Here is a 210,980-nt window from a genome sequence, read left to right as displayed (position 1 = left end):
AGTTTCTAGCAGTGGATACCTGTTGCAAAATTCTAACTCTTCATAAAAGGACACACTTGGTATATCACATGTAAATGAAGAAAGGTGTACCAGGCCATCTCATGGTCACCTACCTGGGTGATCATTTTAACTCAATCCCACTCCCATTGATGTTCAATAGAGCACCAGGCCACTCTTGCTTCAGAGTAGACCAGGTTGGTCCTTTGTTCTCAGAACCTGTGAGCGCAGATCATCACAGTATCCTCATAAGGACTTTCCCTAACTTTCTATGCTTAGGTTCCTACCCCGTTACTTCTTCTAGGCTCACCACGGTGCACTATTAACAAAGAAATAACTACAACTTCTATATTCACCGCAGCGGCCTTTCCTTTGGTCATCACTTCCTACTTGGCCTGTAGGAAATTATCTGCAGGGTTGAGGTAGAGGGAGCCATCCAGTAGCAGATGGGACAGTGAAACTACACCTCTTTCCTGGCCTTCCTTCAGCTAAGTTGGTGCTGCATACTAAGGAGGGGCAAGGCATTGACAAGATTAGCATGCTGCAAACATGCTGGCACAAGACCAGATTGGCTGCAGCACTGTGTTTGCACTACACTGATCTCACCATCAGCTCTCACTCTGCATCCCAGTATGCAGCAGCGACTCAGCTGGAGAAAGGTCAGGGAAGTAGTGCAGCTCCATCACCTTATCCACTATTGAAGTCATCCTCTTCTTTGCCTGTTAAGGTCTGACTGTGCTCTTATAGCAAGCACCAAATTCTATGAGGCTTTTCCTGCAGTCTCCTCTTCCTCTGCAACCTGACCTTGCAGTCTGCCCCCCTGCAAGGACATATGGAGAGATAACACCATTAGTGCGGCCTCCTTCAGGCATGTTGCAAATGGGCAAAAATCTTTTCTCATTCAAATTGAAGGCAGGAAACATTCAAGTTAGATTTGGCTTCAGTCAGATTTTGCTATACGATAATTACGTATATGGTTTCATGCTAGTATCATAAATTCAGAGGTTGGGCAATGCTTTCTGCCGTCCCTCTGAATTGCTTTCATGAAGACATCACATAGCCATGATTGTCATATCTTAATCACATTCATGGCATGTTCCCAGGTTGGCTGGAATCACAGTTTTCTGTGATTTAAAAGAAGGCCCTATTAGAAAATAGCACCGTGGCAATTTCTAGTCAGAGTGGTGCAAAAACTAATTTTTTTTCTTCAGAAAAAATAGCCTCCGGGCTTCCCCCAGCCCTGCTTTTAATACCAACCTTTGCGGGGGTGGGCTGAGTAGTCCCATTCACATGAGATAAAAAAAAGGAAAATAAGTGGCCAACATTAATGATGATACAACATTGCTCAAAGTTTGTTGGGGGGGTTTAAGCTTTATGTGACTTTCAACTTTTTCTTGCCATTACTATATTTATGGAGATATGGCTTTCTAACATAAGAGCAAGCTTTTATTGCTGTTAGTATGACAGCATTCATGCTATGCTTTCATTCCCCCTTTTCTCAGTCCCATCCTCCACATTACTTTTTATAGCGATCAATACCTTGAGTCTGGCAAGGAATCTCTCAGGGCTTTCAGACTTCTGCTTTTCTCAGTTAATGGTAAAAGCTCCATTTCAGTCTAACACAATGTTCTCCCCCAACAGTCCACTGAGGTAACTAATGTAATCCGGAGATGACAGATAATAAACTTTGCAATGAGATCTGTTTCATAGGAAATAATATAAGAAGAAAACACTGTAGTCAAGAAATCCCAAATTCTCCTATGCCTAAATGATTTCCCCTTATTCAATATATTGCTGAAATTCACTGCAGTTTATGACTCGCATATTCTATTATTTAAAACCTACTACATTATTTGTATAGAACAGTGGGTAACCCTATAAATCCCTAACAGCCTGTGACACAGAAGAGATAGCGGAAGAATGATTGATAGCAAGACAGTGGAAATAAATTAATAAATGGAATGTTGGGCAGCATTAGCATGAGTGACAGGTAGAGAGTGTCATTTGAAGAATGACAGAGTGGGGAAACTGTGGCTGTGAGAAGCAGAGCGAAGCTAAAAGAAAATGAAATGAGAGAAATAATGACAGTATATGTAGAAGTGTTAGGATAGCTGTTATGAAACATGGGATAATCGATAATGTTAAATTAGGAAATAAGAACACTAAACTGCATACAATCTTCTTCTGCATGTTCCTTAAATATATTTTTATATTTTAAGTGACTGTTCTGTTCTGGGTGGATTCTAGGGTCTGTATGTCACACCCCAGGTGTCTTGTACTCGAGTAACACTATAAAGGGAAAATTCAACAGCTCTCTACAAGTCTATAGATGTTGACAGCAGGTAATTTGAAGGACATCTGGAATCAGTGGAGTAGGCCCTTTTGAGTAACCCCAGGGATATCACAATAGGTTTCAGAGTGTTGGACTTGGTAGCTGGGATGCTGCATACAACCAGGTCTTATGCCAGCACAACTACTGCAGTGTTCTGCTGTCCCTGGAAAGGCTGGCAAGAATACGCTTCTCAAAATCCTTATTGGTGATTGAAGCTGCACATGCCAGCTTTCATAGCTCTGACAAAATTACAATTGCTCATAAGTTGTCGCCTGAAGGGCAGTGCTCAAATTACTAGGATAAAGATAGAGACCCTTAATGAAATGCACAAGTTGCAACCATGCTCTCCCCCATCTTAGTCAAATTGTAAGCCCCTGTAGCCTTCTATAGTTGTGGCAGCTTATCACAAAAAGATAAGAAGGTCCCTTGTAATCCAAGCCCTGGTTGCTAAAGAGGTAAGTTACTTATCGAGAATTTGAAAATTGATCAGAATTAAAAAGAATGTTATCAGTGACTTCAACTTACAAGGTTTCCCCACAAGGCAAAAGGTCTCATATGCCTCATATACCACTTGGCAGGGATAGTACTATTCTGGGGCTTGCTATGCAGACCCAGACAGTCATTATTGTCAGGTAAAATCCACTAATTAGGCTCCTGTGGGATTTGGATTCCAGAGTGTTGTGCACTAAATAGCCACAAAGCCCGGCTTATACTGTATTTCTTCTTTCATTTTGCAATACAATAAGCACCAAATAAAGTGTGTAAATAACTCTCTGTGAAAGATGGGGAGAGTGCAATGATAGAAGAGACTGAAAGCCACAGTTTTGTGCACCTGTCTGGGCTGGGTGTGGCCAGCTGTCACTGTCGTCCTTGCATCTGATCCAAATGCAGAAATAGTCAGTGCCAGGACAACAGCCCTTGTAGATGAGGCTCTGCAACAGACCAAACCAGTGTATGGGAGGTTGATGTGGTAGAAGGTTTTGTAGTAATCACCAGCACTTTAAATTGTGTTTTGATGCAAACAAGTCAGCGGAACACTTTAAGCTCTGGCAAGAAGTTCTTCCAATGCCAGGTTCCAGTTAGTTCCCTTGCAGGTTCTGGACAATCCCAGTGCAGTACATTGAAGTAGTCTTGCTTGAAGGTTACCAAAACATTGGCCAATAAGACTACTTGGTTGTCTTGTAACAAAACTGGATCAATGAGCTGCATTCCTCTAAGCACCCTGTACACATCCTCAGGGCAAAATAACTGACATTCTTCTCTAAGTCCACATCTACATGATAGTCTAGACATATCTGTAGACAGAAGTGCTGAATTAGTGGAGTCCAAGTTGAGGCAGATACCAGTGACCTTTATCCTCAAAGTTCTTAGCAGAGTGACCTCTGAGAGTTCCTTATCATCATCCTTTAGGCAAACTAAAGTAGATCCAAGCCCCTGAGGGTGCAAAGCTTGCAGAGCAGTATTGCTTCTTCAGTGCCATCACCACTATACAGAGAAAGCTCAATAATAAACTCTTAATTATATTTAGTCAGATTCACCACTTGATGTCTTCCACTTTCATTATCCTGCCCTGCTTCTAGTTCCCTAGACCTGAAATGGCAGAATGGACACAACTGAAGGAGTGCCCGTCTTTTTATTAGTTCTAAGTACTGTATGAACTTGTCAGTTAACACCTCAAAGCTTGAAGTGCCATGGCACTTGTACATTCTTGGTTGACAACCCTTTTTATAAGCCTTCCAAGGAAGGATTGTGGGACAAAGCATCTAGGAAAAAAATCAACTGTCCTTTCTCTGCAACAAGTTGAAGAAAAGTCTTTTCTCTCTCATTGAAAGTGTTTAACTACAATTCTAAATCCTAAATCTGAATTTAGATTAAAAATGTATCCTAGGAGATTTCTGTGCAACAAAAGCATTTTTCAGACAAGTGCAAACATTTACAAATCTAAATTGAAAAGGTGTTAACAGAAACACAACAAAAATGATTTACTGAGGGGTAAATAAACATTAATCATGAAGGTATAAATAACGCAGTTTGATGTGTGTGCCATTTCACATTAGCTGAAAATGAATGGTTCATGTGTGCTTATGCATGTAAAATCTGATGGTGACTCAGCTGAAAGTCTGTTTGCTTTTGTGTCAAGGTCCGTATGTGAAGTCAATTTGAGAAGAATACCTAACACCATGAGCTCTGTCTGTAAAAGTTTAAAAGGCAAGAGAACTACATAATCGAAGTAGAGAAAAACAGGAAGTCTCAAAACTGGCAGATTAAGAATAATTTGTAGTGTCCTTAAAAACTAATTTCAAGAGATTTTACTTAATCATACATATAAACATTTTTATACCATGTTTCTTTATAAAATTAACTCAAAAAGTTGATAAAGAACCACATTTAAAATAAATCAAGATTATGATAAAATAATTCAGCATAAAAACAGGGAGACAAAACTATAACCCACAGTAAAAGCTCAGTGAAACAGAAAGGTCTAAGAAGCTCACCTGAAGTTTATTTGTGCAAGATGTCGGTATGAGATGAACCAAACTAAGTGTGACAGTGACAGTCCTGTGAATTTAAACACTGAACTGACCCAGTAACCTACCAATGTTTTGTTTTAACACAGGCTTCCTCAACCTCGGCCCTCCAGATATTTTTGGCCTACAACTCCCATGATGCCTAGCTAGCAGGACCAGTGGTCAGGGATGATAGGAATTGGAGTCTCAAAACATCTGGAAGGCCGAGGTTGAGGAAGCCTGTTTTAACAGAAAAGGGACTGCTTGTACAAAGAGTACTAAATCCTTACCCCCCTTGCCCCCTCTTCCTCCTCATATCGCCTTTATCCAGCTGCTTTTCTTCCTAGCCAAACTCCAAAGCCAGGTGAACTTAAAAAGGTACCCCTGCCCATACGGGCCAGTCTTGACAGACTCTAGGGTTGTGCGCTCATCTCACTCTAGAGGCTGGGAGCCAGCGCTGTCCGCAGACACTTCCAGGTCACGTGGCCAGCGTGACAAGCTGCATCTGGCGAGCCAGCGCAGCACACGGAACGCTGTTTACCTTCCCGCTGGTTAGCTGGGCAAAAACCACTTGGGCGTGGGGTGAGTTCAGCATTCCTTATCAGTATGCTTCTTGTGCTATTAAAATCACATACAAGTCATTTAGTAGAGTACCTATGCATTTTGCCTTGTAACTTTCTTTCTAGAAGAACTAGACATTAAAAAAGAAAAGAAAGAAATCTCAGAGTCTGGGACCCCTTCTGGTTGTGGGTTTGGTACATCTGTACCTCTTGTACTGCCTCTAAGTGTTCCTGCATACACATGCTGTCTTTCTTGTGAGTGAGGAATTCTGAATTTACATGGAACTACAGTAATCATAGGGACGCGGGTGGCGCTGTGGGTAAAACCTCAATGCCTAGGACTTGCCGATTGTATGGTCGGCGGTTCAAATCCCTGTGGCGGGGTGAGCTCCCGTCGTTCGGTGCCAGCTCCTGTCCACCTAGCAGTTTGAAAGCACCCCTAAGTGCAAGTAGATAAATAGGTACCACTTTATAGCAGGAAAGTAAACAGCGTTTCCGTGCGCTGCGCTGGTGCTGGCTCGCCAGAGCAACTTCGTCACGCTGGCCACGTGACCCGGAAGTGTCTTCGGACAGCGCTGGCTCCCGGCCTCTTAAGCGAGATGAGCACGCAACCCCAGAGTCGGTCACGACTGGCCCGTACCTTTTACCTTTTTACAGTAATCATGGGGCGCTGGTGGTGCTGTGGGTTAAACCACAGAGCCTAGGACTTGCCGATCAGAAGGTCGGCAGTTCAAATCCCCGCGACGGGGTGAGCTCCCATTGCTCGGTCCCTGCTCCTGCCAACCTAGCAGTTCGAAAGCACGCCAAAGTGCAAGTAGATAAATAGGTACCACTCCGGTGGGAAGGTAAACGGCGTTTCCGTGCGCTGCTCTGGTTTGCCAGAAGTGGCTTAGTCATGCTGGCCACATGACCCGGAAGCCGTACGCCGGCTCCCTCGGCCAATAAAGTGAGATGAGCGCCGCAACCCCAGAGCCGGCCGCGACTGGACCTAATGGTCAGGGGTCCCTTTACCTTACTTTACAGTAATCATATTTAGTTTAGTCCTAACAAAATCTACTGATAGTCTTGCAGATACAGTGGTGGTGACTTTTCGTTTGAGAATAACAACTCCCACCCACTTACTCTTGGTAGGGTGTCACCTGTGGGCCAGAAAACCATGAAAAATCCCTACAGTGTATATTGCAGTTCACATGCACTTCCCAAAAGAATCTGCATGCAGGAGAGAAACGCACACAGAGCCCAAGCTCTCCACTTGCTCCCTGCGGAAAAATATAATATGCCTTTTAAGCTAAACAGCAACTCCTTTCATTAGCAGCAGGAGCAAAAACAGCCAGCCAAGCTTGGATTGCATGCACAGGTCTTTCCATCCCATACAATTCTCTCTTTTTGGATCTTGGCCAGTGTATTCAGAATTAGACTATTCAGTTCACATAGCTATGGACTGGATGGTAGCCAACTGTATTAAGTGGTTCAGATCATTACTATGCGAATTGGAAAGGAGAGAGAAGAACCTAAAAGATGTATCATTCCATCATAAGAGACTTAAAAATAAATAAATCTGAGTTTATATTAGTTCAACCACAAATCTAGAACTACAAACAGAAGAAGAAGAGTGTTAGAGCAGGTTCATTTACTTCATAATTGGCTACTTGTTTGCATATTGAACAAGTCAAGGTGGTCTACTTGTGTGTAATGAGGAGAAGGGGACTCACAAAATACTGTATTGGAAATGCCCATAATCAGCTCACTGATAAGGAAGTTTCCACAAATTTACTTTACCCATGTTATGAAACTACATATGCAGACCACTGAACTGTTAAATGCAGAAATATGTGGATGATTGTAACGTATGAATCTGTAATTAAGGTAATAAGGGCAGAACATGCCCTTAACCTTTGGCAATGGATATTTTCATAATACATTTATAGTTAATGGATAGTTTCATAATATATCTATTTAAGTGTGTAGCTGTTTCCAGAGCTGGTATCTACTCTGAAGAACTCCTCAAAAAATAGTATGAAATGGTTCTGGTTTGCTTTCTTATTAGTTCACTGATTTCTAATGCTGCTGCTTTAGAAAGGGTGAAAAGGCTCATCTGCACTTCTGCTTTTCCCACCATGTTGTAAACAACCACTGTTTTACCACTGAATCAAAGCAAATGTCAATTGGGGTTTCTCTGAATTTACATTTGCTCCAATTTAGCACTGAAGAATGGGTTTTCCATGACAAAGCAGTGGGAGAAAGGCAAAACCACTTGGACCCATGCCTAGAAATCACGGGACAAGTGGAAAACAGCTTGGACCCATGCCTTCTAGGCATGGGACAAGCAGAAATGTGGGTGAACCCTTAGTCAGGCCTGGTGTTAGCACCATACTGGGCCATTTGCTGGTACCCATGCATTTCTGCAGGGCCCAACATGGTTGGCCCCTTGCCTGGACACCTGCAGTGTCTGCCACTATTTAGGCCCCCAAGTGGCAGAGTTCCACCTGGTAAGATGGAGAGGTTGTACTCATTAGTCAAATGGAGACTGGGCATCTGCCAACTTTACCCTCCCACTTAATGGGCTTACCCAGCAACATTGTAATGGACTGGGATCTGAACAGTCACCCAGTTCCTGGCCCATTACAGAGCCACTGGAAAACAAGTTCATGAGTAACTGCAAGGAAGAGACTAGTGGGTGTGCTTTCTCTCTAATAGCTGGCCCATTCTATCACCACCTCTGCCAGGTAAGCCTGTGAGCATGAGAAAGAAGCTGGCAGCCACCAGCTTGGGTGGCTTTAAAAAAGATTGGACAAATTCATAGAAGATAAGGATATCATTGGCTACTAGCCATGGTGGATATGCTCTGTCTCCACAGTTGGAGGCAATAATGCTTCTGAATAACAGTTGCTGGAAGTCACAGGAGAGGAGAATGCCCTTGTGCTTGGGTCCTGTTTGCAGGTTTTGCATAGGTTGGCCACTATGAGAACAGGGTGCTGAACTAGGTGGACCGCTGGCTTGATCCAGCAAGTTTTTCTTATGTTCGTACATCTTTAGTTACAGGAACACCACTTCAAGGGGTCCAACTAGAAGTGAGGGCTTCAACAAATGTAGCTTGTTGAAAATCTGGAGCCAGACCTGGTGCTAGTTTTTATATTTCATTGTTTTAAAGTTTTTTTATTCAGAAGTTACAGTTATTAAGATGTCTGTTAGCTGACTTGAGAGCCTAGTACTGAAACCCTGAGCATCCCAATTTCACAATGCCCTCTTTAAAGGTATTTGTATGGTTCCTGCTTTTCAGCTTTCCCAACTCCATGGAATAACTTTTTTATTATTTACTCAGACACATTCTACCTTCTTGTAAAATTTAGTTGGTTCTTTGATTTCATCTGTTTCAATATTGTTTGTATAATATTGACGTACAAATTGTTGTATACCACCCTGGAATCCTAAATAGGAATAAAGATTTAAATAAATAAATGCTTTAAATTAATAAATAGAAACATTTCAATAAATGAATAAATTGACACACTTTGGTGCGTGTGATTGGCAAGCAGATGGCATCCCTTGTGCCAAGCAGAGTTCTTTTCCTTGCAACTGAGAATGAAGTGCTTCTAAAATGAGATGCTAACATAAGACGTAAGCAGAAAGCTAAAAGGCCACGTTCTTCATGAAGTTAACGAATTATCTCTCTGCATGACTGAAGCCATCCTCACAAATTGATACTAATTGGGAACCTTGTTGACATTGTGGGTGCAAAGACCGTGGATGATATCAGCCCAGAGTGGCTTCCCACACTTGAATCAGATCCTGCTGTGCCAAAAATCAGGTAGTATGCTTGGCACAACAAAAGGGCCAGGCTTTTATTTATTGAGTCATGCTGCGTGACTATATATATATATATATATATATATATATATATATATATATGCAGGTTTTGGTGTCCTCGGGTGTCTTCCCGTGTAAAAGTTGGGGTGTCTATGCGACGTTTCGACGAGGTCTCACTCGTCATCTTCAAGATGACGAGTGAGACCTCGTCGAAACGTCGCATAGACACCCCAACTTTTACACGGGAAGACACCCGAGGACACCAAAACCTGCATTCCTGTACCCGTGAAAATCTACGAAAGCATATATATATATATATATATATATATATATATATATATATATATATATATATTTTCCCCTGCGGATCCAGAAATGTTTATTTAAAATTTGCCATTCCAGTGTAATAAAACAGTTTTAAAATCAAGAAATGAAGCACTTTTTGAGAAACAATGAGGAGCTGCTGCAAAGAAAACTCACCTCGAATCACTACCTGGCTCTGGTGCAGGAAAATACACAGAAATGTTTTCCTTTCCTTACTGTCTGCACTGATGTGAACATGAAGGAAGGTAGTGAAATGGATTTTGGCAAACACTCTGCTATTAAACTGAAAGTCAAGGCTAAAAGCAGAGTAAAAGCTTATTTAGCTGCAGGATGTTCCTTTGTCATCAGGAGTCCTGATTCAACTATCTCTTAAATGATGCATGCGGTGGGCTGTAAGTAAAGGATGACAACAGTTCTTTTCTTCCATCCATAAACCAGTGACTAACACAGCCCTGCTTTTTGCCTTAATGAGTCATGAGGGGCACACAATGGTGATCATGAATCTTTTGCAATCAGGACTTTCTTTCAGTATATGTTAATTTTTGCAGGCCATAATCAAGATGTTGTAGGTTGAAGGACATTGTGGAAAATGAGTCCTTTTTGATTGGCTTTTATATTCAGAAATACAGGGATAATGATTGATGGACTCATTTCCTGTTTCCTGGGAGGGGGGGAGAGAAGAAAAAGGGGAGAAGAAGAGGGGAAAGAGGCTCAGAGAGAGGCGAGGACATGAAAGTGCAGCAGCCCTCAAATAGACTTCTGTGGGAGTTTTGGAGCTTAGTAACTGATGGAAGTATTTGTCATTGAGAAAGAAGACAGCAGATAATAGATGGACACAAGATGCCGGGGTGACAGACGATGACAGGGAGAGGATCCTGATAGGTCTAGCAGAGATGGCAGATGAAGGCAGAAAGTTAAAAAATTGAGTTGGGCAATATTTTTATCCAGATACCCACTTCAGACAGTAACCTTAAAGAAAATAGTTTTGTAACAGGTTCAGCAACCTTCAACTAACCAGAAGGAGCCCCATGTTGTTCAAAGATATTTACTTCCATGTAAGTGTATACTGTATCTGATTTCATTTTAAAATCATCAGAGGAACTTAAACATTTTAGTTTATAAGAAAAGGTGACTGGGAGAGGGGTGATGGAGGGCACATACTTATGAGATTCCTAGCTGTAGAGTTTAGGAGATTCACAACTATTGCCAACCAGATGATCTTTTACCTACTGCCATGCACTTCACTGAGCAAAAGAACACATTGTTTTTCATCCCAAAATGTTCTGCAAAAGTACAGGGTTACACTTCATTTTTCAAATAGACATGGAACCTGCCCTTGTTGGTTCCCAGCCCAGTGATTACTATTAATGTGCATTTCCTAACAAAAGCATTATTCTGCCTTTAGAACATCACCCCAGATATTTCAAAGACAACATTTGTGATTGTGTGCCATAAGCAAACTTTAGTGCATAGCAATAGATGCACAAACCGGCTTTAAGCAGGATGAATCCAACACGGACAATCTCCCCTAATGCTTTTTCTACACCCACCAGGTACTCAGTTTAAGTAAATAATCCTTAAATCACCTTGTAACAAGCTTAGAGCAGGAGAAGTTAAAGTGTTTCGGTGTTGTAGAGTAAGACCTAGAGAGCAAGGGACCTGGAAGCACAGGGTACTAGTTTAAATTCCAAACCTATTCAGATGCTTAATGCATGTATTTCTTTAAAATATTTTATATCACATTCTTTTTCAATTGGCAATAATTGCACCTTGGATTAATCACATTGGCTGCAATACTGTCACTGCATATGTAACCAAATTAGTTTACAAAAGGTTTATTACTGATAATTTTTGTTTTAAAAAAGACCATAGTCTTTTAAAAAAGTATAGTCTTTAAAACTGCAGCACCAGCAAGAAAAACAGTCTAAAATGAGATGAAAATATCAGTAAAGATCTATGAAGCTGAACATAGAAAGTAAGGTAAAGGTAAAGGTACCCCTGCCCGTACGGGCCAGTCTTGACAGACTCTGGGGTTGTGTGCCCATCTCACTTAAGAGGCCAGGGGCCAGCGCTGTCCGGAGACACTTCCGGGTCACGTGGCCAGCGTGACATCGCTGCTCTGGCGAGCCAGAGCTGCACACGGAAACGCCGTTTACCTTCCCGCTGGTAAGCGGTCCCTATTTATCTACTTGCACCCGGAGGTGCTTTCGAACTGCTAGGTTGGCAGGCGCTGGGACCGAGCAGCGGGTGCGCACCCCGCAGCAGGGATTCGAACCGCCGACCTTTCGATCAGCAAGTCCTAGGGGCTGAGGCTTTAACCCACAGCGCCACCAGAAAGTAAAGTATCATTTAATTCAATCCTGTGGAAACCAGAGTGCATCTTGGTTAATCTAAAATGACTCATTTCCCAGGGGAATGATCTTGCTACACTCACTTAGCAAGTTGCACTGTCAGCATAAAGACGAAACGTGAACCTTTAAAACAAGCAAATCTGGTCTTGCAATACAGTTATCATTATATTTAATAGCCAGTTATTAATGTGCTGCAATAAGTTACACAGTAGCTTTTAACAGGCAGCAGTATTTTGTCCCATTACATATTTCAGAGAGAAAGTAATTTCAGATTTGTTATCTCTTCCCACTTCACAACATAAGAGAGATATATTTCCACTGATTGGTCTTGGTCATCTTAAATAACACATTTGGCCTACTAGTCAGTTGTGGAAGATGAATGCTTTAATTTCATACCGTCTTCCCAGTGGAGATAATCTCGCAAAACATAAGAAAGTGGTAACAACATTAATTTTCCTGAAATTAAAATATGCTGATCAAACATTTTTTTCTTGGCTGTAATTTAAAGAAAAATTCAGACTTGTTCAAGAGTAACAAAATAACTATTTAAATTGAATGTACATTTATGTTTTCATTTTACATAAATGGGAGACTAGAAATATTTTGAATAGGTAGAAAATAGAAAGTGTGCAAAGCTTAGTATAACACATGCTTTGTAAGCAGCAGATCTCAGATTTGTTTTTGTATATTATATTTCCTTTCGTCTTTTCAAAATCTTTAGTTATCAAATAACCAACTTAAACAGGAAAAACAACCTCAGGTCAGAGACTCAATTAATATCAAAATATGCTAAAATAATATTCTTGTTAAACAACATGTATATTTAATTTTTATTTTTATTCATTTGTATTCTTTATTTATTCTTGTATGTTTTTGAATTATATGTTCTTGCTTAAATAATTTTTACAAAGCAATTATGGAGCTTAATAGAGACACTAGAAAAGCTTCTGTCAAAGTTGATTTAAGTGTAGTGCTCAATACAAGAGGTTGGACCAGATGACCAAAAATGGCTTCCAAATTTATGAATCTATGGGTTTTATCTAATGCTGTGTACATGAAGTTCCTCAAACATGATGGGACTCCCTTATGCCCCTGCAAAATCTGCTCTGGAGAATCCTCCAACCCTCTGGACTATATTTTAATGGCAGGCTGCAAGGTATAGGAGAGGTGGAAATACTGTTGCGCAAGCAAAACTCTGCTTTATTAGCAGAACAGCAGCATTCAATAGGACCCTGTATCTTGAACAAGCCATGACGCTTCTAACCTTTAAGACGAGCAAAAACATATGGTGCCCTTTCTCCTCCAGAGTCGGTTGCCATACGTCCTCTTTTTCCAGGGCATGTCCTCTTTTTCATGGGTAGAGTTGTCATAGTGATCCATAGTTAAAAGTAGAAGTCGGTAAATGTGTCACCTTTTTCGCTTTTCATAATATGGCAACCCTACGGTTTCAGATAGAAAATAGGGACATGCTCCATTCTCACGCACACAGGAAGTACGGTAATCCCTTTTAGGAATCTACTTGTCATCTGCAGTTTTCATAAGTACTTGCCTTGGTGTTTAAAAGGTTAAAATGAAATTGCCTGCAACCACTGCTGCTTTTATGGGATTTATGGTGTGGGTGTATGGGTGTTTCAGTGTTCTACCAGTTCAGTTCTATGTAAGCCAGCCTCAGGGGCAGTCCTGTTTAACACTGTATAATAAAGCAACTGTTCTGTTTTCCTGGAGTGCGTTGTGGTGTGTGGTTGACAGAAAGCTACACAACTGTGTGGACAGATGCGTAAGGGCTCACTTAAGACTATTACAATTTCAAGTATTCATCTGAAGAACCACAAGTTTACGTGTCATTATACAAAAATTTATAACACTGTGTGTACTTTTTAAAGTATTTTATTTATTGCACTTCTATACTGCCCAGTAACCAACGTTCTCAGGGCAGCTTACAATAAAGGTTCTGGTTCCTACCTATCAATGGCAGAGTAAATAAAGGCAGCTTGCAGCCAGATGCAGAGCATGTTTGCTCAGATGTGAGACCACATTTTGTTCTTCAGTTCCGTTTCCAATCTGGCTCACTGGGGGGGTGGGGGGAATCTTCTCTAGACCAATTTTTACTTTCCAGTTCTTTGCATATGCTCTTCGTGTGTTCAGTGAGCATGCCTCTGGGGGCAGTTTGACAGCAGGTTACACCCACAGCCTAGGTGTTTTCAAGGGACCTCTTTCCAGATGTTCAAATAAACCTGCATAGATTGGAAGCAAAGCTTGCCACTTTGCCAATACACCCCCACAAGTACATTCACGGAATGCACAAGGAATATTTGTAAGCAGATCAAATGGCATTTTTGCTACTTGATTTGAAAGGTGAGGAAGCAGAAGTTCGTAAAAAAAAAATCCCTCAGCATTTGGTATGATGATTCAGAAAGACAGCTTATGAACTGGTTTTAGGCATGCCATGGTAAACTTTCCTTTGATAGTTATTTGTAGTCATCCAGCAGTACGATTTCTGAGTCAACCCTTTCTATTTCAGCAGATGTTTCCTGGAACTTTCCAAATGGGCTACAACACCTGTGTTCAGAACCCAATATTATCTGGGATCATCGTAAGTCACCCATCAGGAAGCCCTTATGGTACAGTGTTATAATGCCACACCAGACCTATCATTTACCTTGACAAAAATAGAAAGTCAGAACATCATCACAAGTCCTGTTGTTACCTCAAAATTGTACAAAGCCAAGCTTCAGTTGTCAACAGGTCAAACTAGTTGTTATATTAACAGCATTAATTAACATGCATTAACAAATGGTGAATCCCATCTGATAGGACCAATTAGCAATGCAACCCAAGGAGGGGGAAAGGAAGAGTTAAATCCTTTCCTCCACACATCCAAATAAAATCCACTCCCTGAAGCTGCTATTTGCATAGGAAGGGAGGTTTCAGTTGGCACCGCTGATGTATTTGGTGGACATAATTTATATTTCAGATATGACCTTTTGGATACTTATATATAAATTATTTTTAAAAATAGGGGAAGGCGTACTTCTAAATTTTCGCCATTTCTTGCTGTGACTTTTTGGACAATCTATTTTAAAAAGAGCATCATTGTCTGGTAAATAATCTATTGATCACAGCTGGTTCTTTAACTGCAAAATACATAAGAAAATTAATGGATGAATAACGAAGTGCCTTGTAATCTTTGGTGATGATGGAAATTACTCATTATAAAATAAACTTGGAAATTAGACTGTCCAATTTTATGGAAAGCTTGAGATCCTTTTTGATGTACCACAATAGAATTGAAGCACACGAAGTGAATATGCAAGAAATAAATACTGTGTATAATAGTTTTTCAATCATAACTCTTTTTGGCAGTGAGATATTAACTATATTTTCTTGCACTTTTAACATTTTAAAAACAAATTTCATAATATACCGGTAAATCTCAACCACCTCAAAAGAAAACTGGCACTACTGCAAACATTTGTCAAATTATTCAAAATTATGAATCAACAAGGATATTAACCTTTTTTAATTTTAAAAATACACAGCCAACAGCAATATTTAGCTGATATGTCTTAACCATTAGCAAAGGTAGAAAAATTAGAGATCGACAACTCTCTGTGAAATTATTTCATGTGAACAGTAGAAGCACTACAAAGCTCCTAATTCCATATTCAAACTGGAAAACTCATTTTCTTGAATGACAAATGATATCTTTCTTTAACTCACACACTGAAGTAGTAATTTACAAATGTGGGTAATAATCTTTTTTTTTTTAATGGGGAAAACTGAGATACACAGAAGTTAATTGCCTTGCCCAAGGTCATTCAACAAATCAATAAAAGAATAAGGCATGAAGCCAAAATGCTAAAGATCTTCTTTATAAATTATCATCTGAATACCATTATAGACAACCCTTCCTGACCCCTCCCTATCTGTGGGTTACATACCGAGCTAGAAAGAAGCCACCTAATTTCTTTCTGCTTACATTTCAGATCCAAGTTCGAACCATAAACCACCTCCAATACAAGTGTTTCTTATCTACTTTAGAAAGTTTTAAAGCGATTTCTTTGGATTTGTTTGATGGTGTGGGAGGAAGAAGGGGTAAAAGTTCAAGGCTGGCCTTTATTTCATCTAGATCTGTTTGCTTGCTGTTAAATTTGAGACCTCAGGTACAGAGATATTCAAAACTTTTAAAATGCAGCTAATGAGTTGCTGTGCCCTAGTAACCACGGCAACAGGCTGAGAAACCTCACTGCTGTTATCTGTGGGCAAACCCTGCAGGAGAGTATTTGCATTCATTCTGGTTATATCTCTACAATGCTGGTAACTGAAAGGAAACTTAATTAGGGTATACAATCAAGATTACTGAATACAGGTTACTTTCCTCCTTTATGCATATCAACTATCTTTTTATTTCCACAATGAGGCTGGCTGGAGATAGGGTTTCCCCCTCGCTTGCTAAAAGAAAAGGAATCACTCTTGAAAATAGGCTTTCTAGATTTATTATGTATTTCCTTACATTAACTTTTTAAATTTAATTTATCATGGGTCATTATTTAAGGCACAGTTGCTCGCCCCTGTTATGATAAGTTATTTTAACTTCTTGTTTTGTAATCACCTTTATTTTGGCAATAATACATTGACAAATGCTGTAAAGTAGTAATTTTCAAAGACTTCAAAAAGATAATATAACAGTTTAGTGTCTTTTACTCTCAGGTAAGTGTATATAGGATTGCTGCTTTAAATCATTTCTATCACAAACTTTTGCAAGTACAGTATATAGAAAAAAATAACAAAATCAGTGTCTAAAAACATTCAGTCAATATAAACAGCAAACATAAAATAAGCTTGAATTCAAGCAGCTGGCAAATCCACTCCACTTCCCAATGGGGAGGAGTTGCGGTGGACCACGTGGTCACCACCTCCCCACCGGGGGTGTGGTGTGGCCGGGGCTGTTTAAACTGAAGACTTCCTCTTTGGCTCGCTTCCTCAATTGTTGTCGGTTGTTGTCGGTGCTGCTCAGGCATTGGCTTTGTTCGTGTTTTTTGCTTTATTCAGAGTTTTGGCCTTATTCTGGTGTATTGGATTCGATTTGAGACAGATATTGACAATCTGGAACGTGCGCAGAGGAGGGTGACAAAGATGATCAAGGGTCTGGAACCAAACTGGGTATGTTTAGCCTAGTAAAGAGGAGACAGAGGAAATATTGAAAGGACTGTCACATGGAAGATGGAACCAGTTTGTTTCTTCCTGCTCCAGAGGCTAGGACCCAAACCAATAGATTCAAGTCACAAGAAAGGAGATTCCAACTAAACACTAGGACAGACTTTCTGACAGTAAGAACTGTTCAACAGGAACAGACTACTCCGTCAGATTGACGTAGCTTGCTTGGAGCTTTTTTCAGCAGAGTTTGGATGACCACCTGTAACGTATGATTTAGTGGAGATTCCTATATTGCAGGGTGTTAGAATAGATGACCCCCAGCGTCCCTTCCAACTGCATGATTCTAGGAGGCAGTACAGATGCACAATAGTGTTAGTCCTGGCTTTTGTGCAGCCAAGAAAGGACTGAGGGACAGGAATGCAAAATAACATCAGCAGATAACATACTCTCTTAACTGCTCAAACTTATGAGCTAGCTTGACTAGAGATTATGGAGATCAATGATCTGACCTATTCTCGCCTTTTAATACAGGGAGGATTTTTAATTCATGAAGCTTGTTGTCTTCTGCCCTCCAGTTTCCAAGTTGAGTGGTCATGTAAAGGTTAAATACTTGCATTGTAATTGGGTGCCAAGATCTAAAAGGCTGCTAAGTATCAAATGAGATGGAAGGAGATATTGGCATCCAATTCTCACTGCTTTTATGTGTCATTACTGTTGTATACAGTCATTCATTGGGTTGTTGACCACTTTGTGACTGGAAATATATCAAGTGTTGGAGGACCCTAGAATGGATGAATGGATGGCTGGATGGCATTTAGCTGCACACACAGTGGCCTTTTAAACAGCAACAAGCCATGCATTCCTTCATAGCAGCAGCCAAACTTCCCTTAGTGGTGATTGATACACTGCCTGGATTCTAGTAAAAGGTAAAGGTAAAGGGACCCCTGACCATTAGGTCCAGTCATGACCGACTCTGGGGTACGGCGCTCTTCTCGCTTTATTGGCCGAGGGAGCCTGCGTACAGCTTCCAGGTCATGTGGCCAGCATGACTAAGCCGCTTCTGGTGAACCAGAGCAGCACACCGAAACGCTGTTTACCTTTCCGGCGGACTTGCACTTTGACATGCTTTCGAACTGCTAGGTTGGCAGGAGCAGGGACCGAGCAACGGGAGCTCACCCCGTTGTGGGGATTCGAACCACCGACCTTCTGATCAGCAAGTTCTAGGCTCTGTGATTTAACCCACAGCATTACCCGCGTCCCTTCCTGGATTCTATTTCATACTAAAAAAAACTGCGCAGAAAATGACACACTAGTTCTAGGCCCATTTTACATTAAAAGCATTAGGAGCATTACAGAAGAAGAATCCCATGTCCCACATGAATAACTCCAAAATGAGGAGCATAGAAAGAAGAAATGGCACACCTGTATCATCACAACCGGATACCTTCTACCTGTTCCACCCACAACAATACATGTCTCTCATGTGTTGGTCTCTAGAGCCACAGCAGGTGCTATAACCCTCCAATGGTTTGACTTTACCGCGAAGGCGCCCTCTTCTGTTGTCTCCCAAGATACCAACCAACCAGTTTTTTTCCTTCTTAGCTAGATTTGTATTTAAGAGTGATCGTTGCTAGCAGCGCAGATCTGGCACCAGCTCTTTCCGGACTGACATGAATCATGCTGACAAAAATGTTGTGCCAGTACTTAATTGGCAATACTGATGAGCCCCTTAGCTGCAATCAAGTTAGTTCATCTTGCCAACCACTGCACTGTTGCCAATCTCTGTCCTTCTGTTCCATCTTCTTTAGGCTCTGAAGAAAGGAAAGACATCTTACTTACATAATGGCAATTATTTAACAGGTCTGGTATGAAGTTGCACACCTGCCCCTCCACCTTGCAGATAACGTAATGTAGAGCAGCATGCTTCTCATTCACCATGCAAAGCCTATGGCAGCACCTGCTCAAGACATTTGAGCACCTGAAGCAAACCGCAAAATGGTTCTTTTGTAGCCCCCCCCCCTGGAAAAAGGGAGGGAAGTAAATATCAACATTAGTAACAGATAATGGTAGAAGATCAGCTGGCTACTGTGGATAGCTGTCAACTTACAGATTTGAAAATAAGGGACCAGCAGCCTCGAAAATAAGGGATCAGCACCCAAAATAAGGGATTTTTCGGGCACAGGTATGTTCAGCTTCTGAGCCCCTCCGAGCCAAAGGCAGAAAGCCCAGCCAGTAGCCAAATGAAGCCTCATCAATAAGGGACAGCAGCGGGACATGGTGCTGGGATAAGGGACTGTCCTGCCAAATAAGGGACAATTGACAGCTATGCTACTGTGGAGGTAGCATCTGGGGTGGGGACTACTGAAGGCATGGCAGATCTGGCCTCCAAAGAGTGTGCTACAGTTACTATTGGGGCTACAGTGGCTGCAATGGGTGATGCGTTCCTTGAAGGCTAGATCTGCCATCCCTATGGATCCTGCTGCCTGAGGCAGTCACCTCCCCTTGCCTCATGCATAGGTTGGCCCTGCCTCTAGGTTGCCTATAAACTGGCCTTCAAACTTAAATTTATTCCATGGTCAGTTACCTAAGCATTGGCCTAGTCTCAAGGTCATAGGAAAAGCTAAGGCTTAGGGCACATACCTCAGCTTTAGAGATGGGAGCTATTCCTGTTCCCATGCAAGAAAGGAGGGAGGTCTCAGGCTATCCAATATGCTTGATACTCACACAAAAAACAATTGGTGTTGCTAAAACTCTAAAAATTGGATTATATTACAATTTGAGCTTATGGAACAGCAGCACCTGCAATACTGATAACAGGAGACATTACAGTTCAAGCTGTCTAGAGGGAAACAAAATACAGCAAACCTTTAACTGTGCTGTAGGGATGTTATATTTTCTGGCTCAGTACTTTAATATCTAATCAATAAACCATTTGCTAGTTATACATGTCAAATGTTTCTGGAACTCAAGCTATTATGACTTGTTTATCTGTTGTCTGGCTATACCTTTTCCTTTCATCAGCTATTTCAGGAAGTACTATTTTTAACAGTGCAGTCGCTATGAGTGAATCAACCTCTTTTATTATCTACCAGTAGGATTTGGGAGAGATTTTCTATATTCTTCACAAAAACTATTCTTGGAAGTGAGGAGTAGTTGGGAGAGATCCAACTGTGCGTCTTTACTTTTTTCTGATTGGTGTAATGTTGGTTTTACATTCTATTATGAATTTCTCCTTTAAAGTTGAGAAATACTGTTTTGCCCCCAAAGGCACAGCTACAGCGTTTGACTATCTGTTTTGGGAGTGAGTCTAACCTTTAAAGTTTTAACTTTAGGCTCAATTTTATTTTCCAGCACTTAAAGGAGCACCTAAAATTGTGGGGGGGGGGAGTTTCAAGGTGAATGACAAGAATAGTTTTTGTGAGGAATAGAGAACACTCCATTTTCAGTATTAATCTTCAGTTAATAAAACTGCAACCTTCATAGGAAGAATAAATATTCTTTCATTTTCGTCCCTGAAGTTAATTTTTAAACATTTAAGATTGCACTATTTTAAGACTAATTATAAAAATTATGACAACACTAAATTTACCAGTTGCTATGAGACACAGATATGTCTAATCCACCCCAAGGTCTTCTTATACTAGGCTCTAAATGTTTGCTCAGAAAAACATTTTTTTTAAAACAATGGTTATGCAAGCAATTCTTGGCCCCCAATGATGCTTAGAAAAGCTATAAAAACAAACACTTTTTAAATTATATGTGATTACTCTTTATGTTTGTAAATACTTGGATTGTGGGGGCACTGATAATTTCTAAAAGGGAAATTTAATTTTTGTAAGCTTTGCCAAAACAGCTGCTGTTTTTACTTGTTTGCCGACTTCATATTTCTGAAGCACACAGAAAACGAATTCTGTTCTTAATAATGAGCCAATTCCAATTGCTGTATTGCCTTGGGATAGCATTGCAATACCTGTGTGTATTTGGTGCACAATTTTGTTTTTATAACACCCTGGGGTAATATATATTTTATGATAACCACAGCATCATGCATTATTACCATGCAACTTAATGTTGTTACATCATTGCAGTTTATCTTCTAATCTGAATGCAGCTGGGATAATGTTATTAAAATACTTTTGCTAAACATTCTTGTCACTGACAGTAAGCTCATGTGATTTTTAAATAGATTTATAGTCTTCATGGTAACCTAACTCATTGCTCAAGACAATGAACCCAGAACCTACACCCATATGGTTCTAGTTTTAGGTTTGCAGGTGCCCTTGGGTAAGATACCCTCAGTGGGTCTACATCTCAGTGGGTCTACATCTACCTCAGAGTGTCCGGTTTGCTTGCCCTCTCCCTCTGAGTCCAGTTTACACCACTGTCAAGAAGGAAAGTGCTAAGCACTTTCTCTTTTCTTCCAGCTCGCTACCTGAGACCAAGGACAAAATAATACCCCTACTGGTCCACACACACAAACTGACTGTGGACTTGTCAGTTGGATCTCACTTCAGTGCTGGATAGAGGACAGTATCATTCACCACTCCTGCAGCCATCTTAGCAGGTGCAAAGCAGGTCATGTAGCATACACTGCTGTCTTCCAGTAGGGTGGATAGCTGGAGAGATTCAGGAGGAACAGCTAGTATGGTTGCTTTGGATGCCTGATGCAGCTGCCTCACTCCACCCAATAGGGCCTGCCCAGCATCTCTTCCCTCTTGCTGCTGTTCACATATTCAACAATGGCAGTGAATAGACAGTGACAGCAAGCAGTAACAAGGTTGGGGTTGCGGGGGCTGGCACTCAGAACCACCCTCTGCCTTGTACTTAGTGACCTGTTTGTGACTAGCTAGGCTTCATGGCAGACATTTTGTGATTAGCCATGCTCTCCCAATGGCAGCCATTTTGTGGTGATGCCCACCAGTTTCCTCAAATTTCTACATGTGCTCAGCAATATGGAGTGCTTAACAACAGAATATGGCAGAATAAGATTAATCAGAAAATGTCTTGGCATCTTGTCTGTTTTCTATTTCTACTTCTCATTAAAGTTTCAAAACTAGTTTTGCTGCCAAAAGTAACGTCCCACTTAAATATTCAGAAGCAGATAGGTGATATATCACAACACTAAAACAAATAATCCTTATAGGGAAATGTGGCGTGCATTCCCAGAAGCTTAAACAGAATAAGAAGTTCATGAAGATTAATCATCTTTCACTTTCTTGTGCTTCCTTTTAATTGCGTGAATCTACAGCAAAGGACCAATATGATCAATTTGTAGACATTTTTTCAGCAAACCAGAGACAGGCTTAGATTGTAGTCTGTGGCTATCAGCCTTAAGTACAACACCGCTCTTGGGAGTTGTTTTCTAGCTGAATTAACTTTGTACAATGCTGATGAAAGACAGATACTAAAAATTAAATCTTGATAAATGTGGTTCTTTAAAAAAAAACCCAAAAAATGTACTACATGTTTTGTTTATCAGCATACAATATAAAGGAAACCATGTTGCTGAATAGTTGTTTTTCCCTTTACCTCTAATAATCTGATACTGAAGGCATGGTAATGGACCCAGATGGACACATTCCAAAAATAGGAATGAGAAGGACCCCTTTGTTGTTGTATGCTGATGACGCAGCCATCATCTCGCGTTCCAGGCCGGGCTTGAATTATCTGTTGAGGAAATTTTCTGATTACTGTTCTGGAAATGGTTTATCCATTAATTATGAAAAATCTAAAATCTTAGTCTTCGAAAGAAGATTCTCCCAGTCTAAATGGGTGCTGGATGGCCATAACCTCGAACAGGTAAAATACTTCAGTTACCTAGGGCTCACATTCCATCATACAAGATCTTGGAAGCACCATTGGCAAACCTCCCTTCAAAAGGCGGAGATTACAAAGCTAGCCATACATAAATTCTTCTTCACAAAGGGCGGCAAATATGTTCCAGCAGCCTTAAGGGTTTTCAACGCAAAGCCCGTTTCCCAACTCCTGTATGCAGCAAATGTCTGGCATAATGGGGACCTGCCAAAGCTAGATGGCTTTCAGGCAAAATTTATACGATCTCTGCTGCAGGTACCTAACTGCGTCCCCAACTCCGTACTTCTGTTGGAAGCTGGTGAATGCCCAATTTCAGCTAGAGCATGGTGGGCTGCCCTAAGACATTGGCTCAGGATTTCAGTGTTTAATCTAGGGAAGGGTCTGTACCAACATTTGACCAATGAGGAATTTGTCAGCAAATGGCAGAAAACCATGGCTAAAAAAGCCACCTCTATTGGTCTGTCTCCCCCCCAACTGTATTACCTGGGCTATGAAGGCACCCAAAAGGCTTTAAAGCAAAGATTATGGGACAATGCACACAGTGACTTGCGATCTCGGTCACACGCAGTCTGTAGTCCACTGGCAGCAGGAGTTCAATATGGGTATGTCTTTGAGTTAACACCTTACATCAAAAACCTGACAGTACCTAACTATCGAAGCCTTTTCACCAAGGCCAGACTGAATGTCTTCCCCTCTGCAGTGCTGGATGGTAGGTTGAGAGGAGTTCCCTACCAGGACAGACTTTGCTCGTGTGCTCAAGACATCGAGTCCATAAATCATATTTTGTTACATTGTGCGAAGTATGAGCAGGCCAGGGCTGAACTGATACTACCCTTGCTGGTGCCTTTCCCGGGAAAGTCAGAGGCTCACTATGTCAGGTTCCTACTGGAAGACCGGACAAAAGCTAGAACTTTGGCAGTGGCAAAGTTTTTATCGGTGGTTGAAAGAACAAATGAGCCCTATATTCCAAACAAAGTGCTTGATTAACCTGAAGGCAGGCTGTATGAACTCTGTATTGATTTGTAATGTTTTGTTGGTCTCTGGACCGTAATAAAGATTGTTTGTTTGAAGGCATGGAACAAAGCAAAACACGGATGGGACCAAATGTTGAGTTGTAGGATTTTTCTTTTCTCATACTGGAAGTATCCACAGTTCAAGGACTGGAGGAAATTTGCAGTAACAGTCAGAAGCATACATATGGGTCAGCCATTAAGTGCTACTTAATGAGGGGTTCAGCAAGGATAATTGTTAAATTGTGGGCGAACATAGCAGACGACACAGCGATTTCTCCAAAGCAGCTCTTTATTTGTAAGCTGGAACAGAACTGAACAGCAAGCAGCTCAGCCGGCCTGCTTTTATAGGCAGCCGGCTGTCAACATTGTAGCAACAATAACCCAGGGTTTCCTGCCTAAAATAACTGACGTGGACCTGAGTGAAAACTATATACACAATACTCCTGGTGGCCAGGGTGAGAACTTCAATACATAACATCCCTCCCCACCAAGATAAGGCGTTCGTTACAATCGTAATGGTTTCCTTATATACAGCACTACACGTAATGGTTCAATTAGGCACAAAGCATATCGGTTACGTTTCATATACTTCCATTAGACCAACAGTGTTACATGTCTAACAACATAGTCCTTTAAATACGGTCTACTGGCCTTGTGGATTTCCTGGGCGGAGAGTTCAGCAGCTTCCGAAGCCACAGCCTCCTCAATGGTTTTCTGCAGCGTGAGGTCTGGCTTGGCGAGGAGATGCCGTTGCAGACAGATGTCCCGGACCCCGCAGACGATTTGATCCATCAGGGCATCATCTAAGTCTCAGAACTCGCAGTGCATTGCAGCCTGTCAGAAGGCAGTGGTATAGTTGTTGATTGACTCCCCCTCTGCCTGGTTCCGGTGATAGAACGCATGGCAGGCAGCAATCTTGGACGGCTTTGGGGCGTAGTGGTTGCGGAGCTTCTCTTGAATCATGTCCCAAGGTGCTGCCTGGACTGCTAGAGGCGCAACCAATGCTCGGGCCATCGCAAACACTTCGGGGCCGCAAAGGCTGAGGAGAGGCCCTGCTTCTGCTCTACAGACCCTCTTGTCAGCTCATTTGCTTGGAGGTAGCAGTCAAACCGAGCGAGGTAGGAGACCCATGATTCAGAGGCTGGGGCAAACGGCGGTAGAGGCACGAGTGAAGCCATTGTTCCGATACCGACGTGGAGGCAATGGATGGAACACCGTGTTCTAGCCAGAACGGTCAGCTCTGAATTGGTTCTGCTCCGTGATTTCGCTCAGTGTTTCAGCTCCATGATTCAGCTCATCCCAGAGGGTGGCCGCATCTGGCTGTGCTCTGTTGTCCATCGATCCCACCTTCGTTGCCAGTGTTAAATTGTGGACGAACATAGCAGACGACACAGCGATTTCTCCAAAGCAGCTCTTTATTTGTAAACTGGAACAGAACTGAACAGCAAACAGCTCAGCCGGCCTGCTTTTATAGGCAGCCGGCTGTCAACATTGTAGCAACAACAACCCAGGGTTTCCCGCCTAAAATAACTGACGTGGACCTGAATGAAAAATACATACACAATACTCCTGGTGGCCAGGGTGAGAACTTCAATAAATAACAATAATGTCCACTCCTGCTTCAATCTCCCCGAGTTGGAAAGCAAACAATCAGGGAGCTTCCTATACTCACAGAGGGCCCTCACACTCACAGGTTTGCCCTCCAACTGGGCCTGGCCCACCAATAAGGCAAGTGGAGGTGACCACCTCATCTTGCTGCTAGTTATGGAACCTCTTGGGACAGTCTTATTTGCTTTGTTATGAAATTCCCTTCATATTAAGACACTTATCATTTCTCATTCTCTATAATGGATTAGGATGTAATTTGCAAATGGATCTCTTGTTTTAAAGTCACGCTTGCAATAAAATAACCAGAGCCAATTTCAGAAATATCTTTTGTGTAATTGTGAAATAATGAAAAGACACCCTTGGGAATCTGCTTCAACATCGAAATGACTTAAAACATTTTGGAAGATTGCGATGGAATATATTGTTGAATTGAAACAATATAAATGTGAAAGAGACAAAAACTCTTCAGTTCAAATTGATGAGTTCATTAGAAATTAATGGTAGCAAAACAAGGGGGAAATGACAGCTTGTTTCTGGGTCTGGCTTGTGAAACACACAGGTATGTAATTGCTTTTGAAAACAATTAAGACAAAAACGTGAAGCTGGTATATAAGCCTATTATATAAAGTATACAGAATATATATCAAATGACACTCCATCTCTATGATCCTCTTGAGTGTTAAGATCAGGAGAGGAAAGTCTCTCAGTAGTTCTACCATCCTCAGAAGTGTGGGGAATGGTGACCCAAAGAGGGCTTTCTCTGTGGCAGTCCCTGTGTTGTAAAATTCAGTCCCCACAGAGGTGCATCTAGCACTGTCATTATTCAACTTCCGCTGCTTGCTAGAAACACACTTCTTTATCCTAGTCTTAGGTATTTTGGTTGGATCCACCTCTTCTGTTTTGTTTATCTTATACTGTGCTGGTTTTCTTAGAACTGTTTTACTTTTTACAATTGTATAAACTGTTTTATCTGTTTTTCTTGCTTTTAATTGTATTGGTGTGACCTGGGCTTGGCTCTTGTGGTGAAGGACAAGTAAGAAAACTTACAAATAAAACAATAACTGCAGGATTATGCACTTTGTAGTAGACTGGTCTCCCCACCGCCCCGAACGCTTCTGAATCGCTGGAAGTTAAATCTTAGAAGATAATTTAGCATTTTCAGAAACATGTTTACCAGCAGCGGTAACCTCCACTCATTTTTCTGTTCCAGTTCTACACGGATCTTTGGTTTCACCACATAATCTCTGTTGAGACATTTCATACCCTGAAACACCCTGTTCCGACCAGCACTCTGCTCCACAAGGGGAACAGAAAATCTGGAAGCTGAGTAAATTTCAGAAACATTTTAAGACTTGCAGACCTGAAGCCACGTTATGGTTGTGGGGTTCTTGCCTTCTTAGATATTCTTGAGCCCTTTACTGTTGTTGTTGTTTTTAAGCATGTCTATGGCTCTTTTTTCTTTCATACCTTGAAAGAAAAGCTCACAGGCAGTATTGTGTCTGCTTGCCCAGTAAGAAGCAACCATGCTCCTGTCTTCCTGCTAGATGGTCAAATCCATCAATTTTTGTTTCTCTCAGTTTCCCATTTCAAGTCTTTAATTCAATTCTCCACATCTCCATGAGGGTCTGGGATTTATTTTTTTAAGGCCTCACAGAAATTCACCAGCAATTTAGTGTGAATTTCTCCTAATATGCACGTCTATGATTCAATGAGTTCATGATTTATATATGCAATTTTTGCCTAATACACACATTTTTCTGGGCAATTTTTCACTTACAATGCATTTTTATGCACACTTTGTGCATTTTTGTATACAACTAGAGAGCTGCATTGCAAAATTTGGAAAAGTGCAAAGTTGAAGGATGACTGTTTTGGGTCACATTGTTTCAGAAAGTATGAATCTGGTAAATTTTCCTTTAAATGTGAATGGAATCAAAATTCTCTCCCATCCCCACTTCCTGTATTCTGGGAAGTAAATAAAAAAGCCATAATAAAAATCCATGTTTTATGGCTATGTAATACAACTGTATGATTTCAAATCTATTTGGCTCCCTGTTGCCGTATTTCTCCTACTGATGCATCCTTAGGCTTCCTAAGCACAAAATTCCTTGCTACAGTGGTGCGTATATGGATTGGCTTTTACAGATTGGAGATATGAACCTACTTGGAGTAAGGGCCAAACTACATGTTGTTTGCTTGCTTGCTTGCTTGCTTGCTTGCTTGCTTGCTTGCTTGCTTGGTAAAGATAACTACATGTTTTGTTAACTACATAATCTAGTGTTTTGTGATTTGAATATGTGGGGTGGGTGTGTCCCCCACCCTTCCCTGATAAGCAGGAGATCTGGGATTTGTACAATAGTAAGAGAGAAATGAAATACAATATAATGTGCATTTGCTGGAAATGCATTGATGGATGAGAATCATCAGAGGCACTGGGAAAGTATATGTACCAAGGAAAGTACTTTGTCTTAATTTACATGGAACTATGGTGAAGAATAGCGGAACTAAATTAAGAAAGAAAACATTTACCCATAATAGTTCAATTAAGTATCAGGAGCGCATGACTTTACTATATCCTGTTCAACTGGACATTCTCCAGGAAGAAATGCTGCCTAAAACAATTTGAATCAATGACATAATGAGCAGGTTGATATAATATGCTGTTCTCATCTCTGTTTTTTTCAGATTCTATTAAACATCCCCTGAGTGCTATACTTATTATAGCACGCGATGGTAATAGAGAGTTTTTCAGGAGCCTTTCATTGTCATACAAAGATTATTGCAAAGAGAGATTGCCAGAAAAATGGGACCACTGTTTAACTCCATAGCCCATAATTATCTGCAATCATTTTGCATGCAGCCTTTTATACTAACATGGAGAGTTGTAAAACTGACAAGCTGATTTTTATAGCAGGAATTGATGTGTGTGTCTGATGGCACTCAATGATAGAAATGCCTGCTGACATCTGAGATAGGGGCTTTGCATTCAAAAGCAACTGTAATTTAAGCCCTTTCTTATGAGCACTGGACAAACATCAAATATAACTGACGCCAGTCATCTGATCAATGACATCTCTGAATGAAGGTTTTTCCTTACAATTCATTTCTGTACTATAAATGCATATTTCATTACTCATTTGTTTCATGGAGCCTATATATAGCAGCTGTGCTTCCATTGCATTTCAGATGAATCCATTTTCCATTGTATGGCTATTGTTGCATCCCACCCCAGTCTTCGAGCAGTGTAAGATTCCGGGGGTTCCAAGTACTCATGTTTCCTTTTGGAAATGAGGCAAAGTGGGGACCGTGGTGTATTTAGGCTATATGGTTTATTTGCACATACATACAACCTGAGCCTATGATGGAGGGGTTCACAGGATTAGCACCCCAAGAGGGTCTTGTTTCTCCCATAATCACATCCTTGGATTCAAAGAGAAATCAACCATCATGCAGCTCTCTCTCCCTCTTTCTCTCGCTGCAACCCTCTCTCCAGCTTGCTGCCTTTACCAGCTTATGACCATTTTTCCTCTCGGTCACATCACAGCCAACCCTCAACTCTAGCATTGTTTTCTAAGTAACTCTGAGTGGAGGGAGGTGGCTGTCTGGCCCATTTGCTATCTGGCCCAGAACCTTGCTTTCTCAATGGCCATCTCCCAAGTGATCTCCTGAACATGGGGAACTGGGTCCAGGGATTAGGAGTCTGGTGTTCACTTTAATCCCCCAAGCCTTGATTAAACTATAACACCTACTGGACCCAGGAAGATTCTGGCACCCACAAACTCATAACACTATCAATGGGTCACATTTTGTAGTTGTGGTTAAATGATATTTCATAAAAACAAAACCCATTACTGTAGCTCTTGCTAGATGTAGTGTCATTGCACAATTGTTATAAGCTACTATGCTCCTTGGGGCATAAGTTGTGATAAGCAATCCCATACCTTTACCATTTTGTGAGAAAGAGGAACAGAAGTTGAACCTACTTATAACTGAAGTGAAATCTCAAAATAGGCAACTGTTCCTGCAAGCTGTTTTGGCCAATTGGCTGGTATAGTTCTGGCAACTCAGGTTGATGTATCTATTTATTTGCATTTTAAACTAGCCTTTCCAATATTTAACTACAATGGTTCACTTTATCTTTCTCTAAGGTGAGAGGCCACAAAATTCCAACAATGCCCCAGAGATAAAAGCAACATATATTTTACATGTCCCAGAAAGAATCCTTGTAATAGCTTGGGGAAAGAATTAGGACCCAAATTAACATCTAGTCCCCGTCTAGGATATGAGTCCTAGAGAACACAACAACCATTCTCTCCTGTATCAAAATATTAATAATCTGGCTGTGGAGAGCATTACTGTCAGGTCATTGTCATGGTCATGGTCATATCATTCTCTTGTCTGGATTTGGTATGCTGGAGAATTTCAAAAGGCAGGTTTGGGCTTTTTTTAATAAAAAAAATTCTTTTAATTTACAGACTTACGGTACCTAGAGTATCCGGGGTATGCAGAATCTGCTACCTTATTTTATGGGTGGGCCCATTTTGCTTCAAAACTGAAACATACTCAAGTACCTAACTTTACTCTTGGACAGAAATTATTAAAGTGTGCAAAAGATCCTAAAATTGGGCTTGAACCAGCTATAAGCAAAACAAAGTGTGTGTTGTCCACCAACTTCCTTTTTTTAAAAGTAATCAAAACAGTCTCATGTATACATTTGTAACACAGTAAGATTTTGTGCACTATATCTTTGTTTTTCTTTTTTGTTTTGTTTTGATTTTTAAACATTGCTTTACATATAGAAGAAGCATACACAGGAAATGCAAACTACAAATAGCAATTTGTTCAAAAGAAACCCACAGGAAGTTTTGCAAACTGTTCAACATCAGGCTGTCTTTTGCCATGCGAGACAAAAGCTGCTCAGTAACCACTGAAGCATTGATAATTAAGGCTTCTTCAGCATATGACATATGAAACAATGGCTTTGTTTCTATCTGGAAATCAAATGGGCATGAAGTTGCCCTTTGCATGTGTGGCACTGATCTAGGATTGAGGCAGTTCGCTGGAGACAGAGGGGCTTCATTTTCCTACTAGTAGCCCAGGCGATGCAGAGGGTGGGCAAGCCATACAATCCCTCAGCTGTAGCCAGGAAGGGTTGGCTGAGATCATGCAACCTATCTACCCGCCTTCTAAGGTGGCCAAGATGGTTCTCTACTGTCAGAGGATAGCCTTCTAGTGGAAGGACCCCTGCCTTTGAAAAACTGTCTAGTTCAAGTCCAGTTTAAAGATAAATAACTCTAAGAAGGGAGAGCATGGAGCTTGAAGTTGCCTGTCAACCATATGCACATGGGTCACCTTCTGACAGTCTACCACACTAGGTTTGGATGTTTTGGGAAGTTTTTAATGTTTGATATTTTATTGCATTTTTTATTTTCTGTTGGGAGCCGCCCAGAGTGGCTGGGGCAACCCAATCAGATAGGTGGGTTACAAATCATCATCATCATCATCATCATCATCATCATCAAAATTACAGCAATTATTTCTCTACCTATCAACTAGCACTTGCAAAGTTAGTGCAAAGCTGTGCCCTCTTTTGTTTTCTTTTTTTTGGTAACTCATTTGTGGCCACCTACCCTGCCATCTTCATTGTCCCACAGCCACCCAGAAAGCAGACATTGATTTCAGTGCATCTGTTCCAAATATAACTTACAAATATATTTTTTTAAAATATCACTTCAAACTTGAAAAAGGGAAATTACATATAATTGGGCTGTCAGACACCAACATATCATATATATATTGTGCTATGCAGTCTGGGCCCCTGTTATATCAAATGGGCTTGTTTATTTCAAATTACTTGGTCATGTACTATATGTCTGCTTTGAGGGCATCAATATTTATCATTAAATTCACCCTGTACCACACATTTACTTCTCTCTCTCTCTCTCTCTCTCTCATTCTCTCTCTCTCTCTCTCTCTCTCTCTCTCTCTCTCTCTCTCACACACACACACACACACACACACAGCCCATATGTATCTTATTTAGAAGCAACATCTTCACCATCTACTTCATTCATCTGTTGAAGTAAGTTCTTGCTGCAATAAATAAGGTTATGGAAAGGTGGCATGGGAGACTTTTATCCTCATTGTCACCAGATGGCGCTGCAGAGTAGTTTTGCGTAGGACTAGTAAACATATACGGTAACCTACCTTTACCTTTATTTACCTCTCCCTGATTAAAATTCTGACTTCTTCCTCCCCACTCTCATTTACAATTTTATTAGCAATTAGTAAAGAAAGTGCTTTATTTTCAGAAACAGATCTTACACACATGTTTTGGATGTCAAAGCTCCTTCACACAGAACAATGAATGTACTGTATTTAAGCATATATTTTGTTACATGCGAAGGAGCCATCAGTGTGGCTTCAGGTTTTAGGAACCACAAGAATTTAGGAACTTCCACATTGAGGGATTAATATTACTGGGTCATATATGATGAACTATGGGCCATTGATGAAAGTATTGCTAGGCCATTGCTGAAATAAGGCTAGGGAAAGTTTGTTGCAAGAACCTACAACTAGTGAAGGAATGACCAGATATTTATTTGATTTAAGTGCAGGTAAAAAAAGGTAAAGGCCCCTGGACAATTAAGTCCAGTCAAAGGAGACTATGGGGTTGCGGCGCTCATCTCGCTTTTAAGTGCATTACATATTTGGGACCATACTAGTCATATTAAAGTCCATGTCAGTTTCTCAACATCACAGCCATCATAAAGGACGAATGTTACAGTCATTGCACATGCTGTGGCATTGGAAATTGAAGGGCTCCTAAAATACAAGGGTAAATAGATCCTAATGCACTTTACACTGATAAGTAGTTTTGTGGCATCATAAAATAGCGACGGTGAAAAAACATCCTGACATTTAGACAACTATTAAACGTGTAAGATTACTGCACTATTTCTTTACTATTTTTAATGTTATCAGATTGTTATCTGCTCTTGAAAGTGGAATGGTTGGTTATGATTCAAAATCAGCTGTGTGTCTCCCCCCCCCCATTAAAATTCTGCAAATATCCATGTATTTAGGCAATAAACATGTTCTCTTTCCTTGCTACACAGTGGGCTCTGTCTTGCAGTTGTTCTATCCTGCTTAATGAAGACAAATATAAAATATATACCTAGCATAATAGTTTAGTTAAAACAACAGTGCAATACTCAAAAGATGATCAGCAGACAATAATTTAAAAATTCATTCAGAAAAGGCTTGGGTAAATAAAAGCATGCATCTGAAGTAATAGATTGCTGGAATATGCCTTATCTCAAGTGGTAATGAATTCAACGTTAAAGGAGCCACAAGTTAATCATACATCAGACTTTAAGCACAGAAGTCTTATTGTACAGTCAGAACCAAGTCACAGTGTGAAGGGCAAAAAGGTCTTCCTTTTCGGTACACTTCCTGGTTTCATTGCCAACTTAAACTTCCCAAGATAGTAGCACCTAAGATTATAAACCAAAGTAGCTGACACTGCGCATTGTTGAATGTAGTGTGGGAGAAAAGCATACATACAATAAGACAAAGAGTGTCACTTTTGAATTTTTCTGCTTAAAAAAAATTCAGGCTATCTATGATTGTGAGGATAACTGCAAAATATTTATGAGCAAATAACATTTATGACATATATATCATAATACTTGGTAGGCAGCCAAAAAATTCTTCCAAGGGAGTAAGAACACTATGAAAAGTAATTCTGCCGATCTTCCTAGGGCACACTTAATTTCTAGGTACCAAAATGCATTAATCTGGTTTTCTGTATGACATACCTTCAATAAAAAATCTGGCTGGGTACTTCAAAATTAAATGTGACACAAGGGTTACTGTTGCCAGCATTTGTCTCTGTCACAGGAAATAACCTGTATGTTCTACACAAGGCCTCTAGAATGCCCTGAGGACTTTAGCAACAATCTAATCAAAGTTTTCAATAAAAGAAAGGAATTTATTGAATGTACGTTGCCTTCTGATCATCAAATGTTGTCAACACTTTGTCATATTTACTGTTTCTTTATAGGCAATATTGTTCGGAAGAGAAAAGTAACATGAAATACGGCTTATATAATAAAAACCCTACATGGCAAGTAGTAACCTAGGAATATGTAACTGGCTCCCCGCACAAATCATATATGTTTGTCCAGATCTGGGCATTTAAACACATTTTAAATGTTCATAGTTTACCATGGCAAATTTCAACTGCAGCATGCAACGTGCTTAGTCTTTGAAGGTTTTGAATTCATTCTAGCTCTCACTGGCATGGAATGACAGCATATACATATGAAGGCATTAAGTGCTAGTATAGTACTTAATTTATGCCATACTATGGGGTGTTAAAATTATTAGCATGCTGCATGTATCTGTTAACTTGCATGGTGATTGTCTTATTATAAGCAGAGGGATTTTGGTAAAATGAGATTTTCTAGCTAATTTTGTAATTAAGTTGCATTTCGCTGTTTTGCACCTGATTTGCTTTTGTGCTTCTTGTTTATTTTACTTAAGCACATTGTTTTGATATAATTATTGTTGCTTAATTATGTTACTTAAAATGTGGAATTAGTAGTAGTTGGGGTTGCAGCAGTATTGTTTAGTATTATATGTATAATTTGTATTGTATTGTAGTGTTATAAGACGGGAGGAGCAGAGACAAAGGGCCAGAGTTTCGGGAGAGAGAGGCAGAATTGCAGGAGGTAAGTGAACGGGTGTGTGTGTGCTAGTTTTGCAAGCTGGGGGGTGGGACAAAGCATGGGACAGGCAGTCTGCAGAGAGGGTCAGGCATGATGGTTGGAGTCTCTTTGACTTGGAGGCTGCAGCAATGGAAGGAATGTGAGAGCTCTGCACTCTCTCCAGCTAGATGCAGGTTGTATATATGTGTAAATAAACCGTATATGATAAAGACACCACAGACACTATTGTGCTTTGTTGTTCCAAAAGGAAACACAGACCCTGGTAAGCATGCCTGGTACTACTAGAATCTCACACCGCTTGGAGATTGGGATGGCATGTAACAGTATTGTTAGGGGGTATTGGGATATGAATTATTGGTTTGTTGTTCTCATTTTTATTATGTATTTTGTGGCTTTTATATTGTAATTTTATGTTGTGAACTGCCTTGAGATCTGTGGATGAAGGACAGAATACAAATTTTATTATTAATAATAATGATAATATGCAAACCACTTAGAGACTTCTGATGAACTGTGCAGCAATATACAGGTGAAATAAATAATGTAATGTATAGGACTGAAATGCATTGTTCATAGAATGTATCCACCCAAAATGAACGAGTGTACCGCTATCCAACTAACTTATAGAGTAAGCCAATTGAAGCCACTGATTTCAGTGGGTCTCTGAGTATAACTTAATCAGATACAGCTCATTGTAAATTAGTGCAATACTTAGTCCTATACTGTTTCTGACAGGGCTCTTGTGCACTTAACAGAAGTGCAACAAGCAAAGTTAATAGGGAGTATGGCATAGAGAGCAAACCTTTGCGATTTCTGTCTGCCATGCCCTTGTTAAAGGCTCATGAATCCTGGGGGCAGGGAGAGAATATTTATACCCTATAGCTCTTTTAAGTTTACAAAAACTGAAAGAGTGTCATCCTAATGAACATATGACATGCATGTTTGGGGAGTAATAAGGGTTGAAGTAGACAAATAAGCATATACCGTATTTCACTAATCAGCTGCAATGTAAGCAGATAATAAACATAGGTCTAGTTTCACCTTTGCTTCTTCTGTTAAATTGAATGACTTTGTGAAGCAATACCCTGCCTTAGGGTACCGCTAGCATTGAGGAAAGCTTTATATTCCTTTCTATTCCTCAGCTAGCCAAAGTTTAACAGGTTCCTGCTGAACTCCATGACTCATAGTTAATATACTTTCACCTCTGTCCCTCTGATTTCCAAGATCACTTGCTTAAACCTATAGCAAGAAGGATGAAAACAAATGTAGCTTGATTGCAGCTGATTTGAAATGGATTCCTAGCAGCATATCTGTGTGACCAGGTGTAAACAACTGTGCTGGTTTTTACATAAATGTTTCCTACGTCAGCTAGAAAATATTTTGCTCTGTAATGCCGTGTTGGATGAGGCCAAAGGTCCATCTAATTCAGCCTTCATGTCTCCAGCATTGACTCTCCACACATTTCATCATGTTTAAAAAAAATACCCTGGTGTGAAGTCAGAATTTCATCAAGGAAAGCCTTTTCCTCTCCATGTCAGGAAAATTAATGCCTGTGTCAACTGTGAAAGTTTCAAAAGCCCCCCCCTCTCTCTCTGTGTGTGTGTGTGTGTGTGTGTGTGAGAGAGAGAGAGAGAGAGAGAGAGAGAGAGAGAGAGAGAGAGAGAGAGAGAGAGAGAGAGAGAGAGAGAGAATATCAGCTTAGACACTGATTTTGTTAAAAGAATATTGACCCTGGCTGCTTGGCTACTCCAACAGGACTCAGCATCAAGTTGCAAAAAGAGCTTGGCCCACAAATGGCTTTGTGGGTTTGCCAGTCTTTACTGCAGGTTTATCTGATACTTTGCTAATTCAGTTATATTTCCTTCCGCCTCCTTGGAGGAAGAATTATGAAGTTTGGAAGGTGGGGAATCAGTGACTCATAAAACCTGGACAGCTCTGCAGTTTTTATGGTAGAGGCTTCCATTTAGAGCAATTACATCCAGAGTGCAGTGTGATGAAAGATCATGCCACCAGACTTATATTTCCTTGAAATATTGGAGAGCCCTTGATTATAAGCCTTTTCAAGAATGGGCTGTTTTCCTCTTAAGAATGCCTTGTTATAGATAGACAATACACCTAATTATTTGACTCTTGAACATGAATAATCATAATAAAGTGGAACATTTTTTTAGATACATTTTTTCAGACTGAATAAATAAGGTGGTTTTGTGGAAGGAATTTTATCCTAACCTAAATATATCTAACTATTTGCTCACATTCAGCCCTTACTGCCTCTGTCACGTCACAATTCCTCTCCATTGTTGTCTTCACTATCAAAATTCTGATTGTGATCTCCTTGTTGCAAGGACTTGTTCATTAAATGTATATACTGTATACAGCTTGTACAGCATATGGGTGGTTTTCAAACCCACTAAAAGCACAATAGCCCATTTGCTTATTTTAGTCAGTAAACTGCAAAGCATGCTAATGACATTACAGTGGTAGCTCTGGTTATGAACTTAATTCGTTCCGGAGGTCTGTTCTTAACCTGAAACCGTTCTTAACCTGAGGTACCACTTTAGCTAATGGGGCCTCCCGCTGCCTGCGCACCTCTGTTGCATGACTTCTGTTCTCATCCTGAAGTAAGGTTCTTAACCCAAGGTACTACTTCTGGGTTAGCGGAGTCTGTAACCCGAGGTGTTTGTAACCCAAGGTACCACTGTACATTAATAATAATATTTCAGCTATATTTTATACTGTGTATTCATGTCTGTATTTCCTTTACACTGATCACAGGTACAGTTATTGACTACAACCCTAGACCTGTTTAACTAGTCATGCTTTTTTCCAAGGAAACACTGGACATTTTAAATTGGGCTATGGAACTAATATATTGTTGCACAGCACCCTAATCTTCAAGCAGTGTGAGATTCCAGGGATTCCGTGTGCTTTCTCAGGGTTTGTGTTTCCTCAGAATGAGGGGCAGGGGTGACTGTGGTGTCTTTATGATACAGGCATCCCCCCATTTGCACAGGGGTTCCATTCTGGGCCACCACACCTGTCATTCCTGCCTGTTCCACCTTAGTCCCCTTGGTCCCTTTTGGAGTTGTTTTTAGTGCGCACGACACCAATGCACACAAGTGGGGAGTTGCCTGTACAGTATATGGTTTATTTACACACATATAAAACCCGAGCCTACAATGGAGGAGCTCACAGTATTAACACCCTAAGAGGATCTTGCGTCTTCCATAGCCACATCCTTGGATTCAAACGGGAATCAGGCCTGGCTCTGCCTCCCCCAGGTTTCAGCCTGCAGCCTTGCTTCTGGCTCACACACACTGCTTGTGCCCAGAATAAAAGCAGCCACTGAAGTCTAAGTGTTAAATCCTATGCATGTTTACTCAGAAGTAAATTCCACCATGGGGTTTACTCCGTGGTGAGTGTGTTAAGGACTACAGCTCAAGTAAATGAAATTACTCGCCTCAGCCTGCGTCTAAACATCATAGTGTGTAACACCAAGGTATGGTTCCTAATGCTAATGTTTGTAAGAAATAACATGCTAAGTATAGATCTAACATTTCCTAACTTCTAAGGGATGACAAAAATAAACTGAATCTAAAGAATTGGCAGCTATTAAAACAATCTCAGGAAAAGTACACAGCTGTAACGTATTTTGCTTTGCACCATCTTTATTATTTCTTGTTGATTCCACTCCCCTTTCATCTTTGATATAAATATATGGAGTTGCTTTGTTCATGAGCTTTGTGTGCTCAGCACTTCTTTGTTTGTTCCTCATGTCATAAATAATGTGCCTTAAAAAGCACTGAAGAAAGATACAGCATGCTAGTGGCACCAAAACACTGATTCACATTTATTGGTATCCGTTAAGGTTAATATAGCAAAAGACCCTCAGAAGTATTGGACACATTTTCACCCCCTTGAGCAACAGAGATCTGAGCATGCAAGCATGTTTACTGACTGTATGTATAGCTAATGAAGAATAACTTGTAGATCAGGGATGGGGAGCCTACAGTGACCTTCCAGATGTTCTCTGACCATTGGTCATGTTGTCTGGGCTGATGGAAGTGGGGGTCCAACTATGCCCAGAGGGCTACAAATTTACCATCCTGTTCTAGATGTACAACCATCCACTTTGCAATGCTTAGCCAAATTCTTGAAATATCAGAATGCATATTTAAATGCACAGATTAAAGATTTGTGGCTCTTCCACACTTCCACTTGTCCCATGCCTAGAAAGCATGGGTCCAAGCAGTTTCCGCTTGTCATGTGCTTTCTAAGCACAGGTCCAAGCAGTTTTACCTTCGCCCCACCATGTCCCCCTGGAAAACCCACTCTTGAGCACCAAGTTGGAACAAATGGCAATCTGCAGAAAACACAATTACCATTTGTTCTGATTCGGCGCTGAAGATTGGGTTTCCCTGGGAGAAAGCGGTGGGGCAAATAGAGGTGTTGATAAGCCCTTTATGTGTGACAAGTTGTGTTGCAATTAGGTAACTATGGCTGCCTTTGCATTCGGTGTTTTTGGAAGTGTTATACAGTGGTACCTCGGGTTAAGTACTTAATTCGTTCCGGAGGTCCGTTCTTAACCTGAAACTGTTCTTAACCTGAAGCACCACTTTAGCTAATGGGGCCTCCTGCTGCCGCTGCACCGCTGGAGCACGATTTCTGTTCTCATCCTGAAGCAAAGTTCTTAACCTGAAGCACGATTTCTGGGTTAGCAGAGTCTGTAACCTGAAGCATATGTAACTTGAGGTACCACTGTATTTCTAGTTGTTTTTATTGCTGAATTTGTATACCACCCTTCATCCAAAGATCACTGGGCAATTCATAACATAAAAATACAAAATGAGAACACAAAATACATAACAAAACAAAAACAAACCAATAACCCTCTCTCCAACAAACACATTTAAAAGGCTATCAAATGTTTAATCAGCCAAATGCCTGGTTATATAGAAACAGTTTCACCTGGCGCCATGTGTAATGAAGGCACCAGGAGAGTCTTCCTATGGAGAACATTCCAGAAATGTGAAGCCAACACAGAAAAGGCTCATTCTTACGTTGTCACCCTCCAGACCTCTCATGAGGGCCTGAGATGAAGATTGCAGGGTCCAGGTCGGTTCATATGGGGAGAGGTGGTCCCTGAGGTATTTCGGTCCTCAATATAATACAGTGGTACCTCTGGATACGAACGGGATCCATTCTGGAGCCCCGTTCGCATCCTGAAGTAAACGTAAGACGCGACTGCACGTGCACAGGTCGCGTTTCGCCGCTTCTGCGCATAACATCATTTTGAGCATCTGAGCATGCGCAAGTGGCGAAACCCAGAAGTAACGCGCTCCGTTACTTCTGGGTCGCCATGGAGCGCAACCCGAAAATATTCATCCCGAAGCTACTTCAACCCGAAGTATGACTGTAGTTGAGAGGCTCCCAGATTTCTCATACATATGCTATATTAAACTATAAGTATTTTAAAGTCAGAAGCGTATGGTATGGTAAAGCCATGAAAGCACCATTCACATTCACAAATCTCATATTACAATATTGTATACTGCCACATCTTTACCTTAGCTAGGCAGCAGATATTGTGAGTAATGTTAGGCTGAAGTTACCAGCCCATGGTCATCCAGTAAGCTTTGTGGTTGGCTCAGATTTGAACCAATGACAATGTTGTCCACACTGATAATAAGAATTCAGCCTACTACACAGTCACACAAATCCCAGTCTATCAGCTCTAGGCAGTGACCAGCACAGATGCCCTGAAATGTTCATCAAGTGCATTATAAAAGAGCTATGAAGACAGTCGGAGCTGATCTGCTCTCTAAGAGAATGCAGTCCCATAACAACTTGCATTATTTAGGGCCATTAGTGCTAGTTCTAATAATAACAAAGACTTATTAAGACTCAAATGCTTCATGAACATTATTACCTCTGAGCTAAACACTCTTGCCCTGGCACAGTAATTGGTTCTTTTGCAGCAAGAATAGTTATTGTGTCCTGTTTTTAGAATAACACGGGGAAAAGCAGTTTCAGTGGGGAAATTAATCTGAAATAAATACTTAAGAAGAAGAAAGGTTCAGTGTAGCTGAAAATGGAATGAGGTAAAAGAGTTGCACATCACATTTGGCTTGACATTTGCTTTCATGGTTTAAAGCCTATTCTAGTAGTCCCTAGCAATAACTTGTAGTCATGCTCAGAAAGCTTGTTCCTCTTACTGCAAATATTATTTAAGGGCAAAAGGAAAATCCAGCTGTGTGCAATTGTTTTAATAAGGTGTATGACGTATGTTTAGCATATCTATCTTGCAGCAAGAAATTAAATATTGGCAGAATGGTCCAGCAGAAGGTCAAGCCAACTACATCTGCCTTTTCCTATTTGGCTTTTGGGTGCATTGCTAAATATGCTAATTAGAATTTAATAATCATTTCGTCCCAATTCAGGTTTATTCCCTACAAAGTCTGCAGAATTATTTTCCTTAAGCCTGCAGTGAAGGGCTTCTTGGCTCAAGTGTCTTCATTTATTTTTCGGTATGTGGGTGTGCATGCATTTCATGCTTAAAACGAGGTGGGCTGTGGTCCATAAAAACATGTGCCACAATAAACAAATTAGATGCCATGACTCCTTATTGTTCTTGTTTTAAATATCTGGGTCTCTTCGAGCCTTTTTTCATTCACATGCTCAAGTCTTTCCCCTCTGTTTTCTCCAAATAGAAAAACTGTTCAGGTGCCAAACATTCTCCAATACCTATCAAGACAAATGTAATTATTTTTCTTTTAAATGAGACTTCAGAATGGTTTATCTTGCCAGCTATAATATGCAGTCCTTACACATTTCTATCAGATACTGGGGAACAATCTTATTTAAAACTTGCAGCTAATAACAGATGTTAGGAAGATAACTAGGAAGATTCTCATTTAGGGGATGTAATATGCATCAGAGTTTGGGAAGTTACATTCTCCAGCTACTGCGAGAGGCAAAAAGAAAGAAATAAAGAAAGAAGTTCAAAGCAAGGGCGGGGAGAGAGAGAGTTGGCTAAAGGTGAACAGTCCGTAATCTTCCATCCAACCTACTTAAATTTCAGCAAGTGCTATTCTTAAAGGGAAGCTAACTCATGTGTGAATTCTAAGCAAAATCATTTGGATTCCATATGTATGGTGGTCCAGGTGCTATTCTATATAAAAGAGGATATGCATACAACTCCTGATAGCTGAATAATATAAATCAAAGAGATTGTACGGTATCTTAAAGAAAAGAAAAAAGGATACAGTAAACTAGGTGATTTGATAAAAAAAAAATTCTTAATTGTAGATGGTGATAGCTTGGTGGAAGGAGACCAGGCCACAAATCTATCTGCCTTGAGCTCTTTCACATGTTTTCACCAGCCATAGCTCAGGTGGAAGCAGAATGCATAAACAGGCTCCTGCATCTGACTTTAATAGATAGACAGGATCATATGCGAGGAGATGGTCCTTCAGCTATGAAGAAAGGCAGTGTAGTACAACAGCGTAAATATGAATAGATGTGGAGAGTGCAGTGGACCCTAAATGCATAGAGTTAACGTTTCTCCTACCCAAAACTAAAACAAGACAAAAAGCATGGCCAAGGCAACAGAAAGCTCAGATTGTGCAAATTGACCATGGGAGCAAGCTCAGATACCACTTTGCAGCCCCACATTCAGTCCTAATGTTTCCTGATCTCTTTTCTGCAAAGATAATCAAACTCTGTACTAAAAAAGCATTCAGTGTTCTTCTCATGAACAAAACAAATAATAAAAGCATGTATTGATGCCGCATATCCTGATGCAAGGCTATATTTTATTGTATTCCATATCGCTGCTCAGGATGTTGGAACCACAGGCAGGATGTGATTTGCTTATAGTTTAACCACAGGTGAATGTCATATCAATAAATATAACTCAGCCTGTTTCACTCTTCCTGCATCACCAATTTGTAGCAGGTCAATGCTAGCACAGTAACACAATGGTGAAAGAGGACTCTATTCTTTTATTTCTGGTGCCTCTGCCTCCTGTGTTCTGCCTCACCATTACTCAAATTTCTCTGTTGTAGCAGGTCAAAATGTGGTGTCCAAACACCATCTGACCTGTTTTTAAGGGGTAAATTTCAGCTCTTGCATCCTGAAGATGTGGACAGAGTGCTTGCAACTGTTTGCCCAGCCACATACTCTCTGGGCACTCTTCTCAATCCTGGGGTGGGTCCAGGGTCCAATCTGCCTGCTGCCCTTAAACCTGCATCTACTTCTGAAGCCCACTCTTGACATGGAGGGTTCTTGACAACAACCACTCAGTCACAAATAGCTCCATCCTGGACAAGATGCATCAGTGTGGTGGCTTTGCAGTTACAGGAGCTTAATATTGGTTATCTGGACGTGTTCCAATCTGAGTTCAAGCTGCATTTTGGAACCAGATCAATCTTGTTTCCGTTGAGGGGTGACCTTTACCAGAAGGAGGAAAGGGAGATTGTGATGCTGTTTCTACTTGATCTCTCAGAGGCTGTTGGTACCAGGAATCATGGCATCCTGCTAGACAGTCTTTGTGAATTAGGGGGATTCCACTCCTACCTACAGGACTGGTTATAGAGAATAGGGTTGGGTGACATCACCTCAGTCCACCAGCTATTGTAGTGTGGTGTGCTGCAGAGTAACATAATGTCCACAGTGCTATTTAACATCTACATGAAACCGCTGGAAGCAGCTGTTAAATAGCAACGTGTAATTTGTCATTCCCTCATGTGAAATGTAAAAGGTAGAACACCTCAACTTGCAACCAACTACTCGGTGGATGGTTTCAACACTTTTTTGCTGCTCCATCACACTGTTGTACGCCAGGGATGGGGAACCTCTGGCTTCTCAGATGCTGCTGGAATATAACTCCCATCATCCCTGGCCAAGCCAGCTGAGGTTGATAGGAAATGGAGTCCAACAACCCACGAGGTGGAAAACCAGTGATCCTCTAGCTGTACACTGTCTTGAGTTGCTAGGAGGGAGGGCAAAATATAAATGTAATAAAATAATAATGCTATCAGATACTGTTTAGAAGGGCAAAGTTTCCCTTAGTTTAAGTTTTTATACATATAGGTACAAACATATGGCTACCTTTTCCCCCCTCAGGAAGATTGTACCATAGGAAAGCCATGTCTCCTATGGAGCTTTACAGTGCAATCCTAAACACATTTACTTAGAAGTAAATTCCACTGTTTTCAGTGGTGCTTACTCCCTAGCAAGTGTATTTAGGATTCAAGCCTTAAGCAAGCCTAAAGCAACACATTTAGGAGTGTGACCCTGGGCCTCTTCCAGCACAGCACTTTGCCTCAGAATCAAAAATAGGAGTGCAGCGTCCTTGTTTATTCAAATGTACTTTGTTAGAACTCCCATTTGAGGCTGCGACAATCCCGCCCACATCCACATTCTCAAGATTACATCAGAACACTGGCAGGAATTCTAAATTCCTGGTGGATGTCAATTACACTCCAGGAAGCCAAGAACATAGGAAGCCACTCACATGCTAAAATGATCGTGATGATTGTAAACGAGATCTTACCTGTCACCATCCTCATATTTATCATCAGATTCAGCAGCAATGAACAACTATCCATAGGTAACTGATGTACAGTATGGAAGAAAACATGTACAGTCATGTCTTGAGACAGCATCCTCCTCTATAGCCTGCCTTTCCTCCACCACAAATTGCTCAAACCAGCATTCTTGCACTTTGCAAAGGTTCCAAAATCCACAATTGGGCAATATCTTCATTTGGAAAGTCAAAACATTACACGATAGTGAGTGAGCTTTTGATTTCTCCACAATTTTCAACCAGGATAGATGTTAGCAGGAGGAAAAAACAGGGTAGGGGAAAACACGATTTGTGTAACACTCTGTAATGTGAAGAGTTCTAGAGAACTCCAAAACTTTATTTCTATTTTGTGTTGTTGTTGTTGTTACTATAAAGGTATTAAGCCACCTGTGGATTTTATCATTTTCCTTATAGAGGAAACACCTCATATTTTATTTGTAATTCTTGGTCACTTTGAGTTTAATTGAAATAAAACTGCCATAAAAATAGATGTAGTGTGCCCTGCTGTTTACTGATACAAATACTAAAATTTAACACTCCTGGTAATTTATTTGGAAATAAATGTTGATTGTAATTGAGCTCAGATCCAGATAAGTAGGTTTGTAATCAGTATGCAAGTCACAATTAAGTCAACAGATTTAAACCAACAGATATGTGTTTTAACACCTCCCATACCTTATGAATTTTATAAACAGTTTCCTGAAATAATTCATTGGCAAAAAATATAATGCTTAATGCTAGTCTTGAAGAAGATGTGCCATATGTAATAACTGCCTTTTCTATTTTATAAGGCACACATTGGAGCCTACACATTCCTAGGAACAGAGACTATGCATTGCTAAACAAACAAACAAAGTGTCATTCTCTGGCAGTATTTTGCATGTTTTCTTGCATGTCAGAAAAAAATGCTGAACCCTAAAAACCATCAACAAATAGATGAATCTTCCTCCTTGGTGGTCATGCTCAAGAGTAGAAATAGTTATAATGGCTGCAGACCTTTTTGTTAGGATGGTACTAGGGAAACTTCAAAGTGTGCATCATACTTGTGTTTAACAGGAAACTATTTTTGTTTCAGTAGTACTCTGCAATTGGAAGTAAACCCAGCTGTGATCAAAACAGCAAAACAAACAACACAGGCCTCTGGTTGGCCACTGTGAGAAGAGGATGCTGGATTAGATGAGTCATTAGCCTGTTCCAGCAAGCTCTTCTTACGTTCTCAACAACGAAGAGAGTTTTTGAGAGAAAAGCACAGCTAGAAGGGCTTAGCTCCTAACATCCATCCTGTGTCTTACCGTATTTTTCACTCTATAAGACGCACCAGACCAAAAGACGCACCTAGTTTTTGGAGGAGGAAAACAAGAAAAAAAATATTCTGAATCTCGAAGCCAGAACAGCAAGAGGGATCGCTGTGCAGTGAAAGCAGCAATCCCTCTTGCTGTTCTGGCTTCTGGGATAGCTGCACAGCCTGTATTCGCTCCATAAGACGCACACACATTTCCCCTTACTTTTTAGGAGGGGAAAAGTGAGTCTTATAGAGCAAAAAATACGGTCAGTCTTTCCTCCTTCCAATGTATTCAGCATTGCCTGAGTCAGACTACGACATTGTCAGATATAGTGGCACCCTAACAGCACAACCCTATGCATGCTTACTCAGAAGGAAGTCTTACAGTGCTCAATGGAAGTTCCTCCCAATTAAGTGTTAATGAGGACTGAGATGCAATCCTTAGCATGTTGCTCACTCAAGCGTTTCAATATGTTCAAAGTGGTTAGAACAGGCAGCTTTGAAGCCAAGACAATCTTGTTTTAATGATGAGGGTTGACCTGTATATTGAACCTCTGTGGATCTCTTCAACTCTAAGGCTGCTTCTGGATGATGTCTACTGAACATTCTTCCTGATCAGTTTGCAGGGAAGTTGGATGGCAGTTGCATCAAAGCAAATGTAAGCCCACACTTTCCAGTAAATTTCCCCATCACTTTTTATGTTGCTAAAAGTCAGGTCTTTGGGGAAAGTAGATTTGTTGTGGAAGACCTCCCAGTTTCCAATAATTGTGCAACATGAATTTGCTGGTACTGTCTATGATTGAATCACACAATGATATAACTACAGTGTCCTAAGGATGCATACTGAAGTATACTTTTTAAACATTTTAAAACTTTTTTCAATTTTCTTTTTCAACCCAAGAATATGAAAAGTAATTAGACAGAGGCTCATACAATAACGATAAGTATAATTCTCCCTATGTTTATTAAACACATAATTTAGGAGGGCCATATTTCTTTTTTAGGTGCAGGGAAGGCACGTTGTTTGAAATATAAGATCCCACCCAACTGCATGGGATTGTTCTGCTGGTTCTTCACCTTTCATCAGGCGAATCTTGTGGGTTATCTTTTCAGCAACTGCAAAATTAAATCAAAAACAGTTATTTACAGCAACATAAACCTGGTTCTTTAAAATTAACAAAATAGAATAGTGTGTCATATAAATTTCATTATAGGGATAAACTACACTAGGAGGAAACCCAAGGGACAAGTTAAGAATACCAGAATGTGAATGTGAAGGCAGTGTTGCGAGTATTTGGGATTCCTTGTCGACTCTTTAGCCATGCTTTGTAAGAAAATTCCTGTAAGGCTTCTAAAATCTAACATGCGTTCAGGGTTGCTGAATCCAGTTTTGGATCGGAGTTAACAGGGTTTTGTTTTTTTGTTAAGCCAAAACTTTCATGACGTTTAAAAAAATAAAATAAAAAATAAACTCCAGAATAGTCATACTGAATACGTACAAAGCTAACAGCTTCCCGCGGATTATCTCGGAAAGGTTACTAAACTTTGCCGTCATAGCCACGGGGGTGGCACTATAGCAATTATGCCGGATTAGTTCATCCGAGGGTAGAAGGAAAACGCCACACAATCGCCTCTCTACACACGATAAGCTTTTGTACAGCTCGAGGGGTGTGACGCTCGCGGGCGGCATCCGCGGCGCCGGAGAAAGCCAGGCTGCCCGCGCGGAGGATAAACCCGCCGCCTCCCGCCCTTCGCTCAAGTGACCGTGACAAAAAAGGAGAAAAAAACCCAAACTCCTCGTCACGTATCCGGAGTCCCCGCCTGCCTGCCTGCCTCTCCCTCCCACGCCAGCCAGTCACTCCCGACGGGATCACAGCAACCATCGCCTGGCCGCGCGCCCGCGATTTCGTCCCTTTACTACCTGGGCTCGCCGCTCATTGGCTGGGCCAGTCCCGCCCTCGGGGATGACGCCACCAGGCCTCGGCTTGACAGGCAGGTACGGCTTGGGGGCCGCCATGTTGGGAGCGGAAGCGGAGTGAGTAGCGGCGGCGGCAGTAGTAGCAGTAGCCCTGCTGGACGTCGGGAGGTTGGCTCTGCCCGGCAGCGGCTTCTTCCGAGCCCAGTTCTCTCCGTCGCCCGCGCGTGGGCAGCTCTGCCTCGTCCTCCGCCCCCGGTGCGGGGGTTGGGAGCGCGAGTGTCCCGGCAGTGCCCTCCCCTTGGCCAGCAGCAGGAGGAGGAGGAATCCTGACCCGGAGCCTGAGCGAGAGACTGTGGGGCAGCGGCGGCTCCAGGTGGGGGGAGCTCGGAAGTTAAAGCGGGAAGATGCCGTTAGCGCAGCTGGCGGACCCCTGGCAGAAAATGGCTGTGGAGAGCGCGGCGGAGAGCAGCAGCAGCAGCGCCGAGGTAAGGCGACCTGAGCGGCCGGCCGGCCGGCCGGGGAGCGGGCACAGCACCCCCTGCTGCCTCCGCCGCTGAGCCCCGGAGGGCGAGGACGGGCCCGCCAGGAGGCGGGGGGAGAATTAAAAGCCCGTCCTGGGGAAAGGGGAACGTTTTGTCGCTCTGCTTCCGCCTCGGCTTGGGGACCGGCGGCCGCTTCCTCTTTCTTCCAAGTGCCCCATGCGAGGCAGGGCAGCCCCCTTGCCCGTCTGGGGGCTCTTGGTGGCCCCCTTGGCCGCCTGCTGTGTCGCCCCTCTCCCCCCCCCCTTCGCTTCTTTACTCCAGATTAGCCAAGTCCGCTTCCCTCTCTCACCCTTCCGCTCTCGGGGGCAGCGAGTCACGAAGGGGCGCGTTTCCGACTCTCACCCTTTTCAGCGACAGGATATTTAAAATCCGTATTAGTAATGGCTTGCTTGGCGGCGGGGGAGAGAGTGGTGTGGGCAACTCTTCTGGCACACAAAACCCCTCTTCCCGTCTTGATCGCCCCGGTTCGGAGAATAAATTTCTTTTGGCGGCAGGACGGTTTCTCAAAGCAGTGGCTTTGAGATCTCTGGCGTAATGGAGAGGGCACAGTTTACCTCTGCCTTCCTTTGAAAGGAATTTAGTGGGATCTCCCTGTTGGGGAGGAGGAGGGAGATAAAGTATGTGAGGGGGTGCCTATCCCCTTCTCTTCTCCCCTCTTTACTGAAACAGATCTGTTTTGTGATGGGGTTTTTTCACCTTAGGGAAGAAACATGCTGATCCATACCGCTAATGCTGCTGATGGCTTTCAAGCTAATTTCGAACAGCCTCCTTATTCCATTTGTTTGCAAGGGACGATAGTCAGGGGAAGTGGAGGGGGCGAGACCCCTGACTGCTGGTCAAGGCAAGGCCAGTGGGTTAAGAAAATCAAAAGACGGTGGGAGCAAAAGGACTTTCCCATCTATAGCCAATACTACTACTGTTCTGAAATTTGCTGGAGGAGGAGTTAAATAGTGTTAAGCTTCGGAATATCTCAGTAATCATCGTTCCCCTCTCCACTTCATAAGGTGCAGCCCGAATACGGCACCTTTATGAAGCCAAGAACATCTGGGTTAGTGGGTTGCTGTCAGATTGTCAGATCTGTGATAGAAACTGAAGGGTTGAATGAATTGGCAGCTTTTGTTCTTTTTGATGGTGTTCGGTTACTTTCCCCGGCTACTGTCTCTTCCTCCCTCCCTTCCCCCTCATTTTGACCGGATGCTCAACTTCCTCCATGTACAGGTCTGTAACCAGGCAGTAGGAACAGTTTGCACATGAGAGCAAGTTTTTTCTTTTCTCATTTTTAAAAGGGGAAGTCCTCATATCCTGCTTCCGCTGAAAGCAAGGCACCAATATAGGAACTGGTGGTCATCTGTCTCCATTCCCCCCCCCCAAGTTCTCATGATCCAAGAAGCGATGTACTTTATGTAGTTGAAGCAGCATGCTTGTGGTTTGATCAAGTTTAGATAATCTGGCTTAATTAGTTGCTTTCAGGGTATGGTTCTGAGAAAACCTCTCTGCTGTTTCATCAAGTGGTTCCTTTTATTGGTAGTAATAAGGTGTTGTGATAATTTGGCATAATTAAATTACCCTGTTTCTAGTTTTGTTAAATCCCGACCTGAAGTATTTCGTTCTTTTTGATTTAGGCTGATAAGTAGAGCAACAGTATTTGTGTTTATAACACTTTGTTCCATAAAGAGTTTGTTTTTCAAAAAAAACATTTGCCTCAGAGGTGTAATAACAATAAAGCACTTTAACTGTATTTCTACGGATGACGTATCATTGCAGCCTATTGAAATATATCAGTTTCCCTATGGAGACAACCAGATAGTATGTCTAAATATCGTTCCAGGAGCTAAGCATAATGTTTGAAAGACACTTATGATCTGTGTTGTGCTTTTTATGTGCAGCATCTAAGAACATAAAAGCAACTCCACTGGATCAGACCAACTGTCTGTCCAGGCCAACATTCTTTTCTCACCAGATGCTTATGGAAATCCCAGCGGCAGGACATGAGTACAACAGTATTTTTCTATTCATGATCGTCACTGACTGGTTTTCAGAGACATACTACTTCTACAGTGAAGATAGAATAAAGTCATTATGGCTAGTAGATGGTCTTACTTTCCATGAATTTGTCTAATTCCCCTTTTAAAGCCTTTAACTATGAACTGTGTGAAGAACAGTTTGCACAATTTTATGCAGTTCTGTCATGTCCGTCCCCCTTATTTATAGCAGGGCAGTCAAACTTGTGGCTCTAGGACTGCATGTGGCCCTTGATGCCTTTTGTGGTGCCCTCCGCACCCCCAGGCCTCCTTTCCAAAGCATATAAATGCATAGCATAGTAACAACCCCCCCCCCAATAGATCGTTTAATTAGCCAGAGGCATTCCCAGCTATATCAAGGGTAGCCAGCATGGTGCCCTCCAGAAATTACTGGAGTACATCTCTAGCCATTGTCCATGCTAACTGGGGCTGATGGGGGTTGGAGCATGACTACATTAGCCCATGCCATTGGTGCCAGGATGCAGCATGACCACTGACTTCTCCCCAGCACTATCTACCAGCCTCTCTAGATGATGAATGACATTTGCAGTCCTCACACCAGGCAGGCAGATCACAATGTGCTCTGCAGCCAGGTCAGAAACTTAGCTATTTTTGTTTATAATGATAAAATTGCCCACTACCAGGAGTATCTGCTCATCCAGATAATCTTTGCCAGCTCCACATATTCCTGATTGTGACTAGCCTTGGCGTAGAGATGTTATACGCTATGGAACCAATGCACTTATAAGGGTTTCAAACATAATATGGTATGCTGCTCCATGGAAGAAACCTCTAGGTAGATCCCATGTGGAAGAGTGCATCTTTCAAAAAAGTACTTTTGATGTGAAATAATTAAAAGTGTTTCTTCCCACCCTATTATTTCAAGACAGTAAGGTAAAGGTAAAGGTACCCCTGCCCGTACGGGCCAGTCTTGACAGACTCTGGGGTTGTGCGCCCATCTCACTTAAGAGGCCAGGGGCCAGCGCTGTCCGGAGACACTTCCGGGTCACATGGCCAGTGTGACATCGCTGCTCTGGCGAGCCAGAGCTGCACACGGAAACGCCGTTTACCTTCCCGCTGGTAAGCGGTCCCTATTTATCTACTTGCACCCGGAGGTGCTTTCGAACTGCTAGGTTGGCAGGCGCTGGGACCGAGCAGCGGGAGCGCACCCCGCAGCAGGGATTCGAACCGCCGACCTTTTGATCAGCAAGTCCTAGGCGCTGAGGCTTTAACCCACAGCGCCACCTGTGTCCCTTTTCAAGACAGTAGTGTGATTTAAATTAATGAATAAATAATAATATTGCTTGGGAATGCTGTAGTGATAGACCTTGGTAATTAGGCACAATGCTTGTTTAAGACATGATTGTGACCCAAAGGCCTCTGGCTTTATTTGCATAAAGAATTAAATATAGCCAGTTTCATTTGGTTAAGTGAAATTAATTAATTCTCAAAACTCCAGTCTGAGCTGCAACTAGAGTTGGCTATGAACACGAGAACAGCCCACTGAATCAGGCCAGTGACCCATTTGTCCACATCCTGTTCTCTCAGTACCCAACCAGATGTCTGTGGTTTCCACTAACTGATACCCAGAAACATACTATCTCTGACAGCAGAGGAAGAACATAGCCTCTTGTGGGAGTGAAATCCATAGTATAATTATTCATTGAAGGAAGAAGGTACTTTCGTTTGTCTGTGCTGAATCTTCCAACATTCAGCTTCACTGAATATCCCCAAATTCTAGTGTTATGAGAGAACCTTTTTTCTATCCACTTTTTCCATAGCATGCATAGATTTATACACTTTGATCATGCTGCCTCTTACTTGGCTTTTCGCTAAACTAAAAACCGCAACCTTTCCACATAAGGAAGTGGCTCCATCCCCCTCCTGATCATTTTGGTCTCATTCCTTGTCAGTCACAGCCAGTTCAGACCCCAGATAGGTGAGGTTAATTTTTTTTTGTCCCAAATGCATGACTCTCATCAAAAATGGATGTTAGGGAAGGGGAAAAAAGATTATAACAGTAACTCAAAGCCATTTTGCTTAGTGGAATACAGGACAAAAGCACATTGTGTGTAGATGGCTGGCTGGAGAGATGGGGAAAGTGTGCATTACTTTATTTTAAAACCTTCTAATTATATGTTAAGTGTTTTAATCATGTAAGTATTTAATCTTGGCTATAGTATTTGCTTATATCAAAATGTTTTAAGAAGGCAAATTGTAGTATTTAATGGTTTGAAGTGAGAATAAGCCCCTTTCTGAAAAATTGCTTCTTTGCCTTTTATTGACACTGTCAGTAGGGAAAGCGCTGGTCATATTGATAGAGGACTGGTGGTACCATAACCTATGCAGACAATTGTCTGCTATCAAATGGGGCTTGGAATCTGTTCTAGTTGCCTTTAAACTGTTCATACTCCTCATCCCTGGCACACTTTCCTATTGTACTGTCATGGGTTGTGGCAAGCTGCTATTCTCACCACCAATATCCTTGCAACAACCTTGTGGAGATAATATGCCCTCCCAGCTGAAGCAAATACGGTAGCAAAGAAGAATGTGTACAGAGCTGTGTTGCAACTTTTAAACTGACATTTTAAACAAACATGTATATGTTCCTGTAAAATGCCGGAAATGTAAACGAACAAGATGCTATATTTGCAGGGCGGCATTGTGAGAGATTTCAGTTTCCTGCTTGAAGGTTATAGAATTTAAAAAAACACTAGAATGTGCATTACCAGTTAATCCAATGATTTGCTTATGAATTACCTAAAAAACAGCATTTAAACCTACAAGGAGCAATTGAAAAAATATGTTTATTAATTTTTGAGAACACAGCTGTAAAAAGTAAGATGTACAAATCAGTGAAAGAAAAAATAAAAAAACCATTAACTGTAACCATTGCTGTGCCTGAGTGAAGTATAGAGGTTGTTTACATCATCCTCTTCATTTTCAGTTTTAAGAAATAAATATGGAGCGAAAAATATGGAGCAGTAAGCAGTTTGAGAGAAACAAAAATATAACTGAGGGTTTCAGCCCTAAGCATATTCACCTAGGAGTAAGTTCTGTTGAAATTAACATGACTACTTCTGAGTAAATATGAATATAATTAGGCTGAAAATAGAAAAAAAATGAAGCCCTTACTAATAGCTGTCTTCAGCGTTTTCCAAAAATATCTGGCTCCTTGTAGTGATATATCATTTCTGCAATCTTAACTGCAGTTAGCCAAATTAACCTGTGCGCAAGCCACATTGAAGTGTGAGTATGCTGAGCTCTACTGTTTTGAAGCTTCAGGGAAACTACTGGCTTTGCATTATGTCTGAACCAGCACTCATAGCTTGCTTACCCCCCCCCCCCAAAGCATGATTGGGCAGTGGGCAACCAAGAAAAAAACTTGGCTTCAGAATTGTGGTCTGTTTTGAGAGAAACAACCCACAAGCACTGGTCTGGAGCATTGCTAAGCCTGCCACTCCATGGTTTGTTTCCCTGACAGAGGAAGGGAGGAGCGAAGCAGGAGAGCTCAGTTTGCATGCACTTTCATGTGGCTCATGCATAGGCTAATTGATTACCTGTAGTTGTGTCTGAACATGATCATTGTAAAGACAGTACAGTGGTACCTTAGGTTACAGACGCTTCAGATTACAGACTCCGCTAACCCAGAATTAGTACCTTGGGTTAAGAACTTTGCTTCAGGATGAGAACAGAAATCGTGCTCCGGCGGCGCAGCGGCAGCAGGAGGCCCCATTAGCTAAAGTGGTGCTTCAGGTTAAGAACAGTTTCAGGTTAAGAACGGACCTCCGGAACGAATTAAGTTCTTAACCCGAGGTACCACTGTATTATTTACTGTGATATGTACAAAATTCATAAAAATGCTAAACGATACATATACCTACAAAATATCATTTTTCCTGTTAATGACCTTTGACCTGCATAGCTTTTACACTCAAATCTTTTACCAGAAAGGTTGCAAGATAAAATAAGTTTGTGATCTTCTTTGTATTGTAACTTGTATTATTTTTCCAATTATTTGAGTGTTTTCATACTGTGCAGTCAGGTATTTGAAATGCCAGATTACACTAGCAACTGTAATACTTGGAATTTTGTGATTTATCTTGCATTGAAACATCTAGACAATATTTTCTAATATGGAAAACCATTGTAAATTGACTTATTTTTTTACTTACTTTCTTCTACAACTTAGTCCCACTGCAATCTTTCAGTTGTTACTGATGTAAACATGTGATACATCTATCTGTATCTGTTTTAGAGTAAGACTAATATGTGGTGATGAACACACTAGAGGGCTAAACAGTCTTTGGCAATGTGTCATTTTAGTACACTCATCCTGCTGGAGAAAATGACTGGCTATAATGAATCACCTTTTGCGACCAGCCCTTCACTAGTCTGATTTACTAGCCAAATCATAAGACAGATTAGAGATCTGGTACATGCAGCTCATTCTTGCTGGGTGTCCCTTGTGAACAAGGCAATTATATGCTGCTAAAAGTAATGTAGAATCATATAGAAGTTAGTTCAAATATGTGTTCCACAAGTTTTACTTGGAATACTAATGTGATAATGATGCTACACATTAAAAGTGTAAGGAATTGTGCTCTAAATTTTCTTCACATCCATTTAAATGTTTTTATATAAAATGAACTCTGGCTGGAGGAAAGCAGTATTTTAGTAGTCCGTAGTGTATTTTGATTTGGATTCACGAGGATGAGTAAGAGCCTGGTGTGTTTCTTTGGGTTACCCAGACAACAGAGTGATAAGAAATTGTTTAAATCTACATCTCTTGGTTTTGCGTCAGGTGGTGAAGGCTGCTTTGCCATCTTTGACATTGAAAGTTGGATAACTGCCTGGTTTAAGTAAGTGGAAATTAGTAAGTAGGGTCTGAAGAAAGAGGAGAGTCATACAGAGGCTTCTGTTTGTTTCTGGGAAGGTGTTGATAAATGCAGTGCTTCTTATCTTTGGCAGTTCCCAGTGCCAAGTCACACTGAAATACACCCATCTTGATATTTTGCTTTAAAGCAGTGTCATCCTAGGAAGTGTTTTAGAGTAACTTCTTTGAGCAGCCAAGTCTGGATGAGAGGTTGGTAGACAAATGCTGTGCTCCAGCTAACATGGCTGCTGCTTTAGTGCTGCTTAGATCCTTGAGCAGGGGTCAGCAAGGTTTACCTCGCCTGGGCCGGTTCACTCCAGCAGAGATCGCTTGTGTGAGCGCACCCGCCCACAATTTCCAGCATCTACGTCTGTGCAAATGTGATTTCCGGCACCACAGACGCGAGTTCCCATGCAGTGCCAGTTTAGTGCAGCGCATGGGGACTCGCTGTGCAGGCGGCTTGGTTCGGGGGCGGCTCGGGGGCTGGTTAAACGACCCCCAGCCCATGGGCCTTAGGTTGCCAACCCCTGCCCTTGAGTGTGCAGGGTGGGGAAACTTGCTCTCAACCTGTTATCCTATTGTACACAAATTATTTACCTATTCTATTTCCTGTATGTTTATACTGATTTTCAGGCAATTATTGTTTCCTAAAGTGATTTTAAAAAGAGAGAGAGAAGTCTAGGCATCAGTCTTACAAATGACAAATGCAAGGTACACAAGGAAAGGAGAATAAAGGGAAAAGATCAGTATTATAAACTGAGATATGAAAGCTAGGAGATAAATGGCACCTTAAACCTAGATTATGGGCGCAACAACAGAATGCTTTTGCATTCCCAGGGCAGCAGGCAGTTGTGGCTCAGTGTTCTTTCAAACAGGGAGTGGGGAAGGCATGCCCCTTGCAGCTGCTGCTTCTCTGGCTGAGAACTAGGGCCAGGTTAGACTTCCGATCGCCTTGATGTTACTCCTGGGAGGCAGTCTCTTAGTGGTCCTGGGTCCTCTGGGCAATGACAAAAGCCAAAGGGCGTTTTCCTTCTACTCTCCAGTCCCAGGGCAACTCATATCTGTGTTTTTAGTACAAGATAGCCAACCATACAAGAGCCAAGATATGAAATAGATATGCAGTGGATTGCACAGTAAAACTTGACTGATATTGCTTTAATGGATTCGATTCACACATTGGCAAAAAAAAAAAAAGTTCTGAAGCAAGTAGCATACATCATTTGATATTTTTTTTAGGTGATATATATGAGAGGAAAAATCTTAGGAGGCATTTTATCTTGCATAAGAGGGAAAGTCCCCTTAATATAGTACTTGCTGTCTAAATGGCCACTTTTAAAGTGGTTTATTGATATATCTAATTGATTAAGCATTGCAGTCCTATAATTCTATTCTTTATCTTCACAGTACTGGTAATAGAACTTACATATTATTTAAAACACAATAATTTTCAATAGAGCTGCATCACCTTTGCCATTATCAAGGTCCAGTTTAAATGTTTGTTTTGTATGATGGGTTGTTGTCTTCATCTTGCTTTTCGCAGATCTATGGGCTTCTAGTCATAAGTGCTCTAAATAGTTAGTAGCTTAGAATTGTATACCTTATTTTCTTTCTGGAAAGTACCCCCCCAGTCACTGCCCAGTAAGACAGTAGTTGCAACCATCTTTTATAGTAATTGATACTGGCAAATAACTTTGAGTTTTATCCAATGCTAGTCCTACTCAGAGTAGACCAGGGGTCAGCAAACTTTTTCACCAGGGGGCCAGTCCACTGTCCCTCAGACCTTGTGAGGGGCCGGACTATATTTTGAAAAAAAATATGAATGAATTCCTATGCCCCACAAATAACCCAGAGATGCTTTTTAAATAAAAGGACACATTCTACTCATGTAAAAATACGCTGATTCCCGGACCGTCTGAAGGCCGGATTTAGAAGGTGATTGAACTGGATCCGGCCCCCAGGCCTTAGTTTGCCTACTCATGGAGTAGATTAATTGCTGTTAATAGACATGACAAACTTAGGTTCATTAATTTCAATTGTTATACTTTGGGTAAGACTTAGTTGAATATAACCCATTGTTTTGTTATTTTTAATAAGATGTAGAGAAATGTTTCTACTTTAGTTGCTTTATGAACCCCCTTTCTTTTTTTTGCAGAATGGCCAGCAAATCATGGATGAACCTATGGGAGAAGAAGAGATGAATCCACAATCAGTAAGTAAAACCTGAGTGTTTACATGTTGCCTGGACAGTCTGAGCCTATGGTGCTTAGCCAACTAGTATGCATGCACATATTCAGGACAAAAGCAAAATCAAGCACTAGTTACCAAGTTCTTACAATGACTGGCTGGAATAGAGAGGAGGAACCAAAAATTGCTGGGGTCTCAGCTGAGCCTATGCTGTCACCTTGCTTCCCTTGTATCCCTGCCCCCAATTGCATCCTGAAAGAATGCCTATGACTATTGCCATATGGCTGTTGAAGGAAAAGAAACGGCTGATGGAGCTGGCATCTCAGCAGAGCTGATGAAGTAGTAGTGACTCCTCTAGCTAGAATGGCTGTATCCATTGACTGCTGCCGAGTTACTTCATTTTTTATATCAGTTTTGTGGTACTTGTATGGAATATAATATGCATAAATACATGTTTGGCTTGTGGCAATAGAATAAAAAAAATGTATTGCATTAAATTTAAACTTTAAGTTTGGAACATGGTCCTCAGTTCTTCTTCTTGTGAACTATTATCAGAGGAAGGTGGTACTTCCCAGGCATTTAACTGTGCAGTGTTATACATCCCTACTCAGAAAATAAAAGAGAGAAGTGTTGCCTTGATATGAGAACTGTAATCTTGTGCTCCTGAGGGAAGTTGTTATCATATGAAATGCAATGGACATTTTTGTTCCACCAACACTATTACTATTCATAAAGATTGATCTTTCAACGGTTTTTTGAGACTTTGCTGCCTCTTTTGCTTCCTTTGTTCTTGTTCTTTTTAGTGCTGCCCTTCTCCTCCCCTTACTCAGATGTAAGCCACAGTGACTGTGTATCCGGTTGCAGCATAGCTAGTTTGTAAATCCTGCTTATCTTAGGAGAACTCAACCTTTGTTCCATAACCCATTGAGAAAAATGAATTCTAGATAATTCCCTGACTTCAGGAGTAGAGGAAAAAGAAATTATGTGCAGGATGAATTTATGCCAGAATGTGTTTCTTAAAACCACAATATTATCCAGTAACCTGTACTGTGTTACTGTGGGCCAATGGAACAAGGTTACTTTTTATGTAAGTTCATTCCTTACATAACAGACTTAAAGTTAAGCTGAAGTGTTCTAACTGAAAGTAGGAATCTTCCATGTGTCCTGGTGAACTGTTCACCAACCTAGGGTACTGTTCTAAAGTTGCTCCAGTCCTTCATGAAGAGCAGACCCCAGAAAGTCGTTATAGGAGATTTTGATTTGTAGAGGACCACAAGACCCCCCAACCCTCCAGAGCACATTTTGAGGGGCACTGCATTGGGATGAAAGAAAATTGTTGTGTAAGTGGTTATTGTGTTCTCCCCATGCACAGACAACATTGGATTCAGGCTAAATTATAATAATGTTTTGGTCAAATGCATGATAGCAGGTAAGAAATAAATCAAATCAGTTAGATATTTCAGTGCCAAGAATTCCAGAAAGTGGTGCCACCACCAATATGTAATTAAAATGATATAAAAGATAGGGAGGGAGATATTTTGGTCAGTTTTCTTCTGCAGCCCTCCCCACCCCCACCCTACCTCCCATGTTGTCCTAGAACAAATATTGGGAATGTGGGAGGGGAATCACTCGAAATTGTTTAGCCCTCCATTCTATTGATGGATGACTGTGCTGGATCAAAGAGACAAGCACAAAGATAAAATCATACATTCTTTACTGCTGAATCAAAGACATAAACACTTGTCTGAGTTTTCACCATAATTAAAAACAAATAATAATTTTACCTAAAAAATATTAGAATTTTCCCAAACCGGTTGTTTCATACAAGGGTGTTGTTTATAAACCAGATAGATGTGTGAAATCTATTCTTTGACATTCATAAAAGAACTTAACACTTTGCAGATTCTTGACAGAGTTTAGCATGATATGCCAAGAACTTCTTTACATATGTAACATTCTGGGATGGAAAGGGGCCAGAAAATCCATTTAGATCTATTTTCAACTTGAGATGTTATGATAAAGTGAAGGAGAATAGAAAGCAGCACATCTGTCATTAATGTCTACTTAAAGGCCTGTAAAATTTCATGGCTCTGGTTAGAATATTTGTGGGGAGGAGTGCTTCATATTTCTCTCTCTAACTTCTACCCTACTTACTCTGATATACGTTACTTCAGTCCCTATATGCATGTCCATTCAACACCCCCATTACTCAACTCTTCTGTTAAAGAGACTTATAGTGATCAAAGTGGTCAAAAGACATTGTCTTTTTCCAAAAGCAAGAGTCCCAAGTTGTTGTGGGGAGGCAATATGCAGTGGTGGCCTATGGTTTTGGAGATTCTGGAGAAGAGAGTCATTTTGGGTCCCTTAAAATTATGAAAGCAAATCAGGCATAAAATTTCTCTTAATTCTTTTTATTCTATCCAAAGGAGCCCTGAGCAACAAGCAACAGGTGATAACAATTCCTTTAAAAACTTACCCTCCCATCCCTACTTTACTCAAACATCTGCTGTTCTTTGTTTAAAGTAGCCTCTTTTTTCCTTTCAGTGTTCCTCGCTTCTTGCTTCTTCTACTCTTCAGCAGATTCATGTATGTGAGAGATATACAAAGCCCTCAGATAATCCATAGTACCTTCACACAGTGTATTTCACTCCTGGTACCATGTATTTACTTCAACATTAATTTCCAGATCTAACGTAATAATTTAGAACATGTTTTATTAACAAACAAACACCCTACAGTCATACAATATACATATAACATTCATCAACTGAACAAGCTAACTGATAGGCTTGCTATTAAGAGTCTATTCATTTTAAAGATTCAGTAACATATGTTATCATGGGGTGTGTGCAAAGTGGGGTGCAGATTAGGAGAGAGGATGAGGCATAGAAGTGGGGGTGGCCTGTGTGCAAGGGTGAGTTGAAAAAGGTAAGAAGGGGAAGGGGGGAAAGGGGGAAAGAGAGAATCATGGAAATGTAGAGTTGGAAGGGAAGGGTCACCTGGTCTCTAACCCCTTGCAGTGCAGGAATATCAACTAAGCAAAAGGGTTTGCAGAACAATGATGGAAAAGGAGGCCTGGGAATGGGGTTGAAAATGAAAGCAGGGACATGAAAGGACCTGAAGAATAGGAGGGGATGGTGGCTTTCTAGTTGGATGGAAAGGATATTTAGTAGCAATGTGTGGGGCAAGATAGGTGCAAGAGGCTACCATGGGATGGTTTGTGTGCAAGGGGGGTGGTTGTGCAAAAACAGGGAAGCAGGAGGTATAGGCTTGTGGGTTCAGGTGAAAACAGGTGCGAAGGGGGCTGCAGATTAGAAGAGAGAAGTGGCTTCAGAGATGGAGCTGGGAAAGTGAAAAGTGAGCTCAGTAGTTGCATGGAGCAGGAAGGGGAAGCTCTAGTGGTTATTGTGGAGCGAATGGGAATAGGGTTGGTTAGTGGAGTGAGCAGGGTTGCAGCCCCTAGTATGACAAATATCCATGCTTGTGATTGGTGCATGTGTGGGAAGATGGTTTGGTACGGGGTAAGAACTCAAGAAAAGCCCAGTTGGATTAGCCCAAAGATCTTCTTTTAAGCATTCTGTTTGCTGCAGTCAGTTGATTTCTTCTGAGAGGCCCATAATAAGTCATCAAGGCTATACCCCTTACCCCACTATTTGTCCTCAGCATCTGGTGTTCAGAAGTACACAACAACTGTTCCATTTAGCTTTCGTTTTATGTTGGTTCTATTTGTTTAAACATTGTTAGCCACCCTGGACTCCCTTTGGAGGAAGAGTAGGACATAACGACATCTGTTAGCCACATTGTTGTTGTTAACTCTATCCTCCATAAATATGCTTAATTATTTTAAATCTATCTTAAGCAATGACTTCATCTTGTGGTGGTGAAACACCATAGATTAATAATGTGTTGTATTAAGAACGCCCTTCTTTTATGTCCCCTGAATCTGCTACCAATCAATCTCACTGGATGATGCAGAAGATAGTATTCTAAAGATAGTATTCAGCTAAGTTTTACTCAGAGTAAACCCACTGAAAGTAATGGACCTGAGTCATCTTAATTTCAGTGGGTTTCGTTTGAGTACAGTTTAGTTTAATACCACCCTAACGTGAGGGAGAAAAATTCTGTGCCTACTTTTGCTGCATCATGCATAATTCTATAAAACCTGATTAAAGTGCACTGAACACTTTATTTCTTATTTATTTCATAGAATCTGTAGATTATAAAAAAAACGTAAAGTGGTTTACAAAAATGATAAAACAATAAAGATAACACACAAAAAAGTACAACATACAGAATGCTAAAATGTTTTAAACATACAGAATGCTAAAATGGCAATAAAGTAGACTAAAACAAATCTCAGGCAAACTTTCTAAACATCTGGGTAGGTTTATCTAAATAAGAATGTCTTCAGCACACGCCAAAAAAACACTACAGTGAAGGGGCCTGTGTTATATCAATAGGCAGGGAGTTCCAAAGCTGCTGCTACTGTACTTGCAGGGAAGGTGCTCCAACGCTTTTGTCTTCTTGTTTGACCTCTTCTGTACTTTTCTAGCTCTTTTTGAGATGGGGCTACAAGAACACGACTGTATGTGGCTTTCTAAATTTGGCCGCACAATAGATTTATTTAGGGCACAATCTAATACACATGATCCCTGAGAGTGCTGTATACAGTAATTTATTATCTCTGAAATTATGCAATAATATTTCACTTCCCTGTTGTCATCATGTGTATACTCTGCATCATGCCAGCAAGGAGAATAAAGCCAGCTGCTGAAAGGATAGCAATTACTCAGTTTCACTCTTGTGAAATACAGAAGCAGCAAATATATTTTTCTTCCACACACATAGCTGCTTTCTTCCATGCTCCTTTATTACATCTCCTGTCTTTCCTTTAGTTCAATTTACTTGAATTATTACAGTTCTTCTACTTCTGACTGTTGCTTCTAACACATGGCTCTTTTAATTCTCCTTCCCCGCGCAGCCACGTCTTACGTTCTGTTCAGGATGTGAATGGGGCTCCGGAACGGATCCCATTCGCATCCCGAGGTACCACTGTAATACAATCCTAAAACTCCTTTTATGTATAGGAAAAGCTTTGCCTACTGTGTAACAATAAAATGTATAGTGAGTTGTGGCCAGGTTCAAGTCTCCACTCAGCCAGGAGGTTCAATGGAATAAGTAAGTCACAGTGGCTCGGGCTCTACCTCTCAGAAAGATTGCAATGATAAAACTGATAATTAAATGCATGTTACCCTGCCTGATCTCTTTGGAAGAATGGTTAGATATAAAAGTGACCAATTGTTGAGAATAAACTATTTGATGTAATTAATTCTTTTCTTTTTACTATTTGTATTAAATAATCCTATAAAATCAATACTGCTTATGGAGACTAGGAGCAATGCTTTGAGAGAGTTGAGCAGAGACCCATTATGGTTGTGGAAGCCCTTCCTCTTCAATGCATGAACCACCAGTCAGATTGCACATAATACACAATCAGGAAAAGAAGCCCAAGAGGCTCACACTTCTGCTTTTCCTGTAAATGTCTATGGTGGGACTTGCAGATACTTGCAGCGGTGACATCCATAAGTCCCCACCCCACCCCTTAGCAAACAACACTAGGAGCAGAAGTGAGTCACTTTTCTCCTGCTTTCTCCCCTTTTTTATAATGTGTGAATTAGCTCTTAGACAAGACAGCTGAAGCTGCGATTTTGAAGAGTGACTAGAGCTGTTCCTGTACCGACTACATGCTATATTGAGAAACAAGCAAAATGTTGAAGAAACATTTAAAAAGTGGCATACGATAATGACCTAAACTTAGTATTTTTACTAGGTAGCTGAATATGCCAGATGACTATTTTCCGCTTTTTATTTTCTTAATTTGGAAAAAAGAAACTGTTCATAACTAAGCTTCCTTCTGTTATTTTGTATTTCCCTACTCTATAAAAATCTGGCAGTTTGGTATCTTTCATTCCTCAGTTGGTGGTTTTCCCAAACATGAAGAAAACCAAACTTTTGTGGAAATTCTACATTCCTGTTTTTCCTAGTGGTACCAACATTGGATTTAATGAATATATATTTTTCTTCGTTGGCTTTTATCCATTACAATTGCTTTCATCTGTGAATAGTTAAATACCAGCCTAGGATGAATATCCCAGGCATGAATTCTGAACATAAAAATGAGAGCTTTATTCTTGTTTTCTTTGCAGGAAGAAGGCAATATTAAAGAGATTGCAATAACATATCACGTCAAGGAAGGACATGAAAAAGCAGACCCTTCACAATTTGAACTCCTTAAAGTGCTAGGACAGGGGTCTTTTGGAAAGGTAAGATGGACCTCTGGAATTGATACCAGCTGTCATGGTGCTCAGATGGCTTGCCTGAGCCAGCACTAACCAGAATTCCTAAAATAGATGCTCTGTTTCTGTAATACCACCTCTTGAATCCTTTGTTCTAATCTCCTTAATTGTCTCCTAGTTTGCTGCCCTAGCTCGCATTCATATATGCAGGAATACTTATTGTCATATTTTTTCAGTGAACAGTATAAATTAAACATATTTTTCACTAGATCACCTTAATATTTATGCTGTGGCGGGATATTCAGTTTTAGTCATTCTCAGAGTAAACCCACTGAAATAATTCTAGCTGGTCTACTCTGAATATCACTAGAATCCAGTCTCACCCTATATCTTTTCAAGGATGAATTAAAGCATGCATATATTTTGCATCTAGTTCATATTTTGAAAGAGTCTTTAATCTGTCAGTGATGAAAACCTATATATTCTTGACCTACGTCCATCAGCATTAAAGCAACTAAAAGCATTGGTCTCTGAGCAAAATGAAATTTGTTTTAGTTGCCTATTTTAATACTTCGACACAATTGGAAGGAAACTTACATCTCTTGAACTAAGGCATATTTCTAGGATTGCCATGGTAGTATGTGGTGTTGATTTTCTTTTTCAGAGTTAGACACTTGACATAAATTTTCCCCTCAACTGTGGAAATATTCTACTGAGCTTTGTGTAGTATAAAAGTATTGTAGGGTTTGAAGGGACCCCAAGGGTCATCTAGTCCAGCGCCTTGAAACTGCAGGAACGTGCAGGTAGCCCATATGGGTATCGAACCTATGACCTTGGCATTATCTGCACCACACTCTAACCAGCTGAGCTAACTACCACTCACAGAATTCTTTGTCCAAAGATGACTACAGTGGTACCTTTGGTTAAGAACTTAATTCGTTCCGGTGGTCTGTTCTTAACCTGAAACTGCTCTTAACCTGAAGCACCACTTTAGCTAATGGGGCCTCCCACTGCCACTGCACTGCCGGCACGCAATTTCTGTTCTCATCCTGGGGCAAAGTTCTTAATCCGAGGTACTATTTCTGGGTTAGCGGAGTCTGTAAGCTGAAGCGTCTGTAACCCGAGGTACCACTGTATTTTACAACAACACATTTTCTTCATTCAACATTTAAATGCCAAAAAGGTCTGAGTGGCCATCTTTAAATAAACTCTTAACTAAGGGCTCAATCTAAGTCCCTGACCTGCCACGGGGGCAGGGGGTGAGCTGGGCAGAGATTCTCCCTCAGCCCACAACACCTTCACTGATGCTGGGCTCCCTGTTCACCCCCAACAAACTTCTGACTTGCTGTAACCTGTGAGATGTCTGTAAGTGGAGTGTTCCAGGGAGGGCAAGTGGCTGAACTGATCAGGGATTCCCTGGATCCTGAGCCATCTCCACTGCCATCACTTGATGATATCTAGCCAGACGGCTGTGCTTTTGCCCTGACCAGCATGAGCAATGAGGCTGCAGATGTAGCAGTGACTCTGCATCTCTCCGGCCAGGGTTTGGCTTGCTCTGTTATTCACTGCTGTTCCCCTTTCAAGGGATTTGGTTTGATAAAAGACTATTCAATCTTATTTATGACATTGGCATCCAATTTCCTCTGCTCCTTGCACTTGGTTTCTGTAAGTTACTGGTAGGAAATGTACACTCCTTCTAGTTTAGTAGCCTTGCTGTAACAATACTTAGTGAGTTAGGAATGTGAAATTATACTGAAAGTGCACCTGTTTTGATATAGTTGGGGCCAGAGTCTTATTCACATGCAGCTTTTTAAAAGTATGTAGAGAAGTGGAATAATGCCTACCTTACCGTTTGCATTCATTTAACAAAGGTATATTGTGTAGCATAGATGCTCTCAAAATCAGGGATAAAGATTAGAGATATTACATATTGGGACTCGAGATATGACAGGCGTTCACGCATGCAAGCATGCAAGGGTATGTGAGATTGATGTTTCTGTATGTGCACAAATACGTTCTTACCCTGGGTCTGTTCAGTGTGTGTTGGATCATTGTAATAGAATTGTTTCATGTGTTTAATACAGGTATTCCTTGTAAAAAAAATCTCAGGATCAGATGCAAGACAGCTGTATGCAATGAAGGTGCTAAAAAAAGCAACACTCAAGGGTAAATGACATTATTTCTTTAAATATAATTGTTTTAAGAATAATATATTGAAACATTGTTGCAAGAGACTGACAGTGCAATGAGATGTGGTGGAGGAGCTGATAGTAAAAGGAAGGTGCTAGAAAAATCATTTTGTCTGTCTGAATCTGGCAGTTGTGCGATGAAGGACTGCAGGAACTAAGAATTCAAACAATTGTATTTTCTGGTGTTGACTTGATGGCTGAGCTTCTACATAATCTTGGGAGAACTTTAACCCCATACCCTTTAAAAATTAGAGCAATTCATATATTCAGGGCAATACAATCCAACTGGAATACATACATACATATATATATATATATATATATATATATATATATATATATATATATATGCTTTCGTAGATTTTCACGGGTACAGGAATGCAGGTTTTGGTGTCCTCGGGTGTCTTCCCGTGTAAAAGTTGGGGTGTCTAGGCGACGTTTCGACGAGGTCTCACTCGTCATCTTCAGGCTGGTGCTTTCGGCTTCTTGTTACTGGAACAGAGCAGGATCTCAGTGTTTGAGTTCCTATAAATACTGTTGAGGGGGTGTGGTGTATAGCCTCCAATGTTCTGGGCAGAGAGGAAGTTCCCAGGCTAGTGTGCCTTTTCTTCTTTTGTTCCTTAATTACTTGAGGGATATCTTGAGTGATTTCTTGAGTGATATCCTGAGTACCACTTAGGTGGGTCATTAGGTGTGGATTAGTTGCTAAAGTCTTTGTGTCTTGACCTCTTGAACTTTGTGAAGAGTCTGCCCAGCCACGTACATTGGACAAACAAACAGACGAATAAATGCACGTATCGCAGAACACAAGAATGCCGTCAAAAAAGAAGAAAAAACTTCCTCTCTTTTCCAACACATGAAAGAAACAGGACACGAAATTAATTTTGCAGATTCCAAATTGCTCTTTAACATGGAACATCACCACAAGAGAATAATCATGGAAGCCATCGAGATAGAGAAACACCCTCACAACATGAACAAGCGTGACGACACATCCCGCTTGCCAGACATCTGGAAATTAGCCCTCCCCACAAAAACTGACACCAGATCCAGAGGCACACAGAACGCCATCACCAATCAACCACACCAGACCCAAACCCAGACCCTCTCCACAGATAAATTACAGACTCCATCCAGTAGCCAAACCATGGTGGCACCTCCGGACGCTGCACCCCCCTGCAATCCCTACACAGATCTGGCTGACACAGGCCACAAAACCACAGCTCGCCCCTATACACGAAGCCAAGCCAGAGCACAACTAAGTGCAGTACAGCCATCTTCTCAGAAAAACTCTTCACAAAGTTCAAGAGGTCAAGACACAAAGACTTTAGCAACTAATCCACACCTAATGACCCACCTAAGTGGTACTCAGGATATCACTCAAGAAATCACTCAAGATATCCCTCAAGTAATTAAGGAACAAAAGAAGAAAAGGCACACTAGCCTGGGAACTTCCTCTCTGCCCAGAACATTGGAGGCTATACACCACACCCCCTCAACAGTATTTATAGGAACTCAAACACTGAGATCCTGCTCTGTTCCAGTAACAAGAAGCCGAAAGCACCAGCCTGAAGATGACGAGTGAGACCTCGTCGAAACGTCGCCTAGACACCCCAACTTTTACACGGGAAGACACCCGAGGACACCAAAACCTGCATATATATATATATATATATATATATAATGTATATATCCCCATCAAGAATGTGATTTTGAAAAGTAGCATATGTGAAAAAGTTGGAACCCATTGAGGCACATTCATGAACTTGATACTTGCTCATATTTAGACAACCTTGCTTTTGTTCCCTGGAATCTGCGCCTAAATTTAGATGACTGCATCTAAATTTACACACAGTGGTGTCTTTTTCAATCATCTATTTGTCATGAGTTTTGCTTATTAGCTCTTTTTCTTGTATTTTTTTAAAACATTATTAATGCTTCTGAACATTTTGCTATGCATGTTTGCTGCGAAATAAGACCTGTTTAGTTCACTGATACTTTATGGTTGTGAACAGTCCTGAGATCTGCAGGTATAGGGTGGTATACAAATTGAATAATAAGTAATAAATTATTAGTAATAATGTTAATCTTAGGATTGAGCCATACATGAATATAGCCTGCATTTGGAGGCTAAAAATACATATCCACCATAACATAGGGCGTATGGCACTGAATATTTTCCCGGTGCAACAGTTTTACAGGAATCTTCATGTGGACTATGTTCACATCTTGATGGTTTTGCTAGAATGAGTGCTTAGAAACAATAATTGTAAATAGAGCAAATAGAATTTGAATGCACTTAGTTTCTTGGCTTCGGTTTTAGAATTCGCACTCATAATGTAAATTCAGTACTCTTGCTTTATGCAACAGATGCCTAATTTCTTTTTGCAAGTTTTTTTATTGCATAGTATGTATTTAGCGACAGACAATGGAAAATTGTCAGGGTGATGGATTTGCTAGTTGTTTAATAATGTATACTACAAATCCTTCCATCAATACTTAGACACTGGGATAAGGTTATGGTGATCACCCTTTTTGGAAAGCATGCTAGAAATTGAGAAGAAAGTCCTTGAGAGCTATAGGAAAGTACCCTATCGTACATATATTTTCAACCCCTGGTACTTTGGTATGATTGTTGACTCAGGTAAGCCAGGGTCTATGCAGCAGGGGGATATGAGCATAGGCAAGTCCAATGTTTTTCCTGCTCAGATCCCAAAAATTGTATTTATAAATTTGGTACTAGAGAGATGAGAGTATAACTCTGCTAACACAATCGGGCCTTCCTGGCACCCCCATACTACACCCCTCTGTGCCCCACAATCCGCTCATAAAGGTTGAGGGACCACCTGGAACTGGGCATGGGGGCTCCAGCAGGATGTGGAAATGAGAGAATTTTGTAATACTTCCTCGCACAACGGAAGTGCCTTTCCATTGGCACAAGCCATTTTTTATCCATAACATTGCACTCTTAAAACTTTATTTTTCATTACATTTTGTACAGTGAAAATGGTTCTTGAAAACTTTGACATTGTGTCCACATATAATGGATATAAAACCGAAAAACAATAGTCCATATACATAATTAAGTGGGTAGTATTCATTTGCACTAAATGTTGGTCAACATCTCTTATAGTTCGCGATCGTGTTCGGACAAAAATGGAGCGTGACATTTTAGTAGAGGTTAATCATCCCTTTATTGTCAAGTTGCATTACGGTAAGTTTAATAAGCATCCTAAATTGCTAAAGTACCGTATTTTTCGTTCTATAACACGCACGTAGTTTTTAGAGGAGGAAAACAAGAAAAAAAATATTCTAAACGAAACAGTGGATGTATGATTTTTGTGGTTCATGCTTGGCCCCAGACATTGAGTTTGGGGTAGCCCAGTGCAAAAATCCTGAGGATCCATGTGGATCCGTGCTTTGTAACCACATTTTAAGTGGGAAGGGAAGGAAAAGCACTCAAGGGACAAGGAGCACACGTGGGGTGTGTGGAGAAGGATGCTGCTAATAATGCAGAAGAGGGGTTTAAGGGGAGAAGAAGCACACGTGGGGTGGGTGGAGAAGGATGCTGCTAATAATGAAGAAGAGGGGTTTAAGGGGAGAAGGCTCCTCTCCTCTCCTCTCCCACTTTGCTCCTTTAAAGCAAGCAGGCTCTGCTTTTCTCCTTCCTCCTTGCTCATCCCGGTTTAGCGAGCTGAAAAACTTTGCTGCTATGTAGCGAGCTGAGTGGGGAGGAGAGAGGGACAGACAGCCTGCTTGCTTTAAAGGAACCAACTGGACAGGAGCCACTTACACTCGTGTAAGCGGCTCCTCTCCTCTCCCGCTTTGCTCCTTTAAAGAAGCAGGCTCTCTGTCCCTCTCTCCTCCCCACTCAGCGGCTCTTCTCCCGCTTTGCTGTTTCAAAGCGAGCCACAGAGGAGGGAAGGAAGGGGAACCATGGATCCTCTGCTCACGACTGCAGCAAATCCCCCCCACCACTCGTAGGCATTCCCTCCATAACACTTTTCTTTCTGGGAGAAAAAAGTGAGTGTTGTGGTGCAAAAAATACAGTAAATATTGCTAGTTACTGGTAACTATGATATTTCGTACGTATTTGCCATTTATAAAATCCTGTTACCTTCAAATAAAATATAGCAAGTTCTATTGAGACCCAACCTACCATCTTGTACTCCTGTACAAGTTAGTTTGCATAACTGGCATTTGTTAAAGCAGTTAATTGTATAGGAGATTTCATCCATACTATTCATTGCAGAAAATCACAAAAAGACAAATGCTACATTTTGAAGCTTGATCATTAGTAAAGATCAGTTTCTGAACAAATGTAATTTTTGACATTCTTTTAACTTCCCTAGTGTTAAATTTTAATATATTTTTAGTTATGTAAATATTTTCATGTTGTAAGCCACCTTGAATGTGGCGTAACTATGGAAAGGCCTCATACAAATATACAATGGTGTTAAATTTACCTACCTAAGGGTTCATGTTCAGCTTTTGTGATTTCAGTACTGTTTTGGCAGTTTTCTCACCTATTTAGTTAATTAATATAAGAAAGAAGAAGAAATACTCTGTTATAGAATATGTCAGCTATACTTTCTTTTTAAGCATTGGCCAGAACAGAACATACTTAGGTTTTATTTACCTGAGATTTACCCAGTCCTGTTTTTAAAGGGATGCTTTGCATTTTGCATATCTCTGAGGCAATTAAATTTTAAAGTTTGAGAAGCATTCCACTGTTTACTTTTTCTGTTAAAGAAAAATATTCAGTATTGAGGTGGAAGGGGTAGAAGCTTTGATGCTGTTCTCCAGTGAGTGATCTGGAACTTTCTTGTTGCTGAATGCAAGTTACAAGTCGCCAGATCTATAATAAATTTGGCACTGTCCAGCAGTTTAAAGTTTCAGAAGTCTGGATAACATGTGCTTTGGCAATGTGAGGTCATAGGGGTGGGGTGAGCAGAAGAAGTAATTTGTTTCTAAAAAAAATAACCTCAAAAGCAACTCGACAGAATCCTTACACTTCCACATACAAAATGTGCACAGTGTCTATTTTCTTCAATACCCATCACTTGCATAGTACATACAAAACATAGAGCAGTTTTGCATTAAAGTGTCAAATATCTCATAAAACTTCTAAAACCTTTTTTGAATGCATAAAATACATATGAATCTTAACATTGGTGTGGCCAAGATAAAAATTGTTTTGCGTGCTAGTTTTGATCTGTATGCTACAAATATGATACACGCTGTATAGAGTAGACTATAGTTGATAACTTTGTGCTCGTGGAAGAGCTTTTAATCCAGTGGAGGGTGTCCCCTAATGGAAGATGGAGGGAGGTATTTCTTGCTGATTTCCTTGTGCCCCTGCAGCGGCCAGTGCCAGCCCCCACCAGTGGCAGCTTCAGAAAGTTGGGGACTCCTCCAGATCAGTGTGGATGGTGGCATGGCAGGTGTGGGGAATAGAGAGAACGGGAAAAATTTGCATCCCTTCTTCTTTCGTCAAGAGATACCACAGCTGGATCTAAAACCTTTCTATGACTCTAGCCATAATGTATAATAAGCAAAGATGATCATTTTAATGTTGTTTGAAAAATCATAGAACATAGTAATAGCTAGGGTGCAGCATTGCATTTTAACACGTTCTTGAACGAACTTTTTAATGATCCAGCATGATAAAACAATATCTTTGCAATAATAGTAACAGTCAATAAGTACCTACATACCCAAGAACATAATACTTTTATTAAAATAATGTTGATTTCCCCCTCAGCTTTTCAAACAGAAGGGAAACTATACCTTATTTTAGACTTTCTCAGAGGAGGAGACTTGTTTACACGCTTATCCAAAGAGGTAAATGTTTCATATATTGTTGTCACAATTCTGAATTCTATTAATAGAGGTTGTGTTTATTTTATGGAATGTGCTCAAATGTTCAGGGAAATATTTGCCATGATTTATTAATTAATTGTACCAATGAATCTAAGTTACTTTACACTGCATGGTCTGTGTTCATATATCTCTTCCGTTCTGTCTCTTCTTTCTTCCCCTTTGCTTTCCACACTTAAAACTTAAATATTTTGGAGGGTCGGGAGTGGGGGAATAGAGATGCAACAAATGTACTGTTGAATTATCCTTAGACAGCTGATGTAGAAATGCACCCATCAGAATTCAAAGTCTGTTGCATTAATAATGCACTTACTTGACAGTGCAAGTGACTTTTATAAACATGTTTATATACACAAATATAAACACTTGACATACAATTTTTAGTTTTCAATTTAAGTTTAAACTGGAAAAAAACTCTTCAATCTTTTCTAATCATAGAAACTGTTTGCTCTGTATTAACTTTAGTATTATGCATTTTCTCTTCTAGGTGATGTTCACAGAAGAGGACGTCAAATTCTACCTGGCTGAATTAGCACTTGCTTTAGATCATCTGCATAGTCTTGGAATAATATACAGAGATCTAAAACCAGAAAAGTAAGAACATTTTATTTTGAATATGATAGAAATACCATATTCTCTCTATATATTTTTAATCCTCCCAGTATGCTCTCTGACAGTCATTATTTGTTGTAAAGAAAATCAGCATAACCATGTTTCAAACAAGCTTTATCTTTTTTTATAGCATATTACTTGATGAAGAAGGACATATTAAATTGACAGGTAAGTAAAAACAAACTTCTACTACATAAATAATTCGTAGACAGTTTTCTTTTAGTGTGATAAACAGCGCTAGAGAGGGGAAATGAAATTATGCTGGTGAAACACATGCAAAGTATAAAGAACCTGTTTTCAAAACTTTGCATGTTCTCATAAGATTACTAAATTCATTGTGCTTTCTTTCTCCAGATTTTGGTTTAAGCAAGGAGTCTATTGATCACGAGAAAAAAGCGTATTCCTTCTGTGGAACAGTAGAATATATGGCCCCGGAAGTGGTTAATCGGCGGGGGCATACACAGAGTGCAGACTGGTGGTCTTTTGGAGTGTTAATGGTAGGTTTCTGATGAACTGAAAGTGGTGGTAGAGTCTCTTGATCCCCGATCCTTGGCTCATTTACTTGGGGGTAAATTTCATTCATTTCAAATGTAAATAATTCAGAAGTAGCAGTTTCTAGTCCAGAAAATAGTATTACTGTATTTTTCCATGTATAAGACTAGTTTCCGCCCCCACCTAAAAAATAATGTCAACAATTAGGGGGCGTCTTATCCACGGGGCCATCTCCCCCATTTTCTTAAATCTGAGGCCCCACAAAATAGGGGTGTCTTATCCATGGGGGCATCTTATAGATGGAAAAATACGATATTTCATTCTGAAAAAGATGTGCAGCTCCTTATCCACAACCTTTTTTCTTCAAACACAACAAATTAAAAACCAAGGCCAAATAGCTCAAGTTGCTTCTGTCACTCTTGTCTGCAATTTACAAAGCCACCACTGGGTTCTACAATATTTTGGTTACAGTATTTCATAGATGCATCAATACCATAAGACTATGATTGGCTAAATTCTGCCAGTATCTATAGTTGAATGCAAGCAAGACAACAAAGATAAGTAATCCCTGTCAGACAAAACTATAAATAATATAAATCTTAAAAACCACAGTATATTACAAAATGATTTTAATTAAGGTTACTATCAAATGTTTTAAAGAAAAACTGAGATGTTTAAAATGCAACACATTATTTACAAAAGAATAGCTTTTTTCCCAATCATAAAGGTTGATACAAGAAGTAGATCCTATAGAAGATGATGCAGTTGCATAGTAAGAATAACAAATAGATTCACCAAAAAAGACTTCTTACTTTATTATAAGTTTTAACATTACTGAGGATAGAAAGTACTTAGCTATCTTATCACTAACTTTTCCTGAGACTCGCCATTTAAACAGTAATAGATCAGAATTGCAGCAAGTCATCCACCTAGAGTAGCTAAAAAAGAATCTATCCTCCCTGGGCACCTTGTACAAATTGCAGTCCAAAAAAGTGACCCACAGATTCTTTCTACCTGGCTCCATAGGGACAAATACATCCTTAAGTGGAATCTTTGCAGATCAGCCAGTTGAAAAAGCAGAGGGCAGGTTTTATTTTTTGTACAGTATTTTAAGCAACTTGTTTTTGTTTTTAAGGGTGGAATTCAACACCATGCTGTGTTGAATGATCCTTCTTTTCAAACATATCAGTTTCTAGATGGAACAATTTCCCCTCTCCCCACATGCTGTTCTGGAGGTTCTCCCAATGCCCTTTACTGAGCCAGTTTCAGGAGGTGGGGCCACAGAGGGGGAGGGGAAAGCCCTCTTGTGCAACAGAAGCCCTTGGGCAGGTTTGTTAGGTGAATTTTGCCCTATACATATATGTGATAGCAAACTGAAACGATATTTTGCAATACAGTGGGCCTACCACTTACATGAGGGTTCGGTTCTGGGGGTCTACATGGAAAGGCAAATTCAAAACTGCACAAAGTCATGAACCCTCAGAACCAGCCCCTGTGAGGTGTTGCTTACCAGGCTCTGGGAAGCTCATGCAAGAGCCAAAGGAATGTTTCTAGAGCCCTTCCACCACCTTCCGAGAGCCCAATAAGTGAGGTGGAGGACTTAAAAAACACTTTCCACAGCAGGAAAGCCTGCTAGGAGTGCGGGTGTGTGGGTAGTGGAAATAAATGAAGATTGGGGAACGGCAGGTTTTCCTCGCTCTCCATTTTCTATTTTATTGCCCCACCCTACCCGTGTAAGGTTGCGATTGCATAAGTAAAGTGATTGTAAGTTGCGGACCCGCTGTACACTGTTGTCCCTGTTTCTTAGTTAGATGCAATTCAATAATATTTCCTTAATTACATTACAGATAAATTTGTTTTACAGAAATGTTCTGCACTCTTATTTTAAAGTTAACTTTGATGCAGTTTTAAAGGCCACAATTTTAGACTCTGGGTTAAGGAACACCATAGTTAATATTAGTTCTAACATGCTACTTAACCCTAGTTAAGTGGCGTGGGAGGCAAGGCTACTAAAAGGAAGCATAAGTTCCTAGTCTTGCTCTCAATTAGATTAAATAGATCAGTTCTGAGAAACTTAGAACCCAAAATAAGTTAAGATACACCTAATGATTAGAAGAAATATAGAGTAGTAAGCAGCCTTTTTATTGACCCTTACAGAATAAAAGACTTGTTATAACCTACTGATGTACACTTAAATCTGTGGGTGTTAACACAAGCACATTTTTTATATTGGAGAATTGTAGAGTTGGAAGGGACCATGAGGGTCATTTAGCCCAACTTCCTGTAGTGCAGTAATATTTTGCTCAAGGTGGGGCTCAAACGCACAACCTGGAGATTAAGAGTCTCATGTTCTACCAACTGAGCCATCAAGAGAGTGGATATTTTTTCATAAATCACATACAAAGTTTGTGTTTGCTCAGATGTAAGACAACAGCAGTATTTTCTTACAAGTAGACAAAATGAAAAGTGTGCTTCATTCAAAATAGCTGCCTTTTTATTTTTAGCTTCAATCGCACATTAGATGTAGAAATGTACAACTAGCTATTAGCATCTGAATTAGGTTAACATGCACTGACTGCATCAAAGGTAGATGTGTTAAACTCCTGAAAATGTAAAAAGTTATGCTGCAGAACATTATTATGCAGAGTTATTGGTTGGTATGCACAATTTGTTTTATAAACAAGGTTCTACTAGTTTTGTCAAAGAGAGGAAGGTGGTTGTTGCTGTTATCATTTATTTCCCACCTTTCACCCTAAGGTCCCAGGGTGGGTCACAACAATCAAATGTGATGTTGAAAAGAAATTACCTGGTCTTTTAATATGATTGATGGAAGTTTTACTTTATACAGTTTGAAATGCTCACTGGTACTCTACCTTTCCAAGGGAAAGACAGAAAAGAAACCATGACACTGATTCTCAAGTGAGTACACTCTTATTATACGTTTATCTCACCAGGTATTCTACTGGGGATGCCCTCCATGCTGCAATCTCTAATTTCTACTATTCCCTCATTTTACATCCTGACTCCATAATGCATTCTGCTAATGTCCTTTTCCACTCTACTGTCCTTCCTATCAAAAGCTGTACGGACACTTAGTCCAGTACTTCTCTAATACATAATAATGTATTTGTAGTTCCATTATCTCCTTTAAAAGTTACCAAATTATATTCTCCTTGATCTGTTATTAGTTTCATCATCCTGAAAATTCTAGTGGAAAAAATGTCTTAACGTTCCCTTTTTGTTACTACTGTTATAAACCATTGGTCCTTCCGGTGCCTCTCCTGTTTCTGAAACCTATCCTTATCATTGCATACTGATTTAATTCTAACACTCCTGACAAGTGGGTGGAATTAAGGTTTGCATTGTAGATTATTATCCAGCTACAGTATACCTCTGGTATACTTAATGCATTTTTTATTTTTCAATCTGGATACAAAATTTGATACTGTGGAATATACCTATAGCCTAGGTTGGCTGTAGTCATATATCAATATATCAGACTTGGTCATATAATAGATCTATATCTGACTACTATTGTTATACTTCTGAAGCAACTTGAATGTCTTTTGGTCTTTGCTATGTATATACACTCTCATACTTTCTTTGTCACTATGTCTTAGCTACCACTCCTGTGGTAATGGCAGAGGATAGTATTCAACTTTGTTTTACTCAGAGTAGACTCAGTGAAATTAGTGGACCTAAATTAGTCATGTTTGTTAATTTCTATGGGTCTACACTGAGTAAAGGGACGCGGGTGGTGCTGTGGGTAAAACCTCAGTGCCTAGGACTTGCTGATCGTATGGTCGGCGGTTCGAATCCTCGCAGCGGGGTGAGCTCCCGTCTTTCAGTCCCAGCTTCTGCCCACCTAGCAGTTCGAAATCACCCCTAAGTGCAAGTAGATAAATAGGTACCGCTTTATAGCGGGAAGGTAAACGGCGTTTCTGTGTGCTGCGCTGGTGCTGGCTCGCCAGAGCAGCTTCGTCACGCTGGCCACGTGACCCGGAAGTGTCTGCGGACAGCGCTGGCCCCCGGCCTCTTAAGTGAGATGGGCGCACAACCCTAGAGTCGGACACGACTGGCCTGTACAGGCAGGGGTACCTTTACCTTTACACTGAGTAAAATGTGGTTGAATACCACCCAGTACTTTTGCATGGTGCTAGACTTAATTCTCTATAAGGGGTCTGTTTTTTATAATTTATAAACTTGTGATTGTATTTCATATTTAGTCTGTCTGTTCCCCCTCTACTGATATTATCATTTTATTCCACAGTTTTTAACTTTGGTTTCTTTAGCCATGATCAGCCTGAATCAAAGACAGATTTTTTTGTGTCTATTTTGTCCTAAATTATCAAGGCATGTTTTTGTATATACCTGTAAAAACAACAACCAAGATGGCTCTCATTCATGCAGCTATATAATCTAGAGAGTTTCTTGTTGGAACAGGGTTGTGTTTTGCTCAACAGTAACCGGTTATGAATCAAATATTTTCAGAAGAATCTGCTGTAATGCAAAGTGGTTAATCATAACATTCCAAGGACATTGTGTGTTTCTAGTTAGTTGAGCTAAAATTAATCAGTGTCTCTTTGCTAGCTGCAAACCAATGGAATTCCTGCAGAAACTGTTCCAGGAAATGATTCTCATTTAGTTACAGAAGAACCAGTTAGCCCTTCCCAGTTGGTTTGCAGTGATCCAGGCAGTTTACCTCACTGGTTTCAGGGAACAGGATCAACGGATTAAACAAGAATGTATTCCATCATAGTACCTTTTACATTGAGTGTGGCCTATTAAAGCATTGCTGTAGTTCATAGTGTTCACTCATAGTGTTCCTTTTCTGTTTATGAATTCCAATTACTGAAATGAAGAGTGGAAAGTACATGTGAAAGTTAGCAGAAGCATGAGGACTGAGGACTGATCTTAGGCGTTCTGTTCTCTTACTAATTCCTCCTTTGGCTTTACTGGCATTGCTATCATGCTAAAAAAAGAGAAAGATTTTTAGGCTGCTGGATATACACAATCCTACCAATGCATGTGGAAAAGTTCAATTAAGAGAGACCATAGATGGCAATGAAATACACTATTTGTGTTTCCTTTCCATAATTTTCCATTATGTTTAGTTTCTGAAGTTCCAGGATTGCACAGTTGGAATAGGAAATTTTTGTGTGGAAGCAACATTTGGGCCTTTTTGTGTGTTTTCACCTACTTTATTTTCAGGCAGGAATGACAGACAGTGGTTTCCACCTAGTTGCGCAACAGACTTCCCCTTGTTTCCTTCTCCCTGTTGCCCACTCCCACCTTTCGCCTGGTGTACTTTTGAGAATCCTCCAACCCTCTGGAACAGAATTTGGAGGCACAGGGAAGGTTTCAGGGAGAGGGAAGGAAAGGGGGAATGTCCCATTGCAGAAGGGGAAGCCTGCTTGTGCCGCAATTGCTGTTCACCAAGTGTTGTGTTTAAAACAAATGAAGGTGGCATTTCCAGTATAAACTTTGTATACGATTAATGTGTTTTTATTGTACAGAGCCAAACTTGGAATGCCTCAGTTTTTAAGTCCAGAAGCTCAGAGTCTTCTCCGAATGCTTTTCAAGAGAAACCCTGCAAACAGATTAGGTAAAGAATTTAATTAAGTTATCTACTAAGGACTTCAACATTAAGCTAAACAAATCCCTAATATATCTGCTGTTATGTTCATTGCTGACCTCGGATAGGTGCAGGTCCTGATGGAGTTGAGGAAATTAAGAGGCATCCATTTTTCTCCACAATAGACTGGAATGTAAGTACACACAACGGAGTAAAACACACTTACAACATTTCATGTTAATTGTGTTACAGCTTTCTAACGTGTTAAATGTGTTTGTCTTAGAAATTGTACAGAAGAGAAATTAATCCACCATTTAAACCAGCAACTGGTAGACCTGAAGACACATTTTATTTTGATCCCGAATTTACAGCAAAAACTCCAAAAGGTAAGATATATATACCGTTCTCTCAGGTGGTTTGGGAAACTTTCGGTTTTAATCTTAATCACGTGCATCATTTTTAACTTTTATGAGTCTAGGGTATACAAATGAAATAAATCAGTCACACAGTTGCTATACATGAGAAACAGGCAAACAACCTCAATTTTGTGTTACTCCCTTGGTTTTGTGTTACCTGACACATAGGTGTCCTTTTAATCTGACTTGAGTATGCAGCTGGTCTTTCTTGCCAAGATCTTGTGTTCTTCATGTTCTACCAAAATCGGTGTTGCATTTGGTTGGGATAGGGAAGATGGCCTTTTCAGTTACCATTCCTGGGACTCAGTTTTTAGATAGAGAGGCCTATCCCTCGCTGTTACCTTCCAGCACGATATGATAATTGGGTTGTTCAATCATGTATTTGACCTGACAACTGACTAAAATGGTGCACCCCTTTTTAAATATTCTGATCTTTGTTGCCTGTCATATTGTTGTTTTGTTCTGATCATAATTTGAAATGCAGCTTTTTGTGCAGACTGCCTTAGGCATTTTCATGAAATAATTCTAAAAGAGGAATATCTTAAATAAAATAAAATATTTTTTCCCCAGATTCACCTGGTATTCCACCTAGTGCTAATGCTCACCAACTTTTTCGGGGCTTCAGTTTTGTAGCTATTGCAACCGATGATGAAAGTCAAGCAATGCAGACATCTGTTGGGCACTCGATTGTTCAGGTGAATGTTCATTATGAAGTTAACTATTTGTATTGGCTGGAATTTAGGGGCCTGCAAGGAGGTCAGATATTGCTTGCACAATATGTATGCACAAGCTGTGCCCAAAGGATAGATAATCAAGTTTCACATATAATCTTATTGAATGATTTCCACATGCAGAAAATGATATTTGGAAGTGAATGCATTTTCTTCCTCAAGCTGATTATATTACTGGCTTGCATGAGGAAAAAAGCCCTTGCTGTGCAGAAGCGCATGGAAGTGTTTCTGTGACGTTAATCTCTTTTTGTTTTTGTTATCTGTAGCTTGCTGTATCTCAAGAGCTCAAGCTACTTAATGTCTTGAAGTTATTTCCACATGCAAAGTAAACAAGTGGATTGCTTTTTCTCTCTCATATCCTGTCCTTGTTTTTGGCTCTATCAGTTTAATTTGAATAGCCTTCGCTACTTACGTGCTCATAACAGACCAGTTCTACTTTGCATGTGTTATTAAACATTTTATTTGCCTTTTTGTTATGTCCAATTTGAGATAGTTTTATTCAGAAAATAAAAATTATCAGTTAATAATGCTTTGGGGCACATAACCTTAAACAAGCCTTTGGTAAGCTGGTGTCCTCTAGATACTGTAGTTCAAAACAAATGGAGGGGACCAGGTTTGTGAAGGTTGCCTAAAACCATGAATTAGTGTTGTGTGCGGAGGCTACAGTGGAAAACTGTTTAATGGCTTCCATAGAAGCCAGACTATGTAGCAATGGTTTAAAGTTAACTTCTATATTCCAGCTTGTTTGGAAGCGAATAAGCATAGTTCCTAGTTTTGATTGCAGCTTCCTTGCTTGTTGCCCCACACATGTAAAGGGAGGAGCAAATGAACTATATGCTGAACCAAGGGGTAGTGTGAAAACCAGCCGTTTGTGTCTTTCCACACTATTCAGTGTGTTTGAACATATTATTCAGGTTGGAGAAGATGTGAAAATCAGAGTGGAAAATGCTTCCTTTTACAAGTTCAATATTATTAGTTGTGCAAACAATTCATTACTGATAAACATTTGTTCTAAGATATAAAGATCCAAATTGGATATTTGTAAAGAATGCATTAATTGATAATGTTATTTTGGTAGCAGTTACACAGGAACAGCATTCAGTTTACTGATGGATATGAAGTCAAACAAGATATAGGAGTTGGCTCCTATTCGGTGTGCAAGAGATGTATACATAAAGCAACAAATATGGAATATGCAGTAAAGGTAATTAATTGTTTCAAGCATCCATAATGTTAGCACATTCTCAGTGCACTGAGGTAATTGGGTAACCAAGGCTGAGAAGCATTTTGAGGGCTATGGGTTAAGATGAGGGGAGACTGTTATAGGCTTGTAGTGAGGTGGCTTCGGCAGCTAAAGGAGATTGAGGAACTGGAAAAGCAGAAATCTGCAAACACCCAATTAATGAAAGTGTTATGAGCTTAGAAGGAAAACTGGTTTGAAGAAGGGTGGCTCTTCACACAAAAATGCTGTTTCAAATCCTCTGAGAGACTTAAAACAGTGGTTGTAGGTATGAAACAATATTGACATGGGGAAAACTGAGTTAATAATATAGTTATTGGTTCAAATATGTTTGCTCTTTTAGATAATAGACAAGAGTAAAAGAGATCCCACAGAGGAAATAGAAATTCTACTACGATACGGACAGCATCCAAATATTATTACTCTCAAAGATGTAAGTAGATGATTAGCAGCTTTATTGCAATTCAGGCATAAATAAGATGCTTTTGACATGTACAGTATTTAATCTTTCATTAGGAGTCTGCAAATGCACTTGCTAGGTTAGTGGAACGAAGATTGTTATGCCTTTCGATTTCAGTGGGTGTACTCAAAGTATGACTAATGTTGGATACAACTCTTTGCACAACTGAGCACTTAAATAATGTGTTACACTTTTCAGGTGTACGATGATGGGAAATGTGTGTACCTGGTAACAGAACTTATGAAAGGAGGAGAGCTGTTGGACAAAATCCTTAGGCAAAAATTTTTTTCAGAAAGAGAAGCCAGTGCTGTTCTACTGACAATAACAAAAACTGTTGAATATCTTCATGCACAAGGAGTAAGTCTGCGTTCTTGAGGGATATATTTGAAATGCACTACCTAGTTAATACAATAGATAAGTTATTCCGTTGTTACAGCTCTTAAAGCTTTCATTTTATTTTAAATTCTCCCATCTGGTCTGTAAGCATTAACTAATTAGATGCTAGTTTGCAATAGTTCGTTAGTTTGTGTAAAGATAGAAGAACAGGTACCCAAGAGCCAGTTCATAACTTTTCTGTAAATATGGTGAATAAGGGCAAGCACACAAGTACCTTATGGATAATTAACTTGTAAGAATGAATGCTCATGAATATATATATATATATATATATATATATATATATATATATATATATATGACCCAAAATGATAGACTATGCTCAATTAATTTATTTTGCAATAAAAGGATGTTGATATTGGATGCATTATATTCTTTTTAAATGTGGAAGAAACAACAGCCATGTTTGTTTGGTTGGTTTAGGTTGTACACAGAGACTTGAAACCTAGTAACATCCTTTATGTTGATGAATCTGGCAATCCGGAATCTATTCGAATTTGTGACTTTGGCTTTGCAAAGCAGCTGAGAGCAGAAAATGGCCTTCTAATGACTCCTTGTTACACAGCAAATTTTGTTGCTCCTGAGGTAACTATCAGTATAGTTTTTTGGGGTGGAGGTGAGAGTGTGCAGTCTTATGACCTGCTTTGGATTTCTTAACTTGGGTAAAGTTACATGTGTCCTGGGCTTCCATTTTGGCCTTATATATTGGGCTGGGCATGCCACAGTGCTTTTCAGAGTTAGAGGGAGAACACAAGGCATTCCTGCCCCCTCTTTTTAAGAGTTTTGAGACTGTTGATACATCAAGTGGTGCACAAATGATTTGTAATGCTTTGTTTACCTCATAGTTATTAAGCAGAAACAATATAGTTCCTCCCCCTTTCAGTGTACTTCTATACTGATGTAGTCTTTTGAGGGTTCTTATTTTACTTGAACAGAATTTTCCTGTTTCATGTTTCTTTTTGCAGTCCTGTGGAATTGTCTTCACCCTGTGTGCTTGCTTCAGTGGAGTGACTTTTTAAATAACTCACACATTTTTTCTTAAATGTATAATAGAAGATGCTTACTCCTTCAATACTTGCACATAAATCTGCTCTGGAGAGTCCCCCACCCTCTGGAGCAGATGTTGGATGTGGGCAGGGGGCTGTAGGGAAAGAAGAGGGGTAGAAGAAAAACAGTTGATGAGTGGATGCCTGCTTGTGCTGCATTGAATTCCACCCATTTTTCAATAACCAAAGGAATTGGCTTTTTCTGCAGAAACTAATGAAAACATTGCTTTCCATAGGTTTTAAAAAGGCAAGGCTATGATGCTGCATGTGACATATGGAGCCTTGGTGTTCTGCTTTATACAATGCTGACTGGGTATGTTTGCAGGTTCTAAGTTGGAAATTGTTACATTAATTTGTAAAAGTGGATTAGAGGTTCTTGTAGCTTTTCATCTCAGAATTTCAAAACTAAGTTGATATTCTCTTGCAGCACCACAAGGTATTGCCTGTGTATATACTCTGTCCTACTCTGTTACCTTGAGATCTGCTCATGTCCCCTTGCCCTCTTGTTCTGCTGTGCTTTCTTGTTCTTCTCCCCAGTCATTCATTCATGAGGCAGATAGTGGTGATGAGAGATGAAACTGCAGGGCTAATAGCAATACTGAATAGGTTTCAGTATTTTCTATATAAAATTAGTAATTTTTTAATTTCTGCCCTGCCCATCTGACTGGGTTGCCCCAATCACTCTCGGTGGCTTCCAGTATATACAAAAACATAATAAAACATTAAACATTACAGGGCTGCCTTCAGATGTATTCTAAAGGTTGTATAGCTACTTATCCCCTTGACATATGATGGGAGGGTGTTCCACAGGGTGGGTGCCACTACCGAAAAGCCCCTCTGCCTGGTCTGCTGACTTTCCTAAGTCTGCTGAATTCAGTAAGATGACAAGCTACTTCCTAACATGAATTTCCCCATAATATGAATATGCATTACTATTTTAGTGTTGTTGACAGTTGTAGTAGTTGGAAGTTAACAAGGAACTCAAAATCTTTGTGATTGTTATTATTATTTTTAGCTACACTCCATTTGCAAATGGTCCTGATGATACTCCAGAAGAAATTTTGGCACGAATAGGCAGTGGAAAGTTCTCTCTCAGTGGTGGATACTGGAATTCTGTTTCAGATACAGCAAAGGTAGCATATATGTTCCATCCATTGTATGTTAGATGTGTTTTTGAATAACATTTCATGGCGACATCTGAAATAGCCAACAATTTATTGTTTAACCAACTAGGTGATTATAAGACTACATCATTGTAGATAATCAAAGTTGAGCATATAAATAAAATTAAGTCCATGAAACGCGGCAAATGGGCATCCCTTGCATTAGATCCAGAGAGAGATCCAGAACTCTGCTCCTGCAACAGCACTTTCTTGACTCCTGCAACCCCTTGAAAGCCACTGCTAAGAGTCTAGCATTCCTCTGGAATGATACATGAAACTGAGGTCAGAAGACACAATTTGTTTCCTCCCTTTACGTCACTATTTGGAAGTAAATGCACACACTTGGAAGTACACAGCTGCAAGAATTGGGGAAGCACTCTTCCAAGATTAGGGAAATCTGGGCTTTTCACAGGAATTGTCTTCAGCTGAATGGAACTTAATGAGGATGGAGGTACTTGCAATCAGGGTAAAGATATGAGGCAGTAGACAGGTGCACTGATGCCTTATCTGCAGATACAGAAAGTGGGGGAGAGGAGGAGCTAAGCAAAAAGGGACAGAGCTTGCTGAAAACAGAAGATGCTCTCAGCTCCGTCACCCACTCAGTTACAGACCATACTTAGGATATGGGGGGGGGGCATGTCACTAATTTTACAATCTTATAAATTATAAATGAATATGCATTTCCTTCCAGTGATAGATGTTGCAGACTATGTCTTTAAAATGTGATGGACACTACAACTTAAACAAACAAACCACCATTGGAACTCTAGTATGTTGCTGAATGGTGATTTATTTAAATTAATATCCTCCAGATGTTTTTAAGAAGTCTCTCTGTATTCCTGCTCCTCTTTCTTGATAACAGACCTTTATCCCTATAGCATTTGAAAATATATTTGGAAATATGAGAAATGAATAATCTGAATCATTTTTATCAGAGTGTATGTAGTTTTGTGAGATTCAAAATCTTAGATTTGTTGCATATTTTAAGCCTTAGAACGCATGCCTAATTAGTTCTGTTATATTATTAATAGGACTTGGTTTCGAAAATGCTTCATGTTGACCCTCATCAGAGGTTGACGGCTGCCCAGGTCTTGAGACATCCATGGATTGTCCACTGTGACCAGTTGCCTCAGTTCCAGCTAAACAGGCAAGATGCTCCACATCTTGTGAAGGTAAAAATACGCATTTGTATAACTGTGTTTTTTCATCTATTTTCCCCTTTAAAATTTGCAGACTGCCTGCATCTCCTTCCATTTTCCCAAGTACCCGGTCACTGGCTGTACTTCCATTCCATAGAGTGTCCCATTACTATTCCTACCCCTCTCCCCATTAAACTGCAGTTTCTACTTCCATTTTGTTGTTTGTGCCTGGTAGATTTTCAGGTATAGATGTCTGTGGATTCAATAACACTGTAAAAATGTACCTAGTTTGTATTATTCTATTTGTCACCAGCTCTGGGCCTGCAGGATCAAAATATGAAAATGCACAATAGAATACGGAACATGGAGTGATTAGAGATTCCTTCTCCCTTGGCTTATAATCTAAAAGACACAAAGGAAAAGGAATTGGTAGAGGGGGAAAGAGAAATCAAGTCACTATATCCCCAGAAACTGTGGGCAATGTGAAGCAAAATGACACAAAATAAATCTAGAGCTGTGCACACAAAGCTTCAGTGTTAAAAAAAGTTGGATTTGTGAAGAGTGGGTCAACTTGCACATTATAATGTGCTGCTTGTTTAAACTAAAAATAGCCCCTAATCACTTTTATTGATTTTGAATCACATTACAATTATTTTTTCAACCTTTTTATTTTTAGGGTGCCATGGCTGCTACATACTCAGCGTTGAACCGCAATCAGTCACCAGTTTTAGAGCCAGTAGGCCGTTCTACCCTTGCTCAACGAAGAGGAGTGAAAAAAATTACCTCAACTGCCCTGTGAAGTGACCTTAGTTGAAAAATGTGGTACCATAATACGATGATAGCACAAATCATGGCAACAGGTAGCACATATCCAAGATACCTGCAAGCACAGTGTTCCAGCTGGTACCTATTATGCTGCTGCTCCTGCTTTCATCTGTTCTTGCTTTAAACTATCAGTGGCAAAATATTGCCCTTCAGATGGAATATAAAGTGGAATCAATGGGAAATGAACTATTCATGGAGATAGTAGAATTCCATACACCTGTCACATTAAATACACTGAATGAAGCACTCTCTCCCCATATAGCATTATTTTTATAGGGAATATTTTTACTCCCTTTAGAACATTCTTCGTTACATGTATGGATGGACAGTTTATGTTAAGCACTTAGCTTAAACAGTATGTTTATATTAGCACTGTATTATTTGTGCCATCCAGCATTTTATATGTTTTTGTAAACTTTTCATAAGCAGTACATTTCTGTACTGTTTCCTTTTACATGCCTTCTATTTAGACTAATTGAATTTGACAATTACGTTTGATTAAATGGTTAATCAATATGGTTAACATCTCTAAAGCAGCTTGACTGTTAAACAGCTATTGAATGTAATTCTGTGAATGTGTTTTGTGTATGTCTCTCCCCACAGACATACGGTTAGAAGTCATGGGAATCCAGATCTGTTGACGGATTTAATGGCACATTAGGTTTCTCACCATCAGACATGTGGAATTGAATCTGTACTGACATGAAAAAGCAACTGTGTATCTCCAGTGTGCATGTCCTTTTTGTGGACATTGGACGCCATGGCAAAATAGTTTAACCAGTTTTGTTGTGTTTAGTTGTAATTGGTCATCTAAAACCCAAAACTTTGCTGCTTCAAGAGTAGGGATAACTCTTCCACAGAGCTAAACTGAAATAGGGTGGGAAATGGAACATTTAAAGCTAAAGCAGTGCATTATCTATTAATGAGCATGCCAGCAAAAGAAAAAAAAAAGTCAGGAAATTGCAATTAGGAGGTTGGCTGACCTTAGGCTATTTTCAGCTTGCAATCCAAAGCAGAATGGCATTTGAGTTGAATGGGGATGTGCCCAGTGTCTTCAGCCTTTCCTAGTGGCTTTGCTATTAGCATTGGACTTTTGGTCATTGCTAGCCAATCAGCTGGCCAGCTAAGGCTACAATCCTAACCACACATAACTAATGACTAAGCCTGAAGACCACAGTGGGGCCTGAACTTTGTTTTTATTATTTTAATGAGAAAGTGGGGAAAGGTCTGTGTTCCCAGCTTGTTTGAATTGTCTTGGAGTACTTGTTTTCTGGGAAATATTGAAGTTGTATTTACTAAAAAGTTCGATATGTTGAAGTACAGCATAATTTTGACGGATCATCCCAGAGTTCTGCCAAAGAATTTTTTTATTTAATAGCAATGTTTCTGAGTTTTGAAAACAATTTAGTCCTAATTCAGTGTGTTAAACAAAATAGCAGCAAGATAGGCAGTGAGTAGTAGTTTTCTTGGGTCTTGCAAATGCTTACCTTTTCTAAGGTCACTCAGCTCCATATAGTATTCTTAGTCTTCCTCCTGTAGTAACTTCTAGTGCTTTGCATCATGCCTTACAAACTCATGCAATTCCTTTGGTTTTGTTGTTTCAGGTTATTTTATTTTTTATTTATAAATAGTATTTTGAAAGCATGCTTTTTCTTTCCTTCCACATCAGACTAGTCTGCAAAACAAGCCTGTGCTTAGAAGCTGCTAATCTAGCCACCCAGAGGCCTTTAATTTACTATCTCTTTATTTGTTGTATTTTGAAATCCAGTTTTCTTCTGTTACGTTTGGAAATCTTTTTAATAATTAGACAAGCTGCCAGCAATCTTCCTTGCAGCAACAAATCCAAAATTGCTCATGCCCTCTGTCCTCAATCTCATAGTTAAAGACGCAATTGTTACTCAATGACATTTCATGTAGATGTGGTAGAACTAAAATATCTGGGCAGTGAACATCCTTTATTCTTCATTCATGTGATTTTGAGTGTTCTGTGCAAAGAATGAGCCAGCTACCTTTTCTAGTTGGGTTTCCTGAATATTGTCTCAGAAGTATTCATCTAATATTGTGGATTCAGAGTATCAGCATAGGAATTGGTGCTGGGGGGGTTGCAGGGGGAATTGGCAGAAATCTCCCTGTCCTCCTGTGTAAGCCTCTGCTGTTTCTCAGACCCCTTTTTAAGTGGAAAGGCAATACTGGACCCAAACATCTTATGCTTCTTTTACTCTGTTTTTAATCAGATATTTTCAATAGGCTGCTATTTTAGCTCGGTGGTCCTTCATGTATTTCATTCTTAACTAGAGTAGTTTCAACTACAAGTTGATCAGCACAATAATACCTCTGAAGCACTTACGACGCAATTCATAACTGTTTAATCAGACATTCCATTTGTGTCTCTGGTCTTGTGAAGAGACAAGCTAAAAAAACTCAGCATTTTAAAAAAAAATAGTCCCTGTTTCCCACAAATAACTTAAATTAACCCAAAGGAAGGAAGCATATAATTTCCATGGTCAAGCTTATTCAATCATGTCATAGATGGGCTAGCTTAAGTTATAACACAGCTATCATATCTTAAATTTGATAAGGATGCTAAAATGCTTGCAGCTATTGGCTAAAATCCAGTATTTTGGCAAATCATTAAAAAAAATTCAATAACAACATAAGAGATATCAATAATGGTATAGGGCCTTGTTCTCCTTGGCGTTAACGAACAGTTGCCTTGGGAAACTGAACTGATTTCTTGCAATAACTTGGGCTTTCTACCTGTGATTTCAAATTAGTTAACACATTTCACGAACCTGTAAGAAACTGTTCAAGTCTCGTGCAAAGGAAGACCTCTTTCAGGGATTGCTTTGTCATTGACGGTTTTTTTATCAGATGCTTCAAAGATGCTTGTCTTTTTGCACTTGCATTAGATCTATTCATAACAGTCATCATTCTGCTTTGGTAGCTCTGCTCTTGAGACAGAGGCATGTCTTAATTTAAATCATTCCCTTAATGTTACGTTTACAAAATAACTTTGCACAGTTGGATTCAAGTATATCCAGTCTTGCATTGTTCGCTTGGGCTTTGCGACATCCAGCTTCTCATCCGGGGCCACTCAGGCTGCAACCCCACTTACTAGAAAGTAAAACCTGATCAACACAATAGGATTTATTTCTGAGTAAATATGCAACAGAATTGCACTGTAAATCTGAAAATGTTACTCTTGAGTGAAAACTCACCTGACCCTAGAAAAATGTGAACTACTTTAGGCTGTTGTTCATTACTATGTCTCCCTAGAGTGAAATTCAGTTGTTCATCCTAGCATTGCTGCTCCAGCAGAACTTTTCCACTAATGAAGGAAGAACAATGGGGATTATTTGTTGATTTCCCGCTCCTCCTCCTCTCCAGAACTAATTTTCAGGGGCACTGAGGGCCATAGGCAGGAGGGGGAGACCTCTTCCTATGTTAGAGGGTGTGCGGATCACAGTCCTCACGCCTTGTGTAGGGGCAGCAATTAGTTAGTCCCTAGTTGCTAACTTACACCCTTTTTCTTATACAAGCACTCCTTCCTCTTACCTAAACTCTTCTTTATAACAAGTTAGCTTTCTGGACAACACTCTACAGCAATAACGTTGGCTTGTTTCAAACAAGACACATCCATATCCAAATCCAGAATTTTTTTACTGTCTACACTCAGCTTTTCTTTGCTGTGTAATAATGCATTAATATGGGAATGGAAAATGGTTTCAGTGTTGCACTGACTGTCTCATACTCACAGGAGAATCAGGATCCTGCAAAAAAGACGTATAGGTGCACATGATTCAGAAGATAAGTTGTACTGCTTCAATTTTGGCTTTTTCTGAATACTTCAGGCAGTGATCAGGGAGGCTCATTTTCATTTTCTGTAAAGAAGTCCCTCAACTAACGGAAACATATTTAAATTTAAGAAACCATTGATTTTGTTTGCCTTATTTTACATGTGGATATGCTCACCCCAGCTCAGTTATATGCTAGAAACTATTTAACACCAAGTAATTTTACAGAAAGGTCGGCGGTTCGAATCCCTGCGGCGGGGTGCGCTCCCGCTGCTCGGTCCCAGCGCCTGCCAACCTAGCAGTTCGAAAGCACCTCCGGGTGCAAGTAGATAAATAGGGACCGCTTACCAGCGGGAAGGTAAACGGCGTTTCCGTGTGCAGCTCTGGCTCGCCAGAGCAGTGATGTCACGCTGGCCACGTGACCCGGAAGTGTCTTCGGACAGCGCTGGCCCCTGGCCTCTTGAGTGAGATGGGCGCACAACCCCAGAGTCTGTCAAGACTGGCCCGTACGGGCAGGGGTACCTTTACCTTTACCTTTACTTTAATTTTACAGTTCCTCTAGTGCTCACAAACCTGTTCCCTTTAGCGCTATTTCTTAATAGGCTGATTTCTTAAAAGATTTTAAACCAAAGGATAAAATTTGCAACTACTGTAAAATATAACTGCAAAATCATGTTAATTCTTATATCTGAGAGGAACCACCAGTCTACTGCTGTTGCTTTTTGTCTGTGGCTTAAAATTTTGGTATCAACAATGCAGTTATCACCGAAGCCCCCCAAATATTCAAGAAAGCATGCATTTACTAAATTTGATTGAATTGTCAAACTAGTTGCTTTAAAATAGATTCTGTGATGGATGGCAAAAGGCAAACTCATTTAAAGTGTTTAGGACTGTTGACTTACCCAAGATTTTTGGAGGGTGAGTTTGAAAAATTTAATCACAATAAAATAGCCCAACTCAGTCCTTTAATCCGTTCAGTGATGATCACCTGCATAGTCACTTGGTTAGAACATGGTGCTGAAAAACCCTTTCACTGACCTTCACTTGCTCACATTTCCCCTTCCACAAAGTTAATATTCCCTGTGTTATCATAACTGTGGTAAGAGAAATAAATATGCCTACTTAGATTCAGAATTGGCACCTTTGAAACCACTTTAAAATGTCACGACCCTTAAGACACTCATATGAATGTAAGGAAGTTACATTTTCATTACTCTCAATATATAAACTGGATATTCTGAATTTATTGCTACTTGATAGAGAGGTGGCAAGAATTTGTCAGCTTTATTTATAGCTCTGGTAATATGAAGCAGTTTTCCAAGGCCCAACAAGCCACCCTGTGACAAGATGTCAAACCACAAGATTTTCCTCAAATAAGCACTGTACTGGTTTTATGACATCTCAAAAGTACTCTTTACTGTATTTTCTTTTCCCTACAAGGTATGATATGGAAAGAAAGAAAGGGCTTGAGAACTGCAGTTGGATGTCCAGCAAAACAAAATAAATTAGTAGTTATGTTCTCAATATCCGAGCAGGAGAAAACTGAGATTTCTTACAATCATTCTTGTTAGATTAGCTGTCTGTCAAGACCAAGCAAGCAAAGTATTTAAAATTGCTTTTTAAATACAGAATCAGGGCATAAGGAAATAATTGTATGTAGTTTTGTTGTAGTAAATGTAGTAGATGAACTGAAGCATTGCTTTTCTGGTAATGGAAAGGAAGGCTTTTGTTCAGAGGCATGTGAATCCTTGGTAAGCAGTAATGAATGGCTTTTAACTCATGAAAGTGATGTATATGATTAGCTTTATCTTTATACTTCTGACCTAGGGAAAGTGCACTCATGAGGGATGTAATTATTTTAACAGTTTTAGTGAAGGGAGGGGGAATCTACATAAGAGATTTTTTTTTAATATCAGAAAATATTTTTCTACAGTTATGTACAATCATTCTTTATATTGACTTCTTCAGCATGGCATGCAAGTCTAAGGTACAACAAAAGGACCTGGCTGTATTGTACCTTTAGAGTAGAAAATTAAAATAGCATCTGTTGGATGCTTTTGTTAGCATCATAGAACTGAAGTGCTGATAAGGAGACTAAAGGACTGATAACTTCTGGTGGTTTTATTGAGAGCTATGTATGTTTTCAAAAAATACTGTATATGTGTAATCAGAAATGTTCCAGATATAACCACAGATGAGCCTTGAAAGATACAATTGCTTGTATCCTTGTCAAAGGGCAGGTTTTGTAGTCTTCAAAAGAAATTGAATTTATACAGCAAATAAACTTTCAAAGATATATTAATGTGTGCGTTTCAAGTAATTTACTACTTCTCTCATTACAAAACAAGTATTATTCATTAGTTGTGTGATTCTTAGCTTGTTCACATTATGTTGTATGGAATAGTCTCCTCTGTGCTCTAAAGCCTACTGTGCATGCCTGAATAAGTAGCAGAGGTGCCCACAAATAATAGTTGGCAAACATGCCAAACTAACGTTTTTAGACTCCTGTAGCAAATGAAGAATTTCTAGAGCAGGCAGAAGTTGTGTTACAGACTTGCATGGCCTTCACGTCCAAAGTCCAGCATAACCTAGTTTCTCCTACCCCTCTTCAGAAACTGCATATGATTATGCTGGCCTCTGGAGCAGGTTTCTTCTTGCACCAAAGGTTTGTGTAACAACGAGAAACTCCCTACTGCAGCCAATCCCAGTGGAACTTGGTGGGACTGTCAGGGAGACCCACTTGCAAAGGAGCAATTAGAAGATTTAGGGAAGCTCCAGCTCATGGGCCCTACTGCCAAATGAAAAGCTGGAGGTAGAATAAAATTCCATGAGCAAATGGGAGATCCATTCATCTGATCAGCAGGTATAAATGATCCTGACCCACCTAAAGATTCACAGGGTTTTCATTTGCTGGTAAGCTTTATATACATGTTTAAATAACCTTTGTCTTCCAAAATGCCAGTTTTTAAGAAGTCAAATGTTTAACTTCATTGGTATGAAATCTCCCATCCAACCTCCCTCCCTGTGCTGCATATTCTGGCATGGAATATACCAAGAAAAAACATAAATACCACACAGTTCAATTGTTGATAAGTGTATTCATAGCTGCGTGGAGTCCCATCCACAGGGAAACTGGGATGTGGGGTGGCATGCTGTTAACACTGGTGTGCTAAATTAGGCCTCTACAGCGACACTGGATTTCTGATGTCCTTGCCTTGACAAACCAGTCGACTGCTGATCTCTCTTTGCCGCTGCAAACTGATGAAGCTATAATTTAGGACACTGGCTTTCAAATTCTGAGCTAGAGAACAGGAGTTCTTTGAACTTATCAGATCTTCAATAAGATAATAGTAGATAAGCTTCCCTGAAAGGCAGTTTGCCAGTCCATAGCAATCTGCCTCTGTGATCTGCAACTACAGGATAAGAGTTCAGTCCCCTGCTCTATTTAGAGCAGGGGAAGTTAATGTTAATGGTGCCTCCAGATGTTGCTGGAGTAGAAGAAACACCATGGTACACCTGCATCAGCACAACTGGACTCCTTCATTTGCCCCATCTGCAACAAAAACTCCGTGTCTTCTCCGTATTGGTCTCTACAGCCACAGTAGGTGCTGCAACTCTCCAATGGTTTGACTTGATCCCCAAAGGTGCACACTTCAGTTGTCTCCAGGATGCCAACCAGGATTCTCATCTTTCTTGACATTTTGCCATGTTGGCTGGGGATGATGGGAACTGGAGCCCAACGATATGTGAAAGGTCACAGGAATCTCACCTCTGATGTAGACTATGTTCTCGGTTGTATATTGGACCTAATCATTGCCCTATAGACCTAGTACTGTGTACAGAATGGCTTTAGAAAAGGTCCCTAAATCTTTTCTTATACACAAGATTCATTGGACAAGATAAAAGTTCTCTAAAATATACCGTAACTTCTCTTTTTCAAGGTCTGATAAGAACCCCCCCCCCCGGGCTATAAACATTTGTCCAACAAATCAGCTGGACAAGAGTAATTGAATTTGAAAATGACTGATCTAGGCTGTCAGAGCTACGTTTATTTTTCTCACTGTCCACAAATTAGCATTATATCTAAAAGAAAAGACAAAAGCCAGAGTTGGGACAACACATTTATTAGGATCAATCAAGTTAAAAAATAAGAGAGCAAGCTTTCTTCAGAACACTCCAATTGTCCGGCAAAGTGGGGCGGGGGGAGGAAAGCTGCCCTGAGGTTGAAGAACTATAATCTGCATTTAATAGAGCACAGAAGAGAGAGTTAGGACCAGATTTTACTGTATTTATTTGCATTTAATGTTCACCTTTTTTTGGCAAAATTACATTGCAAAAATTAAAGTACACATTAGATTTGATGGCACATTTACATTCACCAGCAAATCTTTTTTATTTCAAGGTTCTGAAAATCGAGGTGCGCATTAGATTTGATGGTGCATTAGACTTGAGTGAATACAGTATATTTGCTCTGTATCTGTGTCCTTCAGTGCACAGTGGAATATCATTTGCCATTGCTGGATCCCTATCTGCAATGGCACACTAGCAGGCAGATGAAAGCTCTCATTGAAGTGAATGGGATATTTCCCCCTTTATACTAATTTCTCGTAGGTGCTGTGGTCTAAAACACTGAGCCACTTGGGCTTGCCAATCAGGTTGGAGGTTCAAATCCCCATGACGGGGTGAGCTCCCATTGCTTGGTCCCAGCTCCTGCCAACCTAGCAGTTCGAAAGCACGGTGAAAAGTGCAAGTAGATAAATAGGTGAGACTGTAAACGGTGTTCCCGTGCGCTGCTCTGGTTTCAGTGTTCCGTTGCGCCAGAAGCGGCTTAGTCATGCTGGCCACATGACCCAGAAAAACTGCAGACAAATGCCGGCTCGCTCGGCCTGTAAAGCGAGATGAGCACCGCAACCCCAGAGTCATCTGCAGCTGGACTTAACTGTCAGGGGTCTTTTACCTTTTTTTACTAATTTCTAGCATGGAGCCCTGATCCTTATTGGGAGCATAGCGGAAGACAAAAGATTAAAGTACCCCTACTCAGTATGCTAGATTAATTAAGATTAACTCCCTTTGGCAAATTGATCTTAGAAACACCTATGGCCACAGATGTGGAGCTAACAAACCTAGTTTGGTCCTTAACTACATTACCTTTAACTCAAGGCAGTAAAGTCCTATACTGTATTCAGATGGTAAAAAATGATTTACCATCTGAATATAGGACTTAACAAGTTCTTTCCAGCCATTATGAATTTGGCTTTTTGGCTTCTTCTCTCATCCTAGTGTTTCATAGAATCCTAGAACTGTAGAGTTGGAAGGGACCCTGAGGATCATCTAGTCCAATCCCCTGCCATGCAAGAATCTCAAATAAATCATAACAGAATCATAGAATTGTACATCACTTAAAATTAAACCCCTTCTTCACTGATTTAAGCCCCACTACATTTCTCTTTAAAGTCATGGCTGGTGAGTGACGCGGGGCTGGATCAATATAGCACAGGAACCTCAGAAAAACTGAAAAGTACAGCCATTAATTAAAGAGGGAAAGATGTTCCTTAAGCGACTAGTCCGGGCCGCCCTCCCTTGCGGAGGCAGAGGCTGCCTCTGAATGCTTGCCAGCTGCTGCGGAAAGACAGGGCAGCGTGGGCGGCCTGGGTGGCCTTTGGCCAATGAGCAGGCAGCGCTCCTTACGCGCCAATGACGCATGGGACTTCCCTGCCCGTAATCACGCAGGGAGAGAATGAACCGCCCCCGCCGTGCAGCACAACAACATTAGTCCGTCAGCTTGTTCCTCCCACCAGAAGGGGACGCTAGAGAGACGGCCGCAAGCGGTTGGCGGAACTTGCGCGAGCGAAGTGCATTCTGGGGCCGACGAAGAAGAGACGACGCTTGCTTCTCCCTCGGCTTCCTTCTCTCGCTGGGATTCGGCGGAGCCCGCGCGGCACTCTCGCCTCTTTTCTCCCGCTGTCGCGAGACGCGCGTCACCGCCTCGCACGGTCTTCTGCTTACCTCAGCCAGGAGCTCAAAGAAGGCGGTGGGCGACCCCACTCGCTCGCGCGTCCTTCCTTCCCGCCTCTGCCGACGCTGCGCCCGCTAAGCAGCACCTGACGCCGCCGCCGCCGCCATGCCGAAGAATAAAGGTGAGGCCTGGTCAGACCTCCGCCTCCACGCGGCGCCTCTGGCCGCCCCTCTCCCCTTCGAGGCGCAGTCCCGCCCTGGGATACTGCGCTGCCTTCGGCGCCCCTGGGCCTGGCCCTCCGCTGGGGTTGAAGTGCGTCGCCTTCCTCTTTCGGAAGAGAGGCGAGGGTCTTGTGGCCACCCTTCCTTCTCGCGTCTTTTCCTCTTCCCTTCTTTCTGCCCTCGCAACCTTGCAGTCTCCCCCACCAGAGTTCTTATATTCGGATTTAAGGCCCGCCTAGTTCAGTGGGCTCACTCCCAAGTGTGTGTCTTGGAAGAGAACCGTCCTGTATTTATTGCGTATATTCAATCCTACACGTGTGTGTAGGATCACACAGCCTTTTTAGGCCGTCTGGGTGGGTGGGATCTGTACGGGAATTGGTGATTTAAGACTGTGACACCTCACACACACACACTTTAGGCCTGTTTCCTCACCTTTGCTTCCCTTTCATTTGCTGTGTCTTATGCTTATTGGGTTGGTTTTGATTATTTGGTTTGTTTGTTTTCCTGGGGCATCAGAGCCCCTGAAAGACATTGGTCACTTGATTCTTCTTAGGTCCTGTTGGCCTTTTTTGTTTTTGTTTTACTGTACTCAGAGGAACACAAATATACTCTTCGAAAAGACAGAATGGAAAATAAAGTGTGCTTGGTGTTTCTCTTAGACGCAGCTTCCTTGCTGAATAACTGCTTATTTGAAATGGTTAAGTGTTTAGTGGCTGTCACATCCTGTTTGGTTGTTGCCTGGTCAAGCCTTCAGGATGGAAATTGTTAAATAGCTAACTATACATATCCAGTTAAAAGTATTTTTACCCCAATTTCCAATTAAATATGATTCCCAGAATCATTAACAGAGATCAAGGTAGCACCTGCCTTCAGATTTGCAGTCTAAACAGCTGATGAATTTGAGTTTTGATCTTGAAATTCAAAGTATACATTCTCCTGCAATTCAGGATAAACTATTAGCATGAATGTTTTCCAAAGTGGTATACAAATCTTTTTGGTGCAAGAAGTTCTACGTCCGACATAGGCAAACTCTGGCCTTCCAGATGTTTGGGACTACAGTTCCCATCATCCCTGACTACTGGTCCTGTTAGCTAGAGATGATGGGAATTGTAGTCCCAAACATCAGGAGGGCCGGAGATTGCCTATGCCTGTTCTACGTCACTGTTCTACATACACATAGATATATGTGCAAAATAGTTACATCCATTGCCTTTGGCAGAAGAATTATTTTTACACTATAAATTCCATTAAATTACTAATTTGATATTCATTAGTAGCTACTACACACACTGAAAATGGGGGGAGATTGTTCTGTGATTTATTGTTAATGGCTTTATAATTAGGTGTTAATCCATATTTTCTACATGGTGTTAGTGTTGTAGAGGATACGTAAGCTATATTCTGTCGGGTATAAACCTGCCTTTGGTTTCCACGGTTATTTAAGTTTCTGGTGTAATATACTTGAATATGCACTAGATTTGGATGAATAACGCACTACCTTTCCTCTTACAACTCACTAAACTAGAAAAATTGTATTAGTATAGCTAATTCTGTTAGCTAACTACAATATATGCATTTGAGGAAGGGAAAATGTCTGCAAACCTTAGCAGAACTATAGATGTTTATTGGAAACAAAACACAAGTAGCTGTGTTACCTTTTATTGGGGATAGTCTATATTTTGTACTTTTATTGGGGAATTTGTATACTTTGTATGTGAATTTACTGAATTAGCTCATAGGAGCTGTTACTATTAGTTGTAGCACTGAGAGCGCCTTCCAAGTCTTAAATAAAAATTAACTGCCTTAGAGCAAGGAGCATAGAGTGGGTTAGATGAAAATCTGCTATTTCAGAAAAAATCAAATTCTCTTATTTAAAAAAAAAAGCTTTTGGGAGGCCTGATATGCCATTAATTTATTCAACACAATTTTTCATGCAGGATTTCAAATTGTGGTTCTCCATTTTTTCTTGCAATTTAGGTAAGGGAGGTAAAAACAGAAGACGAGGTAAGAATGAGAATGAATCAGAAAAAAGAGAACTGGTGTTCAAAGAAGATGGACAAGGTGAGACACACAGTTTTGTTAGCCCCTATGAATGCAGTAACATTTTATGGTTAATGTCATTGGATTGCCATGGTTTTCTGGACATGAAACTTTTGGAGGAGACATATTTGTAGCTCTTTTTAATTGGGAAAGGGAGAAAACACAGAACTTGCATGTTTAATTCAAACAAGAAGTACAAAGATACGTGTTCTCTACCACCTTTCTCCTCCCCAAAAGAAAACAGCTTCTATGCAAAATTAAAAGAAACAATGAGCAAAGCTGAAAGAACAGATTGAAACATGTGATACAGGATATAAGGAGAGGTAGAAGGGGTTGGAGAAGGGTTTAGAAAAATATAATATTTTGGTTCAAATCTAGGCGTCTCCAGAGATATTTGCTTTAGCTTTAAATGCCAGATGGTGCTTAAATTAGCCTTGTGAAAAATTTAAGAAGATTGAAATGAGTGAAAATCTGATAAACAATATTTCTTTTTTAACATTGTGTGTGTGTGTGTGTGTGTGTGTGAGAGAGAGAGAGAGAGAGAGAGAGAGAGAGAGAGAGAGAGAGAGAAAGAATGAATGAATGAATTCAGGAAACATAACCAAATAATCAGCACACAAGCATGGTGAACTAGGGGAATACAGTGGTTTGTGCACCACCTCTCATGGGAGTCTGTTCCACTCCTGAACAGCTCTGTCAGAAAGTTTTTTCGAATGTTTAGTCAGAATCTCCTTTCCTGTAACTTGAAGCCATTGGTTCGAGTCCTACCCTCCAGAGCAGGCGAAAACAAGCTTGCTCCCTCTTTTTGGTTATGCATACAACTGTCAAGGTTTAGCTGCTGTTTCATGTCTTTCAGAGTATGCCCAGGTTATCAAAATGTTGGGAAATGGCAGACTGGAGGCATTATGTTTTGATGGTGTAAAGAGGTTATGTCACATCAGAGGAAAGTTAAGAAAAAAGGTACGTATTTTCAACCAATATTTCCAATGATTTGCTAGAATGGACTCTGATTGAAGTTAACTAATGAATTTCAGAGTAAACAACAAATATTTGTAGTGATTCCTCTATAGCATGATGCATGTTACACTAGTTTGCTGACAAGTATGGGTCTTGACATCAGTATTTTGGATACTATTGCTCTACTCTCCTTGCCTCCTGTCAGGTCTGTCAGAACATGATTGATACCACCACTATTTGCCCTCTCAATCTTAGTCTGCTGAGTGTGTACAAAAAAATATTAAAGCCACACTTACTTTTAACAGATCTGCTTCTGCCCTACTTTTTCTTTACTAAACAACTGCACTGCAGCTTCCTCCATTTGACTATCACTCAGAATGTCTTGGTGCTCTTCAATTTTTTCCCCTTTCAAGGGCTCTGTGGTTTAGCTGAGGCGGTTGGTCGGCTGGGATGAGCCTAGCAACCGGGGTTGTTATGGCGGGCGAGGAAGAGGTCGGGGACGCGGAAAAGTCTTTTAAGCTACTGGGAATACTTGATGTCAGAAATATCCCTTGTGCTCGAGAATCAGTGTTCTATGGCTCATTGGGTGGTCTAACTTTGGGTCTTGGACACTTTTTGGCAACTAGCAGAGTGAGACCCTGTGACTTTGGAGTGGGAGGTTTTATCCTGACAATATTAGGATGTTGATACAATAATGCAAAACTAAGGATTCAGCAACGAATGGTTCAAGAAGGGATGAGAAAGAAAATTTTGTATGAAAGCACCCAGTTTGATCCAGAGAAAAAAGAAAAGTGGCGAAAGCCATTCTTGAAACAGCACTTGGTCACAAATACAAGCTGCACTTTCGGGCCAATACGGTATTTCTCTGTCCTCTTTGACATTTATGTCCATAAAGTGTCTTGCATTCCTTTATTGCTGCTTTTTATTCTCCACTTTCCTTGGTGATCACACTTATTATGGCTTTGTGGCTACCATATCTACTTTTCTACCACCTTTGATTATATTTCTTCCAACTTCCCTCAAGCTCTTTCTACATTGTGAGCGACTTTTTTATTATTTTGAATTTCAAAAAAATCAAATGATGATGTTGTTGTTAGATTGTTAATGAGGAATAGTCTTGGGTTTGTAGGTTTTCCTTAATTATTTGTTTGAATTTTAGGTTTGGATAAATACATCAGATATCATACTGGTGGGTTTAAGAGATTACCAGGTAAATATTGTTGTTTTTCTTTCTTTTCTTGGTTTTTGTAACTGTAAATGAGGAGTCCCAAAAACCTGAGTTGCTGGTGTAAACATTAAAAGCCCAAAGACCTTGATCCCCCCTGTATGGGCCATATTTTAGAAACCTACCTACACCTGCTGGCACTTTATTCTTATTATTTATTAAATTTGTATACTGCCTTTCATCTGTAGATCTCAGGGCGGTTCACAAGGTAAAAACACAAAATACATAATAAAAACAAAAAAACCCCAATAACTTCCCCTTAGGAAGAAGGGAAAGGGATAATTAAAATGTATGGAATATGTACTAAAGCTTGCTTTGTACAAAGCCCAAGTTCCTCAGCTTTGATAACTTCGTATTTCAAAAAAACTAATAAATGCTGAATCTTGAACATAGCTGGTAAGAGAAGACTTGTCTTCTCTCATTTCTGTGGAATTAATCCATTCAGCTTCTGTCTTGGCTAAGTGTTTTGGGCAAGGATCGTCTCAATAGGTTATAGCCCCACTGCCCACATAATAGAAAAAGTGACTTCAGTAAAGGTGTGGGGAGAACCCCACATTGCAGCACTGCTTATGCAGTAGTGAACCATCTGTCCCTTCATTCATCGTTCCTGTCCTCTGTTCATTGGTAAAGCTTCAAGCCATGCACTGGGCTATGTGTGTATTTTGAGTTGCGCCTGTAGTTTCAGTAAGACTAATGTGTAGTGTAGCTGTGTCATATACCTACCTTTCTCTGCAGAGGATGGGGTGAGAAGGAGAGATTTCTAGCACAACTAGGAAGGCAGAAGCACTACCACAGACCATCAATCTATCCAGTTCCTATAGTAGGCTCAACATAAATGAGAAAGGAAGTGGGGTAGAATCAATCAATAGCAAAGTTAGTAAATTACCAATTTTAGACACGCTTTGGTTCATAAATATAATTAATTTGGAGCTTCTTAAGAGTCAAAAGTAGCAGAGATGATGCGGCCAAAAAAGTGTAGCTTGACTTGTAGCATCTACAAGTTGAGCTTTATAGTACATAGCTCATTCTCCTCCCCTCTCACTTCCAGATTTTCTAATAATAATTTTTAGTACTGAAACTGTTTTTAGTATATAAACTTGAAAAGTACATGCCTCTGCTGAAATAAGCTTTGTCAGCAAAAATTGGTCTATAAGGGGGCTAGGAGGTTGTCTTCTTCAATATATAGGGCTTGATAAGAAATAACAATTTAAATGTCCAGTTAAAGTAAGTTTTGAGCTAGATTATTCACCACCCCCCCAAATACTACTTACTAGTAACTTAATATTATTTAGGATAACAAGGCTGACGTCATTCTAAAGTACAATGCAGATGAAGCCAGAAGTCTGAAGGCATATGGAGAACTTCCAGAGCATGGTAAGAATTTCCTTGGTCATTTCAGAAGCTGTTACGAATAACGGGGGTGGGGGGACTCACAGTAAAACAGCTGCTAAAATGTGTTTCTATTTTGTTTTAATTTCTACTAGCCAAAATTAATGAAACTGATACCTTTGGGCCTGGTGATGATGATGAAATCCAATTTGATGATATTGGAGATGATGATGAAGATATTGATGATGTAAGTACATGGAAAGTATTAAGTATTAAGATGGTTGTTCAAGGGTAGAGTATGCTAACACTTTGTATCATTCAACTCAAGTTATATTGCTTGGCCAGGGGTCTGCAAATTGTAACTGAGCCTAGTAAGCAGAAATGTAGAATAATGGTTTGGAGTGAATGTAGAGAGCCTTTCCTTTTCCACTGAGCAAGGATGCCCTGCCCTCCACAGAATTAAGGAGAACAGTGCAGATGGCATTGCTCCCCCACAAATTTGAGTTCCCTTCGTGTCTCTTTTTAAGTTAAAACACTACCTTCACTTCTCTAACAGGTAAATTGTACATAAGTAGATGATGTAGATTCTCAAAAATAGTCCTGGTTTGTTGTTTTCCAGCTTCCATTCAGCAGCATATACATAAACCATTTTATTTGCATGCTGCCTTTCCATAGTTAAAACCATGCTCAAGACTGAAATTTAACATACAAGTGGCAACCGTTTTAGGCGCATTGAATTGACAAGCAATCACCAAGGCAGAATGGGTGCAAACAGGGCGGGAAGTGCTTTCATGCGCTCCACCAACACATGTGGGATCCGGGATCCGAACCTCCACGTGAAATATAACAAAAGTTGTCATAAGCAATACATAAAACACATCAAAAAATACACAATCAAATTAATCAGTTTCCACATTAATCATAATAAGATATAAAAGTTTAATATCAATAATAGCATCAATCCTCCTTTCCCCCTCAAAAAAACCAGTGTCCCAACCTGAAAGTCTGTTCAGCAGCCTCAGCTTTTGTACCTGGAGTCAGTTTGGTCTGCACCCTCCCAGGCCAGGGGAGAAAAGGACCGCAAGGAGCAGGTCTTCCAGAATTCACAGCCACGATGGTCCCCATTAATCCCCACTATGCTAAGAGGCAATCATGAGAATAATTAGGGGTGCCCAAGCCCACTGCTTTCTTTTGTGTCAGGGCAGTTTAGTCGAAATACATTTTGAGCATATCCACTCCCAAGTTTTTCTGCCGGCCTTTAATTATTATAAACTGCAAAAACAAAATAATTTGGCACGGGTTTGGAGAGAAGTTTTCACAACAATGCTGGGGCCTGCTTCACTTCTAAAGGAAGAGAATTCCAGAGAACTCACTTCCCAGAGCTTGGTTAACCTCTTAACATAGCAAGAGGGACAAGCAGGATTGTAGAGTCCTGGTTATCAGGCCTCTTGGCATTATTACCTGCCAGAATAAACACCCTTTTCTCAAGCATGTCAGTAAGTGGTTTCATGAAAGACGAAGCTTAACTGTGTGTTTCAAAGCTTAATCTAGTGGTGTTTTAGTACTCAACCCATTGATCAGTGATCCATTTCTGTTCATGAACATATGTGCCTTTATACTTCAGATCTAAGTGTTCTGGATATGAATAACTGGAAATTAACATTGTTACATTAGCTACCCATACAGAGATGGAAAGTTATCCAAAGGTCTTTAGCTATAGTCAATTTTAAGCCAAAAGCTTTTTGATCCTTGATGTCAGTGGAATAAAATTTTGCTTGTCATGCATAGTCATGATAAAAGGGCAACCAAGAACAGCAACTCAAGCAACACAAGATATTAAGCTTATATAGTGAAATTGTAATGTGTGACTTTTCATACTTTTCTTTCACTTGCAGATCTAAATGGAACTGAGGAATACATTCCAACTCCACCTCAATAATTATTTTGTTTTCAAGTCCATATCTTAAAGAAGACTGAAACTGCATAACATTTGTAGTTACACCAAACCAATATATTGCCCAATGTTGAAGTATTTATATTTCTTTTAAAAACAGATGATGTTGGACTCTGAAAAGTTAAACGAAATATTACAACTATTTTTGCCTCTTTACCAATTAGACCTTTACATCTGTGTGTAAATACACTTCCTTAAACTCCCTCATTTGCTTCATCTTTTTTCACCACTAAACTTCACTCAATCTGTTTTGAAATAATAATAAAAAATATTGCCCTATAATTATCATGGAATTTTGATTGAATGTGCAGGCTAGTGCCCAGTCTGCCAGTGCAGTGTTTTTTCCTAATACCCCTTGAAGTCAAATTGTAACATTTTGAAAATAGAAAAGGCAGAGATTGTCTATAAAATTCATAATGCCTAAATATGCTTTTTAAGTTTTAGCTGCATGTTATTTTTATACTGGTTTTGATATTGAATTTCCTCTTTCACAGATAAATTTGCCATAGTGAGGGGAGGTAATTTTTTATTTTGAAAATTATGTATGTTTGAATAGCTGTTCCCTATGTGGAAGTGGTAATGCAGAAGTTAAAATAGTAGCCACACCAAATTTAAGTTGTTAATTAAACTGAATGGCTTGCAATGTTATATTGTAACTTAACATTTTAACAGGTGCTTTTGCCCTTACCTTAAAAGTTCAACATTTATTATATTATACATATTTAGGTTAGATCCTGAGTTCCCAAGAGCAGAACTCTCGTCACAGTATGGCTTATGCTGATTCCTCCATCTTTGACTCATGGTGCCCCCTGAAAAGGTGTTCGGGAGAGTTGGAGAAAATTTGAAACAGCATATGAGGTGGTGCTGAGGTCTGTTGGGGAGGGATTCCCTCTGGAGTCCAGTCCCTTCAGAGAATGGATTTCAATTCATTTAGAACATTTGTTCCCAAGAATGGTCCATGGACCCCAGAGGGTCTGCGTAATCCACCCAGGAGATCTCTGGCACCATTCACATAACAAAAACTACCATAGAGATATCAGTATTTTCAAAAGTACGGGGTCCACAGTTTGGCTTTTGAAAAATGGGGTCTGCGGTACTTAGCTAATTGGGAACTACTGATTTAGAACATTCTTACACTTCAGTAATAAAGAGGAAAAATGCTCAGTTGTATCCAACACTGCACAAGCGGGTTTCTGTGTGTAAAGCAGAACTTTCTCCCCCCCCCCCCTTTGCACCTCCGCTCGTAACTTCTCTGGAGAGTCTGCCTATCTCTGGAGCAGATTTTGATGGTGCACTGTGGGGGGCGGGTAGGCAACTGGGGAGAAAGTTCCATTGTGCATGCTGAAGTCTGTTGTGGGAATGGAACTGCAGTGTTTAATCAAACTCATTATGTTTAAAGGTTTTCACTTTCAATTCCATCAATTATGAGGTACAACTGAATAAAGGTTTTTGAATTTCAGATTATAAATGAGATAAATGTTAAGTTCTGAAAATTTCTATCTGGAATTAACCAGTTGAGAAACAAATTGAATGAGCATTTTCAGTTTGAGTGGGAGTAGCACACCTAAAAAGTTCAATAAAGACTAACATAGTCCTAATAATATTTAAAAGTGCTAGATTGGTTTGTGTTTCCTTAGTGCCGTATCTCTATTTTAACCAAGGATAATTAATTCCTGTTAACTAACTGATTTGTCTGCAACAGTTTTCATAGAACACTCAAGTTCTTAAATTTTGTTATGCAGCTAAAGTTTCTTAACTGAAAAAACAAGAATTTCAGAAGTGGAACTGCATTCAGCCACACTTGTGTCTAACCACACATATACAATACTGTTGAATTGGCCTCTGGTCATTGAGTTTTGAAGCTGGTCGGGTGGAGGTTTGCTCAAAGTTACTGAAGTTTGTATATTGCTTGCCTTGTGAGTATTTGATATCAGATGAAGTAAACGTTTTGGTGTTAGTGTGTATTTTATCCTTTGTAAACGAGGGAGGAAAGAGGTGGGGGGGGGGTTAAAATTCACAAAACCTATATACCTGTGTGTACAGTCTGTTGCACACATTGTATATTTTATGTGCGGGATAGATTGGCTTCTTGGTCTTAGACTGATTTAAGGCAACAGTTTAAGCATACTTTTTAACAACATTACAATGTGCATGCTTGGTTAGAAGCATTTAATGGACATGAGATCGTGGAAGTCTTGCCACTGACAATGTTTCTGATAATGCTAGAATAAGAATATATGCTAGATCAGGACTTGTCTCGTGCAACATTCTGCTTCCCACAGCAACTAATCAGATGCCTATGGGAAGCCTACAAGCAGGATGTAAGAAAAGCAACCCTCTCCCTGCTGTTGCTTCTTTGCATCTACTTTCTCCACACAATGCATAATGTTATACACCTCTGTTGTGTGTTTGTTGCCTGCTTGCCCATTTTCCAAACTAAAAAAAAACCCCATGTGTAATCTTTCTTCATAGTGCAGTTGATCCATCCCCATGGGTGATTTTGGCTGCCCCCCCTTTTTTGTACGATATCAAGTTGTAAAATATTCTTGAGATGCACTGACCAGAACTGTGCAAGGTATTCCAAGTGTGGTTGCGCCATAGATTTGTATAAATACATTATTTTTTATCCCTTTCCTAATGATCCTAAACACAAAATTCACCATTTCCACAGCTATTTCACATTGGGTTGACATTTTCATTGAACTATCCACTATGTCGCAAGATTTCTTTCCTGGTCAGGCTATGCCAGTTCAGATGCCATTCATGTATGTGAAGTGAGGAGATACATTTACATATATTTGCCATAGTATGCATAATCTTACAGTTCTTTTCATTGAACTACATTTGCCATTTTTGTCCCTATTTCCCCAGTCTGTAGAGTTTCTTTTGGAGTCTGACATGGTTTGCAGCGCTAAATATTTTGGTGCCTCAGTATATTTGGCTACCTTGCTGCTCACCCCTAACTCTAGATCAGTAATGCACAAGCTAAGAAGCACAGGTCCCAATACAAATTTCTTCAGGAAATCCCCACTACCGTGCTTATGTTTCTCCATTATGAGACACAGGGATCTGCTCTACAACCTGGCAGTGAAAACAGATGCAAAGGATTGATTTAGGTTCCCTGCAATCTCCTTTTCCTCTTTTAGCACACCTTGGACTCATTTGTTGTGCGAAGGTCCAACTGTCTCCCTAGAATGTCTCTTAATGTATTTATAAAATGTTTTATTGTTGGTCTTAATGTTTCTAGCAATACAATCCTCATAATCCTTTTAATTCCTTTTTGTCAGCTCGTATTTCTTTTGCCAAAGTTTGTGTTCCTTTTTGTTATCCTCATTTAGGCAACTCTTCTGTTTTCTGAAGAGTGTCTTTTTGCCTCTCGTCTCTGCTTGTTAACCCTTTGGCATCCTCATAGCTTTGGTCATACCTTTGCAGATCTGTGGTATATATTTTAGTTGAGTTTCTGTGTATTGTGTTTTAATAGCTCCCAAGCCACTTAGAGAGATTTGACCCTCTTGACCAGGCTTCCTCAAACTCAGCCCTCCAGATGTTTTGAGACTACAATTCCCATCATCCCTGACCATTGGTTCTGCTTGCTAGAGATCATGGGAGTTGTAGACCAAAAACATCTGGATGGCAGAGTTTGAGGAAGCTAGCTCTTAACTATCATTTTCAAACTTTTTTTTTCACTAATCCCTCAACAAACTTCTACAGTGTTCAAATAATGCTTCTGTTGGACTTTCTTGGCAATTGTCTGTTTCAATATATAATGAATTTGATAGAGCTGTAGTACTGTAGTTTCCAAATGGTTTAACACTTGTATCTCTCAACAGGTCCTGGGTGCTACTTAAGATTAAGTTCTGGTCAGTTTTAGGACCAAGTAGCTAGGGCCCAGATCACCCTGGGCCTTTTGCTCAGGTGAATGTTAGTACTTTTTCAGTACTAAATAACTTTGGAGGCTTGCTATTATCACTCACACACAATGGTTTCTGTGGATTTGTATCCCCTTTTAAATTTTTTGACCATATTCCAGAGCAACACCTTTCCCTTCCTATTGGATTTAAATAAAGATGGAACTCTATTCTACTCATTCTTTCAATACGTAGGGTCCCTCTCCAAATGTCTGTGTCATGCGGATTTTTCCTTTATGGCTATGGACTTCTGGCTGGCTATCATCCCACTGCACTGCCATTGACTATTTCTACTCTATTCCTTTTTGGACATTTACACATTCTCATCCTCATTTCATCCTAAACCAGATGCTCTCCCGTTCCTGTCAGATTTCTCCCAGGGAAAGATATAAGGGTTTTTAAAAAAATAAATATTTTCTTAACAATAAAAATTTAAATCCTAAAAAAAATAAATTAATGTGTTAGATAACGGGTATTTCTCTGTCCTAATTCTGACTCTCAAAACAGCCTCAAATTCTTTTTTTTTAACTGTGGAGATATCAGGGGTTGGACCTTGGGTTTTATATGTTAAAATTAGGGAACCAGTGGTCCTCACATGTTGTTGGACTACAACTGGAAGACCACAGGCTTCCCACTCCTGCTTTACATATTTGCCACTGAGTTCTACCACATCTTCTAACTTAAGCTCCCACTTCTGGTTATGATCCAATCACTAGCTATGATCCAGCAAGTAATTTCTAGCATCAGGGCAGCTGTGTGATGTTGATGACTCATTTATCCCTTCAATCAAGGAACTTAATTCAGGGCAGTATATGAATTAACCCATTTGATCATCACAGCAACATAAGCTTGGTTGGTTGGTTTGATGTAAATTGACTTTTCCTCCTCTTTACAAGATGTAAAGTTTGTGCATGTATTCAGTTCTAACAGTAGTTTGATTTTTAAGGGCATGAATATAACCTGTTTCCTTGTTGAGAATGAAAAAGCTAATGCCAAGGAATAATCCGGTATGCTGGTAATGTATAGTTGAGACTATGTACCTAAGTTCATTATGGTGGTTTAATTAAAAAGACATGAAACCCTGTTAAATAGCAGTGTTGTCTGAAATGAAGTAACCACTTAATAGTGCATCCAAATTGTCTAACACAGGAGTAGTTCTTACAGCAATGCTATTTCTCAACATATAGCTCTTATAATGGGTTTTCAAATGTGAGTTGTGTCTTCTCATGAACAATCTAAAGTGTAAAATATGAGCTCATACATATAGTTCCTACAATCTCCAGTGTTGTGAAATATACATGGATCATATAAGTTGTTACTGCGGCTTGGGGTTTGAGGATTACTGGAACTTGTACTTGTACAAAATGATATCTATGAATGAAAAAGCAGACCTAACTTAAATTGCTAACAGGTCTAACTACTCAGTCTATAGTTCTAAAAAACCAAACAGACCTAGAACTGTATTAGTATGAATTATTAATTTTTGGGTATAGCAGAAGTTTAGCTGTCCCTTTTGTTGGCTTCCCCTACTCAATAATCACAATTACTCTCTATTCCAGTTGCTTATCTGCCTTCAGATCCCCTTCCCCTTCCAACATTATATATATATATATATATATATATATATATATATATATATATATATAGGCAATTATGTGGAATAGTGCTGACTTGAACCGAAACCTCCCAGTTGCCACTTGTAGCCATTACATAATACCTACTCTAATTGGTTCTTTCTGTCCATTGTGATACAAATAAATATATTCTATTGGGAGGCTGAATTAATGAACTCCGGTATTTATTAATTGAAAATATTAAGAAATAGTAGATAAATTTATAGAATGACTACAAATGTAGGTGGGAATGGTTGTGGAGAGTTTATGAATTTGTAGTACAGTATAAAGCTAGAAAGGGACGGCCCAGGTAATTTGATCTTCCTTCCTCTGCAGTAGGTTCATTTATCAAAGAACAAACACTTAGGATGTATCCAACAGTTGTTTCATTGGTTCAAGGGCTTCCACCTGTGCAACAGAACTTCCTTCCCATCTTCGACCCCTAATCTGCTCCAGAGGTTTGGAGGAGCCCTCAGAACAGATTTAGGGATGGGCATGGAGGAAGAAGGAAGTCTTTTTGTACAGGCAGAAATCTTTGTGCTAATGTGGTGACTTTACTACAGCCCTTAATCTTGTTTGGGGTCAACAATGTTACTCCTTGACATACTGTAGAGAGTTGCTATGCAATGCTGGTAATCCATATGCTGAACAGCTATACATGTTATAACCACTGCATGGAGAAGCTGCATGGAACTTATCCAGGATTGTAGAACTACTGCCAATAAGTGCAGGACTATACTGTGAAAACATTTTGGGTTGTATCCAGCATGGTCTGTACATGAGCAGAACATATCTGTTCACACAGAACTTCATATCTTCCCACTTCAGTGCTCTCAAAATCTGTTCCAAAAGGTTGTGGGACTCCAATTTTGGGGGCTCTAGGGAGTCTGCAGGATAGAGAAGAGGTTTGTGAAGTTCCATTGTGCCAGCAAACTTAAACTTGTACAACACTGGATTACATTCCTTGGTTAAAATTGGTAACCTGTCATAAGAAAACACAACTATGAAACTAATCCAGCAAAGACACACGGTGGTCTAATTTCTTTTGTAGGAAGTGAATCTATCTTGGTAATAATTTAGGTTACTGACCTTTTAAGCCTAGGCATTTGTACAGACCTGTGTTACTTATATTTTTTCAGGCTTAGGGTTTTCATTATAAAAAAATTAAAATCATGCCTATACTTCTGAGCTTGCAAAGGTCCGCTATAAATTAGGAGCATACTTTTGCAATGATGGGGAGAAGGTGATATTTTCCTGTATGAACTTCCCGTCATTTCCCAATAAACACTCCCATTTTAAGATCAGCATGAGTCCAAGATAAATCTGTTTTTGCCACACTTTTGGGTCGTTTTGTTGACAAGCAAAAGGTTTACAGCACTTACAGTACTTAATTCTAGCAAGGAATGTTTCGATTAATCCTAATTACTTGGTGGAAAGCAATAGTTTCCTCTCAGCTACGCACAAAAAACTATGGAAAAGCTTGATCATGGAAATCAATTAACAAATGGATTGCTGCATGTAGTAGAATGGCCTAAGGCTGAAAAATTAATAGGAAAAAATATGGTAACTCTCATCCCTGTGGGGCTCATTTAGGAGACCTTGAGCCACATTAGAAGATTGTCTAATGTATAGTGAGTTCCCAATATCTGCACAAAGAATCTTCAATAATTCATTATATTTTGGCTAGGATTCAAACTGCTCCATCTACAAATAGAAGCCAGTTCTGCTCACAAGGAGAAGGGTTACTTGTCTTCCTTTCCAATTTCAGCTCTGTATCAAATCCAACTCTGTTGAGGGGATCCCTTATGAAGTTGAAAGTGGCTCCCCATTCCTTATTCAAAGCAGGTGCATAAGCAACCTGAATTAGGAATTGAAGTTTTCACAACACACTTGAAATAAGCTTTGGACATTTGTAAATCCCTGCCAAAGAGAGGCTGTTCCTTATAAAATGCTTCAGAATTGTTAATGCCCCAAAGCTGTACAATGTGTTTTAGTATTAAGTCAAGTGCCATCCATGTACAGTATGTGGCATTTAATAAAGAATGAGAGGTCACTCTCTAGTACAAGAGGGTTACAATTTAAAACACAAGTGAAACCAGAAGAGGAGGAAAATGAGGCGGAAAGGTAAGGTAGGATTGTCATCATTCCAGTTATACATAGAGTTAGTTAACATTAAGGAATGGGCTTTTGCTCTAAAATCTTACGGTATGTACACATTACTGGCTTAAAATGCAGTGAGGTAATTTCTTGTGCTGCCTTTCAAGTAAATCCAGCAATTAGTTTTTCTGGCACGAGGTGACTGCCTTTTGTGGGGTGGGGAGCGTTTTTTGGCAAGAGAGGCATTGCGGGAAGGAGCTACTTGTGCTTTCTGGGCTCCGATTCCTTCACTTTGTTTGGCTCCTGCCTGCAGATAGTTCATAGCTATGTTTCCCCTGGTGTTGGCACGTTAAATAACCAAAGTGGATGAGATCCTCTCTTCCTTGTTCTCAGAGACTCAGTCCTCACCCACTTACGAGGGAGTAAGGCCTATTGAATCCGATGGTTAAAATTTGCAGCCTCAGTTCTGAGTCAACAGGAAAAGGCAGCTGGGAATGGGATGCTTCTCCGAGGTCAGACATGTAAGACTATCCTCAGGAAATGTTCCCACTGTGTACACCTGGGATTCACTATGCATTGTATAGTTTGTGGCTTGGGGAAAATCCTACCAAAACTCAGTTATTCAGAAGGAAAGCTTGTGGGCAGTGCCATAATCGTGTGCGAAGCACAATAACCCTTGTTTTTTTGGAAGACTCCAAACCCGAGAGGGAAGCGCTTCTGCCCCAACACGTCTCCTGGCTTAGGACGCGCCGCTTCCCATCTCTCCTCGCCTGCCTGTTTTGTTTTCAACTTCCCATTGAGCGGAAAGAAGGCACGTGCTTCTTCAAGCCCAGGTTGCGCGGCGGCCTTCAAGGAAACGGCCCACTAGCCCGCAGGGAAGAAGCTGCGCCTCCCTCCCTCCCTTCCTGCGCGGCCACCCTGGGCGTTAAACGCGCTCGCCTGGTCCCAGGAGGAGCAGCAGCTCCATCTCCTAGGGTTGGAGAGGGGCGCGCGCGCGGCTTTCCTTGGGCGCGACCTCGACGAGCCCGTGGAACAGGCGCGGCTGCCTGCTCGCCTCGGGCAGGGAAAGGAGGGATAGGAGCGCGAGAGCAGGTTGCCACACGTTCGCCAGAGCGCGAGCGAGAAAGAGGCAACGAGCACCTGGGAGGTGCCGGGAGCGGCGTGGTCGCCCCGCTTAATTTTTTTTCCACGCAGCCGTCGTAGCGAGCAGCAAACGGCCCTTCCCGCCTCTCTCCTCAGCCCCGGCACTCCTTCGCCTTTTCCCGCCTCCCCAGCGCCACAAGGCAGCGTCAGGTGTCGTGCCGAAGCGGGCAGTGCGCCTGTGCGGCAAAGCATTATTCTCTCCAGCTCCCGTGCCCAGCCGCGGAGGAAAGTAAACCGCAGCTAGCGCGCCGGAGGAGGAGGAGGAAGATGGCGGAGCCGGGGCCAACGCGGACGTCTCCCTCGTACCCACGGGCGTCAGGTAGGACATAAGAGTGTGTGTGTGTGTGTGTGTGTGTGTGTGTGTGTGTGTGTGTGACCCAGCAGGTGTGGTTTGTGGGAAGGTGCTTGGCTTGCTTTTTTATTTTTGCATTTTTTACTTTGCAGAGAAGACTCTTTGCTGCGTTCCCCCCCCCCCTTGTACACCCAGCCACCCACCTCAGTGGAGGGCGGGTGAAAGCTGCGAGGGGGCCGGGCAGGTGCCCTTCCGTGCTCCTTGCCCTTCATGCTGCAACGTGGTGTTGCCGCCGCCAGTCTCCGTGTGGCAGCGTGATTTATTTGCAAGGGGTGGGTGTGTGCGCGGTGACATTTGGCAAGCGGGCGCGCTGGGAATCGTAGCATAGCCGAAGCCGGGAAGGCGCCAGAACCAAGCCTTGGAGGTGGGGAGGGGGAGATTGTACTGGAGAGGCTATTGTAAGGATGATAGGAGGCCTCACCCGAGGCGAGGAAGAGGATGGCCTGGAAGATGTAGGGGGTTTGGGGTTTTTTTTTGCAGGAGAGCTTTGTTGCTGGTAATTGGGGAAGGTCAAGGATAGCACATCAACTCGGAGGGAGAAACTAGACGAAAATCAACGTTTGGGCGGTGGGTCTTCTTTACCCAGGCATCAATAACGCTCCTTTGCTGACTCGCTGTCATAGGAAACACGAGGCGGGCAGTAAAACGACAGGAAAGGATCGGTGTGCTGTTAGGGCTTTTGTATTCTCTTTTACCAGCCGACGAAAGCTTTTAGTGCTTTAATGGTGTATGGTCTCCTTGGTTGTAAAACAAGGCTGTCTTTGGTGTTCACTGGAAAGGGGAGTGTAAACTGGTAATGTCTCCTGCGAGGCTAATGTTACTTGGTTAAATATGCAGAGGTGCATATTTTGATTCCAAAATAATGCTTTTTTTTTGTTTGGCGTCTTTACATGTCTCTTTATGTCGTTTAAACCTGTTGGATCGGTGCTGCGAGGCGGATCCAAGCACAAGAGACAAATTACACAATCATGGAGCGTGTTGCCGGATACTTGAGGTTCTGCTTTTAACCAGGGGACTTGGGACACAGGCCAGTTCCACCAATGCTTTGGACTGTGTGGGCAGAGAAATAAAACAAAACAAACAAATAAATAACAGGCTCCTTTCTAAAACTTGGCTACCTCTTCAAAGATCTAGCATGCATTGAATTTAGCAGATAGTCCTGTAAAAGCTGGTGATAAGAAGTCTAATCTTTTCAATCAGTTAAGTTTTCATCAGGCAGTCGCGGCCCCTCAGAAGGCTGCCCAGCAAAATGGTGCTCCACTTTGGTTTCTTAAATTCTCAGATGGATCTTGTATTATTACATTTAGAGCTCACATTTCTTCTATTGTGGAATTCAAGGTGGCCTGGTGTCCATGTGGCTTCTAGGCAGGAACCCATCCAGGCACTGACCAGAATTAACTGCTTACCTAGGTTTTGAATGTGACTCTCTATGGGAGACCCACAAGTCCAAATTTCCTTAGTATGGCAATCTGTCAATTTATTATCACAAGAATTTTGGACTTTGTGTCTTTGGTGACAGTTACTTTGGGACATTTTAATTATAAGATTACCTATTTTATCACCATTGCTTGAGGCATAAAATCAAAAATTTACACAACGCACCCCTATTAATTGAAATTTGTTGAAATGTTTAGAGAACTTAAATTCCCAGAACAAAACTGAATAACTTTTTAAGAACGCTAACCATCTGCTTTGAAGATATTCCTGTGCATCAAAGTAGAGCTGTAATAGTCACTCAAACAAACTCCCTTTATTGAGTACCTTCTCGTGAACTATCACTGCATCTGCCCCCAGCCAGCAGTTCCCAAATGTTAGAATGTAAGATTCACACACTTACAATGTTTGGTTGCAAGTTGTAAGAGACACAGTTGTAAGTAGTATTCATCATGCTTGTTTAGGATTAAAACCAATTATTTTGGGTTTACCTGTGTCTGTGACCCACCTGCACTGGCTTTGTGACCCATTTGTGGGTCATGACCCACAGGTTGGGAAACACTGCCCTAAATGATGACTAGCTTCATGCAAATTTTAGGAAAGTTTCAGTGCTACAGTAGTGTGATAGCATTTTCGTGACTTCTTGTGACACAAGCTTTTGTAGGTAGTGACCTACATTGATTCATTATGGGTATCGAATACAAATTCCAGAATAGTCAGTTTTACTTTAAATTCATTTCCTTCACTTCAAGCCCATTGCACAGTAAACCAGTTAGTTAAAGATGGCAGCAAAAGCCCTATCACTTTCAAATGTACATGTGTGTTCAAGTTCTTGACTTTAAATATCTTACCCTATACAGTAAGCCAACCTTGAGGGCAGAAAGTGAGGAGGAATTAAAGAACCTTTTAATGAGGGTGAAAGAGGAGAGCACAAAATATGGTCTGAAGCTCAACATCAAAAAAAACTAAGATCATGGCCACTGGGTCCTCCTGGCAAATAGAAGGGGAAGAAATGGAGGCAGTGAGAGATTTTACTTTCTTGGGTTCCATGATCACTGCAGATGGTGACAGCAGTCACGAAATTAAAAGACCCCTGCTTCTTGGGAGAAAAGCAAAGACAAACCTAGACAGCATCTTAAAAAGCAGACACATCACCTTGCCAACAAAGGTCCGTATAGTTAAAGCTATGGTTTTCCCAGAAGTGATGTATGGAAGTGAGAGCTGGACCATAAAGAAGGCTGATCCCCGAAGAATTGATGCTTTTGAATTATGGTGCTGGAGGAGACTCTTGAAAGTCCCATGGACTGCAAGAAGATCAAACCTATCCATTCTGAAGGAAATCAGCCCTGAGTGCTCACTGGGAGGACAGATCCTGAAGCTCAGGCTCCAGTACTCCAATACACCTCATGAGAAGAGAAGACTCCCTGGAAAAGACCATGATGTTGGGAAAGATTGAGGGCACAAGGAGAAAGGGACGACAGAGGACAAGATGGTTGGACACTGTTCTCGAAGCTACGAACATGAGTTTGACCAAGCTGCGGGAGGAGTGGAAGACAGGAGTGCGTGGCGTGCTCTGGTCCATGGGATCACAAAGAGTCGGACATGACTAAATGACTAAACAACAACAATACAATAAGCAAAAACTAACTACTGTACTATCAATTGACCAAAATCTTGTTTAAAGAAAAGTAGTTCAGCATCTCTCTGAAGAGGAAGTCACAGAGATATTTTGTGTCATTCATATTTTATTTTCTATAAACAGATTCCATCAAATTTATTTGTTCCTATGTTCCTTCATCCTCTGAGCACTGCTTAGCCTATGAGCTGAGGAAAAACCAAAATATATATTATATATATGCTTGTAGCATTGGATAAATTGAAAAAGTATGTGAGATGTTTGGGTTTAAAAGCTGACCTTTGGATCCAGCCTTAGCCGAGTTAGTTAGGCACACCATTTCACTGTAAACTATTATTTTCACAAGTAGCCATTAAATACAACAACCTGAAGCAAATGGTGTGCGTCTCTCCCGGTCTACCCTGTAAATCCAGGCTTATGATGAACTTTTAGACAGGTACATTTGTGTTGTATGAGCTATTTTAGGAACACAAACCACAATTTTTTATTTAATCTTACTCTGGGATTCCTATTTCACATGTTCTGTGGAAAATACAAGCAGTAGTCGTATACAAAACCATGCCTTCTTGGTTGCATTATTCGGTTTACTATGAATTCTGGCTTTGTCAGAAGCAAACATAAAGTCAGAAATACTACTGAAAATTAAGAGTGCAATCTTATGCATGATTACTCAGACGAAAGTTTCACGGTGTTTGGCAGGGTCTTTGTGCATAAGATTTCAGCCTTAGTTTTCTCGATTTCATTGAGTTCAGTGTGATTTGCAGATCAGCTTGTGGGAATTCCCTACTGAATACAACATTCAGCTGGTAATGCAGGCTCATCAGTATGAAAGATGTTCAGGAAGTTGCTCGGCTCATCTGTATTTGAAATAAAGAATTACAGTACATTATTAAAATGCTAACCTATGTAGTTGATCAGCACTAATGTGTTGCCTGAAAGAAAGCATGCTTCCATTTTTATATCGTTGTGAGAGACCCCCAACCCCTGTAATATATTAGGAAGAATGACCAGATTTCTTTGTCATAGCTGAATGTGTGTGTGCACCTTCCTCAGCTACTCACTGACTTCTTCACTGGACAGCTCAGCTGAATTCACTAACACTATACAGGTTTAAGGAGTTAGAGCTTCCCTTGAAAGTGGTTTTATAGGTTACTGAGCAATTTACCAAACTTAACATTTTTATATAAAATAAGCCTGTTTATGTAGGGAATACACATCACACATTTTTTCATCTATTCGGTGTGTATTAAAGGGTTGCACTGTAAAAAAACCATTTCTTTAATATTTAGTATGGAACAAATTGAAAAAGCAAAACTTTTGTCTTCACTGGAATATTTACGTTACAGAAATGTTTGGGAATGTTAATGAAATAGTACAGTCCTTTTACTATGTGAGAGAATTACTTGTAAATGGCACTTTAGGGTATGCTTCACTCCTACGATTTAAAAAATTATTAAAATTATAAAGTAGGTCAGGAGCTGTATAGAACATTGTGATATGACTCTTAGAGGAATTGCAGTCCGTTAAGACTATGTTTTTATCACGGCTGTATCGGCTGCCGTGATTTGGTAATTGTTCCAGTTTTAGTATGTTATACTATTGTTCAATTGGTTTGTGTGTATAGTTAGGTTTTTGGTCTATTGTAAGATGGATGAGGGACGCGGGTGGCGCTGTGGGTTAAACCACAGAGTCTAGGGCTTGCCGATCAGAAGGTTGGCAGTTCAAATCCCCGTGACGGGGTGAGCTTCCGTTGCTCGGTCCCTGCTCCTGCCAACCTAGCAGTTCGAAAACACATCAAAGTGCAAGTAGATAAATAGGGACCGCTCCGGCGGGAAGGCAAACGGCGTTTCTGTGCACTGCTCTGGTTCGCCAGAAGCAGCTTAGTCATGCTGACCACATGACCTGGAAGCTGTACGCCGGCCAATAAAGTGAAATGAGCGCCACAACCCCAGAGTCGGTCACAACTGTACCTAATGATCAGGGGTCCCTTTACCCTTTATCTTTACTAAGATGGATGAAGGGTGGTATATAAATGGAATAAATAACAATGATACGGGATGGGGCAAATGTAGAGAATGGACAAATAGGGATGGGGCTAGAGTCAATTTGCAAAGAGGGGGCAGCCAGGTTCTCTGGTGTTAGGATGGTTAGCAAAAGCGTTGCTGAAAAAGTAGGCAAGCCTCATTCAGTCAGGTATGAATTCAGGTGAGTATCATTGATATATGTGTGTGTGTGTGTGCACACACACTTAAAAAAAAACTTGGCTGGGATTCAGAATACTACTGATACATCTCAAGGACTTGAGCATGGCCAGTGGAATTGTGGCTTTTTCTCTTTGAATAGTAGACATTCATTCCATATTGTTCTCATTAATGAGAACTTCTTTTTCTAACTTTGATGGGGTGTTGTATTTCATCTTAGGTTTTGCCATATTTTCAATTAATGTAATGACATTTGCAAACTTTAGAGCCTTGCTATAGCTGTAAGTGGTTGCTAGGCTTCTCCCCACCTTTTCCTGTCACTTGTATTTTGCCAGGAGTATGCAATTTTGTTAGTGTGAGATGGTAATTGAAGCTTTTCATTATGCAGGGGGCCTGTCACTAACATGCATGGTTTTAGATGCCCATGTGTAATAATATTTACATATCATTTTCAAAACTAGCTGATCATTATGTTTCACCGTCCTATGAAAGGATTGCTCTCAAATGCAGAAAACTTGAGTCTTTTTTGAAAAACAACTACAATTGTGTTTAGGACATATTCTATACATTGCTTCTGACATGCAATTCTTTATACTAATTAATTCTAAATGCTAATATTGGTATGAGTCAAGATTATAATACAGCAATATTGTCTGTGCCATATCAGAGCTGGAAAGCCACCAAGGATATAGTTTCAACCTGCCAGAACTAACTGACTCTTGCTTCCCTTCATTTGTATTATATTGATTTCAAACGTATACAGTTCTTCTGAGGAGCCCAACTGTTCCTGATGAGTGCTAATCAATTCTGGCTCGGCAACTGCCTTCTTCTATTCATCATAACAAAATCAATTTGATTTGGAGCTGAAACAATCCATTTGATCACAGCAGAATCTTCCTCCTTTAAAAAGAAGGTTGTTTGCTGGTGAAACACAGAAAATTCAAGGAATGCCCATTGGGACTACCTTCCCATAGACTGTGTAGCAGGTTCGGTTTTACCCTTTAGACCTTGAAAATTTGTCAGTAACCTTAACTGTTTCCTGTAAAGGTTTTCCACTTTCCTTTTTAAAAAATATCTCTCCAAGTAAGGGTGCAGTTGGGTTTATCAAGGAGACCTGCTCCTGCATCATAAGGAGCTTTTTCACACTAGTGCTGGACATTAACAGGAGCACGTAGCACTAATATGGGAATGTGTGTGTGTGTGTGTGTGTGTTTTGAACTCTTTTTTCCAGGAGAAAATTTTAAAAGCCCTGAATGTTTTTAAATAAAAAAAAGGAAAAAGGAAAGAAGATTGGACATTAGAATTCCAGGCAAACTCCCACATGCTCCAGTGAATTTATCTGACAGCTGTGCCAATGCATGATTAGTTCCAAGGAAAATGCACTTGCAGCATTTTAAGGCAAGAAGATACGGGTTAAAAGCTGGCCTGCACCGTCTACTATGTTGCACTGATAAAAACTGTTCATATGGGCAACTCGGTCACATTACAGTATTTTGTTTGATGTTGACCTTGCTTGAGCTGAATAGCTACAAAGGGAACATCAGGATCTTTACACTGTCTGACCACCAATACTTTTGGCTTCTTTTCTTTTGCCTAGTGAGCAGTTAAGCTCTGTTAAACACCTTACCCAAATCCAGAGTGGAGTCCCTAAGACAGTTGGATGGCACCTTATACTCCTCCTTCCGGCAGCTCCTGCTGCCAAGTTGTTGCCAAACGTATTGCTCTGTTTTCCTTTGGACCACGCTAGCAAGGCCAGGAGGGAAGTCTTGTCTTCTGGGAAGACCAGGACTTCCGTACTCGCTACCCAGGCTTGTGCCCAAAGGAAATCACTTTGGTGCTGCTAACACAGCCATTTGACTTCAGCACACTCCATTGTCTCTCGTCTCGAGACAAACAGATGCCAACAAATCTGGGACCTTATGACGAATGGCAGTTAATAACTCAAATTGGTGATGATCGTATAAATACTCTGAAGAAGGTAGAATCTACAGTTCTGTGTACAGTCATACCTGTTGTTGCGTTTGCTTCATGATACGTTTTTTCAGGTTGCGTCCCGCGGCAACCCAGAAGTACTGGAAAGCGTTACTTCTGGGTTTCGTCGCATGCGCAGATGCGCAAAATGACGTAATGCGCAGATGCGGTACGTGCAGACACAGGTTGCGTTCTGCTCATGTTGCGAATGGGACTCCGGAACGGATCCCGTTCGCAACCAGAGGTACCACTGTAGAAGCATTAGGATCTATGGACGATGTATGCAACCTAGATTATCTAGGTTATAAGAGGTTTTTCTAATTGGGTTTTATAAACAAGGATCATAGGACTAATACATGATAGAAATAAATAGGCCAAGTCTTCTTATCTCATTTGTATATCACAAAAATAGCATAATAAATTTGCAGTAATATCTACACCATATGGTTCAGAGCCCGTGTATAAGTTATTGGTTAGGTTATAAGAGTTTTAAGTCTCTGTCTCTGTTTCAGCTTTTTATTAATGTTTTGTTAGCTCCTGTTTCTAAATCCACTCTCAATGTTTGCCATTTGGGACTGGCTGAAACTTAATACTTGATAATTTAATTGCTGTTTGAACTGCTAGTGTGCACGTGACATCCCAATTTTTCCTGAAGTAGCATAGGCTTGAAAACATTCTGTTGGTGCTCTTGGCAGAAGACATGCATGTTAATGTTGGTAGATCATGTCTCTCTCATTCCCATTGCTCCTTAGTATTAAAATATTCAGTTGTTTACATAGCTTGTGATTCTGGACATAGAAAGATCCATGGATAAGAACGGATTATCTAGTTTCTCTTATCTGAAAATACAACAAACAAACGCACATTCTTGGCGAGGTACAGTGACATGTGTTATCCTCATTTTCCATGGTATCATTTATTAATAATCTGCTTTTTATCCCAACATTAATACAGAAGAAATGTGCAATAAAAGTACAGTCATACCTCAGGTTGAAGTTGCTTCAGGTTGAACGCTTTGGGGTTGCACTCCGCAGCGGCCCAGAAGTAACAGAATGCGTTACTTCCGGGTTTCGCCGCTCGTGCATGCGCAGATGGTCAAAATGATGGCATGTGCGGAAGCGGCGAATCACGATCCACGCATGCGCAGTTGTGGGTTGCGTTTGCTTCAAGATGCGAACGGGGCTCCGGAACGGATCCCGTTCACATCCTGAGGCACCACTGTACAGTGCATGCAATAAATTAACACCATGTAAAATAGCATTGAAATTCATCCATGGCAATGCATGCCCAAAGCAGCTGATAATGTTAGAAAATAATAATATAATAAATATACAATAAAATTTAACTACTTACATATGCATACTTACACCTCCTCTCTTCCGTCACTTGAAATTTTAAACCTTGCTTTGTTTAAACAAGTTTTACAGTGGTACCTCGAGCGACAAATGCCTCAGATTACAAACGCTTCAGGTTACAAACTCCGCTAAACTGGAAGAGGTACCTTGAGTTGAGAACTTTGCCTCAGGATGAGAAGGGAAATTGTGTGCTGGCGTTGCAGCAGCAGCAAGAGGCCCCATTTGCGAAAGCACGCCTCTAGTTAAGAACAGTTTCAGGTTAAGAACAGACCTCCAGAACGAATTCAATTTGTAACTAGAGGTACCACTGTATTCTCTTTTTACTCAAGGGGTATATGACACCAAGTTGACCAGTTTTCAGCTGGTGAAGCAGGTTCTGGCTCATGAAAACTTAAGCCACAATAAATTTACTAGTATTTAAGGTGCCACAAGAGTTTTTGTGTGTGCCGCAGTAGAAAATCTACCACAGCATGTGATGGTCAAGGCTACTCCTTTTCACAGGATGAATTTGTTCAGTTGTTATAAAAGCAAGTGTGTAAAACTGCCAGAAATTTAACTGACAAACTGTGAAGGAAGGTTCAGGCTCGTGCAGTCATTCTGCCACAAGGCTTCTCATCAAAGGGAAAGTAGGGAGTTACATGAGGTGAAATCATTGCTTTTAATGAAGGCTTAATTGAAGCTTGATGTGGAAGGAGTGCCTGTAGCAAAGTACCTACTATGCAGACACTGAATTTGAATAACTCTGATGGAAGCTTAGTTCTTCGACAGAAATACCCAAGGGGAATTGACCTCTATAAAAAGTCAACTTTTTCAAGTTTTTTTTTTTTAAGTTCTATAGGGCAAGACTGCTAATCCTACCACAGCCACTGCAATACAAGTAAATGGTAACTCTTGGATGTTTTTAATTTAGTACACAGGCAATCCCCCTTTACGTGGGGGTTGCGTTCTGAGGCACTGTGCGCATCAGTGGGATGTGCGTAAACCTATCCGGTTCTGACTCCACCCCTTTGGGGTGCTGAAAATCACTCACATATCCATGGTCAGACACATGCCAATCATGCTCAAATGGGGAGTTCCCTGTAGTGTACCTGTCCTTTTCTCATGATAAGTATATTATAAAAACCATAGTGATCTGAGTGTAACAAAGATTCAAAACAAAACAAAATTACATCAGCAAGAAAATAAGTTCTTGATTCTGAAATAAGATGCTGCCTGCTAAAAGTGCTTTCAACAGATTTTAAAAGGGGGAAGTTGTCCAACATATATGGATAGCTATCTGATTCAGTGAGTTTGAACAATTTGTCAAATAGAAGCAAGGGTTTTATATAACGTTATACCTTACGTATACCTTATGTGATTGCATACTTCAAAGGTGACGTTATATGCCCTGTAACACATCAGAAATATTTGTCAGTGTTTTTACATGTTGGATTATCCAGGTTGTTTTGTTTTTTATTCTGGTTTTTTTTGTCTTGATTTGAAATCTTTTGCAGTTATGCTGTTGATAGTTTAATGAGTGGTTCTAATCTCTGTTTGAGACTTGAGGCAGAGAAGGAGGCTGGCACGTGGAGCATTGAGTATACCGCTCTACCTGCATTTCATAATAAAACAACTAGCTTAAAATGCCTAAGGACTGCTGGCTTGCCACTAGAAATTGAATCACTATATTCACCCTGCTCCAGTAGCAAGGGCTGCCCCAAAGGAAGACCTCACAAGTTTGCAGTTCTTGCCTCTGTGAATTAGGGTTTTGGTGGAAGAATATATGATTTAAAGAAGCATTCCCAAGTCACATTGGTCTTATCTGCATAGTGTACCATAATAAATCATATTTAATGGTTTGCTGTAAACATGCTGATCTCACCTTCCTTGCTCATCCGCATTAATGCACCAGAGAAACAAACCACCATCCCTGACTTAGCATTGTGTCAGAGCTGGGGATCGTGGCCGTTTCACGCCAAGTAAACCATTGGAAGTCAAGGTTTTGTTATTGGCTCCCCAATTGTAGTTTGTCTGGAGCGAGACATGATCCCTCATTCAGACCCACTACTAAGCCAGGTATAGTGGTTTGTTTTTCCTGGGTGTTTGTGGGAAGTAGCGGAGCAGATGAGCTCAGCACATTCATAGCAAAGCATTAACTATGGTTTGCCAAGCCATATAGATTGTTCCATTTAACAGTGGTTGGGTCCTGCAAGGTACAACAACCTCAAATAAATCCAAAGTGGTCATTCTTTAATGTACTGAATACCTTGGAGGAAGACAGGTGAAAGACAGAATGACTTGCAGAATAAATGGCTCTAGATCAGAGTGGTCCTACAAGCTGGCCGCATGTGGCCTGTAAGGCCTTTTTGGGTGACCCTTAGTGACAAGGGGCGGGCTGCAGACCATGCTGTTCTGTAGTGTCCTTGCAGGGTACCTGTACAGCTGGCTCTGAGAGATGGAGTCCGCATGGCTTCTCTGGAGCCACCTTCATTGCACCCTTTGCCACAGCAGCCCATTGCTCACTCACTGTCCCGCTAACCTGGCAGAGAAGCTGAGCAGCACCTGTTTGGGCAGCATTGTTAACGAAAGCACATACATCTGTTTGTGTATTCAATTTTCTTTACTAAGTGAATATAGTAAATATATTCATTTTATTATAGATATTCAATTAAACATACTAATTGAATATACAGTGGTACCTCTGGTTACGTACTTAATTTGTTCTGGAGGTCCGATCTTAACCTGAAACTGTTCTTAACCTGAAGCACCACTTTAACTAATGGGGCCTCCCGCTGCCGCTTCGCTGCCAGAGCACGATTTCTTTTCTTATCCTGAAGCAAAGTTCTTAACCTGAGGTAATATTTCTGGGTTAGCGGAGTCTGTAACCTGAAGCGTATGTAACCCGAGGTACCACTGTATTAAATAATACTAACTATATTGCGGACACTTTAATTTGCGATATGGAAATTTAATTCAGCAGCTGTTTCTATGTCAAAGTACCCTTGCAGACCACTTGGTCTGAGAAGGTGGACTGCCCTGCTGTAGATATGGAAGAATGAGAATGCCATCCTCAGAGCACCTCTGAAGCTCACCTTGCACGTGTTTTATGATGGCTAATGAACATTTTGGGAAATCCTGCTAAGAAAATAATCAGCAAATTAATAAAACAAATTTTAATCAAAAGTGTTCAAGCAAGGTCGGAGTGAAACAATATAAACTAAAAGCCTTTGCAGATGACCTAGTTTTGACCCTGCAGGAGCCAGAATCTAGTACGAAATGAGTATTACAACTGATTCAAGACTTTGGTCGGGTGGTGGGATTTAAACTAAATAAACAGAAAACTAAGGTATTGGAACGGAACTTGACAGCTACAGAGTCAGAACGGTTTCAGAGAGAGACAGAATTAAATGTGGTTAAAAAAGTAAAGTACCTAGGGGTAAACATAACAGCAAAAAATCTGAGTCTATTTAAGGATAACTACGAAAAATGTTGGTCAGAAATTAAGAGAGACTTAGATAGTTGGAATAAACTGAAACTTTCTTTGTTAGGCCGAATTGCTGCGATTAAGATGAATGTATTGCCAAAAATGTTGTTTTTATTTCAAACACTACAGATTGTTGACAAGACGGAGTGCTTCCGGAAGTGGCAGAGAGATATTTCTAAGTTTGTCTGGCAGGGCAAAAAGCCCAGAATTAAGTTTAAGATATTAACTGATGCGAAAGATAGAGGGGGCTTCGCCCTGCCGGACTTAAAGTTGTATTATGAGGCCGCAGCTTTCTGCTGGCTAAAAGATTGGCTACTTCTTGAAGACACTGATGTATTGGATTTGGAAGGTTTTAACAATGCGTTTGGATGGCATGCATACTTATGGTATGACAAGGTTAAGATCAATAAGGCCTTTAAGATCCATATACAGTGGTGCCCCGCAAGACGAATGCCTCGCAAGACGAAAAACCCGCAAGACGAAAGGGTTTTTCGGTTTTTGCGACGCTTCGCTAGACGATTTTCCCTATGGGCTTGCATCGCAAGACGAAAGCCCATAGGGAAATCTCGGGGACCTCTTTTAAATGCTGGCGGTGGGGAGCAAAGCCTTTTCCCCCCCTCCGGACTTCAGAAGAGGTCCAGGAAGGCCGGCGGGGGCGAAAGGCTTTGCTCCCCACCGCCAGCATTTTAAAAGCGGTCCGGGATAGCAGGGAAGCGCTTCCCGCTATCCCGGACGGCTTTTGAAGGCAGGCGGGCGGGGAGCAAAGACTTTTGCCCCCGCCCGCCTTCGGAAGAGGTCCTGGACCTCTTCCGAAGGCGGGCGGGGGGCAAAAGTCTTTGTCCCCCTGCCTGCCTTCCCGGGGGCTTTTAAATCGCCCCGGGACAGCTGAGAATTCCTCCGCTGTCCCGGGGCGATTTTAAAATGCTGGCCTCCGCTGTCCCGGGAAGGCAGGCGGGGGGGAAGCAAAGACTTTCGCCCCCGCCGGCCTTCAGAAGAGGTCGGGGGACAGACTGTCCCCAGACCTGGTCTGAAGGCGGTTCGCTTTCCATAGGAACGCATTAATTGATTTTTAATGCATTCCTATGGGAAACCGTGCTTCGCAAGACGAAAAACTCGCAAGACGAAAAGACTTGCGGAACGAATTAATTTCGTCTTGCGAGGCACCACTGTTGTCCGAAAAGCAGTGTTTAATGTCTGGACAAAATACAAAGACTTATTGGAAAACAAAACTCCAAGGTGGCTCTCACCTATGGAAGCTAAGGCCCGAAAAAGACCCAATACGGAGGCCTACTGGCCAAAATATTGGGAAATATTAGAAAAAGACGGAGACAATTGGAAACTGCAGAGTTTGGAGAAAATGAAGGATAAAGTGCGAGACTGGTTACAAATGACAAGAAGTTAGGGTTCCAGGTGGAGAAATCGAAATTGGAAACAGAACTGTTAGAACCAAAGACTAAGGTACTCTCTAGAATGTATAACTTGCTGCTAAAATGGAATACTCAAGATGAAACGGTTAAATCAGCTATGATAAGGTGGGCGCAGGACATTGGGCATAACATCATCTTTGAGGACTGGGAAAGGTTATGGACTACCGGGCTGAACTTTACTGCATGTAATGCTTTGAAAGAAAATGTAATGAAAATGATTTATAGATGGTACATGACCCCAGTCAAACTTGCAAAAATATACCACCTGTCTGATAATAAATGTTGGAAATGTAAAGAAAGTGAAGGAACATTCTTTCACCTCTGGTGGACATGCCCTAAAGTGAAGGCTTTCTGGGAAATGATATATAATGAACTGAAAAAGGTATTTAAGTGTACCTTCACTAAGAAACCAGAGGCCTTCCTTTTGGGTATTGTCGGCCAAGGGGTGGTAAAGAAGGATCGAACATTTTTTATGTACGCAACAACAGCAGCAAGGATACTTCTCGCGAAGCATTGGAAAACCCAAGATCTACCCACACTGGAAGAATGGCAGATGCAACTGATAGACTATATGGAACTGGCCGAGATGACTGGCAGAATCCGAGACCTGGGAGAGGAGAGGATGGAAGAAGACTGGAAGAAATTCAAGATGTATTTACAAAAGTATTGTAATTTGGTTGAATGTTAAGTAGGTTGCTAAATCAGAAATAATTGAGCACCATTAAATTAGATAGAATTAGGAAGATAAGTGAGATTGAGAAAGTAAAAATCTTTTGGAGAATTATCAGATTATAAACTAAATTTGTGGGACACAAAAACGCAAACAAGGCGACAAATTGCTGATAAAAACTTTTAATGATGGAAATAGGAGCGGGAGACGTGAGGAAGTCCAAATAAGTTGTGAAAATATGTTATGACATATGTTGTATTGTGAACTACTTATGTATCTATATGGAAAATCTTAATAAAATATTTTTTTAAAAAAAGTGTTCAAGCAAGGTTGTATTTTAACTGCTACCTGTTCATACACTTTGATTTTTGTGTGTGTGTGAATTTGTATTTAATAGTCATAATTTCCTACAGATTGTTGTAACAGAGTTAGCGCTTCATAAACTTTCAGTTGGGTTCGGTTCACATGTTTGAAATAACAAAGCAACAACATCAAAGAAATGGGTGACTTGTTTCTCACTAATTATATAGCAAGAAGTGAGGGAGAAAGAGTATTGCTTTATTTAGTAATGTATGATGACGCCTGAACTAATAAATGTGGGTGTTGGTTAGTACTTGGTTATATAAAAGAGGAAAATGATACTGAGTAAGAACCTGACACATTGTTCTAGTCCAAACTCAGCTGTTTATCTTTACATATTAGTAGTGCATCAGTATACATGCCAAGATGAATATTTTAGTAGAGGATACAGTAAAAAAGTAAATAAAACCCTATGTTGAATATGCCCTTAACTGACTGTATCAGCTTGGTTGTTGTTTCTTGTCATTGATGGTACATTGGTACCTCGGGTTAAGTACTTAATTCGTTCCGGAGGTCCGTACTTAACCTGAAACTGTTCTTAACCTGAAGCACCACTTTAGCTAATAGGGCCTCCCGCTGCTGCCGTGTCGCCGGAGCACGATTTCTGTTCTCATCCTGAAGCAAAGTTCGTAACCCGAGGTACTATTTCTGGGTTAGTGGAGTCTGTAACCTGAAGCGTATGTAACCTGAAGCGTATGTAACCTGAAGCGTATGTAACCTGAAGCGTATGTAACCTGAAGCGTATGTAACCCGAGGTACCACTGTATATTAAATTGCCAAGGAGGGTGTTTGGGTAACACTTACTTCAGAGACACTTTTTCATGGTGATTGAAATAGAATCTTAAATTTCAAAACAAAATTCTAAAACACACTGCCCATGTTGTGATATGCTTCATTTATTTATATTTATTTACAAGCATCAGTTAAGTACATTTGGCCTTCCATTAGTCTCTGAAGTCTTCTCAAGGTTAGTCCTTATCTTGCACCCTGTAAGAGATGTCAATTCAGCATTGCTGAGTAAATGCTGTGCCAGCAGATTATGAGCTTGAAAGTGTGTTTTTGAAAGCAATACGGTGGTTTGTTCTGTAGCACAGCATTATTGAGGGTAACTAAACAGCCATGGTTTTAATTAGAGCTTTGTTTGCTTTTTGTAAGGAAAAAAACACTATCTGTGAAGAGATCTTCATTGTAGGATGCATCTGGTTTTCCAAGTCTGAAGTACAGAACCATGAATCAAGCATTTTACCGGGTTTTAGCCATTTAGCCACTCCTGTTCAGAGTAATATGGATATAAAGGATATTGGGGGGGGGGGCCATCTCTCATTTTAATCACCAATAGCTGTTGTAATGTCAACAAGTATTGATATTGATTCTGCATTCTGCAGAATGTGCAATTTATTAAATAAATACTTTTGTAACTCACCTTTCGGAAAATTTCTAACAAGGCAGCACTTTTCTAAAAATTTCTAACAAGGCAGCATGTTTTTCCAGACATCTGGGATTTAACTGGAAACGTGTGCTTTTCTGTGTGTGTTGTTCAAAATATTTTATAACTTTGTATACGTAATGTACTCCCGAATTGTATATAAACTGCTTTGGAAACATTTGTGTTAAAAGATAATATAGAACTGCAGTAAAAATATACCTAAACCTTTGCAGATTAATATAATCAGCAGAATTCAAAGAGATGTGTTTAGCTAATCATCCGAAACAGATAATTTAATTACTCAAATATCAAGTTTTGTAAATCTGTTTTCACCACCCATTAAGGATGTGGGCTTTAATAATGGAAGCTTCCTGGTTTTGCCTTGTAAATAAGGCAGAAGACTGGTCCAATAGCTAGAAATTTTGCGGAAATGGTTATGTGGTGAGGACAAAGGGTCCTGTAAGGGCCATCAAATGGCCATGTAAGACTGTTATCATGCTGCAGTATACGTGGCTGGCAACAAGTAGCCATGACAACTCCTTAGCGACTCATACTTAGGCCATTTCTTCACCAGGAAGCTAGCCTGGTTATTCCAGGAATTTTCTATATTTGTTTAGATTTTAACACTTGCTGAATCCAGGAATGGTCTCAGCATACAGCTGGAACCCCTTACCCCTTATTTTAATTGGTGTAGGGAAAACTGTGTTTTTTCTTACTTCATTGCAATTCTGAGATGGAATGTTTTCCTTGTAATGAAATTTTCACTGAAAACGTAGTTGAGATAGTGGTGATTTGGCCATATCAGACCAGCCTGTTACAGGCTGCTTTTGGATTTTAGGCACATGAGTGAGATACAAGTTTAGAAAAAGAATAGTATGTATGAAAGAATATGTATTGCATTAACAACTCTGATTTTCCTATCGTTAACAGATGGGAATGATAGAAGAGGAAATTCAGATGTTAAAGTTAGCATCACTGGTCCACAGAAAACAGTTGTAGGCACCACCTGTGCTGTGAAAAACAACTTTTCCTGTGATAGAAATGAATGATGAAGTTATCTTCTATTTCTAGCACTCAGATCTTATACAGCCCTCATTCTATTGTTGCTTTGCTTAGCTCTAGTTTACTCTCGCTAGTGTGATCCAGCCTGCAGCAAATTGCTTTTGATTCTTACCACAGTTTCATTAGGAGTTATAAGAGGTCTGACTTTGTATAACTCTTTGGGTGCAGATCTTGGACTAGTAACTATCTTGCAGTGTATAAAAATGAAGATTTAAATAATACAAATGGAATGTTCCATTCTATTAACAGTTTCAAGAAAATATACATGACTTGGTCAAAATGTACATTTATTGATTTTTCAATTGGATATTTTAATTCTTAAAGCTATATGATCCTCTGATGTAGCAAGACTATTGTATTGGCTTTTTGTGTTCATATATTATGGAAATTCAAGAATGAGAAAGTTTGAAAACTAGTAACACATAATTTGCTTAAACAAAAAATATATATACAGGGGGATTTATTTATTTTTAAACTGAGTAGCTTGCCACAACAGATGGAACAGAGCATTGCGAACTCTGCATTTGAAAGCTCTTGCAGTTAAATTTAATAACTGCTTTAGGGGTGTGTTTTTTAGTTTCTGTGAACACATATTACTTATCTTGAATTTCCAGAAAAATAAGTACACTCAAATTGCCATCTCTACCATGACAATCATTGTGCCTGTTATTATGTTCATCAACAGGGTTAACATAGTGTGAGTTGCCCACAGTGTAATTTTATTTTGCTGCTATCGCATGTGGCCAAAAATAATACCATTGCATTTGATATAGTAGTACCCAAATGGACCAGAATCTACAAATATGGGCAAGAGCATTTTTTAAATCTAATCTGATGAAAACCCCCATTCTGTAGAAATATGAGGCTCTCAAAAATCCAGCACAGTCGGTCCTAACACCCTCCACTGCTTCTGAGCTGAGAGCTGAGGAGGAAGCCAGAGGTCCCCCCCTCCCCCGCAGTTTTACTGGATCTTGGAAACACCTGAAGCACTTTCAAAGCTGTGCAACATCAAAGATGATGACTTCAGGCAGTCAAGATGTGCAGACCTCTGAATATGGTGCTTTGGCATATTTGTGGTAGTTGGATAAGTAGCTTGGCACAATATATACCAAAGGAGTTTCAGAAATTCAGTATTGTAGAAACCCCAAACGTAAGTAATCGTCACATAGTCCTATGAATACAATTCTATGATTCTATGTTTTCTTAGAAAAACCCCAGTGTGTTCAGTGGACCTAGTAAGTGTGACTTACAATTATAGTCTTAAACTGACAGGAGGTTTGTTTGTTTGTTTGTTTGTTTGTTTGTTTGTATTTTTAGTCACTGTTTATGTATTTATTTGCTCAGCATTCAAAATTAGCCAGGCACCAGTCACATTTTGCACCAGGCAGCCGGCCTGTTGCAACTGGATGGAGATGTCCGGATGCCACCCTTGGAATCTCCATTTGCCTGGCTGCAGTCGCCTTGTCTGCTGGGCACAGCAGGAGCAAAAGACACACATCTGTTGCTGCCACACTACCCTTCAAACCACCAAATTTGCCTGGCAGCAATCAATCAATCAATCAATAGCTGCTGTCCTTTGCTGCAGCGCTACCCTGCAAACCACCTGATAAGCCTGGCAGCATGTGTGTATGTGTATATATTATTGCTGCTGGGCTGCCTGGTCTGCTAGCATGGCAATAATAATAATAATAATAATAATAATAATAATAATAATAATAATAATAATAATAATAATGGCGCCTAGGCATTTTGTTTTGGCACCCACAACCTACATCCCAGGGGCCACAGGGCTCCTAGCTTTCCTATCCCAGTTTCCAAAACTATTTGCTTTGTATTATTTGCTGGTGTTGTCTTTTTTAATATGTATGTGTGTGTGTGTGTGTTTTGTACATTTTTGGGGGGGGTACATGTTTTGTGTTAACTAACCGGAGAGCTTTGTGTACTGAAAGTACAATAACAAATTAAATAACTGTCACATTAAATTTCACTACTCTACTACATGGTAACCCTTGAGAAGAAGGTAAGATATGAGGACCTATTGTATAGAATACTACCAGCTTGCCTGCATTCCTTTTTAGCTCCCCTTATTGTCTGCATGGATCTATTTTGTTAAAGTCTTTGCTTGTTTTTGTTCTCAGTTGGACAATAATTTCTTTTTCTAAAGGGAGCTTTCTTGCCTCCCACTAATAGCATCTTACTCCTGCTGGGCTGTAGCACACACACACATAGACCATAGTGGTAACCTTTAAGCCATTTATAGTGGGCTCTTCCTTGACAATATTTGCCAGGGAGAAGCAGGAGAGAGATGGATAACAAATTTACATTCATTTCTGCCTAATGTAAACCTTTACTGTAATTATTCCACAAATTTTACAGAAGGGTGTTCAATACTAAATTTTCTGTTAGTGTGCTAATGATACCAAGGTCAGAATGATTATGTTATACTGTGTCCTTCTTAGCTCACTTAGTGTATTAAGACTTCCTCATTAGTTCTGTTCAGCCAACCTTCAGTATTGATAAGTATGACACATTTCCTAAGGCTTTGCCTCCAAGTATTTGGATTTCTCATGTGACCATTCTCACTAGTATTCAAAGTACTTCTACCTAAGTTTCCATATACTTATTATGCTTCACCCTACCCCATAATTGAATATGTTTCTCCCCATCGCCCCAAAACTTAGTTGTCACCCTATCAGGGTTAGGAGTAACCTGGTGGAAGAAAATGCCAGTTTCTCACTTATTCTAGTTCACTGACATTTAATTCCTCCTCCTAGTATTGACAGTGAGCTTAAATACAGCCTGTGGGGAAGAGCAGGGAGAAAAGGGGGATATATGGTGCAAGAGGAACTATTGGAGTGTAATAAGCTAAGTGCTTAAGACACATCGGGCAAGGCATGGCCAACAGGTCTTAACTATTTGGAGCAACTGTACTGTATATTAAATCTACAACTTTGTGTCCCGTCCCCCCCAAGCCTAGAGCACGCTTCCTCAACTTGGCCCTCCAGATGTTATTGGCCTACAACTCCCATGACCCCTAGCTAGCAGGACCAGTGGTCAGGGATGATGGGAATTGTAGTCTCAAAACATCTGGAGGGCCGAGGCTGAGGAAGCCTGTCCTAGAGGAATGTGGAGCATAAAGATGGGTGACACCTGGCTTGAGAGCAGTACATGTGAAAAGGATCTAGGAGTCTTGGTTGACCACAAACTTGACATGAGCCAACAGTGTGACGCGGCAGCTAAAAAAGCCAATGCAATTCTGGGCTGCATCAATAGGAGTATAGCATCTAGATCAAGGGAAGTAATAGTGCCACTGTATTCTGCTCTGGTCAGACCTCACCTGGAGTACTGTGTCCAGTTCTGGGCACCACAGTTCAAGAAGGACACTGACAAACTGGAACGTGTCCAGAGGAGGGCAACCAAAATGGTCAAAGGCCTGGAAACGATGCCCTATGAGGAACGGCTAAGGGAGCTGGGCATGTTTAGCCTGGAGAAGAGGAGGTTAAGGGGTGATATGATAGCCATGTTCAAATATATAAAAGGATGTCACATAGAGGAGGGAGAAAGGTTGTTTTCTGCTGCTCCAGAGAAGTGGACACGGAACAATGGATCCAAACTACAAGAAAGAAGATTCCACCTAAACATTAGGAAGAACTTCCTGACAGTAAGAGCTGTTCGACAGTGTAATTTGCTGCCAAGGAGTGTGGTGGAGTCTCCTTCTTTGGAGGTCTTTAAGCAGAGGCTTGACAACCATATGTCAGGAGTGCTCTGATGGTGTTTCCTGCTTGGCAGGGGGTTGGACTCGATGGCTCTTGTGGTCTCTTCCAACTCTATGATTCTATGATTCATAGTATTTAAAACTTGATGATCCTTCTGTATGGAATTAGTGTACTAAAAGAGTAGTGTTGGTTAAGCAAGCAAAAAAAGATGCATCTATTCATTTATTTGATATACTCTGGACTTGTGCAGTTTGTAAATTAGTGACTGAAAGAAAATGGTTCTCCTCAGTCTTTTCACTTGTAGTAGTCTCGTATGTCTTCTTGCAGTTATTCAGCAACTGAAAATGTTTTATATATATCTTGACAATCTAGAGCAGACTGTCATAGCTCTGTATTTAACACAACTTCTAAAATTTGAAAGCTTAGTGACCCACAGTGATTTAATTGGTTCTTAATATAGTATGACATCGAATAAGCCAAAATCTGACAGTGGGTTTCGTATGTATTCTTAGATACATGAAGCCTAACCTCCTAGCAGGGTCTCCTGAAATGAATTGAAGTTTCAGAATATCATCTTGCTTGATTTCACCATTTGTTTGTTCATTAAGCAGACCATTTTCAGATTCTGCTAATCTGCAGTTTATATTTTCACTCATTACATTTATCCTTCATCTTTCTCCTAGGAGCCCAAGGTAGCATGCCTGTTTCTTCCACTCCCCATTCCACCGCATTTTATCCTCACAACATCTCTAGGAACACAAAGTTTGGCCCCCTCCAAAATGTAAGCAGACAGTAAGGAATGCTACTAAAAAATTTGAAGAGCACATTGCTAAAAAACATTAAGATCAACAGCAGTAAGTCCTTTAAATATATAGCCGTTGCCCGTCTAGGCATGCAGTTCGACTGTTTGAGTGAGTTTTGTGAGTGTTATTCGGCATTCCCCCTCCCAAAAAAGATCAACAACTCTGGGCAATCCTCCCCAAAAGCTGAACAACTCTGGGCCATCTCTATTTTCTTAAATTAGAGTCCCTAAAAGTAGGGGCCATCTTATACACGGGAGTGTGTTATACACAGAAAAATACAGTATTTAGTGTTATTTCTGGAAATGTATACTCAATTCTGACCGAACTAAGCCTAATGTATATTGTGCTCAGGGTGGCTTAGTTCGGTCAGAATCGAGGATACACTTTCAGAGTTAACATTGAATACAGTGGTACCTTGGTTTACAACCAAGATCTGTTTGTAAACCCAAACAGGTTGTAACCCAAGGCACGCTTTTGCCAGTGGGGCCTCCCCCCCCCCCCCCAAGGGTTGTAATCCAAAAAAAGGTTGCAAACCGCGACACGAAAGACTCTCCTCCTGCCAGAGAGGGGAGTGGTTGTGGGCGGGAGCCGTCTCCACCTCAAGCAGGGGGCGTTTGCCCCCTGTCTCCCACTCACCTGGCTGGCGCCCACGCCCACAGCCACGCACCCAACCAGGTGCCTACAAGGGGGCGTGTACAGCAGCCTAAATTGCTGCGGCGCCAGCCTCCCAGCCTCACTTTTCGTCGTCCCGTCGCAAGTCAAGAGGTCATCACAGAGCTCACTGAAGACAGGGAAGTATATTGCTTCGTGGCTGAAAAGGGGGTTTCGTGTTCTCCCGCTGCGGGTTGGCTTAGTCTGTGCATATTAGGTTTAAATACACCTAATTTTCTCTTCGCTTGGGCCGGAGCGATCACAACCCCCTTTAGCGATCGTGCAACTTCCCTGCCGGCCGGGCAGCCCGACTTTGGGTCTGCTACTGTGTGTGTGTGTGTGCACTGATCTGCGTGTGTGTTGAACAGTGCCTCCCATGCGTTTTCTGAGAGTGCCTTCTGCCAGCTTGCCCGTGTCGAAGGGCTAGGTGTGGCCATCGCCTACGCCTTCAATTTTGGGTATTCCGTTAAAGGAATCCGGCGGTCGTGTATTCTGTCCGATGCCTGCTTGGCGGGAGGCCATGGCACGACCCTCGGTGACATCAGGGGAGAGCTTATAGTTGGATTAGCATCAACAGGCTCCACCTACTGGTGAATAAACCCCCTTGTTTTAGACTCACCCCTCTCTGAGTGGGTGGAGTCAGCTGACCTAATCCAATGCCTAAGCCAATACCTTTTCACTTGCTGTAATCAATAAAGTTGTGGCCTTTTCTTGCCCATTAACCTTATATCACGTGTCCTTGTGTTTTCATTCCACTTTGCGGGGATCGGGTCCTCAAACCACAACTTCTGGGTTTGACGTGTTTGTAACCCAAAACGTATGCAAACCAAGACGTATGCAAACCAAGGTACCACTGTACATGACTTCTGGTAAATAAGCCACCTTAGACCCTTAGACGTTAGTGGGCCATGAAAATTTGTGCCCCAGACTTTCTAGACTTGTCTACCCATGTTCTATCTGAAACCCAAGGGCCACATTGCTTGCCAGATGTGAATCCCCCCCAGCTCCCCCCCCCACACTAAGAGTGCTCTTGTGCACAGGTACTCCTTATGAGTTCCCACCAGGCATCTGGCTGGTCGCTGTGAGAAGAGAATGCTGGACTAGATGGGCCATTGCCCTGATCAAGCAGATTCTTCTTATGTTGATAATATTCTTTAAAAAGTGCAAGTTTAAACCGTATGTAATTGTTTAGACTGGTATTACAGTAGCTAAATTATGATTATGTTAAAAAAAAAATCACCCAATGCTAATATTAAGCACCAGTTTTTTTTCCTGGAGTTGATTAGTATGCTGATTGTTGTAATACTTCTGGATGACACACTTATAAACATTTCCGTGTGATTTGTCTCTGTAAAAATAAAGCAGATTCCTAAATTACTGCATTGGTTGAATTTTTGGTCTAGCCCCAAAGGAAATGATGAGGTGCAAGTCTCCGCTATGGCCACACGGGGTCATCCTGAGACAACTAAATGCAAGAAACGTAGGGTTTCCACCAAGATTCCTTCATTGTTTATAATATTCAATAACCCAAGGATTATGGAAGAACAATTTGCAATCAACAGTATGTTTATATAAATGATATTATGGGTACAATTTTCTGTTTGCTTACGAGAAATTAAAGTCGTAACAATTAAAAACAAAACACATAGTAAGGTAATAGTATCTTAGTGGGCTTTGGAAGAAATGTCCAAGCTTTTAATCTTTCCCTATTTGATCCATTGTATCATGTAACTAGACTCCAGAATTTTTAAGTCATTCATGTTGACTGTGTTTATTATGCTGAGTAAACTAGGCACACTGAAATTGAACCCTTAACTTGGTGACTTGGCTGCAGTCCTGTATGCTGTTACGTAACAGTAACCCCCATTAAATTTAGTGGGATTTACATCTGAGCAGACAAGTGTAAGATTTGGGCTGTTGGTAAAGCAATAGCACATTGCTTTTTGCTCATGTAAAGTAATGTTCAGTTACAGAAAAATTACAATTAATTGCCAAGATGCGATTCATGTTGATTAAAAAAAAGAGGTGGCTGAAAAAGAATGTGCATAAGGGAGAGAGCTGTATTTCCTTTCAATGGATGCTGTATGTTAAGAAATTTTGTATACCTTGTCCTTAAAGAAATATTTTTAGTAGTGTATATTGTTTAATTCAAACGCTCTTTGATCGGAGTGAAAAGTGTAAGACCACAAATAGTAAATTCAGCATTAAAATCAGAAAGCAGTGCAGATAACAGACACAAACATACAAGTGTTGAACAAAATGCATTAAATGAAATGTCTGCACATAAGACTCTTGGTCTTTTCAAAGAAGACTGCTAGGCTGTGAAGAAAATCGAATGCACTTTACAGTCTGGAAAAAGTATGGAGGATCTAACCACAATTGGAAAGATATTTTCAGGTGTGTCGGTATCATTGCTAAGCAGTATGTACTTGAACTTTATTATAAGGATTAGCAAACCAGTGTTGATCTCATCCTGTTTGGTATTGCTACACACACAAACATATTGCCCTCAGGCAAGAGGTTGGAAGCTTTACTGATAGTTGCTTTCAGAGTCTTCCGACTGAAAGGTGGGGTTTTTAATGTGTTCTGCATCTTTATACATGTAATATCTAGGTTGGATGACTGTAACATGCTTTATATCATGGGTGGGCAAACTAAGACCCGAGGGCCAGATCCGGCCCAATCACCTTCTAAATCCGGCCCGCGGACGGTCCGGGAATCAGCGTGTTTTTACATGAGTAGAATGTGTGTTTTTATTTAAAATGCATCTCTGGGTTATTTGTGGGGCATAGGAATTCGTTCATCCCCCCCAAAAAATATAGTCTGGCCCCTCACAAGGTCTGAGAGACAGTGGACCGGCCCCCTGCTGAAAAGGTTTGCTGACCCCTGCTTTATATGATGCTATTCTAAAACAGACCTTACAGGAGATAAGTGAAACTAGACAAAAATTGTAACACTAAGTGTGTTTGATTTTTTTGCTGAGTGGTTTGTCCTGTAAATACTGATTAGGCTACTCTTGTGTTGTTAAATTTTAGCAAAGATATTTTGCAAAAATGTGACAGTTGGAATCCTTATAAAAACAAGATAAAAATATTTAAGTATTTAACTAGTTTTTAGGTACTTGCTGTGATTTTGCTAAAATGGGTTTTTCCTCTTTTGATGTTTATTAGCTGTAGATGGGTTTCTGAAAACTGACGAAAGACAAAGACTAGCCAGGGAAAGAAGAGAAGAAAGGGAAAAGTATCTTGGTAAGTTGACACTTTTCTTCCTTGGATGTAGCTGGACAGCCCACTCTGGGAAGGCATCCTTGAGGATCTAGGTGGCAGGCTTTAAGCCTAATTTCCCAGAGGTTGGGGGCATGTTCACTAGTCTTTCCTGCACTGACGATGGCTCTGGCTTGTTTTCTCAGTTTAGAACCAGAGGCATTTATTTTTTGAAAAAATAAAACAGGGACTGGAACGTGTCCAGAGGAAGGCAACCAAAATGGTCAAAAGCCTGGAAATGATGCCCTATGAGGAATGGCTAAGGGAGCTGGGCATGTTTAGCCTGGAGAAGAGGAGGCTAAGGAGTGATATGATAGCCATGTTCAAATATATAAAAGGATGTCACATAGAGGAGGGAGAAAGGTTGTTTTCTGCTGCTCCAGAGAAGCGGACACGGAGCAATGGATCCAAACTACAAGAAAGAAGATTCCACCTAAACCTTAGGAAGAACTTCCTGACAGTAAGAGCTGTTCGACAGTGGAATTTGCTGCCAAGGAGTGTGGTGGAGTCTCCTTCTTTGGAGGTCTTTAAGCAGAGGCTTGACAACCATACGTCAGGAGTGCTCTGATGGTGTTTCCTGCTTGGCAGGGGGTTGGACTTGATGGCCCTTGTGGTCTCTTCCAACTCTATGATTCTATGACTGCTAAGCATCAACTGCATAGACCTCCTCCTCTGGCTGTGCCCTGCTAGGCCAGGCTATTTAGGATAGTTTGGCTTGGGAAGGTTCTTGGCAGGAACAAAAGTCCTTAGGTACTCTTCCATACAACATTCACCCCCCCCCCAACCTCAGCCTCTCACCTTCCAGTCTGTTGGTGATATCAGCTCTAATATTTGTGAAGCATGAGGGCTCATGCCAATGGCTGTAGTGGCAATTGGGGTACCAGCACATGGGAAATAAGCTTTACTTTCATTTATGTCCAAGGTTATCAATTGTTACTGAATTTTCCACTTAACGATTTAGAAAAGTTGAACCATTTGATTGCTTCAGTGTGTGTGAGAGACAGAGAATGTACATTTGCACTTTAAAAAAACCTAAGCCACGCTAGTGGACCAAGACTTCCTTTTTTGTGTGTGTGTCTGCTGCGTCATTCTCTTTCAATATGTATGGCCCTTCATAGATTTGTGTTCTACATCAGAATAGGAGAATTTCTCTCTTTATTGAAGCTGCCAGGGAACAGCAAATCTTGGAAAAAGAAAGGAGAGCAAAGCTTCAGTATGAAAAGCAAATAGAAGAACGATGGAGGAAGCTGGAGGAGCAGAGGCAGAGGGAGGAGCAGAAAAGGGCGGCTGTTGAAGAAAAGAGAAGACAGAAGCTCAGAGAAGAAGAGGTATGCAGTGCTTTAGCATCCTGTACTTGAGGTGGGGACCTGTTTCAGCTGGTTTGGAGCATGCCCAACCTTCTGGGAGCCACATTACTATAGGAGGTGGGGCAAAACAAAATACCTCATCAAAATGAAAAAAAAAAAATCACCTGTGCCACCCCTTGTCACAAATGCACGTTCCCCAACCCTCTTTCCCTCTCTTGCTCTTTTTGTACACATACGTGCTTACAAGCAGTCACACACTCATACACACACCCTCTCTCAGTAGTGGGCAGCTTGGTGGGGTAGAGTGCTGACCTGACCTTTAATCGGCTGCTTCACAGCTACTTACCGACAGGTAGAGGAGGAGGTGGAAGTGAGGTTAGTGCAGTGCAAGCATACCAACAAAGTCAATCCATTGCTTCCTGGATTGCAGATAGATGCATGTCCATAGGACTCACATAGAGGCAAGTGTGTATGGGTTAACAAAAGGAAGATGCTGAGGAACAGAAGGCCAAGCTGTAGATGTAGAGATCAGTAGTAAGAACCAGCTAGCAATTCAGCTGCAAGTATGAGGTGTGTTTTTTAAAAATAGCTGTGGCTCTTTTTGCTGAAGAGTGGTGTGCAGAGAGATGCCACCAAGTGACAGTAAACTGTCTGGTGCCATTAAGATGCTAGACAGGCCTCTGTGACACAGGGTACCAAATGTGACAGGCAGGAACGAGGTGTAGGTAGGCAAGCTGCTGCAGCATGTCTAGATCTGGAAGTTGGGTGTCACTGAGAGATGGGCATAGGAGTTGTTGCTCTGGATAATAATGGATCAAGGACTGCATGGGCACAGTAGGGGCCTGGAGAGACTTGAGTTCATGGTGAATGGTTGCTCTAACTTGGGAGCAGTGGGAAGGTGAACCTCTGCCATCTTTCCTTTGACTCCCAAAATTGTAGGTTAAGGTTGGTTGTCTAGAGCTGTTTCTGTGAACATTGATGCATTGAGGAAGGCGGGGGGGGGGGGGGGAGACAAGTCATTTTTGAGTTTTTTAGAAAAGCATGCTATGGCTCTTCCTCCTTGATGCAGTTTTTTGATAATAGTGAGAGTTGACTGGGTTACCTTCTGAACCAATAAGAGCTTGGCCTTTGAGGTGCGGTTTAGTCTTTGGGTTTGGCTTATGAATGTCCTAAATGACTACCAGTTTCTCTAAGTCACAAAAGGCTTAACCTGGACAGCATATTGATAAGTGACGCTTTTGTCCTTTATCATGAGGATTTATTATTCAGGCCCATGCCTAATATGTGCTAGGTTTTGTACAAAAGTAACAAAGTACAAGTCATTGTTTACCAGCTTTGCAGTTGATGTGTAAGTTATTGGTAAGAACCCACAGATCACTAGTTCAGTTCCCAAAAGTGGATCTACGTTATTCCTTGAAAGTCTCAAAGCCTTTCTAAGCAAACTGACAACTTCACCTTGCCAGTAGGAGTATCGTTTGTTATAAAGCCACCTGATGTTAGTGTTCACCCTACATGTAGAAAGCTAACCAGTTAGTGATAAAACACTTCTCTGTGATGAATAGGTTTGCCATGTGCAGTGCTCTTAAAAGAAGCTGTCCCTCTCGTTGCAGTCTTGGGTTTTATGGGTCCATGAAGGGGACTATACCATATGCCCTGGCTGGATGCTTGAATCACTTACTCTCCATCCCATATCGGTGAAATGTAGAATTCATTTACCATGTGAGAATTTACTGTGTTTTTATTTTGCCCTTCCTCCTGTCAAGTCACTCTATTTTATCCTCAAAACAATCCTGTAAGGTATATTATCCAGAGAGATTGTGAATGTGAGCTTTGTGACTCAGCAAAGATTTGAATGATTGCTTCCCTGTTCCAAATGCAACACTTCCATTCGACAAGGATAAACAAATACTACCCATGGAATATAAAATTCAGGTCTGAGAGTTCAGTATCATATTCCAGGGTTGCCATCTGCTGTGTGACAAAGGAATGTTACTTGGGAAACAGGTCAGGGGGTGGAGTGGGGGGTGGGAAGACAATTTATAGGGATCACCCTTGGAAGGAGAAATTATGAGGGGAGAAAAATGGAGTTTCTTTTCTTTCCCCCACCCATAAAAAAACTTGACACGATTTTAGCTAATGGAAAAAATAATGAAAACACCTAGCTATAGTAAATAAAAAATATTAATTCTTAAGCTGCTTAGCAGGTTTTCAGGTTGTTGTTGCTTTTTTTGAAAAATATAAAAATAATACGCCACCAAACTGGTGATTGCATACATTAAAGGAAGGTTTCTGTGTGATTGGAAGGAATCATTGCAGCAACTCACCACTGAGGCAGAAGACATAGCTCTGCTGAGATGACAGAGTTAATGCTTTCTCATGCATTATTCTTAAACAAATTAAGCCCAGGCAGAGCCACAGCAGCAATCTTGCCAGCAGGAGCAGATGCTTGGAGGTGATGTAACTTGTGTTGCTAACTTCAGCCTCTGTACTGACCTCAGTAGTGACTGCAGACAAAGGATACATATATTTTGAGGTGAGTGGACATGCCAATGCCTTATTTCCTCACTTCTCTTTACAGTATTGGTAAAAGGACCATTTTGAGCACTGCTTGTATGCATAGCTGGAATAAAGATTGAGTCTTTTTCTCCCCCTCTCCCTGTGACAAGGGCTCTTTAAGAAAGTCAGACCTGGATTCAGTTGTTGTTGCTTTCTGCAATAATTGCTTAGGAACGATTAGAGGCTATGATGCGGAGATCCATGGAAAGAAGTCAGCAGCTAGAGCAGAAACAGAAGAGATGGTCGTGGGGAGGAGCACTGGCTGCAGGCTCAGGCGACAGAGATGGTGAGTGAAGCAGCCTGGCTGCATTGCAGATTCCAAACTGCAAAGGCTTGGGATTAAAAAAAGAAAGCAAAATCTGTTGTGACAGTAGACTGTGATGTGTGAGGGAGAGGTTGTCGAGGTGCATCATTTAAAAAAGGATTTTGAGACTGCTTACTGTATTTCATGCCCTGGTATCTTCTTGGAAATGGGCCAACACCGAAGTTTCTCTACGCAGATTATATACCAGGCGTGGGGTAGGGGGAATTAAGACACCATGGAAAATAAACCACTGCATTGTCGATGGCTATAGGCTCTGTGTGACACTGCAGAACACAATTTATTTTTAGCTCAGGCACTCCTAAAATCTCAGGGGAGACTTCTCCATGATTGTGCAGTATTTACTGCTGGAAATGAATTGTTCTCTTTACCCTTTTTCTCTAGCTGCTCTCTTTTCAGTTCCGTTTCAAAGCAAGCTTCCTTTTTTTTAACCACCAACCATGTATTAGCTTTTATGTTGTTCAGAAAGCATTTAAATTTGTTGTGAATTCACCAGCTTTTCCCAATAGGTTTTGTTCATGTGAAATATCTCCCAAGTGATAATACAGCAGCCAAAAAAGTATAAGCATCCCTGTTTAAGCTGAAGTCTTTAGTATGATTCCTCCCCCCGCCCCCCAACAAGGCAGTACAGAAAAAGGAGAAGGATAATCTCTTAACATTTCCAGAAACAGGCTTATTAAAATACCTCCTGTATTGTTTGGGATTTTAATGTTATTGATGTGATCTATCACCTCTTTGCTCTGATTTTTTCTGTTGTTGTGTAGGTGAATCAGAAAATACCCCACCCCCTCTAGGTTTAGCTGCCAACACCCTCCTTCCAGACTCTGTGGCCTCAACTGCTGCTGCTGATTCCGCCAATGGTATTTGAGAGTCTCACAGTGCCATAGTGTCGTTTATCACTTTTAACGCATCCACCAATTTTGTCCTCCCCCCTAACTTCCTGTGTGTTCTCTGTTGTTTCAGTTCAATCCTTGACAGCATTGTTACCAGAAATTCTGGATTCAGTTCCCCCAAGCGTCACTGCTGCCATTTCTTCGGGGAGGGGAACCTGTGGCCATGTAGATGTCACCGGACTACAAGTTCCATCATCCCTTACCATTGGCCGTGCTGGCTAGGGCTGGTGGGAGTTGGAGTCCTGCAACGTTTGGAGGGCTACAGGTTCCCCTCCCCTGGCTTAGAGTTTATGCAACACAAATCCTGTTGCAGTGGAGGCTTTGTGGCAAGAGGGCTTGGTGGATTGCACCCATGAACTTCACTGTCTGGTTGTTGTTGTTGTTTTGTTATAAACGAAGCAATGCATGCTTGGCATTCCAACGTCATAATGGTGATTTGAATCCTGTTCCTACTAGATGTTGTCAAGTTCATTTCCTTTTTTCCCTAGTGTGGGACATACATGTGTCATGTGTACTGTGTGCCTTTTGAATAGCTTCTCTAGGTGGGGACAGGACTAGTTTAAAACATTTCAGTTACAATGAACAAGTTACAATATGAACAAGTAGAATTAATTCCCAGTTACCTTTAGGAGCCATGCACCTATCACCTAATAATAGAATGGATCGTTATTTGAACCCTTATTTTGAATTAAGTCCAATAAGACTGTTCTGGAGGTTCTCCTGGCCCTCCAATAGTGAAGTGCAGAGGGCATTGTCATGGAATGGAAGGGAAGGAGAACCAACCAACTTAGCAGAAGGGGGTAGCTTCATCCCTATCATTGGTCTGTTTCCACTAGGTAGAAGGGATAGGGCAGTGCAATGTGACAGTGAAGCAACACGACCCTCTCCTGCACAGTACATTTGACCAAGCAGAAGTAAGCAAGGGGAGTGCAATCCACTGCCTTCTCCCAAGTTCTACAGGTGTACACCTAGAACCTAGAGATGGGGATTCCATGTCTTCTGAGTTGCACATAACACAATTGCAGACCACCCCCCCATGCAGCTCTTAATCTCAGGGTCATGGGTCCAAGCCCCACATTGGGCAAAATATTCTTGCATTGCAGGGGGTTGGACTAGGTGACGCTTGTGGGTCCTTTCCAACACTACAAACTCGTATGATTCTGTGACTTCCTTAGTCAGGTGGCCCTATGGGTCATTGTGTCTGGCTGTTAACCAGAAACTTGGTGGTTTGAGCCCAACCTCTGACTTCTGTGTCCGGATGTTCTTAACATCTAGAGTTTCACACCTTCCTTTAGTCCCATACAGGATAATCAGTGGTCAAGGATGATGGGAGTTTTAGTGCAGCCTAACTGGAGGGCCACAGGTTCCCCAACACTGTTCTAGAGCTCTGAATTGTTTGAAAATTGTGGGAAGTCTTCCAGCGTCAACACGGCGTAGGCAAAAAGCAGGATATGTTTGTCGCATCACTGTTGCTTAAAGAAAAGTAGAGTTAATTTTTATTCATTTATGTTGTTCTTTAGTACTATTCCCCCTCCCCAGTCACTATAAGATAATCTTACACCATACTGTAACACTGAAATGTTTGTAAGCCAAAAGTCTGCCTTGAATTACAGCTCACAGACAGACAGGGCGAGCAGCTCCAGCCTGTGGATTTTATCAGATGTGCTTTATTCTTTGTGCTGATTCATTCACAAGGTCCACAGTAACAAAATTAAAGGTTAGCTGTGGGAGCATTTGGCACTGTGGAATGAATATAAATGTCTTCAATGCATCTCTCTGCAGCATGTGACAAACTTTCAGCTTCTACAATGAATCTGCCAAAGCAAATGGAGTCGCCTATCAATAAGCGCCTCTCCCACTCCACAGCAACAATAACATGTTCCCCTGACAGAGGCAAGTGAATGTGCTGCTCATTGTCGCACCAGAAATGATCTCTCTCCTTTTGTGTTTAAAGTGCATCTCTCTTTTTCTCTCTTCTCCATCCCCAGCCCCCAGCCCCTTCCTTTTCTCAATTGGTTAATCCTCTGAAAGCAGTAATGTTTACCAGAAATCAGTGCAGAAATCACTTCAGTTTTCTTTTTTTGGTTAAGTATATTAAGGAAACTTTCCCTTAGAAAACGAAGAGTCCTGTTTTCAGACATTTCAGTATTGCTTAGGTAAGAACTTTAAATTTTAAAACAGGCATCAAAGCCGCTTTTTTCTCTCTCTCTCTTCAGCATAAACCTCGTCCATTTCAGTAGTTCTAAGGAGTATAGCCTAAGGTTACCAGATTTTTTTCAATGAATCCAGGGACACTTTTCAACTTCAGTAGGAATGAATGGATTTTGTCAGAGAACTGATTTGTAAATCCGGGGACTGTCCCTGGGAAATTGAGACGTCTAGTAACCTTAGTATAGCCTACAACCTTAGTGGTTTGATTTTTAATTTTGACATTTTCCATTACCAGATATGCCAAGAAACAAGTATTTCCCTTAGGGGAAAATTTGGATGGCTAATAGGTGGCCTCCATTGTACACCTGTGGCACTCAAGCTGTAGGACAGGTCACTCCCAGAGGATGTGGAGTACCTCGCCGTAGTGGATGCACAGGTGGATTTCTAGGCAATTGTGGAACTTGTAGGAAAGGGTTCTCCCGTGCCTCTTGAATCTCACTGATCCACACAGTATTTGTGGAGCTAGCTGCATGTAGGAGAAGAGCAGCTGCTTTGTTCTCATGACGGTTGCCTGTGTGTTATTTTAAGACTAGAGATCAGAGCAACCCAGCTCTGTTTGTCTTCTAATGCCAGCGTTGAGATTCATATACTAGTGCATAGATCCTTACACACAGCAGCCTGTCTGCAAAACTCTGTGCATGCTCATTGTGCTAGGCTGGGGCAGGGCAGAACAGAACGGGACATGTTTTGAAGAGAGGGTCCATATTGAAGAAGTCTGAGAGAGACTGCTGTAGACAGAAGAAAGCAAGAGCGAGCTCCTTGGGCATGTTTTGTGGGGGGAGAAATAGGCCTCCATAGTGGAATGGATTAATATAACCTACGTCTGAGGGTAGATTTACTGGGCTTCGGCAATCCATGCCATGTCAGCAATAATACCAAGCAGGAAAATATTTAATTACAGTACAGTGGTACCTCTGGTTACATACTTAATTCGTTCTGGAGGTCCGTTCTTAACTTGAAGCAACCACTTTAGCTAATGGGGCCTCCTGCTGCTGCCACCGGGACACGATTTCTGTTCTCATCCTGAAGCAAAGTTCTTAACCCGAGGTACTATTTCTGGGTTAGCAGAGTCTGTAACCTGAAGCATATGTAACCCGAGGTACCACTGTAAAAGAGAATAGTTATTCCCCCTCATCTTCATTTTTCACTGCTTACAGGAAGTTTTTGCTTTTTTCTGTTGTAAACTTTATTTGAGCCTGGAGTTGTAAACATTTTTTTGGTGCTTTTTTTGGTGCAACAATGGTATTCTATTAATTTTCTGTGGAACTTAATTCCGTTCTTGTGTGCTTTGGATCACAGCCTACCTACCACCTGATCCTGTTAAGCAGTTTTCACTATAATGGTAGAAGCGATGGATCTAAATAGGGTTTAACATCCAGTCCTGTGCCTGACATTCAATGCAGAGCTAGCTGATTCTGCTCCCATTTGCTATGTAATCTTTCTCTTAAGCCAGTGTACATTTGTCCTGGACTCCACAACTCCTATGACCCGGAAGCTTATTAGTTAGCAGGCAAAAAGGGGCTGGAAGATTAGTTTAGCTGTATAGCATGGAGTAGGGCAAACTGCCAGGTGCTAATATTGCTGACTTCAACACTGGAAGGAATGGCTTAGAATTAATATTCTAGCACTTGTTGCTCTGAAACTGCTGTCTTGGTGCAGCACTTCATAAATCAAGGCATTCATTAATAGTTCTAGCATTATCTAACCTACAATATCGTTGCATATAATATACCATACCCTTCCACACAAGTGTCTCGTATATTAATGAAGAAGTGTGGAAATTCATAAGGGAGGCTAATACGTTAATGTCCATTCTGCTTGTTAGACCAAATAACACATAAGGTACTCTGCTTAAAACCCTGAAAATCGAAGCCCTCCTAAGAAGAATTAAATCCAAGGATTTGTAGTTCTCCAAGATGCCCAGTTATTTGTTCTTTTCCCCTTCGTTCATTTTCGTTTGGCCATTCATTATGTTTGTTTGCAATTTTTTGAAGTGGCTTTTTTCTTAATGTTTTTCGTTTGTTTCCATTCTTCAGCTCATCGCATGCACCTTAGTCCTATGGAAAACTTTATTATTTCTCGACTATTGACTCCCACACAAGCTTCTTTAGCCAGAAGCAGAAGTACATTAATGCTTTCTGAGCAATACAGTGATTCAGGTAAACCTAATGTTTTAAGGAATGTATTAGGCTCATAGAAAAAAAGAATTCAAGATTCCCACCCCCACCCCCGGTGATTTATTAATCTTATTCTACATGTAATAATAATCCTTCAAAAACAAGGCAAGCTGCAGAGTTCTATCCAGGAGCTTTATTGCTTGGTTGCCTTAGCAATTATGTTGAAGAATGTAACATTTTGGTTGGCTAGAAAGTAAACAAATAACAAAACAAATTTAAAAATTGTCTAAATAGTGATTTATAGTTAAGCTTAACTCAAAATTCTAGGAGTCTTAGTAGTATCCATTCAGATGACATACTAGGACTTTAAAAGCAGTTTTACTAACGCTAAACAAGACAGTATGATTTCCTAGCCAGTGAACTACTCTGATTCAAAGTTAGTTATCAAACTAGTAATATCTGTACCTTGTATCACTTTTAGAGCTGATTTATCCAATCCTTAGGATACTACTTTAGACATGTTTCTGAATCTAAAGTGGTCATGAAAAATTGACCGATAATGCAAATAATTCTCAACAAGAGATTTTAATCTGTTAGGAGTGGCCAGATCTTTAAAACCTGTCAATAGAAGAACTATTTATTCCTATGGCCTAAAGTTTTTTAGCTTAGTGAAGGCACTTCAGTAAATGTGTGGTGGTTGTATAAAGAGAGAAAATATGGTTTATTAATGTGTTTGGACAGTTTGTGTTTTTCTGTTTCTAATAAAGATTGCTGTTCCTCCCCCCTTTTTTCTGCCCTCGCTTTCTTTGTCTGTGTTCCCTATTGCTCTGGCTATTGTACTATAACTCTTTAGTATTCCATATCTGTCCTCGTGTAGCGCCAGCTAGCCCTCTTAAATCTCCTTACAAGCCCTCGCCCACTCGAAGTATGGAGAGAAAGAAGGCAGCATCTGCGTCAACATCCGATGCAATGAAAGGAGCAACTGCAGCAGAAGTGCCACAGGTGGGCTTAAAACTTGGCCGGACCCAAGATAGATGCTCTTTTTATTTTTTAAGTATATTTATAAGATTGTTGGGTATTCTGTGGGTCAGTGTTTAAAGAGTAAATGGCCTCTCTGTTTCTCCTGCTTCCAGCCACTCTGTTGCACCCATTCCTCTGCTCTCTAGATATTCATAAGCAGTGATGCTTGCACTAAGTTCTGTTATGTTGAGCTGAAGGGTCAAGTATTTAGGGAGTCTGTGTGTCTGGTGTGATACTATATTTCCCAGATGGGAACAGTTTTTTGAAACTTTAAATTAGATTATAAGAATCTGCAACTTAAAAGGATATAACCGTCAGTGCATTGTACCTTTTAAAGCGCTGACTTCAATGCTTTTAAAGGTGTTGTTTTTAAAATATATATATATATATGAGTTCATCACTACAAATAATTTGTTTTGAAATTTGAACTTGCTTTCTTGCGTCCTAACTCAGCAGAAAAATAGTTTAGCTTGTAAGAGCTAAAGTATGCTAATGCTTAATTGGGGTAGGTTTTGACAGTTTCCCTTGCTGCTAGAGGATTTGTTTTGTGTTTGTTTCAGCTCCGCGTGGCGCTGCAAATAAGAAGGGAAATGTTTTAATGCATTCATGTACATTTCTAATTTTATAATATTTGTGGACACTAGGGTGCGCTCTTGGAATTCTGTCTGATAACTAACCAAGTACCACAAGGGTAAAACAATAAGAGTAACAGCCTGTGGTATTTTTCTTCTTCAATAATACTCAAGTATGTGTATTGAGAAGAATAAATTAATAATAAGAACAGGTGGCTAGGGGTTAGCGCTAGACATAGTCAAATGCCAGAGATATGTTTCTGTATAGTGCAAACTGCTTGATCATGGTTATGCCGACCTACATTTTGCACTAGTTATAACTACAGTACTTCGAATAATGTATGTGTAATTTGCTTGATTCTTCTTCATCAAGAGTAATTCATGCAATAGTAAGGTACCATGTTTTAAAAATGGTTGCATGTATAGGACTCAGGTTGGTATGAATTCACCTAATTTTATTGTACTGTTATTTTTAGTTTAAGTTTGGAAATAAAAGTCACATTGAAAGTTTAACATGGAAAGATAGGATACAAGTAATTTAAATAAACATTGCTTTCTTCAATGTACTGTAGAATTTTGGACATCAGAGGATATCACTTGACCATTCGAAAGTTATTACGTAATGGAATAAGTTGCTTTCACTTGTAAAACACTAAAATAAGAATATGAGATGCTAAGTCTCTGACCCACCCTTCAGATCCCCCAGAACTTAAGCTTCCCTCAAAAATTCTGCAGAATGGTCACAAGTTGATACTCCCTCCCAAACCTTGTTATAACTCCAGTTTGTTTTGTTAACCAAGAAACACAGCAGCAGTTGGGAGGGTGGGATTTATATATTTTATTAAGGTCCCTCTGCATCTTCTCTTGTATTTCAGAGCATTGCGGCTACACCAGTAGCATGTTTGACTTCCGCATCCCCAACATTTCACTAATAGCAAACGGCTTTTAAAAATTCCGTTCAGTTTCAAAAGCAGGTTGCCCTGCTTGGGTTTCTATATGATACTTTGGAACTTGACCACTGCTTGTAAAATACCCTGAGAGAACTCTATGCAAGGGCACTTAACTGAAATACTTTGCCACTGCAGTATTTTGATTATCTAATATATATATTGTATATTATATTTGTGTGTATATATAAAGATTTAGTGGAGCTTTAATGGCCATAGGGGGAAAATGTTGCAAGCTTTCACAATACTTGTTTAAAAAAATTAAAATACAATTTTGGTTTGTACATACAAGTCTGTTTGTGGGTATCTGTGCTAAATCTGTTTCATCAGATGCCAAAAGTACCTGTCTTTCGTCGTCTTCTTTTTTAAGAATGAGAAGAAAAAGAAGGAGAAGCGGCCCACGACCCCTGGCACACCATCTGGTTTGGGATCTCCTCTTAGAAGATCTGATTCTCCAGCAGCCATGTCCAAGCGATCTGGTTCACCTGCAACTCCTAAGTAAGACAATTCAGCAAAATCTGATTGGCCACCCTTTTCCCCATCCTCCCTCACAGTCGCTTCAGCCTTCCCCTTGTCCCTAAAGCAGCCAGTGGGAGAATTAGGGACGGAATTCATCAGAATGCAGTTTCCCCTCTGCCTCAATGAGCAGTCTGATGCAGGGGAAAGAAGGGAGGGCATAGGCGGTTTTCAAGAGAAAAATGCCAGTCTTAAAGTCATCAGTTTCATTATCATAATATATCTGAAGAGGAAACCAGCAATTTCCTGAACACAGGATTCTAATCATGTTGAATCACTTTTTACTTTTTCGTTTGTTCTGTAGCATGTTGAACATCTGTTGCTATGGAGTATTTCCCAAGCCAATCCTGGCCCAAATTCTTTAGAGATGCCTAGGTTGCCAATAAAGTGTCTTATTATATTTTGAGGGCATAGATGAGTAAGCAAGATTCGTCACTTAGCTTGATTACATTTGTCTGTTAGCAATAGAACTGACACTTTTCTGGGAACAGCCACTCACTTCCAGTGGCTCAGAACGCTTTGGACAGTTACTCACGGCGCCACTCCTTCATCAGTTTACTTGGTGGCAGTCCATCACAGGCCACTGCCACCACTGGGTAAACCTACTTATGCATGAGATGAGGAGGCTGTCAGCCTCCCCATCCTGCTCACATGGGCTTGGTTGCAGGTTTACCTGGCAAAGTTGTGTCATGGCCTGGAGCCTGTGAGCAGAAAATGAGTGCTGCCCCATCCTCTCCTTGCATTCATGTGACTTGTAATGAACCAGCCATTGCTATGTAAACTTGTGAGCAAATACACTTCCAGGCAAGAGAGGACAGGTAGTGTTGGGTTGAGGGGGTGGGTGGGTTGCTGAGCATGGCCTGTCTAGGACCCACAAACTTGGAGTCTGGCCTGGGTTAAAAAAATGTTCGCTGAGGAGGACCGTTAAAATCTACAAACAAATTTATTTTTATGATTGTACCCTTAATTAGTTGTAAAACCACTGATTTAATGCACCTAGTCCAACTATATCACAGAAAATAATGGTAGCTAAAGTTATTACAGTGGTACCTCGGGTTAAGTGCTTAATTCGTTCCGGAGGCCCGTTCTTAACCTGAAACTGTTCTTAACCTGAAGCACCACTTTAGCTAATGGGGCCTCCTGCTGCTGCCGCGCCGCCGCCGGAGCACGATTTCTGTTCTCATCCTGAAGCAAAGTTCTTAACCCGAGGTACTATTTCTGGGTTAGTGGAGTCTGTAACCTGAAGCGTATGTAACCCGAGGTACCACTGTACTAGCTTAGGATCATCACCTACATCAGATGGAGGGGAAGAGCATAAAAGCAGCAGAAGTAAGGAATAGCCAATTCTATGGATGTGGAACCAGTTAGAGGGTAGTCATGTAAGGGTTTAAAGTGGCCAACAGCTGGAATGTTGCCACTGAGGGCATATAGACAGAGCTTGCTTGGATATCCTCTCAAAAGTGCCTATCAAAACTAACTGGCAATCGAGCATTGAACGAGAGTGTTGCTGCTGCCGCTGCTGTTGAACAGCAGACTGACTAACATTCCTGCTGGATACATTGAACTGGCAGTGCAGTACTTTAGATTCTCACAAAATTTGTAAAGGTTATTTTCCAAGGCAATTTTGTTTGGAAAAGAGAGAGAAATAGCTCATACATAAGGTGAACAAGATGTTACTTCCTGCAAGATGTGCTTTGATAAAGCGAATAGCATAGTAAAGAAAAAAGTAAAAAGGAGGGAAAGATGTATATATGGCCAAAAGGTTCATAAACAGAAAATAAAGGGTTAATCGGAAACCAAGAAATGCTGACTAGAGGACAAAAGGGACAAAGAAGTTTATCTGCCTGAAATTAGAGCTGAGTCAGAAAGTGGTATAGATATTGAGTAATAGGGTGGTGTCTACAAAAATCTATAGAATCAGCTGACTGGACAAAACAACAAAAAAAACTCACTTAAAAGTAGATACTGGTTACTTTAAAATAGTAAATGTACCAAACTGTGTTCCCAGTCAAAAACAGATAGTATAAATTCAGAAGTTCTTTAAATGTATTCTACAGTGTCTCCCTCTTTGAATTATTTTTACTGAAGTTTTCAACAGACAGATAACAACAGCAAAACAAGCACAAAATGTAATACTGCAGCACAACAGTTCATTGATCAGTCCGCATCACTGGATAGAATTGACCTGCAAAATACTGAACTCAATATAGACCACAGAAAATGTGCAGTAGTGTCTTTGCTTAATTGTTAGGGCATATTCTCACACAAACAAGATGAGATAAACTTGTGTATTGATACAAGCCCAGGGTATGTTTGTCATAGACTCAATTTCCTCCCTGGAGTAATGCTTCAAGTATTTTCATGTTTTGTGAACCTACCAGATTGCCTCATGACAGTGTAATTTGTGTGAACAAGTATGAAATGGATTTGCTGTTAATCCCAGTTGGCACAATTTCTCTCTCCCTGTTTTTTTAACAGACTAATTTGCTGCCTGGCACATGATTTGTTTCTTCCAAATTTTTTTTGGTCACAGTCCTGTTTTGCCTAAGAACAGACAGTTTGCAAGCTTAATCCTCATACTCTATCATGTTTGCAGCTTTAAAATAAAATAAAAATAAAATGTTTTATTTGATGTAAAAGGGCAAAGAGTGGGAAAGTGGGAGAAATCAACCAAGGTTAAGATCAGTTAACAATTGACCTGTCCTTCCTGGGATCTCTTGGTAATACAGTATTGAATTATTTATTTGAATTTATTTTTAGAACCCTTACGAAGACTTACCCACAGTCTCCCAAAACTACTAAACAGTATCCGGCTTCTCCTGTGAAACACCGTGCCACTTCAAATCTCAACCAAGAAACGCCTAAGAAAAGGGCAGAAAAGCATAAAGACCAGCAAAGGGAGACTGCTGGTCAGAAAAATCAAGGATCACCTGGTGAAGAGGCTGTAAGCCAACATCTAGCTGAAAAATCTCTGCCTTCTGCAGGAAAGACCGAAAGCAGTGAAGGTGTGCCTTTTTTGCTTTTGCCTTTTTGCTTTTGTTGTGTTTTTGCTTCTTCTGTAATGCCTCTTAACTCCTTATATATCAGATATGTAGTTCTATCATTTCCATCTTTGTGGCAAAGGAAATTTGGCACTGATCCAGAGGATGTCAGAAATGCCTTTATCTTTAGAAGTCTTAATAGAATATTCAGTTAGGTCTAGTAGTAGGTATAATGTCAAGAATAAACTATTGGGCCATTGGTAAGCAAAACGTATTGAGAAGCCTGACATCGATTCCTGGATATTTCTTGTGCTTTTTCTTGCTGTGGTGTCAACCTCTCTCAGTACAGGAACATGCCCTGCTTTACTGAAGATAACATGAATTGCAGGTGCAATTAGAAATACTATATCAACGTTATCTTTTAAACAGTGAAACAAAGGATTAATTTATACAACTAACTGAGGTAGTTTCCTGGGGGAAAGAGCTGTTGTTCATTTCACTTTGATACAACTACCTTGATATACTTTCTAGATATTCTTCTCTGCTTACTAATTTGGAGCCACTTATTAGTACAACCTTAACTACGTCCATCAAATCCTGTGCTTTACACACATTACATTAACACATGTGATGACATTATATTAGTTGGCATCTGTCTGTCTTGGGAGGCAGCGGATGAGTGAGTGCGTCTTCAGGGGTGAAGTCAAACCATTTGAAAGTCACAGTGCTTGCTGTGGCTGTAGAGACCAATATAGAAGTGACATGTTCTGTTACAGCTGGGGCAAATGAAGGCATCTGGTTCTGCTGTTCCAGCTGCACCATGGCGTTTCTTCTTTCTACACTCCTCCCAGCAGTCGTTCCTCTTCAGATCACTGCTGTGGATACAGGACCTGATTGTCTCCTGATTGTTTTGAGGTTTTGTTTCTTTCTGAATATGAAGTGGTTTAGTAATGCTTTAAAGAAATGAAGTGAAATTCCACTGAATGTTCAGGTTGCCCAGTGTTTCCTGGGCTGCAGTCTATAATGTTTTAACCGGAACAACAAACTGTTTAGGGAAACTTGCAGCAGGAACTACTGATGCCGAAGAAGCTACAAGGATTTTAGCAGAGAAGAGGCGCCAAGCTCGTCTCCAGAAAGAACAAGAGGAAAAAGAAAAGCAGGAGAGAGAAGAACGTGAAAGGTATTTTCCCTACCCCATCCCCACTTCTCCATTAATAACAGCACACACTTGGACAGTTTCTCATTTCTGCTGTTAAGAGACCTTTTAATTAGAATGAATGAATTAGTTGGAATGGATTAGTTAACTTATCTAAACTATAGTGAGTCCATATCCATGATTTCGCAGAACTGGATCCCCCAAAAATTAGGGCACATCTCCCATTTCCCAAGGAAACATGACAAAAGTACACAATTCTGTGCAATATGTAAGTGTTATGCAAGGTATAGCTCCCTCTGCCAGTCCTAAAATAAGTATTTCTGTGGCTTTTCAGGCTAGAGAGAGAAGAGCTGAAAAGAAAGGAAGAGGAAGAGAGGATTCGCCGGGAGGAAGAGGCTCGCAAGAGAGAGGAGGAAAGAAGGCGTGAAGAGGAAGAAGCTAGGAGAGCAGCGGAGGAGGAAGCTAGGAGGAGAGCGGAAGAAGAAATCCTGCTAAGGGAAAAACAAGAAAAGGAATTGCAAGCTATGATTGAGATGCAGGTATGGCCTTTTGGAGGTATAAGACCATATGTACTATTTAAGAAGTGTTTTGACCATGCAGCCCTTTTCAAGATAGAGCCTAATATTTCAGAATAATAATTATGTTTTGTAAAAAGCAGAAATGTAGTACGTAATGCTTCTGTAGGTTTATCATAGATGAACATACATTGTTACTTTTTATTCAGAGTCAGACCACTGGCATAGCTCTAAACCGCTCTTGGTTTCCTGGAAGTCTCATGTACAGATCTTTTCATTATCCATCTCCCGTGATCCATTATCATTTCAATACTTTGGGGTTTAAAATGCAGACATCTGTATGCAAGACATGTCCTCTGCCATTGATCTAAGTCCAGCATTATTAAGCATGTCACACATTATGTAGAACGTGTTAAACCTCAGGTGCCTATAGTTACTGCCCTTTAAAATGACATACATGCTAAATGCTAACTATATGTCCTGACTTAGATCTGTTAGCTCTTTGACATTTAACTACAATTCCATCCGTATGGATGGGATTTGTACTGCTTAGAGCATGTTTAAATCCCTTTTCCAGGTGGGTTTGCAGGGCCACCTGGGAATTGTCATAGCTCAGTAGTTGAGCATGTGCTTTGCATGTCAAATTTCCCAGATTCGATCTCAGCCACCTCTAGGTCTGTATAGACAATACTGAAGTAATTCGACTAGCGCTCTAAATTGCTAGAAGGCAGCTCTCTGTGTTCTTACACCTTTTGGGGAACTGGTGGCACTAGCAAGGCTACGTCCACTACAGTCCGGCACACCCACATGGGAAGATGAGTGGAACCACAACCATTCAGGAAAAAATAGCCCACACAGACACAAAACCCTAGCAGAAAGCTTTGGTGCTATATTTTAGGGAAATACTGTCCACTCACATTTTCTGGAGTCTGGAAAGTTGTCTGTGATGGAATGAATAAGGTGTGTTTTTTTGGTGGCTTATGTGTGTTTAATTAGAAAGAAGCAGCAGAAGCGAAGGCCCGGGAGGCGGCTGAGCATCTGCGTCTGGAAAGGGAACAAATCATGCAGCAGATAGAGCAAGAAAGACTGGAGCGAAAGAAGGTAGAGAAATTGTCCATATCACGGGTGACAGCCTTGTTACTTTTGTCCTCATAAGTTTATCAAATGCATCTCTAAATAAACAAGAAAAGCTTGATGATGTGGTTGAGGTCCTAATGTCAAATGTAATTGTTCATTATAAATTCTGTTCAAAATTATGATCCTCTTCAGATTTGGGAGCAGCCAATCGGTATGCATGGGATCTGCCTACCAGTTGTAACCTTTCTGTATAGGATCATGGTTAATAGGGCTGTAATAATCCTACACAGTCTCTAACACATCTTTTTCCAACTTGGGTCCCCATATGTTGCTACAACTACAACTCCCCTCATCTCTGAGTACTGGCTTGCTAGCTAGGGATGATGGGAATTGTAGTCCAACACCATCTGGGGACCCAAAGTTGGTTGGGAAAGGCTACTCTAACAAAAGCAGAGTTAAAAGATACTTACTCTGTTACATGTATGGCAACTGTCTTTAATCAGATGGTACGAAATTGCTGGCACTGGTGACTTGCCATTGCATTTTCATTACATAGATGAACCATATTAAAGAAATCCATATTGGAAGATTCTAACAGCAGTGATTCAGAAATATGACTTGGTGACATTGCCTTATGTGGCCAGCCCAAGATTCAATTCAATTTATTTATTTACGGCTATTAGCCCATAAAATATGTACAGCCCAAGATTTATACCTTATTTGAGCCTCACATGTCTGTAGAATGGGGAGATATTTCTTCTGTGCTATATATTGATGCAATCTCAGTTAGCTTAGCACTTTCAGTTTTGGAAAGCAAAGGATAATAAACAACATAATCATTTTCTTTTTCTTTTCAGAGAATAGATGAAATAATGAAAAGGACAAGAAAAAGCGAAACACCAGAAATCAAGGTGTGGAACAGAATGTCCTTCCTTTCCTTGGAAGTGTAGAATTATGTAGTTCAACATACAATAAATGCCATTGCCCCAGAAATCTGAGGATTAATCTTCATTTGTAATATAAGTGGCCACTTTGGGCCCTCTTAGAAGGGTCACAATTGTTTCTCTCTCATATAAACAGCAGAAGAAACCAAATATGTGCAAACATGGGGCAACATAATGGCAAATACTACCTTTCTTAATGCCTCTAAGGGGGAGAGATGAAAACAAATGTATTGTGCCTTCTATCTTAGTTCCAAAGTACACAGTTCATGCAGCATTTACCTCCGCTGCTACATGGAGGAAAGCAACTTAGAGAGGGCATTTTGGGAAGGTAAACAGCAGGAACAGAAGTATTTGAGCTGTCCCCTCCTCCCTCCCATTCTGCTTTTTCTCAGCTGCAGCCACTTGTGGCTACTTTTCAGTAACACAGACAGAACAGGGCAGGAAGAAACGCATAACTGGACGTAACATGTAGTTTGACTCTTAATCGCTTACTGCTCCTACTTTATTCTACGTACTTGGTTAAATGATAGGCTCTTCAAGAGTAATGGTCAAAGACCAAAGCAATTAGTACTACTGTGCAAATAACTGAAGAGCTGGCTGGGGTACATTTTGCTTGTTATCCTCGCAAGCCTGAATAGTGAAGAGAGGAACTACCTGGATCAAATGGCTGTTGCTTCTGCAGTTATTAGTCCAAGCGACATGAGAGAGAAAAAACAGGGGCTGTAGCTATTTTAAACCCTTGTCACCTCCTCCCTTCCCACAGAGCACCTTGATTGAGCTTTGCTTAAAAAAAATAAAAATTGTCAGAGAATCTGGCATGTGGGCAGGGCATCTCTGATCTGCATAGATACCAACCTGCAGTGCCCGTAGTAAAGATCTGAGGTTCCCAGGGAACTAGTGTTGGTACAAGGGCTTAGAGACTGCTTACCTTTCCCACCCTGGAGCAGATAATGCAGACATGATATAAGGATCTTGCTGGAAGTTCTCACCCATCTCCTTCTGCAGCCATTGTTTTCCCTTTGTCTGCTTCCGTCATGTTTATAGAGAATGCTACAATAAGAGATTAAGAATGTTTTGTTACAAGCTGTGTGGGGTATATATAAAATATTTTGAGCAAAGTAGAGCTGGTAAGATATAAATGTTCAGCTGCGCCTCTGGAAAGGTCTGCAGTTAGTGAATTTTACATGTTTGATACAGAAGGAAGACATTCAGCTGGATGTGCCATCATCTTTGAATCTGGACAAACAGCCAAAGCCACCTGCTATCAATCAAGCAGGTAAAAAACAACACTGTATTGATATTAAATTATGTATTGATTGCCTTCCAAAATCCATGCTTCAATGAAACTTGCTAGATTGTTCCTATTTTTGGCAATACTTCCTGAAAGTTCAAGCGTTTGGCCTGCCCATAGTATTATTCTGGCAGACACGTAGTCATTTTGGCCTGCTTCTCATGTGTGTTTGCTAGTTTTGCTATTCACATTGCTTTACTTCTTAATATTAAACCTCATAAGTTAGCTTGAGTGGGCGTGCCACTCACACTATAAAGAGCTCATGACCCACCCACTCTCAGTAGCCAGAAACATCGTACCCAGACACTGGAGGGACTTGTCAGGAATAGACATGGATCACTGGTATCAAGTGGTATGGGAGACAGCCTTACTAGAAAAGCTAACCAATAGGCTGAAACTGACGTGGGGTGGAATAGAAGAGAATGCCTTCACTCTGGTATGGCTTTATCACATACACAGCCCAAAAAGACAACAACACGAATCCACTGATGGCATATGATTCAATATGGCTAACTTATCCCAGCAACACCACCCTCTTCACACATGAACAAATGAATCCCACTGCAGCCCAAGCAAAGACAATCAAGCACACCCTAGGCCACCCCAACCTCTTTCACCATCAAGGAAACATAACAAGTGAATAGAAAGAGAACCCAGCCAAGTGATGCTGACAGAAAACCCCCACCCATACACTAAGTAAAAGAACATAAGCTGTCCCACCCTGTCCCCTCGCCCCCTTTCTTCCCAACCCTATACTGCATATAACACCAATGTCTCACGACAAATGTACCGTAACTGATCTGTGGAAAACACAACCTGAAGAAAGAGACAATGCATGTGCTTTTGTAAATGAGGAAGATCTGCAATTTTAAAAAATGTTTTTTAAAAAAAGTTACTTTGAGTGAGCATGTGCCTAGAAATGCGAAACATAAATTTCAGTGCCCAGAAAGGCAAGAAATAAACATTTAGCACTACCCTCATCTCCAAACACCTTCAGTATAGTGAACATGGAAGCAGTTCTAGATTTGTGAGGGTCACTGCTACCAGTCATCGTAGAATAAACAGCAGGCAGTACTGGGCTAAGTATGACAGACAAGACAGACTCTGTATCAGGTAGCCTCTTATGTTCCTATTCAAACAAAGGCAGTATCTCCTAGTTCAGCCATATTATTTTATGTGCCATGAGCAAGGTGCATGGTGGAGGCGCTCTCTCATTTTAGTAAAACTCCACTTCAGGAGATGAGTATTGAACAGGCCCTATGGAGGTATGCATGATTCTGGGCTCATATCTTAAAGCCTACTTACACATTAAACCTGCCATATAAGCAAAGGCTGTCTATGTGAGCTTCTGTCTCCTGAGAATTCTGAAGCCTTCTCCACCCAGACACCAAAGACTACAGGGGATAGAAATAATACACAACTGCTCTCTATCCTTTTCCAATCATTGATTGTTTCCCCCACTTTTATTCTTAGTGACTATTTTTCTACAAGTTCCCCTGTTGAAAGTGGGGGTGGGGGAATGGGAAAATAAGCTACTACACATGGCAGATAGTCAGCAAAGTTGTACCTGGAGTAGACCCATTGGAATTATTGGACTTAATTCCATTGATTTCACTGGGTTTACTCTGAGTATCTTAGTTGTCTATAACCCAATAATGAGGAGAGCAGCTGGCTGCCACCTTTACTAAATGTGATTTCCTCTTTCCCCCTGCCTATTGGTGGAGAACCTTCAGGGCTCTCACATACTGAATTGCAACATCTCAGGCTTCCCATGTGAAACTTCAAGCTTGCATATTTTCATCTTTCTGGCAATAATATTTAATTGCATTTCCTAGAGAACAAATCCTGCATTAAGGGTAGGAATAAATATGTGGCTTGCTTTCACCAATGACTTCTTGTCTTGTTGCTTTTACAATCACATTTCCTCATGACATCCTTTTCATAGAAATGAATGGACTAACAAGCTGCAAAGATGATAAAGGCCTGGGATGTGCTGTGTCTGACTCTTTCCCTCATGATGTATTTTCTAATGGACTTAAGCCACTTATGGGCCTTATTCAGCTGAACCCAATGGATGGGAAATCAAATAGCATTGATGATTCAACAGATGAAGTTCAGTCTATGGATGTGAGGTACATAACCATTTAAAAATAATCTTAGTCAGGATCCAAAGAACCACACAATTTGTTACATGTGCCTGCTGCTGCTGCTTTAGATTTGTGTTTTTGTATGATATGGTTCAGGGGTATGCTTCTCAAAAAAATACTATTATTTTAAATCTTGCTGAATTTGCACAAATAAATACCTAAAGTAATTTGTATCCTGGCCCTAATAATTTGAAAGTTTCATTTATCCTTTAATGAAACATGCTGTGTTCTATGTTTCTTCCAATTCTTTTGTCATTCCTTCCCTTCCACGGGCATCTGTGAACCAATATTTGATGCTCTTAACTATGGTGTACAAAGGAGCAAAATGCATTCTGCAGCCTGATCCTATGCATGTTTACTCAGAAGCAATTCCTACTGTGTCAAATAGTGCTTTCTTCAAGGTAAGTTGTCTAGGGTTGCAACCTTGAGTTATTTGCCATTCATTATCTGCCTACTGTAAAATAGATGAGCTGAAATCACACTTTTATCATCTGAGGAGATTTGCATTGTCATGAATTTTATGCAACATACATGTTAGTAACCTGGTTTTCACTCTTTTTTTTAACAGTCCTGCTTCAAAAGAAGAGCTTATATCTATTCCTGAGTTTTCACCATTGAATGAAATTATGCCTGGTGTTTCTTTGGACCAAAATGGCTCAAATAATGGGAAGGCTCTTCAAGATCTACTAGATTTTACTGGCCAGGCCACTTACCCAAAATTATCAAGTGAAAGTGTCAGCATAGATGACTGTAATAAAAACTTGATTGACGGATTTAATAGTCCAGGACAGGAAACAACTCTCAACACTTTGTGTTGACAAACACACTACTACTTAGCAATAAGGTACTGTATTCTAGTAATAAGTACAATTGTTTAGCTACCTGTTGCAGGCAGTGTTTGTGTTGCCTTCTGACTTTCACACAACTGAAAAGAAAACCAGGGCTCATGAGCCCTCTTCAGAAGTATTGTTTGTGCTTTTAGTAAGCATGTGAGTGGGGAGCAGGGCTGACGTGGATAATACTGGCCTGTCCCTCTGTATCAGGGTTTCCCAAACTTGGCTGTCCAGCTGTTTTTGGACTACAACTCTCACCATCCCTAGCTATCAGGACCGGTAGTCAGGGATAATGGGAACTGTAGTCCAAAAACAGCTGGAGACCAAAGTTTGGGAAACCCTTCTCTATATGCACAGATTCCCTTTTATTTGTTCGGCCGAACACATTGGTATCATGGGCTGTGGCCAGAGGGAGATGTCAGGAGCGCTGCTAGACAGGACAGCCTCATTCATGGGTTCACTGAACATGTGAACAGTACTTTGGAAGAGGGCGATGGTTTTTTGTTGTGTGTGTGTGTGTTTAAAACCATCTAATGTGCTCAGAGCTGTTGGGTTTGGATAATGGTTTACTGCTTCATTCCTGAATTTTGTTTAGTAGATAGCATAATTTGGAGGCCACACCCAGAGGGCTAATGGGTCTATAATTATGAGGGTCTGAGGGGTCTCCTTTCTTGAAGATTAGCACAGTGTTATGCATTTAAGCCTTGAGAGGTTGAAAGTGAAGACCAGAACAATTAAATGCAGTATAATAATCTGAAAATTTGAACAATTTAACATAATAATCTGCAAATAAAACATTGGATTTACATAAACTAACTCAGTCTATTTTTCCGATTGACAGATGGCGTTATTTGGGAGAATATAGACACTTCCAACGCTGCTGTTGGTCAAACAAGAGCTCGTCATTTTAAGAAGCTGCTGCAGTCCTCAACATTGGATATCATGTTCCTCTGCACTGAATTTACTGTCTTCCCATGTGCATTGATGAGCAAGTAGTCATTTTGGTCAGGAGTGGAAACTTCAGTTTGAGTGGTTTCAGGGAATATTTGTGGGAGCTTTTTTATAATTGAGCTTTTAGCTGCTAAGAAAACATGGTTATTAAACATATACGTATATATATATATATATATAAATAAATATATTATCAGTGGGCTCCCGAGTGAGTCAGTAAAATTTATTTTAAAACCATTCTTTTAATTTTGTCATTGAGCTATCAGGATTGTGTGTGTGTGTGTACGTAAAAATGCACATTAAAATGAAATGGCTGTTCCTGTGTTTGCCTTTCAGTTTGTTTGTGTTTTTTTCCTCTTGGGAAAAAGTCATTTTTTAAATGCCATTTATTATAGGTGTCTTATTGCAAATCAATAACTGAGAAGGCTTGGAAAAAATATGCAACTGCTGGAATCCAATAGATTTTCTTGCAGACAGTGGAACATTTGAATTACCACTCATTAAAATATGGCACATAACAATTTTATTTGTAGTACTTTCTGATCTGTCGGTAACTGAGTTGGCACTGAATTGGAGCTACCACTAATATAGTGCTAAAATCAAATTAGCAAAAGCTTATCACACTGTATTTAATTTTAACTGTGGGGGAAAGTTTTATCATTACATGTATTATATTATTGTAGAAGTAACTGTATCATGGGGTCCAGGATGATGATATGTTAATGTTCAAGATTCAGTGTCTGTTATCAACACCAGGTGGTTTTCATTCATGGGATTCTCTAATATCCAACAACTCAGCTTCATATAATCAACAGCAAACAGTATATATACGTGGGCAACAAGATATTATAAGGTACATAACCACAAGTGCTGAAAGTCGTACTCCTGCAACACTATAGTCTTATCAGCCTCTCTCACTCTGCAATTGTATATGAAGAAAGCTCTTGTTGAGAATGCATAGATGTTCTGTATAATGTATGAAGGGCATAATTCAGCCTAGTTAAGCATTTTGAGATCCGTTAATTCCAAAGGGCAAGTCAAGCACTTAAATTTCTCTTGAATTTGAAATGGATCAACCTTAAGAGTGTTTCGTTTAGCCTGGATTGTGCACAAGGAATTTCAACTTTTGGTGAACTCTTCTTACCTTTTATGCTGTATTCTATGCTGCCTAGAGGACAACTCTGTCCCGTTCTTTACGACAACAAAAAAGACAATTCTGTTGGAACTAAAGAAATGGGAAACTTTTATATGTTGGGGGTGTTGAAATGTAATGTAGCTTTGTTCTCGTGACTCTAAAAATGGGCACGTATTGAGAAATTTAAGTAGTTATTGAAGCTATGTGATAATATACCCAAATGCTTACAATATTTATGTTGATGTCATTCAGCAAAAAATACTTCCTTGGTGACTGTGCAGTATGTGGTAGCATGGTATGGTGTTCTTCCAAGTTAATTCTGCAGTTTTCCTCATAAACAATAAAGAACTTAATCATATTGTGGTGGTGGTTAATGTATTTAGTTATGACAGATTAATGACACAGCATTTTCTGCAGGTAAAATGTATTTGTATTCAGGTGTTGAAACACTTAATAAACAGTTTCTCCAAAGATGCAAGGGAAAAAGTTTGACATAAAACTCTTTTACATGAAATACCAAGAACGCAAGGTTTACTACAATAAAAATTGATAGTTTCTATAAATCAAAAGCAACTTAACATATGAAAGCCAAATGCAAGCACAATTGATTCTTAAATAGACTACATTGTCCGAGTCTGTAGCAGATTTTTAAAAACACAAATTATTTTTAATTCAGAAAGTTACAAAAATTGCTTGTGGCAGCAGACATCATTTTTTAGAAAGGTATTCTCAAACTTTTACACACAAGGAGGAATCCTAAGATAAGGCCTGCTGTGATTCATGCATTTTTATAAAAAACACTCTGTTGTTCAGACAGTTTCATTATTGAATAACTTTTTGCTCCCTTAAAAAAGTTTTATAGAGATACGACAGTGTACATGTGGTGATTCTGATCTTGCACAACAGCCTTGGATATGACCTTCTGAAGCTACATTATACAGTTGTACTTTGGGTTACATACGCTTCAGGTTACATATGCTTCAGGTTACAGACTCCGCTAACCCAGAAATAGTACCTCGGGTTATGAACTTTGCTTCAGGATGAGGACAGAAATTGTGCGGCGGTGGCAGCGGGAGGCCCCATTAGCTAAAGTGGTACCTCAGTTTAAGAACAGTTTCAGGTTAAGAACGGACCTCCAGAACGAATTAAGTACTTAACCCGAGGTACCACTGTACTCAGTCAGACCACAATATTGGCCCATTTATTTCAGTCCGTATTGTCTACACACTAACTGGTAGTAGCTTTCCAGGGTTCCAGGCAGGGTTCTATTACTTACTCTACAGACACATTAAATGAAGGATAAAGCTATCAATAGGTATGAGTTCGGGTGCACACAGTCGTGCAACAGCTTAGTTTTTGGAGTCCTGAAGTCTGGCAATTCTCCCAAGTCTTCTCAGACAAGTTCTTCTCAAAGTGTTTAGGTAACTCCATAGTTCTGCAGCGACCCACCCTTTTCTGATAACAACTGACCCCAAACCAACACTGATAAGTAAGTCATGAGATTCAACAAGGTGCATATCAGGAGTAAGTCAGCTCCTTCCTCGCTAGTGGAGATAGCCCATTATCTGCATTGCTTAATACGCCTTCCATTTTGCATTCAGAGGATATATAACTACCACACTTACTACATGTAATGAAGTGGGCTCTAGCCCATGAAGACTTATGCCGTATCTACCGTAATTTGCTAATCTTTAAGATGCCACAAGTCTTTGCTGTGTTTGTTCCTTGGGGTCTCATAATTCAGGATGTTGTGCCAACTGTGTATATGAGTTGCATGACACACATGTAATATTTTGAACAGTTATTTAGCCACAAAAAAATAATCTAAATATACAAATCCAAAGGGACGTGAACAAGAAAAGTAAATACATGAGAATTAGCTCAGAGATTAGTCCATTAAAGGAAAGAGAAAAAACTAAATTTGGAACAGCATTGCGGACATAAATTGCATTATCTTGTGTAGGTGAAACCTTAGAGCACTTGTTTGGTATGTAGAACGTCCTATATTCAATTCCCAGCACCTCCGAGTGGGCTGGGAATGTCCCATCTGAAACCGTGTTTCAGGTTGCTACCACTCAGTGTGGTGGGGCTGAGCCATGTAGATTCAGTATAAGGCTGCTTTCTGTGTTCCTATGCAATACCTTTGCACTGTGCCCAGATATTTTCCAAGTTTAACTACTATACTTTTCTTGTATCTATCTTATGACTTCTTCCAATTCCTAAGTAGTTGAACACTTGTGAATTTGTGGTTCCCAGCCCATATGCTAGCTATTGGATATATAGGTTATAGATAATACATTGATTTTGCAGTCCCATTTGTACATTAGGGAAAGTGAGATTTATTATTTCCATGTGAACAGTTTTAGGAAACTAATTGAAATTATAGTTCAATGGTTTTTGGATAAAAGTCCTATTGAGTTTTGTGGGATTCATTCCCATGCAAGTATGCGTAGCATTAAACTCTAATATTATTTTTAAAAAGATAACTACAGTGAAAGTTCTGAAATCCATAGCAGGCCAGTACCCTTTTGATGTTGCTAAAGGGAAATGTCTCAGAACATTTTTAGTTCTCCAAGTCTCCTTATCGATACAGCTGGGAAAGAGTACTTTATTTTTGCTCCCAAAATGAAGCAAGGATGAGAATGAGAGATCCCTGCTAAGCAAGGGAGGGCTGATTCATCAGTCAAAGCTCAGCTGTGGAGCAGAATCTGAACGCCAAGCCTGCCTTGGGCTATGTGACTGGAGTACCTTTTTGGCATGTATAAAAAGCGCATTTTCTCTCGCCAGAGTAGCCAGGCAGCGTTTCCCCAACTTGGGTCTCCAGCTGTTTTTTGGATTACAATTCCCATCATCCCTGACCACTGTTCCTGCTAGCTAGGGATGATGGGAGCTGTAGTCCAAAAAACAGCTGGGGGGGGAAGACCCAGGTTTGGAGAAAAACAGTGTACCTCCACACAACTGCGATTAATGTACAGTCAGCCTCAGTAGTGCGCCATGTGGAGTTTAACGCCCTTTTATGTTTATGTCTGTTTTACAGTCAAGTATTTTTAGGCCGCCTTTCCGGGTAAATACAATTTCGAGGCATTAAACAAAATAAAAATTACAAAGGCTGTCCCGAGCCCCACACCCAAAAGGCAGTCAGAAGAAACAATACTAAGGGAAGAAAGAAATGCACTGCTTCGTGTGTGTGTGTGTGTGTGTGTGTATACGTGAAGAATGCCAGAATATACGGCTGCGTCTCTTTTATTTTAACGAAGCGGGGAAGGAAGACGCGCGCATGTCGGGCCAAGAGAGCAGCAGCGAGGGATTCCTCCGGGCCCCGCGAGGGTCGCCAGGGAAGCGTCGGCATTCGCTCCTTCCCCGCCCCTTTACTTCCGGGGCACTTGGCCCGGCCCTTACGCCTGGGCCGGGGTGGGCGAGGTAGGTAGGCCTGGCCGGTGGAGAAGGGCGCTTCCTCCTCTCTGTTTCTCGCTCTCTCCTCCTCCTCCTCCCGCCGCGGGGCCTGGGAGAAGCCTCGAGGTGGGCGCTCCGAGGAGGAAGGAGGGCGGAGGCAGGTCCTGTCGGAGAAGCGGCAGCTGCAGTGGCGGGCGAGGAGGCTGAGAGACGCCGCGACCTGGAAGAGGCAAGTGTGGTGAGGCAAGTGTCTCGGGACACCGCCCCCTCCTTCCCGGCCTGCCGAGGCCGAGACTCTCCCCAGGGCTGAGGTGGGAAGGTCGAGGGCGGCGGGGGGGGTGTGTCCGCCCCCCCCAGGGGATTCTGTTGAGGGAAAGGGAGCTGCACCTTCCCCTCCACCTTTTTCTGGGTCTGAAGCCGAATTCTCCCCCCCCACCTGCCCCCCCCTCGTCCCGTTTAGCCGCCCTGTCCCGAGAAGCGACATCCCGCTTTCTCTGCCACGCTTAAAACTACCCGCAGTTATTATATTGTCACACACAAGAGATACTTCAGTTTCGTATTTGGGGGTGGGCTGGGGTGCTGCCCCCCACCCTGGTCATCCTTTCCTTGGTCCGTGCTTACCTACCGCGAACGGTTTTTTAAAGTGTAGAGAGCCACGATATCGGTCATTCGGTGGGTTCAGGGTGTTCTTTATAGGGTCTAAGTTCTTTGCTGTGGCATGAGATAAAAGGCTCATTAGAGTAAATTAGCCTGGGGTTTAACCCCCCCCCCCAAAAAAAACCCCTCAACTAGATGTCTAAATTGTGAGAGTGGTAGTTTGGCAATAGTGCGGCAAATTGTAAGGAAAACTGTATTCTTAATAACATATTAAATCAGAATCGTTGCCATTCTGTAGCACTGTGCTCAAAATTGTTGCAGTGGATTTAATCTCTTCTTTCAGTGCCACCTTCACAAGAGGACCATAGGGTGACAACAGGGCCTTTTCTGCGCTGGCTCCCCATTTGTGGCATGCTCTCCCAAGGGAGGTTTGGCTGGCACTTTCATTATACATCTTTACGTGCCAAGCAAAAGCATTCCTCTTCAACAAGGCCTTTGGCTGACTAACATACAATATTTTTTTTAAAATGGGGAGGAGGTGTTGGTTTGGTTTGTTGTTTTTATTACGTATTTTGTGCTTTTATCTTGCATTTTTATGCAATGAATTGCCTTGAGATCATTGAATGAAGGGCAGTATACAAATGTTAATAAAATAAATTAACATGTAAACATGTAAGAATCTTTAACCACCATGATTTGGAGCACAAAAAGAGGGATTAATATCTGCTAGGTTAGGGCTGTAAAAAGAACAGCTGATCACCTGGTTTTAAAAAAAAAAAATTAGCTGGTTTCTAAAAATGTAATACTAGCGCCTAAGTGATCTGAAATATATAGGCTGATACGAAAGCAAGGAACCAGCTTGGACTGTTGTGGAGGAAATCAGATGTTTGATTCCCTACAATATGGTGAGATATGTAAGTTTGTACAGTATTTGTATATCGAACTCTCTATTTTTCCATCTGCCAGAATACCGCTTTGGATACCAGAAACCTGAAGCAGAGTTACAATAGTGGCCAACCAGATGTGTCTGAGAAGCCTGCAAACAGACATGAAGGCAATAGCCATCTCCTATTGATGCTTCAGATAAACTGGTACTTGGGAGAAGTGATAAAGACAGACAGAAACATATGTTGAGAAGATAACAAGTGGGAACTGCTTTCATTACCGCTTTTCCTATCCCTTGCCTAGGTAGCAACTATGGGTGTGGGTTGTTGCCTTGCTTGTGGAGTACCCAGACACATCTGACTGCCCACTGTGAGAACAGGATACTGGACTAGACAGACCTTTGGTCAGATCCAGTGGGTTGCTCTTATCTTTGTATTTGCACATGAGAGAACTCTTAAATAACTCTTTCATAAATGTCTGAAGTTTTGCTTTCCATTTCATTGGGTTCGTTGAGCGTTGTGATTTTTCATGGGGTGAAGAGAGGAGTGGTTGACAGTGCCTGGAATTGTTGGGTATCGCTCAGCAAAGTGCTATACTTTTAGCTTGTCTGTAGGGCTGTGAACCTTTGGCAAGTTAATTTTCTTCAGATCTTAGACTTGCTCAGCAGAGTCTTATGTGAATTCAGTTAGTTATAAATAATATAGTACATCTCCTTCTTACACTAAGTGTATAATTACAAATTCATTTTTGTTCAGTTGCCTTAGGGTGGTGGTGCACATCTGCTCTTACTTCCCTAGGTTTTTATTTATATGCCCCAAAATTATAAAATGGAACTGATTGTCAGTTGTTCTTGGGCACTACAGTTTTGAAAGTTTCTATTTTAACAGTTTGGGTTATAGAATAAATTGCTATTTTTCTTTCACCTCTACATACATTGTATGCACCTGCTTTTTCCATAAGCTTAGGTTACTAATGTCACTCTTCTTTTGGATTCTCTTTGCTTCAGAGTAGATGGAGCTGTGTTTGGTTGGAGACCACATTAATCATACTTTGAATAGACCCATTGAAATTGATTGACTTGTAATCTGTTTATTTCAGTGGATGTACTCTTGGAGTGTGACAAACACTGAATATTGCCCAATAGATTTAAATCAAATTTCCAGTTTGGTGATATAATATATATTGCCTAAACAAAAGTGTTCATGTTGAAACATACTGGTTTGCAAAGAAACAGAGTTTTTCTAATACATAGGAGTGTAATCTAAAACCTCGAGTCATGGTTCCCACAAATCTTTGCACCACCCAATTATATTTGCTGAAAGATAAGAGGAAGGCATAACTCTGAAATTTCATGAATTTCCATTTTGCTCTTTCTGCAAGCATGCAAGGACACTTAAGCAAAACCAATTGCTTGAGAACAAGGTTTTGTCTGAAGGTAGTTAAATGTGTTTGATTGTGAGTTTGGCATTTGGAATATGATTTTCAAAGCATCCATAGCAGTGAAAAAAACTAATCAATTTGTGACTTTGATTTTTTTTTGCCACCTCTAATAGAATTGGCATCAGTTTATTTGGCATAAGCACATGCTGTTGTGTTCTTTTTTGAAGTTTCTTTATAGTTGATTTCTCAGCTTGCTGTTGGCATCCATCTCAAGAGTGATTCTGGTTCCAGGGTGAAGTCAAACCACTGTGTTAGCAGCACTGAAAAAACCGCCCCAGGGTGCATGTCTGGGCAGGGTGTATGGAGGTCCTGGCTCACCCAGAAGACAATACCTCCTTCTCAGCCTTGCTGATGTGGTCTAAAGGAAAGCAGAGCAATATGTTTGGCACGGGCACCAGCTTGGCTGCAGAGTTGCCAGGAGGAGATGTACAAGGTGTCATCAGCTGTCTTAGGGTCTCCACTGTGAACTTATTGTCATCATTAAATTATCAATTTAAATACTTAAATTGAGTGCAGTATTTTTAAATGAATAAATGTTAAATTTCAGTCATAGAAGTATGGTCACAAGACAATTTTCACTTTCTACCAGATTGTTTTTCAAAGCTAAATGCATTCTCCAGATGTAGTAGTCTGTTTAGACTGACATCCTGGTTTCCACTGCCCTAGGGCAGGGCTGTGGAAAAAATCATTCAAAACCATCTAATACAAATCTTAATAATTTTGTGGCAAAATTGAACTGTGCTTGTTGTGGCAGCAAGTTTTATAAGAAAGAACTTTAAACTCTTGGATAAATATCTTGTTTCAGGCACTGTTCTTTCTATAAAAATGATGGAGGGAGGAACTACATTATGTAAACTTTCTTTGAAGACCTTAGGTATGCAGGCAAATTTGTGTGAGATATATAGCTTGTTGCCTGGCTTCCTATGGCAAGTATCACCTCCAGGCCACTATATAATGAACCTTTCCTAAACTGGAAGAGCTGATTATTATTTTTCTTTCAAACCTCAGATGTTCTACAAATGACTAATAAGAGTGTGTGTCAACATAAGGGCTGGTAACTTTAGGACTTCTTTTTCAAAGCTGATATGTGCTCAAACATGCATAATGCAAAGTAGTTAAAGGAGTAGTTAAAGTGTTGTATGTTGAAGAGAACATCTCAAGTTGTACAATATTATGTTCGTGCTCTGCTTTCTAGCGCCTACTGCATGAATACCATAGTAAGTACACAATGTAAACATTTTAAGTATTGTGAGATAGGACTACAGTGGTACCTTGGTTCTCAAACTTAATCCGTTCCAGGAGTCTGTTTGACTCCTGAAACCATTCAAAAACCAAGATGCGGCTTCCAGTTGACTGTAGGAGCTTCCTGCACTCAAGCAGGAGCTGTGTCGGACATTTGGTTTTCAAAAAAACATTTGCAAACAGGAACACTTACTTCTGGGTTTGCGGCATTCGGGAGCTGATTTGTTCAGGAGCCAAGCCGTTTTGAGTACTAAGGTACCACTGTATCTTCAGTAAATATTAGAAACAGAAAGGAATTAAACATAACATGAGGAAAAACCTCAATAGTACAGTTAAAAATGCAAAAATCAATTATGTGTAACTGTTATTTGTAGAACATAATCACAGACCCCTTTCTCCTTTTTATAACAGTTTCAGCAGGAATGGCACCAACATCCATCTGACTCAGGGATCATTTAGAATTAATAATAATTTATAATAATAATTTATTATTTATACACTGGACATCTGGGTTTCCCCAGCCCCTGTTTTCGTCAAATGTAGTTTTGTGTTAGCTTCTGCAGCAGCTTTACAGCCTAGCGTTCTGGTTCATATTGCGTTAACAAAAACCTTAACACAATATGCAAGGGATTTCTTATACAGAATCCAAGAAAATTGATACTGCTAAAAAAATTAAAGTATGTTGTTCATGCTACCATCACTTGGCTCATAGTAGCTCCAGGAGTCCTTGAGTACATTTGCAACATACTGTTGCCAGTTTCCTTTCTTCCTTGTTCCTGTGTGGTTACCAACTAAACTACTGTACCATGCACTCCATTCACCTGCTCACCTAAAAATCTCTCATAGTGAGGAGAGACGGATGAGAAGTTGATCATCAAGCCAAAGCCTCTGGGTTTCTGGCATCTAGCATATATACTTTTGTGGAGGGCCTCAGGCCAAACAGTAGTGTTTTCCTTTGATCATGACTTTTATTCTGGAAGCACCAGTGCCTAATTCTATCCATATGCATTTGCAGCTGCCAGATCTTTGGATTCTAACATTATAGTCCATTTTGGAGTACTTTAATGCATTCTTGGAAAAAGCTAGCCTTCCTTGGTTTGTGTGTAACACTGATGTTTATTGTGCTAGGTTATGCAATGTCCCCTCTGCAGTATGCTAAATTAACTGAAGCAGAAGCAGCAATACCCATGGATGCAGAAGAATTTTAGCTGTTGTCAAGGTGGCGGCCACAGTATAAAAAAATGTTTCAAAAATCCCTGAGTATCTACAGCCAAGCTAGTTTTGATTTCTCCCCTAATTTCATAGGGGGAGCAGGGTGGAAACCCTGTTGTGCAAGTGAAAGCCCTTAAACAGGGGGTTGTACTGGTGGAATTTGTCAGGTGAATTCTACCCACAGAATTTTTAGACTATGTCAGTGTGAAAGCCTGTGACTGTTGCATAGATTGCAGTGTAAAGGATAAAATAGCGCAATTGATGAAGCCCATGTAAGGTTTTGAATAGTAATGGTTTGGGGTTTTTACCTGAGGTAACCTGAAAAAGGTGGAACTGTCCATGTGATGACAGTGTCCTACACTGCCATGATTCTCAGTGTGGAGCACTTTGGTCCTCTTAACTAGTTGGCAGGTACAGGATGAGGTGAAAGCTTTATCCAACCTAACAGCAAAGCATCCCTTCCTGGTCATGGGGTGATCCATAGCCACCAGATAACAGGGACAGTGGTGGAGGTCTTCTACTCACCCCCAAGAGAGAAATGCTGCTTTTGCCTTGTGGCAGAAGGCCATGTACCTTTTGCCTTCCCAAATCTTCCTGTATTAGACACATAGTTATTAATAATGACAGAAACAGATTTGTGTGTCTTGTCAATGTAAGAGTAAAGGTAAAGGGACTCCTGACCATTAGGTCCAGTTGTGGCCAACTCTGGGGTTGTGGCGCTCATCTCGGTGCGCTCATCTCGGTTTATAGGCCGAGGGAGCCAGCGTACAGCTTCCGGGTCATGTGGCCAGCATGACTAAGCTGCTTCTGGTGAACCAGAGCAGCGCATGGAAACGCCATTTACCTTCCCATCAGAGCGGTACCTATTTATCTACTTGCACTTTGACATGCTTTCGAACTGCTAGGTTGGCAGAAGCAGGGACCGAGTGACGGGAGCTCACCCCGTCGCAGGGATTTGAACCGCCGACCTTCTGATTGGCAAGTCCTAGGCTCTGTGGTTTAACCCACAGCACCACCCACGTCCCTTCAGTGTAAGAGTAGGGCTATATAAATTCACCCTGGCTGTTGAATACTCCATTATCAGAATGTGAGGCCTAGTCCCAGGATGCTCTTGAGGGCTGTTCACCTGAGAGCCCAAAGTGTGTGTGTAGTGCAACCCTAACCATGTCTACTCAGAAGTAATTCCTGTTGGATTTAGTGGGGTTTGCAGGTATATGTGGTTAGGATTGTAGTCTGAACCTCATATTTTGTTCATATTTTGTTCTAGTCATGACTGTCTAAGATGAGACATAATCAGAGGTCCTGTGAAGTTGGGATAAACAGTTTCCCCAGTGGCAGCTGGGAAAAGGAAGGGACCTGTGAGTCAATTCCTGGATCTATGATTCTGAGTGAAGCAACTGAAGCAGTAGCAAGGTTAGAGTAGGTGCTGTAGAAATGAATCATAAAGGGGGACAGGCAGCATGCAGAGCAACAAAAGCCTGTTCAAATGTCATTTTGGGGGTTCTCAACTTCTATGTTTTGCATTGTCAAGGTGGAAGAAATAAAAATGTTTCCTTTTTCTCAGGGATATGGTTTATATAACAAGTCATTTGACAACCTTTGTGCTTTTCAAACTGATTAGAACTTGCCATTTTCATTTCTGTTGTGGTTTGACTCTGTGGAACATCTGGAGCATGGTGTTGAGGTTGAGATGAGGGGCAGAATATAACTTTCGAAAATGATTTTATGTAATCATTGGGACTCACAGAACCAATATTGCTTATTGCTGCTTTGATTTGGACGGGTGTGAGGGGTGGGAAGGAGAGGAGAAGTCAAACACATATCTTCAATTCTCATTCCTGCATAATGAATCCTATAACCTTCCTCATTTTATAGATCTTTCTTTTCAAACACTTTTAAATATATTACCTTTCCATTAGGCAAAGTCAAATTCCATTCAGGCTATTAGTTACATAGATGTTTCAGAAACAGATGACAATACAAGAAAGCAATTGTCAGTCTGAAAGTATCCTCTGTTGAAAACTGGATAGAAGCCAGTGACCATGACAAAGGTTGTGTTCTTGCATATCTCTCTGTGTAGGGACATTTCCTCAAAAAAAGAAATTACTGCTCTGGTAACTGAGACTTTATCTTAAATTATTTTTAGTGAGTCTTATTGTGAAGCAAGTACACACAGGATAGCCGCCTTGGCATGTTGTGTAGATATCTTTACAAAGGAATTCCAAGTGTTTGCCCCAAATGTCAACATCTTCTAAACGTTGTCTTGTGGATTGCAAAATGGTTTATTGATGCCTTCCAGTCTCCATAGAAAAAGGGACCTTACCTTACTTCTGCCTAAAATGTTGTGAATTTGTATTGCACCTGAGTTACTGACAACAGGTTTTACTTACTTACAGAAATGTAAAGGCATGCCACAATACCCACCCATTTGCCTAAAGCAGTTACATCCTAGGCTTGGCAGCTGCCACCCACCCACAAAGGTTGAAGTCACACAGGGCAAGCCTTTGGAATAACTTTTTAAATTATGTCTCTTCATCTAAAGGAGTGTCATATGTGCATCTGTTTATCATCCAGAGCTATTTCCCAAAACATTTTGTTTCCTGTACTTTAATTTTGGTAGCCAGCAGAAGGAAGGGTGAGCAGATTCAAGTTGTATTAAAAGGATGTAAGGATTTGGGTAAATATATAAATCATTGTTCACATTTCTTTCAAGAGTAGCAAAACAAATTGAGTAACTTTTGTAGTAATTTTTTTGTCCTCAAAATGGATTAAACATCCCTGTCAAGATGTTAAATGACTTGACTTTGGGGTGAATTTTAAAGACTCTTATGTGAACGGTTTCTTTCCACAAGGTGAAAGGAGTGTCTGTCCTGTAAATTATGCTAGTACTCTTTATCCTGAAGCAAGATCCTATGCATGATGTCAGTCTTTCCCACGCTACCAATGTGATTGCATTGCTGTTTGGATGACAAGTCCTTTTTCTTGGCTGTGATTTCTGTCACACATATCCAACTTTGGGATTGGTAGGGCTGTGATTTTTATGGTATTTTTCTTGGCTTTGTGTAGTCATTTGGGACATGGATAGGACTGTTATTCTATTCGTAAGTGAGCACTGTGTAGAAACAGTTCTGATATTAGAACATATTTCATGTTGCTGTTCCATTAACAAGTGAAAAACTGAATGTGTAAGACAGTAGGCAAGAGAAGACGTTCATTTTACAATACTCTGTGCAAAAGGTGAGGGTAAAGGGACCCCTGACCGTTAGGTCCAGTCGCGGATGACTCTGGGGCTGCGGTACTCATCTCGCTTTACTAGCCGAGGGCACTGGCGTACAGCTTCCGGGTCATGTGGCCAGCATAACTAAGCCACTTCTGGCGAACCAGAGCAGCGCACAGAAACGCTGTTTACCTTCCTGCCGGAGTGGTACCTATTTATCTACTTGCACTTTGACGTGCTTTTGAACTGCTAGGTTGGCAGGAGCAGGGACTGAGCAACGGGAGCTCACCCCGTCACGGGGATTCAAACCGCCGGCCTTCTGATCGGCAAGTGCTTGGCTCTGTTGTTTAACCCACAGCGCCACCGGGTCCCAGCAAAAGGTAGGATTCTGTTAAAACAGAGAAAGAAAGGGCTATGTTTGTAAATACGGTGCATGGGAAAAGGACCTGTTTGGTTGGTTCACCCCACAACATATGAATATTATCTTCTAAGTGGTAGCAGGGTTGGTATGTTGAAGAAAACAACAACAAAGACTCTTATGATTCCTTAATGGGAGCAGATTTGTTGTAATGCATCTGGTGAAGTAGACTGGCTTGTGTTACTATATTCATTGGCCTTTAATAAATTATTTGAAATATTTTTGTTGAATAGACAGAGAATTGTTATACTGTAGTTTGATAATAACATTAAAACAGTGCCTGGCTGAAAAATCCTTGCCTATTTGAAAAGGTTTAAATGGCACATACTTTACTTCCACCATTTTTTTCACATGTGGAGAAAGCGACTCTGCAGCCACTGAAGATGCCATGCCTCTCAGGTTTTTACTGAACAGTTTTTGCTGTGCAGATTTCACGTATGGATGGCACCACCAGACTGTCCATAGAAGTACTATGGAGTATTGTAAAAGAGGCCACAAAAGTGGGCAGTCTTGTGTAGCAATCTCCGATTGCAGTATACTTGGATGCCTCTATGTTTGTTGCTACCACTTCCCTGAATGTAGTTGTTCAGGTAGCAGACATAATAAGCAAACACCACACCCCTATGTACAGAGACAATGTCTTGGTCTCAGTTGGGATTCAGAAATAGAATTTAACAAACTATGAGTAATCCTGACATAAATATATTACATACTCTGCTGCTAATTTTTTATTGTCCAGGAAGCCTTTGAACTTGGGCCTTTAAAATTGCCTTATACAGTGCTACCTCAGGTTACATACGCTTCAGGTTACATACACTTCAGGTTATAGACTCCGCTAACCCAGAAATAGTGCTTCAGGTTAAGAACTTTGCTTCAGGATGAGAACAGAAATCGTGCAGCGGCAGCAAGAGGCCCCATTAGCTAAAGTGGTGTTTCAGGTTAAGAACAGTTTCAGGTTAAGTACGGACCTCCGGAATGAATTAAGTACTTAACCCGAGGTACCACTGTACATGCCTTATACAAGGTGCTTATGAATGTAAAGATTATCTCAAATGCTTCCACTTTTTATAAGTAGGTGTTCTGAAAACCTGGGATTCCCGCATTGGTTTACTAGCTTCTTAACAGAGCTAGTTTATACCAATTAAATTCCCACTAATCCAACTTATCCGGAAGTGCCATAGCTGAAGCTTCTGAGCAGTATTTGAGTCACGGGCTCATTTTTGTCCACGGGGTAAAAGGCGCATTCGGCTCCGCTCCTCCCTCTTTCCTTTATCTGCACACAATTTCAAGACTGGAAGATGGAGTTTCCGCTGGCAGGATGACTTTCTGTTAATAGATTTATGTTGTAGCCTCCCCAGCGGCTGAAATATTTGCTGCGGCCCCCTAAAAAAAGCTCAACCACCTTGACCCCCCCCACCTCCCCAAATGGGTATACCACTTCCACTTTTATATTCTGTGAAGAGATCACAGTCTCTTGGGAGTTGGACATTCCTGATATAGATGAAGTGGATTAAGCTCATTGTTTTTGTATATGATGTTCTTTGGTGATCCCTGCAGCCCCTACATCTCACACGCTGTTCTAAAACATCCTCCAAAAAATCCTCCTACAAAACAGATTTTATTTATGTGGTGTAGAAGGGGATTGTAGATGTGAAGGAGAACTGAGATGGCCAGGATTCCTGTTCCTGTTCTGGTCCAATAGAAGGTTCGGTTGGATCAAAGAGCCTTTCATCAGTAGGAAGGCACCAGTTGGATGCAGACTATCAGTACTAACTTGCAGAAATGAAGTCAGCAGATTGCTACTACTTTGCTTTAAAGTAAAGGAATAGCTTGTACAAATGTTCTGTTTCGTTTTTCATTTCCACAATGTGGCTGTTCATTTAAACATTAAAAAAAATGCCTAAACTAAAGTATTCTGATATTGTGTAAACATTTTAAAATTGTTATCTATTTTAATTGTAACAGATCCCAATTATTAATAAGTAGTCATTTGTTTATATTTTCTTTATAGATTCAATAAATTAATTGATAGGAAAAGATGGTTAGATCACGATCAAGATCACCAAGATGGAAACGAAGGTAAATGTCCATATTTTTCTACGGATCATAAAGGTTTCACTTAACTTACTAGAAGAGAGCCTTAAATGATGTTGTCAGAAGGGACTTTTTCAGGGTTTGACTGAGGCTGAGTCCTAATAATGTAGAACAGTAAATATGTTCAGGACTCCACATGTGAAAGAGATTCTGATAATAGAAATGCAAGTTTAGTGTTTTCTCCTTTCTTCACATTAGTGTTCTAATACCTATTTGAATGGAGTTGGAATGACTGCATATAAGGAGAGGCTTACTAAGTGTGATTCATTAGATCAGAGCAAGCTTTGTGTGCACAACTCCTGAGAGATTCCTGTTTGTATAATGGAGAAGATCTGCTTACAGGAACCTGTTCTTTGTGTTTATTGTCCTTTTAAGTATCAGGACATGCATTTTAATTGACTTTAAAATGGGAAAGACTGCAAGTCGCAACTGCAAAGCCCTCATGTGCTAGTGAAAATGCGCTACTCAGGGTAATTTCAGCCAGAGACTTTTGGACACAGTTTGTGATATAGCCTAAAGAAGCTGTATTACAGTAGTTAAAATGGAATTGTGTTTTTGTGTGTTTATATGTAGGTCTTTATCGCCTGCCTTCAGGAGTCAGGAACACAACAGACAAAGGCACAATCATAGCAATTATGACTGTGAATACAAAGGTTTCCGGAAAGATGCAAAGAAGCCTATGCCGTGGAGAGTGGAAGATGGGAAATATGGACAAGCCAATACTAGATATGCACCACACGAAACGAACCACCACCGACTTTATGAATGTAGGTCATATTCACCAACTCTGAAAAGAATCCCTTCGGAAGATATGTATAGTCACAAACCTTGTAGGACACATTCACCAGAAAGGAATGCTGATATCGGAAGATGCCACTTTCCTTCCAGATATCTAGAAATGTCTCGCAAAGAACACAACCATTCTTTTTATCCGTCCAAAACACGTGACAGAGAGATGCATGAAGACCCCCGAGCTGCTGCTGGAAATACAAAAGGGATGAAGACTTTCCATGAGCCATTAGGAACTAACTTTGAAAGGAAGTGGAATGAAAATGACTTGAGGCACCACCAGTTACAAGAAGACAAGTATACTCAATCACCTCGAAGATGTTCTAGTGAATTTATGCCAAGGAGCTCTTTGCAGAAGAGGTAGAGAAATTGCCCAGTTTTAATGGTTTTTTTTAAATGGTGTAAAGCCTCAAGTGAAAGTCGATTGTCCTTATAGTTGAAGATTCTACCCTGAAAACCATTTTTTTTTGCTAACAGAATAAAACATAGTTTAATTGTGGGCTGCTGGTGGTAGAGCAGTATTGTATCTTTTAAGTTAATCCTGTTGGTGGCTAGCATATAAAAGGATCATAATTTCCCCTCTCTTTAGTGGCTTGAGGGATCATGGGGTGACACATTCTACATAAAGCCTGTGTTTTCCAGCATTCTGCATACGTAAGTTCTCATTTTCTTCCTTACTGCAAGTATAAACTACTTTATGTCAACACAGGTATCCTGAAGATCGTGATAACAGAGAATATGGGCACACGTCTAAAAGGGCTAAAGAATTGGAGAGGTATGATGATAGAGAAGTAGCAAGTAATTCCAAGTGGAAGCAAGATCATTCTTCACTCAACCAAGAAAAGGGAGAGCAAAGAAACCCTGGTCTTCAAACCCATCGGCCTGTTGTAAAGGAGTACAGTGATAGCTGTCAAACAAAGATTACATATGACTATAGTCAGAAACGTCATAGACATCCAGATGGAGGGAAATATATATCTGATGAAAGAGCAGAGAAATATACGAAGGTGGAAGAGAAGAAATATAATTCTCCTAAAGAAGCTTGGAATAGCAAATATTCAAATTACTATAACAGTGAAAGAGTCAGGCACACAGAAGACCTTCATACAGAAGCATCAGTTAAATATATTTCGGGAAAAGGCTACAATTCATGTGTTAAATCTCACAAAAGTGATGCTGATCTTTTACCCTTTGATCAAAAAGAGAAGGAAAGACTCAGGAAAGAAATGGATTTTAGGGGAAGGAGAGACCAGCATGACACTCATCACAAAATTTCAGATGTAAAAGTGTCTGATGTCCACCACACAAGAAAGGAAAAACTCACAGTCAAAGTGGATATGAAGAAAACCATAAATAAATACAGGTATTGCCTTTTGGATTTTTAAAAACAACATCCATGTTTATGAATGTATTAAAGATGTCAAGTTGTTTGATCATTATAGTATGGTAGCATTGAGCTCAATTAACAGAACATAAGTGGCTGTGTACCATGTGTGCTTTCGTGTGGTTGTGTGTGTGTGTTGTATACATGTATGTATAGATATATATGATATACAACAGCAGTCCAGTGTAGGTCAAGGAAGAGAGTGGAACTTGAGACCAAGGAAAACTAACTTAAGAGTGTTTGGGCAGTCTAAAGAAGAGTAGGGGTGTCCTGAAGTGCAGCTACTGCTTTCCAAAAGCAAAAAATGTAATTTGGCTTCTGACCAGTTCTGTACTAGGCCTCTCTACAGTGGTACCTTGGTTCTCAAACTTAATCTGTTGTGGGAGTCCGTTCAACTCCCGAAACCGTTCAAAAACCAAGGCACGGCTTCCGATTGACTGCAGGAGCTTTCTGCACTCAAGCGGAAGTTGCATCAGACCTTCGGCTTCTGAAGAACGTTCGCAAGCCGGAACACTTACTTCTGGGTTTGTGGCATTCAGGAGCCGATTTATTCAACAACTAAGCCGTTCGAGAACCAAGGTACCACTGTATTCAGAAAACTGAAGGGAGTGGCACAGTCCAGCTGGGCAGCATAACATCTGTCCCTTTTGAGAGTCGGGTTGCAATTCCATATGGATAAGTGAAGTTTCAGGTCCCCTGCCTGTGCTGAAAAATTGCAGCATCTCATGGGGTAGTCATGTTAGTGGATAGGTAAGGGCAGTGTTCAAATTCTGTTTAAGATGGCCTTGAGAAAGCCAGTAGCAGCCAAAACAAAAATGATATGTTATCTATTTTTGTAAATTTTTCTTACTTCTTTACAAATGTTTTTCATTTCAAGTCCCTAAGGTCTTTATTTGAAAAGTTTTAGATACCTAATTATTCATCTCATGGTGCATTTTGTTAATAAGCATGCACTTATTGTTCAGTTTAAAATGTACGTGGTACGTTGGAATTAAAATAATTTTACGTGGCCTTCTGCAAGCCCTCCAAAACATTGTTTGTGGACACCCCCCCCCCGAGAAACTGCTCCAGAAGATTAGCAAAAGTGGGTTCTGCCCTGGTACACTCTGAGGCTAAGATAAAGGGCAGCTTCTCCCACAATTTCTGCCTTCATTCATCCCTCTCTTGCATGGTGCATCTCAAGTAGGTAGCAGAATGGGATAGGGAAATTGACACAGTTCTTATGCACCCAAATGCTCTAGGTATCTGCATAGGCATTTTTGGATCCTGACCTACAAGCAGTGTGGTAAGAATTTCTTTCTACACCAACTTGTTCTCACCCAGGCGAGGGACCACCTTTAAATAAAACATGGAACCAAGGAAGAAAATCAAGTCCGACACCCAGTTAGGGACCCAGAGTTTATTAGATACTATGGTAGTAGGACAGAGCCCAACTTAATGTGGTTGTTCTAGTCGAACCGCCACTTAAGAAGAAGGTTTGCCCAGTGGAAAATCAGAACATAGCTTATATAGTAACTCAAACACAGCACACAAAGAGTCAGAAAACATCAAAGCATTCCTAAACATACTTCTGCAACATCAAAGCATTCCTAAACATACTTCTGCAAAGTAAAACATGCATGGCTCCATACTAGTAACTTTATGCCCACAACTACCTTGGGGTGTCCCTAAGTGCCCAGGCCATTTGGGTCTCAAATGTCCTACTTTATCACTGTTTCCTTAGCAACCAGGCCTTGGACAGGGCTGTTGACATTCCTGTCCCTGTCTTGCTTCCCTTCATCCCCGAGCCATCTCAGGAAGCTTCAAAGATATGTTTGGATTCACTCCCCAGTCCTTACTAGAAAAACATCTTTAATGACCTTTTGTGCCACCTTCAGGGTTAGATAGGGTTTATTGCTTATGGCCTAGAGATTATGCTGTAGATTTGCCAAATGGGAGAAAGAAGGGCTTTTCTGCGGGAGGACCCTAAAAGCTCCACGCAGGGACACCAGAACACCAGAGAATGAGAATGCAGTGTAGCCATTTGAAATACCATGGAATTCCATGCATCCAAGGCAAGGATATAAGGAAAGCACCTTCTTCCTTGGATAGGCTACTCACCAGAGCAGGAAGACGATTACAAACTGAAGATGGGAGGGAATCTTATATGTACCATGTTCAAAAGAGGAGATAAGGCTTCTTCCTAAGATACTGATTTCTAACAGTGCTGAGCCAAATGTTTGGGGTCACCATTTTAGCACAAAATGGTTTTCAGAGAATCCAGAATGATTATTTAAAATTTGGCCCAGTGACGTCACTATTAACAGCAGAATAAGAAAGCAAACAAAAATGGCATTTAAGCAAAAGCTGTCTCCAGCATTTCTGTCCAGACTTAATTTTTGAGTTGTCTTCAGGATGTTATAGGTTGAACTGACTCTTTGTGTTTGCTTTAAAACTTGTGTGTATATTGGTTGTGAAAAAGGGTAAGTACTTGAAGTGTTCCTAATATAAAAGTAATATGTATTACATTATTAAAATCACAAACCTTTCCTTCATTTGTGGAATACTTAGTTTTACTTTCCTTTGAAATAACCTTTTAAAATGTATTGTTACTGTTATGTTAAATATTTGAGGGAATATTTTCTAAACATGTCTAAATTTATTCCAGGAGTGCGTCTAGTCATATCATGGAGAGGCAGACATCATGTGATCTAGTAGCTGTGGGTAGAAAAACTGAAAAATTCCATCCAGTGTTTGAGCATATAAAATCTGTGACGCAGAAGGTAGAACAAAACCCATCAAAAGAATTTGCTCAGGAAATCATCACAATTATCCATCAAGTTAAAGGTGGTTACAGAGTGTTAGACATGCACATTATCTGTCGTGTAGTCTGCATCTTTGTGTTAGCAAATTATGAATTTCATTAATCCAAGTAGCTCAGGATGTGTGAAACATCATATAGACTTCATGGAGTTGTGCAAGAATAATCCCTCTTTAATGGCTGTGCAATATTTTGCAGATTTCAGAGCAAGAAATTAGTAGTTTACCATCGTAAATCCAGGAAATACTGCTTTCTACTCCTTAAATTAGAAATCTCATGTAGGACCTGTAACAAATTGTGTGCAGTGTGGAGTGCTCCTATTCAGGATACTCAGTTGAATTCTGCTGCATAGTTTTCCATCCCCCTCCAAAGGACAGTCACCTTTCTGTGGCATGCTCAGTTTTCATTGGGTTTTTTGGGAGCAGGGAGATCCCCACAAGGGTTTTTTCCCTGAGCCTGCAAACACCGCACTCCTGTATATGAATGGTGTGATTTTGGCTACATAAGAGACTAGGAGAATTGCGATCACTATTAGTATATATGATTATTAGATTTATCATAAGATTGGCGCTCTGAGCTCTCACAATCTTTGTAAGAAGAAAGGAGAGACGTATTAGTGCTTTTTGGACTGTGACACAGAGTCCTAGAAAACATTGAGCAATAATAAGAGGCAGTCTCCCTTTCTATGTTATAACTTACATGTAAGGTCAGCTTTAAATTAAAAAGACTGAAAAAAAAATCTAGTTGCATTTAACAAGTTATGGTCTCTTCAAGTCATATGAGGTTACCTAAACAGAAGTACACTTGAATTCAGGAGAAAATGAAATTATGTACACATATTCTAGATCTTTTGCCTTGTTGCCCATTTTGAACTTTTTATTAAAAGTAAGTATTGCTTTTATCTTTTGCATTTTGAGGTGTAAGTAATGTTGTTCACATCTTTAGAGGGGCATGTCTTTAGGACCTCAGAGAGTTATTAAAGGGCTGCCAAAGGCTAAATCTGTGGGTGGGATTCACCTAACGAGCTAAGCCCTGCTCAAGGACTTTCATTTGTGCAATTAGGCTTCCCCCTCTCTTGCACAGATAGAGAGCCATTGGAAGAGAGTAACACGGAATTCCACTCATTATCATTAGAGATAATGTAGAGAGAAAGATATGTCTTTAGAGATACAAAGCCATGAGGACATAAATAACTTCATAGCTTCATTGTCTCCAGCGTGTTCGTTTCAGCAGCACTTTTAATGCTGAAATTGCAATGAAAAGGCTTAACTTACTTTTCCCTATTTATCCTCTTCACAGCAGATTACTTTAAATCTCCTGATCTGACGTTACATGAGCGCTTCTCAAAAATAGAAGATAAGCCATTGGGAAATGAAGTTAAAAGACATTCAAATCCAGAAATTCACAGGTAAAATAAACGTATATTGGTCCAGTAAAAATCTTGCTCAGTAGTTGACAGACCATTTCTTTGCTACCTGGCATGCCTCTCACCATGGTTCAAAGTTCGTTTCCATATCCTGGCTTGTTTGGAAGCCATTAACCATAGCTGCGTGTTCAGATGTAATGAGAACTGTGCTTAGCCACAGCTTGCTTGCACAAAGGGAGCAAAGAAGTGGGAGCAAAGGGACTGCATGTGCATGCATGAAGTTCATTCATATCTTCACCTTCTATGCTAAGATTTGATCATCAGAGTGCAGTTGTGGAAACTTAGCACACAGAGTACAGCATACATATATTGACTTTTTGTTGGTTAATGACTTTCGTTTATGCCTCCGGGGTTTCAATCCTAAGAGACATAAATTACATGACTAGGAATGTATACAGAACATGGTGTTAAAACACAGCATTATCTTGAATATGAATGTGACCAAGAAGACATGTCTTTCCCATGTGCATCAATTCCTGGCCTCTGATTTTTGACATGAACTACTCCCATAGTCCATGTCAGTATTATTTCCCAATCTGGTGCCTTACCACCAGCTCCACCAGCACCAGTAAAACTCCTAGTAGCTCAATGGTTATCAATATGCATTATGCAAGTATTTTTGTACTGTCACCCATATTTGTGTTGCTCACTAACCACACCTACCCCCTGCCAAACTTCCTTTGCTAACCTCCCACCCCTTCCTTTTACACGTCTCCCAATTATCTCACAACTCCTTCAACCTCCTGGGCCACCCACTTGCCCGCTGTGCCACCCTCCTCACTTGTTTGGTTGACCGGCTTAGCTCGCTTGCTCTGCCTGCTGTTACCATCCTACAGTTCACATGCCACATAAACTGCAGCATGACTTTTTTCTTACACAATATTATATAGTAAGATCATTCAGTTCCTATTGAAGTTAACTTTCTTGCTTCCATTTGCCCCTGTTACTGATGCTGAATGATATGCTCATTACACCAGGAGAATCGATATGTCTTTGGCAGAACTCCAGAAAAAAAGAGCTGTTCCATGCAAGTCTGAGCAGGTATGTGTATTTTATTTTGGAATGTAAGGAGAGTGTATTTTCAGTGACAATATTGTAATTCTATAATGTCTTCATATTTTAAAGTGGTATAGACTAACTTAAATAATTTGTACCGGACGGATATATATATTTAATTTACTTACATTTATATCCCATCCTTCCTTCAAAGATACCAAGCAAGGGTTTGTGATTCTCCACACATACATAGGTGCTCCCCCACCCACCCAAACAACCCTGTGAAGTATGTTTTGTTTAGAGAGAGTGCCTGGCTCAACGTCAAGTGAGCTTAATGGCTGAATGAGAATTTGGATCTGGGTCTTCAAAGCCCTAAATCAATGGGGACCAGTGTGATGCCCTCCAGATGTTAATGGAAACAACTCCCATCATTGCTGCCTGGGTCTGATGCGTATTGAGTTCCAGCACCATCTGCAGGGCACCCTGCTCTAAACCACCATACCGCATTAGAAACTTACGTCAACATAATCTGTGACACTGATCTCTAAAATTTGAAGCTCTTTGTTTTATTGGTTTATTTCTTCTAATACTAATCTTGTTCATAAGAGAAAACGAAGAACAATAAAAGTGAACTGTATCATTCTATAAGCCATTTATTGTTTCTTTAGAGCGTGATGAGAGTTCTAGAAGATCCACATGATCTAAGATATGACATTGAGAGAAGAAGAAAAGAAAGATTGCGGAATGAAGATGAGAAGAATTTTTATATCGATGGTGCATCACATAGGTAATTGTGTTCAAATAACAGTTTGCACTTTTAAGTTCTGTTGCATTATATGAACTTTAAAACATATTTCATTTTAGAGTATTCCCCCCCTTTCCCTTCATCTTTTTCAATTTAGCACTCAAAGACACTTCAGAAATCCTATGTTTTTAATTTTCTATAATGTATTTAAAGGATAAATTAAAGTTAGTTTTGCTTTTGGCAATAATCTTTAGGTCCTCCTTTCTCTGATGCAGTATATTGTATATGTTAGTCCCAATAATAATAGAGATGAGGATGAGAAGTCAAACTAGTTTAGATGCTAAACTGTCACCATGCTATGTTAGGCTGTGTGAGAGTAATGATGGACATAGGGTGTAGAAAAGTCTATTCATTTATTCCTTCCTTTCATCTCTTGCTTGAGCTCAAGTAGGACTATACAGAAGGTTTTTGCTTTCTAGCCGCACAGCCCATTAGAGATGTCTCTTGCCTTTGGTGGTATGGTTAAACTTTGAGTCAGAAGTCCAAGGGTGGAGCTCTCATTATGTTTGCTTCGATTTGTCTGGCTGTCAAAGCCAGATGATGCCCACTCTGCCTGTAATCCCATTCTGCCAAGCAGCATCTTCTGGATCTCATCTCCCTCCGAACTAGTCACAGTTTTCCATGAGCATTTTCTCTCCCCATTCATGTATTCTGGAGGACAGCTGTTACTCTTTGGTCATCTCTACCACATGGGAATTACAGCAAGAAGACTGATGATGTGCATGATGCATAGAGACAGGAGCGAGACACTGACTCTTATTGTCTGTCTTCAACATCCTTTTCATCAGTTTACCAAAAAAATATGAATCATGCTATTTTGCAGTACCTAAAAGATAATGTAGCTAATTGGCTTTATGGAGTGAAGTCCTAATTACATTGCTAACTGTGTATATATAGGGATGCTGGTATTGAATATGGTAATTGCAAGTGTGTAGTCTCTTCTATGACGAATAATTCAATATTCTGGGATGCTTTAGTTTTTAAAAAAAGTTTTGTAACCCATAGTGATTTGAGGAGAATTTTGAAAATGTATGGCTGATTTTTCTGAGAGTTTGTGACGCTTGAGGTCGAATGAGCAAGTGGACCTGGTATGTGTGTAACCACCTTGTCTGTCTTTAGATTCCCTGTACCCATTCCCTTGGCCCCATCCTGTTGCTATTATTTCTTGGTTTCTTTCTCTGCAAACGTTCTGTCCGTGCTCTTCGCCTTTCCCTCATCCTTATAAATTTTCAAATGGTTAAAACGCTGGATTTTGGAAGTCTTATTTAATTAAGTTGTTTAATGAAAAATCTGATCAGTGAAATTTGGTTTAGATGGTATAGGATTTAAAAATTTCACAGTCCACATAGCCTTGACCAACTGCGACAGCAGCGCAAAGCAATATATCGTGTCTTCAGTCACAGTGTTTGCAAAGTGCTGTCTGGCAAAGCTGTTCTGGGTGATGTATGGCCTGGTGAACTCTGGATGTCTCTGCTGGAAGATGAGTCATTCTTGGCTCTCTATACTGAATTTGTCACCTATTTTGTAGACCATATTACTCAATATTTAAACAAAGTTAGATCTTATAACTGAATATGGAGTGTGAATTCACAGTGTCAGGAATTTAGCCTGGCTTTATTCGTTGAGATAATTTTAAGTCATTGTTACATCCAGTGAGCATATAGTGCTCAGGGGTACGTGACTGACTCAGAATAGTTCTGGCTCACAAAGGCCTTTTGGAAGAAGCAGAATTCTTTTATCAACTCCAACCATTTGCCACTTTGTCTCTGCACTTGGATACTCTCTCCTTTTTAAACCACTAGTTTTTCTGGCTTTCAGCTTGCATATGGTACTGAGAATCTAATGCTCCTATTCTATAATCTCTGCCTAGCATAATTGGAATAATTGTATCCTGTTGACCCTCTTGCATCTTTCATTCCTTTAAAACCTCTAGAGAAGATTACTGTAATGTAAGTGGCTGCCCACAGAGACGGCTGGGATGCTTCAGCAAGCATAAAAGTAGTGGCCCATTTTCTGACCAGATGAATTGTCAAGATCCCAGTTCCTTCTGCCTGTTTTCCATTGTGCTCTCTTTTGATCTACTGAGAATGCGCTGTGGAAATTGATATGCATGTGGTACATCCACTCTATGAAAGGATTCTCAGTGGCTACCTCACTATTTAAGTATCCTTCCTCACAACATTTCCAAATAGGAGGAACATCAGTAAGTGCTTTAAAACCTTACAGAAACTGGCTTTCAGTTGCCAGCATTATTTTGGTGGGTACTATGGTTTACATTTGATATTTTCTAGAAATATCTTTTTGTTTGTTCAGTATCTGGCCAATTGTGTTTACAGATTTAAGACATATCACGTAAATATTTGGTAATTCCCCAATTTTATGCATTTGAAGCAAAATACAGCTTCTTATTCTTGACAGTTTGGGGACTTCATATAGAACTCTGTAAAACTGATGCATCCAAACTTAATGGAAATAATGCAGAGAAAAAAGGATTTCATCCTAGGCATTTGCATAAATACTGTTGTGATTTTTGACAACTCATAGTTTGCAATCATGCAGAAACTTTTAATTTCGGCATAAAGAATGTGGCACAGGCAAGGATGCTTTGTGTATATGATATTTGTTGTGGAAACCTATGGCTTTCCATGAGACTCTTCCCTCTTGACTGCTTGTTTGTGTCTGAAAAAGTGTCTGTTTATGAGAAATGTCTTCAGCTCTCAAAAACGTAAGCTACCCATAGTAACAGGAATACACATTAATTTTTTTAATGGATATTGGCTGTTATTGATTCATCCAACAGAGAACCTGCATTGTTTTTATATTTCTTCCCAGTCAGGTTATGAAGGCTTCATAGCAACATACTCGAGAGTTACCTTGGGTTTATTTCAGTGACCTTTACATTCAGTACTCTGCATTTTTGTTTGCATGGAAATTTTATTTCATTTTATTTTATCCTGTTTAGTCATTAAAACCTAAGTGGTTTATGTAAAAGATGCATTAATATTACTGATACAATCAGATATTTAAAACAAGCTAGCTTCATTTTCTTCAAAACCAACCATTTTAAAAATACACATTTAAAAATTACATATTAAAATACATGCCAAATTTGCAGGTCTAGGTAGGCTTGCTTAAACAAAAAACTTTAGCAGGGATTGAAAACAGTGCACTGAATGTGCCTGCTTGGTATCAATGGGTAGGGAGGATTAGCCTGGCTGGCTGGTGAGCTTATTATCATGGATTTTAAAAAAATAAATTGGTTATTTGATCCTGATTTTAAAATGCTATGCTGTTTGACATGGCATCATTTTAGTTTTCACAGCTTTTAATATTGTGTCTGTTTAGGGATGAACAGAGTAGTAGCTTTCCAAAATTACGAAACACTCAAATGTATGGATTCCAAAAACCTGCAAGATTTCTAAGACCACCTTTCAGGAAGTTTATTAGGAAACCTCACATGGTAAGTTGAAAGTATTATTACTTGAACACAGTGTCTGACTATTAAATTATTTCTTTATCAGGTAGTCAGGGATGCATTTTTGTAGCCCATTAAAAGCTGCAAAAAGTTATTTTCAGGCTGTACAATATATATAAAAACAATATAATGAATGACTGAGTCACTACAAGCTGGTACTTTTTATTTATATCGGTATACCTTTTACAATTTTTTTGTTTTTAGGTTGTACATTTCAATAGTAAACAAATTGTGGCTTGACAACCAATGGAAGTTTCTACTCTCCAGCAGAAATATACTAAAAGTTCCTCTGAAAATGGGCTAAGAACTTTTCTCTTTCCACAGAGCCAGCACAGCCCTAACCTACTCACTTTCACATTCATATATAAACCCAGCATATCAGACAGAGTGGCAAGACTTATATCTCCCCACATCTCATTTTCTGCATGATTTTTCTTCAAACTTAAACTTTGCCACCAACTCCCTCGCAAATGTACTGTACACAATTGAGAACACAATCTCTCACCCACACACTTCCTCAACAAACAAACAAAAAAATCAGTCCTGGTTTCTCCTAATCCTGCCCTAGCAGTTCTTGAAAAAATAATTTTCTGCTCAACTCTCCAACTTGCTTGCTTATTTATTTAGGTATTTTTGGGCCATCTGCAAATATCTGCAGAGGAGATTTCTAAAATACATTGTACAACATGTATCTCAGGAGGGCTCTGTTCTTGGCACCCGTCCCTACATAGGGCATAAGTTGTCCCTCAGCAGGAATCTGTTTTCAAGACCAGGACAGAAGACCAATAAACCATTGTTTTGTTGACAGAAATCTGCTCCCAGGTCCCCCCCCCCTTTCCTTGCAGCAGCAGCTCTTGGCTTTTGTTTGCTTGTTTTCAATCTGCCCAAAGCCATTATAGAGTGGCTGAGATGAGCTAGGGATGAACCATAGCTTCTTTTTTCCTTCATGATAATCATGAGAGGGTGTGGAAGAGAAGAAGCCAAAAATGGAGGCAGCTCTTACTCTGTAGCTGAGGGATTTGTAGAGAACCAGCATAGGGAAAGGAGATGGAACCTGCTGAGGCTACGATGAGCAGCAGAAAAGCTTGTACAGAAAAGGGATTTAAGAAATGGTCTAGCTGACTCCCTTTTAGTTAGCCAGTTAGGAGACTGGCAGAAATAGTGACTCAGAAGCAGCAGTTGGTCTGGCAGTTGAGTTTGCTGACTTAGTTGAGGAAATGCCAGCAGATGTTTCAAAAGAGCAAAATACCACAACTGCTTCCTGCTGGAGGTTGGTCATCAGATTTAAATCATGGTTGGTATGGGGAGAGTGGCAACAATATTCATTGATGGCTGGGACACCCCCTTTCTAGTACTTCAGTACTAATCTCCCTTCTTTGTAGAGCAACAAATATTACTGCCCTTCTCCACTGCAACAGGACTCTTCTCTTCTAGCCCTGCTTGATTTGTTTGTTTGTATGCCATCCTATATCCGGAGGTCTCAGGGCAGTTCACAGGATAAAATCATAACATAGAGACACGAAATACACAATCTATATAAAAACAAAAACAACCCAATAACCCCCACATTCATTGCAGATGAATTATTACCTTTGAATCAGGTTATACTGTAAATGCCCAAATGTTGTTGGTTCACTAATTGATTATCTAGGAAGACAATTTTTTTTGTAAACTCACTTGCAATGGACACCTAAACAAAGAAACATCTGATTCTGGAATATACCCTCTCCTGCGTTTCCTGCAACTGTTGAAGAAAAAAGCTGTAAATATGCCAGAACAAGTCACAAGGGCAGATAGATAAATGAAGGAAGATAACCATACTGGCAGATGGAAAGAGTTGTGAAATAGAAAAAGGGAGAGGCCATGTTGCACATTGCACAATTACACCTACACACAGTTGTATGTCACTGTTTTAAGGGGTGTCAGTATTGCAAAATAGTTGCCCAGGCTAAAAAAAAGAAAAAAACTTGCATCTCTGGTCATAACCACACAAAAGAAAATATTTCATTTTCAAATACATATTTATATGGCTGCCACTAGCTTATGTTTCCTGAGCAGATATATCCTAGACTTCTTCGCACATCATGATAAGCCAGTATTCATGACATAACTGTGAACAAGCAGATCTGCTACTGCACATTTCTGAATTTTCCCCATTTTGTTCCACCCTGCCCAGAGTCCAGGAGCAACATGTCACAAGCTTTGCTTTAGCATTTTGTGTGAACCAGCACTAGTAGTTTGTTTCTCTGCAAATAAGCCACAACTGGAAGCAAGAGATTTTGGGGAGGAACAAAATGCAAGCACTGGTTCAGAAGCCAAGGCTCATGGTTTGTTGTTCCCCGATCCAGGCAGGGTGGAGCGAAATGGAATAGATTCAGCACTGTGTACTAGTGCGGTCCTTGCTTGTGGTAAGTCATTGCCATGTAATCCAACCCACTACATTAAAGAGCAAGCTAATAACAAAAAGCAGTAATAAAAGCAGTAAAACATGGCATTAAAGCTCCTTTTACATACAGAAAATAGCTCAATAGCATATTATCACAAACCTTGGCTCTTTTGTTGTTTGTCATATCTCATATCAGAGTCTATATAATGTACAGAAATACTGAAATGTTAATTGTAGTTAACATTAGCTACTATGCAGTGTGAATAGCCAAAGGATATCAGTTGGATAATCCTTGGTTGATGAAAATAATTTCTTTACCAATCCAGTAGTGGACTTAAATGTATGCCAAGAAAGGCATGGAAATTATGAAGCATAGCACCATTTAAAAGTTTGCTTTCCTTGTGAAACAGTTTAAGTAGTACATTCTACACAGACGTCATTGAGGTCAGCAGTACTCAACAATGTAAAGTTCAAAAACCTACATAAATCCACAGCTTTTGTGACATTTAAAGTATTTTGCCAATAATTTATGTATAACATAACAGTTGCACAAATATAACAGTACAATAATAGTGAGTGGGGAATTGCCAGTAACAATAACAGCAAATCTCACAACGTATCATTTGCTGCTTTAGGAGCACATTTCAATCACTACATGTTTGGTGGAGTTAGGGTGTTACTTGCTTGAAAATATTTGCAGATGCATCAGGGGTCTCAGTGACCCCAAAAGCCAGATGTGCAAGTTTTGTGCAGAATGATAGCTATGATTGGGGGAAAGAAAAGGGTTTTTTTATTCATGGCTTCCTTGGAAAATATCTGAGTCCATTACTAGAGGTTACTAGAGGTTGAACTGAACCCCCCCCCCCAAAAAAGCTGTAAGAGCAAAAGCTCACTAAATTAAAACACCACATGGCAGTTTACACCTCATTGTTTAGGTATAACTGGAACATCGAGAGTTGTGGAAGACTGACACAAATGTTTTATGAATCTTTTGGGGAGTGCATTTGACCCCAGCTTTTGATAGAAGGTTAAACTGTTAGGAATAATTATTCTTCACAGTTATTTCACATTTTGATAGAGTCATGGAGAAGATAATGTAGCTGGAGCTTGAGTATCAAAAAAGGAAAGCTATTTGCAGCTAGGAGTGGGGGTAAGGTGGGCTTGAAGAAGGCCTTTCAAAAGTTAGCAGGGAAAATAAGGATAATTCTAGATGCTACATTCCCCTTGGAGATTATCTGTTCAGAATATCTGCTCAAAGGTGCATTCGTAGCACTATTTAATAAACATTGGCTACTCACTTGGTCCTCTTTTACAAATGCTGCAAGGATTATGTGTCATCTAAGACACATAGAACCAAAACTGCCATGACAAACCCCTCCAAAGAGTATCAGTAAGTCATTTAGGTTGCTTCAGAAACAAAAAATGTTATTATTGTCACTTAATGTAAACCATTAAATCCACGGGGGGGGGGGGCGTGCAACTTTACAATACCTGTTTTAGTTATAATTGACAAATTACAGTATAATTCATAAAAATTTTGTAAGAGTTTAAGTGTGTAGATATTTAGTGTAATTTTCTTTTAATGCAGAATCATTATTATACTTCAAAATCACATGGTGATATTGCACATGATCGGTTTGAAGACAATACTGAACGTCATGAAACATTTCGAAGACCCTTCAAGGTATGAATTCTAATTTTGCTGAATTCTAATGGAGTAGCAGAATTCCTTTCTCTCTCTCCCACACCCCCTTTCCAGGTTGCAGTATCTGTTTAACTACATTTGAAAGATTGCCCTGGAATAGAAAGAGCATCATTGTCTTATGAAAAGCCATTGTTTATGCCAGTTGCAGAAACAATTGCATTATAAACAAAGATGCCGTGTATCTCTTCCTACCTGTTGAAAGCGTAAAGCTGTACATGGATGAATTAGTTTCTACTAATAGTAGGAAAGAAAGTAATTAATTTAATCTAGAACAACTTGTTTCTCTTTTATTGCATTTGGGCACTGTTAATTAAGATATTGTTTCATTTGCAAAATGTTGCTTTTACACTATTTGGCATCCTCTTCATTTGTTTTACAAGATGCACAAAATTGTTGATTGGTTCTGAGAAGGTGTTGTGGTGCACATTATCCCTTGGCTACATTGCCTGTTTTCAAAACTTGCTGTGAAAATAGATTGTTTTTGTAAGGCGAAGCTTATTCTCCACCCCCACACCTCTACTGGATTTGAAAGTATGAGATAGATGAGAGAAGAAATCGGCACAGTCGATCCCCTTTTGCTTCATTTAATCATCAGAAGCAGTTTTGGTAAAGGAGCAGTGTATTCTCAGTTTTTTGCCTGGATCCAAAAGAAAATATCCAGATTTATTGACATTTGATAAATGGGCATATCCAGTATATGGATGTATCACTGGGCATCTGTTCTACTGTTTGTATTGTGTTGAATTATAAGAGACTTAGAGATGCATTTTATAGAGAATTAATTGCATTTAAAATTCCTAAACATGGCATGTTTTGCCATGTTTTGAAAGTTGTTTCCACTGTACCATGTGAAGATGGTTTGTGGTGCTGTATTGAGTCTTGAAGGGGGAAAGATCAGTATCTTTTTTAAAAAAATACATTAGTCAATAATTTTAAAGTGTACATATTACTGTAGGGTCAGAATTCTGAAAATTGTTAATATGGCCATTCCTTTTCTTCTCTAACAGCCCCACTTTAGTGATGGTCGGCCCCACTTTAAATCAAACTTAGTACAGAAGGGTTTATACATACAGGCTAAATACCAACGATTACGTTATGCTGGGACAAGGGGATTTACCACTAACAAATTTAGAGGAGGATTTTTGAGGAAAGATAAGGTGAGTGGATTTTTACTTTGATCCCGGAATATGCTGCTTTTATCTTTAAACGTTTTGTATGCAAGTATTCACACTGTACCTCCTTCTGATTACTGAATGCATTCATTTTGTGACCGTTGTAGTCTGTCCTTTCTCTAAGAAGGTCAGAGTGGCATTTTAGTTTCACTGCACTGTGGGGCAAGTTAACCTGAAAGATGACAATCCCAGGCTCCCTAGTTTGCTTCATGGCAGCTAGCTGCTCACTGCTTAAAGTAGTATGCAGGAATAGAAAGACCTTGTCCTGACCCAGGAAGGCAATTATATTTTTGTTGCAGAATGAATATTTAAACCTGAGTATCCCATGCCCAATCTGCCACTGGATATAATGTTAAGGGTCTCCTCTTCACTCCAGGAGCAGAGGAAGTCAGCTTCTAATGCACTCCCTGCCACATTACTTTCTCCAATAGGGTCAGGAAGGTCAGCTACCATTAACACAGTTGCACAGCACAACAACGAAAGGTATCTATCATTTCCTCCTTGTCAGGCTTGAAGTTACATGCTTTAACTAATGAGAACAGTGCAGGCGTCTATCCTCTGGGAATCTGTCCCTGAGAAAGGAAGCAAAATAGGCAGCCCGCACTGCCCAACTGATGAATTCAGTGGGACTGGTGGAGCACACATCCTTTTTCTGTTTCCTCCCTGTTTAACAGCAGGGCAAGATGCAGAATGAAAGGGGGGGGGAGGGGAACGGGACAACGAATCTGCATTCAGCTCTTCATTTGCCTATGTGCATAAACACAGTGCAACTAGGGTGACCTGTATTCTCTCTCCTCCCTGAGGCAGACAGCTTCCTAGCCAGAAAAAGGTCTGGTTTCTCTTTGTCTCTTAGCTATGCTTAGAGAGACAGAGGTAATGTATGTCCACTTAACCAGAGCACACTGTTCCTCATCGAACAGAACTCAATTCCAGATGAAAGAGGCTGTTTCCCTGTTTCCATCCCCACCTCCTTTTTGTTCCCGGAAGTAGAAAGCATTCTGTCTTGCATGCTCCAGAGCAGAGCAGCTCCTTTCTCGAAGCAGCTTGTGTAGCCATTTTCTCTCTCCCTTGCCCAGGAGCAGAGAGAAAGAAAATCAATTGCGTATGAGTTTTCTTTACTGGGGGGGGACGGGACCAGAGCCTTTTAACACAGAGAGATTGCATCAAGGGCCATAGCTTGATGCTAGAGCATCTGGCTTACATACAGAAGGTCCCAGGTCCAAGTATAGGCTGGTAATATTGCCTGCCTGAAACCCCGGAGAGCAGCTGCCAGTCAGTGTAGACAGCACTGAGAGGGACCAGTGATCTGACTCTGTTAAAACAAGTTCCTGTGATAAGTGTTGTTTTCTGACAAATGTTTAGATCAGTTGGCATATGCTATGTTCCTCTCATGATGTGTGGTGGAGTGGCGGAGTTCACCCAGTCCAAATGCGAGCTCCCCTTCCCCCTTTCCTGTCCCATGGAACTTGGAGCTTCAGAAGCAGCATTCTCTTGAAACACTGGATAAATTAAAATGTGGATTAACTCTTTGTTACAGAAACCTACTTCCGTATAATAACATCTATTTCTCCTTAAATAGGGCCTGGATATCTGAGCTGCAGTACTGAAGGCAGTATCTCTGATTATGATGATCGTTGCAAGGGAGCATCCGATTGCATTTGTCAAGAACTGAAATGGGAAAAGCAAAACTAATACTTTAATTTTTCTTGATAAAGATAATTTTATTTTTCATTAGTGGGATGTTGCAGAACTTTTTTACAGTTTTAATAATGGCTTTTCGAATACAGTATTCAACTGAACATTGTAGGGTTGCTCCTTTTACTTCCTCTTGCCGGCAAGTCAGAGAAAAAAAAACCCTGAAGGGAGTCTTTATTTATTGAATATTTCCCCCTCACTCTAAGCATGGTTTTATTACTAGACATTGAGTTGTTATACACAGAAGTTTATATGTTTAAAGTTTATTTGCTTATATAATAAAAATGAAAAAGTGCCTATTGCCATGAGTATCTTATGATTTCTCTAAGCAATTACTTTTGAATTGCTATAGCTCTGCTCACCTGGAAGTTTTCTTATTACTGAATACAGGAATAGCCAATGTGGTGCCCTCCAAAGGTGGTGGGACTCATCTCCCATGAGCTCTGGCCAGAATGTCCAGCAGTAAGGGATGTTAAGAGTTGGAGTCCAACAATATCAGTAGGATACTATGTTTAATAAATTTGGTTACATTCTGTTAACGCAAAAATGAAATTTGCCGGAAAACCTCTAGCCAACTCTAGCTGTTAAAAAACCAGTAGAAAATGTGGATCACGGAGTGCATGTGGATGACACCCAACATTTTGCAAATGGTCTTTTGCTTGTGCAACAGTACTTTTTTTTTTTTTTTTGCACCCTTCCTCCACATGTATTCTGCAGCATCCCCAACCTTAGATCAGATATGTGGAAGGTAGAGGGGCTTTAGTGGGAAGATGGAATCGATTGCACCAGTGGTGTCCATTCTGCAGGCAGATGAATAATTGTGTTTCAAACCTTGTTGCAATGGAGTAAGTTTGTAACCTGGATCACGGAAGCTGCATGATACCTGCAGCTTTATCTCTGGGTCCACTTTTGTAATGGCGAATGGTGTCTCCAGGTTCCCAAAGTGCTACACTGAGTACAACTGTCTAATAATGCTTTCATAGAATTATGAACTGTGGCATGTCTTACAACAGCACTGAAAGTCGTAGGCATCCCCCTAAGCTCCAACTCTTCATTCACAGCCTCTTGCTTAAACTCAAACCAAGGCCATTTGAAAAAACAAGATGTTGGGAATAAGAAGAGCTGCATGTGGTTACTACATTGCAATGCATGACTAGTGTATTGTGGGGCAATGGATACAAATCGGAATATGAGTAAACAACTGAAACTTGTTGCATCTGAAATAAAAGTAAAAGACAGGAAGTCACTGTGAGAACAAACATAATTTCACAGAACAGAAGGTAACATTACTGGGTAATGAGACTTTAATTTCATTATAGTGAGCAGAAAAAATAGGCCCTAGAAGCCAAAAAAGGCACACCTGTTTTCTTTTTTTAATCAGAAGGATGCAGATGGTGATATAAGTTTTTAGGATATGACAGTTAAAATTCTGGAGTGTATATCACAGAAGTGCTACTGTATTATATTTCATAGGCTCATGTATTTTCAGGAGCAAATAATGCACCTGTCTGTTTTCTGTTTGTCTGGTAACACTTGTTAATGAAGTAGGAGGCCTCTGAGCTGCTTAATTTTTTAAAAAAGTTTTTTAGGAGTTGGGGAAAATATAAAATACAAATATTTTCCCCCGCCTCTTTAATTTTTGCAGATGTATAAAGTACCCAATGTAAAAAGCGGTAAAAAGGATCTGTACAAATGATTGCTTTTCTGCAGTTGTTGGACAAGCTGTACCTGCCAAAATGCTCTCTTCTATACAACGACTGTTAACCATAGAAGAACAAAATTCTGCATTTACATTTCCTGTTCTACCGGATATGTATGCCAGAGTGTCTTCTCACAGTAACAAAAGGAGGTTGCAGTTAGCCAGATCTAAGCCTTGTAAGTTTCTTCCCTAATTATAATACATTATAGGTTTCTTTCTATCATAACAGAACTGAGTCTATTCATAACAACTGTCACTGGTGCATTTTTATCACACTTGGCCTACTTTTGTTGAGTTTCCCTATAACACAATCTTTCCATTTTAAAATAAGTGAGCTGTGAAGAATCCAGGTCTACATATAAAACATTTGTCCTCCACAAAATACAATTCTGAATTCTTATGTGTAAAGTTCTGGTAATTAATTGAAGCAAGTATCCTATCAACAGATGGGTAAGAGAGAGTTTATTAGGCCTTTAATTTAGATGGTGATCCCTAGCTAGCTGTACTATAAACATTTCTTTACTTCAGCATATCTGAAGTTGTATTTTGATGTCATAAGAATGTAAAAGTGTGATAGTACTGAAGTTCATTGCTGATATGTTACTTATGCAGTCCCATGCTGTAAATGATCCATGCTGTGATTTTAACTAGAAATTCCTTGATGGTTTTTTGGATTTCTAGGAATGGCTGTGGCAGCTGTAACTGTATAAATGCAAACTATTTTATTCCCCAAGCCTTTAACAATTAGGCATTTGTTTGTTTGTTTGTTTGTTTGTTTGTTTGTTTGTTTGTTTGTTAAATGGGATCAAGCTTTAAGGCCTTTTTTAATTTAAAAAATCTGCAAAAATGTGATAATATAAATGTATGTACAGTATACCAATGAGAGGGGAACTGTCCCCAGAAGGATGTGATTTGCCATTGCTGAAAATAATAAGCTTGGCTAAAGGGACATTTAGTCTGTTCCAACAGATCCATTCTTATGTTAGGTTCTGGTTCTTGGCACGATATCAGAAGATGAGATGGTGAAGGCATATGGACCTTCTCACCCCTATCTGTCATTTATAACTAGGAGGGCTCAGCCCCTCTGCTCACCACCATCTCACCCCACCCCCACCCCATAGTAACACCAAAGACTTCCTTTCCAACCCATGGAACTATTGCACCCCCTTTTCAGTTCCCCAACTCTGTTTCTGAGATGTCCTCTCTTGGGACTGGCACTTTTAAACAATGACAGAGATTTGAGTAAAGCAGGGGAAGCAGGATTCTGAGGGGTTGCCTTTTTAAGGAAAACAAGCAAGGATAAATAGAGATGAGCATAACACAGAAGCAAGCACCAAGAAATTCACACAACAAAACCTTTCCCAACTCCCTTCTCACTGTACTCAAATCTTTTTTTAAACTACCACTTTCCACATCTCAGTGATCACTCTACTGAAGCCTCTGCAATCACAATTTTTCCTCCTTTCAGTTTCCTTCCAAGGATGTGGAGCCCTCAAGTATATGAATGCTTTCTTTACTCAAACACCTGTTGTTTTAAGCCACCACTTTTCACCTGTCAGGGTCCGTTCCTCCTCACTCTCATGCCATGGCTGTTATAACTGGTCTACTCTTTTGGTCCCCTTTCCAATCCTGACTTCATGCAAATCCAGGCTTGTGATGCAACACTATAAATCCTCCACTGGGGGCTGTGTGATGATAGCATGATATTTTTATGTATACAGGGAGAGATGTAAGATGTACCAGTTTACTTGCTGCTGCTTCTAGTTTGGTTACACCGCACTTCTGCAAATGTAAGGTTCTACACTTAGGCAGGAAGAACCAGTGGCACAAATATATGATAGGGGACACCTGGCTTGCCAGTAGTACACGTGTAAAGGATCTAGCGGTCTTAGTAGACCACAAGATTAACATGAGTCAACAGTGTGATGCAGCAGCAAAAAAGAAAAAGCTAATACTGTTCTAGTCTGCAGCAATGGAATTAAGAGTCCCAATCAAGGGAAGTCATAGTCCCGTTCTGTTGTTTAGTCATTTTGTCGTGTCCGAGTCTTCGTGACCCCATGGACCAGAGCACGCCAGGCACTCCTATCTTCCACTGCCTCCCGCAGTTTGGTCAAACTCATGCTGGTAGCTTCGAGAACACTGTCCAACCATCTCATCCTCTATCATCCCCTTCTCCTTGTGCCCTCCATCTTTCCCAACATCGGTCTTTTCCAGGGAGTCTTCTCATGAGGTGGCCAAAGTATTCGAGTCTCAGCTTCATGATCTGTCCTTCCAGTGAGCACTCAGGGCTGATTGCCTTCAGAATGGATAGGTTTGATCTTCTTGCAGTCCATGGTACTCTCAAGAGTCTCCTCCAGCACCATAATTCAACAGCATCAATTATTCGGCGATCAGCCTTCTTTATGGTCCAGCTCTCACTTCCATACATCACTACTGGGAAAACCATAGCTTTAACTATACAGACCTTTGTTGGCAAGGTGATGTCTCTGCTTTTTAAGATGCTGTCTAGATTTGTCATCGCTTAGAACGGGAGTAGCCCTGTTCTGTTCTGCCTTAATCAGACCCCCATCTGGAGTACTGTATATAGTTCTGGGCACTACAATTTAAAGAGGATATTTGCAAGCTGGAACATGTGCAGAGGAGGGTGACCATGATGATCAAGGGTCTGGAAAACAAGCCTTAAGAGGAACAGTTGCGGGAATGTGGTATGTTTACCCATCTTCAACTATCTAAAGGACTGTCATATGGAGGATGGAGCAAGCTTGTTTTCTCCAGCTTCAGAGCCTAGGACCCAAACAAAAGGATTCAAGTTACAAAATACAAGATTCCTACATAAGTAAGAGCTGTTCAACATTGGAACAGTTTCTCTCAGAAGGTGATGAACTCTCCTTTTTAAGCAGAAGGTTTTAGGCAGAGGTTGGATGGCCACCCCTCATGTATGCGTTAGTTGAGATTCCTGCACTGCAGGGCATTGGACTAGGTGACCCTCAGGATGCCTTTCAACTCTACGATTCACTTTTTCCCTATAGAAGTGATTAACTATGTATGGGAGAAAGAAAAGAATTTAATTTGGAAATAGTGCTTGATAAGCAAAAACTTGCTTCTTGGACTTAGATGGGATAAACTCTGCCTCCAGTAGTATTCCTTAAAATGTTTAAGAGGTCAATGCATCCTTTGCTTTGGAAATAGTGTGATTTCCTCATGGACATCTTGCACCTTGATTACTGATGTAATTAACACAACCCAACTCCCTTCTCACTGTACAGTGTGCAATGTGTCTTTGTGTCCTCTAGAGGGCCACCTCACACTAAAAAAAAATGGCTCAGGGTGATCCACATTCATTTCCTCTGCTTTCAGGGTCTTTGCAAATCATAGATCTTCCTCACTTTCTGTTATAATAGACACACCAGTAACAACAGAAAAGATGCACAAGTTGCCAGCTTCTTGTCTTGCTATTAACCAGCAATCAGGACTCTGTCACAGCAGCAACAATGAGAACAAAGGTACCTGCTGCTTTTCTTCCCCACCCTTCCACCTTCATATTATTTTACAAATTGTAGCCAGACCCATATCGATGCATGGCCCAGATATAGCCTAGCCCTGGCTAGGAAACCACCACTCCCAGCCCCATTATGAGGTGGCAAGGGTTTTGCTACTTCTTACATTGCTTGCAGCAGCATGGGGACCAGGCTTAACCGCACTATCCCAGCTGGCCACATGTGAAAAGCTGGGATTCTGCAGCTGGAGAGCCTAGCCCTTGCACCACTCCAAATGAGCTGGTGCCCACAGGGACTGGCAGGGTGGGAGGCAGGGAGGCCAACGGCAGATGGTGCCAGAGCCAACTCATTCTAGTTCTGTCCCCATGCTCCTCACTGCGGAGTTTTACAGGGATAAAACAGAAACTATGTGAAAGGAAGCTGACAGGTAGTGTCACCCCTTGGGCTGGCTGTAAGAAGGCAGGGAGGTGAGGGCCAGTTGAAAGCAGTCTGAGGTTGGTGGGGCAGTGCCCCATGTATCCAAACTGACCACTGCATCTGACTCAGGGCAGAAGGGAAGCAAGGTAATTTCCCTTCCTCCCTGGAGCCGCTGAGGCATTTTAAATGTGTGTGGTTGGCTTTGTCTGCGTTTGGGTTTGGAAAGGGGCAAAAGAAACCAGCTACCTCATCAAACAGTCAGACCCCACCATATCTGGAAGTGAATTGTACTCTCTATATTAAATTTAAAAATCAATACGGTATAATGGAAAAGTGAGGAGGGGGTCTGTGTTTTCTGTGTGAGACTTGATGTGTTTGGGGATGGTGTGTGTATGTGTAGTTGAGTGTAGGATGAGAGGATTTGTGTGTTAAGAGTTGAGGGGTCTCTGCCCCCGGGAAGGTCTTTAAAGAGAGAAACTGCATTCAAAGGAGTACTTTTATGCGATGAGGAACGAACGTCCGTCGTCTTGGCACTTGGGTTCTGAGACAAGTTACATGTCTTCTAGTGTCACCAGAGTTCTTCTTGTGAAATGGACCTCTTTTAGAGCAGAAAACGATGGGTTGAAATAAGTGGCTTGCACGTTTGGTATTCGGGGTTCAGACTCAACCTCTGACTTATACTTAATCAGTTTGTGATCCTGGCCAATAATCTCCCTTCTAGTCCAGCACCTGGTTTGCAGCAGTAGCCAGCCAAACGCCTTTGAGAAATTAAAAAGAGAAGAGCATTTACCTATTCCATCATTGTGGGAAAATGATTGCTTGTACATGAGAGCATGAGCAAAGTTCTTATTGTTATAGGGTGATTTCATAGCTAGAAGCATCCTTGGAACATGAACAGCGCGTGGACAGCTCGTGATGTCCTATATGATTGGCTAACGTGGCATGGCCTGATGCTCGCATGGTCTAGTGCGAAGGTTCTTATCTGCTTGCTAGAACAAATTGCTTGGCTTGTACTTTGTATCTTTCTGATTTCACACAATAAAAAGCTGTGCTGCATTAGCCCTAGGAGCAGCCATATTTCGGAACCTACTATGGTGTGAGACTGATTTTTCTTTGGATGCCGAGCTGCAACTCGACAATTGGTGCCCCGTGTGACTGCCTTCGGACTTCACGTTGTTTTTCATTGTTCAGCACTCACCAACACGTCGTTCATCCACGTTGTGGATCCCTGGTGAGTGCTCCCGTGTGATTTCTTTCGGACTTCATGCTGTTTTACAACGTTCAGCCTCACCTCGCCCGGCAGGGCTGCAGACGCGTCGTTCATCCACGTAGTGGATCCCCGGTGAGAGCTCCCGTGTGAATGTGATTCTGGATCAGCACTTATCTCCGCCCGGACAGGGCAAAAGGCGCCTCCCTCATCCTCCTAAGGATCCCTCGGTAAGTGCTCCCTGCTCTTTCTTGCAACTCTTGCAATCATGGGAAAATCTCTCTCTGCACCACAGAAAAAATTTTTTAAAGACCTTAAATTCCTTTTGGCCAGTAACAACCTTGCTGTTCGGAAAGCTGACCTTAAGTCCCTTATAAAAGCCCTGGACACCCACTGCCCGTGGTTTCCCCAGGATGGAAATTGGGGGTTAGACGATTGGAAAAAAATTGGACACTTCTTTCAAAATCATCCGCAGATTGATGTAAAGGTTTTACATGCCTGGGGTAACGTCTACAAAGCTATGTCGTGCTTAACTCCTTCAAACATTCTTCTGGCTGCTGCACCAGCTTCCTCAGACGCCCCCCCGGTTCCTGCTTTGCCTGCCTCAAACCTTCCTCCTAAACCTCCGGACATTCTCTCTTCGCCTCATCCTGTCACTCCCCTGCATTCTTCAAATTCTGCAGCACCCGCTCCTCCACCTCCTCCGCCCAAGGCATCTGGCACCGTTTCCACCCCACTTCAAGAATCTCTTCGCGCCGCTGCTCCGTTGCTAGCTTTTGATTCTACAACTCCTAATCTTTTTCCTGTGATTGCTCCTGCCGCGCCAGGGGGAGGCCCTGCCCGGCACGAACAGTTTGATTTGAGATTCATAAAAGAACTGTATTCCTCTGTCCAGAACAATGGCTTGCAATCTCCTTACACCCTGGGTTTGTTAGGCACTATTTTTCAACAAAATTTGATACCAGAGGATGTTAAGCTGTTGGCCCGCACTGTAATGCAGCCTCATCAAATGATTTTGTTTATACAAGCTTGGCACTGGGCCTGCCAACGTCGTGTTGATGGGATTCGGAATAATCTTAATAATGTTGCATTGGCTAATCATCAGGCTGCTTTGGCTGCTGCCGCTGCTGGTGCCGCCCCACCCCCAGCCCCCGTCATGTTAACCCAAGCTGATGTCCTCGATGGGTTAACGGGAGGAGGCAACTTTCTTACTGTTGCCCAACAGCTAACTCTCGATCCTCAATATTGGGAGGCCACTACGGCTGCTGCTCAGGAGGCCTTGGCTTCTGTCCCTGATGACAAAACTGAGCGCGATGGCCGATGGGGGAGCGTTAGACAAGGTCCTACAGAGCCCTATGGACACTTTGTCGATCGCTTGTATAACACCCTTAAACGGCAAGTTCAGGACGTAGCAGCCCATGAAGTGATTGTCCGCCAGCTTGCGTTTGATAATGCGAATGAGGACTGTAAGCAAGCACTACGCCCTTTGATGGCAACTCCCAATGTAGCCATTGCAGATATGCTTAAAGCCTGCCAATCGGTGGGGACTGAGATACATAAAGCTCGCTTGCTAGCCGCAGCTCTATCCTCCACTGTGTCCAAAAATCCTGCAAAGGATAAAACCTGCTATGGATGTGGCAAAGTGGGCCATTTTCGTGCACAGTGCAGATCTAATACAGAGCAATGTCGTCCTAGCAAAAAATGCCCCATTTGCAAAAAAGGTTTCCACTGGGCCAATCAGTGTCGCTCCGCCACGCCTCAGCAGAACCAGCAAAATCAGCCGACGGGAAACCGGCAGTCGGGCCCACCCCGGGCCCAGGCTCAACAATAGGGGATCCAGTGCATTCTCCAGCCATCCCACCTCCGGCTTTACCTCGCCTCCTTTTAATTCAGGACTTATACCTGCCAGTCCCCTTTGTACCACACCAAGCCAGGGTGTCGATAGGGGCTGGTTTTTCTTCTTCAGCACAATGCCTTGTTTTTCCACTGTCAGAGGTTTTGCAGCAAGGGATCCACCTTGTTCCAGATGTTTTACATGGATTACATCAAAATGACCCCTATGTGACTGTATTTTCTGATCGCGAGGCGCGTTTGCAATCAGGTTCTCCTATAGCAAAACTTATATGCGTCCCGAAGCCAACCCAGGACCATGACCCCCTCATTGCTGCTACCTTCCCAGTCACAGAGAAGCGTCCAAAGATCCACATGACCCTTGGGGGTCGCACGATTGAAGGGGTCTTGGACACGGGGGCAGACTGTTCTGTGATCGCTATCAAGGATTGGCCCTCTGCCTGGCCACTTGAGCCAGCTTCTTCTGTCATTGGCGTTGGTGGCGCTGCAGCTGCCCAGCGCAGCAGGAACCCTATTTTGATTCAAGGCTCACAAGGCTTTGAAATGACTATCTTACCACTGGTTCTAGACATTCCCGTCTCCCTTTGGGGGCGAGACCTGCTTGCTGCAGCGGAAACTACTATTTCTACAAATTTATGCTAAGGGCTGCCCCTGCCATGCCCCGGACTGCGCTTTCTCTCTGCTGGACCACAGACACCCCCGTATGGGTGGATCAGTGGCCTTTGCCTAGACAGAAGCTTGCAGTGGCAGCCCAGTTAATTGCGGAACAACTTGAACTGGGGCATATTGAACCTTCTACCAGCCCATGGAATACGCCTATTTTTGTCATCAGAAAAAAGACATCTGGAAAATACCGTCTGTTGCACGATCTACGAAGGGTTAACAACCAATTGCACCCTATGGGGACCTTGCAACCTGGCATTCTAAATCCCAACATGTTGCCACAAGACCATCAGCTTGCAGTCATCGATCTCAAGGACTGTTTTTTCTCTATCCCTTTGGCACCACAAGACAGACAGCGTTTTGCATTCACTTTGCCAGTCCTGAACAACTCCAAGCCAACCCAGCGCTTTCAATGGTCGGTTCTCCCACAAGGTATGAAAAATTCTCCGACCTTATGCCAGTATTATGTGGATAAGGCGCTTCAACCATTCCGTGAGCGCCACCTAGCGGTCATCTGTTGTCATTACATGGATGATATTTTAATTTCATCATCACACATCCCTGACACTCTTCTCGAGGACCTAATCCATACTCTGATGCAAGCAGGATTGACAGTGGCTAAAGAGAAAATCCAGCGGACTTTACCTATTACGTACCTGGGACACAAACTGACAGCATCTGCAGCCATTCCAGTTATGCCTCAACTACAGTTTCCTGGTCATCTTAGACTGGTGGATTTACAACAAATCCTTGGACAGCTGAATTGGATAAAGAGTTATTTGGACCTGCCCACCTCTACTTTGTCTCCACTATTTTCTGCCCTTAAAGGACATAAGGATCCAGCAGACAAGATCACAGTCACCTCTGCAATGAAAGAGGCTCTAACCACTGTGAACAACCATCTCCGCAGGTGTATGGTGGACAGGATTCCTTCTCTTTCCATGGCACAATTATCACTTGCAGTATTTGCCACCCCGCTCCTTCCAACAGCTATATTGTACACCACAGGCCAAAAGCCTGGGACTGTGTCTATTGTGGAGTGGCTTCATTTGCCTCATACTCCTCCACGGAACGTGTATGCTACACCCAACAGCGTCATGGACCTTGTTGCTAAGGGCCGACATCGAGCCCTTGCCCTCTCTGGAATGGACTTACAGTCAGTGTACCTGCCCTTTTCACAGGAAGAATTTCAGCATCTGATGATGACAGCCGTTTCTACCCAAATAGCTTTTGCTGATTTCTTGGGACATATCTTTCATACTCCTCCTAAAGACCCTCGTTTGTCTTTCCTTACAGGGCTACGTTATGTCTTGCAAACTGCTTTGTCCCCCTTACCCTTACCCTCCGCCCTTACTGTGTTCACTGATGGTAACAAATCCAGAGGGGTGGTGGTGTGGGAAGAGGAGGGGGGATGGAAAAGTTTGTATACTACTGAGCAGACCTCAGCACAACGTGCTGAATTGGCAGCTGTAATTTTGGCATTTCAACAGTTTGCTAATATCCCTTTCAATCTCATTGTGGATTCTCAGTATGTATATAATCTTTTGAATGTCTTACCATTGTCTTATATCACTCCTGCTATTGACAAAAATTTGTTTACATTGTTTTCCACTTTGCAGAACTTGGTACAAGCTAGAACTTGTCAGTTTTATGTTGCCCATCTCAGATCTCACACTGGCCACCCTGGGTATTTGGCAGAAGGTAATGCCCGGGCAGACCATGCTTTGAAAACTGGTATTTTTTCATTGTTTTCCGACCCATTTGAAAGTCATTCTGTATTTCATCAAAATGCTAAAGTTCTGGCAAAATCTTTTTCCTTGCCCATTTCTCAAGCTCGAGACATTGTGTCACAGTGCGCAGTATGCGCTAAATCTCCCACAGTCATTCCTTTTGATGCAGTTAACCCTAGAGGCCTGCATCCTCTGGCAATTTGGCAAATGGATGTCACCCACACGCCTTCTTTGGCTCCATTTTCTAGGGTACATCTCACTGTGGACACTGCCTCTGCTTTTATCTGGGCCACTCCTCTCAAAGGAGAGACCACTCGTCATGTTATTCAACATTTAATGCGCTGTTTTGCTGTTATGGGAAAACCCCATACCTTAAAAACTGACAATGGCCCTGCGTACACTTCTCAGGCCTTTTCTGATTTTTGTTCTTTGTGGGATATAAGGTTGACTCATGGCATTCCTTTCAATTCTACAGGGCAGGCGATAGTCGAGCGTTCTCATTTGACCTTTAAGACCCTTCTCAACAAGCAATTGGGAGGTCGATCGCCTGCTGTATCTGAAATACCTAATGCTGTACATCAAGTATTGTTTACTCTAAATCATCTCTTGTATCCCCACAATAAGGATTTTACGCCTGCTGAACTCCATTTCCGGAAGGAGGAAGTATTGCAACGCCCTTTAGTGTCTTACAGGTTGCTTCCAGATCCACAGTGGAAGGGTCCAACTTCCTTGATTTCCTGGGGTCGCGGGTTTGCGGCAATTGACGTAGACGGAGTTCCCCGATGGGTTCCAGCCCGCTGCGTTCGACCTTGGCGCTCTTCTGTTGCCTCGTCTTCGCCCGAGGAGACACCAGCACCTTGACACCGTATTTTACGCTGTTTGCCGGTGATGACCTCTCACCTGACCTCAACCCACGTTGCAGTTGGAGACATCGCCATATTGATGTGCCCTGGATTACGTCACCTTCCACAGCGGTTCCAGTGTTTCCTGGCACGTTGCAAGGCCATCTTCAACCCTATCGCGTTGGCCCCCCTTCCCCCTGGGAAGCCACCGTTTCTACCACTTATCGTTACAGTTTTGCCGCCTCTTGTCTGGGAAATGAACCTGGCTTTGAAGGATGCCCTCGTCAGACCGGCATCGCTTGGGTTTTGCCCCCCAATAGCGACCATCCCATCTGTGTCACCACGTTTCGTTGGGTTTGGATTTTTGGCTCCGCAATGCACGGAACAGTACATAAGGCCTATTTACAGCAAATGGGCTCCTGTATCTGCAGAAATGGCTGTGTGGCTTCTCCTGGTTTGTGGTTTTTGCATGCCAATAATCGAGCCACGAAATATCACGCAGGTTGCTCGGAAACAGCTATTGGAATAATTTACCATTCTCACCCTTATTGCCCCCCCGAGCAACCAATATGGCATCGTCCTGAGTGGCCCCACAATTCCACTTCACACGGATGGAGCCTCTCCGTGAACTTTGTAAAACGCCGCTTTCGTCGTGCTGCTTTTTTGCAGAAGGCCAGGAGGCCTGAACTTTATCATCAGATTTGGACTAACAATACTTACGTTAGAGACATTAATCATTTTGCTTCTATGCTTAACCTTTCTGATTGTTGGATGTGTATGCATATCCCTCCTCAATCAAAAAGCTCCTTATTGTTTTCATTTTAATCACAATAGCAAAAAATTTTTAGGTCATTATCCATATTGTAATTGGACACATGAATACATTAATGGATCTTCTTGTTTTCTTAATGTTACAACCATGAGTGGCAGACCAAAGGTTTTAATTAATAATGTCACAACTTACATGACCTATGAACAACAAGCTGCGTGTAGAGACTTTTATGTTTGGTTCGACTGGATGAGAAAGAGCAGCAGAACTACATGTTTGCTTCAATCTGATTTATGGTTACTTTGTGGCACACGTGCCTACAAAGAAATCCCCTCTGCCTTTTCTGGTACCTGCACGTTAGGTATAGTAGTACCCTTGGTATATAAAATAGATAAGCTCCCAGCGGTCCGTTTGCGTAACAAAAGGGAAGTACTATCACCTATTTCCCAATATACAGGGACGGCCATCTCTAGGTCCCTTCTGCCTTCTTTAGGTGCAGCCATGAATTACCGTGATTTGCATAAATTGGCAAACTGGACAGAAAATTTGTTTAATTCCACCATTTTGGCTTTAAAAATGATTAACAAAGAAATATCAGAAATAAGAAATGTAGTTCTTCAACATCATTATGCTTTAGATGTGATCCTTGCTTCTAAAGGTGGAATTTGTGCCTTAATTTATTCTCATTGCTGCATGTATATAACTGATCAATCGACCAATATCTCTGCTACTATTAATCATATGGAACAAATGATAGCCCATAATCCTTTAAATCCACCTGAAGGTTTTGATCCATGGGAGTGGTTGTCTTCTTGGTTACCCAATGGAGTGTGGTTAAGAAAAGTATTATTGATTGTAATTGCATGTATTGTTGGTTTTATTATGGTGTGTTGTTGCATTCAATGCATACCCTCTTTGATTTCCCAATGCACTGCATGGTGGTACCGACCACGGCCCACCACAGGGGTTACAAGAGGAATTTATGTTGCAAGGTGTAGACGCTTCGGCAAGGAAGTGTACGATTTGGACTAATGGTCCCTCTTTTCCTCTAATAATATAAACAAGAAAAGGGGATATGTGGGAAAATGATTGCTTGTACATGAGAGCATGAGCAAAGTTCTTATTGTTATAGGGTGATTTCATAGCTAGAAGCATCCTTGGAACATGAACAGCGCGTGGACAGCTCGTGATGTCCTATATGATTGGCTAACGTGGCATGGCCTGATGCTCGCATGGTCTAGTGCGAAGGTTCTTATCTGCTTGCTAGAACAAATTGCTTGGCTTGTACTTTGTATCTTTCTGATTTCACACAATAAAAGCTGTGCTGCATGAGCCCTAAGAGCAGCCATATTTCGGAACCTATTATGGTGTGAGACTGATTTTTCCTTGAATGCCGAGCTGCAACTCGACAATTGGTGCCCCGTGTGAGGCCTTCGGACTTCACGTTGTTTTTCATTATTCAGCACTCACCAACACGTCGTTCATCCACGTAGTGGATCCCTGGTGAGTGCTCCCGTGTGACTGCCTTCGGACTTCACGTTGTTTTTCATTATTCAGCACTCACCAACACGTCGTTCATCCACGTAGTGGATCCCTGGTGAGTGCTCCCGTGTGACTGCCTTCGGACTTCACGTTGTTTTTCATTATTCAGCACTCACCAACACGTCGTTCATCCACGTAGTGGATCCCTGGTGAGTGCTCCCGTGTGATTTCTTTCGGACTTCATGCTGTTTTACAACGTTCAGCCTCACCTCGCCCGGCAGGGCTGCAGACGCGTCGTTCATCCACGTAGTGGATCCCCGGTGAGAGCTCCCGTGTGAATGTGATTCTGGATCAGCACTTATCTCCGCCCGGACAGGGCAAAAGGCGCCTCCCTCATCCTCCTAAGGATCCCTCGGTAAGTGCTCCCTGCTCTTTCTTGCAACTCTTGCAATCATGGGAAAATCTCTCTCTGCACCACAGAAAAAATTTTTTAAAGACCTTAAATTCCTTTTGGCCAGTAACAACCTTGCTGTTCGGAAAGCTGACCTTAAGTCCCTTATAAAAGCCCTGGACACCCACTGCCCGTGGTTTCCCCAGGATGGAAATTGGGGGTTAGACGATTGGAAAAAAATTGGACACTTCTTTCAAAATCATCCGCAGATTGATGTAAAGGTTTTACATGCCTGGGGTAACGTCTACAAAGCTATGTCGTGCTTAACTCCTTCAAACATTCTTCTGGCTGCTGCACCAGCTTCCTCAGACGCCCCCCCGGTTCCTGCTTTGCCTGCCTCAAACCTTCCTCCTAAACCTCCGGACATTCTCTCTTCGCCTCATCCTGTCACTCCCCTGCATTCTTCAAATTCTGCAGCACCCGCTCCTCCACCTCCTCCGCCCAAGGCATCTGGCACCGTTTCCACCCCACTTCAAGAATCTCTTCGCGCCGCTGCTCCGTTGCTAGCTTTTGATTCTACAACTCCTAATCTTTTTCCTGTGATTGCTCCTGCCGCGCCAGGGGGAGGCCCTGCCCGGCACGAACAGTTTGATTTGAGATTCATAAAAGAACTGTATTCCTCTGTCCAGAACAATGGCTTGCAATCTCC

At 40.8% G+C, this 210,980-nt stretch overlaps 4 protein-coding genes and 2 long non-coding RNA genes across 19 annotated transcripts; 5 read left to right on the top strand and 1 right to left on the bottom strand.

The window, feature by feature from the left end:
• The first annotated feature begins 16,841 nt into the window (after positions 1-16,841).
• LOC309368880 lies at positions 16,842-29,251 on the top strand. The gene is made up of 3 exons (XR_014167944.1): positions 16,842-17,041; positions 26,681-26,797; positions 28,156-29,251. It is a non-coding gene; the product is annotated as an uncharacterized lncRNA (long non-coding RNA).
• A 16,763-nt stretch (positions 29,252-46,014) lies between these two features.
• Positions 46,015-47,132, bottom strand: LOC309368872. Its single transcript, XR_014167929.1, has 2 exons — positions 46,995-47,132; positions 46,015-46,189 (listed from the first exon to the last, which is right to left on the bottom strand). It is a non-coding gene; the product is annotated as an uncharacterized lncRNA (long non-coding RNA).
• Positions 47,133-47,350: 218 nt separating this feature from the next.
• On the top strand, positions 47,351-88,504 carry RPS6KA3 (ribosomal protein S6 kinase A3). 2 transcript variants are annotated; one of them, XM_081909193.1, is made up of 22 exons: positions 47,351-47,476; positions 56,583-56,639; positions 62,821-62,937; positions 64,995-65,076; positions 68,233-68,313; positions 70,864-70,943; positions 71,467-71,573; positions 71,722-71,759; positions 71,946-72,088; positions 74,932-75,002; positions 77,600-77,688; positions 77,787-77,851; positions 77,942-78,044; positions 78,645-78,769; positions 79,887-80,009; positions 80,389-80,478; positions 80,704-80,862; positions 81,325-81,486; positions 82,184-82,260; positions 82,963-83,080; positions 84,142-84,282; positions 84,926-88,504. In XM_081909193.1, exons 1-22 carry the CDS (start codon positions 47,396-47,398, stop codon positions 85,046-85,048), a joined length of 2,232 nt encoding a protein of 743 aa, XP_081765319.1. In that variant the 5' UTR covers positions 47,351-47,395; the 3' UTR covers positions 85,049-88,504. The 2 variants fall into 2 exon arrangements, with proteins under 2 accessions (XP_081765319.1, XP_081765318.1); XM_081909192.1 differs by having other exon boundaries at positions 79,884-80,009.
• Positions 88,505-94,725: 6,221 nt separating this feature from the next.
• On the top strand, positions 94,726-107,547 carry EIF1AX (eukaryotic translation initiation factor 1A X-linked). Its single transcript, XM_081908632.1, has 7 exons — positions 94,726-95,005; positions 97,023-97,106; positions 97,942-98,045; positions 99,202-99,252; positions 100,560-100,641; positions 100,752-100,843; positions 102,492-107,547. The coding sequence occupies exons 1-7, from the start codon at positions 94,990-94,992 to the stop codon at positions 102,495-102,497; spliced, it is 435 nt and encodes a 144-aa protein (XP_081764758.1). The 5' UTR covers positions 94,726-94,989; the 3' UTR covers positions 102,498-107,547.
• A 3,657-nt stretch (positions 107,548-111,204) lies between these two features.
• MAP7D2 (MAP7 domain containing 2) lies at positions 111,205-162,950 on the top strand. Of its 10 annotated transcripts, none has more exons than XR_014167920.1 (18): positions 111,205-111,630; positions 137,009-137,086; positions 138,266-138,429; positions 141,136-141,250; positions 142,051-142,146; positions 143,962-144,072; positions 146,427-146,549; positions 147,361-147,509; positions 149,417-149,544; positions 152,323-152,567; positions 153,597-153,723; positions 154,034-154,238; positions 155,211-155,315; positions 156,149-156,202; positions 157,433-157,511; positions 159,472-159,658; positions 159,992-160,074; positions 160,242-160,380. XR_014167920.1 is itself a non-coding variant. In XM_081909185.1 (18 exons), exons 1-17 carry the CDS (start codon positions 111,579-111,581, stop codon positions 160,489-160,491), a joined length of 2,244 nt encoding a protein of 747 aa, XP_081765311.1. In that variant the 5' UTR covers positions 111,206-111,578; the 3' UTR covers positions 160,492-160,517; positions 161,348-162,950. The 10 variants fall into 10 exon arrangements, 9 of the variants coding, with proteins under 9 accessions (XP_081765311.1, XP_081765309.1, XP_081765314.1 ...); XM_081909185.1 differs by lacking the exon at positions 159,992-160,074 and adding an exon at positions 161,348-162,950 and having other exon boundaries at positions 111,206-111,630; positions 147,385-147,509; positions 160,242-160,517; XM_081909183.1 differs by lacking the exon at positions 159,992-160,074 and adding an exon at positions 161,348-162,950 and having other exon boundaries at positions 111,207-111,630; positions 160,242-160,517.
• A 2,987-nt stretch (positions 162,951-165,937) lies between these two features.
• Positions 165,938-196,024, top strand: BCLAF3 (BCLAF1 and THRAP3 family member 3). 4 transcript variants are annotated; one of them, XM_081909200.1, is made up of 12 exons: positions 165,938-166,012; positions 177,008-177,075; positions 177,664-178,239; positions 178,589-179,242; positions 181,911-182,089; positions 183,363-183,471; positions 184,467-184,530; positions 185,154-185,272; positions 188,636-188,750; positions 192,740-192,835; positions 193,864-194,013; positions 195,608-196,024. In XM_081909200.1, exons 2-12 carry the CDS (start codon positions 177,035-177,037, stop codon positions 195,620-195,622), a joined length of 2,118 nt encoding a protein of 705 aa, XP_081765326.1. In that variant the 5' UTR covers positions 165,938-166,012; positions 177,008-177,034; the 3' UTR covers positions 195,623-196,024. The 4 variants fall into 4 exon arrangements, with proteins under 4 accessions (XP_081765326.1, XP_081765325.1, XP_081765327.1 ...); XM_081909199.1 differs by lacking the exon at positions 165,938-166,012 and adding an exon at positions 166,023-166,214; XM_081909201.1 differs by lacking the exon at positions 165,938-166,012 and adding an exon at positions 166,023-166,228 and having other exon boundaries at positions 183,366-183,471.
• Positions 196,025-210,980: the final 14,956 nt, after the last annotated feature.

The sequence above is a fragment of the Podarcis melisellensis genome, assembly GCF_964234715.1.
Source record: "Podarcis melisellensis genome assembly, chromosome: 4".
Taxonomy (NCBI): Eukaryota; Metazoa; Chordata; class Lepidosauria; order Squamata; family Lacertidae; genus Podarcis; species Podarcis melisellensis.
This window is presented reverse-complemented; position numbering and strand designations above follow the sequence as displayed.

What these genes read in the sequence shown, in the direction of transcription:
- RPS6KA3 (XM_081909192.1), top strand. Translation starts at nt 47,396, where the DNA reads ATGCCGTTAGCGCAGCTGGCGGACCCCTGGCAGAAAATGGCTGTGGAG. An exon ending in TCTCCACAATAGACTGGAAT is followed by an intron (nt 77,852 to 77,941) that starts GTAAGTACACAC and finishes TGTTTGTCTTAG; the next exon opens with AAATTGTACAGAAGAGAAAT. An exon ending in TACAGCAAAAACTCCAAAAG is followed by an intron (nt 78,045 to 78,644) that starts GTAAGATATATA and finishes TTTTTTCCCCAG; the next exon opens with ATTCACCTGGTATTCCACCT.
- EIF1AX (XM_081908632.1), top strand. An exon ending in GAGGAAAGTTAAGAAAAAAG is followed by an intron (nt 98,046 to 99,201) that starts GTACGTATTTTC and finishes TTTGAATTTTAG; the next exon opens with GTTTGGATAAATACATCAGA. An exon ending in TGGAGAACTTCCAGAGCATG is followed by an intron (nt 100,642 to 100,751) that starts GTAAGAATTTCC and finishes AATTTCTACTAG; the next exon opens with CCAAAATTAATGAAACTGAT.
- MAP7D2 (XM_081909183.1), top strand. Translation starts at nt 111,579, where the DNA reads ATGGCGGAGCCGGGGCCAACGCGGACGTCTCCCTCGTACCCACGGGCG. An exon ending in TGCTGCTGATTCCGCCAATG is followed by an intron (nt 142,147 to 143,961) that starts GTATTTGAGAGT and finishes ATCTCTCTGCAG; the next exon opens with CATGTGACAAACTTTCAGCT. An exon ending in AAAGACTGGAGCGAAAGAAG is followed by an intron (nt 155,316 to 156,148) that starts GTAGAGAAATTG and finishes TTTTCTTTTCAG; the next exon opens with AGAATAGATGAAATAATGAA.
- BCLAF3 (XM_081909200.1), top strand. Translation starts at nt 177,035, where the DNA reads ATGGTTAGATCACGATCAAGATCACCAAGATGGAAACGAAG. An exon ending in AGGAGCTCTTTGCAGAAGAG is followed by an intron (nt 178,240 to 178,588) that starts GTAGAGAAATTG and finishes ATGTCAACACAG; the next exon opens with GTATCCTGAAGATCGTGATA. An exon ending in AATTATCCATCAAGTTAAAG is followed by an intron (nt 182,090 to 183,362) that starts GTGGTTACAGAG and finishes TCCTCTTCACAG; the next exon opens with CAGATTACTTTAAATCTCCT.